Raw genomic sequence first — 235,298 nt, 5'->3', positions numbered from 1 at the left:
GAAAACTAACTAATATAACCTCATGGAACTTTATCAATCTGACAAAACCGTTTATTTAAACACTTTATTGACATCATAAACGGGCGTCGCGGAAAATCTTTAAGTCTGGTAATCCAATTGAAAGGCAATGGAGTGATATCATCATATTAGAACTCTTTTATCTGGAACCTTAAAGATCATATTGGATCCTAAACCCTTATTAGGACAGTATCTGTAAGTCCAGCACTGTAATTATTCTTTAAGCTTCAGGTTTTTAAAGCGTCTGCTTTTATGTTGCGGTTAATTGAATGACGATGTGCTGTCATTACTATTTGAAATAATTGTTAATGCAAATATGCGGTGGGTATTGTTAAAGCGTGCATGTTGCTATTAAAGGCCCGGAGTCATTGTACGCGCCCCATACCCCTCGCTTTATGTTCCTCTGTGGTTTACATTTCCCATGCATTATCAAACCAAGCCGCGGCCTTAGCACAAGAACCAATAAACCCATGATTGCGTTACAAGGTTGTGATAGTCAATAGCTCGAATTGTTACAAATTTAAGAAATATCCGTTTCGTACCGTAAAGGAAATGCGATGCCAGTAATCCAGCCATAGCTGTACATTTACACTTCTAATTTCCCCCAATTGACGATTGCGTCAATAATACCCCTTTCTATTTGCTGGTGTTCAATAGATGATTTTTCAACTTATGAAAAATATATGGCAATTCCTTAAACATACCGTGCAGGCCGAAATCTTTAAATTTAATCTATAGCAATTAACTTGATTCGTTTTCACACGGAAAGGCAAAAAGTGATATATGTTCCCAACACCGGAAAGTGACAATGAAAAGAAAAGCAACATTAAAATCATTTGCTAGCCATCTGCCGTACTAACTGTCCAAAAAGATCGCATGTTAAAAAATTAGTAAAGAAATAACCTGGGGTATTAGAGTTTTATAGGCGCAAATTAGTGGCTCGGTCTCACACAAGCCACCGTGCCAAATAAATATCAGGAATGTTTTATTTTATCGCACTACTATCTTTGTGGTAGAAAGTCGTGCGCAATGGGAAATTATTTATGACGCCTTGAGAACTTCGCAATCTCGTTAGAAATTTTCCTGAATTAACACCTTGTGTTTTTAACGGTATGTGGCTTTAGGGAAATGCTAGAGCTCTCGAGTACGTTTTCTTCGGTGTTTTTGCGTTTTGATAGGATCCCCTTGTAGGAGGGGCAGTCTGTAGAAATGGCGCTTCAAAATGACCGGAGATCATCTTATAATAACTGCCCACCTTAGAATCTCAAGCAATGGAGAGGATACTGTTTGAGTCTAGACTCAGAGTAGAATCTTGAACACTTAGAAAAAAGACATGAAACTCACCTTTGCTTTTTTCTTTTTCCTGAAAAGGACTCGTCATTACCATGACGAGCAGAGAGACGAGAAGCAAAGCGAGAAAACCTTTCCGTGCGATCATCTTGTTATCCGGGTCGTCCTTGTTGTTCTGAGAGAAAGTTGCACTTGTGTGGAGAGCTTTTGAGCGCTTCGTCAAGACCAGATGCACGACCCGCTTCCGCTTATGATATTAGCCGTACTGCTACCTTGCGCAAACTCAGCTGCTTATGTTTTCGGGCTTGTAATAAAGAGTCGCTGGCCGATGCGCGAATGGTAGAATTAAAATACGCAAGCGACACCTCCTCCCACTAATCAACATATCTCAGATGTAGGTCTTGTTTGATAGGGCATCTTACCGTTGAAATAATGTCATAATTTGAACCCCGAGACAAAGGTCGTAAAGCGCTTGCTCACCCAAGGGAACCCTTATTTATTTACTAGTATAGGGCGAGTTCTATTCTTGAGGATTAGCAGTGTTATTATTGTTATCGTGGTCGCGATAAGGGATGGAACTCTTATCGTTAAAAGCCTCTGATATTGTTAAGTGTACTGATGGATTTAGGAAGTTTCAATCTAACTCGTGCAATATTCCCCAGTTTATGACTATTATACGGGGAAAATGCCCTCCGTCATTAGAAACACCCAGATGGCGCTCCGAGTGGGAATCGTAATTTAATCCTTCCCGCAATAACATCTTCCATGGAAGAAAAATCAAATAAAAAGAGAAAAACCCAACCAACACTCTAGCTCTAACTTTACAAAACTTTTTTACCATCTCTTTGAATCTTGGCGGGCACCAAATGCTTATGTCATAATGTTAGAACTTGTACCGACCGTGTTTTGGAAAAATAAACCAGGATAGTAATAATGAAATCGTGGACATTGAGATTTTGATCTTAAGTATTATAAATGGCTCGCTCCATTTTTACTCCATCCCCCACCGAGAAATTCAGACCTAGTGATTATTCGCGCCAGGGTATTTTCACAGGTGGGTTTTGCTCACGATTGGAAAGCAGCACGAGTCAGATAAACCTTAACTTGAAAAGTAACAAGCTAAGAAAAAAAAGACTTTGCCACATTTTAAAAGTATTGGCTTTGTACTTGATCTGCAGCAATGGGAAATTACTTAGCGTAAATTTTGCTAATCAATAACTATGTGCACTGGCTTTCTTAAGACTAGTCAAATTGGATTGTTCAGGCGCCGTATGAATTAAGATTTGTTTGAATTTTAGGAAACCAAGAGCAAAGATAAATTAAACTTTGGCCATAAGCAAGACACATGACGTTCGGAATGAAATTAGGTTAGTAGATACTAAATGCATTTAATGTAAACAGGCTTGTTAAAAATAGTTGTATTTTAGGCAAGGAAGGGAAAACAGACGCATTTCAACATCTGGTTTCCAGAGAAAATAAAACCAATTGAAATTGTAACTTTTTCTTCTTGCTAATGCGAGATCTTAGAATAAGTGCTATTACTAGCTATATTGTTATAAAAAATATAAACTAGCATTATTTCTTACAAGCACACCTTGTTTTTTTTTAAATATCGTTCAAACTTTCTTCCCGTTTCGCGCAATCGAGTCAACATATTGCCTACAAAGTCCGTCTTTAGCGAAAAGGTGTCTGTGAATACAGAGCAACTGTACTGCATCAAAAATATTTTTTTAATATTCTGCCATGTCAAGATAAACTTCCCGCGAAAAAAAAATATTTGAAATTGAAGTGAAAGCGGCGAATGATCATTTCTCTTAGCAAGATTTATTAGACAGTGCTGGCCCCTTCAGAAAATCGCGCACGCAAGTATGAAATACCGGAAACCATTTCCGGTATTTTCGGGGATGGTTTTTTGGTAATGTAGAAATCACTGATTACTTTTGAGAGTTCATCTTTAATTAACTGCCCAAAGGAAAAATTATATATTTTAACAGCCACCTTGGATGGCTGGTTTCAATTGCTATTTTCTTTGTCTTTATATTCACAGCATATGCTGTAAGAAATAATCATTAAACGAAGTACATTTAATTTTGAAATATCTAACATACAATCAGAGCAGGAAACTAAGTATGCACTCTATGGATTTAAAGAAAATGTTGTAGCTTTAGAAGATGAGCATTTTCTTGGGAATTCAAGGGATGGGATATTTAAGTTTCTTGTTATAAGGTTAGGAGGGGATTTGACACTGTGGACCTGGATCAAATCAGAGGTTAGACTGAAAATAAACATGCAGAACAACCGTTTTTAACTTAAAAAGGCAAAACATTTTTTTTCCAGAAAAATAGAAGGCATTTTCAGTTTAGAATTGTTTTCCTGATCGGTGGTATAAAATGATACTGTGAGTACAATTCTAATTCTCAATCATGCACTCGTAGCGGGGGTAACTCCAAGCGAGATACATTCGCCTCTTGTTCACTTTTGTGAGTGCTTAAAATGAGGGATAAGCAAGGGTATTCAGAAATGATCCTAGCACTTAAAGGGAGTATTTACACCTGGCGTGGGCGATGGGAATCTTTAGTACTCTGCTGTGTATTTTATCAACCTTGTCTACAAACCACGCGTCTCCGGTAAAACGTTTGGGTTTTCAAATCCTCCAAGCTGGAGACTAAGGAAGCTGGGTATAAAACAATAATGTGGATCTCTCCTTTAGACTTTGTCCAAAAAGAAATTGAATGAAATTGAGGTGTAGATCTGCAGTAGTTGTTTCGTGCTTGTCTAAACAATACGTTTTTGATAAAAGTGCCCAACCTCTTGAGATTTTTTTCTATTTGGAATGTTTTTTCCTCGGTTGTTTAACCAAAGCTCTTACTAGAGCCACTACTAATTGTTTATTTTAAATTGCTGGTGGCGTGCCAGACGATTTGATCCCATATCTCATTATCGACTGATCGAGCTGATCTCATATCTCATTATCGACTTTTTCCCTAATGAATCCCAATTGCACTTTCGTCTAAGAATCTTGCCATTCATTTCGGATTCTCGTTATCAACTTATTTGTTTTCGTTTGTGATTCTATTCCAATTTGATCAAGACATGATGCGAAAAGCCCAAATTTATTGCACTATGGAAATTAAACAGCGTTTTAAGAATAAACTTGATTCCCATATGGGTCATCTTTCTATTTTTTGTGAAGAAATAGCCTGGTTTATCACATTTAGAGACCAAAAATATGTCTCAAATAATAAAATCACACTAAATTATGTGGACGGTGATGTGAGGTGTATTCGAAAAAAAAATGGCAGCATTATCTTTAAACAATGGAATTTATGGTAACCTCTATGTAAACGTCTAGCTATTTAGTTCCAGGCTTGAAAACATGTCCGGCCTTCTAACATTCAAAAACGGTTGATTCTCCATCCAACTCGACCTGCTCGACGTGAGATGTAGGCTTGATTTCCAGCTCGTTTCTGTGAGCCCGCAGTACGTGCCCCCATAGTAGGGCGGATGGGGCCTAGCGACGGCTGGAAATCGAGGCTACGTGAGATGGGCACGAATCCAACGTTGCTGTCGCATGGAAAATAACGCAAAGTGACGAAACATACTATATTTCAGCGGCGTAACCAGGATTTGTAACATAGCATTTTCTCCTGTATTTTTTAGATAATGTCTTATAATTTACTGTATTTTTGGCTGCTAGAAGGAAGGAAGGGGGGGGGGGGGGGAGCGTGACCACCACCCTAAGCCACCCCCATGGCTACACCCCAGTTTTAAATAACTTTATATTTCAGATTGAAAAGCTGATAGCTTGCCTGAAGTTAATAGGACAGTGTGTTTTTGTTTAGTTTACCCACCGCTTTTGAAGGTAAATGGTCCAGTGACTACCCACAGTTTACTAGTATCATATAGGTTAAGTGTAACTCCTTTAGAAACCAGATAGTAATTATAGGACAGAGATTAGAATAATTGTGGTTGGAGTATGTCTCGTACGAAATGGACAATCAAACAAAAAACTAGGTTTCACATTTGCACTCAAATGAAAGCTCGGAAGTTTGATACTTCCCTTTGTATAATTTTTATTATGTACTGTCCAAAACAGTATTGTGTGGAGAAAGTTTATGTTTACTGGTCATGTTGGGAATGGGTATGTTTACTGGGAATGTGGGAATTGGTATGTGTAATGGGTATGTGGGGAATGGGTATGTTAACTGGGTATTTGGGGATGGGTATGTTTACTGTGTATGTGGGAAATGGGTATGTGTAATGGGTATGTGGGGAATGGGTATGTTTACTGGGTATGTGGGAAATGGGTATGTTTACTGGGTATGTGGGGAATGGGTATGTTTACTGGGTATGTGGGGGATGGGTATGTTGACTGGGTATGTGGGAAATGGGTATGTTTACTGGTTATGTGGGGATGGGTATGTTTACTGGGTATGTGGGGGATGGGTATGTTTACTGGATATGGGGGGAATGGGTATGTTTACTGGGTATGTGGGGAATGGCTATGTTTACTGGGCATGTGGGGGATGGGTATGTTTACTGGGTATTTGGGGATGGGTATGTTTACTGGGCATGTGGGGAATGGGTATGTGTAATGGGTATGTGGGGAATGGGTATGTTTACTGGGCATGTGGGGAATGGGTGTGTGTAATGGGTATGTGTGAATGGGTATGTTTACTGGGTATGTGGGGAATGGGTATGTTTACTGGGTATGTGGGAATGGGTATGTTTACTGGGCATGTGGGGGATGGGTATGTTTACTGGGTATTTGGGGATGGGTATGTTTACTGGGCATGTGGGAATGGGTATGTTTACTGGGTATTTGGGGAATGGGTATGTTTACTGGGTATGTCGGGAATGGGTATGTTTACTGGGCATGTAGGGGATGGGTATGTTTACTGGGTATTTGGGGATGGGTATGTTTACTGGGTATGTGGGGAGTGGGTATGTTTACTGGGTATTTGGGGAATGGGTATGTTTACTGGGTTTTTGGGGATGGGTATGTTTACTGGGTATTTGGGGATGGGTATGTTTACTGGGCATGTGGGGAATGGGTATGTGTAATTGGTATGTGGGGAATGGGTATGTTTACTGGGTATGTGGGGAATGGGTATGTGTGATGGGTATGTGGGGAATGGGTATGTTTACTGGGCATGTGGGGAATGGGTATGTTTACAGGGTATGTGAAGAATGGGTATGTTTACTGGGTATGTGGGGAATGGGTATGTTTACTGGGTATTTGGGGATGGGTATGTTTACTAGGTATGTGGGGAATGGGTATGTGGGGAATCGGTATGTTTACTGGGCATGTGGGGAATGGGTGTGTGTAATGGGTATGTGGGAATGGGTATGTTTACTGGGTATGTGGGGAATGGGTATTTTACTGGGTATGTGGGAATGGGTATGTTTACTGGGCATGTGGGGGATGGGTATGTTTATTGGGTATTTGGGGATGGGTATGTTTACTGGGCATGTGGGAATGGTTATGTTTACTGGGTATTTGGGGAATGGGTATGTTTACTGGGTATGTGGGAAATGGGTATGTTTACTGGGTATGTGGGGAATGGGTATAATTACTGGATATGTGGGGATGGGTATGTTGACTGGGTATGTGGGAAATGGGTATGTTTACTGGTTATGTGGGGATGGGTATGTTTACTGGGTATGTGGGGGATGGGTATGTTTACTGGATATGGGGGAATGGGTATGTTTACTGGGTATGTGGAGAATGGGTATGTTTACTGGGTATGTGGGGAATGGGTATGTTTACTGGGCATGTGGGGAATGGGTGTGTGTAATGGGTATGTGGGAATGGGTATGTTTACTGGGTATGTGGGGAATGGGTATTTTACTGGGTATGTGGGAATGGGTATGTTTACTGGGCATGTGGGGGATGGGTATGTTTATTGGGTATTTGGGGATGGGTATGTTTACTGGGCATGTGGGAATGGTTATGTTTACTGGGTATTTGGGGAATGGGTATGTTTACTGGGTATGTGGGAAATGGGTATGTTTACTGGGTATGTGGGGAATGGGTATAATTACTGGATATGTGGGGATGGGTATGTTGACTGGGTATGTGGGAAATGGGTATGTTTACTGGTTATGTGGGGATGGGTATGTTTACTGGGTATGTGGGGGATGGGTATGTTTACTGGGTATGTGGGGAATGGGTATGTTTACTGGGTATGTGGAGAATGGGTATGTTTACTGGGTATGTGGGGAATGGGTATGTTTACTGGGTATTTGGGGATGGGTATGTTTACTAGGTATGTGGGGAATGGGTATGTGGGGAATCGGTATGTTTACTGGGTATGTGGGGAATAGGTATGTTTACTGGGTATTTGGGGAATGGATATGTTTACTGGGCATGTGGGGAATGGGTATGTTTACTGGGTATGTGGGAATGGGTATGTGTAATGGGTATGTGGGGAATGGGTATGTTTACTGGGCATGTGGGGAATGGGTGTGTGTAATGGGTATGTGGGAATGGGTATGTTTACTGGGTATGTGGGAATTGGTATGTTTACTGGGCATGTGGGGGATGGGTATGTTTACTGGGTATTTGGGGATGGGTATGTTTACTGGGCATGTGGGAATGGGTATGTTTACTGGGTATTTGGGGAATGGGTATGTTTACTGGGTATGTCGGGAATGGGTATGTTTACTGGGCATGTAGGGGATGGGTATGTTTACTGGGTATTTGGGGATGGGTATGTTTACTGGGTATGTGGGGAGTGGGTACGTTTACTGGGTATTTGGGGAATGGGTATGTTTACTGGGTTTTTGGGGATGGGTATGTTTACTGGGTATTTGGGGATGGGTATGTTTACTGGGCATGTGGGGAATGGGTATGTGTAATTGGTATGTGGGGAATGGGTATGTTTACTGGGTATGTGGGGAATGGGTATGTGTAATGGGTATGTGGGGAATGGGTATGTTTACTGGGCATGTGGGGAATGGGTATGTTTACAGGGTATGTGGAGAATGGGTATGTTTACTGGGTATGTGGGGAATGGGTATGTTTACTGGGTATTTGGGGATGGGTATGTTTACTAGGTATGTGGGGAATGGGTATGTGGGGAATCGGTATGTTTACTGGGCATGTGGGGAATGGGTGTGTGTAATGGGTATGTGGGAATGGGTATGTTTACTGGGTATGTGGGGAATGGGTATGTTTACTGGGTATGTGGGAATGGGTATGTTTACTGGGCATGTGGGGGATGGGTATGTTTATTGGGTATTTGGGGATGGGTATGTTTACTGGGCATGTGGGAATGGGTATGTTTACTGGGTATTTGGGGAATGGGTATGTTTACTGGGTATGTGGGAAATGGGTATGTTTACTGGGTATGTGGGGAATGGGTATAATTACTGGATATGTGGGGATGGGTATGTTGACTGGGTATGTGGGAAATGGGTATGTTTACTGGTTATGTGGGGATGGGTATGTTTACTGGGTATGTGGGGGATGGGTATGTTTACTGGATATGGGGGAATGGGTATGTTTACTGGGTATGTGGGGAATGGGTATGTTTACTGGGTATTTGGGGATGGGTATGTTTACTAGGTATGTGGGGAATGGGTATGTGGGGAATCGGTATGTTTACTGGGTATGTGGGGAATAGGTATGTTTACTGGGTATTTGGGGAATGGATATGTTTACTGGGCATGTGGGGAATGGGTATGTTTACTGGGTATGTGGGAATGGGTATGTTTACTGGGCATGTGGGGGATGGGTATGTTTACTGGGTATTTGGGGATGGGTATGTTTACTGGGCATGTGGGAATGGGTATGTTTACTGGGTATTTGGGGAATGGGTATGTTTACTGGGTATGTGGGGAATGGGTATGTTTACTGGGCATGTGGGGGATGGGTATGTTTACTGGGTATTTGGGGATGGGTATGTTTACTGGGTATGTGGGGAATGGGTATATGTAATGGGTATGTGGGGAATGGGTATGTTTACTGGGCATGTGGGGAATGGGTGTGTGTAATGGGTATGTGGGAATGGGTATGTTTACTGGGTATGTGGGGAATGGGTATGTTTACTGGGTATGTGAGAATGGGTATGTTTACTGGGTATGTGGGGATGGGTATGTTTTCTGGGTATGTGGGGAATGGGTATGTTTACAGGGTATGTGGGGAATGGGTATGTTTACTGGGTATGTGGAGGTGGGTATGTTTACTGGGTATGTGGGAATGGGTATGTTTACTGGGTATGTAAGGAATGGGTATGTTTACTGGGTATGTGGGGAATGGGTATGTTTACTGGGTATGTGGGAATGGGTATGTTTACTGGGTATGTGGGGAATGGGTATGTTTACTGGGTATGTAGGGAATGGGTATGTTTACTGGGTATATGGGAATGGGTATGTTTACTGGGTATTTGGGGAATGGGTATGTTTACTGGGTATGTGGGGAATGGGTATGTTCACTGGGTATGTGGGGAATAGGTATGTTTACTGGGTATTTGGGGAATGGATATGTTTACTGGGCATGTGGGGAATGGGTATGTGGGGATGGGTATGTTTACTGGGTATGTGGGAATGGGTATGTTTACTGGGTATGTGGGGAATGGGTTTGTTTACTGGGTATGTTCACTGGGTATGTGGGGAATGGGTATGTTTTCTGGGTATGTAGGGAATGGGTATGTTTACTGGGTATTTGGGGAATGGGTATGTTTACTGGGTATGTGGGACATGGGTATGTTTACTGGGTATTTGGGGAATGGGTATGTTTACTGGGTATGTAGGGAATGGGTATGTTTACTGGGTATTTGGGGATGGGTATGTTTACTGGATATGTGGGAAATGGGTATGTGTAATTGGTATGTGGGGAATGGGTATGTTTACTGGGTATGTGGGAAATGGGTATGTTTACTGGGTATGTTGGGAATGGGTATGTTTACTGGATATGGGGGGAATGGGTATGTTTACTGGGTATGTGGGGAATGGCTATGTTTACTGGGCATGTGGGGGATGGGTATGTTTACTGGGTATTTGGGGATGGGTATGTTTACTGGGCATGTGGGGAATGGGTATGTGTAATGGGTATGTGGGGAATGGGTATGTTTACTGGGCATGTGGGGAATGGGTGTGTGTAATGGGTATGTGGGAATGGGTATGTTTACTGGGTATGTGGGGAATGGGTATGTTTACTGGGTATGTGGGAATGGGTATGTTTACTGGGCATGTGGGGGATGGGTATGTTTACTGGGTGTTTGGGGATGGGTATGTTTACTGGGCATGTGGGAATGGGTATGTTTACTGGGTATTTGGGGAATGGGTATGTTTACTGGGTATGTCGGGAATGGGTATGTTTGCTGGGCATGTAGGGGATGGGTATGTTTACTGGGTATTTGGGGATGGGTATGTTTACTGGGTATGTGGGGAATGGGTATGTGTAATGGGTATGTGGGGAATGGGTATGTGGGGAATGGGTATGTTTACTGGGCATGTAGGGAATGGGTGTGTGTAATGGGTATGTGGGGAATGGGTATGTTTACTGGGTATGTGGGAATGGGTATGTTTACTGGGTATGTGGGGAATGGGTATGTTTACAGGGTATGTGGGGAATGGGTATGTTTACTGGGTATGTGGGGAATGGGTATGTTTACTGGGTATTTGGGGCTGGGTATGTTTACTAGGTATGTGGGGAATGGGTATGTGGGGAATCGGTATGTTTACTGGGCATGTGGGGAATGGGTGTGTGTAATGGGTATGTGGGAATGGGTATGTTTACTGGGTATGTGGGGAATGGGTATGTTTACTGGGTATGTGGGAATGGGTATGTTTACTGGGCATGTGGGGGATGGGTATGTTTATTGGGTATTTGGGGATGGGTATGTTTACTGGGCATGTGGGAATGGGTATGTTTACTGGGTATTTGGGGAATGGGTATGTTTACTGGGTATGTGGGAAATGGGTATGTTTATTGGGTATGTGGGGAATGGGTATGTTTACTGGGTATGTGGGGGATGGGTATGTTGACTGGGTATGTGGGAAATGGGTATGTTTACTGGGTATGTGGGGATGGGTATGTTTACTGGGTATGTGGGGGATGGGTATATTTACTGGATATGGGGGGAATGGGTACGTTTACTGGGTATGTGGGGAATGGCTATGTTTACTGGGCATGTGGGGGATGGGTATGTTTACTGGGTATTTTGGGATGGGTATGTTTACTGGGCATGTGGGGAATGGGTATGTGTAATTGGTATGTGGGGAATGGGTATGTTTACTGGGTATGTGGGGAATGGGTATGTGTAATGGGTATGTGGGGAATGGGTATGTTTACTGGGCATGTGGGGAATGGGTATGTTTACAGGGTATGTGGAGAATGGGTATGTTTACTGGGTATGTGGGGAATGGGTATGTTTACTGGGTATTTGGGGATGGGTATGTTTACTAGGTATGTGGGGAATGGGTATGTGGGGAATCGGTATGTTTACTGGGCATGTGGGGAATGGGTGTGTGTAATGGGTATGTGGGAATGGGTATGTTTACTGGGTATGTGGGGAATGGGTATGTTTACTGGGTATGTGGGAATGGGTATGTTTACTGGGCATGTGGGGGATGGGTATGTTTATTGGGTATTTGGGGATGGGTATGTTTACTGGGCATGTGGGAATGGGTATGTTTACTGGGTATTTGGGGAATGGGTATGTTTACTGGGTATGTGGGAAATGGGTATGTTTACTGGGTATGTGGGGAATGGGTATAATTACTGGATATGTGGGGATGGGTATGTTGACTGGGTATGTGGGAAATGGGTATGTTTACTGGTTATGTGGGGATGGGTATGTTTACTGGGTATGTGGGGGATGGGTATGTTTACTGGATATGGGGAAATGGGTATGTTTACTGGGTATGTGGGGAATGGGTATGTTTACTGGGTATTTGGGGATGGGTATGTTTACTAGGTATGTGGGGAATGGGTATGTGGGGAATCGGTATGTTTACTGGGTATGTGGGGAATAGGTATGTTTACTGGGTATTTGGGGAATGGATATGTTTACTGGGCATGTGGGGAATGGGTATATTTACTGGGTATGTGGGAATGGGTATGTTTACTGGGCATGTGGGGGATGGGTATGTTTACTGGGTATTTGGGGATGGGTATGTTAACTGGGCATGTGGGAATGGGTATGTTTACTGGGTATTTGGGGAATGGGTATGTTTACTGGGTATGTGGGGAATGGGTATGTTTACTGGGCATGTGGGGGATGGGTATGTTTACTGGGTATTTGGGGATGGGTATGTTTACTGGGTATGTGGGGAATGGGTATGTGTAATGGGTATGTGGGGAATGGGTATGTTTACTGGGCATGTGGGGAATGGGTGTGTGTAATGGGTATGTGGGAATGGGTATGTTTACTGGGTATGTGGGGAATGGGTATGTTTACTGGGTATGTGGGAATGGGTATGTTTACTGGGTATGTGGGGATGGGTATGTTTACTGGGTATGTGGGGAATGGGTATGTTTACAGGGTATGTGGGGAATGGGTATGTTTACTGGGTATGTGGAGGTGGGTATGTTTACTGGGTATGTGGGAATGGGTATGTTTACTGGGTATGTAAGGAATGGGTATGTTTACTGGGTATGTGGGGAATGGGTATGTTTACTGGGTATGTGGGAATGGGTATGTTTACTGGGTATGTGGGGAATGGGTATGTTTACTGGGTATGTAGGGAATGGGTATGTTTACTGGGTATATGGGAATGGGTATGTTTACTGGGTATGTAAGGAATGGGTATGTTTACTGGGTATGTGGGGAATGGGTATGTTTACTGGGTATGTGGGAATGGGTATGTTCACTGGGTATGTGGGGAATAGGTATGTTTACTGGGTATTTGGGGAATGGATATGTTTACTGGGCATGTGGGGAATGGGTATGTGGGAATGGGTATGTTTACTGGGTATGTGGGAATGGGTATGTTTACTGGGTATGTGGGGAATGGGTTTGTTTACTGGGTATGTTCACTGGGTATGTGGGGAATGGGTATGTTTTCTGGGTATGTAGGGAATGGGTATGTTTACTGGGTATTTGGGGAATGGGTATGTTTACTGGGTATGTGGGACATGGGTATGTTTACTGGGTATTTGGGGAATGGGTATGTTTACTGGGTATGTAGGGAATGGGTATGTTTACTGGGTATTTGGGGATGGGTATGTTTACTGGATATGTGGGAAATGGGTATGTGTAATTGGTATGTGGGGAATGGGTATGTTTACTGGGTATGTGGGAAATGGGTATGTTTACTGGGTATGTTGGGAATGGGTATGTTTACTGGATATGGGGGGAATGGGTATGTTTACTGGGTATGTGGGGAATGGCTATGTTTACTGGGCATGTGGGGGATGGGTATGTTTACTGGGTATTTGGGGATGGGTATGTTTACTGGGCATGTGGGGAATGGGTATGTGTAATGGGTATGTGGGGAATGGGTATGTTTACTGGGCATGTGGGGAATGGGTGTGTGTAATGGGTATGTGGGAATGGGTATGTTTACTGGGTATGTGGGGAATGGGTATGTTTACTGGGTATGTGGGAATGGGTATGTTTACTGGGCATGTGGGGGATGGGTATGTTTACTGGGTGTTTGGGGATGGGTATGTTTACTGGGCATGTGGGAATGGGTATGTTTACTGGGTATTTGGGGAATGGGTATGTTTACTGGGTATGTCGGGAATGGTTATGTTTACTGGGCATGTAGGGGATGGGTATGTTTACTGGGTATTTGGGGATGGGTATGTTTACTGGGTATGTGGGGAATGGGTATGTGTAATGGGTATGTGGGGAATGGGTATGTGGGGAATGGGTATGTTTACTGGGCATGTAGGGAATGGGTGTGTGTAATGGGTATGTGGGGAATGGGTATGTTTACTGGGTATGTGGGAATGGGTATGTTTACTGGGTATGTGGGGAATGGGTATGTTTACAGGGTATGTGGGGAATGGGTATGTTTACTGGGTATGTGGGGAATGGGTATGTTTACTGGGTATTTGGGGCTGGGTATGTTTACTAGGTATGTGGGGAATGGGTATGTGGGGAATCGGTATGTTTACTGGGCATGTGGGGAATGGGTGTGTGTAATGGGTATGTGGGAATGGGTATGTTTACTGGGTATGTGGGGAATGGGTATGTTTACTGGGTATGTGGGAATGGGTATGTTTACTGGGCATGTGGGGGATGGGTATGTTTATTGGGTATTTGGGGATGGGTATGTTTACTGGGCATGTGGGAATGGGTATGTTTACTGGGTATTTGGGGAATGGGTATGTTTACTGGGTATGTGGGAAATGGGTATGTTTATTGGGTATGTGGGGAATGGGTATGTTTACTGGGTATGTGGGGGATGGGTATGTTGACTGGGTATGTGGGAAATGGGTATGTTTACTGGGTATGTGGGGATGGGTATGTTTACTGGGTATGTGGGGGATGGGTATATTTACTGGATATGGGGGGAATGGGTACGTTTACTGGGTATGTGGGGAATGGCTATGTTTACTGGGCATGTGGGGGATGGGTATGTTTACTGGGTATTTTGGGATGGGTATGTTTACTGGGCATGTGGGGAATGGGTATGTGTAATTGGTATGTGGGGAATGGGTATGTTTACTGGGTATGTGGGGAATGGGTATGTGTAATGGGTATGTGGGGAATGGGTATGTTTACTGGGCATGTGGGGAATGGGTATGTTTACAGGGTATGTGGAGAATGGGTATGTTTACTGGGTATGTGGGGAATGGGTATGTTTACTGGGTATTTGGGGATGGGTATGTTTACTAGGTATGTGGGGAATGGGTATGTGGGGAATCGGTATGTTTACTGGGCATGTGGGGAATGGGTGTGTGTAATGGGTATGTGTGAATGGGTATGTTTACTGGGCATGTGGGGAATGGGTATGTTTACAGGGTATGTGGAGAATGGGTATGTTTACTGGGTATGTGGGGAATGGGTATGTTTACTGGGTATTTGGGGATGGGTATGTTTACTAGGTATGTGGGGAATGGGTATGTGGGGAATCGGTATGTTTACTGGGCATGTGGGGAATGGGTGTGTGTAATGGGTATGTGGGAATGGGTATGTTTACTTGGTATGTGGGGAATGGGTATGTTTACTGGGTATGTGGGAATGGGTATGTTTACTGGGCATGTGGGGGATGGGTATGTTTATTGGGTATTTGGGGATGGGTATGTTTACTGGGCATGTGGGAATGGGTATGTTTACTGGGTATTTGGGGAATGGGTATGTTTACTGGGTATGTAGGGAATGGGTATGTTTACTAGGTATGTGGGGAATGGGTATGTGGGGAATCGGTATGTTTACTGGGCATGTGGGGAATGGGTGTGTGTAATGGGTATGTGGGAATGGGTATGTTTACTTGGTATGTGGGGAATGGGTATGTTTACTGGGTATGTGGGAATGGGTATGTTTACTGGGCATGTGGGGGATGGGTATGTTTATTGGGTATTTGGGGATGGGTATGTTTACTGGGCATGTGGGAATGGGTATGTTTACTGGGTATTTGGGGAATGGGTATGTTTACTGGGTATGTAGGGAATGGGTATGTTTACTGGGTATTTGGGGATGGGTATGTTTACTGGATATGTGGGAAATGGGTATGTGTAATTGGTATGTGGGGAATGGGTATGTTTACTGGGTATGTGGGAAATGGGTATGTTTACTGGGTATGTTGGGAATGGGTATGTTTACTGGGTATGTAGGGAATGGGTATGTTTACTGGGTATTTGGGGAATGGGTATGTTTACTGGGTATGTCGGGAATGGGTATGTTTGCTGGGCATGTAGGGGATGGGTATGTTTACTGGGTATTTGGGGATGGGTATGTTTACTGGGTATGTGGGGAATGGGTATGTGTAATGGGTATGTGGGGAATGGGTATGTGGGGAATGGGTATGTTTACTGGGCATGTAGGGAATGGGTGTGTGTAATGGGTATGTGGGGAATGGGTATGTTTACTGGGTATGTGGGAATGGGTATGTTTACTGGGTATGTGGGGAATGGGTATGTTTACAGGGTATGTGGGGAATGGGTATGTTTACTGGGTATGTGGGGAATGGGTATGTTTACTGGGTATTTGGGGCTGGGTATGTTTACTAGGTATGTGGGGAATGGGTATGTGGGGAATCGGTATGTTTACTGGGCATGTGGGGAATGGGTGTGTGTAATGGGTATGTGGGAATGGGTATGTTTACTGGGTATGTGGGGAATGGGTATGTTTACTGGGTATGTGGGAATGGGTATGTTTACTGGGCATGTGGGGGATGGGTATGTTTATTGGGTATTTGGGGATGGGTATGTTTACTGGGCATGTGGGAATGGGTATGTTTACTGGGTATTTGGGGAATGGGTATGTTTACTGGGTATGTGGGAAATGGGTATGTTTATTGGGTATGTGGGGAATGGGTATGTTTACTGGGTATGTGGGGGATGGGTATGTTGACTGGGTATGTGGGAAATGGGTATGTTTACTGGGTATGTGGGGATGGGTATGTTTACTGGGTATGTGGGGGATGGGTATATTTACTGGATATGGGGGGAATGGGTACGTTTACTGGGTATGTGGGGAATGGCTATGTTTACTGGGCATGTGGGGGATGGGTATGTTTACTGGGTATTTTGGGATGGGTATGTTTACTGGGCATGTGGGGAATGGGTATGTGTAATTGGTATGTGGGGAATGGGTATGTTTACTGGGTATGTGGGGAATGGGTATGTGTAATGGGTATGTGGGGAATGGGTATGTTTACTGGGCATGTGGGGAATGGGTATGTTTACAGGGTATGTGGAGAATGGGTATGTTTACTGGGTATGTGGGGAATGGGTATGTTTACTGGGTATTTGGGGATGGGTATGTTTACTAGGTATGTGGGGAATGGGTATGTGGGGAATCGGTATGTTTACTGGGCATGTGGGGAATGGGTGTGTGTAATGGGTATGTGGGAATGGGTATGTTTACTGGGTATGTGGGGAATGGGTATGTTTACTGGGTATGTGGGAATGGGTATGTTTACTGGGCATGTGGGGGATGGGTATGTTTATTGGGTATTTGGGGATGGGTATGTTTACTGGGCATGTGGGAATGGGTATGTTTACTGGGTATTTGGGGAATGGGTATGTTTACTGGGTATGTGGGAAATGGGTATGTTTACTGGGTATGTGGGGAATGGGTATAATTACTGGATATGTGGGGATGGGTATGTTGACTGGGTATGTGGGAAATGGGTATGTTTACTGGTTATGTGGGGATGGGTATGTTTACTGGGTATGTGGGGGATGGGTATGTTTACTGGATATGGGGAAATGGGTATGTTTACTGGGTATGTGGGGAATGGGTATGTTTACTGGGTATTTGGGGATGGGTATGTTTACTAGGTATGTGGGGAATGGGTATGTGGGGAATCGGTATGTTTACTGGGTATGTGGGGAATAGGTATGTTTACTGGGTATTTGGGGAATGGGTATGTTTACTGGGTATTTGGGGATGGGTATGTTAACTGGGCATGTGGGAATGGGTATGTTTACTGGGTATTTGGGGAATGGGTATGTTTACTGGGTATGTGGGGAATGGGTATGTTTACTGGGCATGTGGGGGATGGGTATGTTTACTGGGTATTTGGGGATGGGTATGTTTACTGGGTATGTGGGGAATGGGTATGTGTAATGGGTATGTGGGGAATGGGTATGTTTACTGGGCATGTGGGGAATGGGTGTGTGTAATGGGTATGTGGGAATGGGTATGTTTACTGGGTATGTGGGGAATGGGTATGTTTACTGGGTATGTGGGAATGGGTATGTTTACTGGGTATGTGGGGATGGGTATGTTTACTGGGTATGTGGGGAATGGGTATGTTTACAGGGTATGTGGGGAATGGGTATGTTTACTGGGTATGTGGAGGTGGGTATGTTTACTGGGTATGTGGGAATGGGTATGTTTACTGGGTATGTAAGGAATGGGTATGTTTACTGGGTATGTGGGGAATGGGTATGTTTACTGGGTATGTGGGAATGGGTATGTTTACTGGGTATGTGGGGAATGGGTATGTTTACTGGGTATGTAGGGAATGGGTATGTTTACTGGGTATATGGGAATGGGTATGTTTACTGGGTATGTAAGGAATGGGTATGTTTACTGGGTATGTGGGGAATGGGTATGTTTACTGGGTATGTGGGAATGGGTATGTTCACTGGGTATGTGGGGAATAGGTATGTTTACTGGGTATTTGGGGAATGGATATGTTTACTGGGCATGTGGGGAATGGGTATGTGGGAATGGGTATGTTTACTGGGTATGTGGGAATGGGTATGTTTACTGGGTATGTGGGGAATGGGTTTGTTTACTGGGTATGTTCACTGGGTATGTGGGGAATGGGTATGTTTTCTGGGTATGTAGGGAATGGGTATGTTTACTGGGTATTTGGGGAATGGGTATGTTTACTGGGTATGTGGGACATGGGTATGTTTACTGGGTATTTGGGGAATGGGTATGTTTACTGGGTATGTAGGGAATGGGTATGTTTACTGGGTATTTGGGGATGGGTATGTTTACTGGATATGTGGGAAATGGGTATGTGTAATTGGTATGTGGGGAATGGGTATGTTTACTGGGTATGTGGGAAATGGGTATGTTTACTGGGTATGTTGGGAATGGGTATGTTTACTGGATATGGGGGAAATGGGTATGTTTACTGGGTATGTGGGGAATGGCTATGTTTACTGGGCATGTGGGGGATGGGTATGTTTACTGGGTATTTGGGGATGGGTATGTTTACTGGGCATGTGGGGAATGGGTATGTGTAATGGGTATGTGGGGAATGGGTATGTTTACTGGGCATGTGGGGAATGGGTGTGTGTAATGGGTATGTGGGAATGGGTATGTTTACTGGGTATGTGGGGAATGGGTATGTTTACTGGGTATGTGGGAATGGGTATGTTTACTGGGCATGTGGGGGATGGGTATGTTTACTGGGTGTTTGGGGATGGGTATGTTTACTGGGCATGTGGGAATGGGTATGTTTACTGGGTATTTGGGGAATGGGTATGTTTACTGGGTATGTCGGGAATGGTTATGTTTACTGGGCATGTAGGGGATGGGTATGTTTACTGGGTATTTGGGGATGGGTATGTTTACTGGGTATGTGGGGAATGGGTATGTGTAATGGGTATGTGGGGAATGGGTATGTGGGGAATGGGTATGTTTACTGGGCATGTAGGGAATGGGTGTGTGTAATGGGTATGTGGGGAATGGGTATGTTTACTGGGTATGTGGGAATGGGTATGTTTACTGGGTATGTGGGGAATGGGTATGTTTACAGGGTATGTGGGGAATGGGTATGTTTACTGGGTATGTGGGGAATGGGTATGTTTACTGGGTATTTGGGGCTGGGTATGTTTACTAGGTATGTGGGGAATGGGTATGTGGGGAATCGGTATGTTTACTGGGCATGTGGGGAATGGGTGTGTGTAATGGGTATGTGGGAATGGGTATGTTTACTGGGTATGTGGGGAATGGGTATGTTTACTGGGTATGTGGGAATGGGTATGTTTACTGGGCATGTGGGGGATGGGTATGTTTATTGGGTATTTGGGGATGGGTATGTTTACTGGGCATGTGGGAATGGGTATGTTTACTGGGTATTTGGGGAATGGGTATGTTTACTGGGTATGTGGGAAATGGGTATGTTTATTGGGTATGTGGGGAATGGGTATGTTTACTGGGTATGTGGGGGATGGGTATGTTGACTGGGTATGTGGGAAATGGGTATGTTTACTGGGTATGTGGGGATGGGTATGTTTACTGGGTATGTGGGGGATGGGTATATTTACTGGATATGGGGGGAATGGGTACGTTTACTGGGTATGTGGGGAATGGCTATGTTTACTGGGCATGTGGGGGATGGGTATGTTTACTGGGTATTTTGGGATGGGTATGTTTACTGGGCATGTGGGGAATGGGTATGTGTAATTGGTATGTGGGGAATGGGTATGTTTACTGGGTATGTGGGGAATGGGTATGTGTAATGGGTATGTGGGGAATGGGTATGTTTACTGGGCATGTGGGGAATGGGTATGTTTACAGGGTATGTGGAGAATGGGTATGTTTACTGGGTATGTGGGGAATGGGTATGTTTACTGGGTATTTGGGGATGGGTATGTTTACTAGGTATGTGGGGAATGGGTATGTGGGGAATCGGTATGTTTACTGGGCATGTGGGGAATGGGTGTGTGTAATGGGTATGTGTGAATGGGTATGTTTACTGGGCATGTGGGGAATGGGTATGTTTACAGGGTATGTGGAGAATGGGTATGTTTACTGGGTATGTGGGGAATGGGTATGTTTACTGGGTATTTGGGGATGGGTATGTTTACTAGGTATGTGGGGAATGGGTATGTGGGGAATCGGTATGTTTACTGGGCATGTGGGGAATGGGTGTGTGTAATGGGTATGTGGGAATGGGTATGTTTACTTGGTATGTGGGGAATGGGTATGTTTACTGGGTATGTGGGAATGGGTATGTTTACTGGGCATGTGGGGGATGGGTATGTTTATTGGGTATTTGGGGATGGGTATGTTTACTGGGCATGTGGGAATGGGTATGTTTACTGGGTATTTGGGGAATGGGTATGTTTACTGGGTATGTAGGGAATGGGTATGTTTACTAGGTATGTGGGGAATGGGTATGTGGGGAATCGGTATGTTTACTGGGCATGTGGGGAATGGGTGTGTGTAATGGGTATGTGGGAATGGGTATGTTTACTTGGTATGTGGGGAATGGGTATGTTTACTGGGTATGTGGGAATGGGTATGTTTACTGGGCATGTGGGGGATGGGTATGTTTATTGGGTATTTGGGGATGGGTATGTTTACTGGGCATGTGGGAATGGGTATGTTTACTGGGTATTTGGGGAATGGGTATGTTTACTGGGTATGTAGGGAATGGGTATGTTTACTGGGTATTTGGGGATGGGTATGTTTACTGGATATGTGGGAAATGGGTATGTGTAATTGGTATGTGGGGAATGGGTATGTTTACTGGGTATGTGGGAAATGGGTATGTTTACTGGGTATGTTGGGAATGGGTATGTTTACTGGGTATGTAGGGAATGGGTATGTTTACTGGGTATTTGGGGATGGGTATGTTTACTGGATATGTGGGAAATGGGTATGTGTAATTGGTATGTGGGGAATGGGTATGTTTACTGGGTATGTGGGAAATGGGTATGTTTACTGGGTATGTTGGGAATGGGTATGTTTACTGGATATGGGGGGAATGGGTATGTTTACTGGGTATGTGGGGAATGGCTATGTTTACTGGGCATGTGGGGGATGGGTATGTTTACTGGGTATTTGGGGATGGGTATGTTTACTGGGCATGTGGGGAATGGGTATGTGTAATGGGTATGTGGGGAATGGGTATGTTTACTGGGCATGTGGGGAATGGGTGTGTGTAATGGGTATGTGGGAATGGGTATGTTTACTGTGTATGTGGGGAATGGGTATGTTTACTGGGTATGTGGGAATGGGTATGTTTACTGGGCATGTGGGGGATGGGTATGTTTACTGGGTGTTTGGGGATGGGTATGTTTACTGGGCATGTGGGAATGGGTATGTTTACTGGGTATTTGGGGAATGGGTATGTTTACTGGGTATGTCGGGAATGGGTATGTTTACTGGGCATGTAGGGGATGGGTATGTTTACTGGGTATTTGGGGATGGGTATGTTTACTGGGTATGTGGGGAATGGGTATGTGTAATGGGTATGTAGGGAATGGGTATGTGGGGAATGGGTATGTTTACTGGGCATGTAGGGAATGGATGTGTGTAATGGGTATGTGGGGAATGGGTATGTTTACTGGGTATGTGGGAATGGGTATGTTTACTGGGTATGTGGGGAATGGGTATGTTTACAGGGTATGTGGGGAATGGGTATGTTTACTGGGTATGTGGGGAATGGGTATGTTTACTGGGTATTTGGGGCTGGGTATGTTTACTAGGTATGTGGGGAATGGGTATGTGGGGAATCGGTATGTTTACTGGGCATGTGGGGAATGGGTGTGTGTAATGGGTATGTGGGAATGGGTATGTTTACTGGGTATGTGGGGAATGGGTATGTTTACTGGGTATGTGGGAATGGGTATGTTTACTGGGCATGTGGGGGATGGGTATGTTTATTGGGTATTTGGGGATGGGTATGTTTACTGGGCATGTGGGAATGGGTATGTTTACTGGGTATTTGGGGAATGGGTATGTTTACTGGGTATGTGGGAAATGGGTATGTTTATTGGGTATGTGGGGAATGAGTATGTTTACTGGGTATGTGGGGGATGGGTATGTTGACTGGGTATGTGGGAAATGGGTATGTTTACTGGGTATGTGGGGATGGGTATGTTTACTGGGTATGTGGGGGATGGGTATATTTACTGGATATGGGGGGAATGGGTACGTTTACTGGGTATGTGGGGAATGGCTATGTTTACTGGGCATGTGAGGGATGGGTATGTTTACTGGGTATTTTGGGATGGGTATGTTTACTGGGCATGTGGGGAATGGGTATGTGTAATTGGTATGTGGGGAATGGGTATGTTTACTGGGTATGTGGGGAATGGGTATGTGTAATGGGTATGTGGGGAATGGGTATGTTTACTGGGCATGTGGGGAATGGGTATGTTTACAGGGTATGTGGAGAATGGGTATGTTTACTGGGTATGTGGGGAATGGGTATGTTTACTGGGTATTTGGGGATGGGTATGTTTACTAGGTATGTGGGGAATGGGTATGTGGGGAATCGGTATGTTTACTGGGCATGTGGGGAATGGGTGTGTGTAATGGGTATGTGGGAATGGGTATGTTTACTTGGTATGTGGGGAATGGGTATGTTTACTGGGTATGTGGGAATGGGTATGTTTACTGGGCATGTGGGGGATGGGTATGTTTATTGGGTATTTGGGGATGGGTATGTTTACTGGGCATGTGGGAATGGGTATGTTTACTGGGTATTTGGGGAATGGATATGTTTACTGGGCATGTGGGTAATGGGTATGTGGGGATGGGTATGTTTACTGGGTATGTGGGGATGGGTATGTTTACTGGGTATGTGGGGAATGGGAATGTTTACAGGGTATGTGGGGAATGGGTATGTTTACTAGGCATGTGGGGAATCGGTATGTTTACTGGGTATGTGGGGAATGGGTATGTTTACTGGGTATGTAGGAAATGGGTATGTTTACTTGGTATGTGGGGAATGGGTATGTTTACTGGGTATGTGGAGGTGGGTATGTTTACTGGGTATGTGGGAATGGGTATGTTTACTGGGTATGTAAAGAATGGGTATGGTTACTGGGTATGTGGGGAATGGGTATGTTTACTGGGTATGTGGGAATGGGTATGTTTACTGGGTATGTGGGGGATGGGTATGTTTACTGGGTATTTGGGGAATGGGTATGTTTACTGGGTATGTGGGGAATGGGTATGTTTACTGGGTATTTGGGGAATGGATATGTTTACTGGGCATGTGGGGAATGGGTATGTGGGGATGGGTATGTTTACTGGGTATGTGGGAATGGGTATGTTTACTGGGTATGTGGGAATGGGTATGTTTATTGGGTATGTAGGGAATGGGTATGTTTACTGGGTATGTGGGGAATGGGTTTGTTTACTGGGTATGTTCACTGGGTATGTGGGGAATGGTTATGTTTTCTGGGTATGTAGGGAATGGGTATGTTTACTGGGTATTTGGAGAATGGGTATGTTTACTGGGTATGTGGGACATGGGTATGTTTACTGGGTATTTGGGGAATGGGTATGTTTACTGGGTATTTGGGGATGGGTATGTTTACTGGGTATGTGGGAAATGGGTATGTTTAATTGGTATGCGGGGAATGGGTATGTTTACTGGGTATGTGGGAAATGGGTATGTTTACTGGGTATGTTGGGAATGGGTATGTTTACTGGAGATGGGGGGAATGGGTATGTTTACTGGGTATGTGGGGAATGGCTATGTTTACTGGGTATGTGGGGAATAGGTATGTTTACTGGGTATTTGGGGAATGGATATGTTTACTGGGCATGTGGGTAATGGGTATGTGGGGATGGGTATGTTTACTGGGTATGTGGGAATGGGTATGTTTATTGGGTATGTAGGGAATGGGTATGTTTACTGGGTATGTGGGGAATGGGTTTGTTTACTGGGTATGTTTACTGGGTATGTGGGAAATGGGTATGTTTACTGGGTATGTAGGGAATGGGTATGTTTACTGGGTATGTGGGGAATTGGTATGTTTACTTGGTATGTGGGTTTGTTTACTTGGTATGTGGGGAATGGGTATGTGTACTGGGTATGTGGGTATGTTTACTTGGTATGTGGGAATGGGAAAGTTAACTGGGTATGTGGATATGTTTACTGGGTATGTGGGGAATGGGTAAGTTTACTGGGTATTTGGGGATGGGTATGTTAACTAGGTATGTGGGGAATGGGTATGTTTACTGGGTATGTAGGGAATGGGTATGTTTACTGGGTATGTGGGGGATGGGTATATTTACTGGATATGGGGGGAATGGGTACGTTTACTGGGTATGTGGGGAATGGCTATGTTTACTGGGCATGTGGGGGATGGGTATGTTTACTGGGTATTTTGGGATGGGTATGTTTACTGGGCATGTGGGAAATGGGTATGTGTAATTGGTATGTGGGGAATGGGTATGTTTACTGGGTATGTGGGGAATGGGTATGTGTAATGGGTATGTGGGGAATGGGTATGTTTACTGGGCATGTGGGGAATGGGTATGTTTACAGGGTATGTGGAGAATGGGTATGTTTACTGGGTATGTGGGGAATGGGTATGTTTACTGGGTATTTGGGGATGGGTATGTTTACTAGGTATGTGGGGAATGGGTATGTGGGGAATCGGTATGTTTACTGGGCATGTGGGGAATGGGTGTGTGTAATGGGTATGTGGGAATGGGTATGTTTACTGGGTATGTGGGGAATGGGTATGTTTACTGGGTATGTGGGAATGGGTATGTTTACTGGGCATGTGGGGGATGGGTATGTTTATTGGGTATTTGGGGATGGGTATGTTTACTGGGCATGTGGGAATGGGTATGTTTACTGGGTATTTGGGGAATGGGTATGTTTACTGGGTATGTGGGAAATGGGTATGTTTACTGGGTATGTGGGGAATGGGTATAATTACTGGATATGTGGGGATGGGTATGTTGACTGGGTATGTTTACTGGTTATGTGGGGATGGGTATGTTTACTGGGTATGTGGGGGATGGGTATGTTTACTGGATATGGGGGAATGGGTATGTTTACTGGGTATGTGGGGAATGGGTATGTTTACTGGGTATTTGGGGATGGGTATGTTTACTAGGTATGTGGGGAATGGGTATGTGGGGAATCGGTATGTTTACTGGGTATGTGGGGAATAGGTATGTTTACTGGGTATTTGGGGAATGGATATGTTTACTGGGCATGTGGGGAATGGGTATGTTTACTGGGTATGTGGGAATGGGTATGTTTACTGGGCATGTGGGGGATGGGTATGTTTACTGGGTATTTGGGGATGGGTATGTTTACTGGGCATGTGGGAATGGGTATGTTTACTGGGTATTTGGGGAATGGGTATGTTTACTGGGTATGTGGGGAATGGGTATGTTTACTGGGCATGTGGGGGATGGGTATTTTTACTGGGTATTTGGGGATGGGTATGTTTACTGGGTATGTGGGGAATGGGTATGTGTAATGGGTATGTGGGGAATGGGTATGTTTACTGGGCATGTGGGGAATGGGTGTGTGTAATGGGTATGTGGGAATGGGTATGTTTACTGGGTATGTGGGGAATGGGTATGTTTACTGGGTATGTGGGAATGGGTATGTTTACTGGGTATGTGGGGATGGGTATGTTTACTGGGTATGTGGGGAATGGGTATGTTTACAGGGTATGTGGGGAATGGGTATGTTTACTGGGTATGTGGAGGTGGGTATGTTTACAGGGTATGTGGGAATGGGTATGTTTACTGGGTATGTAAGGAATGGGAATGTTTACTGGGTATGTGGGGAATGGGTATGTTTACTGGGTATGTGGGAATGGGTATGTTTACTGGGTATGTGGGGAATGGGTATGTTTACTGGGTATGTAGGGAATGGGTATGTTTACTGGGTATATGGGAATGGGTATGTTTACTGGGTATTTGGGGAATGGGTATGTTTACTGGGTATGTGGGGAATGGGTATGTTTACTGGGTATATGGGAATGGGTATGTTTACTGGGTATTTGGGGAATGGGTATGTTTACTGGGTATGTGGGGAATGGGTATGTTTACTGGGCATGTGGGGAATGGGTATGTGGGGATGGGTATGTTTACTGGGTATGTGGGAATGGGTATGTTTACTGGGTATGTGGGGAATGGGTTTGTTTACTGGGTATGTTCACTGGGTATGTGGGGAATGGGTATGTTTTCTGGGTATGTAGGGAATGGGTATGTTTACTGGGTATTTGGGGAATGGGTATGTTTACTGGGTATGTGGGACATGGGTATGTTTACTGGGTATTTGGGGAATGGGTATGTTTACTGGGTATGTAGGGAATGGGTATGTTTACTGGGTATTTGGGGATGGGTATGTTTACTGGATATGTGGGAAATGGGTATGTGTAATTGGTATGTGGGGAATGTGTATGTTTACTGGGTATGTGGGAAATGGGTATGTTTACTGCGTATGTTGGGAATGGGTATGTTTACTGGATATGGGGGGAATGGGTATGTTTACTGGGTATGTGGGGAATGGCTATGTTTACTGGGCATGTGGGGGATGGGTATGTTTACTGGGTATTTGGGGATGGGTATGTTTACTGGGCATGTGGGGAATGGGTATGTGTAATGGGTATGTGGGGAATGGGTATGTTTACTGGGCATGTGGGGAATGGGTGTGTGTAATGGGTATGTGGGAATGGGTATGTTTACTGGGTATGTGGGGAATGGGTATGTTTACTGGGTATGTGGGAATGGGTATGTTTACTGGGCATGTGGGGGATGGGTATGTTTACTGGGTGTTTGGGGATGGGTATGTTTACTGGGCATGTGGGAATGGGTATGTTTACTGGGTATTTGGGGAATGGGTATGTTTACTGGGTATATCGGGAATGGGTATGTTTACTGGGCATGTAGGGGATGGGTATGTTTACTGGGTATTTGGGGATGGGTATGTTTCTGGGTATGTGGGGAATGGGTATGTGTAATGGGTATGTTGGGAATGGGTATGTGGGGAATGGGTATGTTTACTGGGCATGTAGGGAATGGGTGTGTGTAATGGGTATGTGGGGAATGGGTATGTTTACTGGGTATGTGGGAATGGGTATGTTTACTGGGTATGTGGGGAATGGGTATGTTTACAGGGTATGTGGGGAATGGGTATGTTTACTGGGTATGTGGGGAATGGGTATGTTTACTGGGTATTTGGGGCTGGGTATGTTTACTAGGTATGTGGGGAATGGGTATGTGGGGAATCGGTATGTTTACTGGGCATGTGGGGAATGGGTGTGTGTATTGGGTATGTGGGAATGGGTATGTTTACTGGGTATGTGGGGAATGGGTATGTTTACTGGGTATGTGGGAATGGGTATGTTTACTGGGCATGTGGGGGATGGGTATGTTTATTGGGTATTTGGAGATGGGTATGTTTACTGGGCATGTGGGAATGGGTATGTTTACTGGGTATTTGGGGAATGGGTATGTTTACTGGGTATGTGGGAAATGGGTATGTTTATTGGGTATGTGGGGAATGGGTATGTTTACTGGGTATGTGGGGGATGGGTATGTTGACTGGGTATGTGGGAAATGGGTATGTTTACTGGGTATGTGGGGATGGGTATGTTTACTGGGTATGTGGGGGATGGGTATATTTACTGGATATGGGGGGAATGGGTACGTTTACTGGGTATGTGGGGAATGGCTATGTTTACTGGGCATGTGGGGGATGGGTATGTTTACTGGGTATTTTGGGATGGGTATGATTACTGGGCATGTGGGGAATGGGTATGTGTAATTGTTATGTGGGGAATGGGTATGTTTACTGGGTATGTGGGGAATGGGTATGTGTAATGGGTATGTGGGGAATGGGTATGTTTACTGGGCATGTGGGGAATGGGTATGTTTACAGGGTATGTGGAGAATGGGTATGTTTACTGGGTATGTGGGGAATGGGTATGTTTACTGGGTATTTGGGGATGGGTATGTTTACTAGGTATGTGGGGAATGGGTATGTGGGGAATCGGTATGTTTACTGGGCATGTGGGGAATGGGTGTGTGTAATGGGTATGTGGGAATGGGTATGTTTACTGGGTATGTGGGGAATGGGTATGTTTACTGGGTATGTGGGAATGGGTATGTTTACTGGGCATGTGGGGGATGGGTATGTTTATTGGGTATTTTGGGATGGGTATCTTTACTGGGCATGTGGGAATGGGTATGTTTACTGGGTATTTGGGGAATGGGTATGTTTACTGGGTATGTGGGAAATGGGTATGTTTACTGGGTATGTGGGGAATGGGTATAATTACTGGATATGTGGGGATGGGTATGTTGACTGGGTATGTGGGAAATGGGTATGTTTGCTGGTTATGTGGGGATGGGTATGTTTACTGGGTATGTGGGGGATGGGTATGTTTACTGGATATGGGGGAATGGGTATGTTTACTGGGTATGTGGGGAATGGGTATGTTTACTGGGTATTTGGGGATGGGTATGTTTACTAGGTATGTGGGGAATGGGTATGTGGGGAATCGGTATGTTTACTGGGTATGTGGGGAATAGGTATGTTTACTGGGTATTTGGGGAATGGATATGTTTACTGGGCATGTGGGGAATGGGTATGTTTACTGGGTATGTGGGAATGGGTATGTTTACTGGGCATGTGGGGGATGGGTATGTTTACTGGGTATTTGGGGATGGGTATGTTTACTGGGCATGTGGGAATGGGTATGTTTACTGGGTATTTGGGGAATGGGTATGTTTACTGGGTATGTGGGGAATGGGTATGTTTACTGGGCATGTGGGGGATGGGTATGTTTACTGGGTATTTGGGGATGGGTATGTTTACTGGGTATGTGGGGAATGGGTATGTGTAATGGGTATGTGGGGAATGGGTATGTTTACTGGGCATGTGGGAAATGGGTGTGTGTAATGGGTATGTGGGAATGGGTATGTTTACTGGGTATGTGGGGAATGGGTATGTTTACTGGGTATGTGGGAATGGGTATGTTTACTGGGTATGTGGGGATGGGTATGTTTACTGGGTATGTGGGGAATGGGTATGTTTACAGGGTATGTGGGGAATGGGTATGTTTACTGGGTATGTGGAGGTGGGTATGTTTACTGGGTATGTGGGAATGGGTATGTTTACTGGGTATGTAAGGAATGGGTATGTTTACTGGGTATGTGGGGAATGGGTATGTTTACTGGGTATGTGGGAATGGGTATGTTTACTGGGTATGTGGGGAATGGGTATGTTTACTGGGTATGTAGGGAATGGGTATGTTTACTGGGTATATGGGAATGGGTATGTTTACTGGGTATTTGGGGAATGGGTATGTTTACTGGGTATATGGGAATGGGTATGTTTACTGGGTATTTGGGGAATGGGTATGTTTACTGGGTATGTGGGGAATGGGTTTGTTTACTGGGTATGTTTACTGGGTATGTTTACTGGGTATGTGGGGAATGGGTATGTTTACTGGGTATGTAGGGAATGGGTATGTTTACTGGGTATATGGGAATGGGTATGTTTACTGGGTATATGGGAATGGGTATGTTCACTGGGTATATGGGAATGGGTATGTTTACTGGGTATGTGGGAATGGGTATGTTTACTGGGTATGTGGGGGATGGGTATGTTTACTGGGTATGTGGGGAATAGGTATGTTTACTGGGTATGTGGGAATGGGTATGTTTACTGGGTATGTGGGAATGGGTATGTTTACTGGGTATGTGGGAATGGGTATGTTTACTGGGTATGTGGGGAATGGGTTTGTTTACTGGGTATGTTCACTGGGTATGTGGGGAATGGGTATGTTTTCTGGGTATGTAGGGAATGGGTATGTTTACTGGGTATTTGGGGAATGGGTATGTTTACTGGGTATGTGGGACATGGGTATGTTAACTGGGTATTTGGGGATGGGTATGTTTACTGGGTATGTAGGGAATGGGTATGTTAACTGGGTATTTGGGGATGGGTATGTTTACTGGGTATGTGGGAAATGGGTATGTTTACTGGGTATGTTGGGAATGGGTATGTTTACTGGATATGGGGGGAATGGGTATGTTTACTGGGTATGTGGGGAATGGCTATGTTTACTGGGCATGTGGGGGATGGGTATGTTTACTGGGTATTTGGGGATGGGTATGTTTACTGGGCATGTGGGGAATGGGTATGTGTAATGGGTATGTGGGGAATGGGTATGTTTACTGGGCATGTGGGGAATGGGTGTGTGTAATGGGTATGTGGGAATGGGTATGTTTACTGGGTATGTGGGGAATGGGTATGTTTACTGGGTATGTGGGAATGGGTATGTTTACTGGGCATGTGGGGGATGGGTATGTTTACTGGGTGTTTGGGGATGGGTATGTTTACTGGGCATGTGGGAATGGGTATGTTTACTGGGTATTTGGGGAATGGGTATGTTTACTGGGTATGTCGGGAATGGGTATGTTTACTGGGCATGTAGGGGATGGGTATGTTTACTGGGTATTTGGGGATGGGTATGTTTACTGGGTATGTGGGGAATGGGTATGTGTAATGGGTATGTGGGGAATGGGTATGTGGGGAATGGGTATGTTTACTGGGCATGTAGGGAATGGGTGTGTGTAATGGGTATGTGGGGAATGGGTATGTTTACTGGGTATGTGGGAATGGGTATGTTTACTGGGTATGTGGGGAATGGGTATGTTTACAGGGTATGTGGGGAATGGGTATGTTTACTGGGTATGTGGGGAATGGGTATGTTTACTGGGTATTTGGGGCTGGGTATGTTTACTAGGTATGTGGGGAATGGGTATGTGGGGAATCGGTATGTTTACTGGGCATGTGGGGAATGGGTGTGTGTAATGGGTATGTGGAAATGGGTATGTTTACTGGGTATGTGGGGAATGGGTATGTTTACTGGGTATGTGGGAATGGGTATGTTTACTGGGCATGTGGGGGATGGGTATGTTTATTGGGTATTTGGGGATGGGTATGTTTACTGGGCATGTGGGAATGGGTATGTTTACTGGGTATTTGGGGAATGGGTATGTTTACTGGGTATGTGGGAAATGGGTATGTTTATTGGGTATGTGGGGAATGGGTATGTTTATTGGGTATGTGGGGGATGGGTATGTTGCCTGGGTATGTGGGAAATGGGTATGTTTACTGGGTATGTGGGGATGGGTATGTTTACTGAATATGTGGGGGATGGGTATATTTACTGGATATGGGGGGAATGGGTACGTTTACTGGGTATGTGGGGAATGGCTATGTTTACTGGGCATGTGGGGGATGGGTATGTTTACTGGGTATTTTGGGATGGCTATGTTTACTGGGCATGTGGGGAATGGGTATGTGTAATTGGTATGTGGGGAATGGGTATGTTTACTGGGTATGTTGGGAATGGGTATGTGTAATGGGTATGTGGGGAATGGGTATGTTTACTGGGCATGTGGGGAATGGGTATGTTTACAGGGTATGTGGAGAATGGGTATGTTTACTGGGTATGTGGGGAATGGGTATGTTTACTGGGTATTTGGGGATGGGTATGTTTACTAGGTATGTGGGGAATGGGTATGTGGGGAATCGGTATGTTTACTGGGCATGTGGGGAATGGGTGTGTGTAATGGGTATGTGGGAATGGGTATGTTTACTTGGTATGTGGGGAATGGGTATGTTTACTGGGTATGTGGGAATTGGTATGTTTACTGGGCATGTGGGGGATGGGTATGTTTATTGGGTATTTGGGGATGGGTATGTTTACTGGGCATGTGGGAATGGGTATGTTTACTGGGTATTTGGGGAATGGGTATGTTTACTGGGTATGTGGGAAATGGGTATGTTTACTGGGTATGTGGGGAATGGGTATGTTTACTGGATATGTAGGGGATGGGTATGTTGACTGGGTATGTGGGAAATGGGTATGTTTACTGGTTATGTGGGGATGGGTATGTTTACTGGGTATGTGGGGGATGGGTATGTTTACTGGATATGGGGGGAATGGGTATGTTTACTGGGTATGTGGGGAATGGGTATGTTTACTGGGTATTTGGGGATGGGTATGTTTACTAGGTATGTGGGGAATGGGTATGTGGGGAATCGGTATGTTTACTGGGTATGTGGGGAATAGGTATGTTTACTGGGTATTTGGGGAATGGATATGTTTACTGGGCATGTGGGGAATGGGTATGTTTACTGGGTATGTGGGAATGGGTATGTTTACTGGGCATGTGGGGGATGGGTATGTTTACTGGGTATTTGGGGATGGGTATGTTTACTGGGCATGTGGGAATGGGTATGTTTACTGGGTATTTGGGGAATGGGTATGTTTACTGGGTATGTGGGGAATGGGTATGTTTACTGGGCATGTGGGGGATGGGTATGTTTACTGGGTATTTGGGGATGGGTATGTTTACTGGGTATTTGGGGAATGGGTATGTGTAATGGGTATGTGGGGAATGGGTATGTTTACTGGGCATGTGGGGAATGGGTGTGTGTAATGGGTATGTGGGAATGGGTATGTTTACTGGGTATTTGGGGAATGGATATGTTTACTGGGCATGTGTGTAATGGGTATGTGGGGATGGGTATGTTTACTGGGTATGTGGGGATGGGTATGTTTACTGGGTATGTGGGGAATGGGTATGTTTACAGGGTATGTGGGGAATGGGTATGTTTACTAGGTATGTGGGGAATCGGTATGTTTACTGGGTATGTGGGGAATGGGTATGTTTACTGGGTATGTAGGAAATGGGTATGTTTACTTGGTATGTGGGGAATGGGTATGTTTACTGGGTATGTGGAGGTGGGTATGTTTACTGGGTATGTGGGAATGGGTATGTTTACTGGGTATGTAAAGAATGGGTATGGTTACTGGGTATGTGGGGAATGGGTATGTTTACTGGGTATGTGGGAATGGGTATGTTTACTGGGTATGTGGGGAATGGGTATGTTTACTGGGTATGTAGGGAATGGGTATGTTTACTGGGTATATGGGAATGGGTATGTTTACTGGGTATGTGGGGATGGGTATGTTTACTGGGTATGTTTACTGGGTATGTAGGAAATGGGTATGTTTACTTGGTATGTGGGGAATGGGTATGTTTACTGGGTATGTGGAGGTGGGTATGTTTACTGGGTATGTGGGAATGGGTATGTTTACTGGGTATGTAAAGAATGGGTATGGTTACTGGGTATGTGGGGAATGGGTATGTTTACTGGGTATGTGGGAATGGGTATGTTTACTGGGTATGTGGGGAATGGGTATGTTTACTGGGTATGTAGGGAATGGGTATGTTTACTGGGTATATGGGAATGGGTATGTTTACTGGGTATGTGGGGAATGGGTATGTTTACTGGGTATGTAGGGAATGGGTATGTTTACTGGGTATATGGGAATGGGTATGTTTACTGGGTATGTGGGGAATGGGTATGTTTACTGGGTATGTGGGGAATAGGTATGTTTACTGGGTATGTGGGGAATAGGTATGTTTACTGGGTATTTGGGGAATGGATATGTTTACTGGGCATGTGGGGAATGGGTATGTGGGGATGGGTATGTTTACTGGGTATGTGGGAATGGGTATGTTTACTGGGTATGTGGGAATGGGTATGTTTATTGGGTATGTAGGGAATGGGTATGTTTACTGGGTATGTGGGGAATGGGTTTGTTTACTGGGTATGTTCACTGGGTATGTGGGGAATGGGTATGTTTTCTGGGTATGTAGGGAATGGGTATGTTTACTGGGTATTTGGAGAATGGGTATGTTTACTGGGTATGTGGGACATGGGTATGTTTACTGGGTATTTGGGGAATGGGTATGTTTACTGGGTATTTGGGGATGGGTATGTTTACTGGGTATGTGGGAAATGGGTATGTGTAATTGGTATGTGGGGAATGGGTATGTTTACTGGGTATGTGGGAAATGGGTATGTTTACTGGGTATGTTGGGAATGGGTATGTTTACTGGAGATGGGGGGAATGGGTATGTTTACTGGGTATGTGGGGAATGGCTATGTTTACTGGGCATGTGGGGAATGGGTATGTTTACTGGGTATTTGGGGATGGGTATGTTTACTGGGTATGTGGGGGATGGGTATGTTTACTGGGTATGTGGGGAATAGGTATGTTTACTGGGTATTTGGGGAATGGATATGTTTACTGGGCATGTGGGTAATGGGTATGTGGGGATGGGTATGTTTACTGGGTATGTGGGAATGGGTATGTTTATTGGGTATGTAGGGAATGGGTATGTTTACTGGGTATGTGGGGAATGGGTTTGTTTACTGGGTATGTTTACTGGGTATGTGGGAAATGGGTATGTTTACTGGGTATGTAGGGAATGGGTATGTTTACTGGGTATTTGGGGAATGGCTATGTTTACTGGGTATGTTTGGAATGGGTATGTTTACTGGGCATGTGGGGGATGGGTATGTTTACTGGTTATTTGGGGATGGGTATGTTTACTGGGTATTTGGGGATGGGTATGTTTACTGGGTATGTGGGAAATGGGTATGTGTAATGGGTATGTGGGGAATGTGTATGTTTACTGGGTATGTGAGAAATGGGTATGTTTACTGGGTATGTTGGGAATGGGTATGTTTACTTTGTATGTGGGGAATGGGTAGATTTACTGGGTATGTGGGGGTGGGTATGTTTACTGGGTATGTGGGAATGGGTATGTTTACTGGGTATGTAAGGAATGGGTATGTTTACTGGGTATGTGGGGAATGGGTATGTTTACTGGGTATCTGGGAATGGGTATGTTTATTGGGTATGTGGGGAATGGGTATGTTTACTGGGTATTTGGGGATGGGTATGTTTACTGGGTATGTGGGGAATGGGTATGTTTACTGGGTATGTGGGAAATGGGTATGTGTAATGGGTATGTGGGGAATGTGTTTGTTTACTGGGTATGTGAGAAATGGGTATGTTTACTGGGTATGTTGGGAATGGGTATGTTTACTTTGTATGTGGGGAATGGGTAGATTTACTGGGTATGTGGGGGTGGGTATGTTTACTGGGTATGTGGGAATGGGTATGTTTACTGGGTATGTAAGGAATGGGTATGTTTACTGGGTATGTGGGGAATGGGTATGTTTACTGGGTATCTGGGAATGGGTATGTTTATTGGGTATGTGGGGAATGGGTATGTTTACTGGGTATCTGGGAATGGGTATGTTTACTGGGCATGTGGGTAATGGGTATGTGGGGAATAGGTATGTTTACTGGGTATTTGGGGAATGGATATGTTTACTGGGCATGTGGGTAATGGGTATGTGGGGATGGGTATGTTTACTGGGTATGTGGGAATGGGTATGTTTATTGGGTATGTAGGGAATTGGTATGTTTACTGGGTATGTGGGGAATGGGTTTGTTTACTGGGTATGTTTTTTCTGGGTATGTGGGAAATGGGTATGTTTACTGGGTATTTTGGGAATGGGTATGTTTACTGGGTATGTGGGGAATGGGTATGTTTACTAAGTATGTTGGAATTGGTATGTTTACTTGGTATGTGGGTTTGTTTACTGGGTATGTGGGGAATGGGTATGTTTACTGGGTGTGTGGGTATGTTTACTGGGTATGTGGGAATGGGTAAGTTAACTGGGTATGTGGATATGTTTACTGGGTATGTGGGGAATGGATATGTTTACTTGGTATTTGGGGATGGGTATGTTTACTGGGTATGTGGGGAATGGGTATGTGTAATAGGTATGTGGGGAATGGGTATGTTTACTGGGTATGTGGGAAATGGGTATGTTTACTGGGCATGTGGGGAATGGGTATATGGGGATGGGTATGTTTACTGGGTATGTGGGAATGGGTATGTTTACTGGGTATGTGGGAATGGGTATGTTTATTGGGTAGGTGGGGAATGGGTTTGTTTACTGGGTATGTTTACTGGGTATGTGGGGAATGGGTATGTTTACTGGGTATGTAGGGAATGGGTATGTTTACTGGGTATGTGGGGAATGGGTATGTTTACTAAGTATGTTGGAATCGGTATTGTTACTTGGTATGTGGGCTTGTTTACTGGGTATGTGGGGAATGGGTATGTTTACTGGGTATGTGGGAATTGGTATGTTTACTGGGTATGTGGGTATGTTTACTGGGTATGTGGGAATGGGTATGTTAACTGGGTATGTGGGTATGTTTACTGGGTATGTGGGGAATGGGTATGTTTACTTATCCAACTGCCATATGATATGTGCAAAAAACTCAAAAGGACTCAACCAGGCTTGAAGTTACGCTTTGGAAGTCATATGATACTTTTCCAAATCCAAAAAGTACTTTGCTTACATAAGAGGGGCAAAAACTAGTGACCAATAAAATCCAAATTTGTAAACAGCTTTTATAACCAACACGCCGCCCTGGTAAGTTTTATTTTATCTTTCCTCCTTGATATCCACATCATTAAAATCCGTCAAAGCTTCACCCTTTTTAATATCTATTGTCTGCTTCAATTTGGCTGTTTTTTAGTAAGTACAGCATTTCTTAATGAAATTGATTACCCGACTCTTTGCGTTTGAAATAATTAAAAGAATCTAATGCATGCGTCATCTCGTTCGATGACTGATTTCATCAAATCATATGGTTTTGTTCGAAAAAGCCTTTGTTTTTAAGCAAAAAACAAAACCAAAAAAGGCTTGTAATGTTTTTAGCTCTTAAAAATATTTCTAGTGCATTTTAAAAAGCTTTAGTGAATATGGGATGCATTAATCTCTTGTTTGAAATTGATACTATGACTTTGCGTCACAGCATTATTAATACAAACATCTTAAGATTTGTTCACTTAGCTTTTATTGGTGGTATGAAAATGGAAATATAATGGAAAAACTCATCGGGAAATGGATTAATAAAGTTATTTGTATCACCAGCTGTCACAAATTAATGACCTTGCTGTTGTATTTCTTGTTGAAAGAGATGTAGTGATCTCCCTATCGGATATTAGTATGAAAGTAAACGATTTTCCTCGGCGTTGGGGAAACGATTCTTTTCTGGGTTTCATAAAGGAGGTGAATGTCGTGTTGTAGTGTGTGTCCTCTCTCTATAATGACAACTATGCGCATTTCGCCGTTGAAATATGTTTATGTTTTTTGCGCCTTTATTATGTCCCTCAACTACTCAATAACTATATCCATTTCGAATCATTTTGACTGTTTTAATAAAAGTGAGAGATCTCAACATACGCGAAAGTGTCCCGTTAACTTCTCTGAATCCGGTGTCTTATCTGGAGTACGAGTATACTTCTCAGATAATGACATTAATCTCGTCTTTCACAGCACTTCATTAAGCTGTATCGACAGGCTCGTACCCAGAATTGGCTGAGAGGGGGCGGAGGGAGGGGGGGTCATATAGGTATTATATGGAAAATGATAGTATTTCGAGATTCCTTAATTAGAAATTACTCACTTTTTGGTCGCCGAGTTTGGGGGGGGGGGGGGTGCGAGCGCCCCCTGTGTACGCACCTGATGTAGGGACGTCCAAGGACACGTGAGTGTAAACATACCCACCCTCACATACCCAGTAAACATACCCATTCACACATACCCAGTAAACATACCCATTCCCTACATACCCTGTAAACATACCCATTCCCCACATACCCAGTAAACATACCCATTTCCCACATACCCAGTCAACATACCCACCCTCACATACCCAGTAAACATACCCATTCACACATACCCAGTAAACATACCCATTCCCTACATACCCAGTAAACATACCCATTCCCCACATACCCAGTAAACATACCCATTCCCTACATACCCAGTAAACATACCCATTCCCCACATTCCCAGCAAACATACCCATTCCCCACATACCCAGTAAACATACCCATTCCCCACATACCCAGTAAACATACCCATCCCTCACATACCCAGTAAACATACCCATTCCCCACATACCCAGTAAACAAACCCACCCCCACATACCCAGTAAACATACCCATCCCTCACATACCCAGTAAACATACCCATTCCCCACATACCCAGTAAACATACCCATTCCCCACATACCCAGTAAACATACCCATTCCCCACATACCCAGTAAACATACCCATTCCCCACATACCCAGTAAACATAGCCATTCCCCACATACCCAGTAAACATACCCATCCCCAAATACCCAGTAAACATACCCATCCCCAAATACCCAGTAAACATACCCATCCCTCACATACCCAGTAAACATACCCATCCCCCACATACCCAGTAAACATACCCATTCCCCACATGCCCAGTAAACATACCCATTCCTCACATACCCAGTAAACATACCCATTCCCAACATACCCAGTAAACATACCCATTCCCTACATACCCAGTAAACATACCCATTCCCCACATACCCAGTAAACAAACCCATTCCCAACATGCCCAGTAAACATACCCATCCCTCACATAACCAGTAAACATACCCATCCCTCACATACCCAGTAAACATACCCATTCACCACATACCCAGTAAACATACCCATCCCTCACATACCCAGTAAACATACCCATTCCCCACATACCCAGTAAACAAACCCACCCCCACATACCCAGTAAACATACCCATCCCTCACATACCCAGTAAACATACCCATTCCCCACATACCCAGTAAACATACCCATTCCCCACATACCCAGTAAACATACCCATTCCCCACATACCCAGTAAACATACCCATTCCCCACATACCCAGTAAACATACCCATTCCCCACATACCCAGTAAACATACCCATTCACCACATTCCCAGTAAACATACCCATCCCTCACATACCCAGTAAACATACCCATTCCCCACATACCCAGTAAACAAACCCACCCCCACATACCCAGTAAAGATACCCATCCCCCACATACCCAGTAAACATACCCATTCCCACATACCCAGTAAACATACCCATTCCCTACATGCCCAGTAAACATACCCATCCCCAAATACCCAGTAAACATACCCATTCCCTACATGCCCAGTAAACATACCCATTCCCCACATGGAACATTGTGACCTTATTAGGTACCCACCCTTTTCATTTGCGCCACTAAGTCTAGCTGTCTGTGGCCCACCCTCCATTCGATGGCAACTATGGTGTATTTTTTTGTTACACTCAAGAAGAAGAGGCATGGTCTTGCTGTACGCGGGATTTTATACCATGTTAATTTGCATAACAATGGTTTCTTTAAAACGTGGCAATTTGCGCATAATAAGGTCATAATGTTCCGTATGGCTCTGAGAATTACAATTATCCTTCAAGGTAAGTCTACCTCTTGTCTAATTTAAAATTCTATAGACATCGGGTAAGGTTTCAGCCCCATTAAACTTCATTGTGCCTAGTTAACTAATTCAGCCGTTGATCGACAGCTCTTCTGACACCTTAGTTAGTTGATTGGCATAAAGAATAGCCAATCAGACACGTTCTCGTTAAAGTGCAACCAAGCATGTGATACGCATCTCGTTATCCCCGAGAAAGCTAGATGACACTAAAGACAATAGCATTCTGCGCGAAGTCACAGCTAAATTGCCTTCAGCCTTTGCGTTTGGCTGACGTACTAACACGCCTCTCCATTCGCAGGGGCGTAGCCAGGGGGTGGCCTAGGGGGCTCGCAATAAAGGAACGAGTCATCCTCAGTAAAATATCAGGATATAACGAACAGGTGCTTCTCGGAGCGTGAAAATGGCGGTTGCATTCATTATCATACGGTATTCAATGAAGCTGAGAATGAGACGCTGTTTTCTGGTTGGCCTACCATGTGGTTCTTTGGAGCTCAATGTCGATATCTTTGAAAATCGATATCTTTTGTACCCCCCTTCCCCCCTGTTGAAAATCCTGGCTACGCCGCTGCTTTGGGGTGGTTAACAATGTTAGAAGCCCCCCGTTCGTGTTTTCGGGTTAAATATTATAATATTCTATAGAAACAGAAAACAGGAAAATAACACATATTCTCATCGCAATAAAGGAACGAGTCATCCTCAGTAAAATATGAGGATACAAGGAACAGGATCAGTACGCAGCTCTTACAAGCTGCAATTTGATTGGGCAGATGAACAATATCCGCACCTCGACACAAAGAACGAAAAGAATAGAGACAAGAGAACTCCTTTGTAGAACAAAGATAATAGGAGACAAAGCAGCTGCGTTACTTACTCAAGGAACGGGTGCTTCTCGGAGCGTGAAAATGGCGGTTGCATTCATTATCATACAGTATTCAATGAAGCTGAGAATGAGACGTTGTTTTCTGGTTGGCCTACCATGTGGTTCTTGGGAGCTCTTAAATATCGATATCTTTGAAAACCGTTTTATTCTGGTGCAACTTCGTGTCCATTGACAAAGCCTCGTCATGATGCGTCTCACTCTCTTCGTAGTTCTCGTGTTGTGCTTTGACGCTGCTCATTCGATGCCTTTAGAGAACGATGACGGTATGAGCATGGGGGAAAATAACAGTTATATCCGTTTTTAGTCACAAGTGTACCTTTTTTTTTCGTTTTCGAGTAGCGACTGGCTTTTGGTAACGGAAACCATTTCGCAGTTACTGCGGCCGTTGGACGCCTCAATGAGAGCGCCGAAAAGCTCCAGACGCCAAACCATAGACACATACGTACTAACTCAACTAACTCAACGTAATTAAATCAACAGTAACACAAAGCTGGGAAACAATCCGAAATTTATTTAATTGCTGGCTTTGTGTTAATCAGTATTTTCTCGGTGAGAGTAGCTTAAAGGCTCCACTTTGATGTTGATTTGGTTATGATTGATCTAAGGGGTGGACCATTAGAAATTTGGGGAGGGGGGTGGCAATTAAAAAAAAAGACCGTGCATGACCGATTCTTAAAAAAAATTGCAGAAATCCAAGCACTAACTTGCACAGCCTTTCTGGTAAAACAAATCCTACACACTCCGGGCCAACGAAAAAAAAAACAGGCACAAAAAAATTGACAGCCTCCCTCTCCAAATTTCTAATGGTCCACCCCTAAGGTTAAGACAAGGACAAAGTTGTGGTTGTGTGTGCAGAATTTAAAGAAATCAAAAGTCACAATAGCGACTCGTTAACGAAAGGCACGCGTGACTAAAAATGGATATAATTTTCAAACCTTTTAAATCATCGAGAAAGCAAACAAGTTTGACCAACTTTCTTTTTGTCTGTATTAGTAATACATAGCAGTCAAACACTCCAGCTTACTTATTCGTTTTTTTTTTAAGGTTTATTGGTAAATGCATGTTTTGCTTCAAAAATCCCGCCCATCGTGGATGGATAATTAAATGTTGGCCGTTAGCTGTCACCCGAGTGCTCTAAGCGCCATTTTCAGCTCCACTTGCGCGAGGCTAATTATTCTTAGGGCAAAGGTTTTTCTTACTGCTGACTTCGATGAAATGCTTGCAATCGTTCTTTATTTTTCATTCATGAGGACTCGAAATCCTCATGTTATTCCTAGACACTATATATAGTACATTAGCTATGATATTTTCATAGCTATACAGAGGGAAAAATGGCATGAAATTTTCCAATTCTCAATATATAAGCTCAAGATTCGCATACATGGAGTTCCTCTGACCAAAAGCTTAATTCCAAATTTTAAAGAAATTTAGAGGACATGACATTTAGAAATTAGCGAGCAAAGTTGGCTTAATTTCTGATCAGAGCCCGACTTCTCCCTAAAAACAAGGAGAATTCATATTTTGAACATTTGACAATTGCACTTCAAGCCTCATATCTCGAAGACGAATCCATTAGAAAAAAAAATACTTTTTGATATGGTGGTTTACATAACATAAGGAGCCTCAATGCGAAAATTCAAGCTAACCGAAGTTTACCAGACCTTATTTTGGGAAAACTTCTCATTTTTTTGCTCTGTCAGCTATACACATAAGTATGATTATATTATTTTATAGCATTATTGGTATAATGTAATGATTATGTACATCACGACAAAAAAGGGTGAGGGGGGAGGTTGGAGGGGGAATATTTGGAAGGATGATTCTATGACATTCTTTCCCTTGTAAATCCTTGCATCTACATTCTCTCTTCATACCACCCATCTCTCACTAGTCCTACCAGGCGTGGATCCAGAGACAATGTCAAAATTTTTGGTTGTTTGTAAAGACTACAAACTTATCGTCCCGGTATAGAAATTCTTAATCAGTCCATTTGAAAAACAAATTTAACAGTGTAGTCAACAAATACACATTAATAGAAGAAGAAAAAAAAACATTGGCGAAGTATGAGGTACAAGTCTTTATTCTGTTAATTGAGGAATGTTCTTTCTCTCGGGTTAAATAATCAGAATTGTTCCTCTATCCGCGCCTGACTGTTTTTCATGAAAACATAGACAGGAAGTATCGTACTAACCCTAACCCTAACATAGACAGGAAGTATCGTACTAACCTTAACCCTAACATAGATAAGAAGTGTGAGGACCGTACTAACCCTAACCCAAACATAGACAGGAAGTATCGTACTAACCCTAACCCAAACATAGACAGGAAGTATCGTACTAACCCTAACCCAAACATAGACAAGAATTGGAGTATCGTACTAACCCTAACCCAAACATAGACAAGAAGTGTGAGGACCGTACTAACCCTAACCTTAAAATTTGCGGTGATAAATAAAGAAGTAGCAATAACTTTAATAGTATCCCTACCACCCCCGCGCCACAATAACATTGTAATTTGCATTCATCAAACTACAGAATGCAAGGACCAGTACGCAAGCGCCGACTGCAAGAAAGCTATCGGTGACGACAAATGGTTCTGCGAGGATAACAAAAACTTTATGTTGGTGTATTGTAGAATGAGCTGTGGATACTGTGGTGAGTGACACAATCGTACTGAACTCAGCTTGGGACCAATAGAAATTTGATTGTTGGTTGGGGGGGGGGGGGGGGGGGGTGGTAGTACAGGATTACCAAAAAAAAAGGATAATAACGGACATACCCAAAATGTAAGGAGCTTTTAATTGTCGGTAGATCAGAAAAATAGGGTCTGATTGTATTACTGGTTTATTCACAAATAAATAAAATCAATGACCAATTGATCGTGTTCTTAATCTTAGTTAGAAAAACATCATAACAAATATTACATTTGATTGTGGTGCTTAAACATTTGTTTTTCTTAGTCCCCAAGCCTTCATCTCCAACGAAAGGTATGTTATGTTCCCTGTGCCGTTCTCTTTTTAGTCATATCCCTTCCCTTTCTTCTAACCTTAAATCTCTGTCCTTGCTCTCCTCCTGCCTTTCCCTTCTCCCAGAGCTGTCTTTTCCACTACCTTTTCTCTTCCCTTCCCTACCCCTCTCCAACTTTCTCTCAATTTGCCTTAAGTTATCTTCTCTTTCTTTTGCGTCCTCTCTCTCCTCTATTTTGTTTTCTTCTTTGTCCGTTCCTCTCCCAACCCTCTCTTTTCCTATCTTCCCTCTGGGTTCATTTCTTAATCACCCTTCTCTCTCCTCCATATCTCCTGATTTCTCTTTATTCAATCTTCACTGGTTCTTAATTTTAAAAAAAACATTAGCTTTATACACATCGGCACCAGTCGGGCCAGTGACGGAACGCGAGCAAAGATTTATTAACCGGCAGTTTGACAAACATGGACAGCTGTTTCGTCCTCATTTGAGATTGTCTTATCTTCTTATTCACTTCTTGCCCCTACTCCCATCTTTCCCTCTTTCTTTCCCTCACCCTCCCCCCCCCCCCCCCCCCACCCTGCTTCTGTCATTCTCCTTTCCTACTTTTTCTCCCCTCCCCCTCTCTCCCTATTACCTTCTTTTCATCCTACTTCCGTTACTGTCTTGAAACTTCCTCTTCATTCCCACTCCAATTTAAGAGCCCTACCCCCTCCCTTATATCCTCCTTCCCGCGTCAGGGTATAATGAACACCTCCTAATTAAGGTTACACTTTTACAGACTGTGTGGATAGTTTCGGCCAGAAAATGTGTGAATGGCTCGCTCAAAACAATGGATACTGCAACTTCAAAAAGTCATTCATGGAGAAGAACTGTAGGAGATCTTGCGGATTCTGCTGTAAGTTTTCAACCTTTTGGTAACCTTTTGTTTTATATAAAGAGGTATGACCATTGCTAAGCTGACTATGAAATATAGACATTTTAGTTATACCTAAGATGAAAGATTGCAAAGGATTTGAATTGTTCTAGAAAGGTTTTGATAGCTCCTCTCCTGTATCTCTTGTGATTTACATCATAAAATAATCTCAAAATTTGCATTTCATCCTTAACTTGTTATTATGCCATTTTTATGCTTGGGGTTAATACCTTACCTCATTGACCTAGATTTAGACGTGAATTATAGCAAAAGGCTTGGAGGTGTTAAGAATTTATTATATTTACTGTAGTTTGCAATATTTTGCGAGCTCTTTCCGACTATTTCTAATAGCTTCTGGCTTCCGTCATTTTTTTTTTGTCATTCAAATGGAAATAGTTCCCCAATCACGCCACCTCTCCGCAAGACGCTGAAATTAGCTTGAATGACGGAAGGCAGAAAGCGGTTGTAACAGAAATTTATTGACTGGAGTTCGCAGATTTTTGAAAATCGCTGTAACCGTTTTCGTACTTTCTGTTATATTGCAGAGGAAATATGACAATCACTGTCGAGATGCGGATGCTAGCTAACATCAGCAGATATCTGTCTTCGTTCTGTTATTTGAAATAAAACTTGTATACTCATCGATTTGTATGTTAGGGTGGGGGAATAAGCAAATTACAGTACAAACTGAATAACTAAACTGACTGAGTATTACAGTCAGTTTAGTTTAATTTCTCTATAAAATTGAGTTATTAAAATAAGTGAAATAAAGTAAGGCACAAACAAAGTTTTTTTAGAATATATATATATTTATTCTCGCCAATAATTTCTTTATTTCATTATTGTTGATGTATGCCTAGCTTGTGTCCTAAATACCTCATTTACCATGACTGCCTCTCGCTTAAACCAACGGTACCCACCCCAGTACCACGAAACACCACCCGATAATTCGACGGATTCCGAAAAATATGTTAATTTTCGACGTAGCTAATTGATGAAAATTGGTAATCAAAAGGCAATTGATAAATTTGATAATTAATATCAATGTAATAAATGGCTAGTCACTCATTTTTTCCTGTTATCAATTGCTATTAATTGATATCAACAGCTTTAAATAACTTTTTATCAATTTATTATATATATTTATTATTTATATCAATCAAATTGACTTCATGATCAATAGTTGTCAATTAGATTTCAATTTCTATCAATTAGAATTATGATTATCAATTGTATCAGCTGTTATCGATTTCTATTAAATGATATAAATTTTCATTAATTGGATTCACCTGAATTTTGATTATCAATAGTATAAATAGTATCAAATGAAGCCAAGTATCAATTTTATCGATTAGCAACGTCGGGTTTATACTATCCGATAACTCGCTGAATTCGTTTTGTTTACTTTTCAACTTTCTCGTTTGTGATCTTGAGATAAACTTGAACTTATTTTCCTTTTTTTACTCTGTCGAAAACCAACTGTAAGCAACATATTCTAACTCCCTAAAAACAGAGTCCAATTAACTAAGGCTGATCAATCTGATCAATTAATAATCCTGTTATGAGCTCTGATAAAATCAAGCTTATTCAAGACGTGACCGCCTTCTTGTGTGACAAAATGTTTTACTCATCAATATTATATATAGACATTTTATTTCGCTCCACGCGTTTTTTTGTCTTTCCCTCTGCAATAATAATAATACCACCAGCGCAGAGCAGAATATTTCTGTGCGAATCCAATCACAGTCACGCGTGACAGGCATGCGTGATACATATTTTCTCGTTGCGTGATTCGCCAGGCTTTCTTGTAAGCATCGTGTCAAGCACAAAGTTGAACGTATAAAACCGCGCTTTATCACGCTTCATCATCAGCATTCGACAATACACGTTTTCTCCAGTGTATTTGGAGCAACGTTATCGCTTGCGTGACATCCTTTGTTAGCATTACAATTGCTTCCCCTTGCACTCATCCATTCTCGCCCTCTCCTATCTCACCAATTTCATCCATTTCTATCGCTTCTAAGTACGTTGGCGGGGGATTTAATTCATCCTCGTCAACTTGTACATATACAGAAATATTCGTCGAGCTGTCATTGTCTATCTCCATATCAGGGGTCGTTCGCCCACTGTGGGTTAAACTCGCCGTCTTTGATGTACCAATCGAAGCACAATGCAAAGCGGTCTCGTACTTAGGCAGCGATTCATCGGCACATAGCTGGCAGACTTCCTCTAGTGTGTGGTGAACTTGGACATGAGGATGAGGCAGGTCTGGGGCGTCTGTTTTCAAGAGGCCCTCCGCAGTAACTGCCGACACCAAGACTGCCTGGTTGCGTGACATTTGTCGATTTCGATCCGTTTCTTGTTTTGTGGCCCATAGAACAGTGACGACTAGAATCATCGCCGCGATAAATAATACAGCCGCTGCGACTCTAAACTGCCTTGCTTGCTCAAACATGGGCGACTTCTCATTCTCCCGGCAAACCTCTCCTTGTTTTGGCGGCCCATCGCAGTTATTAAGTTTCATTGTGTAACCCATAGAGGCGAAAATGAAGCACCCGATGATGCACAAAAGACTCAAAATCAGCACGATGTACTTCCAGTTATGCCTTTTAGATGTGCGATCCACGGCTTCTTGTCTCTCCCCCGACTCCACATTTCTATGTTGGCCGTGACGGATACAGTGCAAGAGCCATATACTTCCTCCCGAATGCATCGCCTGCTTTGCTTTCGTCCATGCATCGCATGGTGTTTTGATTCAAATCATTTGCAAGTCTAATAAACGTGACACGTCGTCGGCACGTTCTGGCCTTGGCGACGACCTTTTGTTCTTGTTTATCGGAGATAGTGTTACAGAGCTCTCGAAACCAGTCGTGCGATGTGTCATATGAGAAGTTTTCACGTCTTTTGTGCGCCCAAGACAACATTATTAAAAGTTTAAGACTTTAGCTCGCATTTATTTATAACATTGATTAATTTAAGTTCGCTTAGACACTAGGAACTGGAGCACGACAGGTTGTCTCTCCTTTAACCTCTTAAACCGCAAACGGCTTAAGGGAGCTAAAGTGCAACAGGTACAGGTACAGGTTGTATATAATGCCTGGCTAATTCCATTGACTTCCGCGCTTGTTTACAGATCACGGTAACAAGAAGCCTAAGTTTTAATTCTATATTTTGCCTTTTTAATGAGTGCAACCAGATCATGGGATTATAGATTATACAGTCGATATCAGGCGCGTACACACAGGGGGTGCACGGGCACTTTAAGGAATCTTCAAATAATGTGCTTTGTCCATATGATACATGACTGCGGTCCCCCCCCCCCCCCCCCCCCCCCCCCCCCCGCGGCCAATTCTGGGAACGCGCCTTGATATGGGGCCTCTACCCCTCTTTCCATACACCCCCCCTAATTTTCAGTTCAGGCTGGGCCGTTCTCAAGTTTTGGAGCATTTTAAGGCTGAAAGTGAATAAATAAAAAAACAGCACAATTTATTTCGAACTCCGGACATTCGCATACCAGGCCCCCGTACCCAGGATTTTTCTTTTGGGGGGGAGGGGTGCGAAATCCTAAAAGTGGACCTAATTTTTCCGGGAGGGGGGGGGGGGGGGGGGTGGGGAAGAATAAGTTCTCTGATAACAATCTGACCATCCCCGAAAGGACAAAATGGGATTTTTTTATGCCTTTGCAGTATTACCACGGGACGTTTATTGTCGGATTTGGCTACGCTACTAGAGTGATCTAGCTTATGCTTTATAGTTTTGTCTACAAACAGCAAATCCATTGGGAACCGAAAGTGGACCTTCGTTGTGTATCTCTACCTATCAAGACTCAGTACGTGATGACTCGCTGAACTCTCCTATCAACGATGTTATCAGAAATGTCACGCCTCTCAGGCATCGGAAATTCTTAGATTGATGTGATTTGAATAACAAAAGTACCCTTGAAGTGTTTACGCCTTGTAGTACTTGTTAGAACAAACTTTTATAATGCAAATATTTTCCCTGTTCGATCCTGTCAATATTACAATAAAAAATGCCTTGTTTTGGAGTTGAGATAATTAAATAGATATGGTATTGAGCATTTCATTGCAAATCTCTCGCGGAATCACGGAAAAAGCCAAACAATATATTCAGTATATTGGCCCATTTTTTTAAAATAAGGGCTGCGTTACTCTTCTCACGCAAGACTATAAACCAAACGTATGGACAATTTAAATATAATCGCATACATTTTTTTAAAAATCATTTGAGGCTTTCATAATCACCTACAAAAGTACCAGCTAAAGTAATGCCTCTAAAGTACCAAATAAACAAGCAAAACAAGTACTGTACGACGTTTACTTTGAATTTCTCTTTCGTTTCTAATGGCTTTAACTACATTATAAAATCAGAGGGAAATAGAAGTCAAATTATTATAGCAGTGAGTAGTTTGGCCGGGTTATAACGTTAGGCGATTGATAGACAATGAAAACACTTTGTGATGAAATGCAACCGCAAAACGTATCCTCACGTGCCGCCGTTCCAATCCATGTCCTCTTCATTGTCGTTGTTGTTATAAAAAAAACTTGTAGTTGATTGATAAAGGCCATCGAAAGTACGCAATTCATTAAAATTGCTAATATTTTTAGTCCGCGCGCTGTGAATAAACAGGCTATTTTGTCATTCCCCTTCGTCTCTGAACGGCGTGGTTATAAACGCGAGACGTCGGCGCATTTTAACGCACGACTCCACTTGAAAACCACCCGTGCGTATCTCATTTTGTCAGCGAACATCTCTCTGTATTATCGCGTAAAAACCCGTACAAAATAGCTTATGACGTGTGAAGAAACATGATTTCAGTTTTATCTTATTTTTATTTAGTCGCAAGCAATGTATAACATGGAAACAATGGGCATTTTGCAGCAGTTTAGCCTCTGAATAGAGAGAAACATATGGTCACATATAAAATAGAATTTCTTCTCTATCAAATTATATTTAAATGTAAAATTAATTGATTTTAAAATACTATCTAACTGGGCTCACTTTGGTTAAACATAGCAGATTAAGTTAAATTCTGTTTTCGTAAAATGCATTTTGATGTCGAAGATATTACACCTATTTTAATAAAGGTTGTCAGTGCAAATGGCGATTAGCAAACGGCAGTTCTACGACCGAAAGTAACCATGCGTCTACCAATGCTTGGCTTTGACGTTGCTTAACTTTATTTAACACCTTTAACTTAACGAATAATTAGTACCCATAAGCCATTTACCATCTGCTATTCGACATTTCCACTGACAACCTTTTTTGAAATAAGTGTATATCTCAATGCTCATAGCCTCCACACACCGTCAATGATGATAATATAAATGCAAATATGATGTGTCAGATATGATGTGTCATAAAAACAGCAGGGGCTTTTAGGGAATCTTAGACATCAGAATAGGCACAAGACTCCTTATCAAAATAAATAAAATAAACAATGTACACTACTCTTATATATAATGTATACAAGTTGGCAAGAAAACATATAAAACTATGAATATGGGTTTACCAAAATTATTTCAGATTTTACAATTTCATTGTTATCTTCTGTTTTGTTCTTCGGTTTAGATGATCTAGAACTTGACGACATAAATAGCTAGGAAGATGATGTTGATAAAAGTCTAGTCATCATATTAGAGCCTTTGAGAATTACCCCGCGAAGCCTAAAATGAATTAGAGGTGGGAAAACGACCGGAAAATTTAATATGCAATTTGCATCATCCAATTTTTGTTGAGATTGATACAATTACTTTTATAATTACATATCTCTAGCTTTAAGAATATGGCAGTGAACTTGGAGGTTTAATGGATTGTCGACATTTAGTCTAAGAGGCTGAAGCACGTACCTCTAATTTCCATTTGATTTCCATTTTATCATGCTGACACTGGGGGTCAAGGTCTCACCAAAGGTATCCAAGGGACTGTCACGCAATATGTCATGATTCAGATGGCTGGGAATCCTGTGGAGGAGCTAATGACCCTGCTTCGAATAGCTGACAAAATAACGAGGACAGCGCGTTTCTAATATAACCCTCAGTGTACAGTTAGCAGTACAGCATTGTATCTTGATTTGAGTTGCAGCAGTGAAATATCGCCTGATCGCCATTTCTAATGGTTTTGCTGTGACAAAGAAAGGCGGTAATTACGGCTCTTTGCTTCGTTCCCCATAAAGGTAATGATCTCTACATTGCACGCGAACATGCAGGTAAGCGAGAAAAAACGCCTAGCTTTCATGATGTACCCTAAGCACCACAGGCTCCGAACGATTTGAGCGAACAATACGTTTTCGCCGAGCTTGGAGCCTCTGGTTCCAAAGGGCACAGGATTACCAACCTCTTAGTCAGTCTCCAGTCAATCCCAGTAACTAGCTCGAATATTTTCACGGTTGATCGCCTCCTGTAACTGTCCTGTCAAGCCCGTACCCAGGGGGGGGGGGGGGGGGGGGGGGGGGGGAGGGGGTGCAGGGGATGCGAACGCAACGGCCAAAAATTCAACTTTCGGTGCCTCCAATGCCTATTAATAAGCGGCATGCACAAAGAGAACAAGTGGCATTTTTTGGGCGAATTTACGTTAAAATAAACACAAAAATAGCTTCATCCATCAAATCAAATCAAACCAAAATGAACCCTAATTGAAATAGAAACTCTCGCTGATTCGTAAACGCTGACTATAGTTTCTTTTTGTTGTTGTTTTTGCCGCCCAAAGACGGAGCGCGGGCGAGATTGCCACCCCGAAAGTCGCTTAGTCGTGGAGGGAAGCGTGGCCCTATTTGTCTGCTACTGCATGACGTATCCAATCGAGCAATTCGAAAAGTTTTTTGATCATGCTAATCGTACACTCGATAAGCTGGCTCCGCTTCTAGGCACGTTCGATAAGATGAACCGGGGGATGGGCTAAAATGTCAGCGTGTTTTTATTCGATGCTAGTCTTCAAAGGGGGAGTTGATCGTTCGGGCTTTAGCTTTTTATATCCAAGATGCATTGCCCCGGCTGTGGTTTCAAGGTCACCTAAATTGAAAACATCTTACAAACCAGATTTTCCTATAGATTGATTGCCTTAATATAAAGTATCCTAAGCAACTTAGTGCACCGCACGCCTCGAGCTTTGTTTAAATACGGGTAATCAACTTTAGTTTGGTACTTAATGTATGTGTTCTATTATTAGGATACATTATCTTCGGGTTCGATAAAGTACTATGCTGTTCTTGTAGCATTCAATCGATATGTCTACAAGACCGAAGAAACTTTCTTTGATGGCGTAAGAGGGAACTAAATAACTAAATATTCCTGCACGCTACACTCCTTTGTGAGGTTACACTAGGCGCTTGCATCCCACCCTTGGTAAAATCTGGTTGCTGACAGATTTTACCCTTTTCCATCAAAATGAATGTGATATGATATTCACTCAGATGTAGTAATCATATGACTATGAATGTGTACTGAATAAGTGTATTTTACCGGCCTTTTCCATAAAATGTCCAAATTAATATGATATGTTATTCACCCATATATGATATTTAGATATAATATCCATTAAGATGTAGTACTCTAATGACTATATAATATAATTGAATCTTTTTTATCATGTTTGCTATAGTATTTGCTTTTATATGGTTAATCATAAAGAAACTTTTAGAGAGCTTGTGTATTCAAATTTGGCTACATGTATGTACCATGGAAATTCAACTGCGCACTTCTTTCCTTTTGACTTTCATTTGACTGTGGTCTTCCACATCGTCATATGCCTTCTTATTTCTGAATCCTTTTTGTCACAAAGAAAGAAACATTCTGTTACTAGCCTTGGACTATTTATTTCTCCATAAGTGGACTCAAACGTTGTTACGAGTACATTTTTTCTTGCTCTTGCAAAGCAATAAATTCGGAAATAAGTGGTCATTTGTTTCATTCTCGAGAGAATTTCGAGATCGATACAAATGATCACTTATTTTTTGGCTAAAAGGGTTCAGAAATTAGGAAGCATTTGACGGTTGTATAAGACTTTGAAAAACAAGCGTCGTTTTGCCCCTTGTCGGCCGCCATTTTGGATTCCTTGAGACAAAGTCAATTTTTCCGCCCTGTCATCTGATTGGCTAATCGCGTCTAAAAATAGCCGGATCCTAGGAAATGCCGTGACACCTATATAGTACAAGAATGTGGGGAAGTTGATTGCCCCTACTTATGAGCCCCTGTTCAAACACAAGTTTTCTCTGCATTTTCCCCTCCTCAATCCTCCCCCCCTACGCGATCTGCTCTCCCCCCGGGAAAACTAGGTCCACTATTTCGGATCCCCCACCCCCAAGGAAAATCCTGGGTACGAGCCTTATAGTAACCAGCCTTTTAGCTAATATGGCTAATAATGACAAGCTATAGAACTTGCTTACTTGTTTAAAGTCTGTTTAAACTTATGCGCACATCTTTCCTCCACTGTTTTCATATAGGGTGCACTCTTCGCGAATAAAAAGCCTCCTCGCTATCGTCACTTTCCTCTCTTTTCATCAATCTTCTCCGCTCTCTCAGAGCCGTGTTGTCATGGATCTTGTACCCGAAGCACAAGGCGAGTTTCTGTCTCACTTTCTCGTATGGACAAGCAACATTAATCATGCAACAAATTACAAATAGAGCTACGAACGATAACGCACCGAAAAGGAAGTACAGTGGGATTTGGCGATACGTCATTTTTAGGGTTTTCAGCTTAATTTCTTTTCTTTTGCTCAAACCTTTTTAAGACCATCCACTCTTGTGTAAATTAAAACTTCTAGCGACTCAAGTCGTTCACAGCGGCGATTATAAGTTCCCAATGTCTTCAAGCATAATTTAACAACATCTCGCGAGTTGTGAACTGGACCAGAATTTACCATAGTTCCCCATTTTTTGTCTCTGTTATCCCGTAAGTGGTAGAAGCAAAACAGGGACGAACCGTATGTATCACAAATATATATTTTTTTCGTTTTCAATGTCAATACAAAATAACTGCGAGGCCCTGTATATTGGCAAGTCTTCAATAATTGTTAAAAGCTGAAGAATGCAAATGTCCGCTTAAAATAAACGGGTATTTCCTTAAATGTTTCTGGTTTTATAACCTGCAAGTCCTTTTTCTTGAATATTACCGATTTTCTAATATTATTCTTTGTGAACGCTGTAGGAGTTCCACTGCAAATCTTATGTAAATAACCCGTTTCTTTTGTCAATAATCCGCTTTTTACTCCGCAAACTGTTTTCGTTCCCCAAGTCAACTCTCCGTTCAAAATAATGGCAGGGCTTGCTTTTCTTGTTCTTGGTTACGGCTGTGCAGGTTTCTTCATTGACGTTGTTTTATCAGTCTCTTGACTGATAGATGGTATAGATGTCTCTTAATTTGAAAAGATTCTTAAGTCTTTCTGTTGTTTTCCACAGTGACAGGTGCAATGGCCTGTCATTCGATGAATTTATTTCTTCCTCTGTAAAGTAGTGTTTTGATATTATTCTTCCGTACAGCGTTTGTAAAAACCCTGTTTTCTTCTAGGCTTCAGTCGCCATGGAGTCTTGTCGAATTGTAATCGTGAACAGACAACTTTGTTGATTTTATGTCGTCTCGAATTCAAACAATGGGCTTAAATCTTCTAATCTGAACCAGTTATAACGTTAAGGCGAAGACTTATTGCCCTTGACTGCATTAAGCGTCTGCTCAGACCTTCAGAGTATAGTCTTAAGTGCATTTTTAACTTTAATTATTCAGAGGTCATTTGTAATATTGAATTCGAATTTAGACTCTGCAGAATTGATATCTAACGGAAAATATAGCCATGTTATCGCTTTGCTGTGACAAAGAAAGGTGATAATTACGGCTCTTTGCTCCGCTCACTATAAAGATCTCTTACAAGTATCTTAGTAGGCATGTAAATACATGAATAGTTAATCAATACGCCCAATTCAAATTCTTATACCAAACACACCCGCAAATAAGACAGGTAAAAAATATGTGTCAATGTGTAGTTCCAGAAAATATCCATACTACCCCTCCCCCCCCCCCCACCCCCACCCCACTGGAATTCCCATCCAACCCCCTGGAAAAAAAATAAATACAGTAACTGTTAAGGAAAAAGGGGATTTTACACCCCCTCCCCTCTGGAAATTCCTGGGCGTTTGAACACCCCATCCTCCCGGAATTTCCAATCCCCTCAACATAACTATATTTTCCGTTAGATATCGATGCTGCAGCTTTAAATTCGAATTCATTATTACAAATGACCTCTGAATAAATCAAGATAAATTACAAATGCTTCTTGCAGAGTATTGTGAGTCTGCGCTCCACTGTATGGCGCCTTTTTCCGTTGCTTGGTATTGGGTTATTGCTACGAACTATTTGTTACTGCGTTTTTCAAGATTCTGAGAGCTCTCGCCGACTATTTCCAACTGCCTTCTGACTTCCGTCATTCAAAATCCTTGAAACGGATTAATTGGTCAGCACTGAAATGGCTTCAAATCACGCCACCTTTTTGAAAGCGCTGATCAATAAAAAAGCACCACAGCAAATGTAACTTCCGTTTGAATGACTGAAGACAGAACGCGGTTGGAAAATGTTGATAAGAGTTCGCTTAATCTCAAATACTTAATCTCCCATTGGGCTAGTCTTTGTTTGAGTGCCGCGTGTGCAAACGACAGGAAACATGGGCGTAGCCAGAGGGGTGGCCTAGGGGGCCCGCCTACCCCTTTTTTAGCAGCCAAAATACAGTAAATGTATAAGACATCATCTAAAACACAGGAGAAAATGCATTAAAAGTACCTTTTGGGGCCCGTCCTTTTAAAAATAGTGGTTACGCCGCTAGGAAAGAGTGCGCCGACTATAACCTATCAAGAAAATTTAGCCAAAAGTTGTCGTTTTTGTCAACCGCGGTCACTTCCATATAAGGAAAATAATATATTCCTTATTTGGAAAAGCTGTATGATTCTTGTTATTTTTAAGGTTGCCCTACTGCAGGTGCTTCGTATACTTTATGACTTGTAATCAAAAGATACAAACAGTGACTGTAATTATCTCTAGCCAATAGAGAAGTCTCTGAAAAGAAACTAAGATTCCTCGGTACCAGACCCCCAAAACAACAACGTTTTCTAAATATAAGCGCCAGTGTATGCGATGATTACCCAGAGAACTTAGTCCAGCCCTGGGACTCTCTTAGCGCTCGAAGCTCTGGCTCGCGTGAAACAAATAGAAAAAGTCCCAGGTCTGGACTGTTAGAGAAGTATCGACGGGTTTGTAAATGATATGTTCTGACGTTCTTGGTGTCAGCCAGTTGTAATAGATTTGCTAAAAGCTAAAGCTCGATATATTATCTTTTTTCTTGTACATTACCCCTTTGTTAACTGCAAGTTTTATTCCATATAACAGTACTTTTCACCGCGCGACTGCATTTTTCCCAAAACACATTAGCTTATGGCTCATTTTTTAGGCAAAATGTATCTACTATACCATTCCACTATATCATTATCATTACGCGTTTTACCCAGCAGAAATAGTTCTTGCCAACTGCCTTTTTTTTTCTGGAGAGCGAAGCATAGCGTGTTTATGAGCTTGTCTGCACTCTACCATCCCTCCACTGGCGTAATGTATTTGACCAGAGGCAACAGAAAACCAGAGCAGACTTGAAGGCCGCCCTGAAGTTGGCGCTGAAGTAGTCGTATATAAACGGAGTGAGAGCGGCATGCGCGCGCATAACAAACAAGCACGTAAACCAGACCGCTGACGGTATTCTTTTGCTTGTGTAGTAACTGAGAAAGCTGACGACTTGAACCGGAAGCCAGCAGATAATAAAAGCGATCAGCACCGCTAATAACATCTTGACGGCCTTCTGCTTAGTCTTGAGGAGCACTCTTGTATTCACGCTACTCATTTCCCCTGGAGCTTTATGCACCCACAGCCGCCACCCAATAATCGCGGGCATCGTAGCCATAGCAACAAAAGGTAAACAATAAATGAATACGAAAAGAACGATAGTATCCCCTTTGCTTGCTACATCTGTCTCAAACACTGGGGTCCAGTCCTCCTGGCAGCTAATGATGCCCTCGGCCTTATTGAGTCGATAAGAGTAGAGGACTGGTGCCGCAACCGCACCTGATATTGACCAAGTGAAATGCGCAAGGTCTTTGATGAGGATCTCCGCAGCATCGGAAGCACAATGGCTAGCAGCTGGTCAGCGGCAATCACTGTTAGTGTTAGGACGGTTGCCGCTAGAAGCATGTATTGTCCAAAGTTGAGAAACTTGCAACAGAACACAGAGAACGGCTTGTTAACTGAACAGAGAAATAGGGAAAGGAATGAATGAGGACTTGTAAAATCATCATCATCACCATCACAACCAAGACTTCCATAATCATCAATGTCATCATTTATCACAATTAGTAGTACCGCCCATTCCACAACTGCTATCATTGTCATAATCAAAAAAGGGAAATAATAATTGAAGCGGACTTCCAAACATGGCATGTAATGTCCTAATAAGGAATTGACCGAGAGAGCTAATAAAACGACAGTTTTCAAAACAAGATTGATTGACATGTGATAATTACCTTGGAGCCAGTCGTACCAAGCGAAGATTTCAAAATAAAAGGGCGGAATCGCTACAACCGTAAAGAGAAGCTCTGCCAAGGCAAGATTACAGATCAGGAAGTTGGTGACAGTGCGCATGCGAAGATTGCGGTTAACCGCTATGATCGTCAGCAGGTTGCCGATGATGGCTGCAAGTGTGACTGCCGTGCAGGCGAGGGCCTTGGTAACGAGCTCAGCAACTGAGTCCTGTGGGTAAGTGCTTGCCAAGGCCGAACTATTGCTTGAGTTGACTTCCATGGAGGGATTCTATAGACAGTGACCACTGCTGACAAAACGTTCTACGTTTTACTGGCATTTTCAATATCCTGCGAGCTCTCATCAATAATTTGCAACTGCTAACGGCTTTCTGGCTTCCGTCAATCAAACTAACGGAACTGCATTTGGTGCTTTTTGATTGGTCAAAACCTTGAGGAGAGGTGGCGTGATTGGACACATTTGAATGGCTGCTGGCCAATGAAAACGCTTCAAGGATTTTGAATGACGGAAGCTACGAGACCATTTAGCTGTTTGATATCGTCGTCGAAAATTCGCAGAATATTGAAAGCTGCAGGCCGTCAATTTCTTATGGACTATAAGATCCTACTAGACTCAAAACGTTTTTCACCACTGGTGACAACCACTGGTGACAACCACTCGTGACATATAAGGTCCCTTGTGCATTTTGTGGCTAGTGTTTTCAACGATTTGAGCTACAAAGCGCGGCCGTACACATAGAGCGAGCAGAAAAGTATGACCGCGCAAAGAATGGGGAGAGGGTTTGTTTCGCCTCTTCGCATCCTTCGCCATACACGATTCGAGAATCCCGGGGCGCGTTGCATTGTGGACATGAGTCTAAAATTTTAGTGCGTGTGTTATAATGGTTTGACTGGGTAGACCGGGTCGAGTCGACATTCCAACAACAACCTGTCCACAATGCAATGGAAGCCGAGATTCGCGAATCGTGTATCTTCGGACATGACGGAAAAAACCTGGAAAATGCGCAGCTCGATATAAAGAAAGACATTTCTTACAAATTTCTTACAATGGCCATCTTTTTCTTGTATTACGAATCAATTTTCAAAACACAAATAACGTGAGGCTGAAATGCACATACCCCGATTTTGTCTTTTTAAGACTTTTTCTCCTTGATCATCCTTGCGCTATCTATGAGCTCAGGGACGAAAAGTTTAAATTTCAATTACACTTTTACAAAAAGTCGCATAAATAAAAGAAAAGTCGCCTGTGATATTTTGTTTGCTATTAGTCACTAAGTACTTAGTTAAATTTTCCGCCTTTGATGCGAAATGGGCTTATTTGAAGCGACCTGTCATTTTTTTTCCGGCATTTAGTATCTTCGCGTAATCATGCACTTCTCTTGCTCTCTTTATCCTGTGAAACCCCGCAAGACCCTCGCCTCGCTGGCTACCTTACATACAATGTGTGGTCTGTCGAGCAGACACGCCAAATTGTCAATTTCCTGACCAGCGGAAAAATCATGAAGTAAATTGCCTCAAGGGTTTAGTCTAATTGACTCACTTTCTGGAACACTTGCATATGCGAGAAAGTGCAACTTTTTAAAAATAGAATATGAATATAGCTGCCGTCTCTCCTATTTCAAAAATAGTTTTCTTTAAACTCTCACACTTTCAATATTTTTAGAAATGAAAACATCTCTAAGAAATGATATTCTTTCCTCGTAGAATGTAAATTTGGAATATCAAAACATTCTTTGTCTGATGGTATGTGCAGCCTTTAATGGTTTCTTTTTGATTATTATATATCGCCTAATGTCAGTGTTTTGGCTACAGATAATAGATAGATGGGGGAAGTGGGAAATACATAAGGATGTAGGTCTTTAAGTGGGTCGTAACATGGGCTCGTAGCTCACCCCCCACCCCTTCCCCACCCCCACTCCTCCCCCTCACAAAATCGGCTGTCTGCTGATTATTGGCTAAAATACTGTTTTTTTATGAACACAATTCGATTCTGTATTTTAGAACGCATCACACTAACAAAACAATATTTTCTATTATCTGAGACTCGGCATGTTCTTAGCGAAATCTCAGGCTGTACGTTCTTATAACAAAAGATCTTATAAAAATATATCCTTCAAAGATAACTTCGACTAGAGGGGCTAAAATTAGGAGATAATATGCGATTTCGCGCAAAGAAAACAAGACAGGCAGAAAAATTTCGTCAACTGTTTTTATTCGAGAGATTAACCTTTTTTTATTTTCTATTTTGAGTAGACAAGCGCATCTAAATAACATACGAGACCATTTAGAGATCCCCGGAGACATGTTTTCAGTAAACATTCCAGTCCCACAATTTTCCATTTAAATGTTTATTGCTTTACACTGGGGATGATAGTTTAGATACATCTAAGATAAAGACACCATTGAACTGAAAGAGAATGGGGGAAAGAGCTCCACCTGTCCAAGTAATCATGCTTACCTTTCTGGTGCGAGAAACACGTAGTTCTTTTGCTGTAAAACCGCCCACCCAGCGAGCGCCTCTCTTGTCTTCCTTATCTCAGTCTAATTCTTAGCTTATCTTCAGATAAGAGATATAGACTCCTCAACTCAACCTCTATGTACCTCGAGCTGATGGTAAGTGGACGAAGTGGACCACAAACAGGAAGTGATTGGGCTGCGTTTTAGTGCCTTTTGCTAGGAATTCCTCGTCTCTCAGATAAAGTACAAGTCAAGAGGTAGTCGCCCCGAGATGTAATTAAGAACATGGCATTATAAATGTACCGCAAGATTCCGAAAATGAGACGCCAACCATGTCCTCCTTCCACCCGAATCAATATGAGCCCACCAAAAAGTTTCCAGTACTTAATTATCGTATAGATTGAAACGAAACTAATAACAAACACAAATACCATATTGTAATACTCCAGGGGTTATGCATTTTTTATTCCACCCCCTCTGTAGGAAATACCACAACATAGTTATTGATAAAGCTGTGAGCTTGTTTTGCTCCTAGCAGTTTAATCAATTTAAACATCTTATAATAATAGAAGCCCAGTGAATGTGAGGGCCAAAAACCCCAGTTGTGTGTTGAGCGTTTAACCCAGGGGCGAATACAGGGGGAGTGGGGTGGATTGGGTGGATATCCACCCCCATTTTTTTAGCACAAAAAAGTCACTTTGTTTGAAAAAACTACGGAGAAAGGTACTGTCCATGTGCCATCGCCTGCTTGACTTTGCTGACGCGACAAATTCAATTCAGCTTGAAGGATTGTTAGATCTATGTGACCTACAAAGACCACTGGTTGTTGGTAGGCCATCATCCACCCCAATTTTCAAAATCCTAAATCCTCCCCTGTTACCATAGGTTTTTGCAGACGCGAAAGCCCTCCTATAAAAGAACCAACGAATGATTTAAGCCCGCCCCGAAAAATTTTGGAAAGTGAAAGCCTTCGGGCTTTTTTTTATTTAAGGGTATTTAAGAAGTGGTTTATGGGCATGATAAAGCCGCTCCATACTGCATAAATGATCACGTTATGTAACTACTCTTGAAGCCGTAAGCTTTCTAGTAATTACAAAAAGGATAACATAATTCAATGACGATGAATGGCGATAGACTACAGAAATTCGGATGTATAAAGCTCAGTTATCTAAAACAACAAACAGTAATTGGACAGTAAAGTGGACTTTAAAAGCACACTAGCATACACACATTGGCACCCATTGGATTTTGTCACACTAGGACTTTGTCTTTGTAAAACTAGGACTTTGTCACACTAGGATTTTGTCACACTAGGACTTTGTCACACTAGGATTTTGTCACACAAGGACTTTGTCACACTAGGACTTTGTCACACTAGGACTTTGTCACACTACACTTTGTCACACTAGGACTTGGTCACACTAGGACTTTGTCACACTAGGACTTGGTCACACTAGGACTTTGTCACACTAGGATTTTGTCACAATAGGACTTTGTCACACTAGGACTTTGTTACACTAGGACTTTGTCACACTAGGACTTTGTCACACTAGGACTTTGTTACACTAGGACTTTGTCACACTAGGACTTTGTCACACTAGTACTTTGTCACACTACACTTTGTCACACTAGGACTTTGTCACACTAGGACCTTGTCACACTAGGATCTTGTCACACGTTACACTAGGACTTTGTCACACTAGGACTTCGTTAGTTGATAATATATCACTGGATTCCCCTCTGTGCAAGCAAAGAAAGCACACTTTTCTGGCGAGACCCATCTCAATACTAATAAATCTACTATAAAAATGGAACATACGCACATCCGAAGTTGTTTCAGTCACCAATCCAGCTACCGAAAATCGGAAAAAGCGATCACTATGCTGTTCTTATTAAACCTATTGGGGCGTTGGGAACAATAAAGTCTTCTACGGAAACTATTAGTAGACGAGATATGAGACCTAGTTGCATGGACGCATTTGGGCGTTGGATTACTGGATACAATTGGAGCTATGTATTGGACGCACCTACTGCAGATGCGAAATGCCGTCTACTATATAGTGTCTTGCAAAATGCCGTTGATATATATTTTCCAGCTAAATCGATCAAAGTGTGCCTAACAGACAAGCCTTGGGTCTCGAGTAGGCTCAAAGGCCTGGTTACCAAACGACAAAGGGCTCTACGGATACATGGAAAAGACTCTCCCATTTTTAAACGAATCCGTAACAGTGTTAAAGAACTAGTAAAGAACTGTAAGCATAATTATTATAGCGCGAAAGTCGCCTCGTTAAAGGACACTAACATCTCACGGTGGTGGTGTGAGGTGAAAGCTATTGGGGGATTGTCTAGCACATCTGAATGGTGGCACCAACTATTGAGTGAAGACACTCCCACCATAGAGTCACTCTGTGATCAGTTTAATAATCTCCTATACAGCTTAACGTCACACTTTGCCCCACTCGATATCAGTAGTCTGGCGGATGAAAACCTCTATGTCCCCCCTGGGTTCCTTGTCACTGATGAGAAGGCGTATAAAGCTCTGCGCTCAATCAAATCAAACAAGTCCCCTGGCCCAGATCAAGTGCCGTCGCGAGTTTGGAAAGAGTTTGCATTTGAACTAGCTCCGATTGTGAGTGATTTGTACAACAGCTCTCTCAGAGAAGGGCGTGTTCCAGAGATCTTGAAGACATCCCTGGTCATTCCTACACCCAAGGTCACCCCACCCAAGACAGTTGAGGATGATCTCAGACCAATTACTCTTACGTCACCGTTGGCCAAAATTCTAGAGGGCTTCACTCTCGAACACCTGATGAATCAAGTTGCAGAGAACCTGGACATTAAGCAGTTTTCGATGCCAGGCAGATCAACAACACATGCCTTAGTTTATATGCTCCATATTATACTAGCTGCCTTAGACAAAGGTAATTGCTTTATAAGAGTGTTCTTTGCAGACTTTTCTAAAGGTTTTGATTTGGTTGATCATAATGCATTAGTGAACGAAATGAAACTGCTTAACGTTCATAATGTAATTATAAGGTGGATCTGCTGTTTTCTCTCAAATAGGCCTCAACGTGTAAGAGTAGGCAATGCATTGTCATCTGTAGTTGTTTCCAATGGGGGTATTCCCCAGGGCACGAAATCGGCTCCGCTTTTGTTTGCAATCTTAGTCAACCGTATGCTTGCAAGGTGGCCTAATAGAGTTAAATATGTTGACGATACCACCGTATTTGAAATTGTTCCAAGATGCTCTCCCAGTTACATACAATTTATTGTTAATGATATCAAGGAATATGCGTCATCAAGGGGAATGCGTCTGAACCCCAAGAAATGCAAAGAGCTTCAAATTAATTTCTTAAAGTACCAACATTCTGTCCCCCAAAGATTAATCCTAGGGAGCGCAGTTGTTGAGAAAGTTGAACATTACAAGCTATTAGGTGTACATATATCAGCAGATCTGTCATGGAATGTTCACGTTGACCACATTGTTAAGAAGGCTAGCAAGCGCCTCTATGCCCTCAGGGTACTCAGGAAGGCAGGTGTCCAGCAGTCAGATATGGTTCTTATCTATTGCTCGTTAATTCGGTCAGTCCTTGAGTACGCTGCTCCTGTCTGGGCCTCCCTTCCTGAGTACCTTGCAGAGCTTATCGAAACAGTACAACGAAAAGCTATTCGAATAATCTACCCTTGCCTTAGCTATGAATCAGGGCTCAAAGTAGCAAAAATGGACTTACTTACAGTCCGCAGAGCAGAATTGTGCCGTCGATTCATGGCTAAAGCAAGATGCACTGAGCCTATAAAATATATAATACAATCTGGGACTGAGGTCGCCCATGGTTATTCGCTAAGGGGGGGTTGCAGCCGTTTGGATAAATCAGTTGGTGTAACTGAAAGGTATAATAACTTTATCACAATTCGTTTCCAGTAGTTATTCCAGTATTTATTTATACATTGTTAAGTGTAGTGTGCATCGGCCGACATACTGTAATTTAGCTTATGCTACAAAAGTATGAATAAACGATTATTATTATTATTATATCCACACATTTAGCTACACACAAGACACGTTTACGCACACTCACGTATTTAGCGGCACACAAAACACGTTTACGCACACTCACGTATTTAGCTAAACACAAGACACATGTACGCACACTCACGTATTTAGCGGCACACAAGACACGTTTACGCACACTCACGTATTTAGCGGCACACAAGACACGTTTACGCACGCTCACGTATTTAGCGGCACACAAGACACGTTTACGCACTCTCACGTATTTTGCGGCACACAAGACACGTGTACGCACACTCACGTATTTAGCGGCACACAAGACACGTTTACGCACACTCACGTATTTAGCGGCACACAAGACACATGTACGCACACTCACGTATTTAGCGGCACACAAGACACGTTTACGCACACTCACGTATTTAGCTACACACAAGACACATGTACGCACACTCACGTATTTAGCGGCACACAAGACACATGTACGCACACTCACGTATTTAGCGGCACACAAGGCACATGTACGTACACTCATGTATTTAGCTGCACACAAGACACATGTACGCACACTCACGTATTTAGCTACACACAAGACACGTTTACGCACACTCACGTATTTAGCGGCACACAAGACACATGTACGCACACTCCCGTATTTAGCGGCACACAAGACACATGTACGCACACTCACGTATTTAGCGGCACACAAAACACATGTACGCACACTCACGTATTTAGCGGCACACAAGACACATGTACGCACACTCACGTATTTAGCGGCACACAAGACACATGTACGCACACTCACGTATTTAGCGGCACACAAGACACATGTACGCACACTCACGTATTTAGCGGCACACAAGACACATGTACGCACACTCACGTATTTAGCGGCACACAAGACACATGTACGCACATTCACGTATTTAGCTACACACAAGACACATGTACGCACACTCACGTATTTAGCTGCACACGAGACACATGTACGCACACTCACGTATTTAGCGGCACACAAGGCACATGTACGTACACTCATGTATTTAGCTGCACACAAGACACATGTACGCACACTCACGTGATAAGCTACACACAAGGCACATGTACGCACACTCACGTATTTAGCGGCACACAAGACACATGTACGCACACTCACGTATTTAGCGGCACACAAGACACGTTTACGCAAGCGCACGTATTTAGCGGCACACAAGACACGTTTACGCACACTCACGTATTTAGCGGCACACAAGACACGTTTACGCACACTCACGTATTTAGCGGCACACAAGACACATGTACGCACACTCACGTATTTAGCTACACACAAGACACGTTTACGCACACTCACGTATTTAGCGGCACACAAGACACGTTTACGCACACTCACGTATTTAGCTACACACAAGACACATGTACGCACACTCACGTATTTAGCGGCACACAAGACACGTTTACGCAAGCGCACGTATTTAGCGGCACACAAGACACGTTTACGCACACTCACGTATTTAGCGGCACACAAGACACGTTTACGCACACTCACGTATTTAGCGGCACACAAGACACATGTACGCACACTCACGTATTTAGCGGCACACAAGACACGTTTACGCACACTCACGTATTTAGCGGCACACAAGACACATGTACGCACACTCACGTATTTAGCGGCACACAAGACACGTTTACGCACACTCACGTATTTAGCGGCACACAAGACACGTTTACGCACTCTCACGTATTTAGCTGCACACAAAACACATTTTTTTTAATTTTATTCTTTTTATTACCATTATAAGCTTCACTTAAAGTGATAGTAGCAAGTAAATTTATACTTACCCGAAATACCACCAAATCCGGCACACAGGTACTAGACATCCTCATCATGAGCACCGAGATATCGAAATGAAATTATTTTTTTTCGACCATAAAGATTCACGTTAATTAGTGCAATCCGGCCACTTTATGCTAATCTAATACCCTGCGCGACTTGTCACGTGACCTCGATACCCTGCGCGCCTTGTCACGTGACACCACAGGTAACCCAATGACTCACTTCAAAAGTGCGATTTTTGAGTACTTAAAAGGCCGCATTGTCACCAGTTTACTTCCGGTCGATGACGTAACAATATCCGATTATTTTTAACAGAAAACGCGAAAAATATTTCAAAATATTGAAAGCAGTATGTCTATTGGAAGTTTCTTCGAGGATGATAATTTAGAGCGGATGGCCTGTTAAATATCTCGGATTCTAATAGATTATTTTGTCTTTTAACGGTTGAGGTTTCCGTCGGACCTCCGAAAGTAAACTGGTGACAATGCGGCTTTAATTAAAGGAAACTTCCAAAGAATACGTCGGAATGTAATATGAATTACTTCTACCTTTCTATTTATCGCATGTAGTACCAATCGTTTTGGTAGGGTTCGAAAATGCAGGGGAAAAACCTGTCGATCATTTTTTTCGATCTCTACTCTTCACGACATTTGCGAAGCTTAGTTTAAAAATCTACTTCATACGTTTTCTAATATGCAAAAGGTGAATTCCGAAGTACCTGACGGCCGATCGAGCCCCTGTACAGAAGCTTGCACTGGTTTTACCTTGACTTGCCTGCCTTAACCTTCCCGCCATCCAGACATTGCGAAGATGGGACCACTTGGGATATGCACAACAACCATGAAAAATTCGATCATTTCAAAGAGGTCTCTCTCGTCTGGCTGGTGAAACCGCGGTAGATTTACCCTGCCCTATGATGACCGTGTTAGTAAAGTGCATGAGAAAAGCAAAGGCTTCTTTGCCAACTCATCCATACATGTGTGTTGGTAATGTTTCGAACCAAACGACACTCTGAATTAACGATCTCCGACTTTCTTCTCACTTTATTCGAATCAGCTCTCTATCTCTCCACAATCTGTCTTACCAATCTCTCTTACAACTCTCCCGAGTTCACCCCGTGCCTGGTACAATCATACCCGATCCTATTACTCATTACATATTACATAATTGGTGATCATAAACTAATAACTTTAACAACTTCCGGTACACAGAAACGGAACTTCCGGAACAATGTGCACTAATATATTTAACACTTCTGCCACGATACAACTGCAGTGCATAGCACCCAGAAATATTTGGGGCACCAGAAATATTAGGGGAAAAGCACCTTAAGGTCTTACCCAGCTCTTTATCAAACAATTTATTTTTATGCATAAGTTTCTATTCTTTTGCTTTCTTTTAAGCATCGCCATGAAGAGTGCTCTCAAACTTTTAAAAAGTTATTACCAAATTACCAAATTATCTAGGGAAGGTTGCCGTTGAAAACAGTAGCTTGGTAGACTGAATTGATATGGACATTTGAAATGATTGGGGGAGGGGAGGGGGCAATGCCCCTCCCTCTGCTACGGCCCAATATGATGCGGTCAGTCGCCTAAAAATCAATTAAACCATGTAAATAATTAATTTGTTCATATAACAATCTGCTTAAGTTAAATGTTTGGCATAGTACGGATCATCAAAATGCAATATTTCTATTCGTTGAATGTGATCTTGAAGCTTTCTCGTTTTCAGCAGTGTTCAGCAATTTCAGCGTTAACCTGCGCGGTTAAACCAGCCTTGAAATGGCGGCTTTTTACCGGCGAACTGTCACATTTTGGCGAATGCTAAGTAAACTAGCGCAAAGCTAAGGCTTTGATTTTCTTTATGACCCCCTCATTATCAAGCAAATTTGTCATCTTTTGTACAGTATGGTTTTAATGCTGTACAGTTAGTCAAAACAGCCACTGAAGTCAGCCTTTCGTACCTTTACTTGAACGATTCAACACTACGCTTGTGTTTGTTTTTGCCAGAGCACGCGCATGCGCATACGTTATTCAGCACTCTAGCGAAAGCCCACATCACAATAACTTATTTATTGCGAATGCGTATAAATGAGTTAAAAATGGACTTCAAAATGTAGTTTGTAATGTTCTGAAGAAAAAAGCAGACCAAAAAAAACCGCTACGTTAAGCATGTCAATCCGTCTTGCTTGACGTGTAATCCGCTCTACAATTTAAAACAGCTCAACTCTGAAAAATAGTAAAGGGAAAAATAGTATTTTTAATGATGAGTGCTTTGGATATTCAAAACAAAAACAAATAACATGGTCACGCAATTCGGATCTACGGTCTTTAAAGAATGGCGATCATCACTCCTTTTTTTTATTTATCGTCGAAATACAACGATTTGTTCTCAAGGAAACTTCAAAATAATCTACAATTGAAGTAAGAAACGTTATTGACGATATTTGATTTAAAGTATCTTGGTTACTCGCTTGAATTAGCCGATGGAAATGGATGCTTTATGTGACTCTCCATTGAGCGGGAGCATAAGATGGCGGCATGACTGGCCCTATTTAAGAGAAAATTCTTATCTGGTCTCATACATGTGCATACTTTCCCCTGAGAACCGTACGTTTTCTAGCCTTGGCTACGAAACAACGCGGCCGAGTATCATTCTTGGCCTTTCTTTGCGATTTGCTCAGCAGTTCTGTTGTTTGTCCTTGCTGTTTCAAAGCCCACGTAAAACAAACTCTGTGTGACAGTCGGTCATAACGGCTTATTTGCCAGAAGTGTTCCTGGTCATTGCAGTTTACAGCTGAAACAACTGCTATTTAAACCTTATTTAAAGTCGTATTATTGTTCGACAGTTTTTTTTTTACTAAAAGCCGTGTACTGGGATTAGCGGCTCCATTGGCTATTGGCTCGTCATGATTTTATTGTGTTAGCTCTTTTTATTATACACAGTTTCAAATTAAGGTAAAAGCACGAAAGCATCATATACATTTACGCTTAAAATGTGTTTTTTCATATATAAGGAGAATGGTGTTTTTTATTATTGGAATGTTTTTGGCTGCATTCTTAGTAAAATATCTTTGACAAGACTGATGAGATGCACGGTTAAATGGAAACGCACCCTGCGATCGTGTGCGATCAAATGGAAACCAACCCACAAAACATCCCGCTTGAGTTTTAAGGTCTGCATGTTTGGATGTTTCAGTTCAAGCATCAAAAAGCTCCAATAATAAAACGAAATGGGGATTATTGGCCGGGTCCTTGGGTATTTTCGAACGTACATACGGACAGCAGAAAACAATTGTAAAAATGAACAATCTGTAAGCCCTTAAAGACGAGCAAATTCACTCCAGTGTTATTCACCTTTGATGCGCTCTCGAAGAGCAAGCTGAGCAAACAACCACCGTAAGTTACAAGTTCTCTCTTCTTGTTCTGAAAATAACAATAATTCCCTTGGAGTAGTAACCACTTAACAGTTTTTAACACCCTTTTTTTAAAGTCGGCAACTAAACAAGGTATCCACTGAAAGAATGGTTATCTTAAAGACCTATGCCAAATATAAAAGAACAAAAATGAGGGGAGGGGGGGGAAGCTGTCAGTTAGCAACAAAGTCTTGAATTAACCGACATTTTAAAGAGAGAAAAGAATATCCATGCTTAAGATCCAATTTTAAATTTTACTTTTATATACGGTATTCATTCCCTAACTTAATAAAAAAAAACGTATTTCGAATATTTATGTCCGCAACAACGCCTAGAACAGGACTATTCTCAATTCTATTGTAATTTAATTCCCGTTTTTATTAAAAGAGAAGTCTCGTATTCTACTGCACGAACTTTTGGACGAGATGGAGCCAACCAGAGTCATTGCCAAAGTTTTGGGCACCCTGTGTTATAGATCGATAGAGGTGCTTTAAATACCTTTTATTACTCGCGAGCTTTTTTCTCTGTGGCTGCGAAACGGAATCTAGACGATTCAATACAATTTCTTTGTTTGAAGACTCACTCATTGAGGTTTGTCGGCCCACTTTGGACAGATTGAATAGAAAATGGCGAATTGTCATGCGAGTGGTGCTCGCTTCCGCAAAAGAGCCGCGAGCACGAGTTCGCGACAATCGCTCTCGGCCCGAAAGACGTGTAATGAGTAAACAGAGCCAATCCTACACGCACAGAGGCCTTTGTATTCATCATGAGTCAGCTATTCAGAAGAAATAATTAATCTTGTTTTATTGTTTGGAAAACTTGTTGTTTCCCCGAACCATTTTGTAAATCACGTAATAGTGCTCTTTGTGAATCGTCAGCTCTTTTCCGACAATCACTACCTTTCTAATTTTCTTTTCTAGAGACTCGTAGTTTTGAGAGCTATATGGACTTATGGAACGCGAGATGTGGCTTTTACAACAGCATTCTACTGCTCAAAGTCTGCTCTTTGTTTTTCATAAAGTAAATTAAAGTATAAAATTGTTTACTTAATTCAGAGTTTCCACTGCACGGGCGAGAAAATCGTAGTGGTGTGTGTTTTTTTCGCTAAACATTTATAAAAGGGGGGATAATTAACTTTCCTTGAGGGATTTTTTATGCATAAGTCTTCAAAGCTCGCCCATTTTGAAAGTGCCTTTCCTGATAAACTTGTTATACCCCCACTCAAATTTTTCGAAAATGACGAATGTCAAGATCAAGAACTACGACGTAAAATGTGTTACATAGCCTAAAAGTAATAAGATTGGCGGCCGACATTTTGTTCAATCAAAACATTGACTTCAATCGCTTTAATTTACTTAAATCCGTTCTACACTCTCAGTATTAATGCGAACTCTAACAAGACATGAATTGGAATTTTCACAAGCTGAAAACTGCAACCCCAAGGTATAATACAATTAGATCGGGCTATTCTTGGCAATTAATAAGCTAATAAATCGTAGACTCATAATGGAAGTATTTATGACATTTGATCTACCTTTATTGATATAGCGAGATAAGAAGCTCGAAAATTTGAAGATCATGTTCATTTATCGAGCTAGATCTATCATATTCTCATTTATCTCTAGCGATTATAATAAGTATATTAATTATAAACCTGAAAATTGTTAGAAATTCAGTGAATAATGGCAGAGCATGAATGATAGAAACTTTCTTATGCATCTTTCTACGCGTTGTTATAAAAAAGTTTTTTTTACTTGTTGTAAAAAGCAAACTGCGAGTGTTTTTTTCCATCACAGTCCATGAAGCCATCGAAAGTATTGAATTTAAACAAACAAACGCTAATGGTTGTTGTTGCAAAGTGACCGCATAAGTGCTTTAATGTGAATTTACCTTTTAATTCTACTACATGTATGCGGGAATTCTTTTAGCAGTGAACCCAAAAGAGTGAAGTAGAGGAAACGATGTAGACAAAATTCCCCATATTCCTACACGTTAGCTTGCTTTTTGTTTGGATATCTATTTTTCAACGCGCTCTACTAGAAATAGGAGTTGGTTGTACATTCTTCCTTACAAATCTAGTATTAAAAACCCTTTTTTACTGACTGCCTGCATTCTCAATTTTATATTACCATGTTAACAAATAAGAGATAGAATCGAAGCATCGTATTGACAGTTTTAAATTTGAACAAACAAATTATGATTTGAGGAGTTGGTATAAAATGCTCTCTCAAGATAACAGTGATTATGCCATGTAGCACAGCGAGGCATTTAATGATTTGCTTTAAGCTTAGAGCGTGTTATTAATAAATGGCTGATCACGGGTACACCTGCTTTGAGGAATTCTTTTGTACTCGAGTAGAGTGTCTGGCCCAAGACAAATCGCCCGTTTATGCGAATTGTTTATTAATGAGCCTTAATTGAACCTTACTATCTGTGAACAAAACTAAAAATAAAGTTCGCTACACCCCTAGCTTAAGTTGATTCAACACTTATGCTGTTTAAACCCACTAGAAACACCCACTTCACCCTACAACCCTTGGAGGAGAGAGCAATGGTTTAACAAGAATAAATTCATTTCCTAAGCCCGTGGAAGAGTTAAGCGGAAAAGAAATCTCCTGCATTTTTAAAGCATAACAACACAAACAGATTACATCGAAAATACTGTTTTCGTCTTCTCTAAAAAGATTTTATCGCAGATAATGTCTTCATGGCATAAAGCATGTTAGCATTGGTTTCGCAAAGTTTTTCAAAGTGCTACTTTAAAGGATCGAGTCTAGCGAAATAAGCTCGCTTAGACTGTTCTTCCCTCAATTATATAAATCACATGTGCATTTACATATGGCAGCCAACACGCGTTTCAATTTCACAATTTCAATCTTTGAAAACGGCACCGAAATGTTCACTCTTCCTTCACAGGCTAACCTACTCATTAATATTCCAAAGAATTGAGCGAAAAGCAGCGTTTTAAGAAATAGAATTTCGGGTGTTTAAATGTTAAAACACGTGTAAAGTATAAGAGAGTGGTTAAGGTCTAGTGTTGAATACTATTATGCAAGTGCTTATTTCGTCATGCGCGCACCCGCGCTTCCCTTTAAGGCCCGCCGAAAATCACCAAAAGTCTGCTTTTTTTTTCGACTCATTAATATGCAAATAACACAATGGGTTTGTCTGTGAGGGTTTACGGCGCGAGCAGTACTATGGAAAGCGCGATAAAAACGCGTCAAATCAACAAAAATAGACACCAGTTGAATAACTAACAACAAAAGTTGCTGTTTTTTCTAGTATTCTTCTTCATTTGAAAATCTTCACGTGTGCTCTGTTCGTCAAGGGTCCTTTTTCTGACAAACAAAAGGAATGTGGGTATCCTAGGGGAGAAGAGAGTCTTTTATCAATGGAATAATCTGTTCATCTGTTGTAAATTGTTTTTAAAACTTCTAATGGATTTGTGTATACATGTCCGATGCTAAAACCAGTTTTTTGGCTGGATTGGACTAAAAAATTAAGTCAATTTTTAGGCGGTTTGCTGTGTTGTTGTGGGCCCCGCCCTTTTCGGAGTTTCTGGAAGGGATTTTCTCCTAATTTCTTTCCGTGAGAATTCCACTCTGACATGACGCTTCGCCGCCGAACACGTTTTTCTATAGTAAATAAATTATTCGCAATTACTGTCAGATCTTTTGCTCAGCGCACGTTTGGGAAGGATCATTGGGTGTTTAGCTCTGTATGACTAACAAATCAAATTCGTTAGGTTCACAGGAAAAAGTATGAAAACCGGAGACATTTGTGGACAAAGAAAGTTCAAACTCAAACTGTCACAGGAAATCAAAGACCATGGTCTTTATGGCTTTCATTGTCTTTAGCCAATTTGGGACATTTGGGATGCAAAGCCCTGAGTTCGACCTTGCTTGCAGCCTTTAACAAGGGGGCAGGAGCCTGCAGCTTCTATGTACAGAAAAGGGCTCCAATCGGTGTTTCCCTCTGCCCAGGCGCGTATTTAGGCAACCGTTGAGATAATATACGGCAAGAGAGGAATGAATACATAGCACTCGATGCTTTTTGGAGGATTTCTCAACGCTGTTTATTAGATAAGGGGTATTGTCTCAAGCTTTATTGAGACGTGATATGATGGTGAAGCTCGCCAAGGAACAAAAGTCCTTATACAAAGCCCAGGTGCTACGGTTTATACTTAATGGTCTGAATCTTAGCAAACTGTATGAATAAGGGTAGTCGAGTCGTGTGCACCCTGGCAACCTTAGCCTTGCTTCAACTTCAGCCTCACCGCGCATGTGTTGTGGAGATCTTGTAAGGTAAACATGGCACAGAATGCTTCTTATTCGACGCGTTTTCTCTTACACGCCCTGCTACAGACAATCTTGCAGGGCACATTGTTTGATCAATGTGTTCCTAGGCCCTTCAGCTCGATAACAAATTCGTATGTGCGGAAATGAGCATGTCCAGGGATCATCTCAGCTCGCACATGGGGGCTAGCACCAGCGTGCCATGTTTTAGTACCACTCCTACAGATAACAGTGCCATGAACAGCATTACTTATCACCTTCAATGTGTGATCCATCAGCGATAGTGGTTAAAAGAAAAAGAAAACGGGAAAAAAAATTAACACCAACTATCGACCACATCACGAATCCAAAAAAGAAATCTGTGTGCGCAAACATATGATGCGTGTGTTCTTTTCTAAGAGAAGTGCGATGCAAGCCTTTGAGACTCCCCTTAGGTTAATTTGGGTGTTTTTTTAAAAGTTATTTCAATCTTAATCCCTCAGTGTCGTATCATGCAAAATTCACATTATTCTAAAATATATAAATTTGTTTCTTATTTTTTCTATTTATCTCGCATTGTTTTCCCTTCCCCTCTTCCCCGACACCTTGCTCATATAACTCTATCCTCGGCATAGCCTTTTCGCCCCCCCCCCCTCGTCAATAAAGACTTCATTTTACTTATTGAGTCATAGACTAGAGGCCATTTGAGTACCTGTATTTACAATAGGTCAGTGTTACTCATTTAAGCACCGAGTTTCATTGTTTGAAGCTGTTAGTTGAATCCCGCTCTATGCTTACAATTAGTGTTATAATTAATTCACTTAGGATGGTCCTTTCAATAAAAGGACTGTCGTTCCGAAGAAGTGTATATTTAGCAAACTAGTTTTCCTAAAAAAATCGTCACATATTCTAAGCACCTGAATCGACGCCCCTGTTACATATGATATCTTAACACATACTTTATATGAAAAGCTAAGCGGTCATTTAGCCAATCAAAGACCAATTATCTTAATTTTAATGTTACCGCATGGAAGTCTAAATAACTAATAAAGTTAACACACTGGATGATAATTTCCCACAATTTCCATTCAAACCGATATCTCTTTACGGTCATTTTAGTCAAGGTAGCAAATGATAGAAAAGAATTCCATAATATAATTTTTTTTCTTCTTGAACTTTTTGTCATTTTTGTTGCCATCGGTGGCTATAAAATCTATTATCTGTGTTTAATAGGGTGTTGAGTGTCCAAACGGTTATACACGCGGTTTTCTATCGATTTTTGTGAGATCGAAGGCAGCGATAATCCAATTAGCGTGGTGTCAAAATAGTGCTTGGCCGTGATTGGCTGAGCCGGCAGGTGGAGACCATATTAAGGCAAGCCACACGGACGAGCTCGTAGTCATCATTCGTAGGCTCCGGCAAACATTAGCACAGCGAGGCAAATCACTTTAAGGGGAAACCCTCGTCTTCTCATCACCCAGGAAGCCTTTTTGTACAGACAAACCATGGAGTTCCAAGACTACTCGTTTAGCATGCCGACTTGTTACCAACTGGGTATTCCAAGTGAGAACACTCCAATGGCCCAGTACTCACCGTACCATTACGCTCCCCAAGTAACGATGCCAATTCCTCACCCTATGTACGACTACAATCTAGAACCCGCGTTTATTCGCAAGCGAAACGAAAGGGAGAGGATCCGTGTTCGGCATGTCAATGAGGGATACGCGAGGTTGAGAGAACATTTACCTGAAGAACCGTCTGATAAGAGAATGTCTAAAGTAGAGACATTGCGAGCCGCTATACGGTACATTAAACACCTAGAAAGTCTGCTACAAGCCGAAGCTGCAGGGAGCTCTGAGGGGAACAAGTCGGATTCAAGTTGCGAGGGGAATAAAAGCTGAAAGCACACGAGTTGAGAAAATAGAATTTAACTGTGCCGAGTCCTGGACACATGACTCTTTTGATTTAAATCAAAAAGAGCGAAGTAGAAAGCATAGGATTTCCGAACAAAAGTTAACTTTGTAAAGGTAATATGGTCAAGCTAGGTTGGAGTTGCCGTTCGAGTGTGCTAACAAATGAACAATGCCAAAATGAACATTTCCATTTGAAGACGTTTGTATATATGATATTGTACAGTAGTCCGAACACAAGACTAGTTATTTGTAATTTTTCAGAGCATTTAGAATATATGAATTATTGATAAATCCCGCGTTAAAAAGTCATTAAGTATTTGTTTGGGGAATTCTGATCTTCTGAGTTTTATTGCCGTGGAGGGCATTTGAATGAGATTTTTCTCTTTTGATTTCCTATCGGGCAAGTGTTTCGTGCTAATCAAAGTAATTCACAGGGTGGTTTTTAATCGGATTTTTTTCCAGTATAAATTCCCCTGCCGACTTTTTAGGCATCGGTAGGGATCAGAAGCCAATAAAAGTTGAATAACAAAGGAGTTAATTGAGAAGTTAGGTGTGAGGGTCGAATGTAGCGAAAACGATGGCGTTCTTAAGCTCCAGGTTGTTTTGATTCACATCCAAAGTAAGACAAAATCAAAAAAAAAGAAAATTGGCTTGTGAAAATCTTTTCTTGTAGGTAACTTGAAAAGGTTTATTAATATTTGAATCACTGCTCAATTGAGACTATTATATTTTCTCATTAAATAACGTGTCGCACTTAAACACGAACGCTTATTGCTTTGGTAATTTTATACATTTTCGATACCAGAAGAAACAATTTTCGACAAATACCAAAAAAAGACAAATGTCTATTAACTATCACTGCAAATGGTTAACCTGAAAGAAAACAGGGTTTTTTACGGCGCTAAGGTAAAAAGCCCTATTTTCAATCTATTATTGTTATATTTGATTTGTTTTTCTTGGCTCGATATACACGACATATAAACTTTCGTGTGCGCGCGCACGAGCCTTTAAACTCGTCCTCTTTGTGCATCGAGTTACAGCTGTGCTAACAGAAAACGGCCAATTCAACAAGCTTTTTTACAGTTTCTTACCTTTTGGCAGTTCAAAAAGATACTATTTCTTTTAAAGTCATTAACTTAATATTCTTTCACATCCTCAAGGGAAATGTTGTGGATAGGCGATGAATTTATTGGAGATTTCCGCTCATTTCATTTCGAAAGACAATGTAGCAAAATTGACGACAGCACAGAACTAAAATGCATTCGCGTTTGTATAGAATTTTCAATGATAATGGCATTGTTATATTATATCATTTAAATTCGAATTTAACGCTTGGTCGACCGCTTTCTTCGCCACTTGACAAAAACTAAATGTAAAATGTTATTTAAAGCAAAATATACTGGTTTTTTTTATCAGATATAAGATTTGGTATTAAACATTGTCTTTAATAAAACAAGATACATTATACAAATTACCTTTTTTGATCGAACACAAAGTAAAAGAACACAAACTGTCGTTTTTTACACAGTTTTTTTTATGCCACCCATTAATTTACAAGTGTATTGAAGCAAACTTTTTGCCCTGAGTTTATATTTCTATAGTCCTTTATGCCATATTTTTGCCAAATTTGCATCCCCTGGATACCAAAGCAACGAGCTATAGACTTTGGAATCAACGAGTTTGAAAGCACGTGTTTTCTACCCAACACAAAGTACTATGTTTGCGTTAAGAAAACACGACCTAACGCTAAACACTGTGCCCAAAAAACATCCAATTTACTCGTCGGTGCTATCGCAAATCTCGCCCGCAGCTCGCCTTATCAAAATGCTGGTTCCGCTTACGCTAAAAATTCATTAAGGAACATTTGTTTTGATTTAGATGTCGATATGACTTCCGAACTAGCAATCATCTATGGGTTTTGTATCACGGCTTATAAAGAACAACGCATTTGTTCAAAGTCTAAGGTGCGAAGTCTTATCTTTATGAATACAGGAGAGAGCGGAAGGGCCTCGCACGCTCACAAGGAACAAGTGATTTAAACGATAAATTAAAAAAGAAAAACGCTTGTTTATTCATTTCCTCGGGACTCTTACAACATAGATTATAACATCGATCAAACTGTTTTTTTTGCGAACGCTGGCATCTTTATGAGGGGAGCGACAGGCATTGCATACAAGAAAAAGTAAAAATTTAAAGAGAAAGCGCTGTGGCTTATTGGTGGGGGGGGGGGGGGGGGATGAATAGGTTCGCGGATCGGCGGATTCAGCCCCGAAATGCTCACGGATTACGGATTTTGACGATTATTTCAGCGGATTGGCGGATTTTGGAAATACGGCGGATCACGGATCTGTTGACAATTTGGGCACGGATTTTGGATTTTGACTGCTTTGACGGTCGAACTTCGGATTTTTAATGAATTTCAATCGATGCATTTGTTTATCTTTCAAACCATGCGGATCTAAAAATTTCTGCGGATCCACGGATTTGCCCCGAAAATGTTGCGGATCGGCGGATTTACATACCCCTATTCACCCCCCACTTATTGTTTTGGTTTGAGAACCTATATAGGTTTAAAATCGCCAATATGATGTTATACAACAAAGATTGGACAAAATAGTTAATTCGAATTATACTGTTTTGCAAGGCAAAGGGGGGATTTCAAATTGTGAAGTTTATTACGTTGGATGTCTCTTATAGTTTAATTAATTTCGCAGTGAGATATCCACGTGGACGGTGGACCGCCGAATTAGCATTTAAAATAGCCGTTTTACACGAGTAAACAGCAATAAAATGTGTCAGATAGCCATTAAGTCATTACCAATTGGGAAATTTTATCAATCTAGTACCCAAAGAATTCCCGTTCCCATGGATAACATGTTCCTGATTAGCGGCGGAAATATGTTTGCGCACTCTTAGCGAGCTCTTCTAGCTAATGGACGCTGTTCGCGTAGTATAGTGCTCTTGAAAAAGCGCAAGAAAGCCGGGACTTCCAGTACTTAACTAAAATAAGATCTTGGGTTTTTTTTTTAGAAATTTCCGTTTTTCGTTAAAAATCAACACATTGGTTTTTGGATGTTCTTGTCGCTTTCGAAATCTTTATCATAAAAGAACAAAATTTTCAAGGACCCGATTTCTTTATTTGTCTTAAGAAGAAACGTTAATGTAAAAGCTCAAAATGGAGTTGCTGAAAGAGCTAAACACGAAGCTCCATTCTGCAATCTCTGCCAACACGAAAAAGGAAAATCGCTAACATTGCTAATTACCTTCATTAAAACGCTTGTAAACAGAAATTCTCATGTAACTGTCATGCCATATAAGCTTTCCTAATACAATGGAAGGCTTCTGTCTTCTGTCTCTTTCATAATCTGAAAATAGTATACCCAGTGCTAAATTTTCTTTTCCAACTGTTTCAAATCCCTAGGCAACAATACGGCCCCCCTAGATTTTAATCTTAGTGCAAAGAATTGTTTAAGACATTTTGTAAATGTTTCAGCTTTGCAATCTTGAAAACTAGAAAAAATAATTTAATTTATGAAAAGAAATGGGCCTGGGAATACTCAAAAAAGAAATAAGTTCTTTTTTTTTTTGTCTTTTAAAAGTAATTAATCATGCTAAGTACGACAGAACTAATCTTGTGCGTGCAGCAGCAATGTTTGTCGTTCCCAGCTCTCTCGCGTCTAGAGAAAGCAAATTGTTATTTCTACTCGGATAATAAGAAAACAATTCCTAGCTAACTCGAATATTCTCACTCTAGGCTTCGAACTTAACGGGTTATACTGTAGTAGCGTTTTGAGTTTTTTTCAAGCCATTGTTTGATAAATGTTTGATTGTTTGTACACCTAAATTGCTACCTGCTCCAAGCATGGTTACCATACAGCTTTGCGAAACATTTACCCTCTCAGCACATTACACCTTGACCTTTTAATTGTTTTAGAGGGGAACTTAAATAATCAAACATAACGACTACAGACAACTAAGGCCAACTACTATGGAAATATTGACAATTTTGATGGCCCTGAAAGGAGAAAGCGATAAACGTTTCGCAATCTCTTTTGAATGAACATAAAGAAAAGCGAAAAACGTTTGCTACTTTCATACAACAGCCAGGCGACAGTATAACAGGTTGGCTTGGCCGGTCACGCTTGATAGTGTTGACAGCCAAAAGAACTGCTATATTTCATTATATGTCTTTCACAAGTAAATTGATTTCTCGAGTGTAGGTCTTTTCTGGGTTTCCTAGGTTTTCTGTTTTCAAACAAAGCAAGTTGACACTCATGCATACAAAACATTTATGTTATAATGGTGTTAAAATTACAATAAAATAATCATGTTCGGAATCCTCCAGATAAAGCCACTACTTGTTCTTTTTGAAGATAATCGAAGCGATGTCCTCTTTGCTAGCAGAAATTGATTAACACTTTGATCGAATTGAACGTTTTATTGGTTTTTACTTTTTAATACCCACTTTGCAACACAGCTAGCTCTTCTGTTCCGGTAATCATACGATTTCCACAGTCGATTACATCTGATTGTTACAGCTGGTTGCGGAGACAATGGGGGTATTATTGTGCACAGACAAACCGTAACAGGACCAATAACTTTTGACACAAATTCTACAGGTACCGGTCAATTCATATCTCCTATTATACGCCATCGCACATGTGCTATGAGCATTCTTATACTCAGCACGAAGGAATACACGAATAGACGGATACCCGAAGCTTATAAAAGCAATTTGATTCTGCATTTTTAATACATCAGGGCCGGGTTCCCTGAAAGCAGGTTAACGCTTACCAAGGGGTGACTGTCCTTTTTATCCAATCAGATGTCAAGAGAGTTATTTATCCCTGGGTTAGCGCTAATCAGCTCACAAGGGGTAGGGGGAGGCGTAGGGGTTTGCGGTATTGCGGTATTGGCCCTTTTTGTACGATATTGCCAGTGGTGGTGGTGGTGGGGGGGGGGGGGGGGCGTAGGGGTTTTCGGTATTGCGGTATTGGCCCATTTTGTACAATATTGCCAGTGGTGGTGGTGGTGGGGGGGGGGGGGGGGTGTAGGGGTTTGCGGTATTGCGGTATTGGCCCATTTTGTACAATATTGCCAGTGGTAGGGGGGGGGGGGGCGTAGGGGTTTGCGGTATTGCGGTATTGGCCCATTTTGTACACTATTGCCAGTGGTGGTGGGGGGGGGGGGGGGCGTAGGGGTTTGCGGTATTGCGGTATTGACCCATTTTGTACAATATTGCCAGTGGTAGGGGGGGGGGGCGTAGGGGTTTGCGGTATTGCGGTATTGGCCCATTTTGTACAATATTGCCAGTGGTAGGGGGGTGGGGTTTGCGGTATTGCGGTAATGGCTCTTTTCTGTACGATATTGACAGTGGTAAAAGAGCAAACATGCCGCATGTTGATGCAGTATTTCAAAACACTGCGAGATGATTTTTTGCTTTTTAAACGGCGGTATTGCGGTAAGAAAAAATAACATATATATAGGTGCTAATTAGTTCTGCGTTGCGCGGGATTTGCCCGTGGTACGGGATTATCTAGCGGGAAATCTAGAAATGTCGTGTTGTCGCTCTTCAAAACCTCGTCCTTTTGTGTGGTATGCGATATTTTTTCTGCGGTATAGCGGTATTTCGACAAGTTTGTGCGGTATTACGGCAATACAACCCCCCAAACGTCCCCCCTTCAAGAAACCATCCCCAGACTAACAAAGCAATATGTTTCTGCTATCTGAGCCTCGGCATGCTCTTAGCATGTTTTAGCATTCGGTGAAATCTCAGGCTGGACGGGTATAACCCGAACTGGCCGAAATGAGCACCCGGGTTTTAAACAGTATCACCTTCAATATGTAAGGCACAAGCTTTGTAAATTTGTTATGTATCCTTCTCCCTCCACGAGCCAAGCGAACTGGTCGTTTTTCTAAATGGTACAAACGAGCTTGGCGCGAGCGCGCGGGAAGCCTGTGATGTTCTAAAACGCTAGTGGCCTGTTTTAAAATGGCGGCCTGCAGAGTCGTATCAAAAACGAATTCCTGCAAGTTAACTCAGAAATTCTCGGCGACAAAAAAGCGAAAAAATGCTGAATGTCCTAATAAGGAATTGACCAAGCGAGTTAGAAAAACGACAGTTTTGAAAACAAGATTGGTTGATACGGCCATTATTATATTTCGCGGCTGCAAAGGTTATTACGATGTCGGTATGTAGTTGCACACTACAAACTATATAGTTGATTTTTTTTCTTTTTTGGGGGCAAACAGAGTTTTATTTTTAGACCACTATTACAAATTTTATCTAGCTGTTGTAAGGTTTCTCTCGCTTGTAATTCTTCAATAAAAATTCAAGCCGAGGCTGGCACGGGTTCAGATTTTTTTGCAAATCGCCATTCCCTTAGAATCAGTGACGTCATCGACGCTTTAGCCTGGCCTCCGCGCGCCACGTGACCAAGAGTAGCTGGCTCAAATCCCGTACACGAAATAAGTGGCGATGAACGGACGACACTAGCCCGAGGACTTCCGGCATTCCGTACACTTTGGTTCCCATGGCAATGACGAATAGCTGGACTCCCATTCGCTTGAGCTGGAACCCGCGATAGATGGTCAGTTGCTGATCCACAGTGGATAGACCGTCGGTGATTAGAAGTATCTAGAGAATAGGGAATTCCATTAGTAGCAGATTATTGACAACGACGAGACAGCGACGACATTGCTAAGAACAACAACACTATAAACAGGTCTGGGCGGCCCATTCGATAGGTTTGGTATGAGATGCTTCGTATGACCCATTGAAGACTGGCAACGCCACCACTAACAAATATAACAACAACAACTTCACCACTAACAAGTAAAACAACAACAACAACTTAACCACTTACAAATATAACAACAACAACAACTTCACCACTAACAAGTAAAACAACAACAACAACTTAACCACTTACAAATATAACAACAACAACAACTTTACCACTAACAAATATAACAACAACAACAACAACTTAACCACTAACAAATATAACAACAACAACAACAATAACAACAACAACAACAACAACAACAACAGCTTAACCACTAACACATTTAACAACAACAACAACTTTACCACTAACAAATATAACAACAACAACAACAACTTAACCACTAACAAAAATAACAACAAGAACAACAATAACAACAGCTTAACCACTAACAAATATAACAACAACAACAACAACTTCACCACAAACAAATATAACAACAACAACACGACCACTAACAAACAACAACAGCTTCACAACTAACAAATATAGCAACAGCAACAACCATAACCACTAACAAATATAACAACAACAACCATCACAACTAACAAATATAACAACAACAACAACCACCGCCACTTACAAATATAACAACAACAACAACCATCACCACTAACAAATATAACAACAACAACCATCACCACTAACAAATATAACAACAACCACAACAACAACTACGTGCTACCCCCTTACCTTATTAGTCACGTACTATCGCCTTACCTTATTGGTCATGCACTATCGCATTACCTTATTGGTCACGTACTATCGCCTTACCTTATTGGTCACGTGTTATCGCCTCACCTTATTGGTCACGCACTATCGCCTTATCTTATTGGTCACGTACTTTTGCCTTACTTTATTGGTCACGTGCTATCGCCTTACCTTATTGGTCAGGTACTATCGCCTTACCTTATTGGTCATGCACTATCGCATTACCTTATTGGTCACGTACTATCGCCTTACCTTATTGGTCACGTGTTATCGCCTCACCTTATTGGTCACGCACTATCGCCTTATCTTATTGGTCACGTACTTTTGCCTTACTTTATTGGTCACGTGCTATCGCCTTACCTTATTGGTCAGGTACTATCGCCTTACCTTATTGGTCACGTACTATCGCCTTACTTTATTGGTCACGTGTTATCGCCTCACCTTATTGGTCACGCACTATCGCCTTATCTTATTGGTCACGTACTTTTGCCTTACTTTATTGGTCACGTGCTATCGCCTTACCTTATTGGTCAGGTACTATCGCCTTACCTTATTGGTCACGTACTATCGCCTTACTTTATTGGTCACGTACTATCGGTCACGTGGAACACCTTATTGGTCACGTGTTATCGCCTCACCTTATTGGTCACGCACTATCGCCTTATCTTATTGGTCACGTACTTTTGCCTTACTTTATTGGTCACGTGCTATCGCCTTACCTTATTGGTCAGGTACTATCGCCTTACCTTATTGGTCATGCACTATTGCCTCACCTTATTGGTCATGCACTATCGGTCACGTGGAACACCTTATTGGTCACGTGCCTTACCTTATTGGTCACGTGCCCCTCCTTATTGGTCACGTGCCTTGCCTTATTGGTCACATGCCTTACCTTATTGATGACGTTCCATCGCGAACTTCTTGTGCCACGAAACATGTTCATCGCCTGCTGCAAAGCCTTCTGGGTGTTGGTCATGGCGCCGATATATTGAAATTGTTGAAGCAACTTATCGGCGTCTCGCGCGCTCGTGAAATTGAAACTGACGTTGGCACTTGTAGAGAAACCTGTCAACGATGGATCTCATCAAATTCTCGAGGTACCCGCTTATTAGCCTAGGCAAAATGTGAGCCAAGTATTTATTCGACCGATAATGCGCACCTGACTTGAGACTTGGTGGGGCTTATACGCGGGCAAAATCTGGTTTTGCTAATATCTCCCAAACAGAAAAAGCTATGATCACCAAACTTGGCAGCTACAACATTGATGTCGGTTCGAAGTTTATTTCATTCAAATCATGGTGAAAATACGAAAAGTTGCATTAAATACGCAACCATGAATTCTCGCCTCCATGCCACCGCACTCCTCCTGATCAATACCCACAGATGCACGCATGCGCACAATAGACCGAAAGTGGTATACACATGTTATTAAAGACCTTAAAGAATGTCGATCAACCACTCCTTTGTTATTGTTTACAATTGAAGATACAGCGGTTTATTTGTAAGAAAGCTTCAAAATAACCAACCACGATTGAGGTCTGACTAATTATGTTTGATTGAAAGTTTCTTAGTTAGGCTGGCGTACGTCGAACCGAACTTGAACTTAATTCAGTCGAGCCTATATTTTTTTGAAATAGGTACATGGGAGGTACAACGTTTGCCGCGAATTGGTTCGAGTCCGATTAATAGATTCAATTTCGAGTCGCCGAGTCGGATCGAATCGTGTGTGGCGCGGCTGGCGGCATACGTTGTATTATACTTGAACCGAATAACATCAATGTATCATGCATACTCCCGCGCAAAAAAAGCCCCGGATCCCTAAGAGCCTGCGCTTTACGTACTGACCAACAATGTGTAGTTCCAGAAAATATCTATATTACCCCCCCCCCCCCCCCATTGAGGGGATTAAAAATTCCGGGGTGGGGTGGGGTTCAAACGCCCAGGAATTTCCAGAGGGGAGGGTGGGGGGGGGGGGGGTAAAAAGCCCTTTTCCCTTAACAGTTACTATTTTTCCCAGGGGATTGGAAATTCCAGAGGGGTGGGGGTCAAACCTCCAAACCCCTCAATGGGGGGGGGGGATTAGGATGTTTTCTGCATATCAAGGAATTTTAGCCAAAAGTTGTCGTTTTTCACAGACCCGGTCACTTCCATATAAGGAAACTAATATATTCCTTATTTTGAAAACCTGCACGGTTCTTGTCATTTTTAGGGCTGCCGTACCGAAGGTGCTTCGCAAACTTTGTGAATTGTATTCAGAAGAGAAAAACAGTGACTGTGACCATCTTTAGTCACTAGATCAGAAAGCCTCTGAAAAGAAACTAAAATTCCACGGTACCAGACCCCTAAAACGACAACGGTTTCTTCATATGGAACTACACAATATGGCGAATTTACAGAAATCAACACAAAATTTACAGAAATCAACACAAAATTTACAGAAATCAGCACAAAATTTACAGAAATCAACACAAAATTTACAGAAATCAACACAAAATTTCAGAAATCAACACAAAATTTACAGAAATCAACACAAAATTTACAGAAATCAACACAAAATTTCAGAAATCAACACAAAATTTACAGAAATCAACACAAAATTTACAGAAATCAACACAAAATTTACAGAAATCAACACAAAGTTTACAGAAATCAACACAAAATTTCAGAAATCAACACAAAATTTACAGAAATCAACACAAAATTTACAGAAATCAACACAAAATTTCAGAAATCAACAAAAAATATGGGATTACTTACTCTAAAAGTGTTGTCTCCTGAAAAGTAGGCTAGACGTATGCTGCCACACAAATAAGCTACACCCGGACACGCACCAGTTTTTAGATTGATTCGGTTCAAGTTCGGGTCGACATATACCATAACCTTACTTGCTTAAACTAGCCGATGGAGATGGAATTTACAGTCACTCGATATTGTGTGGGAGCGTAGAATGGCGGCGTAAATATCCTTCTTTAAGCCAACGACGACGACGACGACGACGACAACGTCAACGACGACGAAAGAAAACAATACAATTGGATCGAGGAATTAATAGCGGCACGTGAAAATACATTCTGTCTGAGAAATCGAGCATTGGGTGTGGTTGAAGCAGTTTCTAACCATATGGGGTAGCACTATTTTCAGACGTGTCTCATGTGTTTAATGTATAATTTATCTTACCTATTGCTGCGAATCTGGAGTTGGCCGGACAGTTTCGGATGATGGACCGGACAGCATATACCTGTCGTTTGAACCCGCTTTTCCCGATTGACAAAGAAGAATCCAGCAGAAAGATCATGTTTTGTTGGACGCGTCCGAGCGAGCGATCATACTGCATGAAGTTCTGCACCAGTTTTCTCGCGGTCACGGACGCTCTTGGTATCTTCTGCAATTCTAAACATACAGTAAAACATACCAAACAATCTTATGCTGCATTCACACCAAAACCATGTTTAGTTAAACAAGGTTTTTCTTTGCCTGAGAACTTGCCAAGTTTCTCATTGTGTTGAATTCTTACTAGCTGAATGATCACTTAGTAACATGTACAGCACAGTCTATTCAGTCTTGTTCTTGGTTCCGTCCACTCTTGGGAGATTAAGATTTAAACCAGTTTGATTAGACCACCTTTAAACTGGTTTGTGCTGGTGTGAATGCGGTATTAGAATCCTCGTTTTAGGCTAAACACACACAAAGACAATTTTGGGATCATTTGTGAGACTAAACATCTGAACATACACAGTAGGACCTCTTACACCGCAAAAACTTGTAATCCCTCTTTTGTAAGTCTCTCTCTATGCCTTGGACTCCCTATATATTGGTAAATGTAGCAAATTTGAACCTGTATAAAGCGGCCATGGCCTCACGCTCTTCGCCTCATTTCTCTTGCCTTGTCCACTCTGACATGCAAACACCTCACGGAAATTGGTTTTCGTCAATCAAAGTTACGGATCTTTGGCCAACGCGAATATTATTGTTTTGTCTTAACTAAAACAAATTAAATTCCGTGTTTACTTAATTGCTTAACCAGATTTCAAGAATCCCTCAGAATCTAACTTATACTTCGCTTGTATGGTTTATCCTCAAACTCAAACTATCGGATAATAATGATATGGATATATTGATGTTCCAATAATTGGATGACGTTATTTCAAGCTTTCGTCACTTTAGCGCATGACAGAGGAACGCTCTCGTAGTTCTGGGGACTTCGGTACTCACTCTTTTATACTTTTCGAGGTGTACTTTTTTATTACATGGAATATGTAATAAATATATAAAATATATAATTATTCATGTACACCAATTTTAGACAAAGTATCAAGATTTGGGATTATTTCATTGTCAAATCTTTTTTTAATACTTCTTAAGAATATAACTGTGTGACCAGCATTCTGTGATGAATTCTGTAATATGTGACATCTTTTTCTAAACTCATGTTTTGATAATGCAACTCCTTTAGTTTAACGAGGAATGAAGGACTGTACACTTCAGGTCACTTTAAAAAGTGTTTTGGCGAGATCTCTTATTCGTCGCATAAAATACAAGGTTTAGTACTTACCGGAGTATAGATTTTCAGTAGAATCTCGCTCCCATATGTAAGTAGAAGCTAGCTGGCTTGTTAGCAGTACCACAATAACTACGCTTGTCTTCGCCATGTTGTGTATTATGTTGAATGACTCTCGTTTTCACTTGACCTGATACTGAAGGGGCGACTGGAGAGGACGCGTTGACAAAAAGTGACATGTCATATGGTAAAGATCCTTTCTTCAATTCTTCAATGTCTTCAATCTGTTGATCATCATTCGGGAAAACCCTGGGTTTGCGAGGATATCTGTTGCAGTGCCTTTTTTATACAAATGTTCAGGTTTCATTATATGCATTTTTTAACTCAAAAAGACAGTTCTAACATTCTCTACGCGGATGTCGAACAAAATTTTATTTCTTGACGGAGGGGGGGGGGGGGGGGTAGCAATTAATGTTTATAGTTATTTTTCTGCGTCAGTAAAAATCGTAAAAATAACAATATCATTTTTTGGCTGAATGCAGGCGAAGAAAAATAAGTACCTCGTTTGAACACGGCCTGAGATCAGAGAAGTCTGAAAGGCTCGATGACGAAAGTAAAGTAACGTTTTTATACCTTTTTATAACACACATTCAGCTGTAGATTGTCCAAACATAGAAAACAAAACATTGTTGAACGTTTTTATATAGGTTATATTGATTACTTAGAAATGCCTTGTATACTGGTTTCTAAAGAAGGCTGTGTGATAGACTGTGATGACGTGATTTGCGTGACGTGATTTGTGTGACGTGATTTGCGTGACGTGATTTGCTTGTGTAAGGCACGTCATTCTGGATAGGCAACGACCAAAAGAGAGTGCATTCAAGCGGATGTTGAAGGTGTCCTATCCTGCGACTTTTTTGGCGGCAAACTCGCGTGAGCACCGGCTTTGGGTGGAAAAAATAACAACAAAAAGCAACTTATTCAGCGCTTATGAATCAACCAGAAAGGCTTATTTTCATTGACATATTTCATTTTTTCATTGCTGTCTGGTGTGGCGGGCGTAGACATTTTTGTTTTTATTTTGGTGTGAGTTTGGCACTCAAAACGTCATGTAATTTTCTAGTGCAAGTCGCCTATTGAACTGGTGCACTGCACGTTTATGAGGAGGCATCCCTATGCCTCAGACACGACCTCAGTTTTTTTATCTTAGGGCAAAGGAGAAGATATTTACTGCTCAAGTATGTGTCACGGAGGAAAATAACGAAATATAGATTAACGTCATCTTTGACAACTAAATATCTTATTTTAATTAAGCACCGACCTTTCTGAAGTTAAGAACCGTTATAAGTACGTTTTGTTTATTCAACTTAAAGGCGTCTGTTTGTTTAAGCAAGTTATATCAACAAAGTAACTTTAGCTGTTCCTATGAAATAGGATAGCGAAAAGTAAAAAGTTGACCCAGTGGAAAAGTAGGAGTGGCGCGTCATTTTTCCAGGGGTATTTAACAACCAGAATTTGGCCACCAATTCTCGGTTCGCGCTTCTTAACGAAGGAAGAAAAGTTAGGTCTGAGTTCACACAGGGTTTGCCCTGTGTAGGATTCAGACCTGGCCGTCGAAGGAATTAGGATTTAGAACGGTTTAAGATTTTGAGTGCAAAAATGATTGGAATCTTGTCAATCATTATATTCATGTGTGTATCTTGCCATGCGCACTAGCACAGTTAGCAGTTAGTGTGTGACAACCGTAGTTAGAAGCAACATGTAAACATTACGTAAGTCACGGTAGCCCAAGGGTAACAAACCGACACACCCATGGGGGGGGTAGTTCGTTCCTCGGACGCCCATTGGCTGAAGCCTTATCTAAACAGAGCTAAAAGCTTTTTATGGCTGTCAGTGTCGGATTACCTAAGGGACGCCGTTGTAGGACCATATAAAAAAAGGGGTGCGGTAGAAGCCGCAGTCATATATCTTGTAAACCTTTAGTTTGTAACAGCGAAGTCCGGTACCTGTACCGCCCCCACTACAGCCTACTGTCGTTGTTACATATGTCACATAACTCAATGATTTATTTGTCTCTTTGTACAAAATTCATTCTAAACTTCAATTGCGTCCTGAAACTATAATAAATATCTCTGTGAAGTTTGCTGGTTAAACGCAGTCATACTCGGCCACCTCCGCCAGGGAACACGTCTCTGAGCAACACTCCTCAACAGGGTTGGTACCGCCACCCGCTGACCGCTTACTAAGTATACCGCGGCGCACTCGATCACGTGCAATGGAGAACTGTAGAAATCGTTTGGCTTCAGTCTCAGGGCTGAGAATGCTTTTGTCGCCTTCTGTGTAAAACAGAATTCACACTAATCAATCAAAAGTTGTAAACAAAACTTGAGCGGGACAAATAGAATCTGCGTGTCTATGTTTCATCCCACTCACCTGTCCTCTCCCTTACCTTTTATCTCCCTTACCTTTTATCTCCCTTACCTTTCATCTTCCTTACCTTTTATCTCCCTTACCTTTCCTCTCCCTTACTTTTCTCACACTTACCTTTCATCTCTCTTACCTTTCAACTTCCTTACCTTTCATCTTCCTTACCTTTCATCACCCTTACCTTTCATCTTCCTTACCTTTCATCTCTACCTTTCATCTCCCTCACCTTCCCTCTCCCTTACCTTTCATCTCCCTTACTTTTCATCTTCCTTACCTTTCATCTCTCTTACCTTTCATCACTATTACCTTTCATATCTCTCTTACCTTTCATCACTATTACCTTTCATCTCTCTTACCTTTCGTCTCTCTTACCTTTCATCTTCCTTACCTTTCATCTCCCTCTTTCTCGTGCTCCCCTCACACCCGGCCGGGTTCTCACAGCACTGTGTGTAAGCACTCAGGAACTGGTCTCCACAGAGCTGATACAGCTGTCCAGATTTGACTTCCGTCGAAGACACCCGTCCGACATTTAGAAAACATACAAGCAGTAATAGGCTAGTGCACACGGAGAGGTACTGAAGCGACGCCATCTGTTAGGGAACAAATATTTTTTTCAGGGGCGTAGTTGTACCAAGATATTGAGGTATTATAGGACCGGGGTACCTGTGTTAGAATTTGTAACATATCAAGATAACTTAAAATAGTATATGCGCCGAATTAAATGAAAAAAATACCTAAAGAATAACATATTAGACTTTTAGTTATGGTTTATTGTTTGCCATCTAACGTTTGGTCCTAGCGCCTCTTTTTGCGAACTCATAGAAAAGCCTATTTTCTCAGATGCCCTCCAAAAATGGTTTGGCTTTTTGGTAAAGAAAGTAAATGCCATCTTTCCAAACAAGGTCTAGATCACATAAAGAAATGCTAAAAGCTCACAACTTTCAAACAAACTATCCTGATATGTTGCCAATTTTTGAGAGGAATGGGGGAAGTGGGTGACAAGAAGAGAAATATCCGCTAGTTTTACGTCGTTATTTTCTGCTTTAAAACATCAAAAATATGTGTTTGTGTTATTGCTTTTGTTGTTGTTACATGTTTACGTTGCAGGAATACATGAACAAATGGTCTTTAGCTTGATTATCGCTTGATTATTTTGTCTTGCGATGAAACTAAAGATATGCCATATATGGTATGGAAACCCTGTCACGTGCAAGGGCCCGTAGTTCCCAAAGTCTGACGTAGGATTTACTTTATACAGCATATTCACCTATTTCATATAAGGTTGCGCTCGGAGAATGCACTGTGTATCGCAACCCGCAGTGCTTCATAGGTGTCAAGTAAATAGGCAAATAAGCGTAAATAAAATACAAATCTTGGTTTCAAAATCTTAGAATTTTTGTCCATGTTCTTATGAGCATTTACATGGCTTTCACATACAATGATTCAGCTGTTTATACGCTACCCAAGAACCACCGCGGGTTACGACACATGATTCTCGAGTGCAACCTAATGTTTGATATAGGTGTATAAAACCTGCTAAATAAGGACAACGCGTTTATATTGAGGACAAAACGTTTATCATTATTAATACTATCGGACTGACTATTTTTAAATTGTTATTTTCATTAAACCAGTAATTCTTGAGGCGTTTAACAAAAAGGCATTATAAAGCATCCGTTTTTGCAATAATTGTGAAAGTCTGTAGACATTTCGGTGTCAGATGAGAACGAAACGATGATAATAACTGCAATGATGATTAAAGTTCCATTTATGGCAGACAGCAGTCTAGGTAACGGTCTGTAATGGCATCATTGGCTATATCCCACACGAATAACACTTAGAACATTCAACACACGTAGATGAGGCACTTTCTAAATACACTCTTTCTGTTTTATAAGAACTTGTGTTATAAGAACGTCCAGCCTGAGATTTCACCAAATTTTAAGAGCATGCTAAGAACGTGCCGAGGCTCAGATGGCAGCACGAAGTATTTTTTATATAGAGTGATGCTTTCTTTAAAAGGAAAAATCCAATTGTGCTAATAATAGCTTCATTATATAGTTGTTTTAAAACTATTTCAACCACTCCTTTCTTATTGTTTACAATTGAAAATACAGCGGTTCATTTGCAAGAAAATTTCTAAATAAATATCCATGATCGAAGTTTGATTCTTTATTTTAACGATATTTGATTAAAAGTTTTTCAGAAACTAGCTTAAATTAGCCGATGGAAATGGTTCCTCTGAGTCACTCCGTTTCGTACGGGATGGGGATGTTATGTTCAATAGGGATCAACAGGAGACTTCACCTTACCAAAGTAACAAACATGTAGATGAATTTAATGTCACCGCACTCTGCGCAACCCCCCGTTTACGCGCCTGGGTAAGTAAAACTTACGACTATTACGACGATTGTGTACGCAAACAGGCTCGTACCCAGTATTGGCTGGGGAGAAGGGATGGAAAAAATGACCCACTTTTTGGCGGCTAAGGGGGGGAACACCCCTCTGTGTACACATGGTCAACGATCGTTCTCTATTTGCATGACTGGGTCAGGCCCGTACCCAGGTGCGCGAAGGGTGCGTTCTCATCCGCCACTTCCGGTTCACAATAGACCTGCTATTTGTTGACACAACTATAAAGCATAAGCGAATTAGATAAAAAAAGGCAAAAAAAAACCTTTTTGTTCTTTCGAGGGTGGTCAAATTTTTATCAGAAAACTCCCCCCCCCCCCCCCCCTCCTCCTGGAGTACGAGATTTTGCACTCCCCCAAGAAAACTACAAGGCATGGGCCCGTGGTTTTGTGCAGTTTCATGAGTATTTTTGTATTTGACGTGTCGATATTGAAGATTTACAATAATGATTCAAACAATGATGTATGTCAAAAGCATCGCATTTGGTGCAGCGCAAAAGAAAAAAATAAGTTTGTACATTGTACTGCAGTCAGATCTTGTTTTTCTTTCTCATGAAAAAATACAATGGAAATACAGACATACTAGTGAAACAATATATGTATTTTAGTTCCAATTGAGCACATTCCATATGATTTTGAAAGCATTGTAAAAGGCCTTTTTTCTTTATTTCTCCCCGACACAGAAGGATCGTGTATTCAAAACGTAAACTTAGAAATCATTTTTCACTTAAAACTAAAGGATTTTTCTAGCTTTATTAGTTAATTCTTTTGATTCTCAACTCAACAATTTTCGAAACTACTTTTGTGTCGTATAGCTTTCTCATTTGTCTTCTCCTTCACCCAGATATCTAATTCTTCAATTCTTACTTTTCTTTTCTCTTCTCCTATTTCCATCTTAACCACGGAATTCGTCGCAAGACTTTGAACAAAACATTTTTACAACTTCCCGTTAATAGAGGAGATAGAAATCACAAGGAGACGCTGTTTCACCTGAGCAAACAGGCATTATCTGTGTGGTTACCCGACATTTTGGCACAAAAGTGAAAACTAAAATATACATTTTCCACATGAAAGGCAACCTGCCTCATAACACGCAACAAAACAGACGTTTGTTACGCAAAATCACACACAGTAGTAAACGTTTGTTGAACAAATCCAATCCCTTTATAAGGCCTTTTTTAATAAAAATGTCATGATAACAAATGAGAATCAAATAAAAAGCGTTAAAATGACTACTACAATAAGATATTTTTCATTTTTTTCATTTATAAATCGACTTCTTCGTGAATGAATGTTTTCTTTTTTTAAACGCTATAAATTAAAACGATCTCTGTTGGAAAACAAACGCATACTATCGAGCTACAGTGGATAATGCTAATAGGGTACACAATGAGACAGCTCTAGGGTGTTTTAAACGTACTCATGGTCAGAATTTTTATGGTATTAGAAGCGAAAACACAATTATATTTAGTGAAATATGAAGTTTTGTTGTTAATGTATCGCAGACCGATCTAAAATTTACCGTCGCTACGGGTTCGAAACTTAAACGTCATTCGTAGCAAATATTTTAAAAAATGATAAGTATTAGTTTTATAAAACAACAAAGTCCTTTTTAAAGTAAAAGATTTGATCAAAATGCTATGGATTAACCCTCTCTCCACGATTACAGGGAGTTGATTGAAGTAAAAGGGCGATTCATTGAAGACGATATTTTTTACTGCACAAGTCATTTTTTTTAAATCTTTTTTCTAGTAAGCAATTTACTTTATTGCGCTATTTCAATTGATGCAGTTTTTTAAAATAAAAAAATTAGATAATTGAATGAGATGAATTATGAAAATAACACTTTTTTGAGAACAGCGCAAAAAAAACATGATTGTGGGTAGAAAATTTCGAAAACATAAAGATGTTGAGAAAAGCAAAAGAAACTTGAAAAATCTGGTCAAACCCTGCCAAATGAATAAACCACACGTCACTAAACATTTGGGGATACAAAGGAGTTATCTATCAGGGGGATTACTTAAACCGTGAATAGGAATAAGATATTATACACATACCTAATGCTGAAAGCAACCGTGTGTCTTACTTTATCTTTGGCTCTAGTAGAGGGACGACGACGCGGCGAAACAACAAATACCAGAATCTTTGCGCTAACATACCCTTATAAATAGGCCATAGATTAAAGAGATTTTAATCAAATTAAAAGTTAATTTGAAATAAAAATCAATAAAAGCAATCTTCACCTGACATAAGTAGTTTTCTCGGGGAAACTGAAAAAACAATTAAAAGATTGTAAAATTAAGTAGCTTAGAGCGTAACAAAGGAAAATGTCTCACTGATTATCTGCTTGGGCAGAGTCAGTAAGTATGTATGTCAATGCGATCATAGTTTATTTGAATTGGAAGTGCTTTCATTGCGGTAAATATGGCATCTTACAGCTAGCTTATATCGTTATGGAAAATAAGTCGCAAAATGATAGCACGCGACTACATTTAGACACAAGTAATTAGTGAGTAAGCTACAGCATGCCTTTGCTTTGGGCGAAACTAAATTGCTATTGCTTAACGGAGGCGGTATAATAAAATATTTGGAGGTATTTGGAGATCAAGGGTCTTAATGAAAAGTTAGAGATAAAAGCAAAGAGAAGGAGAGAGAGAGAGAGAGAGAGAGAGAGAGAGAGAGAGAGAGAGAGAGAGAGAGAGAGAGAGAGAGAGAGAGAGAGAGAGAGAGAGAGAGAGAGAGAGAGAGAGGGGAGAGAGAGAGAGAGAGGAGAGAGAGAGAGAGAGAGAGAGAGAGAGAGAGAGAGAGAGAGAGAGAGGAGAGAGAGAGAGAGAGAGATTATTAAATTAAGAGACCTTTTGGTTTCAAGAGTGTCGTAAAATACTAAAGAACCTAACATTCCCAGTGTGCAGCAAGCAACACTGAAAAAATTTTCAGTAACTGGAGAAACATTTCAGTCAAATACAAAAATAGTAACAGGAAGAGACAAAGTGGTATGATGCCAGATGACTGGAAAGGAGCGTCGATGCTCTCTTGTTTACTATTATTCGATTAATCACATCGAACTTTGATTTTCCCATCCACACATGAACTGTGTTAAAATAGCTGCCATTCGTGGCCACTGCTCTCTCATCTTTTACCCATCCACACATGAACTCTGTGTAAATACCTGCCATTCGTGTCCACTGCTCTCTCATCTTTTACCCATCCACACATGAACTGTGTTAAAATACCTGCCGTTCGTTTCCACCACTCTTTCATCGTTAATTTTCCCATCCACACATGAACTCTGTTTAAATACCTGCCGTTCGTGGCCACTGCTCTCTCATCTTTTACCCATTCACACATGAACTGTGTTAAAATACCTGCCGTTCGAGTCTACCGCTCTTTCATCGTTAATTTTCCCATCCACACATGAACTGTGTTAAAATACCTGCCGTTCGTGTCCACTGCTCTCTAATCTTTTACCCATCCACACATGAACTGTGTTAAAATACCTGCCGTTCGTGGCCACCACTCTTTCATCGTTAATTTGCCCATCCACACATGAACTCTCTTTAAATACCTGCCGTTCGTGTCCACTGCTCTCTCATCTTTTACCCATCCATACATGAACTGTGTTAAAATACCTGCCTTCGTGGCCACCACTCTTTCATTGTTAATTTGCCCATCCACACATGAACTGTGTTAAAATACCTGCCGTTCGTGGCCACTGCTCTCTCATCTTTTACCCATCCACACATGAACATTGTTCAAATACCTGCCGTTCGTGTCCACCGCTATTTCATCGTTAATTTTCCCATCCACACATGAACTGTGTTAAAATACCTGCCATTCGTGGCCACTGCTCTCTCATCTTTTACCCATCCACACATGAACTGTGTTAAAATACCTGCCGTATTTTAAGGTTCTAAATTCACTTTGAATGAGAATGCTTTATTTTAATGAGAATGCTATATTTTTATGTTTTTGGCATTTCCTCCTTTGCGCAATTCTTTTCAGCATGTGCGTTTTTTTTTTCACGTGAATTCCAGTATTTTATACTAAAGGGTTAAATTGCTCAGTAAAAAAAATAATAAGAGAAAAAAATGCAAGACTATAGGACATATCCCATGACAAAACAAAAAGAGCCAGACCAACATAGCCCTAGCTTGGACACCTGAAATGAAAGGACGAGAGAAAGGCCTAAGACCACCTGGCGAAGAACAAGAGAGAGAAAGGAACAGTGCGGGATGGAAGACATGGTAGTAAGCAAGGGCTGCAGGACAGAACACACTGGAAGTATTCTCTGGAGGCCTATGTCCTACTAGGCACAAAGAAGGTAGGTATCAGGTAGATAAAGTAAAGGGGAGCAAGCAGATGCATTATACAACCGATAAGGGGACCCTTTGGGACCCGCTCCGGCCCCCCTGAACTTACATCGAAGCTATAAGCTGTTTTGAAGACACGGGAAATGGAAGGAAATTTATTATCTCTTTTTCTTGCTCCCTATCTTAAGCCACAAGTAAAGAAGTTACACCTTTTTTTCTAGAGCATTAAAAATCATGTAGTAGTTATGTATTTCAAATGATCTTGCACTTTGTGTCTCTATTACTATTGGTAATATGAGCATACACCTATTTTGTTTTAAAAACTTGACAACTGTCTAATTGCTGTTCTAACTCCATGGGGCTTATTGGTACTGTTTGTTGGTAAGTTCAAAGGCCGTACGTGATTTTTGATGGAGTGAGTGTGTTTTATCAATTCTCGTTGCATGTAGTAGACAAAACTTGTGAAATACCAAGGAGCCTTTCGGTCGTAACACAGCAATTTAATGCCAACCGACACTTTCCATTTACCGCGCTGACACGTTTGAAATAGGTATATGTTATCATGACATAACAAAAAACACATTAAAATACACTAGCCTGGGGTTTCGCAAAATTCTAAAACATGCTAAAAACATGCCGAGGCTCAGATAGAAGAAAAAAATGTTTTGTTAGGCTGATCCATTCTTGAATGAAGAATCAAATTATGTTTATAATAACCTATTATTGCTACTGTTTATTTGTAATTCTCTTTCTAACAAATCAGTGGATATCATATTCCCATATACATTAAAATTTGAAAACATCGTTCAGGTGCGTACACAGCGGTATGCGCAGGGTGCGCGCGCACCCCCCTTGGCGGCCACAAAGTGGGTCATTTCTTATTAAGGAATGCTTAAATACTTCTATTAGATGCCTATTACTGCGCACCCCCTCCCCCCTGGGTATGCACTTGATCGTTAAACATCTTCAGCCTTAAAATGCTCCAAAAATAAGAACGGCCCAGCCTCAAATGAAAAGACATTCTTATATAAGAGGTAAGAAATTTTGCACCTTACCATATGTGTCTTAATGAATTCGTATATCTTTTTTATATAATTTTGTTAGTCCATTTATGCAAAGATTTTTTCGAAGTTCTATGAAAAGATCGACACATTGGCTTTATAAATAAACGCACGACAAAAAATAACAGAATACGACATTCCTTTGTAAGCAAAAGTTTTTCTGGGTGATTAAATTTGTCCCTCTGATATTCAATCCATTGATCGCGAGCAAGGTCAATCGTCGGCATAATATTTATCAATCATTACATGTTTACTGTTTGGACGAATGACGCGTAATACTTTGTGTACAGTTGATAGGCGTGGGGACTCGCCCTGGAAGCTTCTCTTGGCTGACAAGTCAGTATTTTCCTTCCAACAAGAGACGCAATCTAACTTCTCGCAAATAACTATTATCTAAATTCATTGGCAATGGTGATAAGCCTACACAGGGGATGTCATTTTTCTATCAGACTTGAGAAATCGTTCGAAAAAATTATTTTACTAGGACCCAAGTTTGATAGGGAAAATGATAGTGAAAGACGGTCTTTAAATTCGTAGGAAGATTTCAAGGTCTGTAGCCTTCAAGAGTGAGCAAAAGTCAACTGATTAAGCTTTGTTACAAGCTCTTATTCAACGGCTAACACCGGATATGTATAGCTACGCACGCAGTTGCACTAGCTTCCAGCACGGAAGAAACATCGATACAAGGATTCACCAGATACTACTTAAAAAGCTTTTTCGTTTCTGCATACAAAACAGCTCGTGCATATTTGTAAATGGCGATCTTCCACCTAGAACCAATATTCATCGCTCGATAAAATTATCGAAACTTGTTGTATGGTCGCCTATTCTCTGGACCTAAATATAAGTGGTTTGAGCAATTTTAAAATGTCAGCGTCAAATTTTACTTCGAGATTAGCTTCTCTTACCAGGTATTTTATCTGTCTTGTTGTTGAGGCCTTTTTTCAAACTCTGTACCGTATCTGTCAAGCTAGCATCAGAACTGTGCTGTTTCTGCGAGGAACGACGAAAATGACTGGTCGTGTGACGCGCATTACGAGATATGCCCGGCGGAGAAGAAAATGTACGTGTACATGTACGTGTACATGTACGGATATCATTTCCGTTTTACTGCCTTTTTCGGTACTCAAAATACAGCATCGGTTCGTTTTACTTTTAAGCAAAGAGGCGTCGTGGGTTGGAACAAACTTGAGTTGCTTTTAGTGAAGTTATTTTTAGAGAATAGGATTTGTCTGGGGATTATTTCAGTTTTTTTTCGAAGTCGGAAGTACCACTTTAGACACGTGAGATTACTTGATTATGTAAAACTGTACCTGTTTTCTTGACAAAGTATTTGATATTTTTTCTTTGCCATTATTCCACAACAGCATGCGACACAAGCTTGCAGGGAAAATTCAGTTTTCTTCGAAGAGAAAACCAAATTAATTAATTGAAAAAAATCTAAATTAATTAGTTTAGCGTATTCTCAGGTAACTCAAATCTTTAAAATATCCATAAGTTTATCATTATTATTGCTATAAATCAGTTGTATACAGAGTCCCCTTTTTTATAAGAACGTCTGATTTTTTATTTGAGGCTGAACTGTTTATACTTTTAAAGAATTTTAAAATTTTACCCAATTTTAACCAAAATTATTTGATCACACAAATATCAATAGCAATAATATTTAAGGTTTGTTTTTATAAACACTATTTGTTTCGGTATTGCAAAACAATATTTTCTGCAATCTGAGCCTCGGCATGTTCTTAGCATACTCTTAAAATTTATTAAAATCTCAGGCTCAACGTTCTTATAAAAAAGGTTCTTATGAAAATAAAGAGTGTACTAAAACAGAGCCCATACCAAAGAAAAAGTGGTATGCAAAGAAAAATATGGTAATAAATATTGTTATTATATGGCTATGATAGTACGCGCTATATGACAACCAAATATGGTATGTGTCATGTATGTGTCAAGGGGTGTGCAACAATATGGCCACGTGATGCGCGACGTCATCGATGTCGTATGACGTTAACAAAAATATAAAACATATTTCATGAAAGAAAAATCGTGCGACAACCAAACTTAGTAGTTGTGATGTATGTTTCAAATGGAGCGCAATGAGATGGTCACATGACATCATCGATGACGTCACTAAAAGTAAAACTACCTTGACGCTGAAACATTGTATGACAACTAAACTTGCTATGTGTCATGTAGATGTGGGGGAAAAGGGGTCTAACAAGTTGGTCGCAAGATCTGTGAAATCGTTCACGTCGTCAAAAACAGAAATATAATAATAATATTTAATATTTCTTGAATTATTAAGCGAAAATAAGCAAAGATTTGGTCGTTTGGAGCTCCGCTTTTAGGCAATACCTAAATCTATATATTATTCATTTCCATTGGCTAATGTTGAAGGCAGGTATGCACTTACTCAGAATTTGACCAAAAATCAACAACACATTACCACCGTCGTAGCATTTCTGTTTTACTACGATTTCGCGTTTCTTGAAATATGAGAATCGAAAGAGTATAATGACTAGGGGATCACACGAAAATGTGAGAAGCCGGATTGATGCCTTTCGTGAAAACATACAAACCGTAAGATTTCGCAATAGCATATATAAGAACTTAGTATTTATATAATAGAACTAAGTTATAATTACTTTACTTTACAATATTCTTGAATTTAAGCCAACAATTTCCGACAGCTAAAACCGCCTTCTGGCTTCCGTCATTTAAAATTCTTTGGAAGTGGATTCATTGGTCAGGCGCTGACCAATCACAGAGCACCAAATGCAGTACCGTTTGTTTAAATGTTGGAAGCCAGAACGCGGTTAAGTTGAAAATGACAGTAAAAATACCCAAGTATTTCCTTATTCACATTATGTATATAAAAAAGAAGCTTGTAAAATATATTTGCATTCACGAGTTTGTTCATAGAGCCTTTGATTCGCTAATCTAGTTAACCTTACACCTGTAAGTATAGGGGTTAAAATTGAGAACGACTTCATCTGCCGTAACTTTTCCTTTTCATTTCAGAGATATTGTAAATATTTATTGTTTAAGTCCAACTTATTTTACACTTTGTTCCCAAGAAAGACTAATCATTTAGGAAATAACTCAAATGTCGATAGCTCCTGCTAAAGGGCTCTCCTCGTGAAATGTTTCAGACAGAATGCATTTTCACGTGCCGCTATTGAATTCTCAATCCAATTCTATTGTCTACTAACCTGGGTACCAGGCCCCGATCTTCACTATAGCGTCTTGCTAATATTCCCTTACTGGGGAGGGGAGAGGCATACAGCAACAGAAACAGCAAGGCACGACCCCGACCCCGCTGGTCTTTTATACAGTAATTATTATTATTTAAAATGTTGTGGTGCTACACTGTCATAGCTAACTAGATAATGTTTTTAAAAAAATGTTTTCAAAGCGGTGTTTTTACAGATGTCAATAAAATAAAGCTTATTTTGGAAAAAAAATACAAAGACCAATTCAAAATAATGCCAAACACATCTATTTTTATCTACAATTTTTTTATTTCCCCCCTTCGAAGGTGTTTACCGTGCTTGTAGACGTCAATTTCCTGAATCTAAAATGATTTTAAAAAACGTTTTTTTTTTAAATTTGAGAAATATTTTTCTTATAGTATTTGTAATTTAGAATTTAAGTTCTTAATGTAGAAATTTGAGTTTGGCGCAGGCTTAATCATCCAGTCGTGAATGTTTAAAAAAAAGGGGAACCCCCTATTTTGGGGGGTTGCAAAAACTTGAAAACATGTGGATGGAATTTTGATAAGTGTGGATAACGTTTAGTTATAACTTAAGTGGCGACGTTCTCTAAAATCATGTTGCAATAGTCTTTAAATATGATAAAATCACCATAGTGATTATGTCAGAATTTAATTGCATAGCTTTTATATCTAAATCTCGAGCGAAATGAAATTTTTAGTTTTTAGAATTACAGCAAAACACATTTGCGAAAACCTTCTTTTTTCAGAACTACACGTGAACAGGCGGGCGTAAGGGGGGTGCGAAACCCGCAAAACCGCACAGAAAAACGCCAAAAACCGCTAAACCGTCAAAATAAGTCAATAACCGTAAACCGCACAGTCTAGGGAAACCGCAATACCGCGGAGTAAAATGCGGAAAATCGAAAAATTGCGCCAGATGTAGGGCAAGACGCAGCACGGCAAACCCTACGCCACCTCCGTAAACATTCGAAGCCTGGACTGACACATGAAGAATAGCTTACGCTGACATACCACGAATAACATATCAAGGCTGGTATATCATAGTCGAGGCTTTCAAAATAAGACGCTCTAATAGCAGAAAATTTCCGACACATCTTTGCCAAAAGGCTCTTTTGCACTTTTTGTAACCGAAAACATGATAACATGGATAACAGAGAAGTAAAAGGCTTAGACATTTGGGATGTTACGAACAAAAAAAAGTCAGATGGCTCTTAATAACATGTACAACATACCTCAAAAGTAAACAAGAAGCGCAAGGTTGGTAGGACTTATCCGTGAACTCGAGTCCCTGGGTATTCAATTCGCGGTTTGATGGTATCTTATCTACTATCTACATCTTTACATGTTTACTATCTCACGCTGTCTAACGGACATTACCCTATATTGATTCCTTCCTTGAATTCAATAAGCCTTAAAAGCGGCGAAACCCTTTTTTCTCAGAGGGAACCAACAAACAGCTTTAGACGTTTACTCAGCACAATTGAGGTTCTTTAGTTATTAGCTTCTGGTTCCGTCCTTTCATTCAAATACATTATCGTTGTATGGTTATATAAATATTAGTTGAACATCAATATGCAGATTTTTCTCGAAAAATAAAAACGTTTTGTATTAGATGTCAGAATGTATTCTAACAATTCAAACATTTTTTCATTTTATATTTCCAAACGGATGGCTAGAGGCTATCTCTCTTTTCGCCTGTTTGTTCTCGTTATCAATTTGCGTTGTTCATTTTCTCATAGATTTATCAATATAAGCCTTAAAAATTATTAGTCGTAAAAACTGCTCTTTTTTAGATCATTTGAAGGACCGTTGAAAGCTAATAAGGAATGTGTGTTATTTCTCATGTGTCCATTACATATTCCGCATTTCGGTTTAAAACAGAACATTTGTTTGTCAATCTTGTGATGAAATAGATCCCAAACATCTAGTATTTACTGACAACCATCTGGAGAGGAAGTCCAATTAGTTGTTTGATTGTTTTTAGGTTTTCTGCTTGTTTGGGAACCCAGGCTGTCGCGGTCAGCGAATGTAAAGGTAGCTCGAGTCCCTGAGAATGGTTGATAATACGCGTTTTTGAATTGGCTATAAGAGGAGTTTCTCCCACGAGTCAAGGTGTTTCGCCCACGGATATTTTTTTTGCGTATGCCATTCTGTCTTCAGTGTTCATTTCATAAAAATCCTTTGGACGGCTGGAGTAGCATTGTATTTTTAGCGCCGGTTTTCCATCTAGGCCGATCGGAGATTCTAGCTGGTAATCACGTGATATGGTATCGGGAGGTAAGCGTTGTCATGGCGAGACGCAAACGAGAAGAAACAATAGGTACGCAGAGCGTACGGGAAGCTTTTTTCTTTTGTTGTGTAGGCAAGGAGCGAACAATAACCGCACCTCGACACAAAGAACGTGAAGAATAGAGACAAAAGAACTCCTTTGTAATACAAAGATACTAGGAGACAAAGCAGCTGCGTACTTACTCAGTAAAAAAGTAGTTTTCACACAGGGTATCCACCCAGTAAATCAATAAACAACAACTTAAATTCACCTTCTGGTGTTTTTATTTTCCCAGAGAATCCTCAAAACTTCTCTACATCGCCTGTATTTCCATTTTATTTCAAAATATTTCATTTGAATTAGGACGCCCGCTCCCATTAGTTTTAATCGTGTGTTGACTTCAAGCGCCCTAGTTCCAACATTAGACATCGCTTGAATTAGCAGAATTCATTCTGGCACTTTTTGTGGAAAATATACGTAAACTTGCCAAATCGCACAGATTTACCTGCCATTTTGAATAAACATTGCGTGACCACAGGCTTCCCACCGTATTAAAACTGTTGTCAACTCTTGAACGCTCGAAATTTTTTAACTTTTGGGGTAGAGGGCAAAAAGATGATTAAATCTGATGGGCCTTTATTGGGTAAAAACAATACTCTGATGACCATTCCAGGGGTCCTAAATAAGCAAGTCCCTGATAAGAACAACATTCTGAGGACCAGTTCAGGGCCCCTTATAAGCATGTCCCTCGTAAGAACAGGGAAGTGTAAGGGGATGGAATGCGACTGCATAAATTAAACAATTTCACACATTCTATGTTCGTTTCGCTTCGTTAATTTGAGTTTTCGAAATTGATTTTGACTTTTATGCATTGCTCGTTGAATATGATATTTTACACACAATTAACAAAATAGGTCGATGGCAATACACCTATAGCTTCTACATTTAAAAATCGGGGCCTGCTACAGATAGTGTTCACGGCAAAATGTTTACCGATGCTTGTAAGCAAACTGCTGTAGCCAATGAGATTAAATTATACGCATGGCTTATTTCGTTTTCAGTTCATACACCTATTTCCAATTGTTGTCAGTGAAAAATGGCGAGTGAAAAATGGCAAAAAAAATGAAAAATGACAAAAAATATATTGGGTCTCGTCATATTTGTACAAAATACCTGAAAAAAATGGATAGATCATGCGATTACTTTGTTAATCACATTTTCTCTTGCAAATTATTGTACAAAAAAACAGCTTCTAGTCAGAACTGCCATTTCCATTTTTGCCATTCGCCAACATTGCACGGACAACGTTTTTGAAACAGTTGTATACATAAAGAAAGTTAATGATGATTTCATTTAAAAGCACACTAAAGAACTACACAGCTTAACTAACGTAAAATGGCTAGTAATTTTTTCATCGAAAAAGCATTAGCAAAACTATTTGTTTTCAGGGGCGTAGCCAGGGCCCCCCTTTTAGCAGCCAAAAATACAGTAAATGTATGAAATATTATCTAAAATAAAAAAAAGCGAAAAATGCCTTGAAAGTCCCTTTTGGGCCCCCTCCTGTTAAAAATCCTGGCTACGCCGCTGGTTTTATAAACAAGATGATCGCATGCATTTTGAAAGTGATTTTCTTCATGTAATCCTGACCTTAGCATTGAAATAAGTCCTCCTTTTAGCCAAACTTTGAGCAATCGACATGTAAACGATTTCTTTCTCTCGAAAACACGTCTCGTCACTTTGTTTTCCAGACTAAGAATAAAAAGGCTTAATTTGTTTGAAAGCCAATATAAAGAATCAAGCTTATTTAGCCAAGCTTCCTTTGCAAGCAATTACCTCGAGAGCTCATTAAATTTCGTGGCAAATAATTCCGAGCACAGTTGATCGCAAAAGTCTAAAATTCCCGACATTGTTGACAAAATTAGTCGCGCAATAATTAGAACAATTAGCAAAAAATATTAAGCTAAGTTGCCCGGTGCTTTTTCGTGTTTAGATGAACACAAAAACAATTTCAACCCAGGTGTTTTTGCCTTAAAAAGGAAATGATCAGACAGACAGCCCTTTTTTTTATGTCATTGCTAAAAAATCAATAACCTACCTACCTATTTGTAGGAGTTGATTTATGGTATGAGCAATTAAGTCGTTGCCTGAATTGCGCTAGACGGGATTATCAGCGGTAATATTTCACTACGAAGTGCGACACAAGAAGGCCAGACGAAACTTACGCGCATAAGACATTTGCCTTAGCTTTAGGAATAGCGCCAAGAAGAAGATTTTTTAAGGGAAGATGCAGCCCCCCCCCCCCCCCCCCCCACAGTCCCCCCTCACACCCACACACAAACGCATTTCTGAGCGTTTTTTTTTCTTCATGAACGATTGCTTGATAAAAGACGATATTTAATTATTTTTAACAGGGTTTGTATAATTTTTATCTGCACTCTATCTCAAGGTACCCCCCTCCCGCCGGTCGCCCCCGCAGCCCCTGAGATGTCAATCTTGGGCAACAATGGCTATTTGGCATAACGCAGAGGCGAAAGCGTAAGGAAAGAATCCGTAAAGATAGTTAGTGTTTTCTTGACAATCCGCCTTATGAATTCCTGCAGCTTTTAATATTCTGTGAACTCCCGCCGACGATTTGCAGTGTCTTAATATATGCTGTCATTTAAAATCCTTGAAGCCAGCATTGAAATGGTTTTCATCACGCCACCTTTCCAGAAGGCGCTGACCAATCAAAATCACCAAATGTTATTGCGTTAGTTTGAATGACGGAAGCCGATCCATGGCTGATATGGGGATAGAAAGCAGGTTAACGCTAACCCAGGGATGAATGCCGTTTTTATCCAATCAAATGTCAAGCCGTGTTTATTCCCAGGTTAACTCTAACCCAGGGATGAATGCCTTTTTTTATCCAATCAAATGTCAAGCTGTATTTATTCCCAGGTTAGCGCTAACCCAGGGATGAATACCTTTTTTATCCTCTCAAATGTCAAGCCGTGTTTATTCCCAGGTTAACGCTAACCCAGGGATGAATGCCTTTTTTTATCCAATCAAATGTCAAGCTGTATTTATTCCCAGGTTAGCGCTAACCCAGGGATGAATACCTTTTTTATCCTCTCAAATGTCAAGCCGTGTTTATTCCCAGGTTAACGCTAACCCAGGGATGAATGCCTTTTTTATCCAATCAAATGTCAAGCCGTATTTATTCCCAGGTTAGCGCTAACCTTAGCGCTTTCTAGGAATCAACCCCAGGGGTTCAAGAGTCAAAACGTATTCCAAAAGAGACTGAAAAACATTCTCATGAAGGGCGAAATGTGAAGGTTAAAACATTAAAATTTTGCATATATAGGGGTTTCGGTGGTAGGCTCTCTCGTGACTTTCAGGATCCCTGAAACTCTCTGAAACGATCTCCCATCACAATTTGCGCGCCCTCGTTTTCCTTCCCAGACTCCCTTGCGCGCCCTCTTTTTTCCTCTCAAGCTCTCTTCTCTTTCTGTTCTTTTTAAGCGACTGGGTACGAGTCTGATCTCCCATATCGTCGAAATTAAGCGCAAGATTCCTCTACAGTATATTTGCTGGCATTTAGGTATGGATGGCCTGAATGTTATCAAAATCGTGATAGCAGCCGAAATTAAAAAGAAACATAGACAAAAAAGACGTCGTGTTTGTTGAATGACGATCTATCAAAGCAATATAGCAATCGTATACTTGTTCTTCTTCGTAATACTGGATTCTTCGGGGCCTGAGAAGTCATTCAATTGAGTGTTTGTTATTACATATACACGTATTTCAATTGATTGTTTGTTATTATCTATAAACGTATTTCAATTGAGTGTTTGTTATTATATATACACGTATTTCAATTGAGTGTGTTATTACATATACACGTATTTCAATTGATTGTTTGTTATTATATATAAACGTATTTCAATTGAGTGTTTGTTTTCATATATACACGTATTTCAATTGATTGTTTGTTATTATATATAAACGTATTTCAATTGAGTGTTTGTTATCATATATACACGCATTTCAATTGATTGTTTGTTATTATCTATACACGTATTTCAATTGCGTGTTTGTTATTTATTGTATACACGTATTTCAATTAGGCTTCCACTCGCAAATATGTATCGTAACCCGCAGTGGCTAATGGGTAACGTATAAATGGCTGAATCCTGGTTTTTGGACGCCGTGTGAACGTTTAGAGATACATAAACAAGAATGCTAATGCTTTCTATACCTGTGTTTGTATTTATTTACGCTTATTTTAATTTATTTATTTGATACCCATGAAGCACTGCGGCTTACGATACACAGATTCTCCGAGTGCAACCTTATTTGAACTAGGCGTATACATATTCTTTTTTTGGCCTGTGAGGTATTTGGCAAGGCATTTCTATTAGGCACAAAGTCCCTGCTACGGTCTAACATCAAGAGCAAATCACTTACGTTGCATTAGGGTTGAAAACCAAAAATCATTTTCTGTGCTCTTAGCCTGTCGCAAAGTGGCAGATGCCTAATCGCTTCCGTGTAAAATATCGTTATGGCCAAATTTAATAAACATCATTTAAGGGGAAGTGATTCTCACCGATGAGCTTATAAAGGACCCTTCGCTGTTGTGAACAACTTCCATTTGACTTTAATTGGCCATAATTTTGACAAACACCTGGAGATTACGTTCTCATTGGCCCACTTCGATTATTTCCACTTTTCATTCATTGCCGTTTTCGACCTTTTTAGATGCGGTTAAGTGCGTGACTGCGCCAGGATCATGCAGTCGCGGTACATGACCCCCCGCCGGTCTGGTTTAAACTTTGCCAGTTTGAAGTGCTCCCCAGAGGACCTTACACCTCGATTGGTTTTAAGTTTGAATCAATTCGGGGGAAGATTAGACCACCCCCCTGGATTTGGGCTTCAAATGGCCCGTCATTGCGAATATGATGTAATCGACACAGGGATTTCGCGTCAATTTTTATGTTTGAGGCTCATTAGGGTCATAAACAAATGTTAAATGTTTTTCTTATCCATAGCATGCACTACATATATAAAATAATATGATTTACATGATCTAAAAATAGTTAATGGGAGCTTGTGATATCGCCATCGGTAAAATGATGAGTTTGTAAAACAGCGATCCCAAGTTGATTTTTTAGCGTAGTACAAGCAGACTGTCGTGTAATATCAACTCTAGCGTGTAATGTGAAGAATCTAGCGTGTAATGTAAAGACTCTAGCGTGTTATGCCAAGACTCTAGCGTGTAATGTCAAGACTCTAGCGCGTAATCTGAAGACTCTAGTGTGTAATCTGAAGACTATAGCGTGTAATCTGAAGACTATAGCGGTAATGTCAAGACTCTAGCGTGTAATGTGAAGACTATAGCGTGTAATGTCAAGACTCTAGCGTGTATTGTGAAGACCCTAGCGTGTAATGTGAAGACTCTAGCGTGTAATGTGAAGACTATAGCGTGTAACATCAACTCTAGCGTGTAATGTGAAGACTATAGCGTGTAATGTCAAGACTAGCGTGTATTGTGAAGACTCTAGCGTGTAATGTGAAGCTATAGCGTGTAATGTCAAGACTAGCGTGTACTGTCAATACTATATCTTGCAAAAGGAGTTGTCTCGAACCGACAACAGGCACCGTCATCAAGGTTTAAAATGGTATATTTCAGAAGATTTGCAAGACAGGGCTCGCAGTCTTCACACTTGCTACAAAGTTACATTTTTAGTCCATTTAGGCCTAGATTACAAGGCGTAGCCGAACGAGAACCAAAGAGCTGTTCCACAGAAAACGTGGTGTCGTGCTTCTCGTCAATTTTGTGCTCAATTAACGGCGTGCTAACGTCGCATTATCAGACGAACTTTTCTATTGGCACGATAATGCGACCCTGGCGCACGACCATTTAATCTATGGCTTCATTGTTTTGTAGAGTAGCTTTCATGCTCTACTTAGCTGAAATTCCATTACGTGTCAATCTTATCAATCTAATTCGGGCTCTACCGCGGTATAAAGCCCCGTGCAAACTGTGCCAGCACCGGCCACCATTGCTGGCGAATTCTTGCTTGACTGACCACAAGACAAAGGAAATGTCAGAAAGTCCATTTCCCATTTTGACATTTCCTTTGTCCTATAGTCAGTCAAGCGAAAAATCGCCAGCAATGCTGGCAGGTGCTGGCGCAGTTTGCACGAGGCTTTAGAACCTGTGTATGCGCACGAATTAGGATACAAAGCTTCTTTTGTTGGGTAGAACGAATCGTAATGAAAACAAAGCTAAATACAAAAATGTCATCTGGAAATGGTTCTTACACCGGGGTAAAGCTCTTATCAGGCTAAGTTCAAACGTCTCATTATCCATGAGCCGTAGTCAATACAATGCCATTAGGTTTAGGATATTTAGGTTTACTATCTATGAGCCATATTCAATGCAAATACATGCAAACGATTCAAGTCAATCGTTTATATTTATTTGTATGTATTTGCATTGAATATGGCTCATAGATAGTACGACGTTTAAGCTTAGTATCAGCTATTCAAATAAAGGCGGCTATTTACTTAGGTCATTTCGAGCCAGTTTGTCGATAAAAAAATACGCATATCATCCCTAACGCGCGTTTGCTACTTCTAGTTCTTTCAGCAAGGCACGTCGACGATTCTCGAGCTCAGTTTCACTGTCGCTTGATCCAGAGTCCGAGTTTTCCTATAAAATAACAAAAACATGAAATAAGAAACCATTTCTACCCACCACAGGAGCCCCGCATTTTCAATGTCAAGTGCAGTGTTATCACGCGTGATCACGTGGTACACTGGTCACGTGCTCATGGTTTGCTACCATCATGCATGTGCTAATATTCATGTTAATTTGCGCCCTGGGTTATTCAGTATCTCTTCCGACATCTAGTTCTGCTTGCTTGCAGTCTCTGAGGTTATAATATGGCTACGATGGTACATATTTTAAAATAATTACTACCCATGAGCTCCTTTCGGTCACGGAACTGCCATTTGCCATGCGTCGTTTGAGCTGACAACCTTTTGTCCAATACAAGATTAGTTAGGGCCTATTGTTGTCCATGAGGGTGTTTTTCATAACCCCGCGGAATACACTTCGCACAATACTCATCTATGACTAATACACTCTGAGTTTCTTTGCTTGTTTCTGTTCTGGATTGACTACTACATTCTGACTATCACACTTTGTTGCATAGGTTTATAAAAACCACTCTCTCTATACGAGGTTCCTTGTACGCGAAAGATTTCACAGGGAATCCACCTTGTATGAGCTTCTTGTCAATGGGTGGACTAATTCATAATTAATCAATGAAAGCAAAAATTATAAGGTCCGTTATTTTAACTTCAAGCATCATAACTTCACGCTACAGTTATGATATGACAGTGATGTGGTGACGAGCATCTTACCACATGGTTACCGTATTTTCGGTAGTACTTAGAGGGATGGCGGTGCTTACGAGGCACGAATGACAGAGCAAAAAAAAAAAAAAATGGCATGAAATTTTCCAATTCTCAATATATAAGCTCAAGATTCCGCATATATGGAGTTCCTCTGACCAAAAGCTTAATTCCAAACTTTAAAGTAATTAAGGAGATATGAAATTTAGATATAAGCGAGCAAATTTGGCTTAATTTCTGATCAGAGCCCGACTTTCCCCTAAAAACGAGGAGAATTCATACTTTGAACATGTGAAATTTGCACTTCAAGCCTCATATCTCGAAGACGAATCCATTAGAAAAAAAAAACTTTTTGATATTTAGGTTACATAACACAAGGAACCTATATGCAAAAATTCAAGCTTACCGAAGTTAACCAGACCTTATTTTGGAAAAACTTGACATTTTTTTGCTCTGTCGGCACGAATGGGTCACGGACATGTCACGAATGGGTTACGAAGGAGTTACGAATGTGGCACGAATGAGTTACGATAATGGAACGAATGAGTTCGAAAATGGCACGAATGAGTTACGAAAATGGCACGAATAAGGTACAAATATGGTACGAACGAGGTACGAATATGGCACGAATGAGGTACGGAAATGACACAAATGAGGTACGAAAATGACACGATTGAGGTGCGAAGGCATGGATAAGGTGCGAATATTGCACGAGTGAGTTAAGAATATTGGTGTCTCTTAAAACACTAGCGCTTGCCATAGAAATCTTTTATTGCCTTATAAAGTACAGCAATTTACAATAAGCTCAAATACCGAATACTCAACTAGAAGAACTAGAGCCAGTTAAAGGCAAATACATACTGAGACGTACATTTTTGTACAACCGTGGAGTCGACCAGCTCGAATAGAATAAATTCAGTATGTGTTATTACATGAGCCCTCCACAACTCACACAGAGAAATATCAATTGCTCCTATATTACATGCTCTTATCTATAGAGGATATTAGACCATGGAGAGCTCTAATAACTTATCAAATCTCCAAACCCCTTAGAAAACATGAAATTTGAGTTGTTATCTACAGACAGAGGATTCTATGGCAGATCAAATCAATAATTCTCCACACATTTATCATGAGCTAGTATTGCGGTAAAGGGAGATTACATATTGATCTTGATAATAAAAGGTTTGTCACGGCACCTTATCCTTGCCCTTCTTGGCATCCGGGGAATTCTCCCTCTCCTTAGACCGCCTCCTCTCCTCCTTGCTCTCATCTTTGCTCCTCTCTTTACTCCTTCGGTCACGCTTCTCCTTGCGGTCTTTCTTGTCACGCTTACTTCTGTCACGCTCTTGGTCACTGTCATCCGCGTCTTTGCGACTCTTCTCCTTGCCCTTGGGACGCTTTTCAGAGTCGGACTCGGAGGCCGAAGGCTAAGGATATGAGAAAATGGATTTAGGGCTCGGAGGCCGAAGGCTAAGGATATGAGAAAATGGATTTAGGGTTTGGAGGCCGAAGGCTAAGGATATGAGTAAATGGATTTAGGGTTTGGAGGCCGAAGGCTAAGGATATGAGTAAATGGATTTAGGGCTCGAAGGCCGAAGGCTAAGGATATGAGAAAATGGGTTTAGGGCTCGGAGGGTGAGGCTGAGGATATGAGAAAATGGATTTAAAGCTCTGAGGGCAAAAGCTATGGAAATGTGAAATTGGATTTATGGTCTGAGGGCAAAAGCTATGGAAATGGGAAAATGGATTTAGGGCTCAAATAAACATTCAAAGAGGCGTCCCATTTGTTGTTCAGATTAGAACTGTCGTGTTACTTGCTCCATATTGAATCATCTATGGCTCTGATCTGACAATTTCTTTTATTGCATAACTTACAGAATGATGTCGCTTTTTCTTTGATTTCTGTAAAATAAGAAAACAGGAATGTTAGCTAATCAGAATAATACGATACAAAACAGAGTATGTGTTGATGCTTCGAATATTAAGTTAGACAAATAATCGCCAGTGGCCCCCACCTTCTTGTGTTTTTTCCGCCTGGAACTACTCTCTTTTTCGGCATCTGGGATAAACAAGTTACTTTAGTTTTTTAACCAGGCAATCACACAATATGCAATGAATGGACACTTGATGGAAAACTGCCGAGGGCGTGAATATGCAACAAGTGTAAACAGAATGGACACTTGAGGGAAAACTGCTGTGGGGTTAATATGTCATAAGTAAAAACAGAATGGACACTTGAGGGAAAACTGCTGTGGGGTTAATATGTCATAAGTAAAAACAGAATTGGCACTTGATTGAAAACTGCTGACACACAAAGGTACTATATTCTCACTGGTCCCATTAGGCTCAGATAAGTTATAGGGGAGCCTGGCTAGCCCAGCGATAGCGGAAATGACAAAGCTGAGGTGGGCGGGTGGGAAAATTAATAAATGAATTAATTAATTAATAAATAGCGGGCATGCATTAGGTAAGAGCACGCTGAGACCACAGGCGATCAGACGATAGGAGCCACTTACTACGACAAAAGAGCGAATGATCGATATTTTAATGAGTTTTGCCTTATATTCGCACTATAGTACTATATTCTCACTGGTCCCATTGTGCTCAGATAAGTTATGGGGGAGCCTGCCTTCGCCCAGACGACACTACCAAGCCAGGTCCAAATAAAAGCTGACCCTAGAAAGAGCTATCCGGGAACAAACTCACTTGCACAAAGCACATACTATATAGGAGTACCATAGCAGTACCCCCTGTTCTCTTCCCATAACTCAGTCCTCAAGGTGAGGACGACTCCGGCGCCGAGACCGAATCGCTAGAAGGTCGCACCTCCAGCATACAAGAGGGAAATGTAAAGGGAGGAAAAGTGCGGCTAGTAAAAGCAGGGGTGACCCTCTAGCATACAAACGGTAGAGGGAAATGTATAGGGAGGAAAAGTAAGTGCGACTAGTAAAAGCAGGGGTGACCCTCTAGCATACAAACGGTAGAGGGAAATGTATAGGGAGGAAAAGTAAGTGCGACTAGTAAAAGCAGGGGTGACCCTCTAGCATACAAACGGTAGAGGGAAATGAATAGGGAGGAAAAGTAAGTGCGACTAGTAAAAGCAGGGGTGACCCTCTAGCATACAAACGGTAGAGGGAAATGAATAGGGAGGAAAAGTAAGTGCGACTAGTAAAAGCAGGGGTGACCCTCTAGCATACAAACGGTAGAGGGAAATGTATAGGGAGAAAAAGTAAGTGCGACTAGTAAAAGCAGGGGTGACCCTCTAGCATACAAACGGTAGAGGGAAATGAATAGGGAGGAAAAGTAAGTGCGACTAGTAAAAGCAGGGGTGACCCTCTAGCATACAAACGGTAGAGGGAAATGTATAGGGAGGAAAAGTAAGTGCGACTAGTAAAAGCAGGGGTGACCTTCTAGCACACAAACGGTAGAGGGAAATGAATAGGGAGGAAAAGTAAGTGCGACTAGTAAAAGCAGGGGTGACCCTCTAGCATACAAACGGTAGAGGGAAATGAATAGGGAGGAAAAGTAAGTGCGACTAGTAAAATCAGGGGTGACCCTCTAGCACACAAACGGTAGAGGGAAATGTATAGGGAGGAAAAGTAAGTGCGACTAGTAAAAGCAGGGGTGACCCTCTAGCATACAAACGGTAGAGGGAAATGAATAGGGAGGAAAAGTAAGTGCGACTAGTAAAAGCAGGGGTGACCCTCTAGCACACAAACGGTAAAGGGAAATGAATAGGGAGGAAAAGTAAGTGCGACTAGTAAAAGCAGGGGTGACCCTCTAGCATACAAACGGTAGAGGGAAATGAATAGGGAGGAAAAGTAAGTGCGACTAGTAAAAGCAGGGGTGACCCTCCAGCACACAAACGGTAGAGGGAAATGAATAGGGAGGAAAAGTAAGTGCGACTAGTAAAAGCAGGGGTGACCCTCTAGCATACAAATGGTAGAGGGAAATGAATAGGGAGGAAAAGTAAGTGCGACTAGTAAAAGCAGGGGTGACCCTCCAGCACACAAACGGTAGAGGGAAATGAATAGGGAGGAAAAGTAAGTGCAACTAGTAAAAGCAGGGGTGACCCACTAGCATACAAACGGTAGAGGGAAATGAATAGGGAGGAAAAGTAAGTGCGACTAGTAAAAGCAGGGGTGACCCTCTAGCATACAAACGGTAGAGGGAAATGAATAGGGAGGAAAAGTAAGTGCGACTAGTAAAAGCAGGGGTGACCCTCTAGCATACAAACGGTAGAGGGAAATGAATAGGGAGGAAAAGTAAGTGTGACTAGTAAAAGCAGGGGTGACCCTCTAGCATACAAACGGTAGAGGGAAATGAATAGGGAGGAAAAGTAAGTGTGACTAGTAAAAGCAGGGGTGACCCTCTACCATACAAACGATACAGGGAAATGAATAGGGAGGAAAAGTAAGTGCGACTAGTAAAAGCAGGGGTGACCCTCTAGCATACAAACGGTAGAGGGAAATGAATAGGGAGGAAAATAAAGTGCGACTAGTAAAAGCAGGGGTGACCCTCTAGCATACAAACGGTAGAGGGAAATGAATAGGGAGGAAAAGTAAGTGCGACTAGTAAAAGCAGGGGTGACCCTCTAGCATACAAACGGTAGAGGGAAATGAATAGGGAGGAAAATAAAGTGCGACTAGTAAAAGCAGGGGTGACCCTCTAGCATACAAACGGTAGAAGGAAATGAATAGGGAGGAAAAGTAAGTGCGACTAGTAAAAAAAGGGGTGACCCTCCAGCATACAAACGATACAGGGAAATGAATAGGGAGGAAAAGTAAGTGCGACTAGTAAAAGCAGGGGTGACCCTCTAGCATACAAACGGTAGAGGGAAATGAATAGGGAGGAAAATAAAGTGCGACTAGTAAAAGCAGGGGTGACCCTCTAGCATACAAACGGTAGAGGGAAATGAATAGGGAGGAAAAGTAAGTGTGACTAGTAAAAGCAGGGGTGACCCTCTAGCATACAAACGGTAGAGGGAAATGAATAGGGAGGAAAAGTAAGTGTGACTAGTAAAAGCAGGGGTGACCCTCTACCATACAAACGATACAGGGAAATGAATAGGGAGGAAAAGTAAGTGCGACTAGTAAAAGCAGGGGTGACCCTCTAGCATACAAACGGTAGAGGGAAATGAATAGGGAGGAAAATAAAGTGCGACTAGTAAAAGCAGGGGTGACCCTCTAGCATACAAACGGTAGAGGGAAATGAATAGGGAGGAAAAGTAAGTGCGACTAGTAAAAGCAGGGGTGACCCTCTAGCATACAAACGGTAGAGGGAAATGAATAGGGAGGAAAATAAAGTGCGACTAGTAAAAGCAGGGGTGACCCTCTAGCATACAAACGGTAGAGGGAAATGAATAGGGAGGAAAAGTAAGTGCGACTAGTAAAAAAAGGGGTGACCCTCCAGCATACAAACGATACAGGGAAATGAATAGGGAGGAAAAGTAAGTGCGACTAGTAAAAGCAGGGGTGACCCTCTAGCATACAAACGGTAGAGGGAAATGAATAGGGAGGAAAATAAAGTGCGACTAGTAAAAGCAGGGGTGACCCTCTAGCATACAAACGGTAGAGGGAAATGAATAGGGAGGAAAATAAAGTGTGACTAGTAAAAGCAGGGGTGACCCTCTAGCATACAAACGGTAGAGGGAAATGAATAGGGAGGAAAAGTAAGTGCGACTAGTAAAAGCAGGGGTGACCCTCTAGCATACAAATGGTAGAGGGAAATGAATAGGGAGGAAGAGTAAGTGCGACTAGTAAAAGCAGGGGTGACCCTCTAGCATACAAACGGTAGAGGGAAATGAATAGGGAGGAAAAGTAAGTGCGACTAGTAAAAAAAGGGGTGACCCTCCAGCATACAAACTGTAGAGGGAAATGAATAGGGAGGAAGAGTAAGTGCGACTAGTAAAAGCAGGGGTGACCCTCTAGCATACAAACGGTAGAGGGAAATGAATAGGGAGGAAAAGTAAGTGCGACTAGTAAAAGCAGGGGTGACCCTCTAGCATACAAACGGTAGAGGGAAATGAATAGGGAGGAAAAGTAAGTGCGACTAGTAAAAGCAGGGGTGACCCTCTAGCATACAAACGGTAGAGGGAAATGTATAGGGAGGAAAAGTAAGTGCGACTAGTAAAAGCAGGGGTGACCCTCTACCATACAAACGATACAGGGAAATGAATAGGGAGGAAAAGTAAGTGCGACTAGTAAAAGCAGGGGTGACCCTCTAGCATACAAACGGTAGAGGGAAATGAATAGGGAGGAAAAGTAAGTGCGACTAGTAAAAGCAGGGGTGACCCTCTAGCATACAAACGGTAGAGGGAAATGAATAGGGAGGAAAAGTAAGTGCGACTAGTAAAAGCAGGGGTGACCCTCTAGCATACAAACGGTAGAGGGAAATGAATAAGGAGGAAAAGTAAGTGCGACTAGTAAAAGCAGGGGTGACCCTCTAGCATACAAACGGTAGAGGGAAATGAATAGGGAGGAAAAGTAAGTGCGACTAGTAAAAGCAGGGGTGACCCTCTAGCATACAAAAGGTAGAGGGAAATGTATAGGAAGGAAAAGTAAGTGCGACTAGTAAAAGCAGGGGTGACCCTCTAGCATACAAACGGTAGAGGGAAATGAATAGGGGGGAAAAGTAAGTGCGACTAGTAAAAGCAGGGGTGACCCTCTAGCATACAAACGGTAGAGGGAAATGAATAGGGAGGAAAAGTAAGTGCGACTAGTAAAAGCAGGGGTGACCCTCTAGCATACAAACGGTAGAGGGAAATGAATAGGGAGGAAAAGTAAGTGTGACTAGTAAAAGCAGGGGTGACCCTCTAGCATACAAACGGTAGAGGGAAATGAATAGGGAGGAAAAGTAAGTGCGACTAGTAAAAGCAGGGGTGACCCTCTAGCATACAAACGATACAGGGAAATGAATAGGGAGGAAAAGTAAGTGCGACTAGTAAAAGCAGGGGTGACCCTCTAGCATACAAACGGTAGAGGGAAATGAATAGGGAGGAAAAGTAAGTGCGACTAGTAAAAGCAGGGGTGACCCTCTAGCATACAAACGGTAGAGGGAAATGAATAGGGAGGAAAAGTAAGTGCAACTAGTAAAAGCAGGGGTGACCCTCTAGCATACAAACGGTAGAGGGAAATGAATAGGGAGGAAAAGTAAGTGTGACTAGTAAAAGCAGGGGTGACCCTCTAGCATACAAACGGTAGAGGGAAATGAATAGGGAGGAAAAGTAAGTGCGACTAGTAAAAGCAGGGGTGACCCTCTAGCATACAAACGGTAGAGGGAAATGAATAGGGAGGAAAAGTAAGTGCGACTAGTAAAAGCAGGGGTGACCCTCTAGCATACAAACGGTAGAGGGAAATGAATAGGGAGGAAGAGTAAGTGCGACTAGTAAAAGCAGGGGTGACCCTTTAGCAAAGCGGTCCCAGCGTGCACCCCCTCCAGAGACAGGGTAAGCCTCAGGCGCCCCAAACTGGAGAGAGCTTGCTAGAAGGCGAAACTACGGCGTGATAAACACCGAGCTAGAGGGGTGAACTTACTGTCTCAAGCTGCCTGGTGTACAGATTAGAGGGGTAAACTTACTGTCTAATTCTGCCTGGTGTTAAGATTAGAGGGGTAAACTTACTGTTTAATTTTTCCTGGTGTACAGATTAGAGGGGTGAGCTTACCGGATTCAGAGGCTGTGGATGCACTTCTAGACCGTGACCTTGACCTCTTATGCCTCCTCTTTTTGTGTGAAGACTTATCTCTATCTCTCTCTTTCTCCCGTTCTCTCTCTTTCTCCTTTTCTCTCTCTTTCTCCTTTTCTTTCTCTTTTTCTCTTTCTTTGTCCCTCTCTTCTTTTTCCTTCTCCTTTTCACGTTCTTTTTCTCTTTCTCGATCGTTCTCCTTTTCACGGTTTCTATCCCGACTTGTATCCTCATCCGAGTGTGATGACTCCTGAAAGAAGAGATAGCGGAATTTACAAAAGGATAACTTAAATAATACTTGATAAGATAATGTTATTATTGCTCTAATGCAAAAATTTTGACTCTGTGGGTTGATTCCCTGGTTTGATTCTCTCGCTAGGAATCACAACTAGAAGGTTAAGTTTTTTGTCGACACAAAAAAGACATTGCTGTCTTGATGTAATACATGACAACAAGCGTTGCGTTGGTTCAAAGGAAAACAACACAATCCAAGTCAATCAGGTTCACTGATACAAAGTTTGAGCCTGGAAATTTCTTCTCGGGAAGCCATTGAAGTGACACAACCACGCCAAGACGATAAGTGACAATTTTGAGCAAGTCCATAAGTTAATACATAGTGCCTATAGGATAAACGACAACACTGAAGACAAGGGTTATGCTCAAGTATTCCACAGAAATGGCCCTCCTTTGAAAAAAGATGCTATCTCTTTTTTCAAAGAAGTACTTCGGGTTATAGGTTAATAGAATTAGTACAACTTAAACAACATGGTCTTGAAATTGAAAGACGTTTTACTACAGACAGATGAGTGCTTGACCTGAGATTCAAATAAATAAAGGACTAAAGTATATGATTGATTTGTATAGCGCCCTCTAGCATGTCAAGAATAGACGGCCAGTGATCTTACCCCGCTGTCTGGAGTGGGTGAGCGAGACCTTTTCCGGTGCTTCTTTGTCTTTTTGCTTTTCTTGTGCGATTTGGATGAATGGTGGTGGGAGCATGCCTACAAAGACAGAAATATGGGTCTGTTACTAAACATTATTTTGTAATCTCCTTCATAAATCAGCAAGACATGAAAAGAAACATCGTAAACGTTATAACAAAGAGCATTCAACACAACAACACTATCCAACAACATCACACAGCATCATGCAACAAGGCCAAACTGCCAAACTAAGATCATCATCAATAGCAAGTATGGTTACCTCTAATGAGGCGAGATACTCCTGGAAGATGCGAATCCGGTCAGCCTCTAAGGTAATCGCGCTGAACGAGCTGTCTGCTTCACAGCGCTCTCGCACCTAAAACATGTGGGCAAGTACATCATTGGAGATCATTGGACTTATGATACTTTGTCCGTCTGGATAAAATAAACAGAAAAAAACATCGCAAGTTTGCGTTTATACTGTTACTGTAGTCAGCAAATAAAGTATGTGTATTTCTAGCCTTATTGTGAAATGTCTCCTGCCTCACAATTAGTGAAATCCGCATAATGCTGTTGCAAGCGATCTTTTTAATTCTTTGAATTGAGGTTTTCAGGTTTGAATCAAATGTGCTCTAGCCTATATAAGAGTGCAATGCCCGAACTCTCGCCTAACCTAAATACGGAATTCAGATTTTCATCTTAATTTTAACATAAGGAGGGAGGAAGGGTTTTTCCAGTGTTCTGACTCAATCAGTTTATTGATATTATTTATTAATACAGTGGTACCCCGCTCTACGGACACCCGCTCAATACGGACACCCTGTTTTTCTGGACAGTATTCAAAGTCCCAAAAAAAGTATCTCTTATAATTTAACCCGCTTTTTATGAACACCTGTTAATACGGACAACGGGCACTTTTATGTGGCCCGAAAGACATTTTTTATACAAATATAACCCCGGTTGCCGGCAAAAAGAATTTCGATACTCACACTTTCAGGAGATTGACACACTTTTAATAAGGCATTTCTCGAGTTCTAATTGGATATTATCAAGCTTTTCTAAACCTAATGCTTTTAAGCAAATAGACACATCAAGTATGCTAAAAGATAAAACAGAACACAGTAAACAGTGCTGTGTAGAACACTCACAAAGCTAAGTTAATCTACCAGACTATAAACTAGGCAAAGTCAGAGTGTAGAAAATGCCTTCTGAGCAGAGTTTTCACAACCTTTGTTTAATTACAGTATAACGGATTCAGTTAGAATAATTGAGTTGAAATTGGCAATCGCAAGGACCATTGAGGAAAAGAGTAGTTATCCTGTTCTGTTGTTGTTGTTTTTAGAAATATTGCTATGAATTTGAGTAATAAAGAAATAACCGGAACATGTCACTAGTTCGCAGAAGTACTTTATCCAAATGTTACTTGATACACGAGTTTTAAAGATTAAAATTTCAATATGAAGCATGTTGTGTTGCTGTAGCATGAGTTCTGAGTGTTTAATATGCATTTTTGACGTCTTTTATGGACACTTATGAAAGTCCCGAGGGTGTCGGTATTAACAGGGTTCCACTGTACCAGGTAGGCCAATCACCAAAACAGGAGTACAAGTTGCCTATTACTGACTGACATATGCCTTACCTCCTCCCACGAGCTAGTCGCCTCCAAGGCAGGAGAGAACGCTTTCAACATTTGCTTGAATGCACTCTCTTTTCGTCGTTGCTGTAGAGGCAAGCGAAAACTTTGGTCAGATACTACAAAGGGGTTGTACTATACTTCTAGGTAAAAGGGTGTCCAACATTAACAATGTCCAAAAGCCATTGATAAAATTGGGGAAAAATGCCATTGTGACAATGAAAGGCACTTTTCGAAGCATTCAGATTGCTCAGGAATTCTACTAAACATATCTCACCTCTTTCTCCTCCTTTTTTTGGCGTTCTTTCTCTCGCGCTTCTGCTTTTTCAATCAACTGGGAACAAGAATACATGGTCAGCTCATTAACACTCGGGAAGAACTTTTTTTGTAATAAGAGTTAACTCAACAATACTGGGAAGTAACTCGGTAATACTCGTGATTAACTCTTTAACCGTTGGGAGTAAAAAAACTATTAAAGAGTAACTCAGCATACTTGGAAATGTGTTACACAAGTAAACATGGCTATCTCATTAGCTCCACATTTGGAAGACACGCAGATCATACGCAGACAACCCTAAACCCAACCCAACCAACCCAATGAAGGAGCAGGATGGCTAGGTAGTCCAACATGACTGAAGGGATATAACGACAATGTAATGTATAAAATGCGTGAAATGGCTGAGATTTCCAACATGATTGGAGCGATGGAGAAATGATCTAATGTATTGAATGGCCAAGTAGTCTTACATGGTTGAAGGCCATCTTGATGTTACCAGGGTCTAGGGTCGCGCTTCGTTTATCACACTGCACCAGTTCACTAAAGTCGCTGAAGCTGCTGTCTGTGTCAACAGTAATGTTACAATCCTACAAATCAACAGAAGGCATGAGTGTGGTAATGTTACAATCCTACAAATCAACAGAAGGCATGAGTGTGGTAATGTTACAATCCTACAAAACAACAGAAGGCATGAGTGTGGTAATGTTACAATCCTACAAAACAACAGAAGGCATGAGTGTGGTAATGTTACAATCCTACAAAACAACAGAAGACATGAGTGTGGTAATGTTACAATCCTACAAAACAACAGACGACATTAGTGTGGTAATGTTAAAATCCTACAAAACAACAGAAGGCATGAGTGTGGTAATGTTACAATCCTACAAACCAACAGAAGGCATGAGTGTGGTAATGTTACAATCCTACAAATGAACAAAAGGCATGAGTGTGGTAATGTTACAATCCTACAAATCAACAAAAGACATTAGTGTGGTAATGTTACAATCCTACAAATCAACAGAAGGCATGAGTGTGGTAATGTTACAATCCTACAAAACAACAGAAGGCATGAGTGTGGTAATGTTACAATCCTACAAATCAACAGAAGGCATGAGTGTGGTAATGTTACAATCCTACAAATCAACAGAAGGCATGAGTGTGGTAATGTTACAATCCTACAAAACAACAGAAGGCATGAGTGTGGTAATGTTACAATCCTACAAATCAACAGAAGGCATGAGTGTGGTAATGTTACAATCCTACAAATCAACAGAAGGCATGAGTGTGGTAATGTTACAATCCTACAAAACAACAGACAACATTAGTGTGGTAATGTTACAATCCTACAAAACAACAGACAACATTGGTGTGGTAATGTTACAATCCTACAAAACAACAGAAGGCATGAGTGTGGTAATGTTACAATCCTACAAACCAACAGAAGGCATGAGTGTGGTAATGTTACAATCCTACAAATGAACAAAAGGCATGAGTGTGGTAATGTTACAATCCTACAAATCAACAAAAGACATGAGTGTGGTAATGTTACAATCCTACAAAACAACAGACGACATTAGTGTGGTAATGTTACAATCCTACAAATCAACAGAAGGCATGAGTGTGGTAATGTTACAATCCTACAAAACAACAGAAGGCATGAGTGTGGTAATGTTACAATCCTACAAAACAACAGAAGGCATGAGTGTGGTAATGTTACAATCCTACAAAACAACAGAAGACATGAGTGTGGTAATGTTACAATCCTACAAAACAACAGACGACATTAGTGTGGTAATGTTACAATCCTACAAAACAACAGAAGGCATGAGTGTGGTAATGTTACAATCCTACAAACCAACAGAAGGCATGAGTGTGGTAATGTTACAATCCTACAAATGAACAGAAGGCATGAGTGTGGTAATGTTACAATCCTACAAATCAACAAAAGACATGAGTGTGGTAATGTTACAATCCTACAAAACAACAGACGACATTAGTGTGGTAATGTTACAATCCTTCAAAACAACAGAAGGCATTAGTGTGGTAATGTTACAATCCTACAAAACAACAGACGACATTAGTGTGGTAATGTTACAATCCTACAAAACAACAGAAGGCATGAGTGTGGTAATGTTACAATCCTACAAAACAACAGAAGACATGAGTGTGGTAATGTTACAATCCTTCAAATCAACAGAAGGCATGAGTGTGGTAATGTTACAATCCTACAAAACAACAGAAGGCATTAGTGTGGTAATGTTAAAATCCTACAAAACAACAGAAGGCATGAGTGTGGTAATGTTACAATCCTACAAAACAACAGAAGACATGAGTGTGGTAATGTTACAATCCTACAAAACAACAGAAGGCATGAGTGTGGTAATGTTACAATCCTACAAAACAACAGAAGGCATGAGTGTGGTAATGTTACAATCCTACAAATCAACAGAAGGCATGAGTGTGGTAATGTTACAATCCTACAAAACAACAGAAGGCATGAGTGTGGTAATGTTACAATCCTACAAATCAACAGAAGGCATGAGTGTGGTAATGTTACAATCCTACAAAACAACAGACGACATTAGTGTGGTAATGTTACAATCCTACAAATCAACAGACGACATTAGTGTGGTAATGTTACAATCCTACAAAACAACAGAAGACATAAGTGTGGTAATGTTACAATCCTACAAAACAACAGACGACATTAGTGTGGTAATGTTACAATCCTACAAAACAACAGACGACATTAGTGTGGTAATGTTACAATCCTACAAAACAACAGACGACATTAGTGTGGTAATGTTACAATCCTACAAAACAACAGACGACATTAGTGTGGTAATGTTACAATCCTACAAAACAACAGACGACATTAGTGTGGTAATGTTACAATCCTACAAAACAACAGACGACATTAGTGTGGTAATGTTACAATCCTACAAATCAACAGACGACATTAGTGTGGTAATGTTACAATCCTACAAAACAACAGACGACATTAGTGTGGTAATGTTACAATCCTACAAATCAACAGAAGGCATGAGTGTGGTAATGTTACAATCCTACAAAACAACAGAAGGCATGAGTGTGGTAATGTTACAATCCTACAAAACAACAGAAGGCATGAGTGTGGTAATGTTACAATCCTACAAATCAACAGAAGGCATGAGTGTGGTAATGTTACAATCCTACAAATCAACAGAAGGCATGAGTGTGGTAATGTTACAATCCTACAAATCAACAGAAGGCATGAGTGTGGTAATGTTACAATCCTACAAATCAACAGAAGGCATGAGTGTGGTAATGTTACAATCCTACAAAACAACAGAAGACATGAGTGTGGTAATGTTACAATCCTATAAAACAACAGAAGGCATGAGTGTGGTAATGTTACAATCCTACAAAACAACAGAAGACATGAGTGTGGTAATGTTACAATCCTTCAAATCAACAGAAGGCATGAGTGTGGTAATGTTACAATCCTACAAATCAATAGAAGGCATTAGTGTGGTAATGTTACAATCCTACAAATCAACAGAAGACATGAGTGTGGTAATGTTACAATCCTACAAAACAACAGAAGACATGAGTGTGGTAATGTTACAATCCTACAAAACAACAGAAGGCATGAGTGTGGTAATGTTACAATCCTACAAAACAACAGAAGGCATGAGTGTGGTAATGTTACAATCCTACAAATCAATAGAAGGCATTAGTGTGGTAATGTTACAATCCTACAAAACAACAGAAGGCATGAGTGTGGTAATGTTACAATCCTACAAAACAACAGAAGGCATTAGTGTGGTAATGTTACAATCCTACAAAACAACAGACGACATTAGTGTGGTAATGTTACAATCCTACAAATCAACAGAAGGCATGAGTGTGGTAATGTTACAATCCTACAAAACAACAGAAGGCATGAGTGTGGTAATGTTACAATCCTTCAAAACAACAGAAGGCATGAGTGTGGTAATGTTACAATCCTACAAAACAACAGAAGGCATGAGTGTGGTAATGTTACAATCCTACAAAACAACAGAAGGCATGAGTGTGGTAATGTTACAATCCTTCAAAACAACAGAAGGCATGAGTGTGGTAATGTTACAATCCTACAAAACAACAGAAGGCATGAGTGTGGTAATGTTACAATCCTACAAAACAACAGAAGGCATGAGTGTGGTAATGTTACAATCCTACAAATCAACAGAAGGCATGAGTGTGGTAATGTTACAATCCTTCAAAACAACAGAAGGCATGAGTGTGGTAATGTTACAATCCTTCAAAACAACAGAAGGCATGAGTGTGGTAATGTTACAATCCTACAAATCAACAGAAGGCATGAGTGTGGTAATGTTACAATCCTTCAAAACAACAGAAGACATTTTAGTGATAGTAATGTTATTCACATTATATGAATACCACCTACGAGATCATTACCTTGAGAATTTCCTTAATGATTTTCTTCTCGTCAACATAGCGGGCCTTCAGATCTTCCACATAGAACTTGAACAAGTCTAGGGGTGTTGACCCTGGCTGACCCAGAAGGTTAGAAAAGCGCACATCTGAGCCGATGGTAGGGTAGAGGTCACACCACAGCGACATCGAGTGTAGTTTACCCTTCTTATGGAGCTCGTCAAGTAAAAACTACAACAAATAAGTGTCAGGCCAGGATTTGAGACACAGGCAACATTTCCGTACTTGTCCTTTCCTACATATCCCTGGATGGATCTCATTTAGAGGGGAATCTAGAAGAGACGAACCAACGAGGTACAGTCTACTCTATCATTAGCAGAAACTCTTAGGATTACAAAAAAGATGCTGCTCGCAACTAAGCACCAGGCCAGGTTTTTGAGGTTGTTGGCACTCACCCTGGATCGAAACGTTTTCCCCCAGGTTACCAGGTTTCCCTTGGGGGGGGGGGGGGGGGTCAAGAACTCTCAGGGGAAGAGGGGTCAATTGTGATATCTTGGGAGGAGGTATGGTGTTTGATCTTTTTACACAGACGGGGTCGATTAAGATCCCTTAGGGATGGAGGGTGCAGACTTACCAGGAACCCATCCCTGTTCTTGCGCTGCTGTCGCCTCGTCCTGTTCTTCTCACGCAGCTTCTCTTCCTCCTGGTCCTGCTCTAGTGCCCGGATGTGGTCCTCATATGCTATCAGCATGTCTTCGCGGTTGATGTTCTGGATCTCCTCATCTTCTCCATATGTGGGGTGGTCTTTGATCATTTGCAGGGCCTGGAGCAACATGAAAAAAACATGGATGTGATTGAAGCGCCATTGTCATCAGTTTACTTCAGGGTCCACAGAAAATTCAACGGACAAAAGACCAACGAATCTATTTGAATCTGCTCTATCTGACAGACCACCTGCTCTAAATTATCAGTCGCATCCTCAAAGAAACTTCCAATAGACACACTGCTTTTACAATTTTGAAAAAAAATTAGCATTTTTCATTTACATCAGGCCGGAAGTAACCTGTTGGCATTGCCGCTTTGATGTAAGGCTTTATGGAAGCAATGGTGGGTGCAATGGAAGAAACAACAGTAAATGCTTATTGAAAAGGTGTGAAAAAAATTAGATGCTTTAACGGTCTAAATATATTCCATATTATCCATTATAAGATTTACAGTGCAAAAAATGGCAAGGAAGAATTCTCAGTGTTAAAATAGTAGGGTTGACATTAATTTGAAGCTGACCTCAGCCCATAAAGTTCTGTAGGTGATATTTGGCATGCTGTTATACACCTCCAGCATAGTCTTGCGGTTCTTAGCACGGAGTTCCTTCTCCTCCTCCTTCTCTCGCTTAGCCAGGAAGAAGACCACATCATCAAACACATCTTTGCGGTCCCTATCATGCACTGCTTCCCACTCAGGGACACCCTCAAACATGTCACAGGCTCGGCGCCAGCGCACAGAGGAGTGCATGCGACGGTTGTTCTCAAGGAAAACCCGCAAGTCCTCTCGTGCCTTCTTGGCTTTTCTTCTGTGCTCCTCCTAATGATGGAAACCCACTGTTAAGCTTTGTTTTGTTTTGTTTTATTTATTTACCATAATTATGATTGTTGTCATATACATATATTCTTATTACAATTGGTAGGAGGACTAAACAAACCCTAACAGGCTTTAACAAGTAGTCCACCTTTCTATAAGGATCATATATATTTTCATTAAAGGTATCAAATTAGCTACATGTACAAGCGTATAATTTCATGACAAATAAGTTTAAGTTCTCTTGTATCACAGCACATATGCCAATCAAGCAGAAAAGAAAAAAAAACTTTTTACACTCTAAAATGTAATTTTTGTATTGCTTTTTAAATAGCCTTAAGGAATAACAACATTTTATTGAATCAGAAATAGTATTCCAAATTGTGGATACTTTATTCCTAGTGGATAATTTGCCATAATTTGATCTACTGAGGGGTTGCAGCAATTTTCCGCGCCCCCTTGTATTATGGTGATGAATAGTATGTACATATGCATAGAAGTTATCAAAGTACTTTGGCAGATTTTTAGTTGTAAGCTTGTACGTGAAGCAGCCAATAAGAATGTCATTTATTTCGTATATGTTTAAAATATTTAATGATTTGAAAAGTGGTTTTGATGGAGTGAGGTGATCTGAAAAGGTCATTATTCGAGCTAGTTTCTTTTGCAGTTTAAATATTTTGTCGAGCCGTGATTGGTAATTATTTGCCCAAATAATATTAGCATAGTGAAGGTAAGGATAGACCAGGCAGTTGTATACTGTTTTCAGAACTTGCTGACTTATAAAGTGACGAAGCTTACATATAACTCCTATAGTTTTCCATACTACATTAAATTAAAATATTCTTCCACACATCTGTGTGCCTACATGCAATAGATTTCTTCTTTCATATAGCTACAAAAGAATTCAAATAGTCTTCCCCTGAGAAAAGTAGAGTTTTCTGTATCGCAGTTCAAAGGTGAATCCATACCTTTTCTTCATTGGCTCGCTGTGTTTTGTATTCATTGAATGCCTGTTTCTTTTCGTTCATCTTTTTCAGTGCCCCATACCTGGGATCATTTACAATAAGGCGCATGGCCGTATCCCATGATGCAGCGGGGGAAACCTCCTGTTTAAATAGTGAAGTGATAGCTGGATCAGAAAAATACATCTGATGGACCATTTACACAAATGAATAAGTACAAAGGCAAATAGTAATGCAAAATTGCATATAGATAGGCGAAGGAAAGAGTATCAACCAGAACATGGCCAGAATTGTCTCAGTCGACCACAAGACAAAAGAATTGGCTGACGGCCTCACTTCCTACAAGGTAAAAGCATTGCTTGGTCCGGAATGCTGACTGTTTTGGCTGTTCACATAAGGCAAAATTCTAAAACATAATTAATGTGTGACTTGAATACATACCTTTTCCTTTAGTAACTCTTTAAAGGCTTGCTTGGCCTCGTCCTTTGTTGCATAAATGTAGTCCTTTTTCTCCACAACAGTCGCTGCTGGTATCTCACTAGTATTGACAGCACTGAAACACAACAACACACAATTAACATCCACCAAACGTTAGCAATAATAATTGTTATCTAGTTGTTTATATTTTGTTTTGGCATAGATTATAGGGATTCACAGGAGCCAATCACTAGGAGTGTTATTTTGTAAATGGTATATATTGTAAGGATCCTGGTATCTAACTCCATGTAAATATATCACAGTTGTACACTACTAGTGATGGGTTCCTGTTGTTTATCATAATGGATATCTATCTCTGTGGAATCCTTCCATTCCTACCATGTCGTACTGCCTACCTTGCAGAGGGCACAGCTTGAGTGTTCGTTGCTGAAGTATCTTGTTTGGCTTCATTCTGAGTGGCCGGCTTTTCCTCCTCTTCTTCTTCTTCTGATTCCTCTCCCTCCTCTTGACTGTGATGCAAGAAATAAGGAGTAGCACATGTTACTTATTATAACACTAAACAGCACATTACACTTTTATGTGTAAACTGAGGTCCCTAGTCTCCTGATGCCATCTCAATAGGCGGCTTGCACAAATCAAGAAAATTATTGACTGGCTAATTCAACCTAAAATAAACACGAAATGGCTGTGCCCATCACACCAGAGATCAAAGAAAAGAACAATTTAATCTTTCAATGAAAATTTCTGACAACGAAATCTTTTGGCTGAAGTGTATGAGGTGATATGTTGCTTTATGTTGTTGTTATTTCAGGGGTCGTACAATTTTCCTCAAATCAAATTCAAGGACTTTTAAGGACTTTTTGTAGATATTTAAGGACTAGTATAAAGAAAAAAAATTATAGAGACAATAAAGGGCCAACGTTTTTTCCAAGTTCAAAACAGAAACAGATGACAATTGGACTCTTTGAAACATATACAAGCATCATGACTCACTTGTGAGCAACTGATAATCAAACAGTGATTTAATCAAACAGTGATTTCAAACAAATGTTCAACTACAGATTTCAAACTATTTGTGAGATTCTCAAACTTCCCTTCCTCTTCTTTCACAGCTTCGCAGTGCATTTGACTTAGTGAGGAGCCTAATAGTGCCCTTTCTACAGTTTCTTCTTGGCCTTTTTACTAATGCCAAAAATCTTCTCCTTGGCCCTTCTCTAGTATTCATGATATTGAGCAGAACCTTACTTCTATATCTAGTTTAGCAAGCCTATCGATGACTGTTACAATTGTGAATAACTTTTGGAGCTTCTGAGCTTCTTTATTCAGGGTTTCAACCATCAACTGGCAATTTACAGAGAAGCCTCTTTCAAGTCTATCCTGACAGCATGTCAACTGCATTTTAAAAAGCTTCCAGAGCTAGGCGCTGTAAGAAGAACACATCCAGCCCATCAAGCTTGTAGGGAGGCCAAATGGTCAGAGAAATAGTTCAGAGACGGCAAAAAGGCCGTTTTGAAAATCCGAGAGAATGATATCTTGCCAAAAACCTGTACACGCTAGCCACTTATTTTCCCGCTTTTAAAACAGATTACATAAACTACAGAACTCAGACCAAAATGATATATAGCAATTGCTAGCAAACCATTTGGCTGGAATTTGCAGTGAATCTACATACAAATAAGCTTCACTTTTGTTCCTTAAATAAAATATTTTTCAAGGACTGTTACTAAAAATTCAAGCACTTTCCAGACCTTGTATTTCAAATTTTAAAATTCAAGCACTTTCAAGGTTTTCAAGGACAGAATACGAATTCTGTATTTTGCAGCTAAAGGCAGGAGTGTGTGCAAGTTTGACATTGAAAACACGGGATTATTTTTTAGTGCAAGTCACCTTCATATCAGCATGGCAAACAAATTATTTAGTGACCTTCAGCATATTGGAGAAATATCTAAATCTGGATGCCATGGAAATAGTTCAAATGATTCTTGAATCATGGTTGGTTAACTTTTCAAAACCTTCCTTGGTAAATACATGTCAGTATGGGGACACATTTTAAACAAGCATTTTATGCAAATAAACATTTGCCAGCAACTAACCAGTTTATTAACCTTCTTCACCGTTGCACTCATGGCTGACAACAGGCCAGCATTAGTTTTCAGCAAAAAATAATTTTTTTTTCTTTCTCATATCAATTCATGGACATGAAAATTGTTGTTTTACCAGAAATATTTTCTAGAAAATGTTACCATGACAATGAATGAAAAAAATGATATAAAAAGGAGTGGTCATTTTATACTAGAACCTCAAGTTGAATTCTATTTACTTACTTTTCAGCTTCTGCCTCTGCCTTGATTTTTTCTAAAAGAAAAAATAATCAGATTATCATGCTTATTGCTATTCCGCCAAGATAATCTCCCCCTGCTTTTGCCTTAGGCCAGTTTGTTTAAATGCTATATTAATTCTATGTACAGTTTAACTTTCAGATCATGATGTTATGTAGAGTAATGTACCTTACAGATCATGATGTTATGTAGAGTAATGTACCTTACAGATCACAATACTATGTAGAGTAATGTACCTTACAGATCACAATACTATGTAGAGTAATGTACCTTACAGATCATAATACTATGTAGAGTAATGTACCTTACAGATCATAATACTATGTAGAGTAATGTACCTTACAGATCGCAATACTATGTAGAGTAATGTACCTTACAGATCACAATACTATGTAGAGTAATGTACCTTACAGATCACAATACTATGTAGAGTAATGTACCTTACAGATCACAATACTATGTAGAGTAATGTACCTTACAGATCACAATACTATGTAGAGTAATGTACCTAACAGAGCATAATACTATGTGGAGTAATGTATCTTACAGATCATAATACTATGTAGAGTAATGTACCTTACAGATCATAATACTATGTGGAGTAATGTACCTTACAGATCACAATACTATGTAGAGAAATGTACCTTACAGATCACAATACTATGTAGAGTAATGTACCTCACAGATCACAATACTATGTAGAGTAATGTACCTTACAGATCACAATACTATGTAGAGTAATGTACCTCACAGATCACAATACTATGTAGAGTAATGTACCTTACAGATCACAATACTATGTAGAGTAATGTACCTTACAGATCATAACGCTATGTGGAGAAATGTACCTTTCAACTCTGTGAGTTCCTTGGGCTCTGTCCATATAGACTCCTTTGTTTCCGTGTTATGATAGTAGACACGCCCAGAATCAGCTTTGTGTTCTTTCCAAGGGAATGAATCCAGAATGATCTGTATCAAACAGTATAATTACAAATAATGTCAACAAAACCACAGTATGATGTTGGACAAAGCATGCCTTCTTCAGGTAGAATACAGTAAACAGCACACATGCATTTTAATTCTAAAGCAATGCTTGAAAACACCAAACAACAACAAGGCAGAGGGCATGTGAGCAAGTTTGAAAATGTTAATTGTACTGTTATATATTTTTCTTACAACAAAATGAGACCAGAAAATGTTTTGGGGGATCTGATCTGTGATATAGTGCTAAAGATATTCATACTGTAGATTGCAATGCACTGATCAGGTCCAGTTTCTAGTCAGAAAGTTCAAAATTCAAAAACACAAAATAAAACCTTGGGTCAGAATGAGCTCACATATAGTAAATATTCGGTTTTCATTGAATTTGTTTTCAATAATTTGACTGTTTTGTAAACCAAGCGAGTTCCAATGTTTTTTTAACTGAATTAAATTATTTGATAGCATTTTTAAAAATAGAGTTTCAAATGTTACTGTCCCTAACTTTAACCTTTGCATAGTAGAAATTGGGTACCGTATTTACGTGTGTATAATGCGCACCTGCGAATAATCTGAAACCATTTGTATATTATGAATATCAGCATCATGATGATATCACCGACTGTTCAATAGGGATAATGTCTTTGCTAAAAGTGGAGTTACAGTATTTGTAGTTACCTCAGAAGGAGTCTTAAGTTCATCTGGCTTCTGCCATGTTGACACTTTGCTGTCATTGTTGTAGAAATATGTCCGCCCATCTGGAGCTTTGTGCTCTGTCCAGGGGGTCTTTTTCTGGAGATACAACAATGACGTAAAATGAACACAAAAAATAACTATTTCTGCCAATTACCTGCTATTATAACTAAATTTTTATTGTCATTTCTTCCATATATTTACTCATTTGACCCCTCTATTAATTGTGTGTAGAAACCCTTTAATTTGCAATAATTATGTTGTCCTGAAGTAATACAACCAGCCTGATAGTACCAACTGCAATGAATTTTATACCTTAGGGACTTTTTTCTTCTTTGGCTTAGGTTTTTTTTCCTCCTCTGGCTTTGATTGCTCTGGGGTCTGCACTGAGGAAGTCATATCTGAATCTTGTGATGGGGTCCTGGCAGCCACAACTGGACTGCTTGTAGCTTGAGTTAACCCCTGGGTGACTAATAACAACACAGTTAATCCCTGGGTGACTAATACAAACACAGTTAACCCCTGGGTGACTAATAACAACACAGTTAATCCCTGGGTGACTAATAACAACACAGTTAACCCCTGGGTGACTAATAACAACACAGTTAACCCCTGGGTGACTTATAACAACACAGTTAACCCCTGGGTGACTTATAACAACACAGTTAATCCCTGGGTGACTAATAACAACACAGTTAACCCTTGGGTGACTAATAACAACACAGTTAACCCCTGGGTGACTAATAACAACACAGTTAACCCCTGAGTGACTAATAACAACACAGTTAACCCCTGGGTGACTAATAACAACACAGTTAACCCCTGGGTGACTATAATTACAACACAACCTTTCAGAAAGACATGTTGAAAAGATACAAATTTTACCACAAACCCACCAATAGTTTCTTCAAACCTACATTTTCAATTCAGAAATAAAATATCCTTTGCGTTCCTTCGTTGAGTTTTGGAAACAGAGGTGTTTTTGTTTGGGAGAATTTGAGAGCAGATCAGTGGAGCATGGGGCAGCAAATTAAGTGCTTCACATCTGCTCTAGAATTCCCCAAACAAACACCCACATTTTAAGTGCTTCACATCTGCTCTAGAATCTCCCAAACAAACACCGACGTTTTCAAAACTCAAGGAAAAATTATTTCTAATTCTACGCGAAAAAAAAAGTGCTCATGGCATCCTTCCAGCCTTGGTATGTATCTTAAGGTACGCCAAATCAATTGTTGGGATTGGGCACATGAACAGTTAGACATCTACAGTAAGTTCAGCAGAGTGTAAGTTGTGCTTTGATGTTTTGAATCAAACACCCTCATCCAGTCAACTTTTACTACTCACAACCTGTTCTTGGCAACGCATTCAGTGCAACATCAGAGTGAATGTTAGATTTGGCAAGATATGAATTGGGTGTAGGAGACTCACCTAGCGGAGCTGTGGCTGAGACAGGCATTGGCTGGAACGTCATCGCCTGTGGTGCCATCATTTGGGCAAACATGGGTGGTGGTGGCATTCCTGGTAAAGTGCCGGGCAGAAACTGCATGGGTTGTGGTGGGTATGTGGGCATTCCAGGGTAAGCAGGTGGCATCGGCATTCCTGGAACCTGGAAAAGAGAGAGAGAGAGGGTGGTTATGAAACAAAAACTGGGAAGAACACTAACCAGGGTTCAAAATAACCTTTTCAAATCTGCTAGATTTTGCCGGCTTTCTAGATTTTGGGAAAAAAGCCTGCATACTCGAAATATAAAGGGGAAAAAAAGACAAAAAGAGTCAGCAAAGACCAGAAAACAGCCAGCTATCACCGGCAGCTGGCCACTATTTAGAACCCTACTAAACTGTTACTAAACAAGCAACATTTTTCCTGTTATTTCATAAAGAACTATAAAGTATAAAGTTATGTGGAAAAGAGACAGGTTTAAAAGCTGTTTTATTGTGTGCATAAAAAAAAGGATTCTAGAGTAGTTCAAGGAAGTAATAAAAATATTCAAAAAGCTGATGTTTGTTATGTTTTCGTCTGGTTCTATTAGTCTATGTATGGATATTTGACATTCCACTACATACAGTTAGCATGTTAAAAGGCATTATTAGCTCATATAGACATTTCAAATAAATATTATAAACTTTATAATTGAATTTGAATTTGTCATACCCATTTTCAGTACGAAAAGATCAGCTTCAAAGAGAGAAATCTGTAACATCCGTTGTTGTGTCAAAAGATTATCCCATTTTTTTGGTACATTTTAATTATCTTTTCTCTACATTTCTCGCCTCAGATGCACAGATTTTCTCAGTATGACAAATAATCTCTATGGAAGAATTACCTAAAAGAACAAACAAGGAATAAGGCACGAAATCCAACACTTACCGCATACATGGCCGGCGGCGGCCCAGGGTAGCTAACCGGTACAGAGCTGGGTGGAGGATTAAACCCACCAGAAGCCTAGAAAACACATTGAACAACAGTTATACAAATGAAGGTTAGCGTTACACGAGCAACAAAGACGGACTTACCATAGTTATTCGAGTCGAAAGAAGTTTTTCTTGTGAAGCTTACCTCGCGTGGATACCCGTGAGCCTTTTCGGGTATTTGGTGTGCGGGACACAACTGTGCTACCAATACCGCTGAAAAATAACAAGGGCTCATTCAACTATGCGGAAAATTTTAAATCCCCTAGCCCTATAATACTTATAAAAATTACATTTCAGTTTGTCCTTTAATATTTACCCTACTTGTGGGTATTTTAAGGGCATTTTACTGTCGGAAATAAAACTGCCATGCCATACATTCCAATCTAACAGCATTTGGCCGGATTTGAAAAGAAACCTGTTCGTTTTAATTATTGCATGGGAGTTGATATCCCTTTCCTACGCAGTTGCTCAGACTTTGTGACTGTTTACGTCTGTTTACGCTTGTGGGAAAGGCCACCTACCCTCCCCTCCCCTCCCTCTCAAAAACTGTAGATTACTCGGGAGTCTGGGACTAGTTTTTTTGCGGAGGAAATTTTACCTCAATATTCAAGATGGCGGATGTGGACTCTTGTCACAACAAATCTTCCCCAAAATAATTACCATGCCGTTAAATATTCTAACTACAAACTATGTCAGCTTCTACCTCGGGACAGCGATTTGCTGATTACTTTGCTGTGTGTGGATTAGATGCTGTTACGGGTTTGGAACCGGATCAACTTTCAGGTAGAGCTGGTGACAAGCGCGAAATCATTCAAAACTCTCACAGATTTCAAGCTCCATCTTAACAGATCTCTATCCCAACTCTGTTACTGAATTATTCAAAGCTGTTTTCGGTTTGCCATAATTACGAGATAGTGCCGTAATTTGTTTTGTTTGTTTCCTTTCTAATAGTATGACATGTTTCCGTCCGCACAATGAAAATCGCTTTTTGTACAATGTTTGTTTTATCCCTCTTCCTGATAAGATTTTGAGACAGGAAGATAAATACATTTAGCTTTTGTGTGGAGATTATGTGCTCCTGTTGGATGCAAGCTTTTTTTTGCAACCTCTTGCTGCACACTTTTTTTTTATTCGTTTCCTTTGGTTTCATTAAACGAAACAATGTTAAAATTCCCTCTTGTTTGCATTGCCTGTCTGTTGTTTTGTCTTGTTTTGAGATAAGCCTAAACTTATATCGTCTGTTATCTTTATATCATATATTTATATGTATGTTGCACTGTTTTGTTAATTAACAAAGAGAAGTTCATGTTAGCCGTTGCAATTCTTATCCTTAATTAAGCATTCAAAAGAGCATGTTTTATTACAGAATATTGTTTTATGATTGCAGATGGGTTCAGGGTAGTGTGGGCATACATGCTATGAAAATTGCACTCCAAGGATGCAACTTGACAAGGAGCTATGTCCCGACTATGTGAAGAAAGCTAAAATTGACTTCAAAGATATCATTTCTTGCTATTTTTTATCAGAATTTGAAATATTTTATTTGGGGAAAGCTGCATCAGCGTATCATTTTTCTTACTGTTAAAAAATCTGGTAGAAAATAGTGTTGAAGTGTATTAAGTCGCCAGGCCTGCCTCAGTATCTTTTCTTAGTATAGACTGTTTTTATGATGTTGCGTACCCATCCAAAATGCCACAGACTGGCAGGCCACAGCTGCTCCAAAATACAAAGAGGAGTTTACAGATGAAGCTATGGAAAAAGCTGCTAGAGTGCATCAGACTTTTGGAGTAAAATTCCCTTTTGTCTGGATCACCTGAGGCTCGCCAGTCTGTGGCATTTTGGATGCGTGCGCAACATTGTGAAAACAGTCTATTGACACAAAGCGATAAAGAAATGAAATGCAACTTTTATCGCTCAAAACTAGTATACTTGAGGTTTAAGGAGCAAACAACACCAGACACATTTACATCCAAATTAAGTTTATTCATAAAAGGAGAGATCATACTAGCCTATGGCTCTATCTCATTTTCCCTCTAATGTTGACCTCTTGCCATTTCTGCAGGAGATTCACATCATGTGTCACCGCTAGAGAGATCTTACAAGGCCAAGGTCTTATCCCATTTTCCTGCTAATGTTGACTGGAACCCTTTTGACGAGGATGCTGTGCGAATGGTAGGAAAAATACCCTCATATATCTGTCATTAACTGTATTTATTTTAGTTTATTTGATGTTTTTTCAAGCTTTGTTTGAAGTCACTTTTGGTGTTGTTTCAGCTGTCATTCCCCCATGGTCTAACATTCAGAACGCAAGCAGAACCCCATTCCCCGTCTCTTCACTCATTCCTTATAACCCGTGAGGATGGGTCTCGTGTCTACGGATGTGCCCTTACAGTCTATGAGGTTGTTGATGAAGAGGAGATTTGTAAAGCCATGCAAGTGCTCCAATCCATGCATGAAGCAGAGCTGCATATGGCACGATCAAAGACCAAAGCAAGATCACAATCTCCTGTTGTCATCACTGGTGCAGATAGTCCAACAAAGCGAGCAACAGAAGTAGACTCTGAGTACACACAAGAGGTTGAGATGTCTAACAGGAAAACTTTTGACATGAAAAAGGACACTCTAATGGTCTCCAAGTGCATTTCCATCATAATGCCTCTTCCATTTATTACTGCGGCAATGTCATACCTACAGCAGATATACCATGCTGCCAAGACAGCAGACTTGCCTTTGCCTCTTGAATCATACATTTATAATCTGTTATATGAGGTCCCGCTGCCCCCACCAGGCAGGACGATGAGGTTTAATTGTGTTAAGGAAAGCATAACATGCCAGCGCCCGGGGCCTAATGAGCTGCCATTGTTTGATTACTCCTTGAAGGAGATGTTTTCTTGGCTTGGGGTGGAGAATGTTGTGGAATTGTTCACCTGTGTCCTATTGGAGCATCAGATTCTTCTTCTATCTAACAGTAAGTATTATATGTAAAAAAAAAAAAAAATGTGAGCCAGGGAAGAGTAGGGGGAAAAGGCTTCTTTCCCCTCCCCCCAGTCTTTCCTGGCTGCTCGCTCTGATTTGTTCTTTTGCCTGAGGCCCCTTCCCTCTCCCTATTAGAAAAGCTATGCAGGCTACACTCTACATAAAATACAGCTCAAAACTCAGAGCACAAACACACTGCAGAAGTGCACAATATATGGCACAAATTATCAACACAAGAGCTAGACATTTTCAAAACTTTGAATAAACATGCACAATACTGAACACAACACTCAGCAGAAAATAAAACTAATATTTGACACAACACAAGAAACAACATTTGACACAGCACATGCACAACATTTGACACAGCACATGCACAACATTTGACACGGCACATGCACAACATTTGACACAACACAAGAAACAACATTTGACACGGCACATGCACAACATTTGGCACGGCACATGCACAACATTTGACACAACACAAGAAACAACATTTGACATGGCACATGCACAACATTTGACACGGCACATGCACAACATTTGACACGGCGCATGCACAACATTTGACACAACACATGCACAACATTTGACACAACACATGCACAACATTTGACACGGCACATGCACAACATTTGACACAACACAAGAAACAACATTTGACACGGCACATGCACAACATTTGACACAACACAAGAAACAACATTTGACACGGCACATGCACAACATTTGACACAACACAAGAAACAACATTTGACACGGCACATGCACAACATTTGACACAACACATGCACAACATTTGACACGGCACATGCACAACATTTGACACAACACAAGAAACAACATTTGACACGGCACATGCACAACATTTGGCACGGCACATGCACAACATTTGACACAACACAAGAAACAACATTTGACATGGCACATGCACAACATTTGACACGGCACATGCACAACATTTGACACGGCGCATGCACAACATTTGACACAACACATGCACAACATTTGACACAACACATGCACAACATTTGACACGGCACATGCACAACATTTGACACAACACAAGAAACAACATTTGACACGGCACATGCACAACATTTGACACAACACAAGAAACAACATTTGACACGGCACATGCACAACATTTGACACAACACAAGAAACAACATTTGACACGGCACATGCACAACATTTGACACAACACAAGAAACAACATTTGACACGGCACATGCACAACATTTGACACAACACAAGAAACAACATTTGACACGGCACATGCACAACATTTGACACAACACATGCACAACATTTGACACGGCACATGCACAACATTTGACACAACACAAGAAACAACATTTGACACAGCACATGCACAACATTTGACACAACACATGCACAACATGGTACAATGCATGAGCTGCATGTGCTCGGCACACAAAAAGCACAGACCTGGATATCATGCTAGCCATTAAAAAAAGGTAAGAACATTCTATCGGTTCAGTATCGCACACACAAAAAAACACTGATTATTGCCCGCAGACGGCTGCTATTTTGAGCCCTGGTTCTTTATTGCTTGAATAATCATGTGATCTTGGTAGAGAGGGTATATAGGGGGTTTTGCCTGTTCACTGGCTTATAGAGTGTAGGGGGTTTTGCCTGTGAACTGGCTTAGAGAGTGTAGGGGGTTTTGCCTGTTCACTGGCTTAGAGAGTATAGGGGGTTTTGCCTGTTCACTGGCTTAGAGAGTGTAGGGGGTTTTGCCTTTGAACTGGCTTATAGAGTATAGGGGGTTTTGCCTGTTCACTGGCTTAGAGAGTGTAGGGGGTTTTGCCTGTTCACTGGCTTAGAGAGTATAGGGGGTTTTGCCTTTGAACTGGCTTAGAGAGTGTAGGGGGTTTTGCCTTTGAACTGGCTTAGAGAGTGTAGGGGGTTTTGCCTGTGAACTGGCTTAGAGAGTATAGGGGGTTTTGCCTGTGACCTGCCTCAGAAGGTATAGGGGGTTTTGCCTGTTCACTGGCTTAGGGAGTGTAGGGGGTTTTGCCTGTTCACTGGCTTAGAGAGTATAGGGGGTTTTGCCTGTTCACTGGCTTAGAGAGTGTAGGGGGTTTTGCCTGTTCACTGGCTTAGGGAGTGTAGGGGGTTTTGCCTGTTCACTGGCTTAGAGAGTGTAGGGGGTTTTGCCTGTGAACTGGCTTAGAGAGTGTAGGGGGTTTTGCCTTTGAACTGGCTTAGAGAGTGTAGGGGGTTTTGCCTGTGAACTGGCTTAGAGAGTGTAGGGGGTTTTGCCTGTGAACTGGCTTAGAGATTGTAGGGGGTTTTGCCTGTGAACTGGCTTAGAGAGTGTAGGGGGTTTTGCCTGTGAACTGGCTCAGAAGGTATAGGGGTTTTGCCTGTGACCTGGCTTAGAGAGTATAGGGGGTTTTGCCTGTGAACTGGCTTAGAGAGTGTAGGGGGTTTTGCCTTTGAACTGGCTTAGAGAGTATAAGCGATTTTGCCTGTGACCTGGCTTAGAGAGTGTAGGGGGTTTTGCCTGTTCACTGGCTTAGAGAGTATAGGGGGTTTTGCCTGTGAACTGGCTTAGAGAGTGTAGGGGGTTTTGCCTGTTCACTGGCTTAGAGAGTGTAGGGGGTTTTGCCTTTGAACTGGCTTAGAGAGTGTAGGGGGTTTTGCCTGTTCACTGGCTTAGAGAGTGTAGGGGGTTTTGCCTGTTCACTGGTGTAGAGAGTATAGGGGTTTTTGCCTGTGAACTGGCTTAGAGAGTGTAGGGGGTTTTGCCTGTTCACTGGCTTAGAGAGTGTAGGGGGTTTTGCCTGTGAACTGGCTTAGAGAGTGTAGGGGGTTTTGCCTGTTCACTGGCTTAGAGAGTGTAGGGGGTCTTGCCTGTGAACTGGCTTAGGGAGTGTAGGGGGTTTTGCCTGTTCACTGGCTTAGAGAGTGTAGGGGGTTTTGCCTGTTCACTGGCTTAGAGAGTGTAGGGGGTTTTGCCTGTTCACTGGCTTAGAGAGTGTAGGGGGTTTTGCCTGTGAACTGGCTTAGAGAGTATAGGGGGTTTTGCCTGTTCACTGGCTTAGAGAGTATAGGGGGTTTTGCCTGTTCACTGGCTTAGAGAGTATAGGGGGTTTTGCCTGTTCACTGGCTTAGAGAGTGTAGGGGGTTTTGCCTGTTCACTGGCTTAGAGAGTGTAGGGGGTTTTGCCTGTTCACTGGCTTAGAGAGTGTAGGGGGTTTTGCCTGTTTACTGGCTTAGAGAGTATAGGGAGTTTTGCCTGTTTACTGGCTTAGAGAGTGTAGGGGGTTTTGCCTGTTTACTGGCTTAGAGAGTGTAGAGGGTTTTGCCTGTGAACTGGCTTAGAGAGTATAGGGGGTTTTGCCTGTTCACTGGTAAGAGGGTATAGGGGGTTTTGCCTGTGAACTGGCTTAGAGAGTATAGGGGGTTTTGCCTGTTTACTGGCTTAGAGAGTGTAGGGGGTTTTGCCTGTTCACTGGCTTAGGGAGTGTAGGGGGTTTTGCCTGTGAACTGGCTTAGAGAGTATAGGGGGTTTTGCCTTTGAACTGGCCTAGAGAGTATAGGGGGTTTTGCCTGTGACCTGGCTTAGAGAGTGTAGGGGGTTTTGCCTGTTCACTGGCTTAGAGAGTATAGGGGGTTTTGCCTGTGACCTGGCTTAGAGAGTGTAGGGGGTTTTGCCTGTGAACTGGCTTAGGGAGTGTAGGGGGTTTTGCCTTTGAACTGGATTAGAGAGTATAGGGGGTTTTGCCTGTGACCTGGCCTAGAGAGTGTAGGGGGTTTTGCCTGTGAACTGGCTTAGGGAGTGTAGGGGGTTTTGCCTGTGAACTGGCTTAGAGAGTGTAGGGGGTTTTGCCTGTTCACTGGCTTAGAGAGTATAGGGGGTTTTGCCTGTGACCTGCCTCAGAAGGTATAGGGGGTTTTGCCTGTGAACTGGCTTAGGGAGTGTAGGGGGTTTTGCCTGTTCACTGGCTTAGAGAGTATAGGGGGTTTTGCCTGTGACCTGCCTCAGAAGGTATAGGGGGTTTTGCCTGTGAACTGGCTTAGAGAGTGTAGAGGGTTTTGCCTGTGAACTGGCTTAGGGAGTGTAGGGGGTTTTGCCTATGAACTAGCTTAGAGAGTATAGGGGGTTTTGCCTGTGAACTAGCTTAGAGAGTGTAGGGGGTTTTGCCTGTGAACTGGCTTAGAGAGTGTAGGGGGTTTTGCCTGTTCACTGGCTTAGAGAGTATAGGGGGTTTTGCCTGTGACCTGCCTCAGAAGGTATAGGGGGTTTTGCCTGTGAACTGGCTTAGGGAGTGTAGGGGGTTTTGCCTGTTCACTGGCTTAGAGAGTATAGGGGGTTTTGCCTGTGACCTGCCTCAGAAGGTATAGGGGGTTTTGCCTGTGAACTGGCTTAGAGAGTGTAGAGGGTTTTGCCTGTGAACTGGCTTAGGGAGTGTAGGGGGTTTTGCCTATGAACTAGCTTAGAGAGTATAGGGGGTTTTGCCTGTGAACTAGCTTAGAGAGTGTAGGGGGTTTTGCCTTTGAACTGGATTAGAGAGTGTAGGGGGTTTTGCCTTTGAACTGGATTAGAGAGTATAGGGGGTTTTGCCTGTGACCTGGCCTAGAGAGTGTAGGGGGTTTTGCCTGTGAACTGGCTTAGGGAGTGTAGGGGGTTTTGCCTGTGAACTGGCTTAGAGAGTGTAGGGGGTTTTGCCTGTTCACTGGCTTAGAGAGTATAGGGGGTTTTGCCTGTGACCTGCCTCAGAAGGTATAGGGGGTTTTGCCTGTGAACTGGCTTAGGGAGTGTAGGGGGTTTTGCCTGTTCACTGGCTTAGAGAGTATAGGGGGTTTTGCCTGTGACCTGCCTCAGAAGGTATAGGGGGTTTTGCCTGTGAACTGGCTTAGAGAGTGTAGAGGGTTTTGCCTGTGAACTGGCTTAGGGAGTGTAGGGGGTTTTGCCTATGAACTAGCTTAGAGAGTGTAGGGGGTTTTGCCTGTTCACTGGCTTAGAGAGTGTAGGGGATTTGCCTGTGAACTGGCTTAGAGAGTGTAGGGGGTTTTGCCTATGAACTAGCTTAGAGAGTATAGGGGGTTTTGCCTGTGAACTGGCTTAGAGAGTATAGGGGGTTTTGCCTGTGAACTGGCTTAGAGAGTATAGGGGGTTTTGCCTGTTTACTGGCTTATAGAGTGTAGGGGGTTTTGCCTGTTCACTGGCTTAGAGAGTGTAAGGGGTTTTGCCTGTTTACTGGCTTAGAGAGTATAGGGGGTTTTGCCTGTTCACTGGTAAGAGGGTATAGGGGGTTTTGCCTGTTCACTGGCTTAGAGAGTATAGGGGGTTTTGCCTGTTTACTGGCTTAGAGAGTGTAGGGGGTTTTGCCTGTTCACTGGCTTAGAGAGTGTAGGGGGTTTTGCCTGTTCACTGGCTTAGAGAGTGTAGGGGGTTTTGCCTGTGAACTGGCTTAGGGAGTGTAGGGGGTTTTGCCTGTGAACTGGCTTAGAGAGTGTAGGGGGTTTTGCCTGTTCACTGGCTTAGAGAGTATAGGGGGTTTTGCCTGTGACCTGCCTCAGAAGGTATAGGGGGTTTTGCCTGTGAACTGGCTTAGGGAGTGTAGGGGGTTTTGCCTGTTCACTGGCTTAGAGAGTATAGGGGGTTTTGCCTGTGACCTGCCTCAGAAGGTATAGGGGGTTTTGCCTGTGAACTGGCTTAGAGAGTGTAGAGGGTTTTGCCTGTGAACTGGCTTAGAGAGTGTAGGGGGTTTTGCCTGTTCACTGGCTTAGAGAGTATAGGGGGTTTTGCCTGTGACCTGGCTTAGAGAGTGTAGGGGGTTTTGCCTGTTCACTGGCTTAGAGAGTGTAGGGGGTTTTGCCTGTTCACTGGCTTAGAGAGTGTAGGGGGTTTTGCCTATGAACTGGCTTAGAGAGTGTAGGGGGTTTTGCCTGTTCACTGGCTTAGAGAGTATAGGGGGTTTTGCCTGTGACCTGCCTCAGAAGGTATAGGGGGTTTTGCCTGTGAACTGGCTTAGAGAGTGTAGAGTGTTTTGCCTGTGAACTGGCTTAGAGAGTGTAGGGGGTTTTGCCTGTTCACTGGCTTAGAGAGTATAGGGGGTTTTGCCTGTGACCTGCCTCAGAAGGTATAGGGGGTTTTGCCTGTGAACTGGCTTAGAGATTGTAGGGGGTTTAGCCTGCTTACTGGCTTAGAGAGTGTAGGGGGTTTTGCCTGTTCACTGGCTTAGAGAGTGTAGGGGTTTTGCCTGTGAACTGGCTTAGAGAGTGTAGGGGGTTTTGCCTATGAACTAGCTTAGAGAGTATAGGGGGTTTTGCCTGTGAACTGGCTTAGAGAGTATAGGGGGTTTTGCCTGTGAACTGGCTTAGAGAGTATAGGGGGTTTTGCCTGTTTACTGGCTTAGAGAGTATAGGGGGTTTTGCCTGTTTACTGGCTTAGAGATTGTAGTCGGTTTTGCCTTTGAACTGGCTTAGAGAGTGTAGGGGGTTTTGCCTGTTCACTGGCTTAGAGAGTGTAGGGGGTTTTGCCTGTTCACTGGCTTAGAGAGTGTAGGGGGTTTTGCCTGTGAACTGGCTTAGAGAGTGTAGGGGGTTTTGCCTGTTCACTGGCTTAGAGAGTATAGGGGGTTTTGCCTGTTCACTGGCTTAGAGAGTATAGGGGGTTTTGCCTGTTCACTGGCTTAGAGAGTGTAGGGGGTTTTGCCTGTTCACTGGCTTAGAGTGTGTAGGGGGTTTTGCCTGTGAACTGGCTTAGAGAGTGTAGGGGGTTTTGCCTTTGAACTGGCTTATAGAGTATAGGGGGTTTTGCCTGTTCACTGGCTTAGAGAGTGTAGGGGGTTTTGCCTGTTCACTGGCTTAAAGAGTATAGGGGGTTTTGCCTTTGAACTGGCTTAGAGAGTGTAGGGGGTTTTGCCTTTGAACTGGCTTAGTGAGTGTAGGGGGTTTTGCCTGTGAACTGGCTTAGAGAGTATAGGGGGTTTTGCCTGTGACCTGCCTCAGAAGGTATAGGGGGTTTTGCCTGTTCACTGGCTTAGAGAGTGTAGGGGATTTGCCTGTGAACTGGCTTAGAGAGTGTAGGGGGTTTTGCCTATGAACTAGCTTAGAGAGTATAGGGGGTTTTGCCTGTGAACTGGCTTAGAGAGTTTAGGGGGTTTTGCCTGTTCACTGGCTTAGAGAGTATAGGGGGTTTTGCCTGTTTACTGGCTTAGAGAGTGTAGGGGGTTTTGCCTGTTCACTGGCTTAGAGAGTGTAGGGGGTTTTGCCTGTTTACTGGCTTAGAGAGTATAGGGGGTTTTGCCTGTTCACTGGTAAGAGGGTATAGGGGGTTTTGCCTGTTCACTGGCTTAGAGAGTATAGGGGGTTTTGCCTGTTTACTGGCTTAGAGAGTGTAGGGGGTTTTGCCTGTTCACTGGCTTAGAGAGTATAGGGGGTTTTGCCTGTTCACTGGCTTAGAGAGTGTAGGGGGTTCACTGGTAAGAGGGTATAGGGGGTTTTGCCTGTTTACTGGCTTAGAGAGTGTAGGGGGTTTTGCCTGTTTACTGGCTTAGAGAGTGTAGGGGGTTTTGCCTGTTTACTGGCTTAGAGAGTGTAGGGGGTTTTGCCTGTTTACTGGCTTAGAGAGTGTAGGGGGTTTTGCCTGTTCACTGGTAAGAGGGTATAGGGGGTTTTGCCTGTTTACTGGCTTAGAGAGTATAGGGGCTTTTGCCTGTGAACTGGCTGAGAGGGTATAGGGGGTTTTGCCTGTTTACTGGCTTAGAGAGTATAGGGGGTTTTGCCTGTGAACTGGCTGAGAGGGTATAGGGGCTTTTGCCTGTGATCTAACTGAGAGCTTTCCCTATTTTCAGGTTTTCATCGGTTTATGTTGGTTGCTGAGGGCGTTGTGACCCTGATTTTCCCGTTCATCTGGCAACACGTCTATGTACCTATCCTCCCTGCAGCCTTGCAGCACTTCCTTGATGCCCCTGTGCCATTCATCATGGGCCTGTACTGCGCCTCAGAAGATTTCAAAGCCAACCTTCAACTGCCCTCAGAGGTGCAGCACACAATCACTACTGTTTTCAATGTTCTGTGAAATCCTGCTGCCAATTTCCACCAGCTAAATCTTCTTCTGACTTCCATAATTCAAAATCCTTGAAGAGATTTATGAGCTTGTACAAAAATAATTTCTAATCAGGCCACCTCTCCAAAAGGCACTAACAAATAAAAAAACATATGTGAATTTGTTAGTTTGAATGATGGACACCAGAAAGTGCTGTTAGAAATTGTTGATGAGAGTTTTCAGTAGCTTGTAAGTGCTGTGTGTGAAAATGTTTGGTTGCTTTCTCAGGACTTTCATTCCATCCATGTTTGTTTTAAAAGTTCATGTCCTTTTATCTCTCAGGCATCCCTATGTCTTGTTGACATTGATAACTGTAAAGTTCTTAGCCCTGAGGACCTGCCAGAGTTCCCCAACAAACAGGACCTTATTGAAGAACTCCTAGAAACCATCGAGAAATTTAACATTGCCTCCCAAGAGAGCAATAATCCCTTGTCTAGCAATAGTCGGTGCAGCAGTGAAGGTAATAGTCTGGACAATTCACTGGAGATCCCTCTTGGGGAGAATGTATATGGTAACACTAGCAGTGCAGACGAGGAAAGTGGGTTCGGGAGTGCTGGTGGTTCACCACGAGGCTCTCCAAAGCTCAAACCACGAGCTAAAAAGCAGAAATCCCCATCTTCATCTCCGAAAACTGAAAGACGTGAAAAACCTTCGAGGGTAAGACCGAGACGGATGTCTGCTGGGAGCAGAGTTAGTAAATCCAAGTCTGCATCTAGTTTAGATATGTCTAAAAACCCTAGGCTGCAAGCTATTGCAGCTATAGCAGAGAGAACGGGGATTATTGCGCCTATCTCTACTGTCGCTTCCAGCTTGGAGAAATCCGCCTCTGATTCCCAAATCAGTACTTTCAGTGTAGAAGAACGGATGTTTATATATGGGGAACCAGCCAAGGAGATCTCTCGCAAACAGCAGCATGAGAACGAGTTCAACACTGCCATAAGGGAGATATTTGTCAATCGATTCACTCAAATTTTACTGGAGTATGAATCGTTTGTGATTCAGCCGGCTCAAGATATGGGTCAGTGGATCTCTAATCGCGAGCAGATGCAGAATTTTGACAAGGCTTCCTTCCTGTCCGATCAGCCAACACAGTTTCTGCCATTCCTTTCACCCTTCACAGAGACACAAATGTTTGCTAGTTTTATTGACACCAAGATCTTAGCGGCTTGGGAGGAGGCGGACCCTGCCCTTGCTGTGTTTGATCAGAGGGTGGAGAACATGAAGAGACATCTTGGGGTGGTCAGGTCACCCTCATACGAACGGTGCATGACTCTCAAAAATGCAAGTATGTATCATATACCTCAGACATACGATATACCCTGAATATTTAAGACTAACGTTTTCAACAATGAGAGAATAGCTTCTTGTTATTATAAAAAATCAATGGAGAGGGTCTTGTTTGTGTTATATGCTCATTGTAAACACATCACCCATACCTAAAATAAGGATTTTTTAGTGGATATTTGCCAAACATGTTTTTTTGTTTGACATCTTTCACATATTTGACAACATACTAATGCAATGTTTGTATCAAGTATTACCTGGTTGTATGTGACATACTTATTCATTATGCTTACCAAGTAATACAGTGTTGTATGCTTTATACTAATTAAGCATTAAGCAATACAGGACCATATGCACCAAACTTATGCATTATGCTTCTAAGCATTCCATGGTCGTATGCACCATACATACTTACGCATTCTGTTATGGTTGTCTATAATGCTTCTTAGTCCAAGTTCTCCTGAAGAGATCAAACTCTGTGGATTACATACTTACGCATTCTGTTATGGTTGTCTATAATGCTTCTTAGTCCAAGTTCTCCTGAAGAGATCAAACTCTGTGGATTACATACTTACGCATTCTGTTATGGTTGTCTATAATGCTTCTTAGTCCAAGTTCTCCTGAAGAGATCAAACTCTGTGGATTACATGGCAGCCTCCCCCCATATACTCACTATTCCTGATAAGAAGGGTAAGTTCCTCTCCAGACATTCGCTTGAAATTTTTATATGCTGGGTTCACATGAGCCCTTTATATGCTGGGTTCACATGAGCCCTTTACATGCTGGGTTCGCATGAGCCCTTTATATGCTGTGTTCACATGAGCCCTTTGTATGCTGGGTGCACATGAGCCCTTTACATGCTGTGTTCACATGAGCCCTTTGTATGCTGGGTGCACATGAGCCCTTTACATGCTGTGTTCACAAGAGCCCTTTAAATACTGGGTTCACATGAGCCCTTTACATGCTGGGTTCGCATGAGCCCTTTATATGCTGGGTACACATAAGCCCTTTATATGCTGGGTTCATATGAGCCCTTAATATGCTCTGTTCACATTAGCCTTTACATACGGAGTTCACATGAGCATTTTTAACTCATGAATGCTTGCAAAACATTTACGAGTTATTGGAGGGACTTCTGTGTCACTCGATCGTCAGATGGTTGGATGGATCATCTGTAAACTTTTTGTGGTCTTTCTGTGCTTGAGCAACACAGCAATCCTTAGATCATATATATACTGCCCGTGATCAACTTCCATTTAAAGCCTAGTTTTATAAAAGGGCTTTGTCATCAGCCTGTGACCGTTACAGGTGCGCTAAGGTCATTCTTTAGTATGACCGTAAAGTATATGTAAGCTAGTTTCTTCAGGAAAGTCTTCCATGTGGGTTGAGTGTGTGCATACGTCTTCGCACCGACGTCAATCGGTCTTCTATGGTTCAGTCCAAAGCTGTTAGTTTGCAAACAAAACAAGTAAAATGTAGCAAAGCTTTTAATTCTCTTTGTTTAAGTACTTGCCGATTCGCATCTCTGGGTTTTGGTTGTTTGTTTGAATTTGGGCTGAAAGAGTGACTAGCCAAAACTGCAACTTTTAAGTCCGAGAAACACAAGAGGGAAAAGCCTTTTATAGCAGGGTCTCTGTTTGCAGGGTAATAAAAAAAGCCTCTGTTAGACGGACAAAATAGAAGAGTATAGATTTCCACAAATTAATTTTTCACAATTCTTCCCAATCAGCTAAACTTAATATCAAACAAAACTCGTACAATCACATGGCCCTTGCTTATTCTTCGAATAACGATTTTCGAATAACGATTTTTTTAATGTAATAATAATAATAATAATGATGATGATGATGATGATGATGATGATGATGGTGATGGTGATGGTGATGGTGATGGTGATGGTGATGGTGATGGTGATGGTGATGGTGATGGTGATGGTGATGGTGATGGTGATGGTGATGGTGATGGTGATGGTGATGGTGATGGTGATGGTGATGGTGATGGTGATGGTGATGGTGATGGTGATGATGATGATGATGATAATAATAATAAATTATTATATTATTATATAAATTAGGACATTTTTATGTACTCTCAGCATCTTGGATGTGTTCTTGCTTTGTTCAGTATTAATCTTGTATATCTTTTATGCTCAAAAGAAAATAACTAGAAAAAAATCAATTTGCATTCACAAGCTGGCTCGCAGAGCCTTTGATCTATGCTGGGTCCACATAAGCTTTTTATATACTGGGTCCACATTAGCCTTTCATATACTGGGTTCACATGAGCCTTTCATATAAAGGATTCACATGAGCCTTTTATATGCTGGGTTCACATGAGCCTTTGATATACCGGGTTCACATGAGCCTTTGATATACCAGGTTCACATGAGCCTTTCATATACAGGGTTCACATGAGCCTTTCATATACAGGGTTCACATGAGCCTTTCATATGCTGGGTTCACATGAGCCTTCCATATACTAGGTTCACATGAGCCTTTCATATACAGGGTTCACATGAGCCTTTTATATGCTGGGTTTACATGAGCCTTTCATATACTGGGTTCACATGAGCCTTTCATATACAGGGTTCACATGAGCCTTTTATATGCTGGGTTCACATGAGCCTTTTACATACTGGGTCATGGGAAGGGTTCAGGTTGCAATAACTTATTATCCAAATGTGTTTTGGGTTACAATATGAATTGTTTTCAAGAACATAGCAAAAACTAATATCATTGGGATAACAACATGCAATAACTTTGACCCTTGGAAGTTGCTTGCATATTGTAACATTCATCATTCTTTTCTAATTACCTGCTAATTGTCTGGTATATTTTTTTCTGGTATAAATCTATCATTTGCCTTTTCCCTAGATACTAAAGCAGACTGTTTTCTGAATCTGAGCAAAGATGTCCTTGATGATTGTCCACAAGGGAAAGGGTATGGCTGTTAGCTCTGTATCCTTCTATGATGATCAGAACCTGACAGGGTTCAAAATAGCGGCTTGTCTTTTCTGGATCTTTTTTTTCTGTACCCCCTTCTCATATTTTTAGCATGCAAGACACCAAAATCCACAAAGCCGGCAAAATCTAGCAGATTAAAAAAATATTTTGAACCCTGCCTGATAATACCTATAACTAATGGTGGATATGATAATGCCAATAACTAATGGTGGATATGATAATGCCAATAACTAATGGAGGATATCAGATAATGCCAATAACTAATGGTGGATATGATAATACCAATAACTAATGGTGGCTATGATAATGCCAATAACTAATGATGGATATGATAATGCCAATAACTAATGGTGGATATGATAATACCAATAACTGATGGTGGATATGATAATGCCAATAACTAATGGTGGATATGATAATGCCAATAACTAATGGTGGATATGATAATGCCAATAACTAATGATGGATATGATAATGCCAATAACTAATGGTGGATATGATAATACCAATAACTGATGGTGGATATGATAATGCCAATAACTAATGGTGGATATGATAATGCCAATAACTAATGGTGGATATGATAATGCCAATAACTAATGGTGGATATGATAATGCCAATAACTAATGGTGGATATGATAATGCCAATAACTAATGATGGATATGATAATGCCAATAACTAATGGTGGATATGATAATACCAATGACTGATGGTGGATATGATAATGCCAATAACTAATGATGGATATGATAATACCAATAACTAATGGTGGCTATGATAATGCCAATAACTAATGATGGATATGATAATGCCAATAACTAATGGTGGATATGATAATACCAATAACTGATGGTGGTTATGATAATGCCAATAACTAATGGTGGATATGATAATGCCAATAACTAATGGTGGGTATGATAATGGCAATAACTAATGGTGGATATGATAATGCCAATAACTAATGGTGGCTATGATCACAGAAAGAATGGAAGGACAGACACTGATGAAAGACTGACAGTATTGACTGGCAGTGACAGACAGGCAGTGACTGACTTTGAGGGAAGGAGGAAGGTTCACAGAAACTAATGTCAGACAGACAGACTGGTAGTTAATAGATGAATGATATACTGATGATAAACAGACAGATGACAGGTATACTGATGATGGACAGACAGATGACAGATGTACTGATGTTTGACAGACTGATCATTGACAGACCGATGACAGATATATGATGATGATTGACGGACTGATGATTGACAGGCTGATGACTGACAGACTGATGACCGAGAATATTTATTCTGATGATTGACCAACTGATAACAGATATTCTGATGATTGGCAGACTGAAGATTGACAGGCTGATTATTGACAGACAGATGACAGATATACTTATGAATGACAGATTGATGACAGACAAATGACAGATATACTAATGATTGACAGACTGATGATTGACAGATTGATGACAGATATACTGATGATTGACAGACTAATGACAGATATACTGATGATTGACCTACTGATGATTGACAGACAGACGATTGACAGACTAATGATTGACAGACTGATGATTGACAGACTGGTGCTTGACAGACTAATAATTGACAGTCTGATAGTTGACTGGTGGTAGGTTGGTTGCTATAAAGCTTTAGTTTAAAGCCCTTTTACAAAATATTCCACACTGACTTAGCTGTCAAGTAACAAGAACGTTTGCTTTCAGGAGTGGTAAGGTCAACTGGAGACGGCGCAACCGGCAGCAGCTTCACTCACAACATGTACTGCTCAACACCATGCAGGTTAGTAAACCCAAACTTTATGGTTGCCTAACGACTCAAGCAATTATGTGACCATTGATGAGTGCCATTAGGAAACTGTTTGTTTAGGTTACGTAATGGACCAATGCCTATTGCTGCATTGAATTATGTGAATAAATGCTGTTAAGCTATAATATTTACACTCAATAGGGCCATAACAGACATAAAAAGACTCGGGGGGCATAATACAAGGGTAATTTGGATAACTAACGGCACAGCCACACCCCTAATGGTCATTTCCTTATAAATAAACTTGGGGGGGGGGGCACAGGTCCTGGCCCCTATTGGTTATTAGGGCACTACTTAAAGGAAGCCAAAATGATTTCTTATCTACATTATAATCTGTTATGGTTATAAGAAAATTTTGTAAAAGTCGCGTTGTTTGTAAAATTCAAAATCAGCAATCTGATTTCTGAAAAAAGAAACAGGATGTTTGTCAGATGTTCTTTCATATAACATGAATTTGAAAAATGATTATTCAGAAAGCTGTATTGATGTTAAAAGGTAAACTATGTGACAGTTGCCTAATAAGCAGTAACAGAGAATATTCTAATCATAATTGATCTCATAACTTGAGCATTGTTTTTGAATAATTTCTTTCTTACTTGGCTAGCTAATCCAATCACTCAGCTGCATATAAATGATTACAGTATTCTATTTTAGGAAAATATAAATTTCCTTTTAATTTGCAATAATTTGTGTATTCCTTTTTCCCCCCTTTTTTTGTTAAAAAAACAACTTCTCCAGCAATTTTGATTGAAATGCTTTTAGATAATATTTTTGTAATGGTCCCAGCATGTTTTTCTCATATAATGTGGTATTATACCCGGCTAATAATTAAGTTTTTGGCTTTCAACACTTGTCCCATGTTGTGTGACCAAGGCTGCAGACAGGAAATACTTCAGAGGCCTTACTGTGACCTTCCAATAACATCACAGCTTATCATGAAACCTCTTTGTCTATTACTTAGGGTTTCATTATGTTTCTGCCTAGTTATTTAAAAACATTCTGTATGTGTTTGTCTTGCTGTCTCTGGCTGTGAAGAAGTGACAGGTCTGTTGAATCGATTTTCTAGTTTGAGAAGCCTTTTTCAATCAAAACTATTCTTGCCAAGGATTTTTTTAGTGTCAAAAAAATTTAAATTTTATAAAGATTTCTTCAAAAAATGTTTTTTTTACCTTCATAGAATTTACACTGTGTTTAGGATGGTATAGTACAATGTGTCTTTACTATATTGATCACTGATTTATAATTAGTCCTAGTTACATACACGTCTACAAATCAAGCCAAAATTGTCTTTCATTGATAGATTGTTTTGTGAATCCTTTGCCCTCATCACCAGCTACCTTGTACCTTTTAATAACATTACCCTAATCAGATGTGCCAATTTATAATTTTCTTATTCATAATCTAAATCACTGTCTTATCATGGCTCTCACTGAAGTTTTCAAGCCAGTGATAATCGATATATTCAGTATTTTGTTTTGATCACACTGTCTCTTAATTATTATTATTTTTTATCAAAAAGTTTTCTTTCATTTAGAAAAAAAATGTGTTTTGATTTTTAAATAAGGGGAGGAGATTATTTTGAAATAAAAACAGGCAAATGCCAAAGCATTTCAACCAGCTAAGATGTTTTTTTTATAATATGAAAAATCAAAACAAAAATCAAAACATTTATGAATTGAATATACAGTTTAAATTTAAATATATATTTTTTTCTTCATGTTTTGTACTTTATTTTGTCTCTGTTTGAGCTTGTACTTCATTAAATTGACATTTAAGCAATAACAATTCTTGTGAAATCCCTCACGAGACTGCTAAGCTCTTTGAAATACAAAATGTTTGCCCCAGATAGAAATTAACATCAAGTGTGTTTCTTCGAGTAAGCTGGCATGCACTAAGGATAATGCTATTTTACTAAAACATAAATAAGTTTTATCAATACTTTTTATTTCTGTAGGATGGGAAGAAAATGCGGGATAAACTTGCTAGCAGTCTAAAGGTTGGTATAATGTTGAATTGATTAGTACATACAAGGACAAAACATACACAAAAATGTTGACAGTGAATGGCAGGAGGCATTTGTATACAAATCAACACATTTAGAAACACCACTCTTGAAATAAGCCTTCCAAGGTATTTTAATTTTTACAGCCTTTCTCTTATTTGGTACTACTATCTACTGCAGTATATATATATATTTGTCGTTTTACATCACATATAGCATACTTGCAGAATGACCCAATTATTTGTCCATTTTGCTGTAGAAATACATGCAGGAGGCAAAGACCAAGAGCAGTCAGAGTCAACTTGGGGATCTGACACTAGACTCTACACAGAATGCATTCATACAGAAACTACTCAAGGAGTGTAGGCAAAAGGTACACTTATAGCGTGAATGCTTGTTTCAGTGCCCTTAGGCCTAGATGAGGGCGGTTGAAAATGAAGCAAAGCACAAAATTTAAAGATAATCCATCTAGCACTGACTTAAATAATAAACAAAAATAGCTCTTAAATATAGTTCAGAGCTCAGTGGTCAACTCCAGTTGTTCGATAAAAAAAAGACTACCTTGTTGGTGTTAAAAGCCTTGCTTTCAGTCATACTTGTGCTTTTCTGGAGAGGGGGATGCTTATCTTATGTACTTCTATTTTCCACTTAATCAAGCATTTACCATATTTTTAATTGCTGGCCATAATTCGTATTGTGATAATAATGAGACCTGTGTAATTTAGATTTAGTTGTACATGGCATGCAAACTCAGTTTGCGTTTTTTTTTCTGTTGGGAAAAAAAACATCCACAGGGTACAGGTAGGCTAATGTTATGTTAACTTAAGACTATTGTATTGGCTATTGTTATGTTACCTTTAGACTATTGTATTGGCTATTGTTATGTTACCTTTAGACTATTGTATTGGCTATTGTTATGTTACCTTAAGACTATTGTATTGGCTATTCTTATGTTACCTTAAGACTATTGTATTGGATATTGTTATGTTACCTTAAGACTATTGTATTGGCTATTGTTATGTTACCTTAAGACTATTGTATTGGCTATTGTTATGTTACCTTAAGACTATTGTATTGGCTATTGTTATGTTACCTTAAGACTATTGTATTGGCTATTGTTATGTTACCTTAAGACTATTGTATTGGCTATTGTTATGTTACCTTAAGACTATTGCATTAGATATTGTTATGTTACCTTAAGACTATTGTATTGTATTAATAGACCAAAAAGATGCTGGTCCAAAAGATGGGCCAAGAGGCAGTGGACCTTGGCCACACAGATGCCAGTGTCTCTGGTGTGGAGGAGAACACCCTCATCGCCAGTCTGTGTGACCTTCTTGAGAGAGTGTTCAGCCATGGGCTCCAAACAAGAGAGGTACAGTAATAACATAGGGGATGAACCTATAACTTTGTTACTTAAAACTTGAAGGCTGTAGAGCTGATGTGAAGTTTAGTACAGTGTAGTGAGTTAAATCCACTTGAGTTACAAAGAATTTTAATCCATTCTTCAACCAAAATGGCTCAATTATATTTCTAAAGGATAAAATGATACTGGAAAAGTTGTATTTTCCAAAATGATTTGTGTTTTGGATGTTAAGGAATAACAACAACATTGTCATGCAAGTGGGATTTACGAAAGATGTCTGAAATTTGAGGCAAACATGCACTCTGTTTCAGGGGAAATCTGCACTATGGTCGCATCTGATTGCTTACCAGACGCTGTGTGAAGATCACACATCTGACCAATCGGATCATAACTCCTTATCGCCAGCAGAAGGTAAGGAGTAGCTGATTATCATAACTTCCTTTAAAATCAATAAGAAAACCTAGAGTTTGTGAGTACGACAGACAAGTCATTATTCCAAACAATACAAAAAACAAAATTGCAGTTTGCTTTTAACTATACAGTACCATCCACATGATATACGGATACATATGTGTATTGAACATTGACTTTTAAAACATTTTCTTCACTGAAAACTACAGCAACATTTTCCAAACCACTCCTTTTTTCCCCTCCACATGGAAATTTCTCTACCCCTCTGAAAAATAACTTTGTTCTCTACCCCCCTGAAGAACAGCTTTGCTCTCTACCCCCTGAAGAACAGCTTTGTTCTCTACCCCCTGAAGAACAGCTTTGCTCTCTACCCACTGAAGAACAGCTTTGTTCTCTACCCTCCTGAAGAACAGCTTTGCTCTCTACCCCTCTGTAGAACAACTTTGTTCTCTACCCCCCTGAAGAACAGCTTTGTTCTCTACCCCCCTTAACAACATCTTTGTTCTCTACCCCCCTGAAGAACAGCTTTGTTTTCTACCCCTCTGAAGAACAACTTTGTTCTCTACCCCCCTAAAGAACAGCTTTGCTCTCTACCCCCCTGAAGAACAGCTTTGTTTTCTACCCCCCTGAAGAACAACTTTGCTCTCTACCCCCCTGAAGAACAGCTTTGTTCTCTACCCCCTGAAGAACAGCTTTGTTCTCTACCCCTCTGAAGAACAGCTTTGTTCTTTACCCCCCTGAAGAACAGCTTTGTTCTCTACCCCCCTGAAGAACAGCTTTGTTCTCTACCCCCTGAAGAACAGCTTTGTTCTCTACCCCCCTGAAGAACAACTTTGCTCTCTACCCACTGAAGAACAGCTTTGTTCTCTACCCCTCTGTAGAACAACTTTGTTCTCTACCCCCCTGAAGAACAACTTTGTTCTCTACCCCCCTGAAGAACAGCTTTGTTCTCTACCCCCTGAAGAACAGCTTTGTTCTCTACCCCCTGAAGAACAGCTTTGTTCTCTACCCTCCTGAAGAACAGCTTTGTTCTCTACCCCCCTGAAGAACAGCTTTGTTCTCTACCCCCCTGAAGAACATCTTTGTTCTCTACCCCTCCGAAGAACAACTTTGCTCTCTACCCCCCTAAAGAACAGCTTTGCTCTCTACCCTCCTGAAGAACAGCTTTGTTCTCTACCCCTCTGAAGAACAACTTTGTTCTCTACCCCCCTAAAGAACAGCTTTGCTCTCTACCCCCCTGAAGAACAGCTTTGTTTTCTACCCCCCTGAAGAACAACTTTGCTCTCTACCCCCCTGAAGAACAGCTTTGCTCTCTACCCCCCTGAAGAACAACTTTGCTCTCTACCCACTGAAGAACAGCTTTGTTCTCTACCCCTCTGTAGAACAACTTTGTTCTCTACCCCCTGAAGAACAACTTTGTTCTCTACCCCCCTGAAGAACAGCTTTGTTCTCTACCCCTCTGAAGAACAGCTTTGTTCTCTACCCCTCTGAAGAACAACTTTGTTCTCTACCCCCTGAAGAACAGCTTTGTTCTCTACCCTCCTGAAGAACAGTTTTGTTCTCTACCCCCCTGAAGAACAGCTTTGCTCTCTACCCCTCTGTAGAACAACTTTGCTCTCTACCCCCCTGAAGAACAGCTTTGCTCTCTACCCTCCTGAAGAACAGCTTTGTTCTCTACCCCTCTGAAGAACAACTTTGTTCTCTACCCCCCTGAAGAACAGCTTTGCTCTCTACCCCCCTGAAGAACAGCTTTGTTCTCTACTCCTCTGAAGAACAACTTTGCTCCCTACCCCCTGAAGAACAGCTTTGTTCTCTACCCCCTGAAGAACAGCTTTGTTCTCTACCCTCCTGAAGAACAGCTTTGTTCTCTACCCCCCAGAAGAACAGCTTTGTTCTCTACCCCCCTGAAGAACATCTTTGTTCTCTACCCCTCCGAAGAACAACTTTGCTCTCTACCCCCCTAAAGAACAGCTTTGCTCTCTACCCTCCTGAAGAACAGCTTTGTTCTCTACCCCTCTGAAGAACAACTTTGTTCTCTACCCCCCTGAAGAACAGCTTTGCTCTCTACCCCCTGAAGAACAGCTTTGTTCTCTACCCCTCTGAAAAACAACTTTGCTCTCTACCCCCCTAAAGAACAGCTTTGCTCTCTACCCCCCTGAAGAACAGCTTTGTTCTCTACCCCTCTGAAGAACAACTTTGTTCTCTACCCCCCTGAAGAACAGCTTTGCTCTCTACCCCCTGAAGAACAGCTTTGTTCTCTACCCCCCTGAAGAACAGCTTTGCTCTCTACTCCCCTGAAGAACAGCTTTGTTCTCCACCCCTCTGAAGAACAACTTTGTTCTCTACCCCCCTGAAGAACAGCTTTGCTCTCTACTCCCCTGAAGAACAGCTTTGTTCTCTACCCCCCTGAAGAACAGCTTTGCTCTCTATCACCCTGAAGAACAGCTTTGTTCTCTACCCCCCTGAAGAACAGCTTTCCTCTCTACCCCCCCCTGAAGAACAGCTTTGTTCTCTACCCCCCTGAAGAACAGCTTTCCTCTCTACCCCCTGGATAACAGCTTTGCTCTTGCTTTCCCTGAAGAACAGCTTTGCTCTCTACCCCCCTGAAGAAAGGCTTTGCTCTCTCTTTCCGTAAGGAAAAGCTTTTGTTCTCTACCCCCTGAAGAACAGCTTTGTTCTCTACCCCCCTGAAAAACAGCTTTGCTCTCTACCCCCCTGAAGAACAGCTTTGTTCTCTACCCCCCTGAAGAACAGCTTTGTTTTCTACCCCCCCTGAAGAACAGCTTTGTTCTCTACCCCCCTGAAGAACAGCTTTGCTCTCTACCCCCCCTGGATAACAGCTTTGCTCTTGCTTTCCCTGAATAACAGCTTTGCTCTCTACCCCCCTGAAGAAAGGCTTTGCTCTCTCTTTCCGTAAAGAAAAGCTTTGTTCTCTACTCCCTGAAGAAAATGCTTTTTTCTCCCCCCCCCTGAAAAAAAATTTGTTCTCTACCTCCCTAGTTTTGTTCCTTTTCCACAGCCATGCGTACAGTTGACTCTCCTACCAAGCACTCCCCCCAGAAAAGGCGCAGCATTGGTGTCCCCACTGATATCCTAGCCTTGATGCAACCACTCAGTCAATCAGCTGCCGTGTTATCAGACATGAGGTAGATACAACTTTGCTCAAGGGGGAGGGGGATAGGGGACAAGATTTATTTAAGGGGGGATCTATAAGATATAAATGGTAGGGGTAAATCTATGGAAAATGGCTTCCATACATTTCTTGACCCCCATCTGAAGGGGGGAGGGGGGATGTGTTAGATTGTGGTTAGCAAAGAGATTGTTCATCAAGTATATTAGTCCCTAATTTGCACAGTAAGTTAGTCTTTCTATCAAATCCTTGGTTTGATATTTCTGTGAGAGAATGGCAATCACCATCTATCACTATGAGATGGCCAATCACAGTGGATGTGAGATGCTGTAGATGGCCAATCACAGTGGATGTAAGATGCTGTAGATGGCCAATCACAGTGGATGTGAGATGCTGTAGATGGCCAATCACAGTGGATTTGAGATGCTGTAGATGACAAATCACAGTGAATGTGAGATGCTGTAGATGGCCAATCACAGTGGATGTAAGATGCTGTAGATGGCCAATCACAGTGAATGTGAGATTCTGTAGATGGCCAATCACAGTGGATGTAAGATGCTGTAGATGGCCAATCACAGTAGATGTGAGATGCCGTAGATGGCCAATCACAGTGGATGTAAGATGCTGTAGATGGCCAATCACAGTGGATGTAAGATGCTGTAGATGGCCAATCACAGTGGATGTGAGATGCCGTAGATGGCCAATCACAGTGGATGTAAGATGCTGTAGATGGCCAATCACAGTGAATGTAAGATGCTGTAGATGGCCAATCACAGTGCGTGTGATGGTGTAGATGACCAGTAGAAAAATGACACTTCCTTTGTTAAATATACTTTATCTAAAATGTAGTTTTGTATCTTTTTAACAGTAGTTAAAGAATAAGGCATTAAAAGTAATGTGATCCTCAGTGCCTCATGCTTTGTTTGCTTTCTTGTCCTTGGTGTGTACCCACCAGACATGTCCAGAGCATGACAGAGATCAAGACGGACATCGGGCATGCTCGCGCCTGGGCAAGGTAGTTTCCAAGTGGGGGAGGGGTGGTGTAGATTGAGAATAGGTAAGAAGGAGAAGGCAGGGGGAGGGGGAGAGGAAGGAGGGGAGAGGAATTGAAGGTTATTTTTTTATGACTATTTTAATGACTCATTAAATGGTCTGGTTGAGGGGAGGGAGAAAAATGGACCTGCGACTCCTGCCTGAAAACGCCAGAGTCAGAGTTATTCTTTGGTAAAATATATGACATATATAATAAAACCTTGTCGTATGACATATGACATCTATCAAGCCAAACCACTCACTGATCAAACCACCAATTCTCTATAGGTTGTCTTTGGAGAAGAAGGTCTTGTCCAAGCATCTAAAGCAAGTCGTCAATGATGACAGACTCTTGAGGTAAGAACTTTGAACTTGAGACTCGTAAGAACTTTTCATAACCATGTGCTAAACCTCATCTGTGTGTTTCTGTGTGTTAAGCAGGTTACGCTAACCTTTACTTGTGTGTGTAATATGCAAGTTGTGCTAACTCTCATCTGTGTGTAATATACAGGTTACGCTAACCCTCATCTGTGTGTAATAGGTATGCTAACCCTCATCATATACATGTTACGCTAACCCTCATCTGTGTGTTATATACACGTTACGCTAACCCTCATCTGTGTGTTATATACACGTTACGCTAACCCTCATCTGTGTGTTATATACACGTTACGCTAACACTCATCTGTGTGTTATATACACCTTACGCTAACCCTCATCTGTGTGTAATGTGCAGGTTACGCTATAAGGACTATGCCTTTCTGCGCACAGAGGAGGAGCGTGAGCAGTTCCTGTATCATCTGCTGTCGCTCAATGCTGTAGATTTCTTCTGCTTCACAAACTGCTTCACGTCAACAGGTGAGTTCACCACTATTGCAGGGCCGAGCAGGGGTGGGGCACTGAGGGCATATGCCCCCCCCAATAATTTCTAAAATTATAAGGGAATGACCAGAAGGGGCGTGACTGTGCCCCCCAAATAATTTCTTAATGTCTCTTTGTTGTGCCCCTCAATCGTACATGACCTGCTAATGCTCTGTATTGGCTACACATGAACAGGTGAGTCACATCAACAGGTAAGTTGAGCCACATCCAGGGTTGACTTAAGTCACATCAACGGGTGAGTTGAGCCACATCCAGGGTTGACTCAAGTTACGTCAACAGGTGAGTTGAGCCACATCCAGGGTTGACTTAAGTCACATCAACGGGTGAGTTGAGCCACATCCAGGGTTGACTTAAGTCACATCAACGGGTGAGTTGAGCCACATCCAGGGTTGACTTAAGTCACATCAACGGGTGAGTTGAGCCACATCCAGGGTTGACTCAAGTTACGTCAACAGGTGAGTTGAGCCACATCCAGGGTTGACTTAAGTCACATCAACGGGTGAGTTGAGCCACCTCCAGGGTTGACTTAAGTTACATCAACAGGTGAGTTGAGCCACGTTCAGGGTTGACTTAAGTTACATCAACGGGTGAGTTGAGCCACATCCAGGGTTGACTCAAGTTACGTCAACAGGTGAGTTGAGCCACATCCAGGGTTGACTTAAGTCACATCAACGGGTGAGTTGAGCCACATCCAGGGTTGACTTAAGTCACATCAACGGGTGAGTTGAGCCACATCCAGGGTTGACTCAAGTTACGTCAACAGGTGAGTTGAGCCACATCCAGGGTTGACTTAAGTCACATCAACGAGTGAGTTGAGCCACCTCCAGGGTTGACTTAAGTTACATCAACAGGTGAGTTGAGCCACGTTCAGGGTTGACTTAAGTTACATCAACGGGTGAGTTGAGCCACATCCAGGGTTGACTTAAGTCAAATCAACGGGTGAGTTGAGCCACATCCAGGGTTGACTTAAGTTACATCAATGGGTGAGCTCATTCACAAAGGTGAGTTCAGTGCTGCACAGGAGTAGGTTGTGGCAATTGAGTGACAGCTGTAATACATGATCGATGTCTCTGAAAATTGATTCGGATCTTTTACATGTGATTGGTACTGCGAAATTTAATTGACAGTTGAGAAATCTCTATTATGTTTGTCAAATTACAACGCGTGAGAAATGACAACTCTGACATTTGATTGGCAGCCGTGACTTATAAAGTGGTAATCAAGACTGGAAAGCAGCTTGGAGGGGGGTCAACGACAGCAAACGCATGGATGCTCCTAGCAGGCCACATAACAGACACTGCAGTCATGGCTCTACCCAAAAACGAGAACGAGTTTCGATTCCAGGTATTTAGCATTCAAGCACTTTGGCTTTGTTGCTATGGTTCCAGGGTTCATGGGTACCCCTCTTTTTTAATTTTCAGTTGAGGCTTGGCTGTTCTTATTTTTGGAGCACTTAAAGGTTGAAAATGTTCTCAATGATGTTCTTAAATTTCAGTGTATATACAAATATAATGCTCAATAAGTATTAGAAAGGGAATTATACAATTTTTTTAAAAGGTTGTGAACATTAACACAATTTGATTTGGCATTTTAGATCGACACTAACAAAGCAATATTTTGGTGCTATCTGAGTCTCGGCATGTTTTAAAATGTGCTGAAATCTAATGCAGGACCTTATAAAAAGTTTTTCATCTTATATAAATATTGACTTTCTGTATAAATATTTTTGCAGCACCCTAATCTTGGTGGGTTGACGACTCTGCGTATTGGCCATGATAACGCTGGTATGTACTACTGGATACTGCCCTCTGTTTTATGCCCAACTGAACGTCGTACTCTACAAATTGGAGCATAGAATTAACCATTTGTTGGTTATGTTGTTTATACCATATGACAGGTCTCTCCCCTGGCTGGTTTATCGAGCAAGTCATCGTCAAGAATGAAGTCACCGGACACATCTTTAGGTAAGAGAGGAAGTCACCAGACACATTTTTAGGTAAGAGAGGGAGTCACCTGACACATCTTTTGGTAAGTGGGAGTCACCTGACACATCTTTAGGTAAGAGAGGGGGTCACCTGACACATCTTTAGATAAGAGAGGGAGTCACCTGACACATCTTTAGGTAAAAGAGGGAGTCACCTGACACATCTTTAGGTAAGAGAGGGAGTCACCTGACACATCTTTAGGTAAGAGAGGGGGTCACCTGACACATCTTTAGGTAAGTGGGAGTCACCTGACACATCTTTAGGTAAGAAAGGGGGTCACCTGACACATCTTTAGATAAGAGAGGGAGTCACCTGACACATCTAGGTAAAAGAGGGAGTCACCTGACACATCTTTAGGTAAGAGAGGGAGTCACTGGACACATCTTTAGGTAAGAGAGGGAGTCACCTGACACATCTTTATATAAGAGAGGGAGTCACCTGACACATCTTTAGGTAAGAGGGAGTCACAGGACACATCTTTAGGTAAGAGAGGGGGTCACCTGACACATCTTTAGATAAGAGAGGGAGTCACCTGACACATCTTTAGATAAGAGAGGGAGTCACCTGACACATCTTTAGATAAGAGAGGGAGTCACCGGACACATCTTTAGATAAGAGAGGGAGTCACTGGACACATCTTAAGGTAAGAGAGGGAGTCACCTGACACATCTTTAGATAAGAGAGGGAGTCACCTGACACATCTTTAGATAAGAGAGGGAGTCATCGGACACATCTTTAGCTAAGAGAGGAAGTCACCGGACACATCTTTAGGTAAGAGAGGGAGTCACCTGACACAACTTTAGGTAAAAGAGGGAGTCACCTGACACATCTTAAGGTAAGAGAGGAAGTCACAGGACACATCTTTAGATAAGAGAGAGAGAGTCACCTGACACATCTTTAGATAAGAGAGGGAGTCACCTGACACATCTTTAGATAAGAGAGGGAGTCACCTGACACAACTTTAGGTAAAAGAGGGAGTCACCTGACACATCTTAAGGTAAGAGAGGAAGTCACAGGACACATCTTTAGATAAGAGAGAGTCACCTGACACATCTTTAGATAAGAGAGGGAGTCACCTGACACATCTTTAGATAAGAGAGGGAGTCACCTGACACATCTTTAGGTAAGAGAGGGGGTCACCTGACACATCTTTAGATAAGAGAGGGAGTCACCGGACACATCTTTAGATAAGAGAGGGAGTCACCTGACACATCTTTAGGTAAGAGAGGGGGTCACCTGACACATCTTTAGATAAGAGAGGGAGTCACCGGACACATCTTTAGGTAAGAGAGGGAGTCACCTGACACATCTTTAGATAAGAGAGGGAGTCACCTGACACATCTTTAGGTAAGAGAGGGGGTCACCTGACACATCTTTAGATAAGAGAGGGAGTCACCGGACACATCTTTAGATAAGAGAGGGAGTCACCTGACACATCTTTAGATAAGAGAGGGAGTCACCGGACACATCTTTAGATAAGAGAGGGAGTCACCTGACACATCTTTAGGTAAGAGAGGGAGTCACCGGACACATCTTTAGGTAAGAGAGGGAGTCACCTGACACATCTTTAGATAAGAGAGGGAGTCACCTGACACATCTTTAGGTAAGAGAGGGGGTCACCTGACACATCTTTAGATAAGAGAGGGAGTCACCGGACACATCTTTAGATAAGAGAGGGAGTCACCTGACACATCTTTAGATAAGAGAGGGAGTCACCTGACACATCTTTAGATAAGAGAGGGAGTCACCTGACACATCTTTAGGTAAAAGAGGGAGTCACCTGACACATCTTTAGGTAAGAGAGGGAGTCACCTGACACATCTTTAGGTAAGAGAGAAATGCACCGGACACGACTTTAGGTAAGAGAGGAAGTCACAGGACACATCTTTAGATAAGAGAGGGAGTCACCTGACACATCTTTAGGTAAGAGAGGGAGTCACCGGACACATCTTTAGGTAAGAGAGGGAGTCACCTGACACAACTTTAGATAAGAGAGGGAGTCACCTGACACATCTTTATGTAAGAGAGGGAGTCACCGGACACATCTTTAGATAAGAGAGGGAGTCACCGGACACATCTTTAGATAAGAGAGGGAGTCACCTGACACATCTTTAGATAAGAGAGGGAGTCACCTGACACATCTTTAGGTAAGACAGGGAGTCACCGGACACATCTTTAGGTAAGAGAGGGAGTCACCTGACACAACTTTAGATAAGAGAGGGAGTCACCTGACACATCTTTATGTAAGAGAGGGAGTCACCGGACACTTCTTTAGGTAAGAGGGAGTCACCGGACACATCTTTAGATAAGAGAGGGAGTCACAGGACACATCTTTAGATAAGAGAGGGAGTCACCTGACACATCTTTAGATAAGAGAGGGAGTCACCTGACACATCTTTAGGTAAGTGGGAGTCACCTGACACATCTTTAGATAAGAGAGGGAGTCACCTGACACATCTTTAGATAAGAGAGGGAGTCACCTGACACATCTTTAGATAAGAGAGGGAGTCACCTGACACATCTTTAGGTAAGAGAGGGAGTCACCGGACACATCTTTAGGTAAGAGAGGGAGTCACCTGACACAACTTTAGATAAGAGAGGGAGTCACCTGACACATCTTTATGTAAGAGAGGGAGTCACCGGACACATCTTTAGATAAGAGAGGGAGTCACCGGACACATCTTTAAGTAAGAGGGAGTCACCCGACACATCTTTAGATAAGAGAGGGAGTCACCTGACACATCTTTAGGTAAGAGAGGGAGTCACCGGACACATCTTTAGGTAAGAGAGAAATGCACCGGACACAACTTTAGATAAGAGATGGAGTCACCTGACACATCTTTAGGTAAGAGAGGGAGTCACCAGACACATCTTTAGGTAAGAGAGGGAGTCACCTGACACAACTTTAGATAAGAGAGGGAGTCACCTGACACATCTTTATGTAAGAGAGGGAGTCACCGGACACATCTTTAGATAAGAGAGGGAGTCACCGGACACATCTTTAGATAAGAGAGGGAGTCACCTGACACATCTTTAGATAAGAGAGGGAGTCACCTGACACATCTTTAGGTAAGACAGGGAGTCACCGGACACATCTTTAGGTAAGAGAGGGAGTCACCTGACACAACTTTAGATAAGAGAGGGAGTCACCTGACACATCTTTATGTAAGAGAGGGAGTCACCGGACACTTCTTTAGGTAAGAGGGAGTCACCGGACACATCTTTAGATAAGAGAGGGAGTCACAGGACACATCTTTAGATAAGAGAGGGAGTCACCTGACACATCTTTAGATAAGAGAGGGAGTCACCTGACACATCTTTAGGTAAGAGAGGGAGTCACCTGACACATCTTTAGATAAGAGAGGGAGTCACCGGACACATCTTTAGATAAGAGAGGGAGTCACCTGACACATCTTTAGATAAGAGAGGGAGTCACCTGACACATCTTTAGATAAGAGAGGGAGTCACCTGACACATCTTTAGGTAAGAGGGAGTCACCTGACACATCTTTAGATAAGAGAGGGAGTCACCGGACACATCTTTAGATAAAAGAGGGAGTCACCTGACACATCTTTAGATAAGAGATGGAGTCACCTGACACATCTTTAGGTAAGAGAGGGAGTCACCTGACACATCTTTAGATAAGAGAGGGATTCACCTGACACATCTTTAGGTAAGAGAGGGAGTCACCGGACACATCTTTAGATAAGAGATGGAGTCACCTGACACATCTTTAGGTAAGAGAGGGAGTCACCGGACACATCTTTAGATAAGAGATGGAGTCACCTGACACATCTTTAGGTAAGAGAGTGAGTCACCTGACACATCTTTAGATAAGAGAGGGAGTCACCTGACACATCTTTAGGTAAGAGAGTGAGTCACCTGACACATCTTTAGATAAGAGAGGGAGTCACCTGACACATCTTTAGGTAAGAGAGGGAGTCACCTGACACATCTTTAGGTAAGAGAGGAAGTCAACGGACACATCTTTAGGTAAGAGGGAGTCACCTGACACATCTTTAGATAAGAGAGGGAGTCACCTGACACATCTTTAGGTAAGAGAGGGAGTCACCGGACACATCTTTAGGTAAGAGGGAGTCACCTGACACATCTTTAGATAAGAGAGGGAGTCACCTGACACATCTTTAGGTAAGAGGGAGTCAGCTGACACATCTTTAGATAAGAGAGGAAGGCACCGGACACATCTTTAGATAAGAGAGGGAGTCACCTGACACATCTTTAGGCAAGAGATGGAGTCACCTGACACATCTTTAGATAAGAGAGGGAGTCACCGGACACATCTTTAGGTAAGAGAGGGAGTCACCGGACACATCTTTAGGTAAGAGAGGGAGTCACCGGACACATCTTTAGGTAAGAGAGGGAGTCACCTGACACATCTTTAGGTAAGAGAGGGAGTCACCGGACACATCTTTAGGTAAGAGAGGGAGTCACTTGACACATCTTTAGGTAAGAGGGAGTCACCGGACACATCTTTAGATAAGAGGGAGTCACCTGACACATCTTTAGGTAAGAGAGGGAGTCACCTGACACATCTTTAGATAAGAGAGGGAGTCACCTGACACATCTTTAGATAAGAGAGGGAGTCACCTGACACATCTTTAGGTAAGAGAGGGAGTCACCTGACACATCTTTAGATAAGAGGGAGTCACCGGACACATCTTTAGGTAAGAGAGGGAGACACCGGACACATCTTTAGGTAAGAGAGGGAGTCACCGGACACATCTTTAGGTAAGAGAGGGAGTCACCGGACACATCTTTAGGTAAGAGAGGGAGTCACCTGACACATCTTTAGATAAGAGGGAGTCACCGGACACATCTTTAGGTAAGAGAGGGAGTCACCGGACACATCTTTAGGTAAGAGAGGGAGTCACCTGACACATCTTTAGGTAAGAGAGGGAGTCACCTGACACATCTTTAGATAAGAGGGAGTCACCTGACACATCTTTAGGTAAGAGAGGGAGTCACCGGACACATCTTTAGGTAAGAGAGGGAGTCACCTGACACATCTTTAGGTAAGAGAGGGAGTCACCGGACACATCTTAAGATAAGAGAGGGATTCACCTGACACATCTTTAGGTAAGAGAGGGAGTCACCGGACACATCTTTAGATAAGAGATGGAGTCACCTGACACATCTTTAGGTAAGAGAGGGAGTCACCGGACACATCTTTAGATAAGAGATGGAGTCACCTGACACATCTTTAGGTAAGACAGTGAGTCACCTGACACATCTTTAGATAAGAGAGGGAGTCACCTGACACATCTTTAGGTAAGAGAGTGAGTCACCTGACACATCTTTAGATAAGAGAGGGAGTCACCTGACACATCTTTAGGTAAGAGAGGGAGTCACCTGACACATCTTTAGGTAAGAGAGGAAGTCAACGGACACATCTTTAGGTAAGAGGGAGTCACCTGACACATCTTTAGATAAGAGAGGGAGTCACCTGACACATCTTTAGGTAAGAGAGGGAGTCACCGGACACATCTTTAGGTAAGAGGGAGTCACCTGACACATCTTTAGATAAGAGAGGGAGTCACCTGACACATCTTTAGGTAAGAGGGAGTCACCTGACACATCTTTAGATAAGAGAGGAAGGCACCGGACACATCTTTAGATAAGAGAGGGAGTCACCTGACACATCTTTAGGTAAGAGATGGAGTCACCTGACACATCTTTAGATAAGAGAGGGAGTCACCGGACACATCTTTAGGTAAGAGAGGGAGTCACCGGACACATCTTTAGGTAAGAGAGGGAGTCACCGGACACATCTTTAGGTAAGAGAGGGAGTCACCTGACACATCTTTAGGTAAGAGAGGGAGTCACCGGACACATCTTTAGGTAAGAGAGGGAGTCACCTGACACATCTTTAGGTAAGAGGGAGTCACCGGACACATCTTTAGATAAGAGGGAGTCACCTGACACATCTTTAGGTAAGAGAGGGAGTCACCTGACACATCTTTAGATAAGAGAGGGAGTCACCTGACACATCTTTAGATAAGAGAGGGAGTCACCTGACACATCTTTAGGTAAGAGAGGGAGTCACCTGACACATCTTTAGATAAGAGGGAGTCACCGGACACATCTTTAGGTAAGAGAGGGAGACACCGGACACATCTTTAGGTAAGAGAGGGAGTGACCGGACACATCTTTAGGTAAGAGAGGGAGTCACCGGACACATCTTTAGGTAAGAGAGGGAGTCACCTGACACATCTTTAGATAAGAGGGAGTCACCGGACACATCTTTAGGTAAGAGAGGGAGTCACCGGACACATCTTTAGGTAAGAGAGGGAGTCACCTGACACATCTTTAGGTAAGAGAGGGAGTCACCTGACACATCTTTAGATAAGAGGGAGTCACCTGACACATCTTTAGGTAAGAGAGGGAGTCACCGGACACATCTTTAGATAAGAGAGGAAGGCACCGGACACATCTTTAGATAAGAGAGGGAGTCACCTGACACATCTTTAGGTAAGAGATGGAGTCACCTGACACATCTTTAGATAAGAGAGGGAGTCACCGGACACATCTTTAGGTAAGAGAGGGAGTCACCGGACACATCTTTAGGTAAGAGAGGGAGTCACCGGACACATCTTTAGGTAAGAGAGGGAGTCACCTGACACATCTTTAGGTAAGAGAGGGAGTCACCGGACACATCTTTAGGTAAGAGAGGGAGTCACCTGACACATCTTTAGGTAAGAGGGAGTCACCGGACACATCTTTAGATAAGAGGGAGTCACCTGACACATCTTTAGGTAAGAGAGGGAGTCACCTGACACATCTTTAGATAAGAGAGGGAGTCACCTGACACATCTTTAGATAAGAGAGGGAGTCACCTGACACATCTTTAGGTAAGAGAGGGAGTCACCTGACACATCTTTAGATAAGAGAGGGAGTCACCTGACACATCTTTAGGTAAGAGAGGGAGTCACCGGACACATCTTTAGATAAGAGAGTAAGTCACCTGACACATCTTTAGGTAAAAGAGGGAGTCACCTGACACATCTTTAGATAAGAGAGGGAGTCACCTGACACATCTTTAGATAAGAGAGGGAGTCACCTGACACATCTTTAGATAAGAGAGGGAGTCACCTGACACATCTTTAGGTAAAAGAGTGAGTCACCTGACACATCTTTAGGTAAAAGAGGGAGTCACCTGACACATCTTTAGATAAGAGAGGGAGTCACCTGACACATCTTTAGGTAAGAGGGAGTCACCTGACACATCTTTAGATAAGAGAGGAAGGCACCGGACACATCTTTAGATAAGAGAGGGAGTCACCTGACACATCTTTAGGTAAGAGATGGAGTCACCGGACACATCTTTAGGTAAGAGAGGGAGTCAACGGACACAACTTTAGGTAAGAGAGGGAGTCACCTGACACATCTTTAGGTAAGAGAGGGAGTCACCTGACACATCTTTAGGTAAGAGGGAGTCACCGGACACATCTTTAGATAAGAGAGTAAGGCACCGGACACATCTTTAGATAAGAGAGGGAGTCACCTGACACATCTTTAGATAAGAGATGGAGTCACCTGACACATCTTTAGGTAAGAGAGGGAGTCACCTGACACATCTTTAGATAAGAGAGGGATTCACCTGACACATCTTTAGGTAAGAGAGGGAGTCACCGGACACATCTTTAGATAAGAGATGGAGTCACCTGACACATCTTTAGGTAAGAGAGGGAGTCACCTGACACATCTTTAGATAAGAGAGGGAGTCACCTGACACATCTTTAGGTAAGAGAGGGAGTCACCTGACACATCTTTAGGTAAGAGAGGAAGTCAACGGACACATCTTTAGGTAAGAGGGAGTCACCTGACACATCTTTAGATAAGAGAGGGAGTCACCTGACACATCTTTAGGTAAGAGAGGGAGTCACCGGACACATCTTTAGGTAAGAGGGAGTCACCTGACACATCTTTAGATAAGAGAGGGAGTCACCTGACACATCTTTAGGTAAGAGGGAGTCACCTGACACATCTTTAGATAAGAGAGGAAGGCACCGGACACATCTTTAGATAAGAGAGGGAGTCACCTGACACATCTTTAGGTAAGAGATGGAGTCACCTGACACATCTTTAGATAAGAAAGGGAGTCACCTGACACATCTTTAGGTAAAAGAGGGAGTCACCTGACACATCTTTAGATAAGAGAGGAAGGCACCGGACACATCTTTAGATAAGAGAGAGAGTCACCTGACACATCTTTAGATAAGAGAGGGAGTCACCTGACACATCTTTAGGTAAAAGAGGGAGTCACCTGACACATCTTTAGATAAGAGAGGGAGTCACCTGACACATCTTTAGGTAAAAGAGGGAGTCACCTGACACATCTTTAGATAAGAGAGGAAGGCACCGGACACATCTTTAGATAAGAAAGGGAGTCACCTGAGACATCTTTAGGTAAAAGAGGGAGTCACCTGACACATCTTTAGGTAAAAGAGGGAGTCACCTGACACATCTTTAGATAAGAGAGAGAGTCACCTGACACATCTTTAGATAAGAGAGGGAGTCACCTGACACATCTTTAGGTAAGAGAGGGAGTCACCGGACACATCTTTAGATAAGAGAGTAAGTCACCTGACACATCTTTAGGTAAAAGAGGGAGTCACCTGACACATCTTTAGATAAGAGAGGGAGTCACCTGACACATCTTTAGATAAGAGAGGGAGTCACCTGACACATCTTTAGATAAGAGAGGGAGTCACCTGACACATCTTTAGGTAAAAGAGTGAGTCACCTGACACATCTTTAGGTAAAAGAGGGAGTCACCTGACACATCTTTAGATAAGAGAGGGAGTCACCTGACACATCTTTAGGTAAGAGGGAGTCACCTGACACATCTTTAGATAAGAGAGGAAATCACCGGACACATCTTTAGATAAGAGAGGGAGTCACCTGACACATCTTTAGGTAAGAGATGGAGTCACCGGACACATCTTTAGGTAAGAGAGGGAGTCAACGGACACAACTTTAGGTAAGAGAGGGAGTCACCTGACACATCTTTAGGTAAGAGAGGGAGTCACCTGACACATCTTTAGGTAAGAGGGAGTCACCGGACACATCTTTAGATAAGAGAGTAAGGCACCGGACACATCTTTAGATAAGAGAGGGAGTCACCTGACACATCTTTAGATAAGAGATGGAGTCACCTGACACATCTTTAGGTAAGAGAGGGAGTCACCTGACACATCTTTAGATAAGAGAGGGATTCACCTGACACATCTTTAGGTAAGAGAGGGAGTCACCGGACACATCTTTAGATAAGAGATGGAGTCACCTGACACATCTTTAGGTAAGAGAGGGAGTCACCTGACACATCTTTAGATAAGAGAGGGAGTCACCTGACACATCTTTAGGTAAGAGAGGGAGTCACCTGACACATCTTTAGGTAAGAGAGGAAGTCAACGGACACATCTTTAGGTAAGAGGGAGTCACCTGACACATCTTTAGATAAGAGAGGGAGTCACCTGACACATCTTTAGGTAAGAGAGGGAGTCACCGGACACATCTTTAGGTAAGAGGGAGTCACCTGACACATCTTTAGATAAGAGAGGGAGTCACCTGACACATCTTTAGGTAAGAGGGAGTCACCTGACACATCTTTAGATAAGAGAGGAAGGCACCGGACACATCTTTAGATAAGAGAGGGAGTCACCTGACACATCTTTAGGTAAGAGATGGAGTCACCTGACACATCTTTAGATAAGAGAGGGAGTCACCGGACACATCTTTAGGTAAGAGAGGGAGTCACCGGACACATCTTTAGGTAAGAGAGGGAGTCACCGGACACATCTTTAGGTAAGAGAGGGAGTCACCTGACACATCTTTAGGTAAGAGAGGGAGTCACCGGACACATCTTTAGGTAAGAGAGGGAGTCACCTGACACATCTTTAGGTAAGAGGGAGTCACCGGACACATCTTTAGATAAGAGGGAGTCACCTGACACATCTTTAAGTAAGAGAGGGAGTCACCGGACACATCTTTAGGTAAGAGAGGGAGTCACCTGACACATCTTTAGGTAAGAGAGGGAGTCACCGGACACATCTTAAGATAAGAGAGGGAGTCACCTGACACATCTTTAGGTAAGAGGGAGTCACCTGACACATCTTTAGGTAAGAGGGAGTCACCGGACACATCTTTAGATAAGAGAGGAAGGCACCGGACACATCTTTAGATAAGAGAGGGAGTCACCTGACATATCTTTAGATAAGAGATGGAGTCACCTGACACATCTTTAGGTAAGAGAGGGAGTCACCTGACACATCTTTAGATAAGAGAGGGAGTCACCTGACACATCTTTAGGTAAGAGAGGGAGTCACCGGACACATCTTTAGATAAGAGATGGAGTCACCTGACACATCTTTAGGTAAGAGAGGGAGTCACCGGACACATCTTTAGATAAGAGATGGAGTCACCTGACACATCTTTAGGTAAGAGAGGGAGTCACCTGACACATCTTTAGATAAGAGAGGGAGTCACCTGACACATCTTTAGGTAAGAGAGGGAGTCACCGGACACATCTTTAGGTAAGAGAGGAAGTCAACGGACACATCTTTAGGTAAGAGGGAGTCACCTGACACATCTTTAGATAAGAGAGGGAGTCACCTGACACATCTTCAGGTAAGAGAGGGAGTCACCGGACACATCTTTAGGTAAGAGGGAGTCACCTGACACATCTTTAGATAAGAGAGGGAGTCACCTGACACATCTTTAGGTAAGAGGGAGTCACCTGACACATCTTTAGGTAAGAGAGTGAGTCACCTGACACATCTTTAGATAAGAGAGGGAGTCACCTGACACATCTTTAGGTAAGAGAGGGAGTCACCTGACACATCTTTAGGTAAGAGAGGAAGTCAACGGACACATCTTTAGGTAAGAGGGAGTCACCTGACACATCTTTAGATAAGAGAGGGAGTCACCTGACACATCTTTAGGTAAGAGAGGGAGTCACCGGACACATCTTTAGGTAAGAGGGAGTCACCTGACACATCTTTAGATAAGAGAGGGAGTCACCTGACACATCTTTAGGTAAGAGGGAGTCACCTGACACATCTTTAGATAAGAGAGGAAGGCACCGGACACATCTTTAGATAAGAGAGGGAGTCACCTGACACATCTTTAGGTAAGAGATGGAGTCACCTGACACATCTTTAGATAAGAGAGGGAGTCACCGGACACATCTTTAGGTAAGAGAGGGAGTCACCGGACACATCTTTAGGTAAGAGAGGGAGTCACCGGACACATCTTTAGGTAAGAGAGGGAGTCACCTGACACATCTTTAGGTAAGAGAGGGAGTCACCGGACACATCTTTAGGTAAGAGAGGGAGTCACCTGACACATCTTTAGGTAAGAGGGAGTCACCGGACACATCTTTAGATAAGAGGGAGTCACCTGACACATCTTTAGGTAAGAGAGGGAGTCACCTGACACATCTTTAGATAAGAGAGGGAGTCACCTGACACATCTTTAGATAAGAGAGGGAGTCACCTGACACATCTTTAGGTAAGAGAGGGAGTCACCTGACACATCTTTAGATAAGAGGGAGTCACCGGACACATCTTTAGGTAAGAGAGGGAGACACCGGACACATCTTTAGGTAAGAGAGGGAGTGACCGGACACATCTTTAGGTAAGAGAGGGAGTCACCGGACACATCTTTAGGTAAGAGAGGGAGTCACCTGACACATCTTTAGATAAGAGGGAGTCACCGGACACATCTTTAGGTAAGAGAGGGAGTCACCGGACACATCTTTAGGTAAGAGAGGGAGTCACCTGACACATCTTTAGGTAAGAGAGGGAGTCACCTGACACATCTTTAGATAAGAGGGAGTCACCTGACACATCTTTAGGTAAGAGAGGGAGTCACCGGACACATCTTTAGATAAGAGAGGAAGGCACCGGACACATCTTTAGATAAGAGAGGGAGTCACCTGACACATCTTTAGGTAAGAGATGGAGTCACCTGACACATCTTTAGATAAGAGAGGGAGTCACCGGACACATCTTTAGGTAAGAGAGGGAGTCACCGGACACATCTTTAGGTAAGAGAGGGAGTCACCGGACACATCTTTAGGTAAGAGAGGGAGTCACCTGACACATCTTTAGGTAAGAGAGGGAGTCACCGGACACATCTTTAGGTAAGAGAGGGAGTCACCTGACACATCTTTAGGTAAGAGGGAGTCACCGGACACATCTTTAGATAAGAGGGAGTCACCTGACACATCTTTAGGTAAGAGAGGGAGTCACCTGACACATCTTTAGATAAGAGAGGGAGTCACCTGACACATCTTTAGATAAGAGAGGGAGTCACCTGACACATCTTTAGGTAAGAGAGGGAGTCACCTGACACATCTTTAGATAAGAGAGGGAGTCACCTGACACATCTTTAGGTAAGAGAGGGAGTCACCGGACACATCTTTAGATAAGAGAGTAAGTCACCTGACACATCTTTAGGTAAAAGAGGGAGTCACCTGACACATCTTTAGATAAGAGAGGGAGTCACCTGACACATCTTTAGATAAGAGAGGGAGTCACCTGACACATCTTTAGATAAGAGAGGGAGTCACCTGACACATCTTTAGGTAAAAGAGTGAGTCACCTGACACATCTTTAGGTAAAAGAGGGAGTCACCTGACACATCTTTAGATAAGAGAGGGAGTCACCTGACACATCTTTAGGTAAGAGGGAGTCACCTGACACATCTTTAGATAAGAGAGGAAGGCACCGGACACATCTTTAGATAAGAGAGGGAGTCACCTGACACATCTTTAGGTAAGAGATGGAGTCACCGGACACATCTTTAGGTAAGAGAGGGAGTCAACGGACACAACTTTAGGTAAGAGAGGGAGTCACCTGACACATCTTTAGGTAAGAGAGGGAGTCACCTGACACATCTTTAGGTAAGAGGGAGTCACCGGACACATCTTTAGATAAGAGAGTAAGGCACCGGACACATCTTTAGATAAGAGAGGGAGTCACCTGACACATCTTTAGATAAGAGATGGAGTCACCTGACACATCTTTAGGTAAGAGAGGGAGTCACCTGACACATCTTTAGATAAGAGAGGGATTCACCTGACACATCTTTAGGTAAGAGAGGGAGTCACCGGACACATCTTTAGATAAGAGATGGAGTCACCTGACACATCTTTAGGTAAGAGAGGGAGTCACCTGACACATCTTTAGATAAGAGAGGGAGTCACCTGACACATCTTTAGGTAAGAGAGGGAGTCACCTGACACATCTTTAGGTAAGAGAGGAAGTCAACGGACACATCTTTAGGTAAGAGGGAGTCACCTGACACATCTTTAGATAAGAGAGGGAGTCACCTGACACATCTTTAGGTAAGAGAGGGAGTCACCGGACACATCTTTAGGTAAGAGGGAGTCACCTGACACATCTTTAGATAAGAGAGGGAGTCACCTGACACATCTTTAGGTAAGAGGGAGTCACCTGACACATCTTTAGATAAGAGAGGAAGGCACCGGACACATCTTTAGATAAGAGAGGGAGTCACCTGACACATCTTTAGGTAAGAGATGGAGTCACCTGACACATCTTTAGATAAGAAAGGGAGTCACCTGACACATCTTTAGGTAAAAGAGGGAGTCACCTGACACATCTTTAGATAAGAGAGGAAGGCACCGGACACATCTTTAGATAAGAGAGAGAGTCACCTGACACATCTTTAGATAAGAGAGGGAGTCACCTGACACATCTTTAGGTAAAAGAGGGAGTCACCTGACACATCTTTAGATAAGAGAGGGAGTCACCTGACACATCTTTAGGTAAAAGAGGGAGTCACCTGACACATCTTTAGATAAGAGAGGAAGGCACCGGACACATCTTTAGATAAGAAAGGGAGTCACCTGAGACATCTTTAGGTAAAAGAGGGAGTCACCTGACACATCTTTAGGTAAAAGAGGGAGTCACCTGACACATCTTTAGATAAGAGAGAGAGTCACCTGACACATCTTTAGATAAGAGAGGGAGTCACCTGACACATCTTTAGGTAAGAGAGGGAGTCACCGGACACATCTTTAGATAAGAGAGTAAGTCACCTGACACATCTTTAGGTAAAAGAGGGAGTCACCTGACACATCTTTAGATAAGAGAGGGAGTCACCTGACACATCTTTAGATAAGAGAGGGAGTCACCTGACACATCTTTAGATAAGAGAGGGAGTCACCTGACACATCTTTAGGTAAAAGAGTGAGTCACCTGACACATCTTTAGGTAAAAGAGGGAGTCACCTGACACATCTTTAGATAAGAGAGGGAGTCACCTGACACATCTTTAGGTAAGAGGGAGTCACCTGACACATCTTTAGATAAGAGAGGAAATCACCGGACACATCTTTAGATAAGAGAGGGAGTCACCTGACACATCTTTAGGTAAGAGATGGAGTCACCGGACACATCTTTAGGTAAGAGAGGGAGTCAACGGACACAACTTTAGGTAAGAGAGGGAGTCACCTGACACATCTTTAGGTAAGAGAGGGAGTCACCTGACACATCTTTAGGTAAGAGGGAGTCACCGGACACATCTTTAGATAAGAGAGTAAGGCACCGGACACATCTTTAGATAAGAGAGGGAGTCACCTGACACATCTTTAGATAAGAGATGGAGTCACCTGACACATCTTTAGGTAAGAGAGGGAGTCACCTGACACATCTTTAGATAAGAGAGGGATTCACCTGACACATCTTTAGGTAAGAGAGGGAGTCACCGGACACATCTTTAGATAAGAGATGGAGTCACCTGACACATCTTTAGGTAAGAGAGGGAGTCACCTGACACATCTTTAGATAAGAGAGGGAGTCACCTGACACATCTTTAGGTAAGAGAGGGAGTCACCTGACACATCTTTAGGTAAGAGAGGAAGTCAACGGACACATCTTTAGGTAAGAGGGAGTCACCTGACACATCTTTAGATAAGAGAGGGAGTCACCTGACACATCTTTAGGTAAGAGAGGGAGTCACCGGACACATCTTTAGGTAAGAGGGAGTCACCTGACACATCTTTAGATAAGAGAGGGAGTCACCTGACACATCTTTAGGTAAGAGGGAGTCACCTGACACATCTTTAGATAAGAGAGGAAGGCACCGGACACATCTTTAGATAAGAGAGGGAGTCACCTGACACATCTTTAGGTAAGAGATGGAGTCACCTGACACATCTTTAGATAAGAGAGGGAGTCACCGGACACATCTTTAGGTAAGAGAGGGAGTCACCGGACACATCTTTAGGTAAGAGAGGGAGTCACCGGACACATCTTTAGGTAAGAGAGGGAGTCACCTGACACATCTTTAGGTAAGAGAGGGAGTCACCGGACACATCTTTAGGTAAGAGAGGGAGTCACCTGACACATCTTTAGGTAAGAGGGAGTCACCGGACACATCTTTAGATAAGAGGGAGTCACCTGACACATCTTTAAGTAAGAGAGGGAGTCACCGGACACATCTTTAGGTAAGAGAGGGAGTCACCTGACACATCTTTAGGTAAGAGAGGGAGTCACCGGACACATCTTAAGATAAGAGAGGGAGTCACCTGACACATCTTTAGGTAAGAGGGAGTCACCTGACACATCTTTAGGTAAGAGGGAGTCACCGGACACATCTTTAGATAAGAGAGGAAGGCACCGGACACATCTTTAGATAAGAGAGGGAGTCACCTGACATATCTTTAGATAAGAGATGGAGTCACCTGACACATCTTTAGGTAAGAGAGGGAGTCACCTGACACATCTTTAGATAAGAGAGGGAGTCACCTGACACATCTTTAGGTAAGAGAGGGAGTCACCGGACACATCTTTAGATAAGAGATGGAGTCACCTGACACATCTTTAGGTAAGAGAGGGAGTCACCGGACACATCTTTAGATAAGAGATGGAGTCACCTGACACATCTTTAGGTAAGAGAGGGAGTCACCTGACACATCTTTAGATAAGAGAGGGAGTCACCTGACACATCTTTAGGTAAGAGAGGGAGTCACCGGACACATCTTTAGGTAAGAGAGGAAGTCAACGGACACATCTTTAGGTAAGAGGGAGTCACCTGACACATCTTTAGATAAGAGAGGGAGTCACCTGACACATCTTCAGGTAAGAGAGGGAGTCACCGGACACATCTTTAGGTAAGAGGGAGTCACCTGACACATCTTTAGATAAGAGAGGGAGTCACCTGACACATCTTTAGGTAAGAGGGAGTCACCTGACACATCTTTAGATAAGAGAGGAAGGCACCGGACACATCTTTAGATAAGAGAGGGAGTCACCTGACACATCTTTAGGTAAGAGATGGAGTCACCTGACACATCTTTAGATAAGAGAGGGAGTCACCTGACACATCTTTAGATAAGAGAGTGAGTCACCTGACACATCTTTAGGTAAGAGAGGGAGTCACCGGACACATCTTTAGGTAAGAGGGAGTCACCTGACACATCTTTAGATAAGAGAGGGAGTCACCTGACACATCTTTAGGTAAGAGGGAGTCACCTGACACATCTTTAGATAAGAGAGGAAGGCACCGGACACATCTTTAGATAAGAGAGGGAGTCACCTGACACATCTTTAGGTAAGAGATGGAGTCACCTGACACATCTTTAGATAAGAGAGGGAGTCACCGGACACATCTTTAGGTAAGAGAGGGAGTCACTGGACACATCTTTAGGTAAGAGAGGGAGTCACCGGACACATCTTTAGGTAAGAGAGGGAGTCACCTGACACATCTTTAGGTAAGAGAGGGAGTCACCGGACACATCTTTAGGTAAGAGAGGGAGTCACCTGACACATCTTTAGGTAAGAGGGAGTCACCGGACACATCTTTAGATAAGAGGGAGTCACCTGACACATCTTTAGGTAAGAGAGGGAGTCACCTGACACATCTTTAGATAAGAGAGGGAGTCACCTGACACATCTTTAGATAAGAGAGGGAGTCACCTGACACATCTTTAGGTAAGAGAGGGAGTCACCTGACACATCTTTAGATAAGAGGGAGTCACCGGACACATCTTTAGGTAAGAGAGGGAGTCACCGGACACATCTTTAGGTAAGAGAGGGAGTCACCGGACACATCTTTAGGTAAGAGAGGGAGTCACCGGACACATCTTTAGGTAAGAGAGGGAGTCACCTGACACATCTTTAGATAAGAGGGAGTCACCGGACACATCTTTAGGTAAGAGAGGGAGTCACCGGACACATCTTTAGGTAAGAGAGGGAGTCACCTGACACATCTTTAGGTAAGAGAGGGAGTCACCTGACACATCTTTAGATAAGAGGGAGTCACCTGACACATCTTTAGGTAAGAGAGGGAGTCACCGGACACATCTTTAGGTAAGAGAGGGAGTCACCTGACACATCTTTAGGTAAGAGAGGGAGTCACCGGACACATCTTAAGATAAGAGAGGGAGTCACCTGACACATCTTTAGGTAAGAGGGAGTCACCGGACACATCTTTAGATAAGAGAGGAAGGCACCGGACACATCTTTAGATAAGAGAGGGAGTCACCTGACACATCTTTAGATAAGAGATGGAGTCACCTGACACATCTTTAGGTAAGAGAGGGAGTCACCTGACACATCTTTAGATAAGAGAGGGAGTCACCTGACACATCTTTAGGTAAGAGAGGGAGTCACCTGACACATCTTTAGGTAAGAGAGGGAGTCACCGGACACATCTTTAGATAAGAGATGGAGTCACCTGACACATCTTTAGGTAAGAGAGGGAGTCACCTGACACATCTTTAGATAAGAGAGGGAGTCACCTGACACATCTTTAGGTAAGAGAGGGAGTCACCGGACACATCTTTAGGTAAGAGAGGAATTCAACGGACACATCTTTAGGTAAGAGGGAGTCACCTGACACATCTTTAGATAAGAGAGGGAGTCACCTGACACATCTTTAGGTAAGAGAGGGAGTCACCGGACACATCTTTAGGTAAGAGGGAGTCACCTGACACATCTTTAGATAAGAGAGGGAGTCACCTGACACATCTTTAGGTAAGAGGGAGTCACCTGACACATCTTTAGATAAGAGAGGAAGGCACCGGACACATCTTTAGATAAGAGAGGGAGTCACCTGACACATCTTTAGGTAAGAGATGGAGTCACCTGACACATCTTTAGATAAGAGAGGGAGTCACCGGACACATCTTTAGGTAAGAGATTGAGTCACCGGACACATCTTTAGATAAGAGAGGGAGTCACCGGACACATCTTTAGGTAAGAGAGGGAGTCACCTGACACATCTTTAGGTAAGAGAGGGAGTCACCGGACACATCTTTAGGTAAGAGAGGGAGTCACCTGACACATCTTTAGGTAAGAGGGAGTCACCGGACACATCTTTAGGTAAGAGAGGGAGTCACCTGACACATCTTTAGGTAAGAGAGGGAGTCACCTGACACATCTTTAGATAAGAGAGGGAGTCACCTGACACATCTTTAGATAAGAGAGGGAGTCACCTGACACATCTTTAGGTAAGAGAGATTCACCGGACACATCTTTAGGTAAGAGAGGGAGTCACCTGACACATCTTTAGATAAGAGAGGGAGTCACCTGACACATCTTTAGATAAAAGAGGGAGTCACCTGACACATCTTTAGATAAGAGAGGGAGTCACCTGACACATCTTTAGGTAAGAGAGGGAGTCAACTGACACATCTTTAGATAAGAGAGGGAGTCACCTGACACATCTTTAGGTAAAAGAGGGAGTCACCTGACACATCTTTAGGTAAGAGGGAGTCACCGGACACATCTTTAGATAAGAGAGAGAGTCACCGGACACATCTTTAGGTAAGAGAGAGAGTCACCTGACACATCTTTAGATAAGAGAGGGAGTCACCTGACACATCTTTAGGTAAGAGAGGGAGTCACCTGACACATCTTTAGATAAGAGAGGGAGTCACCTGACACATTTTTAGGTAAAAGAGGGAGTCACCTGACACATCTTTAGGTAAGAGAGAGAGTCACCTGACACATCTTTAGGTAAGAGGGAGTCACCTGACACATCTTTAGATAAGAGAGGGAGTCACCTGACACATCTTTAGGTAAGAGAGGGAGTCACCTGACACATCTTTAGGTAAGAGAGGGAGTCACCGGACACATCTTTAGATAAGAGATGGAGTCACCTGACACATCTTTAGGTAAGAGAGGGAGTCACCTGACACATCTTTAGATAAGAGAGGGAGTCACCTGACACATCTTTAGGTAAGAGAGGGAGTCACCGGACACATCTTTAGGTAAGAGAGGAAGTCAACGGACACATCTTTAGGTAAGAGGGAGTCACCTGACACATCTTTAGATAAGAGAGGGAGTCACCTGACACATCTTTAGGTAAGAGAGGGAGTCACCGGACACATCTTTAGGTAAGAGGGAGTCACCTGACACATCTTTAGATAAGAGAGGGAGTCACCTGACACATCTTTAGGTAAGAGGGAGTCACCTGACACATCTTTAGATAAGAGAGGAAGGCACCGGACACATCTTTAGATAAGAGAGGGAGTCACCTGACACATCTTTAGGTAAGAGAGGGAGTCACCTGACACATCTTTAGGTAAGAGAGGGAGTCACCGGACACATCTTTAGATAAGAGATGGAGTCACCTGACACATCTTTAGGTAAGAGAGGGAGTCACCTGACACATCTTTAGATAAGAGAGGGAGTCACCTGACACATCTTTAGGTAAGAGAGGGAGTCACCGGACACATCTTTAGGTAAGAGAGGAAGTCAACGGACACATCTTTAGGTAAGAGGGAGTCACCTGACACATCTTTAGATAAGAGAGGGAGTCACCTGACACATCTTTAGGTAAGAGAGGGAGTCACCGGACACATCTTTAGGTAAGAGGGAGTCACCTGACACATCTTTAGATAAGAGAGGGAGTCACCTGACACATCTTTAGGTAAGAGGGAGTCACCTGACACATCTTTAGATAAGAGAGGAAGGCACCGGACACATCTTTAGATAAGAGAGGGAGTCACCTGACACATCTTTAGGTAAGAGATGGAGTCACCTGACACATCTTTAGATAAGAGAGGGAGTCACCGGACACATCTTTAGGTAAGAGATTGAGTCACCGGACACATCTTTAGATAAGAGAGGGAGTCACCGGACACATCTTTAGGTAAGAGAGGGAGTCACCTGACACATCTTTAGGTAAGAGAGGGAGTCACCGGACACATCTTTAGGTAAGAGAGGGAGTCACCTGACACATCTTTAGGTAAGAGGGAGTCACCGGACACATCTTTAGGTAAGAGAGGGAGTCACCTGACACATCTTTAGGTAAGAGAGGGAGTCACCTGACACATCTTTAGATAAGAGAGGGAGTCACCTGACACATCTTTAGATAAGAGAGGGAGTCACCTGACACATCTTTAGGTAAGAGAGATTCACCGGACACATCTTTAGGTAAGAGAGGGAGTCACCTGACACATCTTTAGATAAGAGAGGGAGTCACCTGACACATCTTTAGATAAAAGAGGGAGTCACCTGACACATCTTTAGATAAGAGAGGGAGTCACCTGACACATCTTTAGGTAAGAGAGGGAGTCAACTGACACATCTTTAGATCAGAGAGGAAGTCACCTGACACATCTTTAGGTAAAAGAGGGAGTCACCTGACACATCTTTAGGTAAGAGGGAGTCACCGGACACATCTTTAGATAAGAGAGAGAGTCACCGGACACATCTTTAGGTAAGAGAGAGAGTCACCTGACACATCTTTAGATAAGAGGGAGTCACCGGACACATCTTTAGGTAAGAGAGGGAGTCACCGGACACATCTTTAGGTAAGAGAGGGAGTCACCTGACACATCTTTAGGTAAGAGAGGGAGTCACCTGACACATCTTTAGATAAGAGGGAGTCACCTGACACATCTTTAGGTAAGAGAGGGAGTCACCGGACACATCTTTAGGTAAGAGAGGGAGTCACCTGACACATCTTTAGGTAAGAGAGGGAGTCACCGGACACATCTTAAGATAAGAGAGGGAGTCACCTGACACATCTTTAGGTAAGAGGGAGTCACCGGACACATCTTTAGATAAGAGAGGAAGGCACCGGACACATCTTTAGATAAGAGAGGGAGTCACCTGACACATCTTTAGATAAGAGATGGAGTCACCTGACACATCTTTAGGTAAGAGAGGGAGTCACCTGACACATCTTTAGATAAGAGAGGGAGTCACCTGACACATCTTTAGGTAAGAGAGGGAGTCACCTGACACATCTTTAGGTAAGAGAGGGAGTCACCGGACACATCTTTAGATAAGAGATGGAGTCACCTGACACATCTTTAGGTAAGAGAGGGAGTCACCTGACACATCTTTAGATAAGAGAGGGAGTCACCTGACACATCTTTAGGTAAGAGAGGGAGTCACCGGACACATCTTTAGGTAAGAGAGGAAGTCAACGGACACATCTTTAGGTAAGAGGGAGTCACCTGACACATCTTTAGATAAGAGAGGGAGTCACCTGACACATCTTTAGGTAAGAGAGGGAGTCACCGGACACATCTTTAGGTAAGAGGGAGTCACCTGACACATCTTTAGATAAGAGAGGGAGTCACCTGACACATCTTTAGGTAAGAGGGAGTCACCTGACACATCTTTAGATAAGAGAGGAAGGCACCGGACACATCTTTAGATAAGAGAGGGAGTCACCTGACACATCTTTAGGTAAGAGATGGAGTCACCTGACACATCTTTAGATAAGAGAGGGAGTCACCGGACACATCTTTAGGTAAGAGATTGAGTCACCGGACACATCTTTAGATAAGAGAGGGAGTCACCGGACACATCTTTAGGTAAGAGAGGGAGTCACCTGACACATCTTTAGGTAAGAGAGGGAGTCACCGGACACATCTTTAGGTAAGAGAGGGAGTCACCTGACACATCTTTAGGTAAGAGGGAGTCACCGGACACATCTTTAGGTAAGAGAGGGAGTCACCTGACACATCTTTAGGTAAGAGAGGGAGTCACCTGACACATCTTTAGATAAGAGAGGGAGTCACCTGACACATCTTTAGATAAGAGAGGGAGTCACCTGACACATCTTTAGGTAAGAGAGATTCACCGGACACATCTTTAGGTAAAAGAGGGAGTCACCTGACACATCTTTAGATAAGAGAGGGAGTCACCTGACACATCTTTAGATAAAAGAGGGAGTCACCTGACACATCTTTAGATAAGAGAGGGAGTCACCTGACACATCTTTAGGTAAGAGAGGGAGTCAACTGACACATCTTTAGATAAGAGAGGGAGTCACCTGACACATCTTTAGGTAAAAGAGGGAGTCACCTGACACATCTTTAGGTAAGAGGGAGTCACCGGACACATCTTTAGATAAGAGAGAGAGTCACCGGACACATCTTTAGGTAAGAGAGAGAGTCACCTGACACATCTTTAGATAAGAGAGGGAGTCACCTGACACATCTTTAGGTAAGAGAGGGAGTCACCTGACACATCTTTAGATAAGAGAGGGAGTCACCTGACACATTTTTAGGTAAAAGAGGGAGTCACCTGACACATCTTTAGGTAAGAGAGAGAGTCACCTGACACATCTTTAGGTAAGAGGGAGTCACCTGACACATCTTTAGATAAGAGAGGGAGTCACCTGACACATCTTTAGGTAAGAGAGGGAGTCACCTGACACATCTTTAGGTAAGAGAGGGAGTCACCGGACACATCTTTAGATAAGAGATGGAGTCACCTGACACATCTTTAGGTAAGAGAGGGAGTCACCTGACACATCTTTAGATAAGAGAGGGAGTCACCTGACACATCTTTAGGTAAGAGAGGGAGTCACCGGACACATCTTTAGGTAAGAGAGGAAGTCAACGGACACATCTTTAGGTAAGAGGGAGTCACCTGACACATCTTTAGATAAGAGAGGGAGTCACCTGACACATCTTTAGGTAAGAGAGGGAGTCACCGGACACATCTTTAGGTAAGAGGGAGTCACCTGACACATCTTTAGATAAGAGAGGGAGTCACCTGACACATCTTTAGGTAAGAGGGAGTCACCTGACACATCTTTAGATAAGAGAGGAAGGCACCGGACACATCTTTAGATAAGAGAGGGAGTCACCTGACACATCTTTAGGTAAGAGAGGGAGTCACCTGACACATCTTTAGGTAAGAGAGGGAGTCACCGGACACATCTTTAGATAGGAGATGGAGTCACCTGACACATCTTTAGGTAAGAGAGGGAGTCACCTGACACATCTTTAGATAAGAGAGGGAGTCACCTGACACATCTTTAGGTAAGAGAGGGAGTCACCGGACACATCTTTAGGTAAGAGAGGAAGTCAACGGACACATCTTTAGGTAAGAGGGAGTCACCTGACACATCTTTAGATAAGAGAGGGAGTCACCTGACACATCTTTAGGTAAGAGAGGGAGTCACCGGACACATCTTTAGGTAAGAGGGAGTCACCTGACACATCTTTAGATAAGAGAGGGAGTCACCTGACACATCTTTAGGTAAGAGGGAGTCACCTGACACATCTTTAGATAAGAGAGGAAGGCACCGGACACATCTTTAGATAAGAGAGGGAGTCACCTGACACATCTTTAGGTAAGAGATGGAGTCACCTGACACATCTTTAGATAAGAGAGGGAGTCACCGGACACATCTTTAGGTAAGAGATTGAGTCACCGGACACATCTTTAGATAAGAGAGGGAGTCACCGGACACATCTTTAGGTAAGAGAGGGAGTCACCTGACACATCTTTAGGTAAGAGAGGGAGTCACCGGACACATCTTTAGGTAAGAGAGGGAGTCACCTGACACATCTTTAGGTAAGAGGGAGTCACCGGACACATCTTTAGGTAAGAGAGGGAGTCACCTGACACATCTTTAGGTAAGAGAGGGAGTCACCTGACACATCTTTAGATAAGAGAGGGAGTCACCTGACACATCTTTAGATAAGAGAGGGAGTCACCTGACACATCTTTAGGTAAGAGAGATTCACCGGACACATCTTTAGGTAAGAGAGGGAGTCACCTGACACATCTTTAGATAAGAGAGGGAGTCACCTGACACATCTTTAGATAAAAGAGGGAGTCACCTGACACATCTTTAGATAAGAGAGGGAGTCACCTGACACATCTTTAGGTAAGAGAGGGAGTCAACTGACACATCTTTAGATAAGAGAGGGAGTCACCTGACACATCTTTAGGTAAAAGAGGGAGTCACCTGACACATCTTTAGGTAAGAGGGAGTCACCGGACACATCTTTAGATAAGAGAGAGAGTCACCGGACACATCTTTAGGTAAGAGAGAGAGTCACCTGACACATCTTTAGATAAGAGGGGGAGTCACCTGACACATCTTTAGGTAAGAGAGGGAGTCACCTGACACATCTTTAGATAAGAGAGGGAGTCACCTGACACATTTTTAGGTAAAAGAGGGAGTCACCTGACACATCTTTAGGTAAGAGAGAGAGTCACCTGACACATCTTTAGGTAAGAGGGAGTCACCTGACACATCTTTAGATAAGAGAGGGAGTCACCTGACACATCTTTAGATAAGAGAGAGAGTCACCGGACACATCTTTAGGTAAGAGAGAGTCACCGGACACATCTTTAGGTAAGAGAGGGAGTCACCTGACACATCTTTAGGTAAGAGGGAGTCACCGGACACATCTTTAGATAAGAGGGAGTCACCTGACACATCTTTAGGTAAGAGAGGGAGTCACCTGACACATCTTTAGATAAGAGAGGGAGTCACCTGACACATCTTTAGATAAGAGAGGGAGTCACCTGACACATCTTTAGGTAAGAGAGGGAGTCACCTGACACATCTTTAGATAAGAGGGAGTCACCGGACACATCTTTAGGTAAGAGAGGGAGTCACCGGACACATGTTTAGGTAAGAGAGGGAGTCACCGGACACATCTTTAGGTAAGAGAGGGAGTCACCGGACACATCTTTAGGTAAGAGAGGGAGTCACCTGACACATCTTTAGATAAGAGGGAGTCACCGGACACATCTTTAGGTAAGAGAGGGAGTCACCGGACACATCTTTAGGTAAGAGAGGGAGTCACCTGACACATCTTTAGGTAAGAGAGGGAGTCACCTGACACATCTTTAGATAAGAGGGAGTCACCTGACACATCTTTAGGTAAGAGAGGGAGTCACCGGACACATCTTTAGGTAAGAGAGGGAGTCACCTGACACATCTTTAGGTAAGAGAGGGAGTCACCGGACACATCTTAAGATAAGAGAGGGAGTCACCTGACACATCTTTAGGTAAGAGGGAGTCACCGGACACATCTTTAGATAAGAGAGGAAGGCACCGGACACATCTTTAGATAAGAGAGGGAGTCACCTGACACATCTTTAGATAAGAGATGGAGTCACCTGACACATCTTTAGGTAAGAGAGGGAGTCACCTGACACATCTTTAGATAAGAGAGGGAGTCACCTGACACATCTTTAGGTAAGAGAGGGAGTCACCGGACACATCTTTAGATAAGAGATGGAGTCACCTGACACATCTTTAGGTAAGAGAGGGAGTCACCGGACACATCTTTAGATAAGAGATGGAGTCACCTGACACATCTTTAGGTAAGAGAGGGAGTCACCTGACACATCTTTAGATAAGAGAGGGAGTCACCTGACACATCTTTAGGTAAGAGAGGGAGTCACCGGACACATCTTTAGGTAAGAGAGGAAGTCAACGGACACATCTTTAGGTAAGAGGGAGTCACCTGACACATCTTTAGATAAGAGAGGGAGTCACCTGACACATCTTTAGGTAAGAGAGGGAGTCACCGGACACATCTTTAGGTAAGAGGGAGTCACCTGACACATCTTTAGATAAGAGAGGGAGTCACCTGACACATCTTTAGGTAAGAGGGAGTCACCTGACACATCTTTAGATAAGAGAGGAAGGCACCGGACACATCTTTAGATAAGAGAGGGAGTCACCTGACACATCTTTAGGTAAGAGATGGAGTCACCTGACACATCTTTAGATAAGAGAGGGAGTCACCGGACACATCTTTAGGTAAGAGATTGAGTCACCGGACACATCTTTAGATAAGAGAGGGAGTCACCGGACACATCTTTAGGTAAGAGAGGGAGTCACCTGACACATCTTTAGGTAAGAGAGGGAGTCACCGGACACATCTTTAGGTAAGAGAGGGAGTCACCTGACACATCTTTAGGTAAGAGGGAGTCACCGGACACATCTTTAGGTAAGAGAGGGAGTCACCTGACACATCTTTAGGTAAGAGAGGGAGTCACCTGACACATCTTTAGATAAGAGAGGGAGTCACCTGACACATCTTTAGATAAGAGAGGGAGTCACCTGACACATCTTTAGGTAAGAGAGATTCACCGGACACATCTTTAGGTAAGAGAGGGAGTCACCTGACACATCTTTAGATAAGAGAGGGAGTCACCTGACACATCTTTAGATAAAAGAGGGAGTCACCTGACACATCTTTAGATAAGAGAGGGAGTCACCTGACACATCTTTAGGTAAGAGAGGGAGTCAACTGACACATCTTTAGATAAGAGAGGGAGTCACCTGACACATCTTTAGGTAAAAGAGGGAGTCACCTGACACATCTTTAGGTAAGAGGGAGTCACCGGACACATCTTTAGATAAGAGAGAGAGTCACCGGACACATCTTTAGGTAAGAGAGAGAGTCACCTGACACATCTTTAGATAAGAGAGGGAGTCACCTGACACATCTTTAGGTAAGAGAGGGAGTCACCTGACACATCTTTAGATAAGAGAGGGAGTCACCTGACACATTTTTAGGTAAAAGAGGGAGTCACCTGACACATCTTTAGGTAAGAGAGAGAGTCACCTGACACATCTTTAGGTAAGAGGGAGTCACCTGACACATCTTTAGATAAGAGAGGGAGTCACCTGACACATCTTTAGATAAGAGAGAGAGTCACCGGACACATCTTTAGGTAAGAGAGAGTCACCGGACACATCTTTAGGTAAGAGAGGGAGTCACCTGACACATCTTTAGATAAGAAAGGGAGTCACCTGACACATCTTTAGATAAAAGAGGGAGTCACCTGACACATCTTTAGATAAGAGAGGGAGTCACCTGACACATCTTTAGGTAAGAGAGGGGGTCACAGGGTACATCTTTAGGTAAGAGAGGGGTTCACAGGGTACATCTTTAGGTAAGAGAGGGGGTCACAGGGTACATCTTTAGGTAAGAGAGGGAGTCACCTGGCACATCTTTAGGTAAGAGGGAGTCACCTGACACATCTTTAGATAAGAGAGGAAGGCACCGGACACATCTTTAGATAAGAGAGGGAGTCACCTGACACATCTTTAGGTAAGAGATGGAGTCACCTGACACATCTTTAGATAAGAAAGGGAGTCACCTGACACATCTTTAGGTAAAAGAGGGAGTCACCTGACACATCTTTAGATAAGAGAGGAAGGCACCGGACACATCTTTAGATAAGAGAGAGAGTCACCTGACACATCTTTAGATAAGAGAGGGAGTCACCTGACACATCTTTAGGTAAGAGAGGGAGTCACCTGACACATCTTTAGATAAGAGAGGGAGTCACCTGACACATCTTTAGGTAAAAGAGGGAGTCACCTGACACATCTTTAGATAAGAGAGGAAGGCACCGGACACATCTTTAGATAAGAAAGGGAGTCACCTGAGACATCTTTAGGTAAAAGAGGGAGTCACCTGACACATCTTTAGGTAAAAGAGGGAGTCACCTGACACATCTTTAGATAAGAGAGAGAGTCACCTGACACATCTTTAGATAAGAGAGGGAGTCACCTGACACATCTTTAGGTAAGAGAGGGAGTCACCGGACACATCTTTAGATAAGAGAGTAAGTCACCTGACACATCTTTAGGTAAAAGAGGGAGTCACCTGACACATCTTTAGATAAGAGAGGGAGTCACCTGACACATCTTTAGATAAGAGAGGGAGTCACCTGACACATCTTTAGATAAGAGAGGGAGTCACCTGACACATCTTTAGGTAAAAGAGTGAGTCACCTGACACATCTTTAGGTAAAATAGGGAGTCACCTGACACATCTTTAGATAAGAGAGGGAGTCACCTGACACATCTTTAGGTAAGAGGGAGTCACCTGACACATCTTTAGATAAGAGAGGAAATCACCGGACACATCTTTAGATAAGAGAGGGAGTCACCTGACACATCTTTAGGTAAGAGATGGAGTCACCGGACACATCTTTAGGTAAGAGAGGGAGTCAACGGACACAACTTTAGGTAAGAGAGGGAGTCACCTGACACATCTTTAGGTAAGAGAGGGAGTCACCTGACACATCTTTAGGTAAGAGGGAGTCACCGGACACATCTTTAGATAAGAGAGTAAGGCACCGGACACATCTTTAGATAAGAGAGGGAGTCACCTGACACATCTTTAGATAAGAGATGGAGTCACCTGACACATCTTTAGGTAAGAGAGGGAGTCACCTGACACATCTTTAGATAAGAGAGGGATTCACCTGACACATCTTTAGGTAAGAGAGGGAGTCACCGGACACATCTTTAGATAAGAGATGGAGTCACCTGACACATCTTTAGGTAAGAGAGGGAGTCACCTGACACATCTTTAGATAAGAGAGGGAGTCACCTGACACATCTTTAGGTAAGAGAGGGAGTCACCTGACACATCTTTAGGTAAGAGAGGAAGTCAACGGACACATCTTTAGGTAAGAGGGAGTCACCTGACACATCTTTAGATAAGAGAGGGAGTCACCTGACACATCTTTAGGTAAGAGAGGGAGTCACCGGACACATCTTTAGGTAAGAGGGAGTCACCTGACACATCTTTAAATAAGAGAGGGAGTCACCTGACACATCTTTAGGTAAGAGGGAGTCACCTGACACATCTTTAGATAAGAGAGGAAGGCACCGGACACATCTTTAGATAAGAGAGGGAGTCACCTGACACATCTTTAGGTAAGAGATGGAGTCACCTGACACATCTTTAGATAAGAGAGGGAGTCACCGGACACATCTTTAGGTAAGAGAGGGAGTCACCGGACACATCTTTAGGTAAGAGAGGGAGTCACCGGACACATCTTTAGGTAAGAGAGGGAGTCACCTGACACATCTTTAGGTAAGAGAGGGAGTCACCGGACACATCTTTAGGTAAGAGAGGGAGTCACCTGACACATCTTTAGGTAAGAGGGAGTCACCGGACACATCTTTAGATAAGAGGGAGTCACCTGACACATCTTTAAGTAAGAGAGGGAGTCACCGGACACATCTTTAGGTAAGAGAGGGAGTCACCTGACACATCTTTAGGTAAGAGAGGGAGTCACCGGACACATCTTAAGATAAGAGAGGGAGTCACCTGACACATCTTTAGGTAAGAGGGAGTCACCTGACACATCTTTAGGTAAGAGGGAGTCACCGGACACATCTTTAGATAAGAGAGGAAGGCACCGGACACATCTTTAGATAAGAGAGGGAGTCACCTGACATATCTTTAGATAAGAGATGGAGTCACCTGACACATCTTTAGGTAAGAGAGGGAGTCACCTGACACATCTTTAGATAAGAGAGGGAGTCACCTGACACATCTTTAGGTAAGAGAGGGAGTCACCGGACACATCTTTAGATAAGAGATGGAGTCACCTGACACATCTTTAGGTAAGACAGGGAGTCACCGGACACATCTTTAGATAAGAGATGGAGTCACCTGACACATCTTTAGGTAAGAGAGGGAGTCACCTGACACATCTTTAGATAAGAGAGGGAGTCACCTGACACATCTTTAGGTAAGAGAGGGAGTCACCGGACACATCTTTAGGTAAGAGAGGAAGTCAACGGACACATCTTTAGGTAAGAGGGAGTCACCTGACACATCTTTAGATAAGAGAGGGAGTCACCTGACACATCTTCAGGTAAGAGAGGGAGTCACCGGACACATCTTTAGGTAAGAGGGAGTCACCTGACACATCTTTAGATAAGAGAGGGAGTCACCTGACACATCTTTAGGTAAGAGGGAGTCACCTGACACATCTTTAGATAAGAGAGGAAGGCACCGGACACATCTTTAGATAAGAGAGGGAGTCACCTGACACATCTTTAGGTAAGAGATGGAGTCACCTGACACATCTTTAGATAAGAGAGGGAGTCACCTGACACATCTTTAGATAAGAGAGTGAGTCACCTGACACATCTTTAGGTAAGAGAGGGAGTCACCGGACACATCTTTAGGTAAGAGGGAGTCACCTGACACATCTTTAGATAAGAGAGGGAGTCACCTGACACATCTTTAGGTAAGAGGGAGTCAACTGACACATCCTTAGATAAGAGAGGAAGGCACCGGACACATCTTTAGATAAGAGAGGGAGTCACCTGACACATCTTTAGGTAAGAGATGGAGTCACCTGACACATCTTTAGATAAGAGAGGGAGTCACCGGACACATCTTTAGGTAAGAGAGGGAGTCACTGGACACATCTTTAGGTAAGAGAGGGAGTCACCGGACACATCTTTAGGTAAGAGAGGGAGTCACCTGACACATCTTTAGGTAAGAGAGGGAGTCACCGGACACATCTTTAGGTAAGAGAGGGAGTCACCTGACACATCTTTAGGTAAGAGGGAGTCACCGGACACATCTTTAGATAAGAGGGAGTCACCTGACACATCTTTAGGTAAGAGAGGGAGTCACCTGACACATCTTTAGATAAGAGAGGGAGTCACCTGACACATCTTTAGATAAGAGAGGGAGTCACCTGACACATCTTTAGGTAAGAGAGGGAGTCACCTGACACATCTTTAGATAAGAGGGAGTCACCGGACACATCTTTAGGTAAGAGAGGGAGTCACCGGACACATCTTTAGGTAAGAGAGGGAGTCACCGGACACATCTTTAGGTAAGAGAGGGAGTCACCGGACACATCTTTAGGTAAGAGAGGGAGTCACCTGACACATCTTTAGATAAGAGGGAGTCACCGGACACATCTTTAGGTAAGAGAGGGAGTCACCGGACACATCTTTAGGTAAGAGAGGGAGTCACCTGACACATCTTTAGGTAAGAGAGGGAGTCACCTGACACATCTTTAGATAAGAGGGAGTCACCTGACACATCTTTAGGTAAGAGAGGGAGTCACCGGACACATCTTTAGGTAAGAGAGGGAGTCACCTGACACATCTTTAGGTAAGAGAGGGAGTCACCGGACACATCTTAAGATAAGAGAGGGAGTCACCTGACACATCTTTAGGTAAGAGGGAGTCACCGGACACATCTTTAGATAAGAGAGGAAGGCACCGGACACATCTTTAGATAAGAGAGGGAGTCACCTGACACATCTTTAGATAAGAGATGGAGTCACCTGACACATCTTTAGGTAAGAGAGGGAGTCACCTGACACATCTTTAGATAAGAGAGGGAGTCACCTGACACATCTTTAGGTAAGAGAGGGAGTCACCTGACACATCTTTAGGTAAGAGAGGGAGTCACCGGACACATCTTTAGATAAGAGATGGAGTCACCTGACACATCTTTAGGTAAGAGAGGGAGTCACCTGACACATCTTTAGATAAGAGAGGGAGTCACCTGACACATCTTTAGGTAAGAGAGGGAGTCACCGGACACATCTTTAGGTAAGAGAGGAAGTCAACGGACACATCTTTAGGTAAGAGGGAGTCACCTGACACATCTTTAGATAAGAGAGGGAGTCACCTGACACATCTTTAGGTAAGAGAGGGAGTCACCGGACACATCTTTAGGTAAGAGGGAGTCACCTGACACATCTTTAGATAAGAGAGGGAGTCACCGGACACATCTTTAGGTAAGAGAGGGAGTCACCTGACACATCTTTAGATAAGAGAGGGAGTCACCTGACACATCTTTAGATAAGAGAGGGAGTCACCTGACACATCTTTAGGTAAGAGAGATTCACCGGACACATCTTTAGGTAAGAGAGGGAGTCACCTGACACATCTTTAGATAAGAGAGGGAGTCACCTGACACATCTTTAGATAAAAGAGGGAGTCACCTGACACATCTTTAGATAAGAGAGGGAGTCACCTGACACATCTTTAGGTAAGAGAGGGAGTCAACTGACACATCTTTAGATAAGAGAGGGAGTCACCTGACACATCTTTAGGTAAAAGAGGGAGTCACCTGACACATCTTTAGGTAAGAGGGAGTCACCGGACACATCTTTAGATAAGAGAGAGAGTCACCGGACACATCTTTAGGTAAGAGAGAGAGTCACCTGACACATCTTTAGATAAGAGAGGGAGTCACCTGACACATCTTTAGGTAAGAGAGGGAGTCACCTGACACATCTTTAGATAAGAGAGGGAGTCACCTGACACATTTTTAGGTAAAAGAGGGAGTCACCTGACACATCTTTAGGTAAGAGAGAGAGTCACCTGACACATCTTTAGGTAAGAGGGAGTCACCTGACACATCTTTAGATAAGAGAGGGAGTCACCTGACACATCTTTAGGTAAGAGAGGGAGTCACCTGACACATCTTTAGGTAAGAGAGGGAGTCACCGGACACATCTTTAGATAAGAGATGGAGTCACCTGACACATCTTTAGGTAAGAGAGGGAGTCACCTGACACATCTTTAGATAAGAGAGGGAGTCACCTGACACATCTTTAGGTAAGAGAGGGAGTCACCGGACACATCTTTAGGTAAGAGAGGAAGTCAACGGACACATCTTTAGGTAAGAGGGAGTCACCTGACACATCTTTAGATAAGAGAGGGAGTCACCTGACACATCTTTAGGTAAGAGAGGGAGTCACCGGACACATCTTTAGGTAAGAGGGAGTCACCTGACACATCTTTAGATAAGAGAGGGAGTCACCTGACACATCTTTAGGTAAGAGGGAGTCACCTGACACATCTTTAGATAAGAGAGGAAGGCACCGGACACATCTTTAGATAAGAGAGGGAGTCACCTGACACATCTTTAGGTAAGAGAGGGAGTCACCTGACACATCTTTAGGTAAGAGAGGGAGTCACCGGACACATCTTTAGATAAGAGATGGAGTCACCTGACACATCTTTAGGTAAGAGAGGGAGTCACCTGACACATCTTTAGATAAGAGAGGGAGTCACCTGACACATCTTTAGGTAAGAGAGGGAGTCACCGGACACATCTTTAGGTAAGAGAGGAAGTCAACGGACACATCTTTAGGTAAGAGGGAGTCACCTGACACATCTTTAGATAAGAGAGGGAGTCACCTGACACATCTTTAGGTAAGAGAGGGAGTCACCGGACACATCTTTAGGTAAGAGGGAGTCACCTGACACATCTTTAGATAAGAGAGGGAGTCACCTGACACATCTTTAGGTAAGAGGGAGTCACCTGACACATCTTTAGATAAGAGAGGAAGGCACCGGACACATCTTTAGATAAGAGAGGGAGTCACCTGACACATCTTTAGGTAAGAGATGGAGTCACCTGACACATCTTTAGATAAGAGAGGGAGTCACCGGACACATCTTTAGGTAAGAGATTGAGTCACCGGACACATCTTTAGATAAGAGAGGGAGTCACCGGACACATCTTTAGGTAAGAGAGGGAGTCACCTGACACATCTTTAGGTAAGAGAGGGAGTCACCGGACACATCTTTAGGTAAGAGAGGGAGTCACCTGACACATCTTTAGGTAAGAGGGAGTCACCGGACACATCTTTAGGTAAGAGAGGGAGTCACCTGACACATCTTTAGGTAAGAGAGGGAGTCACCTGACACATCTTTAGATAAGAGAGGGAGTCACCTGACACATCTTTAGATAAGAGAGGGAGTCACCTGACACATCTTTAGGTAAGAGAGATTCACCGGACACATCTTTAGGTAAGAGAGGGAGTCACCTGACACATCTTTAGATAAGAGAGGGAGTCACCTGACACATCTTTAGATAAAAGAGGGAGTCACCTGACACATCTTTAGATAAGAGAGGGAGTCACCTGACACATCTTTAGGTAAGAGAGGGAGTCAACTGACACATCTTTAGATAAGAGAGGGAGTCACCTGACACATCTTTAGGTAAAAGAGGGAGTCACCTGACACATCTTTAGGTAAGAGGGAGTCACCGGACACATCTTTAAATAAGAGAGAGAGTCACCGGACACATCTTTAGGTAAGAGAGAGAGTCACCTGACACATCTTTAGATAAGAGGGAGTCACCGGACACATCTTTAGGTAAGAGAGGGAGTCACCGGACACATCTTTAGGTAAGAGAGGGAGTCACCTGACACATCTTTAGGTAAGAGAGGGAGTCACCTGACACATCTTTAGATAAGAGGGAGTCACCTGACACATCTTTAGGTAAGAGAGGGAGTCACCGGACACATCTTTAGGTAAGAGAGGGAGTCACCTGACACATCTTTAGGTAAGAGAGGGAGTCACCGGACACATCTTAAGATAAGAGAGGGAGTCACCTGACACATCTTTAGGTAAGAGGGAGTCACCGGACACATCTTTAGATAAGAGAGGAAGGCACCGGACACATCTTTAGATAAGAGAGGGAGTCACCTGACACATCTTTAGATAAGAGATGGAGTCACCTGACACATCTTTAGGTAAGAGAGGGAGTCACCTGACACATCTTTAGATAAGAGAGGGAGTCACCTGACACATCTTTAGGTAAGAGAGGGAGTCACCTGACACATCTTTAGGTAAGAGAGGGAGTCACCGGACACATCTTTAGATAAGAGATGGAGTCACCTGACACATCTTTAGGTAAGAGAGGGAGTCACCTGACACATCTTTAGATAAGAGAGGGAGTCACCTGACACATCTTTAGGTAAGAGAGGGAGTCACCGGACACATCTTTAGGTAAGAGAGGAAGTCAACGGACACATCTTTAGGTAAGAGGGAGTCACCTGACACATCTTTAGATAAGAGAGGGAGTCACCTGACACATCTTTAGGTAAGAGAGGGAGTCACCGGACACATCTTTAGGTAAGAGGGAGTCACCTGACACATCTTTAGATAAGAGAGGGAGTCACCTGACACATCTTTAGGTAAGAGGGAGTCACCTGACACATCTTTAGATAAGAGAGGAAGGCACCGGACACATCTTTAGATAAGAGAGGGAGTCACCTGACACATCTTTAGGTAAGAGATGGAGTCACCTGACACATCTTTAGATAAGAGAGGGAGTCACCGGACACATCTTTAGGTAAGAGATTGAGTCACCGGACACATCTTTAGATAAAAGAGGGAGTCACCGGACACATCTTTAGGTAAGAGAGGGAGTCACCTGACACATCTTTAGGTAAGAGAGGGAGTCACCGGACACATCTTTAGGTAAGAGAGGGAGTCACCTGACACATCTTTAGGTAAGAGGGAGTCACCGGACACATCTTTAGGTAAGAGAGGGAGTCACCTGACACATCTTTAGGTAAGAGAGGGAGTCACCTGACACATCTTTAGATAAGAGAGGGAGTCACCTGACACATCTTTAGATAAGAGAGGGAGTCACCTGACACATCTTTAGGTAAGAGAGATTCACCGGACACATCTTTAGGTAAGAGAGGGAGTCACCTGACACATCTTTAGATAAGAGAGGGAGTCACCTGACACATCTTTAGATAAAAGAGGGAGTCACCTGACACATCTTTAGATAAGAGAGGGAGTCACCTGACACATCTTTAGGTAAGAGAGGGAGTCAACTGACACATCTTTAGATAAGAGAGGGAGTCACCTGACACATCTTTAGGTAAAAGAGGGAGTCACCTGACACATCTTTAGGTAAGAGGGAGTCACCGGACACATCTTTAGATAAGAGAGAGAGTCACCGGACACATCTTTAGGTAAGAGAGAGAGTCACCTGACACATCTTTAGATAAGAGAGGGAGTCACCTGACACATCTTTAGGTAAGAGAGGGAGTCACCTGACACATCTTTAGATAAGAGAGGGAGTCACCTGACACATTTTTAGGTAAAAGAGGGAGTCACCTGACACATCTTTAGGTAAGAGAGAGAGTCACCTGACACATCTTTAGGTAAGAGGGAGTCACCTGACACATCTTTAGATAAGAGAGGGAGTCACCTGACACATCTTTAGGTAAGAGAGGGAGTCACCTGACACATCTTTAGGTAAGAGAGGGAGTCACCGGACACATCTTTAGATAAGAGATGGAGTCACCTGACACATCTTTAGGTAAGAGAGGGAGTCACCTGACACATCTTTAGATAAGAGAGGGAGTCACCTGACACATCTTTAGGTAAGAGAGGGAGTCACCGGACACATCTTTAGGTAAGAGAGGAAGTCAACGGACACATCTTTAGGTAAGAGGGAGTCACCTGACACATCTTTAGATAAGAGAGGGAGTCACCTGACACATCTTTAGGTAAGAGAGGGAGTCACCGGACACATCTTTAGGTAAGAGGGAGTCACCTGACACATCTTTAGATAAGAGAGGGAGTCACCTGACACATCTTTAGGTAAGAGGGAGTCACCTGACACATCTTTAGATAAGAGAGGAAGGCACCGGACACATCTTTAGATAAGAGAGGGAGTCACCTGACACATCTTTAGGTAAGAGAGGGAGTCACCTGACACATCTTTAGGTAAGAGAGGGAGTCACCGGACACATCTTTAGATAAGAGATGGAGTCACCTGACACATCTTTAGGTAAGAGAGGGAGTCACCTGACACATCTTTAGATAAGAGAGGGAGTCACCTGACACATCTTTAGATAAGAGAGGGAGTCACCTGACACATCTTTAGGTAAGAGAGGGAGTCACCTGACACATCTTTAGGTAAGAGGGAGTCACCGGACACATCTTTAGGTAAGAGAGGGAGTCACCTGACACATCTTTAGGTAAGAGAGGGAGTCACCTGACACATCTTTAGATAAGAGAGGGAGTCACCTGACACATCTTTAGATAAGAGAGGGAGTCACCTGACACATCTTTAGGTAAGAGAGATTCACCGGACACATCTTTAGGTAAGAGAGGGAGTCACCTGACACATCTTTAGATAAGAGAGGGAGTCACCTGACACATCTTTAGATAAAAGAGGGAGTCACCTGACACATCTTTAGATAAGAGAGGGAGTCACCTGACACATCTTTAGGTAAGAGAGGGAGTCAACTGACACATCTTTAGATAAGAGAGGGAGTCACCTGACACATCTTTAGGTAAAAGAGGGAGTCACCTGACACATCTTTAGGTAAGAGGGAGTCACCGGACACATCTTTAGATAAGAGAGAGAGTCACCGGACACATCTTTAGGTAAGAGAGAGAGTCACCTGACACATCTTTAGATAAGAGGGGGAGTCACCTGACACATCTTTAGGTAAGAGAGGGAGTCACCTGACACATCTTTAGATAAGAGAGGGAGTCACCTGACACATTTTTAGGTAAAAGAGGGAGTCACCTGACACATCTTTAGGTAAGAGAGAGAGTCACCTGACACATCTTTAGGTAAGAGGGAGTCACCTGACACATCTTTAGATAAGAGAGGGAGTCACCTGACACATCTTTAGATAAGAGAGAGAGTCACCGGACACATCTTTAGGTAAGAGAGAGTCACCGGACACATCTTTAGGTAAGAGAGGGAGTCACCTGACACATCTTTAGGTAAGAGGGAGTCACCGGACACATCTTTAGATAAGAGGGAGTCACCTGACACATCTTTAGGTAAGAGAGGGAGTCACCTGACACATCTTTAGATAAGAGAGGGAGTCACCTGACACATCTTTAGATAAGAGAGGGAGTCACCTGACACATCTTTAGGTAAGAGAGGGAGTCACCTGACACATCTTTAGATAAGAGGGAGTCACCGGACACATCTTTAGGTAAGAGAGGGAGTCACCGGACACATGTTTAGGTAAGAGAGGGAGTCACCGGACACATCTTTAGGTAAGAGAGGGAGTCACCGGACACATCTTTAGGTAAGAGAGGGAGTCACCTGACACATCTTTAGATAAGAGGGAGTCACCGGACACATCTTTAGGTAAGAGAGGGAGTCACCGGACACATCTTTAGTTAAGAGATGGAGTCACCTGACACATCTTTAGGTAAGAGAGGGAGTCACCGGACACATCTTTAGATAAGAGATGGAGTCACCTGACACATCTTTAGGTAAGAGAGGGAGTCACCTGACACATCTTTAGATAAGAGGGAGTCACCTGACACATCTTTAGGTAAGAGAGGGAGTCACCGGACACATCTTTAGGTAAGAGAGGGAGTCACCTGACACATCTTTAGGTAAGAGAGGGAGTCACCGGACACATCTTAAGATAAGAGAGGGAGTCACCTGACACATCTTTAGGTAAGAGGGAGTCACCGGACACATCTTTAGATAAGAGAGGAAGGCACCGGACACATCTTTAGATAAGAGAGGGAGTCACCTGACACATCTTTAGATAAGAGATGGAGTCACCTGACACATCTTTAGGTAAGAGAGGGAGTCACCTGACACATCTTTAGATAAGAGAGGGAGTCACCTGACACATCTTTAGGTAAGAGAGGGAGTCACCGGACACATCTTTAGATAAGAGATGGAGTCACCTGACACATCTTTAGGTAAGAGAGGGAGTCACCGGACACATCTTTAGATAAGAGATGGAGTCACCTGACACATCTTTAGGTAAGAGAGGGAGTCACCTGACACATCTTTAGGTAAGAGGGAGTCACCGGACACATCTTTAGGTAAGAGAGGGAGTCACCTGACACATCTTTAGGTAAGAGAGGGAGTCACCTGACACATCTTTAGGTAAGAGGGAGTCACCGGACACATCTTTAGGTAAGAGAGGGAGTCACCGGACACATCTTTAGGTAAGAGAGGGAGTCACCGGACACATCTTTAGGTAAGAGAGGGAGTCACCTGACACATCTTTAGATAAGAGGGAGTCACCGGACACATCTTTAGGTAAGAGAGGGAGTCACCGGACACATCTTTAGTTAAGAGATGGAGTCACCTGACACATCTTTAGGTAAGAGAGGGAGTCACCGGACACATCTTTAGATAAGAGATGGAGTCACCTGACACATCTTTAGGTAAGAGAGGGAGTCACCTGACACATCTTTAGATAAGAGGGAGTCACCTGACACATCTTTAGGTAAGAGAGGGAGTCACCGGACACATCTTTAGGTAAGAGAGGGAGTCACCTGACACATCTTTAGGTAAGAGAGGGAGTCACCGGACACATCTTAAGATAAGAGAGGGAGTCACCTGACACATCTTTAGGTAAGAGGGAGTCACCGGACACATCTTTAGATAAGAGAGGAAGGCACCGGACACATCTTTAGATAAGAGAGGGAGTCACCTGACACATCTTTAGATAAGAGATGGAGTCACCTGACACATCTTTAGGTAAGAGAGGGAGTCACCTGACACATCTTTAGATAAGAGAGGGAGTCACCTGACACATCTTTAGGTAAGAGAGGGAGTCACCGGACACATCTTTAGATAAGAGATGGAGTCACCTGACACATCTTTAGGTAAGAGAGGGAGTCACCGGACACATCTTTAGATAAGAGATGGAGTCACCTGACACATCTTTAGGTAAGAGAGGGAGTCACCTGACACATCTTTAGATAAGAGAGGGAGTCACCTGACACATCTTTAGGTAAGAGAGGGAGTCACCGGACACATCTTTAGGTAAGAGAGGAAGTCAACGGACACATCTTTAGGTAAGAGGGAGTCACCTGACACATCTTTAGATAAGAGAGGGAGTCACCTGACACATCTTTAGGTAAGAGAGGGAGTCACCGGACACATCTTTAGGTAAGAGGGAGTCACCTGACACATCTTTAGATAAGAGAGGGAGTCACCTGACACATCTTTAGGTAAGAGGGAGTCACCTGACACATCTTTAGATAAGAGAGGAAGGCACCGGACACATCTTTAGATAAGAGAGGGAGTCACCTGACACATCTTTAGGTAAGAGATGGAGTCACCTGACACATCTTTAGATAAGAGAGGGAGTCACCGGACACATCTTTAGGTAAGAGATTGAGTCACCGGACACATCTTTAGATAAGAGAGGGAGTCACCGGACACATCTTTAGGTAAGAGAGGGAGTCACCTGACACATCTTTAGGTAAGAGAGGGAGTCACCGGACACATCTTTAGGTAAGAGAGGGAGTCACCTGACACATCTTTAGGTAAGAGGGAGTCACCGGACACATCTTTAGGTAAGAGAGGGAGTCACCTGACACATCTTTAGGTAAGAGAGGGAGTCACCTGACACATCTTTAGATAAGAGAGGGAGTCACCTGACACATCTTTAGATAAGAGAGGGAGTCACCTGACACATCTTTAGGTAAGAGAGATTCACCGGACACATCTTTAGGTAAGAGAGGGAGTCACCTGACACATCTTTAGATAAGAGAGGGAGTCACCTGACACATCTTTAGATAAAAGAGGGAGTCACCTGACACATCTTTAGATAAGAGAGGGAGTCACCTGACACATCTTTAGGTAAGAGAGGGAGTCAACTGACACATCTTTAGATAAGAGAGGGAGTCACCTGACACATCTTTAGGTAAAAGAGGGAGTCACCTGACACATCTTTAGGTAAGAGGGAGTCACCGGACACATCTTTAGATAAGAGAGAGAGTCACCGGACACATCTTTAGGTAAGAGAGAGAGTCACCTGACACATCTTTAGATAAGAGAGGGAGTCACCTGACACATCTTTAGGTAAGAGAGGGAGTCACCTGACACATCTTTAGATAAGAGAGGGAGTCACCTGACACATTTTTAGGTAAAAGAGGGAGTCACCTGACACATCTTTAGGTAAGAGAGAGAGTCACCTGACACATCTTTAGGTAAGAGGGAGTCACCTGACACATCTTTAGATAAGAGAGGGAGTCACCTGACACATCTTTAGATAAGAGAGAGAGTCACCGGACACATCTTTAGGTAAGAGAGAGTCACCGGACACATCTTTAGGTAAGAGAGGGAGTCACCTGACACATCTTTAGATAAGAAAGGGAGTCACCTGACACATCTTTAGATAAAAGAGGGAGTCACCTGACACATCTTTAGATAAGAGAGGGAGTCACCTGACACATCTTTAGGTAAGAGAGGGGGTCACAGGGTACATCTTTAGGTAAGAGAGGGGTTCACAGGGTACATCTTTAGGTAAGAGAGGGGGTCACAGGGTACATCTTTAGGTAAGAGAGGGAGTCACCTGGCACATCTTTAGGTAAGAGAGGGAGTCACCTGGCACATCTTTAGGTAAGAGAGGGAGTCACCTGACACATCTTTAGATAAGAGAGGGAGTCACCTGACACATCTTTAGATAAGAGAGGGAGTCACCGGACACATCTTTAGGTAAGAGAGAGAGTCACCTGACACATCTTTAGGTAAGAGGGAGTCACCTGACACATCTTTAGGTAAGAGAAAGTCACCGGACACATCTTTAGGTAAGAGAGGGAGTCACCTGACACATCTTTAGATAAGAGAGGGAGTCACCTGACACATCTTTAGATAAGAGAGGGAGTCACCGTACACATCTTTAGATAAAAGAGGGAGTCACCTGACACATCTTTAGATAAGAGAGGGAGTCACCTGACACATCTTTAGGTAAGAGAGGGGGTCACAGGGTACATCTTTAGGTAAGAGAGGGGTTCACAGGGTACATCTTTAGGTAAGAGAGGGGGTCACAGGGTACATCTTTAGGTAAGAGGGAGTCACCTGACACATCTTTAGATAAGAGAGGGAGTCACCTGGCACATCTTTAGGTAAGAGAGGGAGTCACCTGATACATCTTTAGGTAAGAGAGGGGGTCACCTGACACATCTTTAGGTAAGAGAGGGGTTCACAGGCTACATCTTTAGGTAAGAGAGGGGGTCACCTGACACATCTTTAGGTAAGAGAGGGAGTCACCGGACACATCTTTAGGTAAGAGAGGGGGTCACCTGACACATCTTTAGGTAAGAGAGGGAGTCACCGGACACATCTTTAGGTAAGAGAGGGAGTCACCTGACACATCTTTAGGTAAGAGAGGGAGTCACCTGACACATCTTTAGATAAGAGAGGGAGTCACCTGGCACATCTTTAGGTAAGAGAGGGAGTCACCTGATACATCTTTAGGTAAGAGAGGGGGTCACCTGACACATCTTTAGGTAAGAGAGGGGTTCACAGGCTACATCTTTAGGTAAGAGAGGGGGTCACCTGACACATCTTTAGGTAAGAGAGGGAGTCACCGGACACATCTTTAGGTAAGAGAGGGAGTCACCTGATACATCTTTAGGTAAGAGAGAGGGTCACCTGACACATCTTTAGATAAGAGAGGGGTTCACAGGGTACATCTTTAGGTAAGAGAGGGAGTCACCTGACACATCTTTAGATAAGAGAGGGAGTCACCTGACACATCTTTAGATAAGAGAGGGAGTCACCTGACACATCTTTAGATAAGAGAGGGAGTCACCTGACACATCTTTAGATAAGAGAGGGAGTCACCTGGCACATCTTTAGGTAAGAGAGGGGGTCACCTGACACATCTTTAGGTAAGAGAGGGGTTCACAGGCTACATCTTTAGGTAAGAGAGGGAGTCACCTGACACATCTTTAGGTAAGAGAGGGAGTCACCGGACACATCTTTAGGTAAGAGAGGGGGTCACCTGACACATCTTTAGGTAAGAGAGGGGGTCACAGGGTACATCTTTAGGTAAGAGAGGGGGTCACAGGGTACATCTTTAGGTAAGAGAGGGGGTCACATGGTACATCTTTAGGTAAGAGAGGGGTTCACAGGGTACATCTTTAGGTAAGAGAGGGAGTCACCTGACACATCTTTAGATAAAAGAGGGAGTCACCTGACACATCTTTAGATAAGAGAGGAAGTCACCGGACACATCTTTAGATAAGAGAGGGAGTCACCTGACACATCTTTAGATAAGAGATGGAGTCACCTGACACATCTTTAGATAAGAGAGGAAGTCACCTGACACATCTTTAGGTAAGAGGGAGTCACCTGACACATCTTTAGGTAAGAGGGAGTCACCTGACACATCTTTAGATAAGAGGGAGTCACCGGACATATCTTTAGGTAAGAGGGAGTCACCTGACTTATCTTTAGGTAAAAGAGGGAGTCACCGGACACATCTTTAGGTAAGAGAGGGAGTCACCTGACACATCTTTAGATAAGAGATGGAGTCACCGGACACATCTTTAGGTAAGAGAGGGAGTCACCAGACACATCTTTAGGTAAGAGAGGGAGCCACCTGACACATCTTTAGATAAGAGAGGGAGTCACCTGACACATCTTTAGGTAAGAGAGAGAGTCACTGGACACATCTTTAGATAAGAGAGGGGGTCACAGGGTACATCTTTAGGTAAGAGAGGGGGTCACAGGGTACATCTTTAGGTAAGAGAGGGAGTCACCGGACCTGGGTTAGCAGGGACTGAACAGTTAGGAAATTGACCTACAGCCAAAGCAAATTGAAAACTTTTATTTTAGAATAAAGCGGTCTGTTTCTGAAAATAACGTAATTGATCATTTGAGGATAATTTCAGACTCTTGACTCTTAATAGTTTTTTGAAAGAATGGTATGAAAGTGTGAGATGTCGGTCTGATGAATGCCGCTTGGTCGTCAGGTTCCCTTGCGGGCGCTGGATCGCCAGAAATGTCGACGATGGGAGCACTGAGAGGCTGCTTGTTGGAGAGCTTATCAAACCCAGAAATGAAGGTAAGACATACGGCTCATCATCATCATCGTCGTCGTCATCGTCATTATTGTTGCCGTCGTCGTCGCCATCATCATCATCAGCGTCTCCATCGCCCTTATAGTAGACATCGCAATCATCATCATCATCACCATCACCAACATCCTTATCATCATCATTATTTGCATCATCATCACTTTCCATGTGATATTATCATTGTCGTCATTGTGATCATCATCATCATCATCACCAACATCCTTATTATCATCATTATTTGCATCATCATCACTTTCTATGTGATATTATCATTTTCGTCGTTGTGATCATCACCATCACCATCACCATCATCCTTATTACCATTATCACCATCGTTAAAATCGTTATTGCTCTTAATCGTTAATCGTCTTGTTTATCGTCGGCATCAAAACTGGCCAACCCATCACTATTACTAGTTTCTTCCTCACCATCACTGTTATCGTCATCTTAAACAATCGATTGTTTCTGTCGTCATCGTCACAATCGGTTTAGCTAAAACTCAGCGCAACTAACCAAGATGATTTCTCTTGATAAGTAAACTTTTATACCTCTAACCCTTTTGTTTGTTAGCGATGTTTTAAAAAAGGGGTTTGACTAGTTGGCTATAACTGCGCGGGGTACATACTTAAAGTCCATATGTCCGACCTGCGTGGTAGCTGTTTTCGTACTTTTTTTAGTATTCAATACTCTCATCATTTAAAAACATTTTAAAAACAAAAACAATTTTCCGTGTATTAGTTGATTATTAGTTGATCCTTCATAAGTAGAATTGAGCTGTTTTATTTGTAAGATGGATTGAAATTCCACGTGTTTCAAGCGATTTTAATTCACTGCTGATATGCACAACCATTTGCATAAGGTTTCATAGCCTACGAAACCACGCGTCAAAAAAGTCTGATCTTTAGCCTTAGCTATCTGAAGAATTATACGCCACTGTTTACTTGCTCGACAAACATCCTGTTCAGTATCTCTTATTCCACTCTTCCTTGCCAAGGTGACAAGTGTGTTTACAAACTCGACAAAGATTCGTTCAGTATCTCTTATTTCACTCTACCTTGCCAACTCACTAGTGTTTTTATAGAACAAGGGACTGTTCGGTATCTCTTATTCCACTTTGCTTGCCAAGATTACTAGTGTTTTCCCAGATGAAGGGAGATAGCCTCTTAGCGCTTACACCATGCCGTGCTAAGAATGTCATTCCTAACATTTATGGTATAGATGAAAAACAAACCAAGTCTTCTGTTTTATTATCTATCCTAAAGTTTATTTATACAATTATTCCAATCTTTAATCTGCAACAAACAGATTCACATTATCAGTCGAAAACATCTGAAATCATTCTACAGTGTGAGTTTAAAAGAGACTATGTTTTAATAAAAAATGACCGAGGGTCGTGTTTCTCTTGAGCGTTTGGCATCTCGTTTTCAACACGGAAAAAAAGATTGACAAGTTCACGACCTGTTATGAAACAACTGCTTTGAAAGTAATTACCTATTTTATTTTTTTTGTCGTAGGAGCCATGAAAGGAAAATAAAGTAGTGATTTCAGTTTTTTTGGTTAAAATATTATAACGTTGTCTTGTTGATTACGCTCCCCCGGCTTACCCCCTGTCTGTAATGTTATGTTTGACTTACTATGTTTGACTGTTTGAGAGCGTTGTAGCTTCCGGTCTAAACACTTCCTTCTTGTATACGCACAGAGTTTAGTTCCGCGGCGAACGGATTAACCTTCCTCCACAATTAGCACTATTTAACCCTAAAGTAAGCTTCCTTTTTTTAGAACCCAATCTAAAACTATTGTTTTCTAGGTTTCCTTTGGGTTACGAATGCGAAGTTTTTATGATTGTTTGTGTGGCCAAGTGACCTTGAACTCGCCTCAGAGATAGCATCCCTACTCGTGAATAAATTTCGTATTTTCGTATTAGGAAAAGTATTTAATTTCCTAATCCAAGAATGCTTCAAATACACAACTAAAGAAACAAGAATGAAACGGAATGAGTAGTAGAATCAGCGGGTAGATCTTCCGAGATACGAAAACGAATTTTCGGACAAAAATGTTTTCAGTTTTTTTTTAAAGAATAGGGAGAAAGAATGCCCATTTCTATTAGAGGTTGTGAAAAATCACATCTTTAAACTATAATCTTTTAGTCACAGCTATATTTTTTTCTTTGTTATATTTCACATCGCTCTATTTTATGACGCAATCGTTTTTATCCTGTTTAGTGTTATGTTTATCTTTACTGCAGTGCCCTGCTTCGAGTAAGTAAGCCCTTGGCTGAAAACTATTCTTTGTTTATTCTGCTTGTGTTCTGACCCAGAACAGTAGAACTGGTTGGCCCTCACGCAGCTTTTTGTTGTTGTTTTGAAGCTTGTTTATGCCTTGTTTTTAAAACGTGTCTCACACGAAAGAGAGCTTGCCGATCCCTGTTGACCCGCGTGTGTTTACCTTGATTTTTCTTTGTTTCCTAACACTATCACTTGACATAAGGGGACGAAAACACCATTGTTAATCATCTTCCTGTTGGCTTGACTCCACGTTCTTTCTTTATATGTTTTGGTTCTTGTTATTTTGGCGATTATTTGATGATGCTTTTGTGTATTTTTTATTAAAGTCTTTAGATCCGACTAGCGTGACATATTATTTGTTTTTGTTTTGAAATTAAAATTTCTCATCATTTAAAAAATAATAATTTCCCTGCAGTATTTGATACTGAATTAAGTTTTTCAATCAATGAAGTTACATTGTTTTAGTTGAAGAATGGATTGTAATTCAACGTGATGTTTCGTAGCCAACAAAGGCAAGCGTGGTGTTATCGGCGCACTATAACCCTATCAAAGCTCATTTGCATGTTTGCGCAGCTTTGTTGAAGTAGAATGCTAATAATATAGTTTTTTGGTCAAAAATGCTATCTGTTTGTTATTTTTCTAGTGCCTTTTCCGTTTCCGTATACTTTTTTTATCGTTGGTTGTTTTGCTACATCAGCTGTAAATTGATCCTGAGCTGACGCGACTATACATAGATCTCGAGTGACGAGACTCCGGTCACTGAGGGAAAACCCCGCTCTTCTCTCTTACGTTACTCCCCTTACATCCATTCCCCTGATATTTCCTTGGTTTTTATTTGTGGTAACGTGTCGCTGGTTCGCTAGTATGAGTATCCTGGGTACCAGAGGCTCGGTAGCTAGGATCTCGAGCCTCAGGGTACCCAGGGTATAGTATGGGGTGCTTATTAGATTGATCTGGTTTGTGGTTGAAAGCATGAGATAACTCGTTAGTAGACCTGTCCGCGCATCAGATAACGCGTTGGTAGAAAGTTCACTGATTTTCCGCCACGTTTTCAGGATTATTTTTTTTATACCAGCTTTACCCTTACATACTGATTTTTATATTAATTTTTTTTCGATGATAAAATGAAAAATAATGTGTTAGAATAAAGATAAAGTGGACATTGTAGGAGAGGGCATCCATACTTTGCTAACAGAAGACCCTGATAGATTAATGTTTAGTTCTTATTGTTTAAGGCAGATCGTCTTGTCATATGTTTGGCAGTTCAGACGACTACCGCGAGAATAGCAATGCGCATAATTCCAAACCAGTACTAACAATGACATTTTCAGGAACATTTGAAAATAGAATAAAGACCAATCAATCATCCGTCTGGACTTTTTCAGGACATGGGTGTAACACCAGGAACGCTATTTCCTTTATTCATTTAGATTCGCATTTCCTTTTCCTGACCGTTATCGATTCAAAAATTTTGATAAGCATGTTTGTCGAAGGTAATGGTTACCGCAAACTGACCTGGTCAAATAGTGAACAGCTTTGTCTCATAAGTCATTACAGAGCTGCTCTGTATTGCGCTATAAAAAGTAGTTCCATATATAACTGGGCCGATTTAACATTCGATGAATGAAAATTAGTTGGTATGTCCATATGAAGGATTGGCCCAATGAACCGAGCAGCATCCCGAGGCTTGCATTCCCGTGCTGCATTCGCACCCTGTTGCGGCGGGTCTAAGTAGTATAGTATGTACCAAATTAACCCGATTTTTACGGAGCAATTCCACAAGATGGTACACGACATTTTCGCGTCACCTAGGGAACTAGCTCAGTTAAGAATGAAATGAAAACATATTACGAAATTTAAATGAGCGGGAAGTGTTGCCAGAAAGGTGCATGCAATCTCGGACGAAAACCTTCTGCTTGGGCTACCTGTGTAACTAACTGACTTTAATAAAGTATTGTTTTCATAATTTATTTTCTCGTGGGTAGAATTTGAGTCAACTAGGCGATTGTTCCTCGTTTACAGTAAAGCATTCGCACTTGTTTGTTTTTTCGGCTTGTCCGGGTGGCATGTGAAATGTGCCATATTTATCTCTCCTTGTGCATTCCTTAGAGCTTTCATCATGTCAGGTATATTTAGCTTATTCATTCGTCTTTCACTTTACTTAACCAGTTTGTATATCGTTCATATCGTCGTTTTTCCGGGATTATTTTTTCCAATTTACACAGTTTTTTTTTTATATTGGTTCTATAGTTTAGATTTGCGTTGTATCTATAGCTATAGGTATTTCAATAACAACCTCAACAGCAGCAACAACAAAGACAATAATATCGTCTGCAATAAAGTGGTACGCGTCACCCATTACACCTTCTGTGTTTTTTATATAAAATATTCGAAATAGACATTTCTGTGAGAAGCATCACCGAGACTTATAGCTATTTTACGTACTTTTCATAAAACACCTCATTTACGTACTTCTTTCTAATATGCTTCAGTCCGTACATCCGACTTGCGTGGCAATGTTGCTTTGTGTTTTGATTTGATTATTCAGACATGCATGTATTATTTGATACGTTATAAAGAAAATTGAGATGTTCTAGTTGTAGGATAGATTGAAATTCACTACTGAGATTATGAACACATAATTTGCAAGGGTTTCTTAGCCTACGAAACCACGGGTCATGCGGTGGTTTGATTTTAAAAGGGGAAAATTAGAATCAGTCTCTTGGAATTGCGAGACACGGATCACGTCGATGTGTTTGCTCCATGACTTGCAATGTTCACTTTATTGGAATTTTCCAGTTATTACTTAACTGGTATTTTTATGCTTATTATTTCCTCGTCCAATATCCCAATATCAATCATGTTCGAGGCTATGATCAACGATGCATGTTTAATTATTGGGCAATGAGCAGACAACTTTAAACAAACTGATCCGAGCATGTAATTAACAAGAAGCACACTAGACGACATGAACACAAAACAACAAATGGGAGAAATGTTTTAACTAAGAAGAAACGCCTGGTCTGGTTTTGGGTATGGTTTAACACCCACAAATATCATTGTTATTGGTCATGTGCGCACTTCTCTTTCTAATACTGAATTTTAGAAAAATCCTTTCAGCCAAGTCTAGCTTATTTAACCTTTTGATCCGAGAAAAAGAGAAGGAAAGAAAAAGGAAGACGTCTTGTAGTCTTTGTTTGCTTTTGGGTTAAGGGAAGGGGGTGGACAGGTGAGGTAAGGGGGTCCTTTTAGCGAACACAGTCTTACACCGCTTGGAGGCGTCTATTCTAGAGCGCGGGCAAGGGCAATTGGGAACTAGAGGAGAAAATTGGCTTGTCCTTTGTTTAAATTGCCCAAATAATTAAAAACCCACTCGAATAGGGCCACGGCAAGCCATTTGTCATGTAAATAATATCATATGACCTTGGATAAAGTAATTAAAGTATTTTCACTTTTTTTTAATAATCAAAATGGCATATTTTATAAATAAACGTATCCTACCGTGGATTGTCAACTAATTTTGATTTCAATTTTCATGTTTATCAATCACAATATATTCTAAATTACTTCAACATTCGAAAGAGTCGAAAACTTATACTGCATTGAAATTATCTTGATTCAAGCGAGGGAGAGAAAGACTTTTATCGTACACAATAATGTAACTCAGTTAGCTATAACTGTCAAAGGGTCTACTACCTGCGAAAGATTGGGTGAATAAACATGAATTATTATTATAATTACAAAGTTTACTGACAAACTGTGAATACAGAAGTATGTTAAAGAGGATTCGAAAATGCTGAAGTACGAAAAGTTATCTTCCGGTTATACCATCGAGCGCTGAAAGAACAGGTAATATGACACAGGCCAGTAGCTGAGCGGAAGTCGGTAACCGTACTCTTTCCCCAGGGCTTCTATAAATACCTTAGTGACGTGCAACGCGTATAAAAGACTCGCGCTTACACGAGTCTGCCATTTACTATGATACAGAGCATTACTGATGCCACTCGTGTACGTCTGAGGCCATGGCTGTGGTCGCTAGGCCGATTCTCAATAGCCACACTGGTATAATATCGAACGGGTTAAAACAGGGAGTCTCTGCTGATGATTTGACTGAAATGGCACAAGAGACCATGAATCCGGGTACTATTTCGTCACTGAAGAGAAGAGTAGAGCTACACAAGGCTATCTCCGTCACTGAACACGTCCCTGAGACCGTGTTACGCCAAGCCAAGCACCAGTGTTCGCAATTCCTGAGTAGGCTCTGCCAGAAGGGCTGTAGTCTGAAGACAATCTCCAAGAAATACAAAGACTCCTGGGACGTCCTGACTCTCCCCGCGGCTGTGTTCCGCGTGGTGGTCCTGGGGTCTGGCGGAGTAGGGAAAACCTCGCTTGTCAAGCGCTTCATCAGTGGTACTTTCTCGGAACAGTATACGCCTACTGTCGGGGACTTGTACGAGAAATCCGTCACTCTGAGCAAGGACTTTAACGCATTCCTTGAAATTATGGATACTGCTGGGTCGTACCCGTTCCCGGCCATGAAGAAGTTGACGATTCAAAACGCAGACGCCTTTGTCTTGGTGTACTCCGTTGACGAGAAAGCCTCGTTACAAGAGGCGCTCGAACTACAGAGGGAAATCGTGTATATCAAGGGAAAGACCGTGCCGATGGTTCTGGTCGGTAATAAGACAGACCTTGTTAGCGAGGAGCTTAGGCAGAGCACTCGTGCTCAGATGCGCAAAGTGAGTAGAGAGCGTGGTGTTCTCTGCTCGGAAGCGTCCGCCAAGCTCGGGCTCAACATCGGTGGGGTTTTCACTGCGCTCTTGGCTCAAATTGCTGTCAACAGCGAAACGAAAAGGATTCACCACAAGACGAAATTCTTTTTTTAGGACACCGGCTAGAAGAATAAAAGTCAGACAGTATTATTACCGCGCGCTTTTCTAGTCACTAAACCGTGTATTTATGGAGGAAGATCAAAGAAGAACTGTGCTAAAATAGACCAATTTATAAATCAGCGAGAAATGCAAGTATGGAAACAGCCTTTTTCTAGTCAGTGGGTTGCATAATTTATTTTAGAGAAAGAAAGACATTATTGTATAAATTGTAAATACGCTTAATAAATGTCCAAAGTATAGATTTTAAAATATTTATTATTGATGTACATAAAATTTACTATAAATACTAGGACAGAATTTTACAAAATAAAAGCATTCCAAATTAGCTCTAGTTGGTATAAATCGAATACGAAAAGTATGACGGTGATTCTCGTATTTAAACCCGTCTAACACTCATTTTACGAGTTTTTCTCTTTCCCATCTAAATCAACGATTTTAGAAGACTCACACATGCATTGCTGTTGTATTTAAAAAAAAATATCATCTAAGTGTATTTCCACCTTCTTGTAGCAATAGCTAAAGTCTGGTCAAAACATCAATACAATAAATGATAACATTCTTCACTCCATTCTGATACTTAATGGGAAACAAATTTTCGAACCTTTTCGTTATGGTGGAATCTTATGCGACCTTGTGGGTTATGGTAACATAATATTTTTATTGGCATTTTAAATAATTTAAAGCAACTTGTACCCCATAGCACTTTCCAAATTGGCCATTTTTTCTCTGATATGAGAATAGAAATAGAATTTAAAATAGAATTCCCATCCTTTTTTAGTTTCACTTACAAATAATTTCTAAAAATTTCTTAAACTTTTTATGAACATGGCAAAGTAGACTGCATATGTTTCGTAATTTCAACTATCCAAGGCTCACACGTGGCAGAATTTCGCTCTGGTAAGCCTCAAGTACTAGACCAGCGATAGCCTGCGCAATAGCGGAACTTCTCGTAGGCTTGCTCGGGCTGCCGGATATGCTGCCATTGTTGTCTCAATTGCTATCTTTGCGTCACCTGTATTTACCGTGACCCCGTCTCTCAGTGAAAGACGAGCCCATATTTCATTATTTTACAGTGAAATGTCATTGTGGGGAGTCCGTTTCGCAGTATTACTCGTTATTACCGACCCTCTTGGTACCGTCGCTCCGACGCTTGTTTATTCTACACATGTTGTAGGGGCATGGGCGTGTATATTTATTGGGGGAAATGTTAGCAATAATGTGTTCGATGCCGAGCTGATTGCAAATTTACAATCCACCATAAGAATTGAAAGTAGAACAGTTCGAAATAGACCACGGTGACCTGATATACGGAACTTTCCCTGCTATCATATATCTCGGCGTTATTAATCAAACGTTCGGTAATCGAATACCTTTGAACTTTAAGCGTTCGTTTGATTCGCGATTGGTTTGTTACTCGAACAAAGTCTAGCTCAATGTTCTTTCTTATTTTTTTTTTTTTTGCAAACGAACTTTCAAAAATCGACTTTTATTTCTTCAATCGAACTTTAAATCATTCGGAATCCATGGTGTCTTCAGCCTTGAAAATAACATGCACAGCTATGCACGGCTGCCTTTAGACTTCGATCCCCCTCGTTACGCAGACGAATTACGCTGTTTGTCGCTTTATTTCTCATGCGGAACCCGTCACGTCTGTCTTGTCAGCAAATTCACAGCCAATAGACCTAGGTAAACACGGTGCTCCATGTCTTGTCAGCAAATTCACAGCCAATAGACCTAGGTAAACACGGTGCTCCATGTCTTGTCAGCAAATTCACAGCCAATAGACTTAGGTAAACACGGGGCTCCATGTCTTGTCAGCAAATTCACAGCCAATAGACCTAGGTAAACACGGTGCTCCATGTCTTGTCAGCAAATTCACAGCCAATAGACTTAGGTAAACACGGGGCTCCATGTCTTGTCAGCAAATTCACAGCCAATAGACTTAGGTAAACACGGGGCTCCATGTCTTGTCAGCAAATTCACAGCCAGTAGACCTAGGTAAACACGGGGCTCCATGTCTTGTCAGCAAATTCACAGCCAATAGACCTAGGTAAACACGGTGCTCCATGTCTTGTCAGCAAATTCACAGCCAATAGACTTAGGTAAACACGGGGCTCCATGTCTTGTCAGCAAATTCACAGCCAATAGACCTAGGTAAACACGGTGCTCCATGTCTTGTCAGCAAATTCACAGCCAATAGACCTAGGTAAACACGGTGCTCCATGCAGACTTGCACTAAGTATCGGTTGATTAGCAACGTCTGAACGGCGCATGCGCAGAAGCAGAGTATTTAGATTACTCATGGTTGAGATCATCAATGGACGACTTTTTTCGGTGGCAATCTCGAGCGCGCTCAAACTTTTGGCGGCAAAATAACAACAAAAAGAAACTCATTCAGCGGTTACGAAAACCTTCTCTTGAATGTTCTTTTAAGCCGCATTGTCACCAGCTTACTTCCGGTCGATTACGTAACAATCTCCGATGATTTTTAACGGGAGGGGGGGGGGGGTGAATAGGGGTATGTAAATCCGCCGATCCGCAACATTTTCGGGGCAAATCCGCGGATCCGCAGGTATTTTTAGATCCGCATGGTTTGACAGATAAACAAAAGCATCGATTGAAATTCATTTAAAATCCGAAATTCGACCGTCAAAGCAGTCGAAATCCGCGCCCAAATTGTTAACAGATCCGTGATCCGCCGTATTTTCAAAATCCGCCAATCCGCTGAAACAATCATCAAAATCCGTAATCCGTGAGCATTCCGGGGCCGAATCCGCCGATCCGCGAACCTATTCACCCCCCCCCCCCCCCCCTTTAACGGAAAACGCGTAAAATATTTCAAAATATTGAAAGCAGTGTGTTTATTGGACATTTCTTTGTTGATATGATTGGTAATTTAGAGCGGATGGCATCTTAAATATCTCGGATTGTAATAGATTCTCTTGCCTTTTAACGGTCGAGGTTTCCGTCGGACTTCCGGAAGTTAACTGGTGACAATGCGGCTTTAAACTACAGTCACATTACAGTCTGAAATATACACACCAGTTATTGTATATAAAATTATGATACCAATAAAGTATTGAAAATGTAATTGCACAAATGATAAAGACCGGTTGTATTTTAAGTCGCTAATATGAACATAATTTTAGTCTTCCTTTATAGAACGCATCAAGATGTTTTTGCTATCTGAGCCTTAGCATGTTCTTATCATGTTTTTAAAATTTACCTGGGGGTTCTAATGAAAGAGGGTCTGACGTCACTGCTTGTTACAGCTGTCTGCTAGTATCAATTTTTGAAATGATATAGTATTTTTCAGGGGACATGTTAAAGAAGAAATAGTACAAAAATAGTTAGGTGGGTTTAAACATTTGTCAACATTTTCACCACCAAAACAACGATCATCATAATCAACAACAACAGTCATAGCCACCATCATCATGACCATGATCATTCCATTCCATTAATTGTGTCACTAATGAGTGTGATATCTTACCTCTAGACGCCAATCTGGCCGATGTGTGCCGTCTGTCTCCTCAGAGGAGGTCTCCTGTGCTCTCCCGCCGCAACAGCGAGCGTGAGTATTAGCGAGCTTCTGGCAGCCGACATTTTGTCATCCTAGTAAAGTACCAAGTGCGAGAAAGCATCCATTTCCATCGGCTGATTTGGGGAGGCCAATGCGATATTTTCGATTGAATTTGATTGAGGCTTATGCAGTACGAATCCTTGCTTTTATATGGTTATTTTGAGATTTTTTTAATAATTTGTCTTGCAATATTGAAAGAAAAACAAAATGTGGCTTACATGGGTTCTTAAAATCCTCTGTGCACTGCCATGGTCGGAAAATTGTACATTCGCGGTCTGAGTTTGTCCCCTAGGGCTAACTTACAGTGTATTAACAACTAAACACACTCAACCAGCCCCACCCCTCGCGGGCTTGACACACTCAACTAGCCCCACCCCTTCCGGGCTTGACACACTCAACCAGCCCCACCCCTCGCGGGCTTGACACACTCAACCAGCCCCACCCCTCCCGGGCTTGACACACTCAACCAGCCCCACCCCTCGCGGGCTTGACACACTCAACCAGCCCCACCCCTCCCGGGCTTGACACACTCAACCAGCCCCACCCCTCCCGGGCTTGACACACTCAACCAGCCCCACCCTTCCTGGGCTGGACACACTCAACCAGCCCCACCCTCCCCTGCTTGACACACTCAACCAGCCCCACCTCTCCCGTGCTGGACACACTCAACCAGCCCCACCCCTTCCGGGCTTGACACACTCAACCAGCCCCACCCCTCCCAGGCTGGACACACTCAACCAGCCCCACCCCTCCCGGGCTGGACACACTCAACCAGCCCCACCCCTCCCGGGCTGGACACACTCAACCAGCCCCACCCCTCCCGGGCTTTACACACTCAACCAGCCCCACCCCTCCCGGGCTTTACACACTTGTCCTCCCTTCCCCCTACCCACCTTCCGACTTGACTTGACTTGACTTGACACATAGTTGACTAGACTTGACTTGACTTGACGCAGAGTTGACTTTGACAATTTGCGGGATTGAGTCTTTAGTCCTCGCGCGGGATGGAGTTCTACTAGCCTCAATATTACCCAGACTTGACAATAGCACCTAGTACTTAATTGAAAATTAGCTTGGCGCTGTTTATTCGGAAAAACTTGGGTTGAATCGGTACAACTCGTGACTAGCTCGATACTGCTCGTAGTCTACTCGTTACTGCTCGGGGATTATTCGGAAAGTCTTGGGGTGAATCGGTTCTACTCGGAACTAGCTCGATACTGCTCGTAGTATACTCGGTACTGCTCGGGGATTATTCGGAAAGACTTGGGGTAAATCGGTTCTACTCGGAAGTAGCTCAATACTACTCGTAGTAAACTCGGTACTGCTCGGGAAGATCTCAGTATTACTTGGTAGGCTCTCTTGTCTCTAAACTGGATCGTGCCTCTTGTAGGAACTCGTATCCCTGATGTCCAAGAGCGTGTCGCCGATGCCGTCAACAACATCGTCAAGTATTTCTACAAACCTGAAAAAGAGGTACTGCTCCGAGTTATTCAGAGATCAGACAACGCTGCATCTCCATGGTTACCGCCCACACGCCACGCACAACCCAATAAAGACGCAAGCAAATGACCGATTCATAGACGTAGTATACGTAAATACCGATTCATAGGCGTAGTATACATAAATACCGATTCATAGACGTAGTATACGTAAATACCGATTCATAGACGTAGTATACGTAAATACCGATTCATAGGCGTAGTATACATAAATACCGATTCATAGACGTAGTAAACGTAAATACCGATTCATAGACGTAGTATACGTAAATACCGATTCATAGACGTAGTATACGTAAATACCGATTCATAGACGTAGTATACGTAAATACCGATTCATAGACGTAGTATACGTAAATACCGATTCATAGACGTAGTATACGTAAATACCGATTCATAGACGTAATATACGTAAATACCGATTCATAGACGTAGTATACGTAAATACCGATTCATAGACGTAGTATACGTAAATACCGATTCATAGACGTAGTATACGTAAATACCGATTCATAGACGTAGTATACGTAAATACCGATTCATAGACGTAGTATACGTAAATACCGATTCATAGACGCAGTATACGTAAATACCGATTCATAGACGTAGTATGCGTAAATACCGATTCATAGACGTAGTATACGTAAATACCGATTCATAGACGTAGTATACGTAAATACCGATTCATAGACGTAGTATACGTAAATACCGATTCATAGACGTAGTATGCGTAAATACCGATTCATAGACGTAGTATACGTAAATACCGATTCATAGACGTAGTATACGTAAATGCCGATTCATAGACGTAGCCAAAATGTCACGTTTAAACAAAACGACTACTTCTTGAAAGCGCATCTATTGGGGAAAGGGGGCAGTCGTAGGTATGATTTGGTAAATCATAGTATTTGAAGATTTCTCAATAAGAAATGACACACTTTTTGGCCGCCAAGTGGGTGCGCGCGCACCCTGCGCACCCCTGTGTAGGCGTGTACGTGTTGGATGAAAGCAACAACATTTATCGTAGAGTGGGGTTGCTGGTGACTGATGTGTGTTCCAGTGTGTCTGTGTCGTGGTCCTACTGATGACTGCCATCTCAGGCCAGCAGTTACCTTACCACCTCTAACTGTATTATGTATTGTTATTGTTTAGCGGGGCAACCTGACGTACCTTACCACCTCTAACTGTATTATGTATTGTTATTGTCTAGCGGGGCAACCTGACGTACCTTACCTCCCTTAACTGTATTATGTATTGTTATTGTTTAGCGGGGCAACCTGACGTACCTTATCACCTCTAACTGTATTATGTATTGTTATTGTTTAGCGGGGCAACCTGATGTACCTTACCTCCCTTAACTGTATTGTATTGTTATTGTTTAGCGGGGCAACCTGACGTACCTTACCACCTCTAACTGTATTATGTATTGTTATTGTTTAGCGGGGCAACCTGACGTACCTTACCTCCCTTAACTGTATTGTATTGTTATTGTTTAGCGGGGCAACCTGACGTACCTTACCTCCTCTAACTGTATTATGTATTGTTACTGTTTAGCGGGGCAACCTGACGTACCTTACCTGCTCTAACTGTATTATGTATTGTTATTGTTTAGCGAGGCAACCTGACGTACCTTACCTCCTCTAACTGTATTATGTATTGTTATTGTTTAGCGGGGCAACCTGACGTACCTTCTTTGTGGCGATGGAGGGCTATGCCAAGCTCTAGAGCAGGTACGCTATGCCATGTTGACACATGACCTCGAATATCGTACGTATTTTGTATTGTATTAAACTGCTTATTAACCGAGCGCGAGGTCTGTGCGCAGAAATATAAGACCGATGTCCTGGATGTACAGCCCAAGGCTGCAGGCCGGATGGATGTGATTTTCCTCCTTGCCTTAATTTGGAATCAGTTTATAAGCAAAACACATCTAGATACAAGAGCTTTGCTTGGTTCTTTTCAGGTATTCCAGTGCGGTTTCAAGTCTTCTCGTCTCTTTCGTAACAACTTCTTCATCTGGGACATTTTAGGTGAGTACTCGCTATTCTGGAGATCTTAGTTCAAATGCAGATCATTCCCCTCTCCCCAAGTTATGGTAACGTTGGTGGATTAAAAACATCGAATGAAAAATGTTTTAATCTGCACTCCTCTTACTCGGCCTTGCATAAACTCATCTGATCTATGTGTTAACTCAAGTGATCTAGGCGTAAACTCATGTGATAGTAGGCGTAAACTCGTCTGATCTATGCGTAAACTAGTCTGATCTAAGCGTAAACTCTTCTGATCTATGCGTTAACGCGTTTGTTCTGTGTGTAAACTCGTCAGATATATACGTAAACTATTGTGATTTATGCGTATACTAAATCGATTTAAAATTACCTTTTTTTAGAAAAAGCTCACCAGTACCTGCAAATGAATGATGAAGAATCTTTGCCTGAACTTAAAAGAGCACGTCAATCATTTATCACCATGGTGACGCGCATTAATAACTCCTCCCAGTCTGTTGGCAAGGATGGCAAGGTCAGTGTTACGAATATCAATCATTTATCACCATGGTGACACACTTTAAACTTCACGAACTCTGATGTGAAGATGGTGGTCAAGTAGTTAAAAGTATCTGATTTAGAAATTCAAGTAAAAGTAAGGAATGAAACATGGGAATGTTTCGGCACACATAAGCCTCGATTTGAATGGGATGATGGTTCCTCTCTTTCTGCTCTCATGGTTGTCTTCAAACAGTCTGTGTGAGTATGCGCTCCATACATGTGCTTTCAGGCAAAAACGAGCTTAAGAAGAAAAAGATACACGATATTTAGTTATTGCATTTTCTAATGATCATTTCACTTCCGCATTCATCGCCGAATCTGGAATTACGCGTAAGACTGAAGACTCTGCCGTAAGAATGTGAAAACTGTTCACCGAAATACTCTGACCAAGTCTTATTCAAGTGATCAAACGGCGACAACTGTCAGCAACTCTCATGTTGACGAAGAGCACTTTTAAAGTGGATGAGAGTGCGCGAGAGTGCACGACCACGGTCAATCGAGAGAGATGGCAATCTTTCTCATCAGCTCTCTCCTTTTGATCGAGGCTTAGCGTTTCTTAATGCCATATCAAAGGAACCGTCCTCTGTCTTGGTAAATCACAGGGAGCCCACTCAGCTCAGCGCATTGTTTATTTTGCACGTGCTTCGAACTTTGTTTGTGAATATCAAATAGATCACGAAGTATTCAATAAAACGTCACGTGACTTTTGGAGTGGCAAACTCCTGCCGAAACTGGCTACGGCCGTCATGCCAAAGAACGGAAGTTTTTTTTCAATAAAAATAAGATCTTTCTGACATAGAAACTTTCTGCTGATTCGTAATAGCTCAATAGGATATTTTGACTCCAAAAGCTCTAGAGTGAGAGTTTGCCGCCAAGAATGTTACATGATTTCTTAGTGGAAGTCATCCAAAAAAGTCGCATGATTTGGTGGAAATCACGTGACTTCTGAGTGGAAGTCACGTGATTTCTAAGTGCAAGTCACGTGATTTCTGAATGGAGATGACGTGATTTCTTAGTGCAAGTCATGTGATTTCCGAGTGGAGTTCGTGATTTTTTTAGTACAAGTCACGTTATTTCTGAGTGAAAGTCGCCTATTGTCTAACTCAGCTCTTTTTTCCTTTAAGTTCCAATCGTTCGTGTGTCTTGGGGCACGTGATCACTTTCTGCAGGACTGGCTTCGCCTCATCTCACTATGTCCCGCTGCCACCAACATGTACGACGCTGCTTCCTTCTTCAGGGACCCCGCACTTGTGCAGTTCCTCGTAGACGTATTGACAGCCCTGGTAGAGTTTAACATCACTTTAGAAGCTTCGCTTTTGAAGGGCATGACATAAAGACTGGTGTGACTCAAGGGTTGCGTGACATGAGACGAAGAGTGGTGTGACTCAAGGGTTGCGTGACATGAGACGAAGAGTGGTGTAACCCAAGGGTTGCATGACATCCGATGAAGAGTGGTGTGACTCAAGGGTTGCGTGACATGAGACGAAGAGTGGTGTAACCCAAGGGTTGCATGACATCCGATGAAGAGTGGTGTGACTCAAGGGTTGCGTGACATGAGATGAAGAGTGGTGTGACTCGAGGGTTGGGTGACATGAGATGAAGAGTGGTGTGACTCAAGGGTTGCGTGACATTAGACGAAGAGTGGTGTGACTCAAGGGTTGCATGACATTAGATGAAGAGTGGTGTGACTCAAGGATTGCGTGACATGAGACTAAGAGTGGTGTGAACAAAGGGTTGCGTGACATGCGATGAAGAGTGGTGTAACTCAAGGGTTGCGTGATATTAGACGAAGAGTGGTGTGACTCAAGGGTTGCGTGACATGAGATGAAGAGTGGTGTGACTCGAGGGTTGTGTGACATGAGATGAAGAATGGTGTTACTCAAGGGTTGCGTGACATTAGATGAAGAGTGGTGTGGCTCAAGGGTTGCATGACATGACATGAAGAGTGGTGTAACTCAAGGGTTACGTGACATGCAATGAAGAGTGGTGTGACTCAAGGGTTGCGTGACATGACATTAAGAGTGGTGTGACTCAAGGGTTGCAAGACATGACATGAAGAGTGGTGTGACTCAAGGGTTGCGTGACATGAGACGAAGAGTGGTGTGACTCAAGGGTTGCATGACATGACATTAAGAGTGTTGTGACTCAAGGGTTGCGTGACATGAGATGAAGAATGGTGTTACTCAAGGGTTGCGTGACATTAGATGAAGAGTGGTGTGACTCAAGGGTTGCGTGACATGAGACGAAGAGTGGTGTGACTCAAGGGTTGCATGACATGCAATGAAGAGTGGTGTGACTCAAGGGTTGCGTGACATGAGATGAAGAGTGGTGTGACTCAAGGGTTGCATGACATGACATGAAAAGTACATGAAGGGTTGTGTAATGCAAGGATTACAAGACATGTCGATAAATGCACATGTTGCGTGACACTTCGAAAGCTTGCAATGGAAGAAAAGTATGGAGTCACATATCGGTTCGCATCTCATCTCATCAAATTGGGCGATATCCAAATCTTGACACAAGGATTTCAAGGAATTTTTGATATTTAAATTAGGGAGTAACATTGCTGTAATGTGACACAAGCAAGGATAGCGTGACACTGTGTCTGTACAACTTGGACATTCATTCACCTCTTATCTATCCCTATGTTTCTCCGCCTGAAAAGGTTAAGAAATGTGACCTCGAGAAACATGCCCCAAATAGATGCGTGCTCTGCTGACCTCACCCCTTAAATCCTGTCGATCCGACTTGCGTGACGCGTGGTTTCATAGGCTATGAAACCCTATGCAAATGAGATGTTAATCTAAGTACTTATCCGCTTGAATCATGGTGAATTTCAATCCATCCTATAACTAAAAAAACTCAATTCTATTTTTAACAATCAAATAGCACAGTAAAAGAAGTATTTTTAAAAATGGTGAGATTTTTCACATTAAAAACAACACAATGTTGCCACGCAAGTCAGATGTACGGACTTCAGCCCCTCGACTTGTACTGTTCCTCGAGAACGATAAGCGATGAGATCACGTGTCACCAACACAGTGAGAACATAAATATTCATTATGTAAACAAAACAGTTTTAATATATTTCATCACAAGAAATCGCTAACAATAACATTTCATGTAAATCATGTAAATGATCACTCATGAGTTATCAGAAAGCGATATAATAACTTGATATTCTTATGAGTGATCATTGTTTGAAATATGGAAGTTCTCACATGAATACCATGGCTGATTTATTAATGCAACAGTGCCATGCCCAGGAGGCGCACTGTCTTTATGTAAATAACAATTGAAAAATATTGCTTGATGGAATGAAATTATAATTATATTGCTTTCAAAATTATTGTGTGCGCTGTATGGGGGGGGGTAGTGGAGGGGCAGTAACCATGCTTACTCATATATATCAGCCGTATTTTTCCCTTTTATTTGCTTACTAAATAGATATTCTATTGCATTTCATATATACAATATATTTAACTATGAACAGCAAACAGTAAACCTTACAAAAACAACAATTTCAGGGCAGCTATCAAATGTATACAATTCACCGTAACACATGTTTACAACACACCGTAACATTGGGTTGGCAGTGAGACTTTTTAGTTGTGTTATCGTTAAAAATTTGAACTAAATCTTACTGCAAATTCCTGCTATTTTGGTAGGTGTTTTATTGTGTAGTTCCAGAAAATATCCATACCCCCCCATTTAGGGGATTGGAAATTCCGGGGGGTGGGGTTCAGATGCACAGGAATTTTCAGAGGGAAAAGGGGGGTAAAATGCCCTTTTTCCTTAACAGTTACTGTATTTATCTTTTTCCAGGGGGTTTGAAATTCTCAGCAAATCACTATCATCCTCCTAAGGAATTATAATGGTCTCTGTATTGACTAGAATGAACCAAGTCATTCATATCCTTCTTCCTTTACAGTTACTGTATTTATCTTTTTCCAGGGGGTTGGAAATCCCAGAGGGGTGGGGGGTATGGGTAATATCTGGAACTAGACATTGTTAGTAACCACGAGAAAATAAACCGAGCAAACAAAAAGAAAAGGGCTTCAAAAGTTGAGTTTGGGTTTCGCTCCTCGTGGGTAGACGAGACACGCTTGACTGAACTCTGGAGCTCCGCACTGCGTAGCAGTTTACTGACAACTGAGCCTTTCGTGGACCTGGTCCAGGCCCTTTTATAGTGAGGGTCCTTGTTTAGGCTTATTAGCATCTCATTATATATCAATTTAATTAATTATGTTTCTCTTGGAGCAGGGTTAGTCTACTTTTAGTCTACAAAAATATTTAAAATGCGGATTTTTTTTCTAACCCTTGCATTAAAATTGTATATGCCAGAAGGGTTTAGCTGACTCGTTATGTCATAAATGTGTTTAACCAACCTTGTAAAGCTCAATGTATCTTATTTGACCTAAATATAAATTGAATACACTCTTTCTTTTAATAAGAACCTTCTTTGTAAGAACATCCAGCCAGAAGTTTCACCAAATTTTAAGAACATGCCGATGCTCAGATATCAGCAAAATATTTTTTTGATAGTCTGAAGCATTCGAAAATACAGAATCGAATTGTTTTCAAAACCACATTAAATATTGCTATTGATCATTTGTGTAATTCTTAGCCCGAGTGTCAGGCCCTTTTATCGTTCCCTATGAAGTATATACCTGAAAGCGATCAAATTAAATCCCCTGATACTCTGGCTATGTAACACTCATTCTCTTTATTCAAATGGTATTATATTTTTTTATACAATAAAATTGAAGAACATTTTCAGCCTTATAATGCTCCAAAAATAAAGAATGGCCCAGCCTTAACTGAAAATAAGACGTTCTTATAAAAAAAGGGTGTAGATAACAAAGGATGAAATATTAAGGCTTACCATTCCTAAGTCACAATATGTTATGAGACAATCAAGTCAATCTCTCTCATTGCTGCAGTTTGGGTTATAAGATGTAAGCTTAGGAAGCAGAGCAACTCTGTGGGGGGGGGGGGGGGGGGGATCTCTAGAAAAGTAGAATGGGGCTGATTGTCACAACTTTTAGGGTATAAAATTTCGACCAACTTCTATTCCTAAGGGTGGAAGATTTACAATTTTTTCCAATTCTGCTATCGCTTGGGGTTATAAATTCCTTCAACCACACCTAATTTAATATCTCTAAGGGGGAAGAAGTTATGTTGAGCACAACCAAAGTGCAACCCCTTAGGATTGAAATCGATTTTTCTGTCGATCACCCCCGTCTGTTTTTATTAGAGTCCCCCCCTGGAGCAACTCTTTCTTAAGATCATAATCAAGAATATGGCACAGCTTTTTCTTAATGCTTTAGCTTCCAGCCAAACTAAGAATACTGTCTTAGTAACACTTGGGTTGAGCTTGTCACATTAACTATGTGAGCTGTGGGTTTCTCCTTTCTTGGATTCTGTCTCTGGTAAATTATATCTCCCATTCACCATCAAATTGAGCAGGGGCCCAACCTGAATGTGAATTGTACAGGTTATTAAATCATGAAAATGGAGTTTATGACAATAATTCCAGCTATCAGATCCCCAGCCTATCCGACCCATAACCTATACCCTGATCACCACTGTACCTCAGTATGACTCCCAAGGGCATCTCCCAGCATTCTCTCGATGTCCCCCCTTACTCCTCCTTCCCTCCTCCTCATCATCCCAATCACCATCATCATCATCCTACCTCAGTATGACTCCCAAGGGCGTCCCCCAGCATTATCTCGATGTCCCCCCTTACTCCTTCCCTCCTCCTTCTCATCATCACCATCATCATCATCCTACCTCAGTATGACTCCCAAGGGCGTCCCCTAGCATTCTCTCGATGTTCCTCATAATTGCAATCTTCTGTTGGCTGGACAAAGGGAATGATATCTCACTTGGAGTCTGGCCGGCCTGAAAAAGACAAGGATTAACACCTATTAATGCCTATTTCGATAGAAGCACAGTAACAGGAGTCCACTAACAGGAGTTTTCTCATCTACAGTCATACCTTGTACCAGAAGTTGACAGATGTGGTAATTCCACCATTCAAAGTTGATTCCACGTAATGCCACCTAACGTGAGATGAAAAACAAAATATTCTAATTACAATGTTAACATGAATGGACACTGTTGGCTTTCTTTGATAACATTTTGCATTTCACCCAAACTTCTTTCTATTTTCCTTGGGATGGATTGGCAGGTCTGTAATTTGACATCTCACCAGTACATTGGGATATACAGCACATCACCAGGCTTGACCATAGCTTCCATACCACAGATTTCCTTGAACAGTGGAAATCTTATGTAGTCAGGGCAATCAAAGTCAACCTGAGCAAAACAGAAAACTAACATGGTTTTCTGCAAATTCACAAAAGAAATAATTCTACAATTAAAACACCTTCAAATACATTCCAAACTTATGTAATACAAAATGCTGTAGCTCACACGGTGGGTTAGTCCCTCATATGGTGGGTTAGTCCCTTACATGGTGGGTTAATCCCCTACATGGTGGGTTAGTCCCTCATATGGTGGGTTAGTCCCTTACATGGTGGGTTAGTCCCTCACATGGTGGGTTAGTCCCTTACATGGTGGGTTAGTCCCTTACATGGTGGGTTAATCCCCTACATGGTGGGTTAGTCCCCTACATGGTGGGTTAGTCCCTCACATGGGGGTTAGTCCCTTACATGGTGGGTTAGTCCCTTACATGGTGGGTTAGTCCCTTACATGGCGGGTTAGTCCCTCATATGGTGGGTTAGTCCCTTACATGGTGGGTTAATCCCCTACATGGTGGGTTAGTCCCTCATATGGTGGGTTAGTCCCTTACATGGTGGGTTAGTCCCTTACATGGTGGGTTAGTCCCTCACATGGTGGGTTAGTCCCTTACATGGTGGGTTAATCCCCTACATGGTGGGTTAGTCCCCTACATGGTGGGTTAGTCCCTCACATGGGGGTTAGTCCCTTACATGGTGGATTAGTCCCTCACATGGTGGGTTAGTCCCTTACATGGTGGGTTAGTTCCTTAGATGGTGGGTTAGTCCCCTACATGGTGGGTTAGTCCCTCACATGGGGGTTAGTCCCTTACATGGTGGGTTAGTCCCTCACATGGTGGGTTAGTCCCTTACATGGTGGGTTAGTTCCTTACATGGTGGGTTAATCCCCTACATGGTGGGTTAGTCCCTCACATGGGGGGTTAGTCCCTTACATGGTGGGTTAGCCCCTTACATGGTGGATTAGACCCTTACATGGTGGGTTAGTCCCTTACATGGTGGGTTAGTCCCTCACATGGTGGGTTAGTCCTTCACATGGTGGGTTAGTCCCTTACATGGTGGGTTAGTCTCTTACATGGTGGTTTAATCCCTCACATGGTGGGTTAGTCCCTTACATGGTGGGTTAGTCTCTCAGATGGTGGGTTAGTTCCATACATTGTGGGTTAGTCCCTTACATGGTAGGTTAGTCCCTTAGATGGTGGGTTAGTCCCTCACATGGTGGGTTAGCATCTTATATTGTGGTTAGTCCCTTACATGGTGGGTTAGTCCCTTACAAGGTGGGTTAGTCCCTTAGATGGTTGGTTAGTCCCTTAAATGGTGGGTTAGTCCCTCACATGGTGGGTTAGTCCCTCACATGGTTGGTTAGTCCCTCACATGGTGGGTTAGTTTCTCACATGGTGGGTTAGTTCCATACATTGTGGGTTAGTCCCTTACATGGTAGGTTAGTCCCTTACATGGTTGGTTAGTCCCTTACATGGTGGGTTAGTCCCTCACATGGTGGGTTAATCCCTCACATGGTGGGTTACATGGTGGTTAGTCCCTCACATGGCGGGTTAGTCCCTCACAAGGTGGGTTACCCCTTACATGGTGGTTTAGTCCCTCACATGGTTGGTTAGTCCCTTACATGGTGGGTTAGTTCCCTACATAGTGGGTTAGTCCCTCACATGGTGGGTTAGTCCCTCACATGGTGGGTTAGCCCCTTACATGGTGGGTTAGTCCCTCACATGGTGGGTTAGTCCCTCACATGGTGGGTTAGTCCCCTACATGGTGGGTTAGTCCCTGACATGGTGGTTTAGTCTCTTACATGGTGGGTTAGTCTCTTACATGGTGGGTTAGTCTCTTACATTGTGGGTTAGTCTCTTACATGGTGGGTTAGTCTCTTACATGGTGGGTTAGTCCCTCACATGGTGGGTTAGTCTCTTACATGGTGGGTTAGTCCCTTACATGGTGGGTTAGTCCCCTACATGGTGGGTTAGTCCCTCACATGGTGGTTTAGTCCCTTACATGGTGGGTTAGTCTCTTACATGGTGGGTTAGTCTCTTACATGGTGGGTTAGTCCCTCACATGGTGGGTTAGTCCCTTACATGGTGGATTAGTCCCTTACATGGTGGGTTAGTCCCTCACATGGTGGGTTAGTCTCTTACATGGTGGTTTAGTCGCTTACATGGTGGGTTAGTCTCTAACATGGTGGGTTAGTCCCTCACATGGTGGGTTTGTCCCTTACATGGTGGGTTAGTCTCTTACATGGTGGTTTAGTCCCTTACATGGTGGGTTAGTCTCTTACATGGTGGGTTAGTCCCTCACATGGTGGGTTAGCCCCTCACATGGTGGGTTAGTCCCTCACATGGTGGGTTAGTCCCTCACATGGTGGGTTAGTCCCCTACATGGTGGGTTAGTCCCTGACATGGTGGTTTAGTCTCTTACATGGTGGGTTAGTCTCTTACATGGTAGGTTAGCATCTTACATTGTGGTTAGTCCCTTACATGGTGGGTTAGTCCCTTACAAGGTGGGTTAGTCCCTTAGATGGTTGGTTAGTCCCTTAAATGGTGGGTTAGTCCCTCACATGGTGGGTTAGTCCCTCACATGGTTGGTTAGTCCCTCACATGGTGGGTTAGTTTCTCACATGGTGGGTTAGTTCCATACATTGTGGGTTAGTCCCTTACATGGTAGGTTAGTCCCTTAGATGGTGGGTTAGTCCCTCACATGGTGGGTTAGCCCCTTACATTGTGGGTTAGTCCCTTACAAGGTGGGTTAGTCCCTTAGATGGTTGGTTAGTCCCTTAAATGGTGGGTTAGTCCCTCACATGGTGGGTTAGTCTCTTACATGGTGGGTTAGTCCCTCACATGGTGGGTTAGTCTCTTACATGGTGGGTTAGTCCCTTACATGGTGGGTTAGTCCCCTACATGGTGGGTTAGTCCCTCACATGGTGGTTTAGTCCCTTACATGGTGGGTTAGTCTCTTACATGGTGGGTTAGTCTCTTACATGGTGGGTTAGTCCCTCACATGGTGGGTTAGTCCCTTACATGGTGGATTAGTCCCTTACATGGTGGGTTAGTCCCTCACATGGTGGGTTAGTCTCTTACATGGTGGTTTAGTCGCTTACATGGTGGGTTAGTCTCTAACATGGTGGGTTAGTCCCTCACATGGTGGGTTTGTCCCTTACATGGTGGGTTAGTCTCTTACATGGTGGTTTAGTCCCTTACATGGTGGGTTAGTCTCTTACATGGTGGGTTAGTCCCTCAAATGGTGGGTTAGTCTCTTACATGGTGGTTTAGTCCTGTAAGATTATGTAAAACACCCACCTACCTGGCTTTGCCGATCACAAGGGTGATGGACAGGGAATGGATAAAGACATTTGAACTTGTCTGGGTGGAACAGTAGCACTCGTTTGCATCCTGTAACTTGGCAAAAAAGGTTTTGCTGCTCATCGTAGTGGACAGGTGTTATGTTGCCAGGGAGACCAATCAACAGGAGATTAGAGGTAAGTGGGCCCCAGTCCATCTCTTTCTGCATCGTGTTCAGCCACGCCCAATTGAAACCAAGAAAATCTGCAACAATATTCCTTCCAACTTGATCATTTAACATCTGCTGAAGATAGAATCTCAAATTTCCTGCTTTTGCCATAGTTGGATCAAACTTGTTCACTTGTTTGTAAAACTGCTCAAACTTCATGTCTATCCTAACAGTTGGTGGCCTGAAGTGAGGCCAGTTTTTTACACGCTTCTCGTCATAGTACATAAACTTGTTGTCTTCGGAAGCATAGACAGCAAAATCTCCATCACCAATGTTTTCCCTCAAATACTCAATGTCCCATTTCATAGCGCTTGATATTATGTCGGAGTCGGTTAAAACAACTGGGCACTGGAAATTAAAAAAAAAACACATCACTGATTAAAATTGGTGGATAAAGGTGTGGCCAAAATTTAAATAAAAAAAGTAAAACTGGTGATTTACTTTTAGTTCTATGATAAAAATAAAACAATAATAATTGTAGTAGAATAAATTATCTTATATATAATTTTACACAAGAGTATTTAGTGAATTTATGTCAATGTTTATGTCAATTTTTTTTTCTGGATTGTTTTAGTACTTATCAATGCACATTCATTCATTTAAACAAAGGAAAACACCTTTAATTGTTATTTGAAAGTAAGTCTTCCTGTCACTAGCCTTTAAATGATTTTGTATCAACAACCTCACGCCAATTATATCAAGTGTCAAAATACTGTCATAGCAACAAGAGCAGACATCTCGAGCGCACGTGAAGCTTAGCACGATCAGCTGTTCGAATGACAGGCATTTGGGTGAACAGTGCCAGAAATAAACAAGCCCCGTTTAAAATCTTGGCGTTAATGTCCAAATCATACAAACAAAATTAAACCGAATACGCGACATGTTATAGGATAACTATATAAAAGCCTTTTAGCAAGGTTTCATTCCAGAAAATATTTTTTTACCAAAACACCTCGCGAATTTCTAAAATTTCTATGCCAGATTAATTTCTCAACCAATAACAAGTAATAAAATGTTTGGAAATTTAGCGATAACTTGAGTTACTTTACCTCATTCTTAATTATTTCTGTGGCTTTAGGGTCCTGGTAATGCAGTCTCGGGACTTGAATTACATCAAGGGAATATTTGCGGACCAAATGGCCGTCCAAATCCGTGTACAAATCCGACACAGCAGCCATAGTCTTGAATGATGGCTGAGCCCACATATCACAGCATTACAGCGGTATGAGTCAACAAAGACTTTGGAAGGGGGAGGGGGGAGGGGAGCAATAAAGTAGCTAAACTCAAAAGAATAAAAGAAGATATTCAATTGGTATTATTTGGGGCCTTGTCTTAGCAGCAGCATTCATTTTGCTTGTTTTCAAGTGATATAAGGAAGCTTATTGATTCAGGGTGTATTAAGGGGGAATTCGATAGAATACAGCGTAAATGATATAAATCGTTTTCAAATATGTGCGTTTTTATCTTTATTTTTTTGTCTCACGAAAATGTATGAAAATCTTACCACAGGGTACCCGCAACACCAGATTTTTTTAAAAAACTACTGCTCTTTATCTATGGATCCGTTAATGCTATCGGTGGGCACCGGTCTAAATATAGATTACCATATCCCCTAGGCTATATTTATACCAAGTTTGGTGCTTTTGACCGCTGTGTAGTTTGAGCTCTTTTTGTGCGCTAAGCGACCCGATTAGGGGTTTCGCCAGTGTAGGAGCGCACGTGATCTATCAACAAAAGTACAGACGTACAGAACGATTTCAATACGCTGTCTAGACACACCACAGGCAAACCATGTCATGGACCAGTCTCTCGTGCGTGATGCTTCGGGAAAATAAAATATATATTGAAGTTGTGTCTTGACTGTTTCTTAAATAAATCTCAAAATTATATTTTATCTCCCCGAAGGATAACGAGAGACTTGTTGTCACACCTATGTCGTTGTTGTTGTTGTCGTTGTTGTTGTTGTTGGTGGTGGTGGTGCTTTCACAAAGGCGCTGCCTCGACCTAGTTCCTCTCGGTCAGTTGCATCCCGCCTTCGATGAACATGGCGGTTCCACGGTGTAACATTTTCATAACTGGATGTAATCGAGGACTAGGCTTGGAGTTCGTCAAGCAATTTCTGCGCTCCAAAAATCCTCCCGAGCATCTGATCGCAACATGTCGATCTTTGGCAGGAGAAAGTGCCAGCGAATTAAAGAAACTCGCGGCAGAAAACCAGAATTTGCACTTGTTGGAACTCGAGGTTACAGACTTTCAAGCAATCCAGCGTTGTGCAGAGCAAACAAGGGAGATTGTACAGGACAAGGGGCTACACATACTCGTGAATAACGCTGGAATTTTAGACCCTGCTGGTTTATTAGATGTAACAGAGGAACAGATGATTCGGGTTTTCAAGGCAAACACCGTTGCACCTCTGCAAATTGTACAAGCCTTTCTTCCCTTGTTGAAACAAGGAGGGAAAACGGCGTCTTTCCAAGACCAGGCACCAAAGTTCCCGAACGCTTTAATCGTTCAGATGTCCACAAAGATCGCCTCCATCCAGGACAACAGACCAGGGGGCCTTTACCCAGGGGGCCTTTACCCATATCGTGCCAGTAAATCAGCCCTGAATATCGTCTCCAAATCCATGTCTGTAGACTTGAAGGGAGATGGCATATCAGTGGTCATACTTCATCCGGGATGGGTCCAAACAGACATGGGGGGACCCAATGCTTCGATGGCAATAGAAGAGAGTGTTGCTGGAATGTTGTCTGTCCTAGCCAACTTTGATGAGAGTAAAAATGGAATGTTCATAGATTTTAAGGGTAACATTGTTCCTTGGTAGAAATACTACTCAGCTGTTACTAGACTGTTTTTGTTGAATTATATTTTGCCTAACTTAGTTTTATTTGGATTAATACATGTTCATTGATTGTAGGAAACATTGTTCCAGGGAGAGATCATATACTATTCGTTTCTGAACATAAAAGCAGGCGCATACACAGGGGATGCACGGGGTGCGCATGCACGGGGGGCGGCCAAAAAGTCACTCATTACGTGTGCCCAGGCCTTTGGCCGGCACAAGTCTTAAAATGTTTGTTTTTTTGTCGTTTTTGGCGTCGAGCTAGCAGGCAAACGTAGACAGGCGTTCCTGGTGCAGTCGAGAGGGAATTGGTCACAATAAATTGGGCTACCTGTGTTTAGTCCAGCGGTATCGCGCGCCGATAAATCGACTACGCAGGAGAAATTCATCCACGAGTTGTTTCGTCATTGGAGTTGGACCATTCTCTAGTTGTTTCTGGCGTTTTTACTGCCCATGTTTATCGCCGAAGGTTACATAAAGCTCAATAATACCCCTTCCATTTGTGGGAGCTCTCCTAGGAGCTAAAAATGAACAGACCAGCATTAATCTGGTCGCTACCCCTTCCATTCGTGAGGAAGCTGTTCTAGGAGCAAGAAACGAAGAGACCAGCATTAATCTGGTCGCCAGCCCTTCCATTCGTGAGAGAGCTGGCATTTATCTGGTCGCCACCCCTTTCATTCGTGAGAGAGCTGTCCCAGCAGCGGCTGTTCAAGTAGCAGCAAATAACGAAGAGACCAACAAAGTTAAAATGGTCGCCACCCCTTCCATTCGTGAGGGAGCTGTCCCAGCAGCGGCTGTTCGAGTAGCAGCAAATAACGAAGAGACCAGCATTAATCTGGTCGCCACCCCTTCCATTCGTGAGAAAGCTGTCCCAGCAGCGGCTGTTCGAGTAGCAGCCAATAACGAAGAGACCAACAAAGTTAAAATGGTCGCCACCCCTTCCATTCGTGAGGGAGCTGTCCCAGCAGCGGCTATTCCAGTAGCAGCCAATAACGAAGAGACCAACAAAGTTAAAATGGTCGCCACCCCTTCCATTCGTGAGGGAGCTGTCCCAGCAGCGGCTGTTCGAGTAGCAGCCAATAACGAAGAGACCAACAAAGTTAAAATGGTCGCCACCCCTTCCATTCGTGAGGGAGCTGTCCCAGCATTGGCTGTTTGAGTAGCAGCCAATAACGAAGAGAGCAAAAGTGTGCTCGATCTGCCAATGCTTCACAGTAATGGAAAAATGACTTTTTTATTTGCTATTATTATTGTATTGGTTATTATGTTCAATCTATGCAACAAATCGAAACTTGATTGTGATGTTAATAACTCACAAAACATTAGTAAGAATAAAGTGCATATTGTTATAAACAGTCAAGTTGATTGCTACAAGAACTACAGTTTATATTTTATTCTCTTTTATGTCAATTTGTCTATCAAGCTATTGAGTTACTGCCTGTGTACGGATATAGGACAAAAAACCTGGCCCTACCATCCCCATTAATCCCAGTAAAGCAATCAATGCACCTTACAGTCAAGGCACTGTGTCTGTATTTGGTCAAAACGCTGGTCAACATTGTGTTGCAATGACTTTATGTGCTCTTATTTACAAAGACACAAAGCCAATAACTTGTTCAACAGACCTGGTTCAAATAATGAATACTGGAAATGAATTGTACTCTTTATTGTCAAGGTTATGGAACCAGTCATTTTTATTGTTAACAGAATTGCCTACCATACTTACGGTACAGG

At 42.1% G+C, this 235,298-nt stretch overlaps 10 protein-coding genes and 2 long non-coding RNA genes across 17 annotated transcripts; 7 read left to right on the top strand and 5 right to left on the bottom strand.

Moving 5' to 3' along the window:
• Positions 1 to 40,737: 40,737 nt before the first annotated feature.
• Positions 40,738 to 45,252, top strand: LOC5500990. The gene is made up of 5 exons (XM_001622312.3): positions 40,738 to 40,995; positions 43,267 to 43,386; positions 43,692 to 43,718; positions 44,477 to 44,593; positions 45,157 to 45,252. Coding segments are annotated over exons 1-5 (345 nt in total). The 5' UTR covers positions 40,738 to 40,916; the 3' UTR covers positions 45,159 to 45,252.
• Positions 45,253 to 50,600: 5,348 nt separating this feature from the next.
• LOC125560650 lies at positions 50,601 to 58,312 on the top strand. The gene is made up of 2 exons (XR_007306727.1): positions 50,601 to 50,804; positions 56,374 to 58,312. It is a non-coding gene; the product is annotated as an uncharacterized LOC125560650 (long non-coding RNA).
• LOC116608018 lies at positions 52,065 to 54,570 on the bottom strand. The gene is made up of 2 exons (XR_004292520.2): positions 53,013 to 54,570; positions 52,065 to 52,393 (listed from the first exon to the last, which is right to left on the bottom strand). It is a non-coding gene; the product is annotated as an uncharacterized LOC116608018 (long non-coding RNA).
• A 3,288-nt stretch (positions 58,313 to 61,600) lies between the features above and the next one.
• Positions 61,601 to 62,723, top strand: LOC116611253. Its single transcript, XM_048723050.1, has 2 exons — positions 61,601 to 62,567; positions 62,710 to 62,723. Exons 1-2 carry the CDS (start codon positions 61,601 to 61,603, stop codon positions 62,721 to 62,723), a joined length of 981 nt encoding a protein of 326 aa, XP_048579007.1.
• Positions 62,724 to 74,566: 11,843 nt separating this feature from the next.
• Positions 74,567 to 75,409, top strand: LOC5500988 (achaete-scute homolog 4). The gene has a single exon (XM_032369367.2). It carries the CDS (start codon positions 74,693 to 74,695, stop codon positions 75,086 to 75,088), a length of 396 nt encoding a protein of 131 aa, XP_032225258.1. The 5' UTR covers positions 74,567 to 74,692; the 3' UTR covers positions 75,089 to 75,409.
• Positions 75,410 to 81,334: 5,925 nt separating this feature from the next.
• On the bottom strand, positions 81,335 to 87,300 carry LOC116608019 (collagen alpha-1(VII) chain). The gene is made up of 4 exons (XM_048723095.1): positions 87,152 to 87,300; positions 85,777 to 85,989; positions 83,492 to 83,664; positions 81,335 to 81,737 (listed from the first exon to the last, which is right to left on the bottom strand). Exons 1-4 carry the CDS (start codon positions 87,246 to 87,248, stop codon positions 81,498 to 81,500), a joined length of 723 nt encoding a protein of 240 aa, XP_048579052.1. The 5' UTR covers positions 87,249 to 87,300; the 3' UTR covers positions 81,335 to 81,497.
• Positions 87,301 to 89,145: 1,845 nt separating this feature from the next.
• Positions 89,146 to 104,558, bottom strand: LOC116608016. Of its 4 annotated transcripts, none has more exons than XM_032369360.2 (3): positions 104,461 to 104,558; positions 89,913 to 90,114; positions 89,146 to 89,433 (listed from the first exon to the last, which is right to left on the bottom strand). In XM_032369360.2, exons 1-3 carry the CDS (start codon positions 104,509 to 104,511, stop codon positions 89,246 to 89,248), a joined length of 441 nt encoding a protein of 146 aa, XP_032225251.1. In that variant the 5' UTR covers positions 104,512 to 104,558; the 3' UTR covers positions 89,146 to 89,245. The 4 variants fall into 4 exon arrangements, with proteins under 4 accessions (XP_032225251.1, XP_032225253.1, XP_032225254.1 ...); XM_032369362.2 differs by lacking the exon at positions 104,461 to 104,558 and adding an exon at positions 101,777 to 101,931; XM_032369363.2 differs by lacking the exon at positions 104,461 to 104,558 and adding an exon at positions 98,215 to 98,350.
• A 3,210-nt stretch (positions 104,559 to 107,768) lies between these two features.
• LOC5501634 (pre-mRNA-processing factor 40 homolog B) lies at positions 107,769 to 134,753 on the bottom strand. The gene is made up of 23 exons (XM_048722563.1): positions 134,653 to 134,753; positions 134,507 to 134,581; positions 133,568 to 133,745; positions 132,455 to 132,609; positions 132,125 to 132,238; positions 131,317 to 131,437; positions 130,454 to 130,484; positions 128,525 to 128,638; positions 128,133 to 128,244; positions 127,698 to 127,835; positions 126,439 to 126,735; positions 125,789 to 125,977; positions 125,179 to 125,385; positions 121,206 to 121,322; positions 120,736 to 120,792; positions 120,465 to 120,545; positions 119,106 to 119,201; positions 118,808 to 118,903; positions 117,882 to 118,152; positions 112,233 to 112,276; positions 112,093 to 112,119; positions 111,414 to 111,644; positions 107,769 to 109,507 (listed from the first exon to the last, which is right to left on the bottom strand). The coding sequence occupies exons 1-23, from the start codon at positions 134,653 to 134,655 to the stop codon at positions 109,412 to 109,414; spliced, it is 2,850 nt and encodes a 949-aa protein (XP_048578520.1). The 5' UTR covers positions 134,656 to 134,753; the 3' UTR covers positions 107,769 to 109,411.
• Positions 134,754 to 135,147: 394 nt separating this feature from the next.
• Positions 135,148 to 224,292, top strand: LOC5501638 (DENN domain-containing protein 5B). Of its 3 annotated transcripts, none has more exons than XM_048722494.1 (27): positions 135,148 to 135,333; positions 136,613 to 136,722; positions 136,825 to 137,518; positions 145,365 to 145,552; positions 145,901 to 146,903; positions 147,512 to 147,592; positions 149,776 to 149,842; positions 151,591 to 151,666; positions 153,648 to 153,689; positions 153,955 to 154,068; positions 154,918 to 155,070; positions 155,373 to 155,472; positions 158,492 to 158,618; positions 159,558 to 159,617; positions 159,923 to 159,991; positions 160,371 to 160,492; positions 161,715 to 161,860; positions 162,249 to 162,300; positions 162,414 to 162,480; positions 206,037 to 206,128; positions 216,818 to 216,892; positions 218,292 to 218,374; positions 220,071 to 220,130; positions 220,364 to 220,430; positions 220,790 to 220,920; positions 222,071 to 222,286; positions 222,401 to 224,292. In XM_048722494.1, the coding sequence occupies exons 1-26, from the start codon at positions 135,240 to 135,242 to the stop codon at positions 222,278 to 222,280; spliced, it is 4,083 nt and encodes a 1,360-aa protein (XP_048578451.1). In that variant the 5' UTR covers positions 135,148 to 135,239; the 3' UTR covers positions 222,281 to 222,286; positions 222,401 to 224,292. The 3 variants fall into 3 exon arrangements, with proteins under 3 accessions (XP_048578451.1, XP_048578450.1, XP_048578449.1); XM_048722493.1 differs by having other exon boundaries at positions 222,325 to 224,292; XM_048722492.1 differs by having other exon boundaries at positions 222,071 to 224,292.
• Positions 212,373 to 213,643, top strand: LOC116608899 (ras-related protein Rap-1). The gene has a single exon (XM_032369933.2). It carries the CDS (start codon positions 212,449 to 212,451, stop codon positions 213,310 to 213,312), a length of 864 nt encoding a protein of 287 aa, XP_032225824.1. The 5' UTR covers positions 212,373 to 212,448; the 3' UTR covers positions 213,313 to 213,643.
• A 61-nt stretch (positions 224,293 to 224,353) lies between the features above and the next one.
• Positions 224,354 to 231,919, bottom strand: LOC5501636 (hypoxia-inducible factor 1-alpha inhibitor). The gene is made up of 6 exons (XM_001622865.3): positions 231,772 to 231,919; positions 230,516 to 231,070; positions 227,164 to 227,270; positions 226,951 to 227,014; positions 226,743 to 226,853; positions 224,354 to 226,424 (listed from the first exon to the last, which is right to left on the bottom strand). Exons 1-6 carry the CDS (start codon positions 231,898 to 231,900, stop codon positions 226,332 to 226,334), a joined length of 1,059 nt encoding a protein of 352 aa, XP_001622915.2. The 5' UTR covers positions 231,901 to 231,919; the 3' UTR covers positions 224,354 to 226,331.
• An 809-nt stretch (positions 231,920 to 232,728) lies between these two features.
• LOC5501640 (C-factor) lies at positions 232,729 to 233,643 on the top strand. Its single transcript, XM_032369935.2, has one exon. The coding sequence runs from the start codon at positions 232,761 to 232,763 to the stop codon at positions 233,544 to 233,546; it is 786 nt and encodes a 261-aa protein (XP_032225826.2). The 5' UTR covers positions 232,729 to 232,760; the 3' UTR covers positions 233,547 to 233,643.
• Positions 233,644 to 235,298: the final 1,655 nt, after the last annotated feature.

This window comes from Nematostella vectensis, chromosome 15 (assembly GCF_932526225.1).
Source record: "Nematostella vectensis chromosome 15, jaNemVect1.1, whole genome shotgun sequence".
Lineage (NCBI taxonomy): Eukaryota > Metazoa > Cnidaria > Anthozoa > Actiniaria > Edwardsiidae > Nematostella > Nematostella vectensis.
This window is presented reverse-complemented; position numbering and strand designations above follow the sequence as displayed.

Excerpts from the sequence above, each read along its gene's own strand:
- LOC5500990 (XM_001622312.3), top strand. The coding sequence starts at position 40,917 with ATGATGCGTCTCACTCTCTTCGTAGTTCTCGTGTTGTGCTTTGACGCT. Across the intron at positions 40,996-43,266 it reads GCCTTTAGAGAACGATGACG|AATGCAAGGACCAGTACGCA; the intron begins GTATGAGCATGG and ends ATCAAACTACAG. Across the intron at positions 43,719-44,476 it reads GCCTTCATCTCCAACGAAAG|ACTGTGTGGATAGTTTCGGC; the intron begins GTATGTTATGTT and ends ACACTTTTACAG.
- LOC116611253 (XM_048723050.1), top strand. The coding sequence starts at position 61,601 with ATGAGACCTAGTTGCATGGACGCATTTGGGCGTTGGATTACTGGATAC.
- LOC5500988 (XM_032369367.2), top strand. The coding sequence starts at position 74,693 with ATGGAGTTCCAAGACTACTCGTTTAGCATGCCGACTTGTTACCAACTG.
- LOC116608019 (XM_048723095.1), bottom strand. The coding sequence starts at position 87,248 with ATGGCGAAGACAAGCGTAGTTATTGTGGTACTGCTAACAAGCCAGCTA. Across the intron at positions 83,665-85,776 it reads CTCCAGATTCGCAGCAATAG|GTTTCTCTACAAGTGCCAAC; the intron begins GTAAGATAAATT and ends CATCGTTGACAG. Across the intron at positions 81,738-83,491 it reads GATGGAACGTCATCAATAAG|ATACTTCTAATCACCGACGG; the intron begins GTAAGGCATGTG and ends CCTATTCTCTAG.
- LOC116608016 (XM_032369360.2), bottom strand. The coding sequence starts at position 104,511 with ATGTCGATTGCTCAAAGTTTGGCTAAAAGGAGGACTTATTTCAATGCT. Across the intron at positions 90,115-104,460 it reads GGACTTATTTCAATGCTAAG|ATGGCGTCGCTTCAGTACCT; the intron begins GTCAGGATTACA and ends GTTCCCTAACAG. Across the intron at positions 89,434-89,912 it reads GAGAAAGAGGGAGATGAAAG|AAGGCGACAAAAGCATTCTC; the intron begins GTAAGGAAGATG and ends TGTTTTACACAG.
- LOC5501634 (XM_048722563.1), bottom strand. Across the intron at positions 118,153-118,807 it reads CACCCACTCCAGACAGCGGG|GAGTCATCACACTCGGATGA; the intron begins GTAAGATCACTG and ends CTCTTCTTTCAG. Across the intron at positions 112,277-117,881 it reads ATCCACAGCCTCTGAATCCG|ATGCCGAAAAAGAGAGTAGT; the intron begins GTAAGCTCACCC and ends TGTTTATCCCAG.
- LOC5501638 (XM_048722494.1), top strand. The coding sequence starts at position 135,240 with ATGTCAGCTTCTACCTCGGGACAGCGATTTGCTGATTACTTTGCTGTG. Across the intron at positions 206,129-216,817 it reads TATCAAACCCAGAAATGAAG|ACGCCAATCTGGCCGATGTG; the intron begins GTAAGACATACG and ends TCTTACCTCTAG. Across the intron at positions 218,375-220,070 it reads TCTACAAACCTGAAAAAGAG|CGGGGCAACCTGACGTACCT; the intron begins GTACTGCTCCGA and ends GTTATTGTTTAG.
- LOC116608899 (XM_032369933.2), top strand. The coding sequence starts at position 212,449 with ATGGCTGTGGTCGCTAGGCCGATTCTCAATAGCCACACTGGTATAATA.
- LOC5501636 (XM_001622865.3), bottom strand. The coding sequence starts at position 231,900 with ATGGCTGCTGTGTCGGATTTGTACACGGATTTGGACGGCCATTTGGTC. Across the intron at positions 231,071-231,771 it reads CAGAAATAATTAAGAATGAG|TGCCCAGTTGTTTTAACCGA; the intron begins GTAAAGTAACTC and ends TTTAATTTCCAG. Across the intron at positions 226,854-226,950 it reads CTGTCAACTTCTGGTACAAG|GCCGGCCAGACTCCAAGTGA; the intron begins GTATGACTGTAG and ends TGTCTTTTTCAG.
- LOC5501640 (XM_032369935.2), top strand. The coding sequence starts at position 232,761 with ATGAACATGGCGGTTCCACGGTGTAACATTTTCATAACTGGATGTAAT.